At 38.1% G+C, this 288,358-nt stretch overlaps 1 long non-coding RNA gene across 3 annotated transcripts; it reads right to left on the reverse strand.

The window, feature by feature from the left end:
• Positions 1-64,515: 64,515 nt before the first annotated feature.
• Positions 64,516-215,413, reverse strand: LOC104972658 (uncharacterized). Of its 3 annotated transcripts, XR_009494814.1 has the most exons (9): positions 215,197-215,413; positions 212,957-213,058; positions 172,544-173,732; positions 171,322-171,369; positions 129,621-129,695; positions 127,303-127,502; positions 68,859-71,084; positions 64,791-64,857; positions 64,516-64,670 (listed from the first exon to the last, which is right to left on the reverse strand). It is a non-coding gene; the product is annotated as an uncharacterized lncRNA (long non-coding RNA). The 3 variants fall into 3 exon arrangements; XR_003035061.2 differs by lacking the exon at positions 172,544-173,732; XR_009494815.1 differs by lacking the exon at positions 127,303-127,502.
• Between the last annotated feature and the right edge of the window lie 72,945 nt (positions 215,414-288,358).

A 288,358-nucleotide genomic window follows, 5' to 3' on the forward strand; every position in this document is an offset into this window, starting at 1 on the left:
TTTGGGTAATAGTGAGAAGCACAAGTGTTAGCAGCACCACAGCAGAAATACTGATTCCAACGGGGTTTCTTTATGGAGCTCATCCCTGGATTTTGTGCCAACGACACTTGAGTTTGATCATTATGCTTAAGGCCTTTTGAAGACTGTCACCCTGCCATTCCTATCTGTTGCACAAGAGTGCAATGGTGGGCTGGTAGGCTATGTCCTTGTTTCCTGCAGTTTCTTAGCTTGGGTTTCTCTTGGCTATGTTGGAGAAAGTGATGTAGTTACTGGTTCGTGGTTTTGTGTGGGTGATGGCATTGGAATGATGGTGTTTCCAGTTGGTTTAATCTTCAGAGATATGGTGTGTTATCATAAACTACCCTTTGTGCTTAATATGGCAGAAATACAGGCCACTGTTTGCCTCGACTATATACTCAATGGTCAAAGACACATTCCATTTTAAAAAGTAGCCCTTGCCCTTGTAAACACCTGTGCTTCTCAAAAATTACATGAGATACATCAGTCTGAATAACTGTATCTGAGCATTAAGACATAGGATGTGTCCCTCAGCTCCAGCACACAGATATGACCACCGCATTAGCCACTGAGTAGGTGCAGAGTTACACAACAGGTTGACCCACCACCTTTATCCCTGTGGATAAGAAAGTAGAACATCTGTTAGGAGCAGTGTGAAACGAAATAACTACATGAATCATGGTATCCTTGTGTTAAGAGGGAGTTTATCAGCTTATTGTGTATAGTCCTTCCTGCCTTCTCATGGACTGTTTGTTAAAGAATCAACTTTTAAAAATTTATCATACATGATTTTTTATATTACACAACTAACATGATAGTCTCTGGTCATGTGACTGTCAAGTTATGTTCAAGTCCTGACCTCATTCTATATCAATTACATGGTTTCATGTTTTTCCTTCTGTTCACAGCAAATAATAATAGCATTTTCTTGGCACAGATGTGAGCACAAGCAGGTAGTTATATATACAGAAGTGCAGAAGGTTTGGGGTACATAGTAAAAGTACACAACGAAAGCAAAAACTATATTTTCATTATTCATAGTTGTGTCACCATCTGCTGACTTGTGGGTTTATCCTCCATACAGTACTTGTGGAACCTGCCATGTTGCTTCTTACATAATAAAATGTGTTACTTAATTTTTTCTATCATTACTTTATTGTTGTTATACATTCTTGCAATGCTACTAGTTCTTGTTCTATTTAATTTTCATGGAACTTCAGCTGTTTATACCTAGGAGCATTTTGAAAAGGCATAAACTTTCTACATACACTTAAATGAGTCATTAAATAATGCTGTTGTTACAATTTCACAGGCAAAATAACTTGGTGATTTTTTTCTACAAAACATTAGCAAAGGTCAATGTAGAATTCTTCAAAAAAATACTAATAATTTGGCTGGGAAGTCTTGAGTTAGGATTAAAGTTATTTTGTATCATATTTTCTGAGTCATGAGTAAATAAAATTACATTACCTATTGCCATCATTACATTTGAAAGTGGTAGATGAAATAACCTATTTTAAAAGTTAAATCTGCACACATGATAATGTAGTAATTTTCCAGCATTTATATTCTGTTCTATAAGAGATATTGTCATTTTCATAAAATTTTTCCCAGGTGGTGCTAGTGGTAAAGAACCTATCTGCCAATGCAGGAGATATAATGAAACTTGGGTTCGATCCTTGATTGGGAGGATCCACAGGAGTAGGAAATGGCAAACTACTCCAGTATTCTTGGCTGGAGAATCCTATGGACAGAGGAGCCTGGTGGGTTGCAGTCCATAGATTGTAAAGAGTCAGACATGACTGAAGTGATGTAGCATAGTATAGCATAGATAATTTATTTTTATACATTTAATCTTGATAGTTCTTTAATTACAGTTTCTATTTTCTTAGATAAAAATTATATCAGCTACTGCAAATATGGGGGAAAAATGACATAGTACCAGAGCTCTAAGAACACTTAAAATTTTTCCATCTCATATATTTGGAAAAAAAATAAAATTCTTATATGAAATCAAACTTCCTACATTTTATTAGAAATTTATATTACATTACAATTAAATTTAATTTTTAAAATTTTATTTTATTTTTAAACTTTACATAATTGTATTAGTTTTGCCAAATATCAAAATGAATCCGCCACAGGTATACATGTGGCAAGAAAAGATTGAAACAAAACTAATGGAGAAGCTGTTTCCCCATCAACAGAACATTAGCAATTCTCTCTTACTTTCTAAAGCAAAAGTTGCTACATAGAAGTGATTGCATTGAAATTATTGGTATATTTGAATGCAACTACCAAACCATGAAAAATGAGGATTCCATTTGCTGTAAAAATAAATTAGGAGGCAGTTCTTTGCTGGCAAAGTCATTTGAGCACCTCAGTTCATAACTATTCATGGTACCATTAACAGATGTCTTTGCTTGCTCTGTGAGCTGCTTTATGATGTTGTTGTATTGAGCATTATTTTATAGCTAGAGTGAACATAGCAACTTGTTCCAGAACATAATAAAATGAACCCTAATATAGAAATCCTGTGGGAAATTATCCAATAATTTTACCAATGTAACTAATCCTCTTCTTATGAAATCATGATTTCCAGTGCACTTTTAGGGTCATTGAAAGTATTATTTAGCATCACCATCTCTTGGTTAATATCTCAGAAAATCATAAAAATATAAAACTTAATGTGGTAAGTGAGACATTGTGCTAGAAAAATGTTTTTGCTTTTAATTTAAAAGTAATATAAAGTGAATAAGAAATATGTTGTATGTTGATTGTTGACACTAAAAATACTTTTTCTTAAAAAAATTAATTTCTCTAAGCTAATTACATGATACTAGTGACCAGAACACTAAAAAGGAAAATTATTTTAAAAATCAAAAGTGAAGTAGCCTTTTCTAAATCTTTCTTGGCATCAAATTTCTAAGAAATATTTGAGAATTCATATGTAGTTTCTCCAATGAAGCAGTCTTTTATTTGAGTACATGTCCACACTTGTGTTTGCCATTCTGTTGTTTTCCTCTATTTATTGCATTGTTCACTTAAGAAAGCTTTCTTAACTCTCCTTGCTATTCTTTGGAACTCTGCATTCAGGTGGGTACATCTTTCCTTTTCTCCTTTGCATTTACTTCTCTTCTTTTCACAGCTATTTGTAAGGCTTCCTCAGACAGCCATTTTTGCGTTTTTGCATTTCTTGGGGATGATTTTTATGACCACCTTCTATGCAGTGTTACAGATCTTTGTCCATAGTTCTTCAGATACTCTGTCAGATCTAATCCCTTGAATCTATTTGTCGCTTGCACTACATAATCATAAGGGATTTTATTTAGGTCATATCTGAATGGCCTAGTGGTTTTCCCTACTTTCTTCAATTTAAGTCTGAATTTTGCAAAAAGACATTCATGATCTGAGCCATGGTCAGTTCCAGGTCTTGTTTTTGCTGACTGCATAGAACTTTTCCATCTTCGACTACAAAGGATATAATCAATCTGATTTTGTTATTGACCATCTGGTGATGTCCATGTATAGAGTCCTCTCTTGTGTTGTTGGAAGAGGTTGTTTGCTATGACCAGTGCATTCTCTTGACAAAACTCTGTTAGCCTTTGACCTGCTTTGTTTTTTACTCCTCAGCCAAATTTTCCTGTTACTCCAGGTATTTCTTGATTTCCTACATTTGCATTCCAGTCTCCTCTGATGAGAAGGAGATCTTTCTTTGGTGTTAGTTCTAGAAGGTCTGTAGATATGTTACCAATTAACCTCAGCTTCTTTGGCATTCCCTGGTGACTCAGAGGTTAAGGCATCTGCCTCCAATGTGAGAGACCTGGGTTTGATCCCTGGGTCAGGAAGATCCCCTGGAGAAGGAAATGGCAACACACTCTGGTAATTTTGCCTGGAGAATCCCATGGACAGAGGAGCCTGGCCGGCTACAGTCCAAGGGATTTCAAAGAGTCAGACATGACTGAGCAACTTCACTTTCTTTTACTTTCTTTCTTTCTTTGGCATTAGTTGTGGCATAGACTTTGATTACTGTGATACTGAATGATTTGCCTTGGAAACAAACCAAGATCATTCTGTTGTTTTTGAGATTGCACCCAAGTACTGCATTTTGGACTCTTTTATTGACTATAAAGGTTATTCCATTTCTTCTAAATGATTCTTGTCCCCATCTGTTGGATCATAGAAAACTCAAAGGAATTCCAGAAAAACGTCTACTTCTGCTTCATTGACTACACTAAAGCCTTTGACTCCATGCATCACAACAAACTATGGAAAATTCTTAAAGAGATGGGAATACCAGACCACCTTACTGCCTCCTGAGAAACCTGTATGCAGATCAAGAAGCAACAGTTAGAACCAGACATGGAACAACAGACTGGTTCCTAACTGGGAAAAGAGTGCTGAAACAGGGAACCGAGTTCTGTTCACGGAGCTGAAGAATGGACTTCGAAAACTTTCAAACACTCATCCTGACCAAGTTTATTTTAAAGGATATAGATACAAATCATTCAGCATAGACACAGTGAGGGGGTGAACAGCCTCCAAAGGCAGGGATTACAGAAGTTTTATGTCTTTACTAGTATTGGTCTGTTTATTTTTGATTGGCTTGTGACTTTAATATATGCCATTTTTGACTAGTTTGAATGTCGCAATGTCCAGTTTGTCATTTTTATGACATTTTTGGATCACCTAGTTTCTCAGTTTTTGTAGACATTGCAATGCCATCCCTTTCTCAAGCCCCAGACCATTATTTAGGGACCAAATTCCCTAGTGGCTCGGATGGTAAAGAATTTGCCCACAATGTGAGAGACCCAGGTTCAGTCCCTGGGTCAGAAATATCCCCTGCTGATGGGAATGTCGAGCCACTCCAGTATTCTTGCCTAGAGAATTCCATGGACAAGCCATAGTCCATGGGTTTGCAAAGAGTTGGACATGAGTAACACTTTACACTTTGGTATGTTTAAGAGCTAATGGTCTTCTTGGAGTTTTTTTCCTTGATAAACTGGACAGCAGTTACTGATTGTCTTGTCCTAGGTCCGAAAGTTTTATGACCATCCAGACAAGGGAGGCTTTCCTCTGAATGCCTGGAAATTGGAACAAATATTGAGATGCTTACTTGAGAAGAAGAAGAAGAAGAAGAACAAAAAGGAAATTAAATAAAAGGAACTGAGGTCTCAGAGTCTTATACTGTCTACCAATTTCTGCCCCAGTACATCAAAACTGTATATTGTCACCCTGCTTATTTAATTATATGCAGGATATATCATGCAAAATGCCAGGCTGGATGAATCATAAGCTAGAATCAAGAATTCCAGGAGAAATAACAATAACCTCAGATATGCAGATGACACCACCCTAATGGCAGAAAGCAAAGAGGAACTAAAGAGCCTCTTCATGAAGGTGAAAAAGGAGAGTGAAAAAGCTGGCTTAAAACTCAATATTTAAAATTCTAAGATCATGGCATCCAGTCCCATCACTTCATGGCAAATAGATGGGGAAACAATGGAAACAGTGACACATTTATTTTCTTGGGCTTCAAAATCACTGCAGATGGTGACTGCCATGAAATTAAAAGACAGTTTCTTCTTGAAAGAAAAACTGTGACAAATCTAGACAGAGCATTGAAAAGCTCAGACACTACTTTGCCAACAAAGGTCCAACTAGTCAAAGCTGTGGTTTTTCCAGTAGTCATGTATGGATGTGACAGTTGGACCATAAAGAAGGCTGAGTGCCAAAGAATTGATGCTTTCAAACTGTGGTGCTGAAGAAGACCCTTGAAAGTCCTTTGGACAGCAAGGAGATCAAACCTGTCAATCCTAAAAGAACATCAACCCTGAAGTTCCTCATTGGAAGGACTGTTGCTGAAGCTTCAATACTTTGGCTACCTGATGCAAAGCGCCAAATCACTGGAAAGACCCTGATGCTGAGAAAGACTGAGGGCAGGAGGAGAATGGGGTAACAGAGGATGAGAGGATTGGATGACATGATGGACTGAATAGACATGAGTTTGAGCAAAATCTAGGAGATAGTGAAGAACAGGTAAGCCTGGCATGCTCAAGTCCATGAGGTCACAAAGAGTTGGACATGACTGAGTAACTGAACAACAACAACAACTACACTTGTGGATCATACCTGCTGGAAACGGTATATGGTAGAAAAAATTCAACAGCTCTTTGAGCTTGGGTAATTCATTTAATTCAAAAACACAGATTTTTCACTGTGAAATGGGAATTATAATAGCTACCTTGCCTTTTAGTGAGGATATAACTAGATAAGATCTAAAACATGTCTAGTTTTATTATTTCTAATGTAGCATTTCTTAAAGCTAGTTACTATATTCATTGTTTTGACATTGTTCTTCAGAGAGGGGAGAACATGGTCTATAAATAAATGATACTAGGAACATCTAAAAATATACAAGCCTGTGAAATGAAAACTAAAATTCATCAATTAAATATCCCTTCCTGTGCTAGCCTCAACATCAGTAGTTGATAACTGATAAAAGCAATAGTTGCTAATTATTGATTATTCAGAGTTCCTAGACCATGTTTCTTACAAAAGAGATTATGAGGGAATAAAAATGACTGAGAGGTTAAATAAGCTTCAGTCAGAGGGAACACAGTCTTGCCTCTTCCCAACTTTGCCTGAGATTTGAATTTTGTGTAAATTTCAGACCAGGTTTACTAAACACTAACAATAGTCTATCATACATTATTTACTAAATACACTTGGAATCTTTCTCTCATAGATACTCCTCATATTATTCTTCAGCTTGGAATTAGACATTCTTAGGTGTGTAATAATGAAGTTTGTAAAAATGCATCCATGTATATTCAGTCTCCATTTATCCACTGAGTCCCTTCTTACGCACCTAACAGAAGTCTCACAGTTGGTCCGTGTTCTCAAGGACAGTTAACAGTATAGTATGAGATAGAATCTAACACCTGTGGGTGACAGGTCCTGAATACTTAAGCACTGAGTCACAAAGCTCGATTAATAAAATATAAACTAATTTCAAAGAAGATGAGAAGAAATATAATTTTAGGTAAAATAATACACCAAAGTACTTCTAAAATTCACAAAAACTGAATCTAAAATTTAGTTATCATGAAAATTAAATTAAGATCCTTTTTTAAAAAAAATATAGCATCCCTTGGTATAAAATGTGATTAAATAATTCATACAAAAGAAGCTTCAGAGTTTCTGTCACAAGTCTGTAATTATTTTAATTATAGAGTTTAGTGGCTTTTTCCCAATTCACTGACTATTGTGTCTAAAAATGTAAGCAAAAATATGGAAAACTTCTAAGTCCATTTATATGTATTTTCATATCATGTATAAAACTTCCAACTTTAGAGTAATTCAGTATACTTATAATTAATTTTTGAAAAGATAATTGATTCTCTGACCTGGAAAGAAGCTTACATGGTATGTAATTTGTCTTTCAAATTATACATATGAGGAATCTCATGTGAAGAAATCAAATATTTGCCTGTTCTTTCTGATATAGTTAGTGGTGGAATTAGAATTAAAACCCCCACAATCCAGCTCAAAGTCATTTACATTGTACTTCACTTTTCAATCAAGAAAGACTTTAATTTTTAACAATAAATCATTTTAATATGAAAATTTTATGATATATTATTAATAAAATTGGGATATAATTAACAGTATAATTTCTTGCATGATACTCAATATATAAAATATTAGTGTAATCACTTAATTATTAATACACATTTAATATTTAATAATGATTATATAAATATTACATTTAATATTTCATAATGATTTGAGTGAACTCTGGGAGTTGGTGATAGACAGGGATGCCTGGCGTGCTGTGATTCATGGGGTTGCAAAGAGTCAGACACGACTGAGTGACTGAACTGAACTGAATGAATGATTACTGATATTATGTCACTCAAATACCAAAGCATATTAACTTCAAGTATACTAAAGTCATTTTAATTAGACATCCAAGTATTAAAATATTTGAAAATAAGAGAAATTTTGATTTATTTAATTATATTATGAACATTACCTCACCAAAAGAAAAATATCCACAAGCATTCAGTGGCCCCTTGTTTTATATAGACTAAGATATATAATTAATACAGGTGCTTGTTCTTATCTCATTATTTCTTAAGTACATATTTTGTTATGTAGCAAGTAAATATAAGATATAATTTCAGTTATTTATTATTGATTCATTCAATAAATGTCAGTGTGCAGGCACTCATCTGTGTGGTTACAACCTGTTAGTGAAAAAAAGTAAAATGATCTCTCTGCTCAACATTCTAGTGGGCAGGCAGAGAATGAATATAAACAAATAAATAAAACAGAATTCTGTACACATAAATAATGTTGTAGCAATATTAGAAAGTGATTAATATTATAGAAATCAGATCAGGTAAATTGCATCAAGTGATTTGAGGAGAATTAAGTGCAATTTTACTAAAAGTATTCAGAGGAAGGTATCATTGTGAAAATAATATTTGAGTAAAAATATCAATAAAGGGAAGAAGTCAGATAAGATGATATATGGAGGAAGAACATTCCAGGAAGAGGCAACAGAAAGAACAGTGTTGTAAGGCAGAATGATGCTCTGTACTAGAATCAGAAAGGGGTCCAGTGTTAATACAGAAGAGAGAACATGGAAAAGGGGTACTCTTCACTTTCTGCCATTAGGGTGATGTCATCTGCATATCTGAACTTATTGATATTTCTCCCAGAAATCTTGATTCCAGCTTGTGCTTCATCCAGCCTGGCATTTTGCATGATGTAACCTGCATATAATTTAATTAAGCAGGGTGACAATATACAGCCTTGACATACTCCTTTCCCAACATCATTCTGGTGCAGTTCTAGCTGTTGTTTCTTGGCCTGCACATAGGATTCTCAGGAGGCAGGAAAGGTGGTCTGGTATTCCCACCTTTTTAAGAATTTTCCACAGTTTGTTGTGAGCCACACAGTCAAAGGCTTTAGTTTAGTCAGTGTAGCAGATGTAGTTGCTTTTATGGAATTATCTTGCTTTTCCTAGTATTCAACAGATGTTAGCAATTTGCTATCTGGTTCCTTGGCCTTTTCTGTATCTAGCTTGTACGTCTGGAACTTCTCAGTTCATGTACTGTTGTAGCCTAGCTTGAAGGATTTCGAGCATTACTTTGCTAACGTGAAATGTGAGCGATCGTGTGGCAGTTTGAACATACTTTGGCATTGCTTTTCTTTGGTATTAGAATGAAAACTGACATTTTCCAGTCCTGTGGCCAATGCAGAGTTTTCCTAATTTTCTGGCATATTGAGTGCTGCACTTTAACAGCAATATCTTTTAGGCTTTGAAATCAGCATATAGATATTTATAACCAAGAGATAAGATGAAATCACCAAGGGAGAGGATAAGGCAAAAGATGAAGGAATAAGGAGGGAATCTTGAAATATTCCAATCATAACTGATTGGAGAGAAACAAAAGGTGAGACAGAACAGTGTGTTTTCTGGAAGTAAAGTGTGTTACAAAAATGAGTTATTCTTGTGACCTAGTCTCTGATACTTGATGGGAGCAATTTTGGTGAAACCATGTGGATAAAGCTGAATCAGATAAGGCTTAAAAGAGCATAGAAAAACATAGAAGACATCAGGTAGAGAAACTCCTTTCAAGGACTTTTTCATCAAGGAAGAAGAGAGCAGAGAAAAGAAGAATGGTATCTAGAAGAAGATAAATAAATTCAAGATAATAGTTTAATTAAAATGGTAGAACTAACAGGTATTTTGAGGCTTCTCAGGTGATGTAAATGGTAAAGAGCCCACCTGCCAATGCAGGAGTCATGGGTTTGATCCCTGGGTCAGGAAGATCCCATGGAGGAGAAAATGGCAGTCAATTCCAGTATTCTTGCTTGAAAAACCCCATGGACAGAGGAGCCTGGTGGCCTACAGTCCATAGAGGTCGCAACGTGTTGGGCATGACTGAACGCACACAACACCCACCCCAACAGATATTTATGTATACTTTGAAATTATTTTGTTGTTGTTGTTCAGTCACTCAGTCATGTCCAAATCTTTGCGACCCCGTGAAGTGTAGAATGCCAGGCTTCACCATCTCCCAGAGCTTGCTCAAAGTCTTGTCTATTGAGTTGATGATGTCATCCAATGATCTCATCCTCTTTCATCCCCTTCTCTTCCTGCTTTTAATCTTTCCCAACATCAGGGTCATTTGTAATGAGTCAGTTCTTCACATCAAGTGGCCAAAGTATTGGAGCTTCGGCTTTAGCAACAGTCCTTCCAGTGAATATTCAGGACTGATTTCCTTTAGTATTGACTGGTTTGATCTCCTTGCAGTCCAAGGGACTCTCAAGAGTCTTCTCCAACACCACAGTTAAAATAATCAATTCATTGACTCTCAGCCTTTTTTATGGGCCGACTCTCACATCCATACATGACTACTGGAAAAACCATAGCTTTGACTATATGGACATTTGTGGGCAAAGTGATGTCTCTGTTTTCTGTATCTAGATTCATTGTTAGTGTGAAGGAACAGAATTTTTGTATGTTTTGATCTTTCAACTTTTCTGAATTCATTTATTTGTTTTAGCCATTTGTTTTTGTAGATTAGATATACTGTCTAGGTTTGTCATAGCTTTTTATCCAAGGAGTAAGCATCTTTTAATTTCATGGCTGCAGTCACCATCTGCAGTGATTTTGGAGTCCATGAAAATATAGCCTGTCACTGTTTCTATTGTTTCCCCATCTATTTGTCGTGAAGCGATGGGACCAGATGCCATGATATTTGTTTTTGTAATGTTGAATTTTAAGCCAGCTTTTCCAGTATCCTCTTTCACCTTATCAAGAGGCTCATTAGTTCCTCTTCCCTTCTGCCATAAGGGTGCTGTCATCTGCATATCTGAGGTTATTGATATTTCTCCTGGTACTCTTGATTCCAACTTGTGCTTCATCCAGGAAATTATTTAGTAAATAAATAAATGATGTAGATAATGAACAGGAGAACTGTGAGACTGAGGACTTAAAGAAAAAAGAATGGACCTTAGTATACATTTCAAAGGGCAGCAGCAGTTAACCTACTGTAATTATTACAGTAGCAGAAAATGAAGGTATGGATACTGCTAGGTGAGTCACTGAGTCCTGAGAATACATGGAGCTCCTTCTGATTGCTACATTTTTTTTCAGTTAAACATGGAGCAATTTGTAAATTTAGATGTACAGAGAAAAAGTGAAAGTTTCAGGAAGTAGGTATGAAATAGTTGTCAAGGAGGTGGAGTAAAAATCCAAAGAACTGTTGAACTGCTCAGTAGTAGAGTGAAGTTAATAGTAGCAAATTCAATGTATAACTTGTATGCCTGATCATCTTTTTTGGAGTTTTTCACTCAAAAGTGTTCATCATCACCCAAATTGGAAAGGAAGAAATAAATTTATCTCTCTTTACAGTTTACATGAACTTAATATGTAGAAAATTTTAGAGTCTACAAAAACAAATGGTTAAAACAAATAAATTAATTCAGAAAAGTTGAAAGATCAAAACATACAAAAATTCTTTTCCTTTATATTAACAATGAAATACTCAAAAAGGAAACTAAGAAAAAAATTGCATTTACAATTCCATTTATTCAAAAATAATAGAATACTTAGGAATAAACGTAACCAAGGAGACGAAAGATATGTGCACTTAAAACTTCATAATATTGTTGAAAGAAATTAAAGATGGTACAAACATATGGAAAGACATTTCATTTCCATGGGTTAGAAGACTTAATGTTGTTAAGATGTCAACACTATGTAAAGCAATTTGCAGACTCAGTGCAATCCCTATCATAATTCTGCTGAGAATTTAGCTAAATTTCTCCATAATATTGCTGCTTCAGCATGTACTTTGTATGACTAAGTGGCCTGAAAGGGCCTTGGACTGACATCAGCCCCTCCTGTGAGTACACACTCTAGGGAACAGTCAGCAAAGACACAAGTGTAAATTTCTGAAAGAATTCTCTCTCCAAGTATTACCCTGGACACTAGGGATTGGCTCCTGTGTGCACACACATACACATCCACACACATGTCTATCTATACACACTGGCTTAAGCCAAACTCTTGTCTTGCAGATGTAGAAATTGTTGCTTTGTTTCTCTGATAAAACTGGTTTTAGACAAAAAATAGGGATGATCACTCTCTTAGACCATGCTAATGTTAATAGAGAAGAAGCATTCTTTTCTTTCTTCTATGTGAAACTTGAAATGAGGAAAAGCAATTCTCATGTAAATCATGCAAGTGCTATAATTACTATAAATAAGAAAATTCAAGAAAATCCAATCACTGTATAGAATGGTAAAGCACCAACCCATTTCTTATATCATATTGTTAAATAAACTGTGTGCAACAGACAAAAAAAAAAAAAAAAAAGAATTATCTCAGTGCCTCTGATGGATAGATTATCTCCTGCATCCCCGTTCCTTTCCCTTGTGTACCCTTTAGATGAACCCACTAAGCTTACTAACACCCCACCATCACCCTGTTCTCAGTGTCTATGACTCTGTTTCTGTTTTCTTATATTTGTTCATCCGTTTTGATTTTTAGATCCATCAACATATAAGTGAAATCATACAGTACTTGACTTTCTCTATCTTATTTAACTTGCTATTATTCCCTTCAGCTCCATCCATGTTGGCTACAAATGTCAAAACTTCATTTCTTCTCATGGCTGAGTAATATTCCCATGTCTGTATGTATACGTGTGTGTACCACATCTTGTTATAAAATTTTTTTGATGTCTAAATTTGTTAGTTTCAGATATGCATAATATTAAGTATTTTTTTTCAAATTATATTTCATTATAGGCTATTTTAATACATTTAATATACTTCCCTGTACTCTATGGGCTTCCTTGGTGGCTCAGAGGTAAAGAATTGGCCTGCCAAAGCAGGAGACACAGGAGACGGATTCGATTCCTGGGTCAGGAAGATCTACTCCAGAAGGAAATGGAGTATTTTCCTGCCTGGCTAATTGATGGACAGTGGAGCCTGGTAGGCCCCAGTCCATGAGTCATGAAGAGCTGGACACAAATTACCACAAACACACAAGATGTACTATACAGTAAATCCTTGTTGTTTATCCATGTTATATATAGAAATTTGTATCTGTTAATCTTATAATAGAAAACAATAGAATGGGAAAGACTAGAGAACTTTCTAATAAAATTAGAGATACTAGGGGAATATTTCATGCAAAGATGAGCTCAATAAAGAACAGAAATGGTATGGACCTAAGAGGAGCAGAAAATATTAAGAATAGGTGGCAAGAATATACAGAACTATTAAAAAAAAAAAAGATCCTCATGATGCAGATAGCCACGAAGGTGTGATCACCCACCTAGAGCCAGACATCCTGGAATGTGAAGTCAAGTGGGCCTTAGGAAGCATCACCATGAACAAAGCTAGTGGAGGTGATGGAATTCCAGTTGAGCTATTTCAAATCCTAAAAGATGATGCTGTGAAAGTACTGCACTCAGTATGCCACCAAATTTGGAAAACTCAGCAGGATTCAGAGGACTAAAAAAGGTCAGTTTTCATTCCAATCACAAAGAAAGGCAATACCAAAGAATGTTCAAACTACTACACAATTTCACTCATCTCACACACTAGTAAAGTAATGTGCAAAATTCTCCAAGCCAGGCTTCAACAGTACGTGAACCATGAACTTCCAGATGTTCAAGCTCGATTTAGAAAAGGCCGAAGAACCAGAGATCAGATTGCCAACATCATTTGGATTATAGAAAAAAGCTAGGGAATTCCAGAAAAACATCCACTTCTGCTTTATTGACTATGCCAAAGCCTTTGACTGTGGATCAAAACAAACTGTGGAACATTCTGAAAGAGATGGGAATACCAGACCACCTGACCTGCCTCCTGAGAAATCTGTATGCAGGTCAGGAAGCAACAGTTAGAACTGGACATGGAACAACAGACTGGTTCCAAATAGGAAAAGGAGTACGTCAAGGCTGTATACTGCCACCCTACTTATTTAACTTATATGCAGATTACATCTTGTGAAATGCTGGACTGGATGAAGCACAAGCTGGAATCAAGACTGCTGAGAGAAATATCAATAACCTCAGATATGCCAATGACACTACCCTTATGGCAGAAAGTGAAGAAGAACTAAACAGCCTTTTGAAAGTGAAACAGGAGAGTGAAAAAATTGGCTTAAAACCCAACATTCAGAAAATGAAGATCATAGCATCCAGTCCCATCACTTCATGGCAAATAGATGGGGAAACAATGGAAACAGTGACAGACTTTATTTTTGGGGGCTCCAAAATCACTGTAGATGGCGACTGGAGCCATGAAATTAAAAGATGCTTACTCCTTGGAAGGAAAGTTATGACCAACCTAGATAGCATATTCAAAAGCAGAGACATGACTTTGCCAACAAAGGCCCATCTAGTCAAAGCTATGGTGTTTCCATAGTAGTCATGCATGGATGTGAGAGCTGAACTGTAAAGAAAGATGAGCACTGAAGAACTGATGCTTTTGAACTGTGGTGTTGGAGAAGACTCTTGAGAGTTCCCTGGACTGCAAGGAGATCCAACCAGTCAATCCTAAAAGAAATCAGTTCTGAATATTCATTGTAAGGACTGATGCTGAAGCTGAAACTTCAATACTTTGGCTACCTGATGCAAAGAACAGACTAATTTGAAAAGACCTGGATGTTGGGAAAGATTGAAAGCAGGAGGAGAAGGGGACAACAGAGAATGAAGTGGTTGTATGGCATCACTGACTCGATGGACATGAGTTTGAGCAAGCTCTGGGAGTTGATGAAGGACAGAGAAGCCTCCTGTGCTGCAGTCCATGGGTTCACAAAGAGTTGGACACAACTCAGCAACTGAACTGAACTGAACTAAGGTGATATTATTTAAAAAATAAATTTCTCTCTTTTTAGTTTGAAGGACTATAGCTTCATAATACTGTTTCAGCCTCTAATTTTTATTTGTTTAAAAGTAATTTATTTTATTTTATTTTTTTGCTTTGGAAGACTCTATGATTGATATCAGTGAATGTTCTCTCTTATATATTGGTCTTTAAACAATTTTGAGTTTATTTTTGTATATAATGTGAGCTAATTTTCTAATCTCATCAATCTACATATGGCTTTCCAACTTTACCAAACTACTTGTTGAAGATGCTATCTTTTCTCCATTGTAAATTCTTGCCTCCTTTGTTATAGATTAATTTTCTTTAGGTGTGTGGATTTATTTTGGGGGGCTCTTTATTCTGTTCCATTGATCGGTATGTTTAGTTAATTGATATTTAAAGTAGTTAATGATAGGTATATATTTCTTACCTTTTTACTCCTTGCTGCCACTTTTTATTGTAGCTTTTTTGGTTTCTTTTTTCACCTTCTTCTTTTGTATTATGATGATTTTCTTTTGTAGTATTCTTGATTTCCTTTATTTCTTGTTTTTGTCAGACTTTTTGTGTATTTTGATTTGTGGTTACCATAGAGTAGAAGTATGTTGATCCATAATTTAATTTAAACTGATTGGCTTTCCAGTTGAAATATATTGTAAAATATTTATATTTTTATACTCCCTTCCTCATATTTTATGATTTTAGTATCCCACTTTACATTGTCAGCTTTTCATCTTTTACATTTTATTATTAGTTCAGTTAAGTTCAGTCACTCAGTCATGTCTGACTCTTTGCGACCCCATGAACCGCAGCTTGCCAGGCCTCCCTGTCCATCACCAACTCCCGGAGTCTACCCAAACCCATGTTCATAGAGTCCGTGATGCCATCCAACCATCTCATCCTCTGTCGTCCCCTTCTCCTCCTGCCTTCAATCTTTCCCAGCATCAGGGTCTTTTCAAATGAGTCAGCTCTTCCCATCAGGTGGCCAAAGAATTGGAGTTTCAGCTTCAACAGCTGTCCTTCCAATGAACACCCAGGACTGATCTCCTTTAGTATGGACTGGTTGGATCTCCTTGCAGTCCAAAGGAACTCTCAAGAGTCTTCTCCAACACCACAGTTCAAAAGCATCAATTCTTCGGTGTTCAACTTTCTAGATATATTCAACTTGCAGTGTTTTTATTATTTCTATTCTAGACACTGGCTTATTCATCCTTAATATTTTATATATTTGTGTTAACTTTTGTGATTTTCTGTTTCCTGTATATTCTTTTTATTCTATTCAGAGAAGTCCATTCAATTTTTTTTTTTTTTTTTTTTAGGGTAGGCTTAATATTCAGTCTTCCCTAGTGGCTAAGAGAATGAAGCATCTGCCTGCCATGTGGGAGACCTGGGTTTGATCCCTGGGTCAGGAAGATCCCCTGGAGAAGGAAATGGCAACCCACTTCAATATCCTTGCCTGGAAAATCCAATGGACGGAGGAACCCGGTAGGCTACAGTCCATGGGGTTGCAAAGAGTCGGACATGACTGAACAACTTCACTTTCACTAATATTCAGTCAGTTCTCCTTAGTTGCTCAGTTGTGTCCAACTCTTTGTAACCCCATGGACTGCAGCACACCAGGCTTAATATTTCTCAATTTATTTAGTTTTTGCTTGTCTGACAATTACTTTATTTTTCCTTGTAAATGCTAATCATGCTAGGTAGGAATTCCTGGTTTACAGATTTTTCCCTGTTAAGACTTTGAATATATCACATATCTCACTTTGGCCTGAAAAGTTTCTGCATAGAAATCAGCTGATAGCCTTTTGGGGGTTCCCTTGTAACTGACTTTTTCTCTTGCTGACTGTAGAATTCCCTTTATCTTTCATTTTTACCATTTTAATTATGGTATATCTTGGTGTGGATCTATTTGTATTTACCTTGTTTGGCACTCTCCTTTCTTCTTGTAGTTGGATATGTTTCCTCTTTAGATTCAAGAAGTTTTCAGCCACAATTTCTTCAAATACATTTTTTAATTACTTTATTTTTTAATTGAAGGATACATGCTACAGAAATTTGCCGCTTTCTCTCAAACATCAGCATGAATCAGTCGTAGGTATACATATGTCCCCTTCCTATTGAACCTCCTTCTCATCTTTCTCCCCATTGCCCGCCCTCCCCTCCCAAACCCACCCAGGTAGACAGAGCACCTGTCTGAGTTCCCTGAGACATACAGCAAATTCCCATTGTCTGTCTATTTTACATATGGTAATAATGTTTCTATGTTACTTTCTCCGTACATGTCATCCTCCCCTCCACTCTCCCCAAGCCCATAACTCTGTTCTGTATTTCTGTTTCTCCATTGCTTCTCTGTAAATAAATTCATTGGTACCACTTTTCTAGATTCCATATATATGCATTAGTATATGGTATTTACCTTTCTCCTTCTGACTTACATCATTTTATATAATAGGCTCTAGGTTCATCCACATCAATAGAATTGAATCAAATGTGTTCTCTTATGGCTGAGTAATATAGGGGACAGACAACAGAATGGGAAAGACTAGAGATCTCTTCAAGAAAATTAGAGATACAATTTTCATGCAAATTGGAGTACAGAATGAATCAGGGCAAAGGCTAATAGAGCTCTGCCAAGAGAACAAACTGGTCATAGCAAACACTGTCTTCCAACAACACAAGAGAAGACTCTACACATGGACATCACCAGATGGTCAACACCAAAATCAGATAGATTATATTCTTTGCAGCCAAAGATGGAGAAGCTCTATACAGTAAGCAAAAGCAAGACTGGGAGCTGACTGTGGCTCAAATCATGAACTCCTTATTGCCAAATTCAGACTTAAATTGAAGAACATAGGGAAGACTACTAGACCATTCAGGTTTGACCTAAATCAAATACCTTATGACTATACAGTGGAAGTGAGAAATATATTTATGGGACTAGATCTCATAGACAGAATGCCGGATGATCTATGGATGGAGGTTCGTGACATTGTACAGGAGACAGGAATCAAGACCATCCCCAAGAAAAAGAAATGCAAAAAATCAAAATAGCTGTCTGAAGAGGCCTTACAAATAGCTGTGGAAAGAAGAGAAGCAAAACGCAAAGCAGAAAAGGAAAGATGTACCCATTTGAATGCAGAGTTCCACAGAATAGCAAGGAGAGATAAGAAAACCTTCCTCAGCGATCAATGCAAAGAAATAGAGGAAAACAATAGAATGGGAACGACTAGAGATCTCTTCAAGAAAATTAGAGATACCAAGGGAACATTTCATGCAAAGATGGGCTCAATAAAGGACAGAAAGCATATGGACCTAACAGAAGCAGAAGGTATTAATAGAGGTGGCAAGAATACACAGAAGAACTGTACAGAAAAGTTCTTCACAATCCAGATAATCACGATGGTGTGATCACTCTCCTAGAGCCAGACATCCTGGAATGTGAAGTCAAGTGGGCCTTAGGAAGAATCACTATGAACAAAGCTATTGCAGATGATGGAATTCCAGGTGAGCTATTTCAAATCCTAACAGATGATGCTGTGAAGGTGCTGCACTCAATATGTCAGCAAATTTGGAAAACTCAGCAGTGGCCACAGGACTGGAAAAGATCAGTTTTCATTCCAATCTCAAAGAAAAGCAATGCCAAAAAAAGCTCAAACTGCCACACAATTGCACTCATCTCACAAGCTAGTAAAGTAATACTCAAAATTCTCCAAGCCAGGCTTCAGCAATACGTGAACTGTGAACTTCCTGATGTTCAAGCTGGTTTTAGAAAAAGCAGAGGAACCAGAGATCAAATTGCCAACATCTGCTGGATCATGGAAAAAGCAAGAGAGTTCCAGAAAAACATATATTTCTGCTTTATTGACTATGCCAAAGCCTTTGACTGTGTGGATCACAATAAACTGGAAAATTCTGAAGGAGATGGGAATATCAGACCACCTGACCTTCTTCTTAAGAAACCTGTATGCTGGTCAGGAAGGAACAGTTGGAACTGGACATGGAACAACAGACTGGTTCCAAATAGGAAAAGGAGTACGTCAAGACTCTATATTGTCACTCTGCTTATTTAACTTATATACAGAGTACATCATGAGAAACGCTGGACTGGAAGAAGCATAAGCTGGAATCAAGATTGCTGGAGAAATATCAATAACCTCAGATATGCAGATGACACCACCCTTATGGCAGAAAGAGAAGAACTAAAGAGCATATTGATGAAAGTGAAAATTCAGTTCAGTTCAGTCGCTCCCTGAGACCCCATGAACTGCAGCATACCAGGCCTCCCTGTCCCTTACAAACTCCTGGAGTCCACCCAACCCCATATCCATCGAGTCGGTGATGCCATCCAACCATCTCATCCTCTGTTGTCTCCTTCTTCTCCTGCCCTCAATCTTTCCCAGGATTTGGGTGTTTTCCAATGAGTCAGCTCTTCGCATCAGGTGGCCAAAATATTGAATTTTCAGCTTCAGCATCAGTCCCTCCAATGAGCACCCAGGACCGATCTCCTTTAGGATGGACTGGTTGGATCTCCTTGCAGTCCAAGGGACTCTCAAGAGTCTTCTCCAATGCCACATCAATTCCTGGGCACTCTGCTTGCTTTATAGCCCAACTCTCACATCCATACATGACCACTGGAAAAACCAAAGCCTTGACTAGACAGACCTTTGTTGGCAAAGTAATGTCTCTCCTTTTTACTATAATGTCTAGAAAGTGAAATAGGAGAGTGAAAAATTTGGCTTAAAGCTCAACGTTCAGAAAACTAAGATCATGGCATCTGGTTCCATCACTTCATGGCACATAGATGGGGAAAAAGGGAAAACAATGGCTGACTTTATTTCTTTGGACTCCAAAATCACTGGAGACGGCGATTGCAGCCATGAATTTAAAAGATGCTGAGGCGGTCCTAAATGGCGAGGAATAGGAGAAATAGGGGAGACCACTTTCTCTCCCACATATTCATCAAAAGAACATTTGAATGCTGAGTTAATTCTACAAAACAAGTTCTGATGCTGGCAGAGGACATCAGGCACCTAGAAAAGCAGCCCATTGTCTTCAAAAGGAGGTAGGAATAAGTATAAAAGATAAGAAGAGAGACAAAAGAGGTACGGATGGAGCTCCGTCCTGGGAAGGGAGTCTAAAAAGGAGAGAAGTTTCCAATCACCAGGAAACACTCTCACTGCCAAGTCTGTGGCGAGCCTTGGAACCACAGAGGGCAACATAACCAGGAGGAAAAATAAATAAATAATTAAAACCCACAGATTACGAGCCCAGTGGTAAGTCCCCCAGTGGAGAAGCAGTGCAGATGCCTTCATCCACCACTAGCAAGTGGGGTCTGGGCAGGGAGGCGCTGGCTGCATTGCTTAGAGTAAGGACCAGATCTGAATGCCCCAAAGGCACTCTGAGGGAACTAACTTGGGCTAGCTAACCAGACTGTGGGATAGCTACCATGAGAAAAGCCCTAACCTAAGACACTGCCAGGCCCGCTCACAGAACAAAGGACTGAACAGAGCTAGCTGGCTGCAGGCCTGCCCATCCCCCTCCGGTGACAGGCAGCCAGAGCCGGAAGGGGGAAATCGCCGCCCCAGAGAGGCATTATCTACCAAACTGCAAGGAGGCTTCGTTGCTAACTAAGACTTCCTTGGATTCTGGAAGGTCAACATCCGCCTGAGAAGGTGTGCCGGTTATACACCCAGAAAACTGAGCGGCGGGGACGGGGGAGGTGATAAGTCGCAGCAACCGAGCTCACCAAACACCTGGTCACCTGAGCTGCTCGGACCTGGGAAGGGCACAAAACACAGGCCCAACCGAATCTGTGCTTCTGAAAACTACCCGAGTGCCTGAACCTGAGCGGCTTAGACCTGGGAGCTGCATGCAGCCCAGGGCTGGCCTCGGACAGTTCCCGGCGGAGCAACCTAGAGCCTAAACAGTGTAGACAGGAAAAGCACACACACTGTGAGCAGGGGCAAACCCAGTGTGACCAAGACACTGTGAGCACACGCCAGTGTTATTTGTTTGCAGCGTCCCTCCTTCCCCACAGCATGATTGAACAAGTGAGCCTAAAAAAGTGTACACCACCGTCTCCTTGTGTCAGGGTGGAAATTAGACACTGAAGAGACCAGCAAACAGAAGAAGCTAAAACAGAGGGAACCTCCTTGGAAGTGACAGGTGCAATAGATTAAAACCCTGTAGTTAGTACCAACTACATAGGAAGGGGCCTATAGATCTTGAGAAATATAATCCAGATCAAGGAACTATCTGAAAATGAACTGACCCCACACTGCTCACACAGCATTAGAGAGAGTTTTATATATATAAAACTATTTTTACTATCATTCTTTATTTTTTTAAATTTTTAAGTCCTCTATTACTCCTTTAATTTTCATTTTTATAACCTACTATTACTTTGCAAAAAAGAAAAGAGAGAGAGAGAAACCCTATTTTTTAAAGCAAACTTCATATATATATCTATATATATTATAATTTTTGTGACTTTTTTTTTCTTTAATATAGTATTTTTGAAAATCCAACCTCTACTCTAGATTTTTAATCTTTGCTTTTTGGTATTTGTTGTCAATTTTGTACCTTTAAGAACCCGATCTTCAGTACTCATTTTCACTTGGGAGTGAGATTACTGGCTTGAGTGCTCTCTCCCCCTTGGGACTGTCCTTTTTCTCCACCAGGTCATCTCTATCTCCTCCCTCCCCCTTCTCTTCTCTACCCAGCTCTGTGAATCTCTTTGTGTGTTCTGGACGGTGGAGAACACTTAGGGAACTGATTACTGGCTGGATCTGTCTCGCTCCTTTTGATTTCCCACCCCCCCACCCCTTTATCCTCCTGGCCACCTCTGTCTCCTTCCTCCCTCTTCTCTTCTCTGTATAAATCCGTGAACATCTCTGAGTGGTTCAGACTGTGGAGAGCACATAAGGAAGTGATTACTGGCTAGCTTGCTCTCACCTCTTTTGATTCCCCCTCTTCTTCTCCTGGTCACCTCTATCTCCCTCCTACCTCTTCTCTTCTCTATATAACTCTGTGAATCTCTCTTGGTTTCCCTCACTGTAGAGAAACTTTTCATCTTTAACCTAGATGTTTTATCAAAGGTGCTGTATAGATGGAGAAGTCTTGAGGATACTGTAAAAATAAGACTGAAAACCATAAGCAGGAGGCTTAAGTCCAAATCCTGAGAACACCAGAGAACTCCTGACTCCAGGGAACATTAGTTGACAGGAGCTCATCAAATACCTCCATACCTATACGGAAACCAAGCACCACCCAAGGGCCAACAAGTTCCAAAGCAAGACATACCATGCAAATTCTCCAGCAACACAGGAACATAGCCCTGAGCTTCAAAATACAGGCTGCCCAAAGTCACTCCAAACACACTGACATCTCATAGCTCATTACTGGACACTTCATTTTACTCCAGAGACAAGAAATCCAGCTCCACTGACCAGAACATCAACACAAGCTTCCCTAACCAGGAAACCTTGACAAGCCACCCATACAAACCCCACCCACAGTGAGGAAACTCCACAATAAAGAGAACCCACAAACTGCCAGAATACAGAAAGGCCACCCCAAACACAGCAATATAAACAAGATGAAGAGACAGAGGAATATCCAGCAGGTAAAGGAAGAGGATAAATGCCCAGCAAACCAAACAAAAGAGGAAGAGATAGGGAATCTATGTGATAAAGAATTCCAAATAATGATAGTGAAAATGATCCACAATCTTGAAAACAAAATGGAATCACAGATAAATAGCCTGGAGAAAATTATTGAGAAGATGCAAGAAAGGTTTAACAAGGACCTAGAAGAAATAAAAAAGAGTCAATATATAATGAATAATGCAATAAGTGATATTAAAAACACTCTGGAGGGAAAAATAGTAGAATAACGGAGGCAGAAGATAGGATTAGTGAGGTAGAAGATAGAATGGTAGAAATAAATGAATCAGAGAGGAAAAAAGAAGAATTAATTAAAAGAAATGAGGAAAATCTCAGAGACCTCTGGGACAGTGTTAAATGCTCCAACATTCAAATCATAGGATTCCCAGATGAAGAAGAAAAAAAGAAAGACCATGAGAAAATACTTAAGGAGATAATAGTTGAAAACTTCCCTGAAATGGGGAAGGAAATTATCACCCAAGTCCAAAAAACCCAGAGAGTCCCAAACAGGATAAAACCAAGGCAAAACACCCCAAGACACATATTAATCATATTAACAAAGATCAAACACAAAGAACAAATATTAAAAGCAGCAAGGGAAAAACAACAAATAACACACAAGGGGATTCCCCTAAGGATAACAGCTGATCTTTCAATAGAAACTCTTCAGGCCAGGAGGGAATGGCAGGACATACTTAAAGTGATGAAAGAAAATAACCTACAACCCAGATTACTGTAAGCAGCAAGGATCTCATTCAAATATGAAGGAGCAATCAAAAGCTTTACAGACAAGCAAAAGCTGAGAGAATTCAGGACCACCAAACCAGCTCTCCAGAAATGCTAAAGGATCTTCTCTAGACAGAAAGCACAAAAAGGGTATGTAAACTTGAACCCAAAACAATAAAGTAAATGGCAAAGGGATCATACTTATCAATAATTACCTTAAATGTAAATAGGTTGAATGGCCCAACCAAAAGACAAAGACTGGCTGAATGGATACAAAAACAAGACCCCCATATATGTTGTCTACAAGAGACCCACCTCAAAACAGGGACACATACAGACTGAAAGTGAAGGGCTGGAAAAAGATATTCCATGCAAATAGAGACCAAAAGAAAGCAGGAGTAGCAATACTCATATCGGATAAGATAGACTTTAAAAAAAGGCTGTGAAATGAGACAAAGAAGGACACTGCATAATGATCAAAGGATCAATCCAAGAAGAAGATATAACAATTATGAATATATATGCACTCAACATAGGAGTACTGCAATATGTAAGACAAATGCTAACAAGTATGAAAGGGGAAATTAATTATAACAAAATAAGTGTGGGAGACTTTAATACCCCACTCACACCTATGGATAGATCAACTAAACAGAAAATTAACAAGGAAGCACAAACTTTAAATGATTCAATAAACCAGTTAGACCTAATTGATAACTATAGGACACTTCACCTGAAAACAATGAATTTTGCCTTTTTCTCAAGCACACACGGAACCTTCTCCAGGATAGATCACGTCCTGAGCCATAAATATAGCCTTGGTAAATTCAAAAAAAAATTGAAATCATTCCAAGCATCTTTTCTGATCACAATGTAGTAAGATTAGATCTCAATTATAGAAGAAAAACTATTAAAAATTCCAACATATGGAGGCTGAATAACACACTGCTGAATAACCAACAAATCACAGAAGAAATCAAAAAAGAAATCAAAATAAGAATGGAAACAAATGAAAATGAAAACACAGCAACCCAAAACCTATGGGACACTGTAAAAGGAGTGCTAAGGGCAAGGTTCATAGCAATACAGGCATACCTCAAGAAACAAGAAAAAAGTCAAATAAATCACCTAACTCTACACCTAAAGCAACTAGAAAAGGAAGAAATGAAGAACCCCAGGGTTAGTAAAGGAAAGAAATCTTAAAAATTAGGGCAGAAATAAATGCAAAAGAAACAAGAGAGACCATGGCAAAAATCAACAAAGCCAAAAGCTGGTTCTTTAAGAGTATAAATAAAATTGACAAACCATTAGCCAGACTCATCAAGAAACAAAGGGAGAAAAATCAAATCAATAAAATTAGAAATGAAAATGGTGAGATCACAACAGACAACACAGAAATACAAAGGATCATTCAAGAATACTATCAGCAATTATACACCAATAAAATGGACAACGTGGAAGAAATGGACAAATTCTTAGAAAAGTACAACTTTCCAAAACTGAACCAGGAAGAAACGGAAAATCTTAACAGACCAATCATAAGGATGGAAATTGAAACTGTAATCAGAAATCTTCCAGCAAACAAAAGCCCAGGTCCAGGCGGCTTCACAGCTGAATTCTACCAAAAACTTAGAGAAGAGCTAACACCTATCCTACTCAAACTCTTCCAGAAAATTGCAGAGGAAGGTAAAATTCCAAACTCATTCTTTGAGACCACCATCACCCTAATACCAAAACCTGGCAAAGATGCCACACAAAGAAAGAAAACTACAGGCCAATATCACTGATGAACATAAATGCAAAAATCCTTAACAAAATTCTAGCAATCAGAATCCAACAACACATTAAAAAGATCATACATCATGACCAAGTGGGCTTTATCCCAGAGATGCAAGGATTCTTCAATATCTGCAAATCAGTCAATGTAATACACCACATTAACAAGTTGAAATATAAAAACCATATGATTATCTCAGTAGATGCAGAGAAAGCCTTTGACAAAATTCAACATCCATGTATGATAAAAACTCTCCAGAAAGCAGGAATAGAAGGAACATACCTCAACATAATAAAAGCTATATATGACAAACCCACAGCAAACATTATCCTCAATGGTGAAAAATTGAAAGCATTCCCCTAAAGTCAGGAACAAGACAAGGGTGCCCACTCTCACCACTACTATTCAACATAGTTTTGGAAGTTATGGCCACAGCAATCAGAGCAGAAAAAGAAATAAAAGGAATCCAAATTTGAAAAGAATAAGTAAAACTCTCACTGTTTGCAGATGACATGATCCTCTACATAGAAAACCCTGAAGACTCCACCAGAAAATTACTAGAGCTAATCAATGAATATAGTAAAGTTGCAGGATATAAAATCAACACACAGAAATCCCTTGCATTCCTATACACTAATGATGAGAAAATAGAAAGAGAAATTAAGGAAACAATTCCATTCATCATTGTGATGAAAAGTATAAAATACTTAGGAATATATCTACCTAAAGAAACTAAAGACCTATATATAGAAAACTATAAAACACTGGTGAAACAAATCAAAGAGGACACTAATAGGTGGAGAAATATACCGTGTTCATGGATCGGAAGAATCAATATAGTGAAAATGAGTATACTACCGAAAGCAATCTATAGATTCAATGCAATCCCTATCAAGCTACCAACGGTATTCTTCACAGAGCTAGAACAATAATTTGACAATTTGTATGGAAATACAAAAAACCTTGAATAGCCAAAACAATCTTGAGAAAGAAAAATGGAACTGAAGGAATCTGCCTGCCTGACTCCAGGCTCTACTACAAATCCACAGTCATCAAGACAGTATGGTACTGGCACAAAGACAGAAATATAGATCAATGGAACAAAATAGAAAGCCCAGAGATAAATCCATGCACATATGGACACCTTATCTTTGACAAAGGAGGAAAGAATATACAATGGAGAAAAGACCATTTCTTTAACAAGTGGTGCGGGAAAACTGGTCAAACACTTGTAAAGAATGAAACTAGAACACTTTCTAACACCATACACAAAAATAAACTCAAAATGGATTAAAGATCTCAATGTAAGACCAGAAACTATAAAACTCCTAGAGGAGAACATAGGCAAAACACTTTCTGACGTAAATCACATCAGGATCCTCTATGACCTACCTCCCAGAATATTGGAAATCAAAGCAAAAATAAACAAATGGGACCTAATTAAAATTAAAAGCTTCTGCACAACAAAGGAAACAATAAGCAATGTGAAAAGACAGCCTTCAGAATGGGAGAAAATAATAGCAAATGAAGCAACTGACAAACAACTAATCTCAAAAATATACAAGCAACTCCTACAGCTCCATTCCAGAAAAATAAACAACCCAATCAAAAAATGGGCCAAAGAACTAGACATTTCTCCCAAGAAGACATACAGATGGCTAACAAACACATGAAAAAGATGCTCAACATCACTCATTATCAGAGAAATGCAAATCAAAACCACAAAGAGGTACCATTTCATGCCAGTCAGAATGGCTGTGATCCAAAAGTCTACAAGTAATAAATGCTGGAGAGGGTGTGGAGAAAAGGGAACCCTCTTATACTGTTGGTGGGAATGCAAACTAGTATAGCCACTATTGATAACAGTATGGAGATTCCTTTAAAAAGTGGAAATAGAACTGCCATACGACACAGTAATCCCACTGCTGGGCATACACACTGAGGAATCCAGAATTGAAAGAGGCACATGTACCGCAATGTTCATCACAGCACTGTGTATAATAGCCAGGACACGGAAGCAACCTAGATGTCCATCAGCAGATGAGGGGATAAGAAAGCAGTGGTACATATACACAATGAAGTATTACTCAGCCATTAAAAAGAATACATTTGAATCAGTTCTAATGAGGTGGATGAAACTGAAGCCTATTATACAGAGTGAGGTAAGCCAGAAAGAAAAACACCAATACAGTATACTCGTGCATATATATAGAATTTAGAAAGATGGTAATGATAACCCTGTATGCGAGACAGCAAAAGAGATACAGATGTATAGAACAGTCTTCTGGAGTCTGTGGAAGACGGTGAGGGTGGGATGATTTGGGAGAATGACATTGAAACATGTATAATATCATATGTGAAATGAATCGCCAGTCCAGGTTTGATGCATGATACAGGAAGCTTGGGGCTGGTGCACTGGGATGACCCAGAGGGATGGTATGGGGAGGGAGGTGGGAGTGGGGTTCAGGATGGAGAACACGTGTACACCCATGGCCAATTCATGTTGATATATGGCAAAACCAATACAATATTGTAAAGTAATTAGCCTCCAATTAAAATAAAGAGATTTATATTAAAGAAAAAGAAATTACAAGATGCTTACTGTTTGAAGGAAAGTTATGACCAACCTAGACAGCATATTAAAAAGCAGAGACATTACTTTGCCAAAGGTCCATCTAGTCAAGTCTATCGTTTTTCCAGTAGTCATATATGGATGCGAGAATTGGACTGTAAAGAAAGCCAAATGCCGAAGATTTGATGCTTTTGAACTGTGGTGTTGGAGAAGACTCTTAAGAGTCCCTTGAACCCCAAGGAGATCCAGCCAGTCCATCCTAAAGGAGATCAGTCCTTGGTGTTTATTGGAAGGACTGATGTGGAAGCTGAAGCTCCAGTACTTTGGCCACCTAATGCAAAGAGCTGACTCACTTAAAAAGACCCTGATGCTGGAAAAGATTGAAGGCAGGAGGAGAAGGGGACTGCAGTGGATGAGATGGTTGTATGGCATCACTGATTCAATGGACGTGGCTTTGGGTGGAATCTGGGAGTTGGTGATGGACAGGTAGGCCTGGCATGCTTGCAGTTCATGGGGTCACAAAGGCCCGGACATAACTGAGTGACTGAACTGACCTGAACTGAATATCCCATTGTGTATATGTACCACAACTTCTTTATCCATTCATCTGTCAGTGGACATCTAGGTTGTTTCCATGGTCTAGCTATTGTAAAGATTGCTGCAGTGAACAATGGGATGCATGTGTCTTTTTCAATTTTGGTTTCCTCAAGGTATATGCCTAGAAATGGGACTACTGTGTCATATGCTGGTTTTATTCCTAGTTTTTAAAGGAATATCCAAACCATCTTCCATAATGGCTGTATCAATTTACATTTCCACCAGCAGTGCAAGAGGGCTCCCTTTTCTCCACACCCTCTCCAGCATTTATTTTTTGTAGCCTTTTGGTGATGGACATTCTAACTGGTGTGATGTGATATCTCTTTGTAGTTTGATTTGCATTTTTCTAATAATGAGTGATGTTGAGCATCTTTCCATGTGTTTGTTATCCATCTGTATGTCTTCTTTGGAGAAATGTTTGTCAGGGTCTTTTTCCCACTTTTTGATTGGGTTGTTTGTTTTTCTGCACTGATCCTCTTCTTTATCTCTTCTCCATATTTAATTCATATTATGTGTAGATTGGCAAGTTTTATATCATCCCATAGATCTTGTATCTTGGTTTCATTTAGTTTACATTTACATTTGTATTTGTGCTGTTCTGATTGGATGATTTCCAATATTCTGTATTCCAGATTACTTATTTGTTCTTCTATGTCATTTAGTTGGCTAATCATGGCTTCTATATTGATTATCTTGACAATGTTTATCCATTTTTGATTGGTTCATCTTCATAATTTCTAGTTACTTCTTACAGTGATCTACATTTCTATCCATAATCTTTCTAATTTCTTAATATTTTATTTATTTATTTTTGAAAGTCACTCAGTCATGTCTGACTCTCTGTGAACATGTTACAGAACTCCATACAGTCCATGGAATTCTCTAGGCCAGAATACTGGAGTGGGTAATTTCCCTTCTCTGGGGGATCTTCCCAACACGGATCAAACCCAGGTATCCCACGTTTCAGGTAGATTCTTTACCAGCTGAGCCACCAGGGAATGTGGTTGGTAATATTTTATTACCAGGAAGCCCCTGGTGATATTTTATTGCCACTTTTTAAAACTCAGGAATAGCTGATCTATGAGCTCTGTTTTATTATTTGTTCTTGCAGATTTCTCTTGTTATCAAGAGTAATTCCTTTGCCTTTTCATTTTACTTAACTTTATGAATTTACGACAACACATAAATTTATGAATTTATGACTCTATGAATCTATGACTTAGCACAAGTACATCTCTATGAATTTAAGAGAAATGTTACCAGCTTCAGTCTTAGAAGGGTGGGAACATCCCTGTGTAAATTGTGTGTGTCCAGTGTTTTGTGTGGGAGGGCTTGTTTTGGTACAGACACCAGTAGGGGTAGGATCTCTTCCCTCTGCTGGAATAGAGGCCCTGAGGGTTGGGCTGCCCTTGAGTGCATGCCTTGTCCCAAAGGAGATGATTTCTAAAGCAGTGAGGCCTGTGCACTCACAGAGGACCTATGCTCACCTCTGTAGGTGTCTGCAGTTGTGCTTGGAATCAGCCCAAGATCATGTCCGTTTGTATGTTGTATTCATTCCCCGTGCCAGATTTATTGCAAAGCTGTGGTGTGGAGGAGGCTGGCACTGGAGGTCAGGGTGTTTGGCTGCAGGAATTTAGGCTGAGCTGCTGCCTGAGGTATGGGCTGCCTCTGTGGCTTTCTTTCTCAGGTGCTGGCTGCCTCAGATGTAGTGGTCCACCACAATGTGGAGTGAGTGCAGCCAGCACTCCCCGAGAGACAAACCTCTGCATACTCTTGAGCCTCCCAGGCTTTCTCTGCATAGCTGGATTGAGCTCTCTCCAAGTCCCTGCTGCCTGAGTTTCAGTGCTTAGGCAGTAGAATGACCCTGTGTGCATGTGACAGTGGCCAGCACTGGCCCCCTACCTGTTGCTCCAGGTACAAGCTGTCACTGGCTACCTTGGCTCCACCCAGATCACACTCTAGGCCCCTCATCTGTTTTTGAGTAGCTGGACCAAGTCTTTCAGGGCTCAGGTGGCCCAGATCTCTTGCTAAGGTGTGGTAGGACTCGGGTGTTCACCCCATCGTACTGGGAAGTACTATGAGGCAACAACCATCAGTGCAAGGCTTTCTTTCCACCTTGATTGTTGGCAAACTAGCACATGTGCACTCCTAGAGAGTAGAGTCTGGGCATCTCCAGCCCCTGTGTCTGACCTCGTGATTATCACAGCAGGCATGGGGGGGTGCTTTTCTCCTTCGCACAGGATGCCAGGCAGACTGGGATGTCCAGATGGTGGCTCCACTGGCTCGCTTTCTAGGGTGAGGGCATGCCCACGAGGACCTTCTTTTCCTTTCAGATCCTTTTCAGGACCACAGGCCCTTACCTAATGTCTTTTTTTAAAAATCAATTTTTCTTTTTTAATTGGAGGTTAATTGCTTTACAGTGTTGTTAGTTTCTGCTGTACAATATGAGTCAACCATAAGTATACATAGTTTCTCTCCGTCTTGAGCCTCCCTCCCACCCCCACCATCCCACCCCACTAGGTCATCCCAGAGCACTCAGCTGAGCTCTCTGTTATACAGAAGCTCCCTACTAGCTATCAACTTTTCATCTGTCCTTTCAGGTTATATAGATTTTTATTGTAGTCTTATGTAGTTGACCATCTGCCATTGTCCAGTTCGTTTTCTATGAGCATTTTAATATAGATTTATTTTTGATGTGTTTGTTGGAGGAGTCATACCCTACCATGTGGATCCCCCCTCTCTACCACATCTTTTTTATCATAATTTTTAAAAATGCTTTTCCATTGAAAAGAACAGCACTAACACAGCTAACAATGAGTTTATTACTACATGCATCTCCTCCGTTAACCTTCACAACAACCACATGATGTAGGTATTATTATTATGCTTACTTGTTGATAAGAAAATTGAATCTCATATAAATTGTCCATTGTTACTAGGAACAAGTGTAGCTAAATTTTGAATCCTTGAATTTACTTCTTATATTACCTTTATTCTTGTTACACCCTCTGACATGTCCTCTTCCAGTTACTTGCAAGAGTTTGTCCAGTAGATAGGTTTCATTAGAAGTTTTATGGAGAATATTTACCTTGCGTGTCATCATTATCATATTATTAATTTTACTAATACTAAATATAGTAAATAATGTTTATTTTCTATTTATTGTAGCTGTTTTTGCACTGGTGAAAAAAAGTAATGTTTATATACATGAAATATTTGCTAATATTAACTTGCATTCATAAGCTGACTTTGTTATTATATGACTTTAAAAAAAATTCTTCAATGATTAAAATGTTTTATAAAGAACTGATTATTCATGAATGTTGTAACCCTGGAATCACAAGTGTCTGTTTGTATTTTATTTGTACATATATCGATTTTAACCAGATTATTAGCCTTATTATTTTAATAAGGATTGTGTTTTTATGATGAATGTGGGACTCTTTAGTCCCAGATATAATTAAGGCATTTTGGTGTATTGTACAGGTTGTCTAAAATGACAAAATAATAGCTCTAAAGGCAACTCTTAAGAGACTCTCTCATCTATTTTAATATAGCTAAAAATACTTAAATAAAGTAATATCTCAGACTCTTTTCTTATAAATAATGTACATACTGTTTCTCATTTCCCAATTATATTCAAGAAAGATAATTTTTAATTTTCTTTAGTTTATAGGTGTCCTGCTCTAGGAGCTGGAAATTCTAATGTAAAACAAAGCAAAATACAAGAAAAAAAATGTAAACTATAAGATCTTTCATCCTTACATTCATTTATTCATTCACCATGGCAGTTGGCTGGAATATAACATATTTTAAAAATTAAAATTGTGATTCACTTTTTACTTGAATATTTTTGGCAATTAAAGTAAAAGAAACATGATTGGGAACATAATTTGTACCATGATTAACAGAGCAGTCTGCTTTATAGATCAAGATTTTGTACTTATGAAAAAAAAAAAAAAAAGATTTTGTACTTAGGTCTCATGTAAGAAGTGATATAATGATTAATAATATAAGCCACCAAACTTCCAATTGAGATATGCATATCCTTAGGGATAACACAAGGCATTCAAAAAGGTAACTGAGCAGGGAATTTTGAGGAAAGCAATTTTCAGGTATTGAAGTATACATTACACACTGTTATGACACATGTTTCTAAAATACTAATTAACTTAGTGATTGGATAATGAGGAAATTATGTACAACAAAATGGACATACATTGAAGTATGAACTGTTTTCTGAATATCATAGAATTATAATCTCCAGCATGATAGGAGAAAGCCAGGCTACTACCCAGGGAGGAGTTCTACAGGCTTAACTTTTATTTTAATGATGAAATGAACGTCTGCAGAATGTCCTTTCTTAAAAACGTACATCCTGAGCTTTGGGTTCCTGACATTTTACACCTGCCCCCAGTGCTCAGAGGTTCAGTTACATCTATATTATCTCAGAGATCTACTGGCCAGTGGTTTTACTTTAATTTTCATTTTGGTAGGTACAATTTTATTACCCGTGTAGTAGGTCTACAGCCATAACAAGTTGCCTGCCTTCACTAATGGAGTTATTTCTCAGGATCCCTAGGTTTCTGTTTTGTTTGTTGTTGCTAACTATACATGTTTATCTCCATTACAGAATCACACTAGTTTCAAGTAAACTGGCTCAAACACATTTTCCCAGGAAGTCCTAAGTATTTGACGATTTTGCAGAATGCTTGTTTGTATGGAAAGCATGTATTCTCTTATAGCAAAATTATCTGTGTACATTGTCCTCAAACCGATCTGCACCCAGAGATCTCTTCGAGAAAATTAGAGATACCAATTCTTGAACTGTAATTGAATTCTTGCAATTCATGAAAAGATTGGCACGATAAAGAACAGACATGATATGGACCTAACAGAAGCCGAAGATATTAAGAAGTGGCAAGAATACACAGAGGAACTGTACAAAAAGATCTTAATGCTATGATGTGTGGAATCCCATGCTTACAGATTTCATAAGCCCATGGATAGTGGTTGTGGGTGAGTCTTGTGAGATGAAAATACAAACCTCGATTCAGAAACTTGTTCTGTATCCTTATGAGAACAAAATGCTGGATCTTTCAAGATGGAAATGCTCAATGCGTTCAACTTGCTGCCAGGTGGAATTTTTTTGTCTACCCATGTAGTAGTGTCATTATTATTTTCTTAGCATCAGCCTTTGTTGCAGACTGGTTGGATATTCAGAAGTATCAGTGGCTAGATTAGTAACTAAAATTTCAGTGAAATCAGTATCTTTGATACAGAAGTAAATTCAAAGCATCTATTTTATACTATTATATTAAATTTTGTTTAATATGTATAATAATAATACATTAGAGAGTGTGTGCTAAGTCGCTTCAGTTGTATCTGACTGTTTGTGACCCTATGGACTGTAGCCCACCAGGCTCCTCTGTCCATGGGATTTTCCCAGCAAGGATACTAGAGTAGGTTGCCATTTGCTACTCGAGGGGATCTTCCTGACCCAAGGATTGAAGCTGTATCACTTTTGTCTACTGCATCAGCAGGCAAGTTCTTTACCACCAGCACCACCTGGGAAGCCCAAGCAGGAAAAACAATCTGGATTTCTCAGAGAAATCCAGATATTGAGAATAAGAACTCTGCAAATCCAGATTGTTTTTCCTGATTTTCATTGAGATTTAGGGAGTTTGAAGATTAAATTTTTGGCTAAATTACATTTTTTAAATTAATTTATTTTTTTATTGAAGGATAATTGCTTTACAGAATTTTGTTGTTTCTGTCAAACCTCAACATGAATCATCCATAGGTACACATATATCCCTCCCTTTTCAACTTCCCTCCCATCTCTCTCCCCATCCCACCTCTCTAGGTTAATATACAGAGTTCCTGTTTGAGTTTCAGAAATTCTTAACCTAATATTCTTTTGATATCACATCATTTCTTAGGCCTCTGTCTCTATCTTTTGCTGTATATAATTTGCAATCTTATTGAATATGAAATATTCATATCGATTTTAATTGTCTTGAAATTATATTCATATGCTTATCTTTACTGAGGCAGAAAAATGTGAATTTCATGTTTAAAAGAATAAAACACTTAGAATGAAAACAACTAGAAGTAAAAATCAGCAATAGAGGTGAAATATATTATTCAAAAATTTTTTCAAAATGGGGGATGGAGGTTTGAAGTAACAATTATATGTGAAACTTGCAAGTGGCAAATTATAAGGCTAACCATGTCAATTTACCTGTCAAGGTCAACTTATAAATAAATCATCATGCTTTATTAACTGTGTATATCTGGAAATATACTTGACACATATCCTTAAGGACGTTTGACTCCAACATAGATATGCATCTATGCATTCTACATATAATCTAATTTTTATTAGGTCTTACTTACCTAAAACTAGAAAAAATATAGCCTTTTAAGTCTAGTTGAATTTGGCCACTAAAGGACATATGTTAATTTTTCCCAAGTAATTACAAATTAGTGTCAGACTTGTCATGAGGAAGTCTGAGGAACTGGTGAAGAGGTGACAGGACAATTGTGACAAGCTTGTCAACTAAACAATTGGGAAGGAATGTTAATAAACTCTACTAAACATCATTTTACAATGTATAAAACTATGACATGCCCATCTCATATCAACACTGACAGAATGTTGTTTTTTTGTTATACATGTGTTTACATAATACCTTTTGAAGGTTAATGAGGGTATTTTCATTAACTAACCTGAGCTCTTCAAATTAGACAAAACTGTTTTCACTTTTTATACTCTTAGAGATATATTAATATTTTAAAGGTGCTTAAATGAATTATAATCACATAATTTAAATATAATTACATATGCTATTTTGTATAATATACTGCTTGAATATCTTGAGTATCTTTTGTTATGTGACTAGTCTATATAGGTTCCTATGTAATAAAGGAATTTTCAAATTGGTCAAACTATTATAAAAAATTTGCTTTAACAGTTTTGAATAAACAGAACATATGTATGATGATTAAAGTGATCCTTTTTATAGAACAATTGTATCCTAGTTCATAAACAACATTCTAAGTAATTTATTCAGCCAGCCCAGAGTTCCAATATGAAAATGGATATAAAAAGCAAAAGTAATGAATGAATGATAAATATGTTGTTTACTGTAGTACAATATATAGGTGAATATCTAACATATGGCTAGATAATTGATGAATTCCCATAAACTTTTCCAAATGTTTGTTTTGATGGCTACAAGAGCACTGAATTATGAAACCAGCCTATGAAAATGTGGGGATTCCCTGGTGGTTCAGATGGTAAAGAATCTGCCTGCAATGTGGAAGACCCAGGCCAATCCCTAGGTCTGGAAGATCCTCTGGAGAAGGGAATGGCTAACCACTCCACTATTCTTGCCTGGAGAGTCCCATGGACAGAGGAGCCTGGTGGGCTAAGTCCCCACGGTGTCACAAAGAGTCAGACACAACTGAGTGATTAACACTATGAAAATATGAAAATAGACACTAAGCTTTATAGTCTAGAGAAATTATAAATTTCCAAATCATTTCTAATATTGTTTTATCACTTATTGTTAAAGCTCCTTTAAATGGGTGTGTATGCACATGTTATATAAAAATATTCTACATAATATAATTTTAGAGGCATGCTCCAAAATCACTGCAGATGGTGATTACAGCCATGAAATTAAAAGACGCTTACTCCTTGGAAGGAAAGTTATGACCAACCTAGACAGCATATTGAAGAGCAGAAACATTACTTTGCCAACAAAGGTCCATCTAGTAAAGGCTATGGTTTTTCCAGTAGTCATGTATGGATGTGAGAGTTGGACTGTGAAGAAAGCTAAGCGCCGAAGAATTGATGCTTTTGAACTGTGGTGTTGGAGAAGACTCTTGAGAGTGCCTTGGACTGCAAGAAGATCCAACCAGTCCATTCTTTTTTTTTTTTTCTTTTTCTTTTTTTTTTAAATTTTATTTTATTTTTAAACTTTACATAATTGTATTAGTTTTGCCAAATATCAAAATGAATCCATCACAGGTATACATGTGCTCCCCATCCTGAACCTCCTCCCTCCCCATACCATCCCTCTGGGTCGTCCCAGTGCACTAGCCCCAAGCATCCAGTATCGTGCTGAAGGAGATCAGTCTTGGGTGTTCTTTGGAAGGAATGATGCTAAAGCTGAAACTCCAGTACTTTGGCCACTTCATGCAAAGAGTTGACTCATTGGAAAAGACTCAGATCCTGGGAGGGATTGGGGGCAGGAGAAGGGGACGACAGAGGATGAGATGGCTGGATTGCATCACTGACTCGATGGACATGAGTTTGGGTAAACTCCAGGAGTTGGTGATGGACAAGGAGGCCTGGCCTGCTGCAATTCATGGGGTCACAAAGAGTCAGACACGACTGAGCTGCTGAACTGAACTGAACATAAAACTTCATCCTTATTTTATGGTACAATATTTGAAAACACCTTCAGTAACAGTCCTTCTTTGAAGTCTGAATACCTTTTTGCAAACCAAGTTATGGTTTATTTCTCTAAGAGCACTAAGATGTTACATCCATTCTACCGTATATAAACCTAAATAATAACTGTCATATGGATCTTTCTACATGTTGTGATAGCTGGATCAAAGAGTGTGATTAGGATATGATGGGACAAAATGGACAAAGAAATATTCAGGCTTATCTGTGCTTCTCATGGAAGGGAGATGAGGTGAAAATGTATCTTCATATCAGAAAGAAATCAATTAAATTTTTTAAAAGCTGGAGAGAACTGTCACAATAAGAAGTTAGTCAAGTCAAGGTATTTACTGGTTTGTGTATGTGTTTATGTAACCAGTACAGTAAAAAAAAAATTATCTTGAAGGTCTGTGATGGCACAATAATTACCCATTTGCCATTAATACTGATCTAATTTTAGAAAATTTAAAAAAAAATTCTCTAAAGTCATAAAGGAGATTTCTTCCACAATATATTAAAGCTTTTAAAAACTATTCTCATTACATCTCTTTCTGTGTATGGTGAAAACCAAAATAAGTACTTTTTTTAATTAAAGAAAATATATACTTAGGTTGATCTATGCTCCAGATATGAACATTTCATGCTTTACATGTTCTTCAAAAATAATATGAAAACTGGCTTAATCTGTCTTACTTTGGTATCTTCCTTTGTTGATATTAAAGCATCTCACTGAAGCTACCTTAGATGCAACATAGTTTATTTTCCTTTACCCAAATTTCTTTCTTTCTCTTTTCTTTTTGTGAGAGAGAAGCACACAGTCCTAACCACTGTACTGCTGAGAACTTCCCTCCCCAAATTCCCTTAGGAAATGCAAACTCCAGCTACTGGAGCAAGGACCATCTTGTTTAAAGAATAGTTTCTAGATATTATTTTCTGGTTTCATTAATTCCTTTCTCTTCTTCCCTTGGTTTTTGTTTTGGGGTCAGTCTTATATTAAACGATATATTCTAATATTTCTAAAGTTAGTGTCAGAAGAGTTTTTACTCAAGCACAAGTTACAAAAGGTCAGCAAACCTTTGTGTTTTCTAGTTTCCTTTATATTTTCTTTACATGCTGACATATATTGATAACAGAAATTTTCATCTTTTCAGCTTGTGAAATATAGTTACGGAAAACATTGAATTTATCTGTAGTGAACTCTAGATCTCACAACTTTATTAGACAGGATTTACTAACAGTCTTGATCAGAATATTCAGCAGGGTGCTTGTTGAAAATACTAATTCCAAGGTTCCATCTTCCTTTCTAGGTCAGGATTTCCAGGACATTTGTAACAGGTGTGCCAGAAGACTCCTACAGTCAGGACACTTTGAGAAACACTTGGGTAAGTGTTTCTTGGTCAAAATTTATTTTTTGGTGTTAATATAAACATTTATGTTTTCTTAGAGAAGTATTACTTATTTTAGATTTTCAGATATTTGACATATCATTTAATATTTCTCATGGTTTGTTTACACCTATCTGTTTTGCTATTGTCTCTTTCTTCATTTGATACATTTATTAACTGTAGTATGCTTAAACTACTTGAGATTCTAATTCTTTGTAATGTTCTTTTTATAATTCAGTTATGTTTTCTAGTGTATATTAGATCCATCTTATGGTTTTACAAAGGTTTATTGTTCTCTAACTTACATGCATTATATGCATGTTTCACTTTTTATTTAAAAAACTGGAAATATTTAATATCATTTATAAAGCTCATAAATATCAGTAAATTGATTTCTCACTATTTTTAAGTATTAAAGCATTTCTTTTTGGATTATGGACTTCATTATTGATGAACTTCATTATTGATCTCACCGTTTTCAAGTAGGTAACATTTTTAGTTTATATATTATTCATTTTTAACAGTGGTTTAAAATATCTCCTTAAATTTTTTTACTCGGGGATTCATTTATGCATCACTTGGAGCCCTGTGTTTATCATGTACATACATGATGTACATATAAGCATATATATATGCATATATATGCATATACATCACACTATAGCATAGGTCACATATGTATATGTGAATAAAATAATAGTGATAGTGGGTCTAGAAATTAAATTGTATATGTAATGGAGTAGTATTGATGCCAAATGTTGCTATTTAAGATTTTATTTGGATTCTGATTATATTCCATATTTATTCATTGCCTATATAATCTGCAACTAATATATGCTCTCATTTTGTTACTGCCATAAGTTAATACATTAGCAACAATTTTGAGTTTATATATTTAATCTTTTATATTTGGTATATGGTATTACATAGAATGGTCTATGCTGAAGCAGTAAAATGAGATCCTCTTGTTATACTGTACTTATTTTTTTAATTCAGAATTCAACTTTTTCACTTATGGTTGTTTTTCATCAATTAATTATCTACTCTGATTTTCTTGAAATTATTAAGTGCTTTAAAAAGAGTTGATTTGTCTGTGGAAATATTTCCCACCACCATTCTGAATTTAGATGACAAAAAAATCTCCCTGGGAGTGTGTGTTAATAATATGCCTTTACATATCTTCAACTGATTAAGTATAGTCACTATAATGCTGATTATTTTATATGCTTTTTTCTTTACCAGTCATACCAAAAGCAAAAAACAACAACAACAACAAAGTGTACACATGACCTGCAAAGAAATGAGTATACATGTGACTTGCAGTGTACATGCGGCTTTGCTGAGCACCATATCCACTGCCACTGGACCATGTGTGTGTACATATGTCTTCCTTTATCACCATATCCACTGCCATTGGGCCATGTGTATATCTTCCTTTTTCACCATATTCACTGTCATTCTACAGTAGCAAATAGTTTCAGTAAAACTTCTGTAGCCAGCCCAAACAAATATTTGGCTTTTATCATACCAAACTAGGAATCTTTGGTTTTATCCTTGAGTATGCAATCTCTTCTGTAAAACTAAGGCCTCTACTAGCTTGCCTAAGATCAATAGCAATCATTTACTCCCTCTCCTTAATTCAGCCATATTGCAATGCAGTTAGCAGCCTTTGTTTATATATGTTGTAGTTTACCTATTACACGTTATTAGATTTATCAGGTATGGAATTTTATTGTCTTATTCTTGTCTGAAATTGTTTTCAGAATGTTCAAAAGATTTAGAATTATATATTGTTTTACTTTGAAGGTGGTGTTTTGCCAAAAGCTTTAACTTTTGTCTCAGGTTCAAAGGATTTGTTAACAAAATAAACCAATCGTACACAAATAAATAATACCAATATTTGTTAGAGAATTATATAGCTTACTTTCAATATGCCGCTAAGTCACTTCAGTCGTGTCCGACTCTGTGTGACCCCATAGACAGCAGCCCACCAGGCTTCCGCATCCCTGGGATTCTCCGGGCAAGAATACTGGAGTGGGTTGCCATTTCCTTCTCCAATGCATGAAAGTGAAAAGTGAAAGTGAAGTTGCTCAGTCGCGTCCGACTCTGTGCGACCCCATGGACTTCCGCCTACCAGGCTCCTCCATCCATGGGATTTTCCAGGCAAGAGTACTGGAGTGGGGTGCCATTGCCTTCTCTGTACTTTCAATATACTAGCATTAAAAGAGAAATAGCAACAGCAGAGGATACATTACCAAAATAAGTTTTGACCAATGTTCGACTCAAGTAGCACAGGGAAGCACGGTGACGCAGCACATCTGGAATCCCAGTTGGGAAAAGGTCCCAGGCTCTGTGGGTGAGACTTTTAAATTTGCAGTTGGGGATCCTGCTTATAATCACTGGACACAGACTGATATCATCGCCAATCTATGAGCAGATCACAGCTCTGGTTTCATGCTAATGCTGTGTGTTTTGTCCTGTAAAACTTGGAATGTTGTTAAGACTGGGGCTTCAGTGGCCACACCCCTCTTCAGGGGCTCTCAACAATCTCAAGATTTGTCCCCTACCTTATCTATGGTGCTACAAGTCTTGCACTCACAACAGGTAGTCATTCATAATCACTCACAGTTAGGGCAGTGTCCTGGTAGGTTAGAAGCAAGGTCAGAGGCCTGCTCTGCTTTGTCTCTGAAGCCTAAACAAGACTATTTAATTTCCCTAAGGGTGTCTAGCACCCTTATTTACAGAATAGGAATTCTGACATGCCTATGTAATGAGGAGGAGGAGGAGGAGAAAAAGCTACTTGGTTTAAGATCTTGGACAAGAATTCAGGTTTATTAGCTCTGACATTCAAATCCAGTGACCAATTACTAACTCTCTCGGGATAATTCAATCAAAAGTTTTATCTTTCAAAAAATATTCTGATACCTCTGATCAATGATTTTAATTTTTGAAATTCTAAGATATTTTGGTCTCCAAGGTGTTCATTTCCCACTTTAAGGCTCCCCAAATTCCATTCTGTTATGTACACTTTAGCCCATAGGCCAAGCCCCCATTTCCAGAGAGAAAGAGACCTGATTGTTAAGGGTAAGCCCATCCCTTTGCTAGTCAAGGAACCTAGAATGAAGATAACTGGAAAACAGGGTTACACTGAACAGGTAACTATTTCTAGATAATTATGTGTTTAGTTCAGGTCGCTGAGATATGAGTTTTCTAGGGAGATCTTGGATTCTTTATTAAGAGATTGTTGCTGCAAGAGAAAGCTTTTTCTCTTGATAATGTCATGTTTATCTGAAAAGCTGCAATCATTTTACTGCTAGACTAAGACTGAAGATGCAAGGGAAGGTTGGGTGAAAGAGCTGAGGGAGTTGAGGAAAAAGGAATTGAAGCCTTGACTGACTGAACATCAGCAGCCATCTGTTTAACATGTAGACTTTTTCAGTTAATCTTCTTTACTGTATTAACCAGAGCAGTTTTCTGCTACATGAAACCCAAACCATACTAGATTAAATGTAAATGCATGTTCTTTAAAACAAAAAATTGAAAATATTTTAAAGTCTACATTTTCTTAAAAATCTGTTCTCCATATATATTGTCAGAGGCCTAGTCTTGAGAGGAAAAAATATTTCATAATATGTGTTTTGACTCTTTGTTGAACTTTAAGAAGCATTAAAGTAAGGCATGTTATTTAAAAAATCTTTTAAATCTTTCCTGGGGAAAAGAAAATGTCTAAATTATTAACTTTAAATTTTTCTAGTTCTAGTGTAAATATAGCCAATGTAACAGGAAGTAGCTGAACATTTTTTAAAATCAGTCTAATTCCATATAATGTCTCTTGCCAGAAAACTTTTTATACTTTTAGGTATTATCTATTTTAGACACTATTTTATGAAAGCAAAATATTGTTTTTTTCAGGTTATAAATGTTAGCTTAGAGCAATTCTAACACTGTGGTGACTCTAAGCCTCAAGGCATAGTAGTTCCTCTTACTTCATTTTAATGTTAATGCCCATTTCCTGGGCAACCTGTGCCCATAAGCAAAGGTGAAAGGAACAGCAGTATGAAATTGACTTTACAGCTAAGTGACAAAGGAGCTGCAACTCAAGGAAGAAAGAGAGTTTTAAATCAAAAATTGAGTGGTAAAAATTATTAGTTGCAAGAAAAATTATATTTAGATAATGTCCATGGACAAATGTGTAAGGATATTATCTTATGTTTAAGATATCTAATATTTTAAAATATAATATCTTAAATTTAATATCATATTTAAGGGCTTCCCTGGTGGTTCAGATGATAAAGAATCCACCTGCAATGTGGGAGACCTGAGGTCAGTCCCTGGGTTGGGAAGATCCCCTGGAGGAGGGCATGGTAACCCAATCAAGTATTCTTGCCTGAAGAATCCCCATGGCTAGAGTCCATGGGTTGCAAAGAATCATACACGACTGAGCAATCAAGCACAATGTCCATAGACAAATGTATAAGAATGAGATATATATATATATATATATATATATATATATATATATATAATCTAAAAGTGAAAGTAGCTGGAATTCTCTAGGCCAGAATATTGGAGTGGGTAGCCTTTCCTTTCTCCAGGGGGTCTTCCCAGCCCAGGGATCAAAGCCAGGTCTCCTGCATCGTAGGCAGATTCTTTACCAGCTGAGCCACAAGGGAAGCCTTATATATATGTATACATTCCAAATCTCTAAAACTTCCTTAGCTTTTCATTCAGTTCAATTCAGTTCAGTTGCTCAGTTGTGTCCGACTCTGCAACCCCATGGACCGCAGCACACCAGGCCTCCCTATCCCTCACCAATTCCTAGAGTTTACCCAAACTCATGTCCAAAGGAATTGTTGTCCTCTGGTTTTGGAGTCTCAGTCCCTGTCTCTCCCTCTTGTAGCCCACAGGGTTTTATTCTAGAATTGTGGACCCAGGCAGATAGACCCTTCACTTTTACAGCAGTTGAGGTTACTAGGACAACCTGATATGGCCCTGCAGATTTCTCAGATGGCTGGCTTGGACTCCCTTTTTCTTGCGAGGTCTTTACTAATACTTGTTCCCCCAGCTCTACTTGGGGATTTTTCAAGTCTTCCTGTGGTCTAGGGAGGATCTGTTCTCCGTATCATTGGAATTCTTGTTGAAACCTTCCCAGGTCAATTATATGTTTTAGGAGTATATTGGTGTCCTTGTCAAGTCAGGAACAAGACAAGGGTGCCCACTTTCACCATTACTGTTCAACATAGTTTTGGAAGTTTTGACCACAGCACTCAGAGCAGAAAAAGAAATAAAATGAATCCAAATTGGAAAAGAAGAAGTAAAACTCTCACTATTTGCAGATGACATTATCCTCTACATAGAAAACCCTAAAGACTCCACCAGAAAATTACTAGAAATAATCAATGACTATAGTAAAGTTGCAGGATATAAAATCAACACACAGAAATCCCTTGCATTCCTATACACTAATAATGAGAAAACAGAAAGAGAAATTAAGGAAACAATTCCATTCACCATTGCAACAGAAAGAATAAAATACTTAGGAATATGTCTACCTAAAGAAACTAAAGACCTATATATAGAAAACTATAAAACACTGGTGAAACAAATCAAAGAGGACACTAATAGATGGAGAAATATACCATGTTCATGGATTGGAAGAATCAGTATAGTGAAAATGAGTATACTACTCAAAGCAATTTATAGATTCAATGCAATCCCTCTCAAGCTACCAACAGTATTCTTCACAGAGCTAGAACAAATAATTTCACAATTTGTATGGAAATACAAAAAACCTCAAATAGCCAAAGCAATCTTGAGAAAGAAGAATGGAACTGGAGGAATCAACCTACCTGACTTCAGGCTCTACTACAAAGCCACAGTTATCAAGACAGTATGGTACTGGCACAAAGACAGAAATATAGATCAATGGAACAAAATAGAAAGCCCAGAGATAAATCCACGCACATATGGACACCTTAGCTTTGACAAAGGAGGCAAGAATATACAATGGATTAAAGACAATCTCTTTAACAAGTGGTGCTGGGAAATCTGGTCAACCACTTGTAAAAGAATGAAACTAGAACACTTTCTAACACCATACACAAAAATAAACTCAAAATGGATTAAAGATCTCAACGTAAGACCAGAAACTATAAAACTCCTAGAGGAGAACATAGGCAAAACACTTTCTGACATATATCACATCAGGATCCTCTATGACCCACCTCCCAGAATATTGGAAATAAAAGCAAAAATAAACAAATGGGACCTAATTAACCTTAAAAGCTTCTGCACATCAAAGGAAACTATTAGCAAGGTGAAAAGACAGCCTTCAGAATGGGAGAAAATAATAGCAAATGAAGCAACCGACAAACAACTAATCTCAAAAATATACAAGCAACTCCTACAGCTCAACTCCAGAAAAATAAATGATCCAATCAAAAAATGGGCCAAAGAACTAAATAGACATTTCTCCAAAGAAGACATACAGATGGCTAACAAACACATGAAGAGATGCTCAACATCACTCATTATCAGAGAAATGCAAATCAAAACCACTATGAGGTACCATTTCACACCAGTCAGAATGGCTGCAATCCAAAAGTCTACAAATAATAAATGCTGGAGAGGGTGTGGAGAAAAGGGAACCCTCTTACACTGTTGGTGGGAATGCAAACTAGTACAGCCACTATGGAGAACAGTGTGGAGATTCCTTAAAAAACTGGAAACAGAACTGCCTTATGATCCAGCAATCCCACTGCTGGGCATACACACTGAGGAAACCAGAAGGGAAAGAGACACGTGTACCCCAATGTTCATCACAGCACTGTTTATAATAGCCAGGACATGGAAGCAACGTAGATGCCCATCGGCAGATGAATGGATAAGAAAGCAGTGGTACATATACACAATGGAGTATTACTCAGCCATTAAAAAGAAAACATTTGAATCAGTTCTAATGAGGTGGATGAAACTGGAGCCTATTATACAGAGTGAAGTAAGCCAGAAGGAAAAACACCAATACAGTATAATAATGCATATAAATGGAATTTAGAAAGATGGTAACAATAACCCTGTGTACGAGACAGCAAAAGAGACACTGATGTATAGAACAGTCTTATGGACTCTATGGGAGAGGGAGAGGGTGGGAAGATTTGGGGGAAGGGCATTAAAACATGTAAAATATCATGTATGAAACGAGATGCCAGTCCAGGTTCGATGCACGATACTGGATGCTTGGGGCTAGTGCACTGGGACGACCCAGAGGGATGGTATGGGGAGGGAGGAGGGAGGAGGGTTCAGGATGGGGAACACATGTATAACTGTGGTGGATTCATTTTGATATTTGGCAAAACTAATACAATTATGTAAAGTTTAAAAATTATATAAAATTAAAAAAAAAAAAAAGAAGCAAATCAGAAGTTAAGAATGGACGTCCCTACATCATTTCATAAGGGCTTAATAATAGTGGCTGTGTGGGGGCTTCCTGTACCCTCATGAGGGCTATGGGTAGCATATGGATCCACTTATTATGTGTTTCTTGACACAGTTTGGCCAGAGCCCTTTTAAGAGTCTGATTGACTCTCTCTACCTTTCCTGAGGCTTGAGGCCACCAGGATGAGTGGAGGCGGTATTTGATTCCTAAGCATGTGGCCAGGTTCTGGGATATTGTGGCTGTAAATGAGGGCCCATTGTTGCTCTCAAGTGATCAAGACAGCCCAAACCTAGGCATCATCTTCTTCAGCAGAGCTTTACAGACTTCTGTCCTAGTAGGGAATGCTTCAATCCATCCTGTGAGCATGTCAATAAAGACTAGCAAATAAGAAATCTCTGGGTCTTTGGCATGGCTATAAAATCCACCTGCATCCTGGGTATGATCCTCTCCTGGGTATGATCCCTGATGTTGGACAGGCTTAATTAGAGGAGGTGGCAAAGTTCTGGTTTTTGGATTATTTCTTAAACAAGTATCACAATTCTGTGTGATCTAACAACCTTAGCCAACAGGGGTTAGTAAAGAATAGGCTTGAGCAAAGTTTCCAGATTATCTTTTCCAAAATGGGTACTTTTATGTAAGAAGTTAGTAATTTTCCAAACCTGAGAGTCAGGGAGTATTATTTGGGCCTGATCAGTCTGAAACCACACATGTGACCCAATTTCCCAGCCCTGCTCAGCATATTGGGAATGTTCCTCTGGGGTATAATCTGGAGTTAGGGTTTCCTTGAGGAAAAGGGGGCATATAGGAGTGACAGGGGTAGCTAGCAGCTCATTTTGCCTCCTGATCAGCTTTTCTGTTTCCCTGGGCCTCCTCTTCTTGCCCCTTTTGGTGACCCTTACAGTGTATGACAGCTAATTTAGCAGGAAGTCTGACTGCCTCCAGGAGCCTGAGAATGAGCTCTTTGTGTTTAATAGGAGAGCTTCGAGCACTGAGCATTCCTCTTTCCTTCCAAATTGATGCATGGGCGTACAGGATGAAGAAAGCATACTTAGAGTCCATATACACATTAACCCTCTTTCCTTCCCCTAATTCCAAAGCTCTTGTCAGGGCAAAAACTTCAGCTTTCTGGGCTAAGGTGTCTGGGGGGAAGTCCCACTTTCCCTAATTTATTCTAGATTCACTGCAGCATATCCTGCTTTCCTCTCTCCTTTTTCTACTAAACTACTGCCATCTATGTACTATTCTTCCTCTGGGTCAGATAAAGGTGTCTCTGATAGGTCCAGGCGAGAAGAGTATAACTCGTCTATGATTTGCATGCATTGGTGATCTAAAGGGGAAGTAGGGGGATCTGGGCGTAAGATGGCTGGATTTAAAGTCGGACAGACCCTCAACTTTATTTCTGGAGTGCTGTCGTCCAGCCCCAGCAGGATCCAGGGGTACCCTCAGGATGATGGCATAGGTGAAAGGATAGCAAAGCAAAGAGAACTGAGGCTTGATCTTCCTTGATTAACACAGAAAGCCAATAAAGCTCCTATGTTCCAAGGAGTCATCCTGAAAGAAGAACAGAAAGAGAAAAGGAGAGAAAAGGAAAAAATAATGACACAGGGAGACCAAGCTTCAGTGAGCGAGTCCCATAACTTTATTTTCAAAATGAACTTTTATCCCTTGACTTGTACATAGAGGGAAATGAAAGATGCAAAGTCCTACAGAGTCAGCCCAAACATTACATCTGTTTTGTCTTTATCAAAACCAAGACATTTCTTGCATACCTTTCCCATAAACAATGTTGTATACATTATCTTCTGGCCTTGGAGGCCTGTGGACATTTTATGACCCTGTTTTGATAAAGGCTACTCAATCAGAAAACTTATTTTCCCTTGAAGTGTTTTTTTCTTTATATTTCTAATCTATGTCAGCCTCAGAAAGTGCTAAACAGAGTTACATTCTCACGGAGCAAAGGTGAAGTGAGTTACAACAAAGAAAGAACCAATTAGCTCACAGGTCTGATGTGTTTAATTCCAAGGCTACTACTTGTTTTTCTTACATTCCAACTATGTTAACTAATGCATTCCCAGGTGCACAATGGATAAGGGATATGGGAACTTGGCAGCAAGCACTGGCTTAACAATGAAATCCTACACCAGCACTACTCTAATAGTTTTTAACTCTTTGAAAGGCTCTATATTTTTAGAATGTTTTAGGTTTCCCGTGTCTCTCACAGTTGGGAGGCTGTGAACAATTATGTGTGTTAATTGCAAGAGTATGGATAAACCTGTCAAGCAAGCTAGAAAGCCATCAGAGGGGTTTGAATTGAAACACTCCTATCATGCCCAGGAGACTTATTAACTAAAGCCCTAAGTTGACTTTTTCCAGAGAAAGGTGGTCAGGGATAGCCCCCTGTTAATGTCAGAAGAGTTGGTGAAAGGCACAACATAGTAAGAGAGATTCTGGTTTTGGGGTAGATGCTCGAGCAGATTCAGGAGGTCCCTTGAGTTCTGATCTGCCTTGCTCGTCAGATCTCTTCCACATGACCCTGTCATGGGTGGGATCTCCCGTGGTGGCTTCCGGCACTGGAGTGTCAAGGAAGAGGGCTTGGTGTTGGGTGATCCTTCCCCCTGTCATCCATCTATCCCCTTTAGTTTCCAAGAGTGCTTGCACTTGGTGAGGCATATACACTGTGGTGGCTGACCTAGGGTCAGCTTAGATACCTCCTTAACCATAAGAGCAGTGGCTTCCACTGCCCGGAGGCAAATGGGCCACCCTCTGGCTACCTCATCTAGTTGTTTTGAGAGATAAACCACAGGTTGTAATACAGGCCCCATCATTTGCCCTAACATCCCAAGAACAATTCCTGTCCTTTCAGAAACATAAAGCCTGAAAGGCTTTTCCAGTTTCGGGAGGCCTAAAGCTGGAGCTGTAGTGATAGACTCTTTTAGGGCATTAAAGGCAACCTTGCAGGTCTCATCCCAGTCAAGTGGCTCTTCCTCTTTCCCTCTTAATTTTTCATATAGGGGTCGGGCCAGATTGCCATAATTAGGAATCCAGATCTTGCAAAACCCAGTCATTCCTAAAAATCCACTAATCTGTTTTTTTTTTTTGGGGGGGAGGGGGTACAGGGAATTTAAGATGAGGTATTTACTTTGGGGGTCATGCATTCTTTTTCCTTCCATAATTATAAATCCAAGGTATTTCACTTGGGTTAAGCTAATCTGAGCTTTCTTGGGCAATACTCAATAACCCTTTTCATACGGGAAATTTAGAGTTTTAATAGTATCCATTTGAGAGCTGGTAAAATCTGGACTAGCTTTGAGCAAGTTATTAACATACTGTATTAGATTACTGTTTGTTAAAGTTAATTCCCTTAGTTCTCTCCCCAAGGAAGTCCCAAATACATGAGGGATGTCCCTGAACCCTTGTGGTAAGTAAAGTCCAGCAAACTCGTATGTTTTCCCTTGTTCCCAGGTCCCACCACTCAAAGGCAAAGAGTTTTGGGGGTATCAGGATGGAGAGGAATGAAAAACAAAGCATCATTAATGTCCAAGACTGAGAAGTACTTAGCATTTCCTAGGACTTGGGATAGGAGGGTATACAGGTTTGGGACTATGGGGTAGATGGGAACCACAGCTTCATTAACAGCTCTGAGATCCTGGATGAATTTATAAGATCCATCTGGTTTTTTAAAAGGCAAGATTGGAGTATTGCAGGGAGACTCACAGGTAATTAGAACTCCACTATCTTGGTATTTGTTAACTAATGGCCTAAGACCCTCAAGAGCTTCTGGTTTTAATGGATATTGCCTTTTCCAGGAGTAGGGAGCATTTGACCTCAGAAGAATCTTCACTGGTGGAACATTTATGGCTAGACCAGGGCTCGAGACATCCCATGCCTGGGGATTGACCTTATCTAAGAAAGGGACGGATTCCTCCTTTTCTACATCTGACTGCAAATATTCAGACACTAGGTAAAGGAGATTATTGACGTCTAGCTTCCCCAAGTCACTCTAGTCTGGAGGTGGCAAAGAACGTCTCTCCCCAGTAGGGGAGCAGGGCAACCAGGGATGTATACAAAGGGGTGGGCTCCTTGCCAATTGCCCACCTTACAAAGGAGGGGCTTAGTAAAATTTAGTAAAATTTTGGCTTTGGGGTTTTCCATCTACCCCCATCACCATTTTAGTCCAGGAGTCTAAAGGCCCTAACTGGAAAGGAAGAACAGAGAAGGCAGCCCCGTGTCTAAAAGAAAGTTCACATCCTTACCTTCTGTTTGTAGAGTCACCCAGAAGTAGAGACGAGTAATCTGGATCTCACCATTTCTCGAGCCGCTGGGCACCATCAGTCCCGGTTGCCCAGGACTAACACAGAGGGAGCAGGTGTAGGGCTCTCAATAGGCCTTCCTGTAGGGCGATATGGACACTCTTTTTCCAGTGCGCATCCTCTCTGCAGTAGGCACACTGGGTGTGTCTCAGCCGCGGTGGACTTTTAAGATACTTTTTGCTTCCTTGCTCTCCCCGGGATTCTGGCATAGTGGCAGGATGAATCAAGGCCAGGATTTTAGCCTGTTGTTAGGCCAAGGCCTGGGTCTGCCTCTTTATTCTCCCATCTTCTCGGGCTTCCTTTTGCTCCCTTTTTGAAGCTTCCCCTGGTCTCTATTCAAAAACACCCTATTTGCCTCCTCACCAGGTTGGAGATTGGGGTCTCTGGTCCTTTTCCTAGGTTTTGTAATTTCCTCCTTGTGACTGGGTTATAAAGGAATGCGCCAACAGGACTCTTCCTTCCATACTTTTTAGATCTGCCTGGGTAAAGTTTTTAAAGGCCTCTGTGAGTTTTCCCAAAAGAAGAGCTGGATTTTCATTCTCTCCCTGTGTAACCTCTTTTATCTTATTATAATTAATGACCTTTCAGACACCCCAGGTCATTCCCTGTAGGCAAGAAGTGAGGTGTCTTAAGGATTCCTTTTCTGCCCTTGTATTTGGATCTCAATCTGGCTCTATAGAGGGGATTGCCTCTTCTGCAGAGGCCAGACTGTCATCCATCTGCTGTCTTTCATCAGCCACTTTGAAGTCTAGCTTTTCCTTCATTATTACAACACCAGGTGAGGTTGACAATTATATCCCTCTAGGTGAGGGAGAAGTTAAAGCTAAGACCCTCAAATTCATCCCTCAATTTTGGGGGGTTCTCAGAATATGAACCCAAATGCTCCCTACATTTGGTAGTCTTGCATAGAAAAAAGAACATGAACCCGCATAGTTACCCCCTCCCAGTACCTCTCTTAGGGAGTAGATTTTGTCTGAGGATGACTTTTCCTTCTGTAGAGGACAAAGCTTACTTCCTGATCGTAACCCCATGGGGGAAGGGACATATGGAGGAGGAGTGGAGGCGATTGTAAGTGACTTCCCTTCAGATCCCATGACTTCCGGGCCTAGCCTCATAACTTACGGGTATGTCTGAACTTTCTTTCCCCGTGACCTGTCTGTCAAAGTGGAGGGGGTCAAGAGAAGGTCAAGGGGATCTTCTGTTTCAGACCTTGCCAAAACGACTTTGAAAAAACATTTATCAAAGTCTTCAAGCTTATATTTTCTTTTTTTTCTTCAGAATCCTGGTAGAGGGCCATAAAAGCCTGGACATAGGGAACCTCCTTTACCCTCGCATTTACAGTATAGACTAAGCTGTAAAATGGTGTTGAACCCAAGTGATCCTGACTGGGGTCATTTTCCCCCTCCTCCCAGGGAGTAAGTAGGCCAGTATCGAGTACAGTATTTGATAAGTTTTTTTTCTTTTTTAGCCCTTCCAGTTGGTATCTCTCCCAGTGGGCCAAAAGACAACCCAGCGGGGTGTCTAAAGGGAAGCTAGGTTTATTTTCCATTTTAACGGTGGTGTAGTTTATATCTTGTTCCCAGGAGACCAGTACTTGGGTGGATGCCTGACTCTAGAGATTGTAAGCTCTCTCTTGGTCCCAAATTGCTTGACTGTATATGGGCCAAAGGAACTGTTCAATAGTAAGCACAATCAATGGGGCTGAAGGACTGGTCCTGAAAGGTGAATTAACCCCTAAGCATATGTCTAGGGTGTTATTTTACCCAAGACCAGGTGCGAATATACTAAACCTGTGAGTATACTAACCCTGTCAATCACTTCCACGTGGAAGCACTCAGCCAAATGCTCAATTAAATGGCTGAATTTATAGAAACAGGGCACCTGATGGAGGGCTTCTAATGCCCGATTATCTCTCCAAGAACAGAAAGCACAATTGATGGGGAGCAGAGAGTGTAGCCTCTCAGAAAATCTCTTACAAAGACCCAGAACTTCCAGTCCAAGTATAGACAGATAGAGTGAATGGAAATACCTTGGGTCTTCAAAGAGAGAAAAAGAGGCCAGATTGAGAGGAAGGAGTGGGAAGAGACAAGAGGTCTAAGAGTCAGGGAGAGAAAGAGAAAAAGGGGTAGCCTTACAGACATTTCCTGCCACCTACAGATACCCAGGCATTACAGGAATTTCCCCTAGGCCTCCAGAGAAGGGAGGACTGGAACTCGGACCTACCAGAACCAAAATTCGAGTTCTCTGCCAAGAAGTCTCCAATCCTCAGCTCAGGCTGAGGCCCTATGACCAGATTCCTGCATCGAGAACCGGGGGACAGGAAAAAATAGGATTGGATAGGTTGAAAAGAGAGGTGAGAAAAAAGGGGTCAACCAAATCTCTTGTTCTTTACCTGGTTGGGGCACCCTGGCCAGAGACTAGGGAAAAACGGGTCCCAATTGTGGCAGCTGGATAAGATCTGTCAGCAGACAAGCTGGTCTTGGAGTACCCCAAGTTGTCTGGATGTCAGCCCCAGTTAGAATGGGGGGATCCCATCTTGTTTGCCAGTTGTTGTAGGAAGGAGGGCCCCCTCCAGGGCTCCAAGAGTGGGCTCTTGTCTAACACTCAGAAAAGCATTGTCTGAGAAGACACGTGCTGACAAAGCAAGTAGGCACTTCCAATAAAGTAGGCACTTCCACCCTGCTCTCCACAGTGGAGAGCAGCAGGGTAAGGTAACCCAGGACAACTGCTCTGCCATATGGCTCCCAGTCTAAGGTTTTATGGTGATGGGATTAGTTTCCAGGTTGTCTTTGGCCAATCATTCTGACTCAGAGTTCTTCCTCGTGGCTCACGCATTGCTCAGCCAAGATGGATGCTAGCGAGAGGGATTCTGGGAGGTGGACAGACACGCGGTGTCTCCTTTCGACCTTTCCCAAACTCTTCTGGTTGGTGATGGCTTATTAGTTCTGTATTACTTACCAGGATCTCCTGTCATAAAACAGCTCATGCAAGTGGTTTCTAGAGAGCATGGCCACGGTGGGCGGTTTCAGTCAGTGTGCTTCCCCTAACATATCTACTGATAGTAATGAGTTATGCTGCATAGAAATCATGATTTATGACCATGAAATTCTTGATTTAAACTTATAGTACGTGAATTTGATAAAAATGTGTTTAAAAAACAAAATACATTGTCTTTTGCAGAAAGTTTAACACATTATACTTCACATTAAAATTATATTACAACTCAAAAGATAGATTCATCTTATTTTCCTATATCTTTAAAGTTCAGGGTAAGGAATAGTATAGCATTTAATATACAGAAAATGACTCCTGTTTAAATAAAAGAATTAAACATTTGCTTCACTTTTAATTAAAAAATGCCATTGACTTTCTTAAGTGTGTGTGTGTATACACACACACACACACACACACACACACACACATATATATATATAGAGAGAGAGAGAGGATTATCATATTAGTGTATTGTAAATTTTAATGCATAATAATTTTTTTATCTAAAATTATATAAACATTACAGATCTGCACGTCACTCACAGCTTCATGAAAATTCAGATAAAGAATTATCAGTATCCTTCATGGCAAATTGCAAGATTTCATTCTTTTATATGGTGAGTGATATTTTATTATATATGTATACTGCATCATCTTTTATCCATTCATCCATTTTTAACACAACATTGTTTTTCACATATTTTGCATCTGTTTTATGTATCCTTTAACTACTTATTATTAATAGATGATTTTACTACTTTTACCTTTTAAACCTTCCTGCTAGCTTTATACATGGTTGATTTACAACCTTTAGCACATCTTTGCCATTGCGATTTTCCCTTTTGTAATTTTCATATTTCTAGTCATGGCCTTTTCTGCTTAGAGAATCCCTTTTATCATTTCCTGTAAAGCTGGTGTTGTTATGCTTGAGTCTTTTAGTTTTCACTTGTCTGTAAAAGTTTGTTTTCTAATTCAAATCTGAATGAAAGCTTTGCTGGGTAGTATATTCTTGGTTGTAGGTTTTTCCTTCCTTTCTTCACTTTAAATATATGATACCACTCCCTTCTGTAGAATTTCTCCTGCAAAGGCAATCTATGGGAGTTCCCCTGTATGCTTTTCCCTTGCCACTTTTAATACTCTCTTTAATTTTTGCCATTTTTAACTATAGTATGAACCTGTTTGGGTTGATTTGGTTTGGGACTCTCTTTGTTTTCTTGAACTAGGTGTTTGTTTCCTTTCCCAATTTAGGAAAAATTTTAGGTTATTATAGCTTCAAATAAGTTCTAAGACCCATAGAATGGCACTGATAGTACAGTAATTCCCCTATACATGAATGAGTTCTGTTCCAATTTAAGTCCAACAAAGTCAGCATGCTGCTGCTGCTGGTAAGTCACTTCAGTAGTGTCTGACTCTGTGTGACCCCATAGATGGTACCCAACTAATCCAATCAGCTATATAGTACCATGCTATAGTAGGTTTATAACACTTTTCACACGAATAATACATTAAAAAAACATGAAAAATAAAACATTCTTACAGTACACTATCTTGTAGTGCAATAGCTGGCATACAGGGCGTGGCATCAAGTGAACAGGTAAGAAAAGTTCTTACCTGACTGGAGGGGAGAGAGGAGGTGGGAGATGGTAAAGCTGAAGGATCATCATCTATAGGAGATGGAGGACAAGCTGCAATTTCATTCACACCTAACATTGATAGAATGCACATTCACATCTTTGAAAGTTTGCAACTTGAAGGTTCGTACACAGAAGACAGACTGCACTCTTCACATTGCCTCAGAGTGGGTTTTGGATGTGTGAGAATTTGCAAATGTCCTTGAAGAGCTGAGTCCCCATTTCCTGCTGCCCTCTAATTCTCATGACCACAGGTGACCTTCAAAGCCAAATATTCTAGGGGTGCATCCTTTTGGTCCATGACCCTTGGGCTGAGGAGCCCCAAATGGGGATTGGCTCATTTGCTCCGCAATGAGAGCTTCTACAATTGTGAGTATCTTCCCATTTCTGTGTCACCCACCTGGAGATGTGGATCTTGAATATACCAGATCTCTTCTCCTCCTCCCTGTTTCATTGTAGTTCCTTTTTTCGTTCTGGAAAATCTTTTGTATTAGTTTTCATGTTGTTCTCATAGTTAGTTGCTCTATAGATCATTGTAATTTTAGAGTGCCCAGGGGAGCAGGAGGTGAGCTTAGAGTCTTCCCATTTTGTTAGCTTGGCCACATTTAATCTTAAATAATTTGCTATAAACGATCTTTGGCCACCTAATATATAAGTGATTAGAGAAGCAAAAGAAGGCAGCTGGAGGGAAATCTACTTGCTTGTACCCAAATGCCTGCATCAAAGCCATGAGAAGTTATATCTTTTATTTTTTTCTGTAGCATCTATCCAGTCAGTGAGCACTCCCACTGGGCACAAGGGCCAGGTATAAGAACAGTTAAGGCAGCCCAGCACTTCTGATGCAAGCATGGACCCCATGGGCAGTCGTGTTCTGAGGACAATGCTGTGCTTCCTGCCCCACCTACTGTAAGATATACTATTGTCCAGTCTGGCATTTAAAGGTACTTAAAGCCTTCAGTATTCTTGCCTTGAGAACCCCATGAACAGTATGAAAAGGCAAAATGATAGGATACTGAAAGAGGAACTCCACAGGTGACTAGGTGCCCAATATGCTACTGGAGATCAATGGAGAAATAACTCCAGAAAGAATGAAGGGATGGAGCCAAAGCAAACGAATACCCAGCTGTGGATGGGACTGGTGATAGAAGCAAGGTCCGATGCTGTAAAGAGCAATATTGCATAGGAACCTGGAATGCCAGGTCCATGAATCAAGGCAAATTGGAAGTGGTCAAACAGGAGACGGCAAGAGTGAACATCAACATTCTAGGAATCAGAGAACTAAAATGGACTGGAATGGCTGAATTTAACTCAGATGACCGTTATATCTACTACTGCAGGCAGGAATCCCTTAGAAGAAATGGAGTAGCCATTAGAGTCAACAAAAGAGTCTGAAATGCAGTACTTTGGTGCAATCTCATAAATGACAGAATGATTTCTGTTTGTTTCCAAGGCAAACCATTCAATATCACAGTAATCCAAGTCTATGCCCCAACCAGTAACGCTGAAGAAGATGAAGTTGAAAGGTTCTATGAAGACCTACAAGACCTTTTAGAACTAACACCCAAAAAAGATATCCTTTTCATTATAGGGGACTGGAATGCAAAAGTAGGAAGTCAAGAAACACCTGGAGTAACAGGCAAATTTGGCCTTGGAATACGGAATGAAACAGGACAAAAGCTAATAGAGTTTTGCCAAGAGAACGCACTGGTCATAGCAAACACCCTCTTCCAACAACACAAGAGAAGACTCTACACTTGAACACCACCAGATGGTCAACATCAAAATCAGATTGATTATATTCTTTGCAGCCAAAGATGGAGAAGCTCTATACAGTCAGTTAAAACAAGACCAGGAGCTGACTGTGGCTCAGATCATGAACTCCTTATTGCAAAATTCAGACTTAAATTGAAGAAAGTAGGGAAAACCACTAGACCATTCATGTATGAGCTAAATCAAATCCCTTATGATTATACAGTGGAAGTGAGAAATCAATTTAAGGGACTAGATCTGATAGATAGAGTGCCTGATGAACTATGGAATGAGGTTCGTGACATTGTACAGGAGACAGGGATCAAGACCATCCCCATGGAAAAAAAAATGCATAAAAGCAAAATGGCTGTCTGGGGAGGCCTTACAAATAGCTGTGAAAAGAAGAGAAGCAAAAAACAAAGGAGAAAAGGAAAGACATAGCATCTGAATGCAGAGTTCCAAAGAACAGCAAGAATAGATAAGAAAGCCTTCCTCAGCGATCAATGCAAAGACATAGAGGAAAACAACAAAATGGGAAAACCTAGAGATCGCTTCAAGAAAATTAGAGATACCAAGGGAACATTTCATGCAAAGAGGGCTGGATAAAGGATAGAAATGGTATGGACCTAACAGACGCAGAAGATATTAAGAAGAGGTGGCAAGAATACACATAAGAACTGCACAAAAAAGATCTTCACGACCAAGATAATCATGATGGTGTGATCACTCACCAAGAGCCAGACATCCTGGAATGTGAAGTCAAGTGGGCCTGAGAAGGCATCACTATGAACAAAGCTCGTGGAGGTGATGGAATTCCAGTTGAGCTATTTCAAATCCTGAAAGATGATGCTGTGAAAGTGCTGCACTCAATATGTCAGCAAATTTGGAAAACTCAGCAGTGGCCACAGGACAGGAAAAGGTCAGTTTTCATTCCAATCCCAAAGAAAGACAATGCCAAAGAATGCTCAAACTACCGCACAATTGCACTCATTTCACATGCTAGTAAGGTAATGCTCAAAATTCTCCAAGCCACGCTTGAGCAATACATGAACCGTGAACTTCCAGATGTTCAAGCTGGTTTTAGAAAAGGCAGAGGAACCAGAGATCAAATTGCCAACATCTGCTGGATCATGGAAAAAGCAAGAGAGTTCCAGAAAAACATCTATTTCTGCTTTATTGAGTATGTCAAAGCCTTTGACTGTGTGGATCACAATAAACTGTGGAAAATTCTGAAAGAGATGGGAATACCAGACCACCTGACCAGCCTCGTGAGAAACCTATATGCAGGCCAGGAGGCAACAGTTAGAACTGTACATGGACAACAGACTGGTTCCAAATAGGAAAAGGAGTACGTCAAGGCTGTATATTGTTACCCTGCTTATTTAACTTCTATGCAGAGTACATCATGAAAAACGCTGGGCTGCAAGAAGCACAAGCTGGAGTCGAGATTTCTGGGAGAAATATCAATAACCTCAGATACGCAGATGACACCACCCTTATGGCAGAAAGTGAAGAGGAACTAAAAAGCCTCTTGATGCAAGTGAAAGAGGAGAGTGAAAAAGTTGGCTTAAAGCTCAACATTCAGAAAACGAAGATCATGGCATCTGGTCCCATCACTTCATGGGAAATAGATGGGGAAACAGTGTCAGACTTCATTTTTCTGGGCTCCAAAATCACTGCAGATGGTGACTGCAGCCATGAAATTAAAAGATGCTTACTCCTTGGAAGGAAAGTTATGACCAACCTAGATAGCATATTGAAAAGCAGAAACATTACTTTGCCAACAAAGTTCCGTCTAGTCAAGGCTATGGTTTTTCCAGTGGTCACGTACGGATGTGAGAGTTGGACTGTGAAGAAAGCTGAGCCCCGAAGAATTGATACTTTTGAACTGTGCTGTTGGAGAAGACTCTTGAGAATCCCTTGGACTGCAAGGAGATCCAACCAGTTCATTCTAAAGGAGATCAGCCCTGGGTGTTCTTTGGAAGGAATGATGCTAAAGCTGAAACTCCAGTACTTTGGCCACCTCATGCGAAGACTTGACTCATTGAAAATGACTCTAATGCTGGGAGGGATTGGGGGCAAGAGGAAAAGTGGACGACAGAGGATGAGATGGCTGGATTGCATCACCGACTCGATGGACATGAGTTTGAATGAACTCCAGGAGTCGGTGATGGATTGGGAGGCCTGGCATGCTGCGATTAATGGGGTCGCAAAGAGTCAGACATGACTGAGTGACTGAACTGAACTGAAAGTCTTTATGATTATCCCATTCAGTCAGCATAGAAACTCATTTTCTTTTGTCCAATTTACTGTGATATTTTAGGAATGGTCTTCCTTATCTGTGTTGATGGATTTCAATTATACCTTAATTATTACTATGATTATGTCTATGACTGTACTACCTTGAATGTCCTTGAGATTGCCTTGAATGTGCCTAATTTTGTATGATTATTACTAAGATTTAATGCTATTTTGAAAATGTATTATTCTTATTATACCTCACCATTTAAGCTTATATAATTTTATATTTTTGTATAGCCCCCCATTTTTCCTACTCTGAGATTTAAACACTCTGCCTCATTGTCCCTTCCTATGACCTTCTCTTCAGTCACATTATCTTTCCCACCTCTCCCCTTGCCTTAGTTCTGTCTCTCTCTTTCCCCTTACTTCTTCTTAGGTAAGCCCTTGTAGAATTAGCTAGTTTGTGAAATCTTTGATGATCTTTCTAACGAAGTGTCATTTTCTTTAAAAAGTATATATTTTAACACATATATATGGAATTTAGGAAGATGGTAACAATGATCCTATATGAAAGACAGCAAAAGAGACACTGATGTAAAGAACAGACTTTTGGACCCTGTGGGAGAAGGCGAGGGTGGGATGATTTGAGAGAACAGCATTGAAACATGTGATTCACATCATATGTGAAATCGATCCAGGTTCGATGCATGAGAGAGGGCGCTCAGGGCTGGTGCACTGGGATGACCCTGAGGGATGGGATGCAGAGGGAGGTGGGAGGGGGGTTCAGGATGGGGAACACATGTACACTGGTGGCTGATTCATGTCAATGTATGGCCAAAACCACTACGCTATTGTGTATTGTAAAGTAATTAGCCTCCAATTAAAATATTTTTTTTAATAAAGTATATGTCCATTATATGACCAAACCACTAGTTCTTAGGTATTTAACCAAGAAATCTGAAAGTGTATGTCCATACACAAACTCATATAAATTTTCATAATACCTGTTTTCTATCAGAAAGTAGAAATGCCTTACATGTTTATTGGTATGTGAATGAATAAACAAACTGTGATATATCCATATCATGAGATACTATTCAGCAATAAAAAGCAATGAAATCCTGCTGAAGGAAATAGCTAAGACATTCTTTCTGTTTACATAAATCCTAGAATACGAAAACTAGTATGACAAAAAGGTCAGTTTTCTGTGGGAATAGTGTGAGGAGCAGGGCAGGAGGGAGGGATTAAAAATGGAACAAGGACATATTTGAGCATGGGGCATATGCTAATAAGCCTTGATATAATTATATATACACGAAGCCATTATCACAGTCAAGAGTATATACTTTAAGCATAGATTATATCACTGAAACTATAAAGAAATAAATCTCTAGTTATAGTAGATTCAAAACAAATTCTTAAAAGAAATAGGATGAATTTTGCTTAACTACATTGGTACTGTAGCACTGCTGCTGCTGCTAATTAGCTTCAGTCGTGCGACCCCATAGACAGCAGCCCACTAGGCTCCCCCATCCCTGGGATTCTCCAGGCAAGAGTACTGGAGTGGGGTGCCATTGCCTTCTCCGACTGTAGCACTAGCTCACAGTAATCAAATGAAAAAAGTACAGAAGAGCCATTAGAACATGAGAAAAAGAAAAGTGGGAAATTACAGGACAAATGTGAGCTGTGTGAGAAAGAAACATGGTTTTTGAAGTGGGTTTGAAATGAATTTTTATTAAAAATGTAAGAACGTAGTCTACATTTTCATATGACCTTCAGTGTTCTTTGAAAATCTTGCAGAGGAAAATTAAAAAGAGTTCTTTATAATATAATGACTTTCTTAATGAAAATGTGTTTGCCCATGATTAAAATTCTTTATAGTTTTTTTTTTTTTCCCCTACTTCATTGATTTTCTCCTTGCTAACTGCTATCAATTCATTTTGGTCTGCAGCTAAAACTTTATCAAATGGTAGTGGCATAGCAATTTAATAAAAAAAAAAAAAACATAGTACCAACTTAAAAAACTGAGTTACATTTTTTTACAAGTGTAAAGCACGAAATTACTTATGTCTGAAAATAATTTAATAGAAGTAGATTAGAAAGGAAGTCATTAATACATGCCAAATACCTGACTTTGTTGCCTATGAAACACTGCACTCCACAGAGATGATTCATTAGAAATACTATGTCATTTAATATATTCTTTAATATGTTAAATCTGATTCAAAATAAGATCTTCAAATCATAAAAAAAGTTTGTAAGATGTCATGTTAAAGTGAAATTTATATTTAATATAGAGAAATTTTGTAGAAAAACTGGATTTGGGCTCCACATCTTTGTGTTCAAATACTGCCTATGTTACTCTGACAAATTAGACTTGGGCAATTTACTTAATTCTTCTGTTGAACATATTTTATTGAAGTATAGAGAATTTACAATGTGGTGTTAGTTTCTGGTATACAGTAAAGTGATTCAGTTCATATATATTCTTTTTCATTATGTTATACTATAGGATAGTAAATATATTTCCATGTGCTATACAGTAGGACCTTGTTTATTTTATACATATATTAGTTTGCATCTGCTAATCCCAAACTCCTAATTTTTGTCTTCTCCACCACCTTTCCCATTTGATAACCATAAGTTTTTTTTGTCTTTGTGAATCTTTTTGTTTCATAAGTTTATTTGTGTCATATTTGAGATCCCACATATATGTGATATCATATGGTATTTGTCTTTCTGACTTACTTCACTTAGTGTTATCATCTCTAGGTCTAGCAACGGTGGTGCAAATGGCATTATTCCATTCTTTTTAAGGGTTAAATAGTAATGTGTTTCAAATCCTATTTGTCCATTCATCGGTTGATGGGCATTTAGGTAGACATTTTTTTCCATGTCTTGGTGATTGTAAACAATGCTGCTGTGAACAATGGAGTGCATCTGTCTTTTCAAATTAAAGTTATCTCCAAATATATACCCAGGAGTGGGATTGCTGGATAGTATGACAACTCTATTTTTTTTTTTTTTTTTTTCGCAGCCTTGTCACCTGGCCTTTTTTTTTTTTTTTTTTCCTTCCAATTTTATTTTATTTTTAAACTTTACATAATTGTATTAGTTTTGCCATTTTAAGTGATCTTCATATCATTTTCCATAGTAGCTATACTAATTTACATTGCCGTAAGCAGTGTAGGAGGGTTTCCTTTTCTCCACACTCTTTGCAGCATTTATTAGTTGTAGATTTTCTAATAATGTCCAGTGTGGTGTGAGGTGGTACCTCATCGTAGTTTTGATTTGTATTTTTCTAATAATTAGTGCTTGGGCATCTTTCCATGTGCCTGTTGGCCACCTTCTTCATAAAAATGCCTCCCCATTTTAGATTGAGCTACTTGTATATTTTGGAGATTAATTCTTTATCAATTGCATGGTTTGCAAACATTTTTCCCCCATGTGTTGCCTTTTTCTATTTGCTTATGGTTTCCTTTGCTGTGCAAACGCTTTTAAGTTTAATTAGGTCCCATTTGTTTATTTTTGCTTTTATTTCCATTGCCTTGAGAGACTGACCTAAGAAAACATTGGTACTATATTTCAGAGAATGTTTTGCCTATATTATCTTTTAAGAGTTTTATGGTGTCATGTCATATTTTTAAGTCTTTAAGCCATTTTGAGTTTACCATTTTTATAGAATTCACATATGTGTTAATATATGATATTCATTTTTCTCTGACTTATTTCCCTCTGTATGACAGACTATGTCCATTCACATCTCTACAAATGACCCAATTTCATTCTTTTTTATGACTGAGCAAACAGCTCATGAAACTGTCCAAAAAACAACCCCATCAAAAAATGGACAGAAAAACTGTATCGACATTTCTCCAAAGAAGACATACAGATGGCCAAGAGGCATATGAAAAAGATGCTCAACTTTACTAATTATTAAAGAAATGCAGGTCAGAACTACAGTGTGTTACCTCACATGGTCAGAATGGCCATCATCAAAAAAATCCACCAAGTAATAAATGCTAGAAAGGGTGTAAGTAAAAAGAGCCCTCCTATACTGTTGGTGGGAATGTAGATTGATACAGCCACTATGGAGATTTCTTAAGCTAGAAATAGAACTACCGAATGACCCAGCGATCCAACTACTGGGCATATATCCTGAGAAAAACACAATTCAAAAAGACACATGCACCTCAGTGTTCACTACAGCACTATTTACAATAGCCAGACATGGAAGCAACCTAAAGGTTCGTCAACAGATGAATGGATAAAGAGACTGTCTTTAAAGAACACATTTTTTAACTGCCACTTGATTTACTTTACAAGTTTAGGTGATGAGTTAGCTGTAATTGTTTTAAAGTATCCTGTAATGCCCAATATATTCATTTAACTTTTTGGTATGTATTGAATTCCTCTTACCCTTTTCCTACCTACTCATTTCACTGATGCTCTCCATTCTTTCTGTAAAACAAAGTGACAGTCACAACTCACAGGACACTTAGTAGGCTTTACTTTAATATCTACCAACCTTACATATCTGCTTCCACCAAGTACCAAGTTATGTTTACTTCCAAACTTATTTGTGCCAGTTATACTTATGACTGAAGTATCTAACTAAAGTGTTCATGTATGACTGTAAAGAGAAAAAAGGTTTTGCATTGAGACAAATGGTTTGGAAAAGCTACTTGAAAATACACACTCTTGCATTAGGTGTGAACATGATAATTGTAACTGGTAGAAATGCTCTTTTAAAAAATTAATCATTCCCCACTTACATTTTACTTCAATTAATGAACCCAATAGAAATAAAGGTTATCTACCTCATCAAACAATAAGTAAGTTTATTTTTAAAATCCCCTTAAGTTTTTTGGTTAGCCACCTACATCATTACAGCTGTATTGAAACCCTTTTGCACTTGGCTGTCCAGACATGACCCTCCCCTGCTTCTTACTTTACCTCACTGGCTTCTCCATACAGTCTCAGTGCTTGTACTATCAACCCTTTGCTGGGTCTGTTTCCATCTCTGACTCTCTTCCAAGCCCAGACTTGTCATATCAAATTCTGATCTGACATCTTTATTTGTATATATTAATATGCATCTTCAATTTGAAATGATCTCTTCTCCTTGCTTACCTTCTGCTTTAGGCACCTTGGTCTTTTTGAACTTTCTTAAACTATTTTTTTTTTCTTCATTTCACTAACTTTGCAGTAATTTGTTATAACAGCAATAGAATACAAATTCACTAATTACAGTCAATACTGTTGTAACAGTTTTTTTAAAGTGTCAGAGTTATGACTATGCCTGTATTTGAAAACTAATTGGTTTATATTGTTTACAATATCTTAACATTTTAAATAGATACACATCAAGTGTTTACAGATTATTACCTTAGACCATATTTGTGCCCACCCAGTGAAAAGTGATGTGAAAATGAAAGGTGCTCAGTAGTGTTCGACCCTGGATCCTTGGAATTCTCCAGGCCAGAATACTGGAGTAGATAGTTTTTACCTTATCCAGGGGATATTCCCAACCCAGGGATCAAACCTAGGTCCACCCCACTGCAGGCGTATTCTTTACCAGCTGAGCCACCAGGGAAGCCCAAGAAGAGTGGAGTGGATAACCTATCTCTTTTCCAGTGGATCTTCCTGACCCAGGAATCTAACCAAGGTCTCCTGCATTGCAGGTGGATTCCTTACCAACTGAGCTATACAAGTGATGTCAGTTTAGTTGCTCAGCCATGTCTAACTCAGTGATGAAAGTGATGTAAATGAGTTTTATTAAGAGATACAATTTGAGTAGTAATTGTTAAATATAAAACCAATTATGATAGAGTCAAGATTATGATAAATGAACCAACAGTGGACAATGTGACATGGTGGCTCACAGGAGGAAAATTCCACTTTCTGAGGAGAACAGGTGAGGTGTTTTTTAAAGCAGGGAGCCTTAAGGGAAGTTATGACAGATGAGTTACATCTGACAAGAAAGAAACATGTAGGTTGAACATTATGGGTAATGGGAATGAGAAAGAACTAGAAATGTAGACTAAGTGATAGTAACATTCTCTTGATATTTATTCCAGAAATGAAGAAAGAAGCAACACATGGGTATAAGCAGCTCATGAGATGCAGTTCTCAGGCAATATGCTGTGATTTAATTGACTTTGGAAGGCGGTCCACTGAGGTATGCTGGTAAACATCCAAGGCTGCCAAAAACAATTTCAAAAATTTTTTAAATGACTGTCATATGATATTAAGATATACATGAATTGAAAATTTAGTTAAATCTTTACTGAATGAACTAGCAGAAGAATGACGTTGGTTACCAATGAAGACTTATTCTTATGTCTGCAGTCTTTCGAGTGTTCCAAGCCAGATTTTCGAAGCCTATAGCTTTAGAGAATGAAACAGAATAGTAATAAGAATCAAACACAGTGTAACAAGTGATCTTAAAATAATGTGCATTGATAATATTAGATGATCCAAATTTTATTTTATTAATGAATATTTCTCTGTGTGTGTTTGCTGTTAGCCAAAGAGTGCTTTCTGTGGGAAATCAGAGGTAACATGTGACTTGTAACTGGAAGTTTGGAACACAACCATCTGTCCGCTAATAACTCCTTTTGTTCACAGAACTAAAAAGCTATTCATCAAGACTGTTGCCATATAGCCATAAGGTTTTACCTGTAAAACTTTTATCTAGGTTTCAAGAACTTTTTCTTCATATATAACCTATACCAGCTTTCAGTTTTTATATTCAAATAGCAGGCTGTGTTTTCATAGAATTTGTTATAAGAAATATAATTCTAGTATTTCTGCTTCAATAATTTTCTACCACTATAAACATGCAATGTCCATATATTTATTTTATTTTGTGTTAAATATTTTCATCATCTCCTTCTAGTAGTGAAGGTATATAATCTAGTCTTCAAGAGTGTTTTTTTGAAGTAACACCAGCTTTTTTAAATATACGGAGAATTCATCTGTAGAAGGAATAATAATCATAATACCAGGCTTTAGTATGAGGACTGCAAAGTGTTTTAATTAAAAACATTAATTTCACATTTCTAATGCTTTAGTTTTGTTTCCCCTCCCAGATTTGAATATATGCAAATATGAAAGAATTAAACTGATTTAAATGCTCATTACTACTATGCAGAACTGAAGAAATATAACCTCTAGGTAGTCTTACAGCATCACACTGTGCAGATACAATCCAGTAAGAAGAATCATGCATTTCAAAGAGTAATTGGGTCTACACTGCATTTTCTCCAGGAAACAATTCTCCATGAGCATTAATTAAAGCATTATCTCAGAAAAGGTATAGGTCTCCTGTATAATCACCAGTGTGGAGCGGGGGGTGGGGGGGTGGGAGAGTAAAATAGTAAATGATTCAGAGACTTAATAGGCATGCATTTTCAGTGTCACATATAATTCAGGGTTTTGTGCAGCCCATTTTAGCAGCTACTGTCTCATAATGTATTAAAGGATGCTATTTAACATGACTTATTTCTGAGAAGTGTGAGACTGATACTTTATAGAGATCTTTATATAACACAGAAACTAAGGCATAATTAACACAGAAACTGAGTTTAACAAATATGAAAAATTTTGCTTGAATTGGATACTATCCCTTCTCCAGTGGATCTTCCCAACCCAGGTATTGAACCAGGGTCTCCATATTGCAAGTGGATTCTTTACCAGCTGAGCTACCAGGGAAGCCCAGAAGGGATACACTGAGTATTTAAAATACCATTTATCTTAGCACAAGGAAAACTATGATCAATAAGGAAGCTTTGTAAATGTCTCAGATAAACTTATTTACAATAATTCCACGGGGAATATACTGAAGAAAATGTTGACAATACTGTGAACTACTGATGAATATGGTATATAATTTTTTGTAATTTTAGCCTCAAAAATGAACTTAAGTGACTCTGAACTAAAAGGTTCTCCTTACCTTTCTCTATGATCTACATGATTAATGACTGAGGTCAGTGACCATTTTTCATCTAAGTAGATAGCGACAAAAAATATGGTCCCCAGAAAATGTTTGAATTTCAGGAATACTTAGAGACAGAAATAGATTGGTTCTAAGGAAGGGACTAGTGGTTCACTTATTGCACAGCATAATACTTAGAAAGCATTTTAGGGCAGTTATCTCAGTATCAAAAGCAATTGTAAATTTTTAAAAACTGTAGTGGATATACCCAGTGGCTATATCCAAATGGGCATAGATTTATCAATTTTCAAATTTCATAGCAATTTTATCACTATTATTATGAATTCTATTATTCCAAATTCAGAATTTCCATTCTAATCTTTTGTTTTAAAATGCAATGCATTCTCAAATCTACTCTTAATTTTTCTCTGTTTAGGCATCTGGTCTCAAGCACAACTTATGCACACTCTTGCATAAGTTAAAAACATTAGTGACAAAATTATGGAAAATTTATTTTCTTCAATGGCAGAACACAAAGGTAGTAAAGGTGATTTCCCAATTTCTTTAATCTCCTGTACTACTCAGAATAAATAAAACTTAAAGATCCATAAAGACTGTTAGATTTTTACCCATGTGACAATTTTGCTCATTTCTTTCCAGAAACACATTGCTAATAGGATAGTCTAAAGTTTCCAGTGAAACACACTTTTTTCCTGTACTATATATTTCCCTCCATATCCCTAAAGTGTAACAGGAGTAGCATTGGATTTAGCTCTCAAATGCACATTCTAACACAGAACTATATTCCCAATAATAGTAAGCAATGTTTTGTATCTTCTAAAATGCAGTAAGAATAGCACCTGTAATAAGCTGAATGCTGCTGCTGCTGCTAAGTCACTTCAGTCATGTCCGACTCTGTGTGACCCCATAGACGTCAGCCCACGAGGCTCCCCCATCTCTGGGATTCTCCAGGCAAGAACACTGGAGTGGGTTGCCATTTCCTTCTCCAATGCAGGGAAGTGAAAAGTGAGAGTGAAGTCGCTCAGTCGTGTCCGACTCTTGGCGACCCCATGGACTTCAGCCCACCAGGCTCCTCCGTCCATGGGATTTTCCAGGCAAGAGTACTAGAGTGGGTTGCCATTGCCTTCTCCAAATAAGGTGCATACATGATCATAAATTTAGTAATATCCTGAAAAAAATATCTTATAGACTAATGATTTAAAAAGAACAGCTGATAATATAAAACGTGTTAGCACAGTGGACATGAACACTGAATTAGCCCCAAAATTCACTTAAATAAATATTACATTAACTAGAATAGAGATCATTATACCATTTACACATGAAATGCTATTTTAAATATCAAATGTGCACTAAAAAATTAGAAATGAAAAAATACATTAGAGTCTGATTCAGTTTCTTCAATTAAATTTTGTTTAGGATTTATCTCTACAGTAATGCATTGGAGAAGGAAATGGCAACCCACTCCAGTATTCCTGCCTGGAGAATCCCAGGGATGGGGGAGCCTGGTTTGCTGACATCTATGGGGTTGCACAGAGTTGGACACGACTGAAGCAACTTTGCAGTAGCAGCTACAGTAATTTAATACTTTAATTAAATCTACAACTATTTTCATTTCTAAAAGATATACTTCATTGTGTGATATATAACTAACACACTATATAATGAAGACTTTCCATCTCAATCAATAGTAATGTGGTAATAATGTAAATACCATTTCTAAATGACCTAATTCTGTGATTGCACTTAAACTTTGGGGAGATAAAATTGAATAAAACCCAAATCCCCGCCTTTGTAGAGTTTTGTGTTAGAGTCAAAATACACAATATATTCTATACGTTGGATTAGTTACAGCATTGGCATGGCTTGTTGTGTTCATCCCTGCTTGTTTCATAGTGACAGAATGGTAACATCTAGAAACTTGGGTTATATTATAAGCAGGAAGACATGGTAAGAGCACACAGAGCAGATGGAAACCATTATTGCACCAACATTTAATTTCAAATGGATAGACTGTGTATTTTTCAGATTGGATGTGTGTGAATAGTTCCTTTAATACATGGCATTACATACCAGGTCAGTGGTATTACTAATGCTAATACACTTAGTGATGATAGTAACTACTGTCTATTGACAATGTGATCTTATTTTTCAAAGATTCAAATGTATTAACCAATTTATTGTTGCCTTATAACTATATAATTCAGGTACTTTTCTGAACTGCATTATACAAATGAGCAAACTGAAGCTTCAAGAAGTTGATAACTTACTCAAAGTTACACAACACATCAGACACTACAGGAGTCATACTGACAATCCAGCCCCAGATTCTGAGGGCCAGAGGTCTTTGTCATACCATCTTACATGTGTACATATCTATATGTTATATATGCACAGATATGTATAAACTTTAACTTTCTTGTGTACTTACCATTATTAATCATGGTATACATTCATTCCTTCCAGAAATGCACACTGTTTTTCCACATGCCATGCACTATTATAGATGCTGAGAATAAAATGATAGATAGATTGCTAGCAAAAAACTTATTCTGCCAGTTGTTATAAAATGGTAAGAAAGACTTTCTGCAAGAGATCAACTCCCAAAATAGCAAAGGCAGTTGGAGATGACTGCAGCCATGAAATTAAAAGATGCTTACTCCTTGGAAGGAAAGTTATGACCAACCTAGATAGCATATTCAAAAGCAGAGACATTACTTTGCCAATAAAGTTTCGTCTAGTCAAGGCTATGGTTTTTCCTGTGGTCATGTATGGATGTGAGAGTTGGACTGTGAAGAAGGCTGAGCACCGAAGAATTGATGCTTTTGAACTGTGGTGTTAGAGAAGGTTCTTGAGAGTCCCTTGGACTGCAAGGAGATCCAAACAGTCCATTCTGAAGGAGATCAGCCCTGGGATTTCTTTGGAAGGAATGATGCTAAAGCTGAAACTCCAGTACTTTGGCCACCTCATGCAAAGAGTTGGCTCATTGGAAAAGACTCTGATGCTGGGAGGGATTGGGGGCAGGAGGAGAAGGGGACGACAGAGGATGAGATGGCTGGATGGCATCACTGACTTGAGGGACATGAGTGGGTGAACTCCAGGAGTTGGTGATGGACAGGGAGGCCTGGTGTGCTGCGATTCATGGGGTCGCAGAGAGTCAGACACAACTGAGTGACTGAACTGAACTGAACTGATAGTGAGAAAGTCACTGAGTGAAAAATTACTAAGAGGAGATAGTAGGGGTAGGGGGTCTTCTACAAATCAACTTAGAATTCTTGCTGAAAGTGTGTTAGGGTGATCAGATAGTGAGATGGGGAGTAGCTAAACTGAGCAGAATTCTTACCACAACTGGAGCAGGCAGTGGAAAGCAAGTTCCAGGGATGAGGCTGAGTCAACAAGAGGGTATAGGAAAGCTTCAATTTTAGATTCATTAAAATCCCTTTTCCGGTATACATATTGTATTTCAAAATATTCTCTCCTATAGGATTATTTCAATGTTCTTCCAACAACCAAAATAAAAGTTGGTAAAGATGCCTAAAGCCAACTCTCAATGTAATAAAGTTGTTCAGTAAGAAATAAAATGGAAGGAACATTGTTATTCAAACACCAGCTTTTGGAAATGAGAAGAATACCTTCCTATTTATTTTATGGGATCTCTGACTGTTGAATGTATTCAAAATGATATATTGAAAATTAAAATAAATTTAAAGATGATGTGAAAATATAACCATGGAATTGATTAAATGCAGAGGACAAGTGTGTATATACCAAGGTGTATACATATACAGAGTCAGTTCAGTTCAGTTAAGTCACTCAGTTGTGTCCAACTCTTTGCCGACCCCATGAATCGCAGCACACCAGGCCTCCCTGTCCATCACCAACTCACAGAGTTCACTCAAACTCATGTCCATTCAGTCAGTGGTGCCATCCAGCCATTTCATCCTCTGTCATCCCCTTCTCCTCCTGCCCCCAATCCCTCCCAGCATCAGAGTCTTTTCCAATGAATCAACTCTTTGCATGAGGTAACCAAAGTACTGGAGTTTCAGCTTTAGCATCAGTCCTTCCAATGAACACCCAGGACTGATCTCCTTTAGGATGGAATGGTTGGATCTCCTTGCAGTTCAAGGGACTCTCAAGAGACTTCTCCAACACCACAGTTCAAAAGCATCAATTCTTCGGTGCTCAGCTTTCTTCACAGTCCAACACTCACATCCACACATGACCACTGGAAAAACCATAGCCTTGACTAGACGGACCTTTGTTGGCAAAGTAATATCTCTGCTTTTGAATATGCTATCTAGATTGGTCATAACTTTCCTTCCAAGGAGTAAGCATCTTTTAATTTCATGGCTGCAGTCACCATCTGCAGTGATTTTGGAGCCCAGAAAAATAAAGTCAACCACTGTTTCTACTGTTTCCCCATCTATCTCCCATAAAGTGATGGGACCAGATGCCATGATCTTCGTTTTCTGAATGTTGAGCTTTAAGCCAACTTTTTCACTTTCCTCTTTCACTTTCATCAAGAGGCTCTTTAGTTCCTCTTCACTTTCTGCCATAAGGGTGGTGTCATCTGCATATCTGAAGTTATTGATATTTCTCCCAGCAATCTTGATTCCAGCTTGTGTTTCTTCCAGCCCAGCATTTCTCATGATGTACTCTGCATAGAAGTTAAATAAGCAGGGTGACAATATACAGCCTTGATGTATTCCTTTTCCTATACATAGTTATTCAAATAATTTAAAATTTGATATATACCTGAAATATTCCCTTGGTTTATTGAAGTACTCCATTGAAAATATTTGTTATAACCTATCAGGGTCAGATAGACTTTTTGGATTATTCGTTCAACATTTCGTCTGAGGATGCAGAGTATAATCAGTGCCTGCTGGTGTCATAACTAGGTAAACTGCTAAGATGTGGATTCCTAATTCCACCAGTAAAAGGTATGTGCTGGCTTAATGCCTTGGTCAGAAGTGGGCATGAGCATGCCAAAGTCATTGTCTGCCAGCAATCTTTACTGACCTGAGCCTCAGTCTCTAGCAGTGAGGGTCTTTAATGTGGGATTTTAATGCCTCAATTTGATTTTTTTTTTAAATTAAAGTGTTCCCTTTTCAACTATGACATTTTTCCTATACAAAGATAAGCCTTTGGGAACATCATTCAGGCTAGCCTAAATTAGATTATGTATTTCCAACAAATAATGGTATCACTTGTCTTTCTATACCTGCTTCAGTTTGACACTTACATTTACCAACTTCACCTAAAGCTAGTTGAAAACTTTCTTTCCCTGTGCAAGACATAGACTAACCTTCTGTCTATGAAATTAACATTTTACTGAAGTATTATTTTATTTATATTTTTGGAGAAATGTCTCAGTGTTTCATCACTTTTTTAGATTTCTAGTCATTTCAGGTAGATTTATTCAAGCATTTCAAAAGTATTATATGCTAAAAATATACTGTTATCAGTATATTTTGCAAGACGAGAAATATGACACTTGTTATCCTCAAGTAATGTAATTCACAAAAGTAATTCATTAATTCCTTAGCTCTGGCATCCATAGAGCACTCAACTGGAATTCATGTTCCCCCTAGGCTAATAATTTTATGAAATTTATAAGGGTTCAAATCATTTAAAAATAAAGCCTATTATATAAGTAGGAGGAATAGATTTGTTTGCAGTCCTTCAGCAGACAAGTAAATCTGGTTTGTGACATTTAAAAAGACCCAAGAGACTCTACAACCATTAACTTTTTTCTCAACAATTATTTCTATTAAATTAGAATATTCTAACTTATTATTTATGCCATAAGAATGCTGGAAAGTGTTTGAAAAGTCATAAATTATATGTCTGTAAACTGAATATGAATACAGAAATTATGGAGCAGTTTCTTATTGAAGATTACTTTCAGCATCTTAGAAGCTAAACTATTACTCTTGAGTTGAAACTGCATTTTTCATTCTCAGAGTCAGTGGCAAATGGATTCTCCTATTTTTTAAATAGAACTCTGTAATTTATTTCTTCATACATATTGAAACATTTGAAAGTTGATTAAAACAACCACAACCATGACTTTATCTTTGTGATGGAATAAAACAAATCATCAAATATTGGAAGCCATATTTTGAATTCTTAGTACTTGAGCTATTTACATAACAATTATGCTTTAAGGAATTATGTTATTCTTAATTATATCTTCTAAAAACATACTTTGGTCCCCAAATTTTAAGTTTAGGATATTCAAACCCTGGCTATATCTCTGAAATATGATACCTGAGTAAGCACACATAATCATAGAAATGTACTTGTGTTATCTATGTCAACAAAACATGTTGTACACTAAGTATTATTTCTCTGGCTTTTGGCATTTCTCATCTCTCATCTACATGAATGGTAAATTATTTTGTTAAGAAGATGTCATCAACATCTTTACATTCACAATTTTCAGTCTTATTCAATATTGAATCAAGATCAGAAGGTTAAATCCTGACTAACAACTGTTTTCTCAAAATGATCTCATTCATTTGCTGATGCATGCTTTGTTCAACACCAACATTGTATCTGATGCTCTGGTATAGTTAGTATTATGGCATGCCAAGCAGTTTTTAATAAGATGAAATTGATTTTATGTGGCATAAATTTTCAGAAATAAAGAGAAACATAGCACAACAATGTGTTAATAGCTACTTCTGACTCAATAGACAGCATTATTTCATGTTGAATGCAAAAATCATGACAATTTAAAATATGTATTCATCTATCATCAATGCGCTCAAATATATTTAGCAAATATTGACAGACTGTAAAGAGAAATAAGTATTAGGGTTTTTCCTGGTGGCTCAAATGGTAGGGAATCTACCTATAATGCAGGAGACCTGGGTTCGATCCCTGGGTTGGGAAGATTCCCTCGAGGAGGGCATAGCAACCCATTCCAGTATTCTTGTCTGGAGAATCCCATAGACAGAGGAGTCTGGTGGGCTATAGTCCATGGGGTTGCAGAGTTGGACACGACTGAACTACTAACACAGACATACATATAGCACACGCTAGGGGATAATACGGAGAAGGCAATGGCACCCCACTCCAGTACTCTTGCCTGGAAAATCCCACGGTCAGAGGAGCCTGGTAGGCTGCAGTCCATGGGGTCGCTGGGAGTCGGACATGACTTCACTTTCACTTTCATTTTTCACTTTCATGCATTGGAGAAGGAAATGGCAACCCACTCCAGTGTTCTTGCCTGGAGAATCCCAGGGACGGGGGAGGCTGGTGGGCTGCAGTCTATGGGGTCGCACAGAGTCGGACACGACTGAAGTGACTTAGCAGCAGCAGCAGCAGCAGGGGATAATACTAATAATACTAGGAGACTGCAATATCTCATTTTTAATAATGGATAGAACAACCAGGTAAAAGTGTCAGGAAGTAAAGAGAGGACTTGAACAATATTATACCAATTGGACCTAATGGACATGTACAGAATACTCCATCCACAACAGAATACACATTCTTAAATGCATAATAAGACTTTACAAGACACTGCCTGATTAGAACACAAAAATGTCTTACCAAATTTAAGAAAACTGATTACACAAAGTACTTTCTCCAACCACAATGGAATGAAATGGTACCAATAACAAAAGGAAAACAAAATACAATATTGTAAAGTAATTAACCTCCAATTAAAATAAATAAATTTATATTTTTAAAAAATGTATGGAAATTAAACACCATTGGGTCAAATAAGAAATCAAAAAGCAATTAGAAAATATCTTGAGTTACATGAAAATGAACAGCATACCAAAATATATGGCAAGTAATGAAAGCAGTAATAAGGGGAATTTATAGTGGTAAATGTTTGCATTTAGAAAACAGAAAGTATCTCAAATCAATAACCAAAATGTACATCTCAAGAAACAAAACACACACACACACAAAAGACCTAAATCTGAATTTAGCAGAGGAAGGAAATAATACAGATTTGAGTAGATATAATTAAAATAGAGAATAGAAAAACAGAAGGAAAAATATCAGTAAAACTAAGAGTTGATTCTTTTGAGAAAAAAATCAGAATTAATCAGCCTTTAGCTGGCTAAGTAATAAAAATAAATAAAGACAACTGAAATCAGAAAGTAAAGATGAGGCATTACAACGGATGCCTTAGAAATAAAATTACAAAATGACTATGAACAATTAATGTCATCTAATTGGATAACACAGAAAAAATGGATGGTAATCCACTTCAGTATTCCTGCCTGGAAAAATCCCATGGATAAAATAAGCCTGGTGGGCTACAGGGCACGGGGTCACAAAGAGTCAGACATGAACGAGTGACTAACACCCCACTCCACCAAGACTGAATGATGAAGAAAAAGAAAGTCTCAGCAGAATTATACGTAGGGAAGCTGAATAAGTAATCAAAAGCTTCCCTGGTGGCTCAGATAAAGAATCTGCCTGCAATGCAGGAAACCCAGGTTCAATCCCTAAATTGAGAAGATCCCCTTGAAAAGAGAATGGCTACCCACTCCAGTACTCCTACCTGGAGAATTCCATGGACAGAGAAGCCTGGTGGGTTACAGTCCATAAGGGTCACAAAGAGTCAGACAGGAGTGAGCAACTAACACTTTCATCAAAGTTGAATGATGAAGAAAAAGAAAGTCTAGGTAGAATTACAAGTAGGGAGATTGAATCAGTAAAGTGAAAACTTCCCAACAAAGGAAAGCTCAGAGCAAACTAGATAACATCAGTGAAGAATTCTATAAAACATACAGAAATAGTCCCAACCCTTCTCAAACTCTTCCAAAAAGCTGAAAATGAGGGAACATTTTTCACTCTTTTTTATGTGTTCAGTATTATCCTGATACCATAACCAGACAAAGACACCACAAGAAAAGATTACAGACCAATAGCTTAATAAGCATTGATGCGAATGCTTATATGGATATGCAAAAATCCCCCATAAAAACACAAGCAAGCCAAATTCTATAGCACATTAAAAGGATTATACACCATAACCAAGAAGGATTTATTCCTGGGATGCAAGGTAATTCAACATGTAAAAATCAATACATGTAATATACCACATGAACAGAACAAAAGACAAGTTAGTAAGAGCATTTACATTGATGCAGAAAATGTCTTAGAGTTCAGCACTTTCAGAATAAAAACACACAACAAAATATGATTGAAGAAAATGACCTCAACATAATGAATATTTCCAATATGAATATCTCACAGCTAACACAATACTCAGTGGTGAAACACTCAAAGGTTTTTGTCTAAGATCAGAAACAAGACAAGTATGATCACTCTTGCCAGCTCTATTTCATCTACTATGAGAATTCCCAACGAGAGAAATTAGGCAGTACCAAGAAATAAAATGTATCCAAACTGGAAAAGAATTAAACTTTTTCTGTTCAGAAATGACATAATCTATGGAGAAAACCCTTAAAAAATGCATTGACATTTGGTGGAGATTTCTTTGATTCTGCCGATAACTTTGCATAGAATAGTCACTTTAACTTTTTCTTTTTAGCAACAGAAAAATCCATTCTAAAATTCTTTAGGAATCTTTGAAAACTCAGTAGCCAAAATAGTCTTGAGAAAGAACAAAGTTGAAGGCCTCACACTTCCTAATTCTAAAACATATTACAGAGTTACAGTAATCAAAAGAGTATATTATTTGCTTAAAACATATGCACGTGTACATGTATACCTGTGATGGATTCATTTTGATACTTGGCAAAACTAATACAATTATGTAAAGTTTAAAAATAAAATAAAATTTAAAAAAAAAGAATACACACACACACACAAAAAAAGATATTATACACACATAGACCAATGTGACAAAATAAAGAAATAAACTTTATTTTGTTTATAAAGAAATAGACCCATATATACATGTTAATGTGATCTCATGTTAATTGTTTTTACCACAATTAAAAAAAAAAATCAAAATTGTCCTCCAGATGGTAGGAAAGATCGGTAAAGTACAAATTAAAAATGTATTTAACTCCTCAAAATTATTTTTAAAATATACATTTACCACAAGCATTCACAGTGCCAGATACATATAAAACCATATGTTTTAAATATGAAACACAACTAACTCTTGAAGCAAATCTGCTAATAGAAACATTTTATTTTAATTAATAACCAGATGCCTTGAATTAAATCTCATGCAATGCCCGTATGTTTTGCATCAAATATAACTATTTTGATATATTTCTGAATCAAAATTTCTTTTAAAAATTCTAGAAGAGATTTTACATAGGAATTATCATAATTACCTCTATCTCAGTAAATAGAAATATATGCCATATCCTCACATTAATGTTCCCATTTTTTAAACTGAATAAGAATATATGTTAACCAACATGTGGGTGAATCACTCTATCCTATATTTCAAGTTCTGGTATTTCCCATTTTACTTGTAGATTTTCCCTATACTCTTCTCTTCAGTACTGCTGTCATCTCATGTGGCTATTTTACCTTCATCTTTCATTCTTTCAGGATTTCCCCCATGAGCAATTAAAAGTTCATCCTTCAAATGGATAATGACTCCCATAAATACAAGCATACACAATTACATACAGTCGGTGCGTCTCTCTTGAGTTGTTAACTCAAATAATGATATCTTTAAGACTTGAGAAGCACCTCAAAAACTCTCATATTTAATTCTTTAGGGAATAGAGTCCATCATGTCCTTCTTTTGTTTAAAAAAATGTAGACTATAAACAAACACCTGAACTACACTTTAGTAACCTCAAAATAAAGCTGTAAATAATCATTTAATTGTTCCATTTAAATCTGTTATATAAAATGGACTCCTATCAAATATAATCATTAAATGTCTTCATCTTTCAACTGATTATTCTAAATATATGAAGGAGAGCAAAATTTGCCAACCCAAAATGTTTCTATGGCATAGAGAATATTTTGAGCTTGTTATTTTCAAGAAACAGTAGACACAGGAAAACTCTGAAAAGAGAGGATAAGTTATTTTGTGTAAGGAGCAACTACATTTATAAAGAAAATCTCTATTTGTAGATATCCCTTATGAATATAGAAGCATCTCCCTCTCTGTACTCAATCCTAAAAGCAGTCAAGACTGAATATTCATTGAAAGAACTGTTACTGAAGTTCTAATACTCTGGCCACCTGATGTGAAAAACCAACTCTTTGGAAAAGACCCTGATGCGGGTAGAGAATGAAGGCAAAAGGAGAAGGGGGTGACAGGATGAGATGGTTAGATTGCATTATCAACTCAATGGACATGAATTTGAGCAAACTCCAGGAGATAGTGAAGGACAGAGAAGCTTGGCATGCTACAGTCCATGGGGTCACAAAAAGTCGGACATGACTTAGGGACTGAACAACAGTAATCTTCTCTGAACCAGAAAGAGGAGAATCACTAAAACTCTAGGCACTCTAATCAATGGAGAAGGCATGTACTTAAATCAGCATGATAAGCATACGCTGTTTACTGTGCTTCTCATTTACTCATATAACTGGCTCTCACCTACTCAAAACTGAGGTATAATGGACATACAAAGATCTTCACGACCCAGATAATCATAATGGTATGATCACTCACCTAGAGCCAGACATCCTGGAATGCAAAGTAAAATGGGCCTTAGGAAGTATCACTATGAACAAAGACAGTGGAGGTGCTGGAATTCCAGTTGAGCTATTTCAAATCTTAAAAGATGATGCTGCACTCAATATGCCAACAAATTTGGAAAACTCAGCACTGGCCACAGGACTGGAAAGGGTCAGTTTTCATTCCTATCCCAAAGAAAGGCAATGCCAAAGAATGCTCAAACTACCACACAATTGCACTCATCTCACATAGTAGTAAAGTTATGCTCAAAATTCTTCAAGTCAGGCTTCAACAGTATGTGAACTGTGAACTTTCATAGGTTCAAGATGGATTTAGAAAAGGCGGAACTAGAGATCAAATTGCCAAGATCTGTTGGATCATTGAAAAAGCAAAAGAATTCCAGAAAAACATCTACTTCTGCTTTATTGACTATGCCAAAGCCTTTGACTGTGTGGATCACAAAAAACTGTGGAAAATTCGTAAAGAGATGGGAATGCCAGACCACCTGACGTGCCTCTTGAGAAATCTGTATGCAGGTCAGGAGGCAACAGTTAGAACTGGACATGGAACAACAGACTGGTTCCAAATAGGGAAAGGAGTATGTCAAGGCTGTATATTGTCACACTGCTTATTTAACTTATATGCAGAGTACATCATGAGAAATGCTGGGATGGAAGAAGCACAAGCTGGAATGAAGATTGCTGGGAGAAATATCAATAACTTCAGATATGCAGATGACACCACCCTTATGGCAGAAAGGGAAGAAGAACTAAACAGCCTCTTGATGAAAGTGAAAGAGGAGAGTGAAAAAGTTGACTTAGAACTCAACATTCAGAAAACTAAGATCATGGCATCTGGTCCCATCACTTCATGGGAAATAGGTGGGGAAACAGTGGATGACTTTATTTTGGGGGGTTCCAAAATCACTGCAGATGGTGACTGCAGCCAGGAAATTAAAAGATAATTGTTCCTTGGAAGAAAAGTTATGACCAAACTAGACAGCATATTAAAAAGCAGAGACATTACTTTGCAAACAAAGGTCCATCTAGTCAAATCTATGATTTTTCCAGTGGTCATGTGTGGATGTGACAGTTGTACTACAAAGAAAGCTGAGTGCAAAAGAATTGATGCTTTTGAACTGTGGTGTTGAAGAAGACTCTTGAGAGTCCCTTGAACTGCAAGGAGATCCAACCAATCCATCCTGAAGGAAGTCAGTCCTGAATATTCATTGGAAGAACTGATGCTGAAGCTGAAACTCCAATACTTTATCCACCTGATGCGAAGAACTGACTCATTTGAAAAGACCCTGATGCTGGGAACAATTGAAGGTGGGAGGAGAAAGGGATGACAGAGGATGAGATGGTTAGATGGCATCACCGACTCAATGGACATGAGTTTGAGTAAACTGCAGGAGTTGGTGATGGACAGAGAGGCCTGGCATGCTGCAATCCATGGGGTCACAAAGAGTCAGACATGACTGAATGACTGAACTGAACTCAACTGACATATAACATTTTATTAGTTTCAGGTGTACAATATAACTTAGTACTTGTATATATTGTAAAATTATCACCACAAGAAATCTAGTTAACCTCTATCACCATAGACAGTTAACAGAATTTTGGTCTTTTTCAACATCTTTCTCTTGTATTTAATTTGAAGTGGTAGTTAGGGGATCGGAGAAGGCAATGGCACCCCACTCCAGTACTTTGCCTGGAAAATCCCATGTATGGAGGAGCCTGGAAGGCTGAAGTCCATGGGGTCGCTAAGAATCAGATACGACTGAGCAACTTCACTTTCACTTTTCACTTTCATGCACTGGAGAAGGAAATGGCAACCCACTCCAGTGTTCTTGCCTGGAGAATCCCAGGGACAGGGGAGCGTAGTGGCTGCCATCTATGGGGTCACACAGAGTCGGACACGACTGAAGTGACTTAGCAGTAGCAGTTAGGCGATGGCTTGGACCTTTTCAGGAAGTTATTCACTTTTTCTGTGTATCCGCCATGTATACAGAAGCTATACAACTTATTGAATCTTTGCTTATTTTTCTCCTATTCTTCCATCTTTTTATTACGGGGGCTCTCACAAGAACTTTAAGAGTAAAAATCATTTTGCCTCCCTAACAGCTTGACAACCCACAATGGGACCATTAGAGACACCATATTCAATTTGGAGCCTGCAGAAGGGATTCTGAAAAACTGGCAGAAGCCAACAAAGGGTAAGACTTCTTATCCAAGTTAGTTCTACTAGATTCCTCTCTGTAATGACAGATGAGAGGGGAATGTAAAAATTTCTTGTTCCTTCCTTTCTAAATTGAGGTTCTTAGAAGAAAATATTTGTGTAAAGTAATTTCTTGTGTATAGCAACTCTGGTAAAGATTTTGCCATAAGAACTCTTGTCTTCTATTGATCCCTTTCCTAGAGATGGTCACTATTTTCATTTGTCTTCTGTGTCATCTGTCATAAAAAGAAAAGAAAAAGTAAAAGAAAGTGTTAGTTGATCAGTCGTGTCTGAATCTTTGTGATCCCATGGAATGTAGCAAGCTAGGCTCCTCTGCCCATGGAATCCTCTAGACAAAAATACTGGAAGGGGTAGCCATTTCCTTCTCGAGGGAATCTTCCCAACCAAAGGATCAAACCTGGGTTGCCCAAATTGCAGGCAGATTCTTTACTATCTGAGCCATGCATGATGAGGTTTTCCTTTCATCACATTCCATGTCTTGAGAACTTGGCTCTGTGACCACTGAGAATCATCTCTCTGGCTTCTGCTAGCCACAGGATGTGCAAGTGTTTGCTCATAAGTGGCAGCCAGCTGAACATGCTGTGCGCTGAAGACAATGAAGTAACAAGCAACATTCTATTCTCTTTGTCCAACTGTGCCATCTCCCAGGGGAATTTGTATCAAGGGGTCACAGTCCATAAGCAGCCTTTTTTTATCTTAGACTTCATTGCCCCATTAGTGATGAGAAAGTCCCATTCCAATAGTGCCTGCCTGGTGTCGTACATGACTGGGTCTTAACTGGCAGCATCTCACATTCTTGTAGGAAACCAAAGACACTGATTTTATTTGTTTGCTTTTAACTAACACCATACTTACATCCTGTGACACCAAAGGTCTTTGCTTTCATAGGTTAAAACTGGGAATGAACTTTCTAGATCTCATAGGGTTGTATGTATTATATCCTCCTTGGGGATGCCTCTTGCATACATGTTTAAGCCATAAATAGGCTTATTCTTTAAGTGATCACTGAGACAAAATACACCATTGAAGATCCTACTTGCCGGTAGCCATATAGGCTTTGAATTGGGGAAAATTCCATTTTTGAAAAAATTTTAGAGTTCTCATTCTAAACAACTTTCTAATGGGTACCAATGGAAAGACCAAATTGAAAAAAGAATACAAAAGAGTATAGTGGCTATCCTTAGGTACTGCTTTAAAAGAAATTACAAAGCCCTTTGCCTCCACTTTAGGAAGATCCTACCTAATTTAGAGAGAAGTTATAAAGATCAGTGGACATCAAAAATTCTATTCATAGGGACCCTGACTGACTGCTTAGAGATGTCCTCACCCATGATTATACTGTATTGATCAGACAAGCCAGGTACCCTGGGGAAAATCTCCCTGAAAGAGGAAAGAGATGACCAGAATTTCTCCCAGGCTCTCCTATTAAATGATCAGGAAATGGATCAGTTGGATGACGATGTTCAGGAGCTAATGGAAGCAATAGCTGAGGCTTTTCTCACAAAGGTGAATTTATCAATTTGAATTGTACAGTCAGAGAACATTTATAGCACTTTTACAGACTTTACAAAGGGATGTTGCATTAAACCCTATAGCATAGGAATCTTTTGATTTCCATCTTAATTTGAAGTCATCTCCTGATATAAAGAAGCAAATTGAAGAAAATATGGTTGGATGGGCAGATATGCTCCTTGATGTGAATCAGACTGCAATCCAGTTCTTTCAGAAATTAAAAGCAACTGTCTTCATTTTGCAAATCAAGTTTTTAGAAGAACAGAAATTTAGTGAAAAAAAAAGTGAAGTCAATCAGTCGTGTCCAACTCTTTGCAACCTCATGGACTGTAGCCCACCAGGCTCCTCCTTCCATGGGATTTTCCAGGCAACAATACTGGAGTGGGTTGCCATTTCTTTCTCCAGGAGATCTTCCTGACCCAGGGATTGAACCCAGGTCTCCCGCATTGTAGGCAAACTTCAATTTAAAATATTTTTCAATTAAAACAATATCCTATGTTTCATGTTGACTTTATTAAGTCTTTGATTACTATGTTAAAATATAAGCTGAGATTTATTAAACATTTTAAAACTTTATTTGAGCAAAATGATTAAAATTGGAAGCAAACAATATAGAAGGCAGAAAGGCGCTCCAAGGAGTTGTTCAAAATAAGACTTTATGTAGAAACAAGGAAATTACACTAGACAAAAAGTATGTTTATTCTGAAGTTACTTTCTGGTAATTGATGGCAGGAGTGTATCATGCTAACTAGTGCTGATCAGACAATTCCCGGTTGATTTAAGATTTCATTTTTGGAAGGAACAAAACTGTAATTGAGCCTTCAATTTGTGACATGGGTCTTAGCATAAGCAAGTTCATTTGAACCTACTGTTTTTAACAACTTAAGAAAATCATATACTCTCAATATTACAAGACCTAAGTTCTACTCACAACCATACAACACATTTGTATTTGCTTTTGTTATTTTTATGAAATAGATATTATTTATAATGATTTTTGATATTATTTAGTCAAGATTTCAAATTTTTTTTAATATTTGACAAGTCTTCAATAAACAGATTCTAAATAGTCTTAAAACTAGAACTAACTTTGAGATTGGCTTCCCTGGTGGCTCAGTGGTAAAGAATCTGCCTGCCAGTGCAGGAGGTGTGGGTTCGATCCCTGGGTTGGGAAGATGCCCTGGAGAAGGGAATGGCAACCCACCCCAGTATTCTTGCCTGGGAAATTCCATGGACAGAGGAGCCTGGCAGACTACAGTCCATGGGGTCACAAGGAGTCAGATATGACTTGGCAACTAAACAACAATAACAATTTCAGGGCTATGCTGTAACATCTCAGAAGAATGTTCTTTCTTCTCATAAAAAGAGGCAAAAAACTAATTATGTCTATTTGATGTGATAAATTACATAAGAAATATTGTCAAATAGAAAGTGACACTAAACTTTTTAGGTTATATTTATATGTGTGTGTGTATTAATTGCTCAGTCATGTCTGACTCTTTGTGATCCCGTGGACTATAGCCCTCAGGTTCCTCTGTCCATAGAATTCTCCAGGCAAGAATACTGAAATGGATAGCCATCCCCTTCTCCAGGGGATCTTCCCAACTCAGGATCTAAAACTGGGTCTCCTGCATTGCAGGCAGATTCTTTACCCTCCGAGCCACCGAGACATGGATATATGTAATTAATTTAGAAGTTTTATAAAATTCAGTTGTAATTTTACTTATCCTAACATATTTGTTATAGAAATAACCAAATTACCTTTTCAACTGCTTTATCATGAACTCTTATCAGTTCTTTAAACTTGGCCTTTTAAACGTGCTTGTCATTTAAGAAAAGCTACTGTTTTACCCTGTTGCTTTTGCAATATTTCTTTATCTTCAAAGAAATTGACAAAAAAGACTGACAAAAATAGGTTTCTGATAACTTTCATATTTTATTTTTGAACTGGGTAAGAATTTGCTGCTGCTGCTGCTGCTAAGTCACTTCAGTCGTGTCCAACTCTTTGCGACCCCATAGATGGCAGCCCACCAGGCCCTGCCGTCCCTGGGATTCTCCAGGCAAGAACACTGGAGTGGGTTGCCATTTCCTCCTCCAATGAATGAAAGTGAAAAGTGAAAGTGAAGTCACTCAGCCGTGTCCGACTCTTAGCGACCCCATGGACTGCAGCCTACCCGGCTCCTCTGTCCATGGGATTTTCCAGGCAAGAGTACTGGAGTAGGAAAGAATTTACAGAGCTCTAATATATAAACTGATGCTTTTATAAAACTAACAAAATATCAAAATAAGAATTCCACAGGACTGAGTGAATCAATGATGATTATAATTTTTATGACACTTTAATTAAAATATCACTGGTTTTTCACTGTTTTTTCAGATTTAAGAAAATCTTTTATCTTAGGCTATCTATGACTTATAGCAACTTGTTAAAGCATATTTTTGGTTAACAAACAATTACTTTTATTTCATATTTCATCATTCAAAAATTTAGTGGGTATTCTTATTTTCATAGCAAATAATTATTTTTATAAATTCAGTAAAAAACAAAACAAAACAAAACAAACTCTGTTCTCCAAGACACAATGGGAAATATTGACTATGTTACCAAGGTTTTGACTGGAATGTCCAATTTGAGAATGATGTACACAGAATCTAATATTATAAGACAATCCTAAGAAACTAACATTGACTTTGTGGAGCCAATAAAGTCCCTTGGGAAAAAAGGCACACAGTCTAATACCTTGCTTACAAGGTTGCCAACAGCCTTACAAGGTAAAGAAATTTATGTTCTGGCAGGTGTAGGAAACAGAAAATTTTGGGGACCTTGAGAAAAGTGAAATTTATCAAAATTTATAGGTATTGCAGGTAAAGTCTAATAGTGATTTTTGAATTGTTTTCCTAGCTTCAAGAGGCTTTTAAAAGTCCAGTCTGAGATTCTTTATAAAGATTCTAGCAAAGCAAACTTAGAAGAGCTTATAAACCATTATTCTTGCTGCACTTACACAAATAGTCAGGTCAACCTTAATGCAATCAAATTAGTTTTATTATAATTACCTTTGGTAAAAATGAAAGTGATAATAGAAAAAGTTATGTTTCATTAGCACAACTTTGTGGATAGCAAATTTTAGTCCTATTAATTGCCTTTCGGAGAAGACAATGGCACCCCACTCCAGTACTCTTGCCTGGAGAATCCCATGGACAGAGGAGCCTGGTGGGCTGCAGTCCATGTGGTCGCTAAGAGTTGGACACAACTGAGTGACTTCACTCTCACTTTTCACTTTCACGCATTGGACAAGGAAATGGCAACCCATTCCAGTGTTCTTGCCTGGAGAATCCCAGGGACGGGGAAGCCTGGTGGGCTGCCGTCTATGGGGTCGCACAGAGTCAGACATGACTGAAGTGACTTAGCAGTAGCAATTGCCTTTCAAGTTTTTGTTTTTTTTTTCCTTTTTTTTTTTTGCCTTTCAAGTTTTTTAATCTATGTGCAAAATGGACTGGATCCTGAGTTCTTCTAGTTTCCTCCAATATCTAGCTACAACTCTCCACGGTAATGTTTCAACTTACAACTACCCTTATAACCTAGAATCACAGAGAACAAAATTTCCCTTTTGCTAAGGCCCTGCAAAATGAATGTGAACAAATTCATATGCATTTCACAGAAATCACAGCACCTTTGTGGACAACCTTTCTGCCTGTTGCTGTGTGGGCCACTCAAAAAGATCACCAGAGACATTCAAATTGCAAACCAGAAAAATAAATCTGTCAGATTGCCACTTACTCCATCTGAAGATGTCATCAAGCAAGACATCTGGCTTCCCTCAGAACTCAGAAACTGGGGTTATAATTTGCTCCAATCATTAACCTTTGTTTTTCTTTTGTTTTCAAAGAAATACCTCTTATTAAGCACCTGATTGTGGACTTTTAAAGATGGCATAGGAATAGGAGGATGTGGAGTTCCTCTCTCCCCACAAACACATCAAGAGTACATCTATAAACGGAACAATTCTACAGGGCACCCACTGAACACAAGCAGAGGACCTCGGACACCTAGAAGGACAAGAAAATCCCCACAGAACTGAGTAAGACCAAAGTAAAAAAGGAGGAAAGAGAGGAGAGGAAGTTGGATAGGACCTGCACCCCTGGAGAGGAACTGAAGGTGAGGAGTGGCTCCTGCATCTGGGGAAGCCCCCTCACCAGTAAGGAGATCACTGGGGACAGAGGACGAGCCTTGCGGACAGGCAGCACAGAATGACACCTACATAGGCGGTTCATGCCACAGCCTCATGTGCCCCAGCTTGAGACATGAGTCCATGAGTGCAGATCAGGGCTGGATGCTGGACCGTGGGGGTGGGAACACAGACCCAGGGAAGGGACCACTGTTGGCTGTGAGGAGACAGCCTGAGGGGATGGAGATGAGGAGTTCCACAAGTGGAAATGCTTGTGGAAGAAGTCTGGACCACCACAGAAGCAAAGTGCCATTACTGAGTGATGTGCAAAGGCCAGGGTTGCCACTGAAGTTCTTTCCTCAGGCACAGGCTCCTGCCTCCATGGACACTAGGGAGGGCATCTCCTGGAGCTGTCTCATGTGCCCATGCCATCACCAACCCTACCCCAGTTTGGGTGACACTTGTCCTGCTCACCACCTGATGGGTTTGTGCATTCCAACCGTACCCAAGAACCATCCCACCTGGGCGCCCCAATCACAGACTTGGGCTCTTCCTGCCTCTGGAGCAGACTCATTGGGAAGAATACACACGGAGGTGGGGCTGCAACAACAGCTGAGCCCTAAGGGCTCTGTGACTAATGATGAAGAGCTGAAATCTCATAGCTGCACAAACCACAGAGTTATACCTCTGCTGACCGCTTCCCAAATTCAGTGCCTGGGAAACATCTGAAAGGGTAACAAGTGATCCTGAAGCTGGGATGGGTCGCGCTTTAGTAGCTGTAGGCTTTCTGGACATGACCACATGAGGGCTGGGCCAGGCCAGAGTCTGAACTGTCTCCATAGCTCCCACAGAGGGTCCAGGTGAATAACACTGCAGTCCTGGGGCCTGAGCTCAGTGGATGAGTGTTGGTGGCCCAGTGAAAACGACACTTGAAAAGTCAGCATGGCCAACTGCCAGCATACCCACAATTAAGGTGGGACTGAGAGCAGTGCCAACAACAGTTTACTTTGTGAAGGGGACAAACCGAGTGTATCCACAGGTGAACAGCTCCAGAGAAGGGACACTCAGTGATTTCTCCACCAGTGGAAGTGCTCCAATCCTGCCTACCTCACACCACAGATCAGAAACACAACTAAGAAATAGATCTGGAGGCCTCTATTCCAACTAGTGAGCAGATCCTGCCCCTGACAAGGTGACGACAATCACAGAGCAAAAGGGAGGCCCACTCAATATCTAGGGCAGGCTCTTTAAACCCTCGATTAAGGCTATAATGGCACAGCCTCTGGAACGACCTCACCTACCAGAGGGCAGACACCAGAAGCAAGAAACTATAATACTGCAGCCTGCAGAAGGAAGATCAACAAGAGAAAATCAACAAATAACATACAAAGTAATCTTCATGAAGTTTCCAGTGGATTTCAGAAACTCTGCAGGCCAGAAAGGAATGGCATGATATATTTATGTATTTAAAATGATGAAACGGAAAAACCTACAACCAAGAACAAGATCGATCAAGGCTCTCATTCAAATTTGATAGAAAAATCAAAACCTTTACAGACAAGTAAACCTAAGAGAATTCAGCACCACTAAACAAGTTTTACAAAAAATGGCAAAGGAAGTTCTTAGGCAGCAAACACAAGAGAAGATAACAAAAGAGAAACAAACCCAAAATAACTAAAATGGCAATAGGAACATACATATGGATAATATAAATATTTAAATGTAGATGGATTAAATGCTCCAACCGAAAGATATGGACTGGTTGAATGGAGACAAAAACAAGACCTGTATATTATATGCTGTCACAAGAGCCCCACTTCAGATCTAGGGACACATACAGACTGAAAGTGAAGGGATGGAAAAAGATACTCCATGAAAACAGAGACTAAAAGAAAGTTGGAGTAGCAGTATTCATAACAGACAATATAGACTTTATTTTTTTTAATTTTATTTTATTTTTTAAATTTAATTTAATTTTATTTTATTTTTAAACTTTACAATATTGTATTAGTTTTGCCAAATATCAAAATGAATCCGCCACAGGTATACCCGCGTTCCCCATCCTGAACCCTCCTCCCTCCCCTACCCTCCCTCTGGGTCATCCCAGTGCACCAGCCCCAAGCATCCAGTACCGTACATCGAACCTGGACTGGCGACTCGTTTCATACATGATATTATACATGTTTCAATGCTATTCTCCCAAATCTCCCCACCCTCTCCCTCTCCCACAGAGTCCATAAGACTGATCTATACATCGGTGTCTCTTTTGCTGTCTCGTACACAGACTCTATTACAAAGCCACAGTTATCAAGACAGTATGGTACTGGCACAAAGACAGAAATATTGATCAATGGAACAAAATAGAAAGCCCAGAGATAAATCCACGCACATATGGACACCTTATCTTTGACAAAGGAGGCAAGAATATACAATGGATTAAAGACAATCTCTTTAACAAGTGGTGCTGGGAAAACTGGTCAACCACTTGTAAAAGAATGAAACTAGAACACTTTCTAACACCTTACACAAAAATAAACTCAAAATGGATTAAAGATCTAAATGTAAGACCAGAAACTATAAAACTCCTAGAGGAGAACATAGGCAAAACACTCTCCGACATACATCACAGCAGGATCCTCTATGACCCACCTCCCAGAATATTGGAAATAAAAGCAAAAATAAACAAATGGGACCTAATTAAACTTAAAAGCTTCTGCACAACAAAGGAAACTATTAGCAAGGTGAAAAGGCAGCCTTCAGAATGGGAGAAAATAATAGCAAATGAAGCAACGGACAAACAACTCATCTCAAAAATATACAAGCAACTCCTACAGCTCAACTCCAGACAATATAGACTTTAAAATGAGGACTATTATAAGAGAAAAGAAAGGACACTACATAATGATCAAGGGGTCAGTTCAAGAAAAAGATAAAACAGTGGTAAATACATATTCATGCAACATAGGAACACCTCAATATATAGGACAAATGCTAACAGCCATAAAAGAGGAAATTGACAGCAACAGAATAAAAATGGGGAGTTAACACCCCTCTTACACAAACGGACAGATCATCCAGACAGAGAATTAATAAAGAAACACAAGCCTTAAATGACACATCAGACCTGATAGACTTAATTTATATTTATTGGAAATTCCATCCAAAGCAGCAGAATACACTTTCTTCTCAAGTGCACATGGGACATTCTCCAGAACAGAGCACATCTTGGGTCACAAATCAAGCCAAAGTAAATTTAAGAAAACTGAAATCATATGAAGCATCTTTTCCAACCACAACACTATGAAATTAGAAATCAGTTATTATAGGAAAAATTGTAAGAAACAAACACATGGATGTTAAACAATGTGTTACTAAATAAACAGTGGATCACTGAAGAAATCAAAGAAGATATTAAAAAATACCTAGAGACAAAGGACAACAAAAACACAATGATCCAAGACCTATTGTGTTCTTAGTCAGTCAGTCATTTCCAACTCTTGTGACCCCATAGACTAGCCTACTGGTCTACCAAGCCTGTCCATGGGATACTCCAGACAAGAATACTAGATTGGATTGGCCATTTCCTTCTCCAGGAGATCTTCCTGACCCAGGAACCAAACCCAGGTCTCCTGCACTGAAGGCAGATTCTTTACCAACTGAGCTATAAGGGAAGCCAGAAAACCAAAGGGATATAGCAAAAGTATTCAAAGAGGGAAGTTTATGGCAATACAATCTTATCTTAAGAAACAAGAACATGTAATATATCATGTAAGAAACGAGTTGCCAGTCCAGGTTCGATGCACGATACTGGATGCTTGGGGCTAGTGCACTGGGACGACCCAGAGGGATGGCATGGGGAGGGAGGAGGGAGGAGGGTTCAGGATGGGGAACACATGTATACCTGTGGCGGATTCATTTTGATATTTGGCAAAACTAATACAATTATGTAAAGTTTAAAAATAATAAAAAAATAATAATAAACTGGGAAACCTAAAAAAAAAAAGAAACAAGAAAAAAATCCAAATTAACAACCTAATGTTACACCTAAAGCAACCAGAGAAAGAAGAAACAAAACCCAGAAGTTATTAGAGGGAAAGAAATCATAAAGATCAGAGCAGAAACAAACAGAGACAAAGAAAATAATAGCAAAGATCAATGAAACTAAAAGCTGGTTCTTTGAGAGGATAATGATAAACCTTTATCCAGACTCATCAAGAAAAAAAGGGAGAGGGCTCAAAGCAATAAAATGAGAAATGAAAAAGGAGAAGTTAGAAGAGACACTTCTGAAATAAAAAGGATCATAAAAGACTACTACAAGCAACTATACACCAATAAAATGGACAGCATCAAGAAAATACAAAAACAGAGTAAGTTAGAAATGATCTTCCAACTCTGAACCAGGAAGAAATATAAAATATGAACACACCAATCACAAATTCTAAAATTAAAACTGTGATTAAAAATCTTTCTATAAATAAAAATCCTGGACCAGGTGGCTTCACAGGCAAATTCTATCAAGCATTTAGAGAAGAGTTAACACTTTGCCTTCTGAAACTCTTCCCAAAAAGTACAGAGAAAGGAACACTCCCAAGCTCATACTAGGAAGCCACCATCACCTTGATATCAAAAGCAGACAAAGATATCACACACACAGAAAATTACAGACAAATAACACCAATGACCATAGATGGCAATATCCTCAACAAAATATTAGCAAAACAATTCCAACAAAACATTAAAAGGATCATGGTGGTGGTGGTTTACTCATTCCTGTCTGATTCTTTGCGACCCCATGGACTGTAGCCCAGCAGGCTTCTCTGTCCATGGGATTTAACAGGCAAGAATATTGGAGTGGGTTGCCATTTCCTTCTCCAGGGAATCTTCCCCACCCAGGGATTGAACCTGGGTTTCCTGCATTGCAGGCAGATTCTTTACCAACTGAGCAACCAAGGAAGCCTAAAAGGATCATACACCATGATCAATTGGGATTTATCCCAGAAAGGCAAGGATATATCAATATCTGCAAGTCAATCAGTTTGATACATCACATCAACAAATAGAAGAATAAAAAATTAGATCCAAAAAAATACGATCATCTCAATAGACGCAGAAAAAGCTCTTAACAAAATTCAATATCCATTTACGATAAAATCTCTCCAGAATGTGGGCACAGAGGAAACCTACTTCAACATAATAAAGGCCATATGCAACAAACCCACAGCAAACATCAATAGTGAAAAACTATAAGCATTTCCTGTAAGATCAAGACAAGGAGGTACACTCTGGCCACTTTTATACAACATGGTTTTTGAAGTGCCTAGGCATAGCAATCAGAGAAGAAAAAGAATTAAAAGGAATCGAAATTGGAAAAGAAGAAGTAAACTGTCACTCTTTACAGACGACATGATTCTGTACATGGAAAAATCCTAAAGATGCTACCAGAAAACTATTAGAGCACATCAATGAATTTGGTAAACTTGCAGGAAACAAATTAACACAGAGAAATATCTTGTATTCCTACACACTAAAAACAAATGATCAGAAACAGAAATCAAGCAAACAATCCCATTTACTACTGCATCAAAAAAGAATAAAATACCTATGAATAAACTCAGTGATGGAGGTAAAAGACCTATGTTCAGAAAACTATAGGATACTAATGAAAGAAATCAAACATGACACAAACAGATGAAGAGATATACTATATTGTGAGATGGGAAGAATCAATATTGTGAAAATGACTATATTATCCAAAGCAAACTGCAGATTCAGTGCAATCCCTATCAAATTACCAAGGCAGTTTTCACAGAATTAGAAAAAAAAAATTATAGTTTATATGGAAACATAGTTCAGTTCAGTCGTTCAGTCGTGTCTGACTCATTGCAACCCCATGAACTGCAGCACGCCAGGCCTCCTTGTCCATCACCAACTCCCAGAGTTCACCCAGACCCATGTCCATCAAGTCAGTGATGCCATCCAACTATCTCATCCTCTGTCGTCCCCTTCTCCTCCTGCCCTCAATTTTTCCCAGCATTAGGGTCTTTTCCAATTAAACAGCTCTTCACATGTGGTGGCCAAAGTATTGGAGTTTCAGCTTTAGCATCAGTCCTTCCAGTGAACACCCAAGACTGGTGTCCTTTAGGATGGACTGGTTGGATCTCCTTGCAGTCCAAGAGACTCTGAAGAGTCTTCTCCCACACCACAGTTCAAAAGCATCAATTCTTCGGTTCTCAGCTTTCTTTATAGTCCAACTCTCACATCCATACATGACCACTGGAAAAATCATAGCCTTGACTAAATGGACCTTTGTTGGCAAAGTAAAGTCTCTGCTTTTTAATATGTTATCTAGCTTGGTAGTAACTTTCCTTCCAAGGAGTAAGTGTCTTTGAATTTCATGGCTGCAATCACCATCTGTAGTGATTTTGGAGACCAGAAAAATAAAGTCAGCCATCATTTCCACTGTTTCCCCATCTATTTGCCATGAAGTGATGGGACTGGATGCCATGATTTTTGTTTTCTGAATGTTCAGCTTTAAGCCAACTTTTTCACTCTCATCTTTCACTTTCATCAAGAGGCTCTTTAGTTCTTCTTCACTTTCTGCCCACAAAAAACCCCAACTAGCCAAAGCAATCTTAAGAAAATGGAGCTGGAGGAATCAAGCTCCTTGACTTCAGACTATACTACAAAGCTATAGTCATCAGAACAATATTGTACTGACACAAATACAGAAATACAGCTCAACAGAACAGGACAGAAAGTCTAGTAATAAACCAATGTATCTATGATCACCTAATCTATGAAAAAGCAGGCAACAATATAAATGGAGAAAAGATAGTCTCTTCAATAAGTGGTGCTAGGAAAACTGGCCTTCTATATGAAACAAATGAAATGAGAACACTTCCTAACACCTTATCTAAAAATAAACTCAAGACAGACTAAGGACCTAAATGTAAGCATGAATATTAACAAATTCTTAGAGGAAAACATAGGCAGAACACTGTGTGACATGAATCACATGCAAATCGTTTTTTATGTACTTCTTGAGTAATGAAAATAAAAACAAAAATAAACAAATTGGACCTAATTATACTTACAAGCTTTTGCACAGCAGAGGAAACCACAAATAAAATGAAAAGGCATCCCTCCAAATGAGAGAAAATATTTGCAAACAAAGCAACTGACAAGGGGTTAAACTCCAAACTACAGAAACTGCTCATTAAGCTAAGTATCCAAAAAAAAAAACCAAATAAACAAACAAAAAAACAATCAAAACATGGCAGAAGATATAATTAGACATTTCTCCAAAGACGACATTCAGATGGCTAAAAAGCAAATGAAAAGATGCTCAACATTGTTACTTATTCAGTTTAGTTCAGTCGTGTCCGACTCTTTGTGACCCCATGAATCGCAGCACTCCAGGCCTCCCTGTCCATCACTTATTAGAGAAATGTAAATCAATGCTACAGTGAGATACCAACTCACAGCAGTCAGAATGACCATGATCAAAAAATCTACAAAGAATAAAGGCTTGAGAGGGTATGAAGAAAAGGGAGACCTCCTACATTGTCAGTGGGAATGTAAACTGGTACAACCACTATGGAACACAGTATGTAGGTTCCTTAAGAAACTAAAAAACAGAGCTAGCATATGATCCAGCAATCTCACTCTTGAGAGTATCAGGAGAAAACCATAATTCAAAAAGACACATGCACTCCAATGTTTTTTGTAGCACTATTTACAATTGCCAGTACATGGAAATAACCTAAATGTCCATCAACAAGAAGTGTCACATATATAAATGGAGTAGTAATCAGCCATTAAAAAAATGAGATTGGCATCAACATGGATAGACCTAGAGACTGTCAAACTGAATGAAGTAAGCCAGGCAGAGAAATATAAATATCAGATGATATCACTTATATGTCAAATCTAAAAAACAGGTGTAAGTTCTGGCAGCTCCGTGGTGGGTTAATGGCGACCTCCTCCAAGAGGGCTTATGCGATACCCAGGTCTACTGCACCCAGAGCTCCTGCCCCTTCAGCAATCCACTGCTGACCTGTACCTCCTCAGGTGTCCCCAAAGTAATGCTTAAAATTCTCCAAGCCAGGCTTCAACGGTACATGCACCATGAAATTCCAGATGTTCAAGCTAGATTTGTAAAAGGCAGAGGAACCAGAGATCAAACTGCCAACATCTGTTGGATCATCAAAAAAGCAAGACAGTTCCAGAAAAACAACTACTTCTGCTTTATTGACTACACCAAAGCCTTTAACTGTGCGGATCACAACAAACTGGAAAATTCTGAAGGAGATGGGAATACCAGACCACCTGACCTGCCTCCTGAGAAATCTGTGTGCAGGTCAAGAAGCAACAGTTAGAACTGGACATGGAAAAACAGACTGGTTCCAAATAGGAAAAGGAGTACATCAAGCTGTATACTGTCACCTTGCATATTTAACTTATATGCAGAGTACATCATGAGATTTGCTGGGCTGGATGAAGCACAATCTGGAATCAAGATTGCTGAGAGAAATACAGCAACTTCAGATATACAGATGACACCATATTTATGGCAGAAAGCAAAGAACTAGAGTCTCTTGATGAAAGTGAAACAGGAGAGTGAAAAAGCTAGCTTAAAAGTCAACATTCAGAAAACTAAGATCATGGAATCTGATCCCATCACTTCATGGCAAATAGATGGAGAAACAATGGAAACAGTGAGAGACTTTCTTTTTTGGCCTCCAAAGGCACTGCAGATGGTGACTGCTGCCATGAAATTAAAAGACGCTTACTCCTTGGAAGAAAAGTTATGACTAACCTAGAGAGCATATTAAAAAGCAGAGACATTACTTTGCCAACAAAGGTCTGTCTAGTCAAGGCTATGGTTTTTCCAGTAGTCATATATGGATGTGAGAGTTGGACTGTAAATAAAGCTGAGTGCCAAAGAATTGATGCTTTTGGACTGTGGCATTGGAGAAGATTCTTGGAGAGTCCCTTGGACTGCCAGGAGATCCAACCAGTCCATCCTAAAGGAAATCAGTTCTGAATATTCATCGGAAGGACTGATACTGAAGCTAAAACTTCAATTGGCCACCTGATGCAAAGAAGTGACTCACTAGAAAAGACCCTGATGTTGGGAAAGATTGAAGGCAGGAACAGAAGGGACAACAGAGCATGAGATGGTTGGATGGCATCACCAACTTGATGGATATGAGTTTGAGTAAGCTCCAGGGCTTGGTGATGGACAGGAAAACCTGGCGTGCTGCAGTCCATGGGGTCACAAAGAGTCAGACACGACTGAGCAACTGAACTGAACTGAAAAAACAAGTACAAATGAACTTATCTACAAAACAAAAATATACTTGCAGATGTAGAAAACAAACTTATAGTTACCAGGGGGTAAAGAAGGGAAGGGATAACTTGGAAGATTGAGATTGACATATACATACACACTGCTATATATAAATTAGGTAAATAATAAAGACCTACAGTATAGCAACAGGAACTCTATGTAATACTTTGTAATTGCTTGTATGGGAAAATATTCTTAAAGAAAGAGTGGATATATGCATACGGATTACTGATTAACTTTGCTTTACACCTAAAATTGACACAACATTCTAAATCGACAATACTCAAAAAAACAAACAAACAAAAACCAACAACTGATTGCTTGCACCACACAGACCTAACTTTGGGTTCCAATCTGCATCACCACCTTCTGAAATGATTCTCAAATGTTTATTTGAAATGTCCTCTTCTCAGAACTAAGAGACTTATTCAGTGAAGTAATGGAGAGATCTACCAACCCAGCTTCTAACTTTCAAAATTTTTTGGAAGTTTCAGAGCAGGTTTGAAGTGGAGCAGAATATGCTACCTCCCAATGTGACATTTTATCATAAAAACGAATTATTTTGAAGTTATTGAGGAAAAAAAAAAAAGCCAATACAAGAAAACCTCTGAAAACAGAGTGAACATTATTCGCTTATGAACCATTTACATTTATAAAGGAAAGTTAAATTTTTAAGGGTTTCTCCCTCTCTGTACCACACAGAGAAAAATGAATAAAACTCTAGAAACTCTCATCAATGGAGAAAGCACATGACTTAAAGCTGAATAACAACCATATTCCTGTGTTTTTCCTGGTAACTTCCTTTAACTGGCCTTTGCCCCATCCCCAATATCATTCTTTTATCTGTAGCTGGAAATGATATTTATAGTAGAGTCCTGGGCCATTTTGAAGAGTTGCTCAGTTTTGTTGGGTATCTCCTATGTATACAGGAGGTATACATATTATTAAACTCATATTTTTCTCCATTTATCTGTCTTTTATTAGAAGGGGAATCTCAGCCATGAATCTAGAAAATTGGAGGGCCAAATTATTTTTTCTCTTATCCATATGTTATTTATCTCAGTATAATGTTTTCCATAATCTTGTTTCTAAATTTGAAATTTTATAACCTTTTTTAATTTCCCCTATATGATAGATATTGAAATACCTTGCAGTAAAGTATTTTGCTCTCTACTAAACCTTCTTCTGTGTGGTCTAGTTCTTTTTCTTTTTTTTTAACCTATCATTATTACTTGTTTTATTTTAAGCACCAGTGGTAGGAAGTCTTGTTGCTGTGATCATTAGTTATCTATTTATATATTGGTGTTTTCAGATCAGGAACTCCAAAATTATTTGACATCTTGATAGTGTTGTCTGTCCAAATTTCAGTTTATTATATTATAGCATATAAGTTTTCTATTCACTTATGGATCCAAGTCTTCACTTTTTACCACTTTTGAAGTGACTCAATTGCTTATTTTTTAAGTCTAACTTCTGTAGTCCTAGATCTGATAAAACTTCATCAGTATTCTTTTAGACATGCATGATAGAAACCAATCTACTGAAAATCTGTTTGTTCATGAAATGAATACTTCAGTGGAAGGTTGATATCTTTAAACCAAACCCACTATCAGCTCCATAGACTTGAAGCTAGCTTCTTTCTGACTTTCCAGGAGGTCCAAGCCCACTTTTCACAGCCAAGACAGTTTGAAATCTATAACGTTATGCCAACAAGTCCCAAAGCGAAGAGGAATTTGTACCTCCCTTATAAAGACAGAGCTTCTTCATTCAAATTGGACCAACTTAGTTCACAAAGGCATTCTTTAATCATCCATTGTGGCTCAGTGAATCCAATACATTTGTTGTTTCAGGAAATGGGAGCTATACTTAGAAATGTGAAAGGGAGAGGTCATTCCTACTCAAAATAAATGTGATACTAACAATAAAAGCTGTTTCCAAAGGAAATTTTAGACTATCTTCTGGAATTAGAAAGGTAGACTACTATTCCAGGAAACTTCACTGTTTTTAAACATGACTGAATATGAGTTTCTTGAGGGCAGTCTGTCTTGCCTATCTGCAACTTCTACTATAATGTCAAAAATCAGGGTTGAAGGAATTACTTGTTTTTAACCAGAAGATGGTTGGTTCAGCTTCAGATCACAAGCTTAATCTTACAAAAAAAATATTTTCCTGTCATTGCAAACAGAGGCTACCAACCCAGATTTCAGAGAATCTAGTTAGATTTAACCAAGAAAAGTTTCTTCTATTTTCCTCCTTTACCTTCTTTAGATCTTTAGATGTTTGGCATGAGGATGGTAGCAACTGGATAAACCTTATAGATATTGATGTTCAGGCTTGGGAACTTGGAATGGACATACATTCTTACGTACGTATTCATCCATATGTGTTCATCAGTGTGTGTGCACACTTATATAGACAGGTACATACATATACACATAAATGAATATCATCCTTTCACTAATTCCACTTGGACTGAAACCTGGCAAAAAAAGGAGTAGATTATCCATATTTATACAGGTACCTCCTCTTTTCTAAAGTTCACTTTACACCTGTTTTTGCTAAGTGAAAAAAACCCAAAGAGGATTTTTCACTTTTCCAAAAAGTTTCAGTGATATGATATACTGAATTATATATTGACACAAGAGAGTGTCTAAAACCACAGAAATTAAATATACACATTGACAAAGGCTAAACTGTATTAAATATTTCCAAGTAGATATTAGCATTGTGAAGTATATTCTCCAACCTAAATCACACTCCTATTCATAGATAACAAGAAACCATTTCAGGCAGAAGATCTGCCCCAAATCAGGTTTGTCAGTTTTTCCTAGCTGGCACGTAAAGAAGGAATAAACTTCCATATAATGACTTCATTTTGACTAATTTTGCAGTTTACGGATAGATTTTTGAGGCACTATTTGAATATTTTTGAGATGTCTCAACTTTTCAAGCATGTTCTAGAAATGATATTAAGTAGCAAGTTTTGCATGAACTTTTTCACAATAACTTGCTAATTACAACAGGAAATACTATTTTGCTTTGACAATGCTATAAAGTCTCCTCCTGAATACTGTATTTCACTTTCGATACACAATTGACGTTTACAATAAAAATGTTCCTTGTTAAAAAACAGCATAATATGGAAAATTTTATGTGATATTTTACTGTATTATATTTCTCCAAATAAAGGTGTTGAGTATTTAGATATAAAAGACTCATATACCTTTTAGCTAAAGAATACCTGTTAAGACTTACAAAAACATTCAAACTCCCTACACTGACCTAAATGTTCTGATAGGGGTGGGCCTACCTCTTTCCCCCATTTCTAAATTTCAGCCCCTGCCTTCATTTTGTTTCTACACAATATGCTTATTGACTGTTTTCCTCAACTTGGAAATTCTGCTTGGAATTCTTTGTTCTCATACCTACATGCAGTTAACTTCATTTTGTCAGTCAAGTACTAGCTCTTAGGTCACTCCTTTGAAGAAAACAATTTTGATTAGACCAACTAACTAATCTCAGTAACTGTCACTTTCCTGTCCTCTGGCATTTCTCACTATCTGAAATCATGACAATTTATCTATTTATATGTCCATGTCTTCCATTCCCAAATTTAAGTATCATGATGGAGATATACACTACTCTAACGTAAATGCCTAACATGTAACACTACAAAATACATGGTAGGTGCTTAATAAAAAGCACACATATGCAAATCATAAATTAGATTTTTTACCATGTGTTTGGAATGGAATACTTTAGCATTCTGTTTAGGTAAAATAAACAAACCTATGTGTTAGTCGCTCAGTTGTGTCTGACTCTTTGCAACCCCATGGACTATAACCCACAAGGGCCCCTTGTCCATGGAATTCTCCAGGCCAGAATACTGGAGTAGTTTGCCTTTCCCTTCTCCAGGGGATCCCCCACCCAGGGATCAAACCCAGGTCTCCTGCATTGCAGGCACATTATTTACCAGCTGAGCTACAAGGGAAGCCCTTGAACAAATCTGTGCATTCCTTTATATCCGAGAAACTCTTCATTTTTACTTTTCATAGAAACTCCTTTTCACCATTAATCTAACATTTGGAAATCTCAGAAACATTGTTACTGAAAAAGTTAAGGAAGACTAGATGAATTGGGTCAAGTAGGTAGAAACTCTAAGATGGTAATTTTGTTCAAGTGACAGTTAAAAGTAATGTGATCTGAAAGGCACAATGAAGACAGAGCAGATAATGGTCTTTGCATCAGGTTAGGGAGGTAGGATAAGAGGCTTATTGAAGGTATAATTTAGATGCAATCCATCATCACATCAGGAGTGGTAGTTGAGGGATTAAGGACTTATACCACAGCCTCCTAGGAGAGCACACAGGTCCTGAAAGTACTGAGGACCCAAAGAAGCAGACTGAGATTCAGTTCTGAGCCTGATTTTCAATTAAGAATATGGAGAGCTAACCAGGTATCCAAGGTAAGGGCCACAGTATTGTTAGGTAGTTTCAATAGGAAAAAGGAGTCCAAAATGGTGGTAGGATGGAGTGAGAACCTCAGGTGAAACAAACAGCCCTCCTGGCTAGCCCAATTTACACAGGGAAGGCTGAGAGAGAGAAGACAAAACATACAAAAAGAGGAACCAAGATGGATCGAGGCCTCTCTTTGGGTTCGGCCCACTCTCACGCCTCAAGGGTGCACTATCCTTTGCTTACAGAATAAAACTCTGAGCTATAACAGAGCTGTAACACTGGTACACTGTTTCAAATCTTTGCTGCAGCGAGACAGAACTGAGGAGATTACATACTCCCCCAACAGTACAGACTGCTGTAGCTCCTTCAGTGTTCAAGTACCTGGACCCTATATACTATCAACTCAGGAGGTAAGATGAGGCCAACTTTATTCAAGGCATAAAGTTTTCTTAACTTTTTCATTACAGGGAAAATTTTCATTGGAATAACTAATAATAAAGAAAATGTTCTAATATCCAAAAAATAATATCTTACTTAGCAATGAATCAAGTGAAATAAAATCATTCTAAAATTTATGGAACTTTTAACAACATCAGTATATACTGAAAAGCTACATAATATCTGGCAGCATTTTTAATGTAAATGTCTAGTAAACACTCAAAAAAAATGAGTATAATCATATATAATGATATTTAAATGGTTACCAAAGACCAACAGAAAGTTAAAAACTGTTCTACTAGAGATAGATGCCATATATGGCCATCATTATTTAATATTGCCTATGTTTCTGGAAAATTTATGTAAACACACAAAATAATGAGGTAATGAACAAATCCAATAGATTTTTTTTTATAAGTTGGGATAGTTTGTAAAATTTGGCAAAGTGACTAGATAGAAAAACAATCTATAAAATCAGATTTTGCTTACTTGAGTAAATAGTACATAGAAATAAAAATGAGAATTTCAGACTAAAAATCATACTTAGAAACATGTATGAGTGAAAAGTATCAAGACCTGTGAAATGATTCTGTATAGTATAAAATGATATTGAAATATGTAAAATAAGACCTGAAAAAGTATATATATATATATATATATATATATATATATATACACACACACACTATATTTCTGTATTCTGTGTGCATTTCTTTCAAGATATTATATAAATTTAATTGGACTACTAGGAATTTTTACATATATATACACACTATATTTCTGTATTCTGTGTGCATTTCTTTCAAGATATTATATAAATTTAATTGGACTACTAGGAATTTTTACTAGGCTCTCTTCTGTTGGGTTTGTTTTGTTCTTAAAGACATCTAGACCTAAATAATAGTATCCTTGGAATATGTCTGTGCATTGGTGTCCAAAACAGAAAGTGACCTTTGAGAAACAGGGAGGAAAATACTGAAAATAGCAATATAAGTATTTGAGGTAAACCTTGCCTCACATTATTTTAGCTGATGCAAGTTAATCACCTTGGTTTTTAATTAGGACCAGAAATATTTAAGAACAATATTTCTTAATAATATTAAGATATAAGAAGAAGAAAAAATATTTTTCTTAAACAGATATCTGCATTTAACTGTATGTATAACTGATTACTACTACTACTAAGTCGCTTCAGTTGTGTCCGACTCTGTGCAACCCCACAGACGGCAGGCCACCAGGCTCTGCCATCCCTGGGATTCTCCAGGCAAGAACACTGGAGTGGGTTGCCATTTCCTTCTCCAAGGCATGAAAGTGAAAAGTGAAAGTGAAGTCGCTCAGTCGTGTCCGACTCTTCGCGATCCCATGGACTGCAGCCTACCAGGCTCCTCTGTCCATGGGATTTTCCAGGCAAGAGTACTGATATCCACTTTCAATTACCAGGAAATGAAATGCATTTGTCTTTATGGTAATATCCAAATTGAGATGAATCAAGGCACTATATTCCTTCTGGATTTTTTTTATTTGTTATGTAAATGAAAATGCCTTCTCCTGGGAGCTGTATTTGATGTGAACTGATTATTCAGATTATCCCTCAATAATAGTGTAACCACATGAGTCCAAAATTCTGATGATATAGTTTAATTTTCTGATTTTGTCTTCCTCAGATCCCATTTGCAACAAAGAGGAACACTGCTCTTTTGAAAAAATGTACATGCATGACATCATCTCTTCCTATTTCATTGTCTCGTCTTTAATATAATTTTTTCCCCACAGTAAAACAGTGACATGCTATCTCTGAAGGATGAACTTTAGGTAATTAAACATAAAACTCCAAAATGCTTAATAAAAAGTAAAGTATAATTCTGTACTACATTCAATTATAGCTTCCAGATATTGAAAGCGAAGATGCCATATATTTTTTAAATAAGTCAATTGCAAACAATATGCATATTGTGTTTGTTTATTATATTTGGATTATAATTTAAGTTAATCACTAATGTGTCAAGTAAGATCCAGGACATTTGTTTGGTACAGTCATGCTTTTCTTCTATCAATTATCCTTATATATATGTATATATTTCTATACTTTTTTATATTATTAGAAATGAATATTCTATCATTTTATGTATTATTTTTCATATCACCAACTTTTGGGAAAAGATTCTACACCAACATTGAATCACTTGACTATGTACTACATTCCTTTCAACTTGAAAAACTAAAAAACATTACTATCTGTACTTGTAGTTATAAAGCAACCATATAGGTAATTTACCATTCCTTACTGTGTTTAGTACTAAAAAGGTGTGAATTCTGTGTGTCAGTTGCTCAGTCGTGTTTGACTCTGCAACCCCATGGACTGAAGCCCACCAGGCTCCTCTGTCCATGGGATTTCAGGCAAAAATACCAGAGTGAGTTGCCATTTCCTTCTCCAGGGGATCTTCCAGACTTAGGGATCAAACCCACATCTCTGGCATTGCAGATAGATTCTTTACTATTTGAGCCACCAGGGAAGCCCTTTGTATGTGTGAATTTCATATACAAAGAACACTTAAATGGGTTTAGTTTATATATTATTAATGGTTTATAGATTAAAGTTGGTACACAACTCAAGGGTATAAAAGGAAAAATATATCTTTACCATTACTTGAGTACTCTCAGATTTTTGAGTATCCAGTTCTAGTGGAGGGGAAAAGAAGTTCTTGGAGTTCTTCAGCCTCTAATAGTACATGCTATTAATACATTTGATATATGGCTTTTAAAGCAGTTATACCTTGCTAGGAATTCAGTCTGCACATGAATAATGATGTACAGGGAGTCTTATTTATCAAAGAAATATTCAATATAGATTTCTCTTATCACACTATTTCATATAAAATTCTCATATTACAAATTAAAAAGGTAGAATCATTAAGTCATTGTCATACTCAATTCATTAAGGCAGGTTTAGCTTTCCTATGTATGTATATGTATTTTTTAGGTTTAATCTGCATATGATAAATATACTGATTTATTTGTAAAATATACAATTCTAATAGAATAGTATTTCAAAATACGTTAAGTAACTTCTTGATTTAAAAATGCATCTATACCACACAGTAATATGTGGAATTATTCCATCTAAAAAGTGAGAAATTCAATTTTAAAATAAACAAAGTAATCTGACCCAGGGTAAAGAATACACTTTGGAAGGAACCGTTAGTCTTATTTAAAGGAAATTATCTTAGGAAACAGTCAAAATAAACATTCAGTATTATATATGTATATTATTAAGTATTTCAACGGAAAAAGACAAAGGTAAATTACTGGCTTCCATGTGCAAAGAAATAGAAGAAAACAATAGAACAGGAAAGACTAGAGATCTCTTCAAGAAAATTAGAGAAACCAAGGCAACATCTCATGCAAAGATGGGCTCAACAAACAAAAGAAATGGTATGGACCTAACAGAAGCAGATGATGTTAAGAAGTGGCAAGAATACACAGAAGAATTATACAAAAAAGATGTTCATGACCGAGATAATCACGATGGTGTGATCACTCACCGAGAACCAGACATCCTGGAATGCTAAGTCAAGTGGGCCTTAGGAAGCATCACTATGAACAAAGCTAGTGGAGATGATGGAATTCCAGTTGAGCTATTTCAAATCCTAAAAGATGATGCTGTGAAAGTGCTGCACTCAATATGCCAGCACATTTGGAAAACTCAGCAGTGGCCACAGCACTGGAAAAGGTCAGTTTTCATTCCAATTCCAAAGAAAGGCAATGCCAATGAATGCTCAAACTACCACACAATTGCACTCATCTCACACGCTAGTAAAGTAATGCTCAAAATTCTCCAAGCCAGGCTTCAACAGTACTTGAGTTGTGAACTTCCAGATGTTCAAGCTGGATTTAGAAAAGGGAGAGGAACCAGAGATCAAATTGCCAACATCCATAGGATCATAAAAAAAGCAAGAGAATTACAAAAAAAAATCTGTTTCTGCTTTATTGACTATTCCAAAGCCTTTGACTGTATGGATCAAAGAAAACTGAAAAATTCTTCAAGATATGGGAATACCAGACCACATGACCTGCCTCCTGAGAAATCTGCATATCAGGAAGGAACAGTTAGAACTGGACATGAAACAAGAGACTGGTTCCAAACAGGGAAAGGAGTACTTCAAGGCTGTATATTGTCACCCTGCTTATTTAACTTCTATGCAGAGTACATCATGAGAAACACTGGGCTAGGTGAAGCACAATCTGGAATCAAGATTGCTGGGAGAAATGTCAATAACCTCAGATATGCAGATGACACCACCCTTATGGCAGAAAGCAAAGAGGAACTAAAGAGCATCATGATGAAAGTGAAAGAGGGGAGTGAAAAAGTTGGTTTAAAACTCAACATTCAGAAAAATAAGATCATGGCATCTGGTCCCATCATTCAATGGCAAATAGATGGGGAAACAATGGAACAGTGAGAGACTTTATTTTCTTGGGCTCCAAAATCACTATACATGGTGACTGCAGCCATGAAATTAAAAGATGTTTGCTCTTGAAAAAAAAAGTTATGACCAACCTAGACAGCATATTAAAAAGCAGAGACAGTACTTTGCACAAAAAGCCTGCATAGTCAAAGCTATGGTTTTTCCAGTAGTCATGTATGGATGTAAGAGTAGGACTATAAAGAAAGCTGAAAAAAAAAAAAAAAAGAAAGAAAGAAAGCTGAGTGCCAAAGAATTGACGCTTTTGAACTGTGGTGTTGGAGAAGTCTCTTGAGAGTCCCTTGGACTGCAAGGAGATCCAACCAGTCCATCCTAAAGGAAATTAGTCCTGAATATTCATTGGAAGGACTGATGCTGAAGCTGAAACTCCAATACTTTGGCCATCTTTGGCCATCTAATGCGAAGAACTGACTCATTAGAAAAGACCTTGATGCTGGAAAAGATTGAAGGCAGGAAGAGAAGGGGACAACAGAGGATGAGATGGTTGGATGGTATCACTGACACAATGGACATGAGTTTGAGTAAGCTGCTCGAGTTGGTAATAGACGTGGCGTGCTGCAGTCCATGCGGTTGCAAAGAGTTGGACATGACTGAGCAACTGAACTTAACCAAATGGAAACTTCAACAATATGTGAACCAAGAACTTCCAAATGCACAAGTTGAATTTAGAAAATGCAGGGGAATCAGAGATCAAATTGCCAAGGTCTGTTGGATCACAAAGAAGGGTAATTCCAGAAAAACAACTACTTCTGCTTCATTGACTACATGTAAAGCTTTGACTGTGTGGATCACAGGAAACTGTGGAAAATTGTTCAAGAGATGGGAACACCAGACCACCTTTCCTGCCTCTTGAGTAACCTGTATGTAGGTTAAGAAGCAACAGTTAGAACAAGACACAGAACAACAGACTGGTTCAAAATTGAGAAACTAGTAGGTAAATGCTGTATATTGTCTCCATGCTTATTTAATTTATATGCAGAGTACATCATCGAAATGTCAGGCTGGATGAAGGACAAGCTGGAATCAAGATTGCAGGAAGAATTATCAACAACCTCAGATATGCTGATGATACCAGTTTAATGGCAGAAAGTGAACAGGGACTAAAGAGTCTCTTGATGAAGGTGAAAGAACAGAGTGAAAAAGTTGGCAAATAGATGGGGAAACAATGGAAACTGTGACAAACTTTATATTCTTGGGCTCCAAAATCACTGTGGATGGGGACTGCAGCCATGAAATTAAAAGACACTTTCTCCTTAGGAAAAAAGCTATGATGAAGCAACACAGCATATTAAAAAGCAGAGACATCACTTTGCCAACAAAGGTCCATTTAGTCAAAGCTACGGTTTTTCCAGTAGTCATGTACAGATGGGAGAGTTGGACCACAAAGAAGGCTGAGCACCAAAGAATTGATGCTTCAAACTATCATGTTGGAGAAGACTGATGCTGAAGCTGAAGCTCCCATACTTTGGCCACCTGACAGGAAGAGCAGACTCATTAGATAAAACCCTGATGCTGCGAAAGATTATGGGCAGGAGGAGAATAGTGTGACAGAGGATGAGATGGTTGGATGGCATCACCGATTCAATGGACATGAGTTTGAGTGAACTCTAAGAGATAGTCAAAGACAGGGAAGCCTGGCATGCAGCAGTCCATGGGGTTTCAAAGTATCAGACCTGACTGAGCAACTGAACAACATCAGTTTCAATAAAGAAATAATGGTCTTTAAAATTCTCCTTCAGTGTCATAGATATCTAGAATTTCCTAAAATAGATCTGTTAAGTGGCCTTATAAATTACACAAGTCATTTCAGGTTTTACCAGATCTTGAAGTAGTTTTAAGTCATGAACTTAAAATAACTAAAAGGATATTAGTAGTGAAGCTAGAGATTGTTAAAAAGTGGTATTTTCTCACAATTCAAGTTAGACATTAAATCTATAAGCAAAGTTTTTTAAAGTAATGTTATATCCCAATTTGTAGCCTAGGAAATCCCATGGTCAGAGGAGCATGGTGGGCTACAGTCCATGGGGTTGCAGAGTCAGACACAACTAAGTGACTAAGACACACACACACACACACACACACACACACACACATCTAATGGGATAACAGAAAATTTCCACTTTTGGTACAAGTCGATAAAGGAGACAGAGAAGAGAGAAGTTAGGGTGAGAATCTGTTTTCCAAAATTTGCAGAGATTTCAGAGAATGCAAAGAAATAACCTGGGAATAAAAGAGGCGGTTTGGGCTGAGAGCAAAGTAATGACGGACCACTGTGATGATAGTGTGATAAATAATAAACAACCAGAGAGGACCATGTTTTAGGGAGTCCTGCCCAGGTGACTGCATGGAGGGGTGGGCTGGGCTGGCCCCAGAGAGGAGGACATGAGCCTTTCAGGTTCTATTGCTAGTCTGAGATTAACAATCAGGTAAGACAGAGCCCCTTGCTTACATTTCATGGAGGGAAAAAATGGACAAAGAAAACAAGAGTCTAAGAACGTCCTCAGGGATCACCTTCCCACGTGGAGACTAGGAGTGGGGAACACTTATTTCTATTAGAAAGCAGTTAGAAAAAAGATAAGAAAGGGAAGAAACTGTTGACACTTTTCATTGAAGAATCAAATAAAAACCTGTTAAGGAAATTTTAAATTTCAAAGAAAAAAGGAACCTATTCTTAAGCTATCCCTTCTCATTTTACATTCTTACCTATTATAATTAAAATTATTTTTTGTTGTCTCTTTCAGCCAAAGCTCATAAAAATATGTGCATTGCAAGTGAAATATTTAGTTTTAATTATTTTATCTTATTTGTTCTTTATCATCCCAAACTAATTATCATCACTATGTTCATTTTGCACTTTTATCCATTTATTAATCCTATGAATATTCAGTGCCCCTTTGTGCTGCATAGTCTGTATTTGCAAACTGTTGTGGATAAAGAGATTTTAAAAAGTTATCTTTTTAAAAAGCACTGTTAATCTGATGGAAAGCAAACCCAAATTTTGATATATACAAAAGAGTAAAATAGACTTTATAACCCAGATGAAGAAGACTAAGAGGCATGGTGGCTTTTTACTTCCTAGTCATGAACATTAAACAGGCCTATGTATGTCACTGTTAATTAAACAAAGGTCCTTCAATTAAACAAGATACCATATCAGTGTTATCCAAGTCAGCCCTTGCTGGACTAAAGGAAAAACTATCTTTTGAAACACATTTTACAAGAACACATTCTACAGCTATAATTCAGATTTGACTGATAGGGATTAACTGATGGATGGGCTTGTTTCCTTTCCTCACAAACAAGTACATGATGGAGTGTATGCAACATGAGATGAGGCTTGCAGAGTGGTATTATCACTCTCCACTTTAGACAGATGAGTGATATACACAGAAAAAAAGCACATCTTCTTTAACCATTGGGAAATAAACTGAGTGTTGGTAAAATAATTTTTCTTCAACAGGAAACTAAATATTCTTACTCACATTTTATATCAATATTGAATTATGATCCTCTAGATAACCTAATCAGGGAAGGCAATGGAACCCGACTCCAGTACTCTTGCCTAGAAAATCCCATGGATGGAGGAGCCTGGTGGGCTACAGTCCATGGGGTAGCACAGAGTCGGACACAACTGAGCTACTTCACTTTCACTTTTCACTTTCATGCACTGGAGAAGGAAATGGCAACCCACTCCAGTGTTCTTGCCTGGAGAAACTCAGGGATGGGGGAGCCTGGTGGGCTGCCATCTATGGGGTCGCACAGAGTCGGACACGACTGAAGCGACTTAGCAGCAGCAGCAGATAATCTAAAGCCAGGCTTCTGTAGTTCAAAAGATCATATAACTATAACCCTATTACCTATGTATATATATTCTAACATACATATATATATGTGTGTGTGTGTGTGTATATATGTATGTATGTGTGTGTGTGTGTGTGTGTATATATATATGTATGTATGTGTGTATATATATATATATATCCCAGCCCCCCCTCTGACTGCACAGCATGCAGGAACTTAGTTCTCTGACCAAGGATCCAACCCATGCCTCCTACAATGGAATTTCAGAGTCTTAACCACTGACCATTAGGGAAATCCCTCTTTCATATTTTTAAGAGACACTTTGGCTGACTTTGCTCTAAGTTGGGTGTATAATGAACATATTACAAAGAAGAAAGGATATAAAACCTATTATACACTAGAAATGCAATGGTAGAATACCAAATTACTTTCTAAGCTGCAGCATTTTCTTCTGTTATATTCATTTGTTAAATTGAAGAAGGTAGGGAAAACCACCAGACCATTCATGGTCTATACATGACCATGTATAGTCTATACCTGTATGGTTTATACATAACCATAAATATTTATACATATATATATATATATATATATATATACACACACACACACACACCCCATGGACTATACAGTTCATGGAATTCTCCATGCCAGAACACTGGTGTGAGTAGTATTTGCCTTCTCCTGGGGATCTTTTCAACCCAGAGATTGAACCCAGGTCTCCCATACTGCAGGCAGATTCTTTACCAGCTGAGCCACAAGGGAAGCCCTCTACAACTCACATATGACCTAAATCAAATCCCTTATGATTATACAATGCAAGTGACAAATAGATTCAAGGGATTAGATCTTATAGAGTACCTGAAGAACTATGGATGGAGGTTCGTGATATTGTACAGGAGGCAGGGATCAAGACCATCCCCGAGAAACAGAAATGTGAAAAGGCAAAATGGTTGTCTGAGGAGGCCTTACAAATAGCTGAGAAAGAAGAGAAGTGAAAGGCAAAGGAGAAAAGGAAAGATGTATCCATTTGAATGGAGAGTTTCAAATAGCAAGAAAATATAAGGAAGCCTATCATAGTGATCAGTGCAAAGAAACAGAGGAAAAAAACAGAATGGGATGGACTAGAAAATTAGAGATACCAATGGAATATCTCATGCAAAGATGGGCACAATAAAGGACAGAAATAGTATGGACCTAACATAAGCAGAAGATATTAAGAAGAGGTGGCATGAATACACAGAAGAACTGTACATAAAAGATCTTCACAACCCAGATAATCACGATGGTGTGATCAGTCACATAGAGCCAGACATCCTAGAATGCGAAGAATTGATGCTTTGAAATGTGGTGTTGGAGGAGAAGCTTGAGAGTCCCTTGGACTGTAAAGAGATCAAACCAGCTGATCCTAAAGGAAATTAGTCCTAAATATTCATTGGAAGGACTGATGCTGAAGCTGAAACTCCAATACTTTGGCCACCTTATTTGAAGAACTGATTCATTGGGAAAGACCCTGATGCTGGGAAAGATTGAAAGGAGGAGGAGAAGGGGATGACAGAGGAGGAGATTGTTGGGTGGCGTCACCAACAAAATGGATATGAGTTTGAGCAAGCTTTGGGAGCTCAACATTCAGAAAACTAAGATCATGGCATCTGGTCCCAATACTTCATGGGAAATAGATGGGGAAACAGTGGAAACAGTGTCAGACTTTATTTTCTTGGGCTCCAAAATCACTGCCGATGGTGACTGAAGCCATGAAATTAAAAGACACTTGCTCCTTGGAAGAAAAGCTATGATCAACCTAGACAGCATATTAAAAAGCAGAGACATCACTTTGCCAACCAATGTCCAGCTAGTCAAAGCTATGATTTTTTCAGTTGTCATGTATGGATGTGAGAGTTGGATTATAAATAAAGCTGAGCACTGAAGAATTGATGCTTTTGAACTGTGGTGTTGGAGAAGACTCTTGAGAGTCCCTTGGACTGCAAGGAGATCTAACCAGTCCATCCTAAAGGAAATAAGTCCTGAGTATTCATTGGAAGTACTGATGTTAAAGCTGAAGCTCCAATACTTTGGCCACCTGATGTGAAGAACTGACTCATTGGAAAAGACCCTGATGCTGGAAAAGGTTGAAGGCAGGAGGAGAATGTGACGACAGAGGATGAGATGGTTGGATGGCATCACCAACTCGATGGATATGACTGTGAGCAAGCTCCAGAAGTTGGTGATGGACAGGGAAGCCTGGCATGCTGCAGTCCAAGAGGTCACACAGAGTTGGGCATGACTGAGCGACTGATCATTGTTCAAAAATTATTTTCAAAGCATTTTGATCATGGGTATATAATTTTCTATATAATTATACACGCAAGAAAATAGAGTCAGGCATCACTCAAACCTATGCAAGTGTGTAATAAGCAGCACAAAAATGACTATCTAAATACATATACAAATTTAGTAAAATTCGTAATTATGTAATCAAACTCTGCATTCAGCTGCACACCAGAGTTGAACTTTCTTTTGTCCCCCATACATAAAATTTCTGAAAGACAAAAGAAATGTCTCTACTAACTCAAGATACAGGTTTCACAATATAAATTTGTGGCCCTCAAATATTCTACTCTTTTAGTAGGTTTGATCATAATCTTTTAATTTCCTTTGCTCATAATATTCAAGCCTGGTCTTCTTCCACATAGTTCACTGGGGTGGCCCACTTCATACCCTGAGTAAGATCAATATTTACTTCTGATGCTTCTCCAGTATAGACTTCATATAAAATATTTCCACTGCCCTCTTTAAATCTCAATGAGGGTCCAATTAAGGCAGCATCAAGGCTGAACTTATATCTTGAGGAAAAAAGTTAAGCCCTCTTGTATGACTTAGCAAGAAGTAGGTCCCACTCAGCAATGAAATAGTCCCTCCATGGTGACACTGCATGGAGAGATGCTTGTCTACCTCTGAGGACCTTTATCATTGTTCCACTGGGCAATGTAGCTCTTTTTACATTTTTAATTGGAAGATAATTGCTTTACAATGTTAATGCTGGTTTCTGCTGCACAACAATGTGAATCAGCTGTATATATACATACGTCCCCTCCTTCTTGAACCTCCCTCTCACTCCACCCGCATCCCACTCCTCTAAATTGTCACAGAGCACTGAGTTGAGCTCCCTGTGCTATACAGCAACTTCTATCTATTTTACATATGGTAATGTATATGTTTCAATGCTTCTTGACAGCCCAATTATCAAAGGTGTCAGGCTTACGATGCCTAAGAAAAGGGACAAAATTTTGTGACTTCCCCCACCATGGAATACAGAACAGCCTGTTTTAAAGTTTCTTCAGATAACACCAAGTTACAATATTTGGGGGAGAAAATTCTCGCTACTTTGAAATGGCAGTTTTTGGCTAAGCCACAATTTTATCAGCTATTTCTTGAGAGAGCATAGCCTATTTGGTATACCTATTTGATTCCACAAAAAATCAAGCTGGTTTGAAATACCATGAGTAGGCATTTTTAAAATTGTTTCTTCTATTAAGACTATGTTTGGACCAGCTTTTGCTCAAAGGGAAATTGAGAGGGAGGTCCACAGATTTCCCATATAGACCCTGACCCCCACATACAGAGGCTGTTATCAGCATCCCAGAGTACAGTGATGTCTGTCTGTCTCTGTCTTTGGACTAGTTTTTAGTTAGGTTACTTGTTTTCTTATTGCTAAGAGTTCCTTATGTATTTTGGATAATACATATCAAGTCCTGACTTTCTGCCTTCCAGGTATGTTAACTTTGGATAGAAAGTGTTGAAATATCTGACTAGGATAGTGGATTAATTGATTTCTCCCTGAAGCTCTATTAGTTTTTCCTTCACATACACTGTTGTTAGGTGTACCCATGTTAAGGATTGTGATGTCTTGTTGGAAAATTGGTCTGCTTATCATTATGTAGCTGACAGCTTTCCTCACTGGAAGTTGGGACTGTCTGAAATTAATATAGCTACTTCTCTGTTGTAAAATTACACTTAGCATGGTGTATCTCAAACCCATTTAATTATAGTCTGTGTGGGTGTCTGTGGGTAGCTGGTCTCTATGGCTCTGGATGGGTGTGGTTGTCTCAGGCGATACCTCTAGGGGTTTGTTGGGGATGTGTCTGAGTGTCTCTGGGGGTGTGTCATTTCTGTATCTGTACATGTCTTTGTGTGTATCTCTATTTCTCTGCCTGGGTTATTCTGGTGTCTCTCGGTTTGTACATTTCTGAGTCTCTGGGGGTATGTGCATCTCAGCATCCCTGAAAGTATATTCCTATGTGTGTCTGTGTGTGTGTGTATGTATAAAATGAGTTTCTTGTAAACAGCATGTACTTGGGACTCATTCTGACAATCCCTGTCTCTTAATTGGTACATTTAGACCATTGATGTTCAAAGTCTTTATTGGTACAGCTAGAATATTATTTAACATATCCATTACTCTTTTCTGTTTTTGTTCATATTTTTTTCACTATTTTTACCTTTAGTGATTTTAAAGGAATATTATATATGATCCCATTTTCTCCTTAAGTATACTGGATATACATACCCAGTTCAGTCACTCAGTCATGTCCGAATCTTTGTGACCCCATGGACTATGGCACACCAGGCTTCCCTGTCCATCACCAACTCTTGGAGCTTGCTCAAACTCATGTCCATCAAGTTGGTGATGCCATCCAACCATCTCATCTTCTGTCATCCCCTTCTCCTCCTGCCTTCAATCTTTTCCAGCATCAGGGTCTTTTCCAATGAGTCAGTTCTTTGAATCAGGTGGTCAAAGTATTGGAGCTTCAGTATCAGTCCTTCCAATGAATATTCAGGACTGATTTCCTTCAGGATTGACTGATTTGACCTCTTTGCTGTCCAAGGGACTCTTACGAGTCTTCTCCAACACCACAGTTCAAAAGCATCAATACATACACACACACACGTGCACACACACACACACACACACATATATATATATATATGTGTGTGTGTGTGTGCACGTGTGCCTATACGTGTTTGTTTATATAATGTATGTATAGAGATATTATTTACTTTTCAAATAGTTACCCTTGAATCTGGAAATACACATTTATAGCTAATCCTAGTCTACCTTCAAATAACACTATACTACCTCAGGACTTCCCTGGTGGCTCAGACGGTAAAAGGTCTGTCTACAATGTGAGAGACCTGGGTTCGATCCCTGGGTTGGGAAGATTCCCTGGAGAAGGAAATGGCAACCCACTCCAGTACTCTTGCCTTGAAAATCCCATGGATGTAGGAGCTTGGTGCAGGCTACTATCCATGGGGTCGCAAAGAGTCCAGCACGACTGAGCGACTTCATTTTTAACTTTCACTACAGGAGTAAAGAAGAGTACCTTAAAATAACACCACCAAAAAAACACCCTAATTCCTTCCTGCCATCCCTTTTGGTATTGCTTCATTCAGTTCACTTATATTCATACCCAAGCACATACATACACACATAAGTTGTATAAAAGCACATAATCATGTACATTGCTATTATTTTGAGCTTATCTGCTTGATCAACAAGAAAGATAAATGTATATTACTTTCATTACCTCTTCTTTGATGCTACTTTCTTATAATAGAGTTCCAAGTTTCTGACATGTATTATTCCTCTTATCTTTAAAGAGCTCCTTTAAACATTTCTTTAAAGAGCTACTTTAAACATTTAAACACTTAAACAAGGCCAATCTACTGACAACAAATTACCTAAATTTTTGTTTGTCTGGAAGGGTCTTCTTCCCCTCATTTTTGAAAGATAATTTCCAGGGTACACAATTCCAGGCTGTTGGGTCTTTCTCTGACCATTTAAAATAGTTCATTCCACTCTCTTGCTTGCATGGTTTCCAAAGAGAAGTCATATTGTAACTCTTATCTTTGTTTCTATAAAAAGTACCCTTCCCCAACCAAACCCTGGCTTTTTAGCACCCAGTATTTTGTCTTTGTTTTTTATTTTCAATGGTTAAAAAGTGATATGCCTAAGTGTAAATTTATTGCCATTTATATTGTTTGGTTTTCTCTGATCCCCCTGAAACTGTAGTTAAGTTGTTGCTATCGTTGTTGTTTAGTCACTAAGTCCAGTCCAACTATATAGTGACCCTATGAACTATAGTGCGTCTGTTTCCTCTGTCCACAGAATTTTCCAGGCAACAATATGGAGTGGGTTGCCATTTCCTTCTCCAGGGGCTCTCTCCGACCCAGGGGTTGAACCAGAGTCTCCTGCATTGACAGGCTGATTCTTTACCACTGAGCCATTTGAGAAGCCTGCTTTTCAGTAGAGGAGGTCTCTACTGATGTATCTTCAAATTCAGAGATTCTTTCATTAGTTACATCCAGTGTATTATTAAAACTGAAGCATTTCCTTTTACTGTTACAGTGTTTTGCTTCTAATAAGTCAAAAAAATTTTTTTAGGATTTCCATGTCTGTTTACAATCCCCTTTTGTTCTTGCCTGCTATCTACTTTATCCATTAGAGCCCTTCTCTCATAGAGCTAATTAATCATAGTAGTTTAAATGCTCAATATTATAATTTCAACATCTTTGCCATGTCTGGTTCTAGTGCTCTGTTTCTTCAGATTATTTTTTTGGGGGGGGGGTCAGTGTTTTATTTTTTTCTTTGCCTTTCATTATGCCTTATAATTATTTCTTGATATCCATACATGATCTACCAGGTAAAACGAACTGCTACAAACAGACCTTTAGTAACAGAGTGCTGAGGAGTTGGGAGAGGGGAAGCATATTATAGTTCTTTGATTAGATCTCAGTCTGTTGGTGAGCCTATGTCTCTGGTCTGAAAGCTCCACAAATGTTAATTTTTTTCCTTCTCCTATAGGTGGGACATTCTGGGTAGGGCAGGCTGGAGTTAGAAATATCCCTTCCCTCAATTCAATTAGAGTCTGATAAAACTCAAAATGTTAGGCTCTGGTTAGTTTATCCTGAGGTCAGGCCTCCTTAAGGAGAATGGTGTATTCTGATGTACTTCAAACAGGTTGCCCTTTCTCGCCCTTGCTGGAAGCATGAGAGGTTATTTTCTGTTGTTTTCCTGAGAGCATGGTAGAGCTCATGGAGATAACCTGTGCCAGTGTAGGAACTCCTGAACTATAACTGACATGCTGCTGGTGGCTCAGTGTAGGCAAACCAATGTAAAACCCCAAGGGCACCTAGTCACGAGGGCCAAAACAAGTTTCTGTGGTTCATCTCAAAGAGTGGCACCATGTTCTCACAGTAAATGTCAGGCTAGAATCACCTCACACTTCCAGCAGGGAAACGGGGAAAGGAACCCTTCTGAAACCCAAGAGAACAACACTCTGTTCTCTTCAACATGTCTACATTCAGGAAAATCAGAATACAAAGAAGAAAGCCAATGTATTTAAGCTATGTTTGAATTCTACTCATGTCACATGCTAGTAAAGTAATGCTCAAAATTCTCCAAGCCAGGCTTCAGCAATACATGAACAGTGAACTTCCAGATGTTCAAGCTGGTTTTAGAAAAGGCAGAGGAACCAGAGATCAAATTGCCAACATCTGTTGGATCATCGAAAAAGCAAGACAGTTCCAAAAAAACATCTATTTCTGCTTCATTGACTATGCCAAAGCCTTTGACTGTGTAGATCACATTAAACTGTGGAAAATTCTGAAAGAGATAGGAACACCAAAGCACCTGACCTGCCTCTTGAGAAACCTATATGCAGGTCAGGAAGTAACAGTTAGAACTGGGCATGGAACAACAGACTGGTTCCAAATAGGAAAAGGAGTTCGTCAAGGCTGTATATTGTCACCCAGCTTATTTAACTTATATGCAGAGTACATCGTGAGTAATGCCGGGCTGGAGGAAGCACAAGCTGGAATCAATATTGTCAGGAGAAATATCAATAACCTCAGATATGCAGATGATACCACCCTTATGGCAGAAAGTGAAGAAGAACTAAAGAGCCTCTTGATGAAAGTGAAAGAGGAGAGTCAAAAAGTTGGCTTAAAGCTCAACATTCAGAAAACTGAGATCATGGCATCCAGTCCCATCACTTCATGGCAAATAGATGGGGAAACTGTGGAAACAGTGGCTGAATTTATTTTGGTCGGGGGAGGACTCCAAAATCACTGCAGATGGTGACTGCAGCCATGAAATTAAAAGACGCTTACTCCTTGGAAAGAAAGTTATGACCAGCCTAGACAGCATATTGAAAAGCAAAGACATTACTTTGTCAACAAAGGTCTATCTAGTCAAGGCTATGTTTTTTCCAGTGGTCATGTATGGATGTGAAAGTTGGACTATAAAGAAAGCTTAGTGGCAAAGAATTGATGCTTTTCAACTGCGGTGTTGGAGAAGACTCTTCAGAGTCCCTTGGACTGCAAGGAGATCCAACCAGTCCATCCTAAAGGAAATCAGTCCTGGGTGTTCATTGGAAGGACTGATGCTGAAGCTGAACTCCAATACTTTGGCCACCTGATGCAAAGAGATGACTCATTGGAAAAGACCCTGATGCTGGGAAAGGTTGAGGGCAGGAGGAGAAGGGGACAATAGAGGATGAGATGGCTGGATGGCAACACTGACTCAATGGACATGAGTTTGAGTGAACTCCCGGAGTTGGTGATCGACAGGGAGGCCTGGCCTGCTGCGGTTCATGGAGTTGCAAAGTCAGACATGACTGAGCAACTTGAACTGTATTGTGATATTTTTTTCTTAGTATATGGCCAGTTGATTTTAGTTATAATGTTATACAGTGGTTTCTGAAGCTGTTGCTTTTTAAAACCCAAATCAGATAGGATATATGTGCCAGTGTCCCTGGGACAGCAAATGATACACTAACTCTGTTCATTTATTCTGAGTTAACAGGCACATGGTCTTGATAACTGAACAAGTACCTTTAATCTCATATACCAAATTGAGTAATGGCTTATAGAGCCTTGTAGTGTCACAGAGATTACACAATTCCAGGTGAAAACAGTGAAGGACTGTGTTTGATTAGGTCAAACTTCAATGTTCTCAACAATTGGCTAAATTTATATACAAAATTTATAAAAATTTGATCCTAAATATTCAGATGAAATAGAGGTGGTAGGTTTATAATGGGCTTCCTTGATGACTCAGCAGTAAAGAATCTGCCTGCAATGTAGGAGATACAAGTTCAGTCCCTGAGTTGGGAAGATCCCTTGGGGAAGGAAATGGCAACCCGCTCCAGTATTCTTGTCTGGAAATCCCATGGATGGAGGTTGAAAAGAGTTGGATATGACTGAGCATGAATGTACAGTGAGTTCATAAAAATTAAGAAAGTGAGTTAAAAGGAGGAGAAAAAGAATAGGGAATCTACTTCTGAAATTCAAGACAATTTCATACAAATAAGATGTAGAGAAATATGAATGTTAATATAAGTACAGGAGAAGTGAGCCATTTAATTACAAAAGAATTTTAATAAATCTAAATATTTAATGATAATAGGAATTAGGTTTAAAGTTTCACATTTTTTCCCTCAGAGTAAATGAATTTTACATTTTCATGTTCTTTATAAATGTTCATTAACAAGTAACAAAATTAAAAGTTAACTTAAATGGCTGTTTGTGCTTCCCTGGTTGATTGAAAGGACCTCACTGCCCAAAGAAATGTAATTATCTATCCATCTGAATAACTTAATTAGAGCATAGAATTCTGGGTTACTCAAATCAAGTATAATAATGTCTAGAAGATGGTGTGCTCTGGTATCAAGTAGCTGAAATAACGGTAACGCATCAGTGACCAAAATAATCACAGAAGAATAAAATCAGCTGAACAGAGGTTCACACAACAAGGAGGAAGGCTCTCTCTTCTAAACATATTTAGTCTTACATAGGAAAGCAATGTCTGGAAACAAAGCTTTACCTGAAAGTTTTAAAAGTCGGTATATCTTCTACCTTTTAATATGGTTTGGTGAAATAAGGAGTCCAGTAGGCATGAAACAGGAAATAGTCTCCAGTGACTTTTTTCTTATTCTATGTCAACAATGGATGTGTCTTTACATGAATTTGTGAGAAAACTAGCTGTGTGTAAGTTCATCTATTCAGATATTTTAAGTGAAAAAGTACTTATAATTACCATGTTAGGTAGTTAGAATAGGAAAAGGGAGTCCAGAATGGTGGTGGATAAAAGAAAAGGAAGGGAAAAGCCCATGAAAATAGACAAAGGAAGGTCCAAGGACCAGAGTGAGGACCTCGGGTAGAACAAACAGCACTCCTGGCTAGCCCAATTTACATAGGGCAGGCCCAGGGGGAGGAGAAAAAACATATAAAAAGAGGAGTCAAAATTGGGCTGGGGGCCTCTCTTCTCTTCAGGTCTTTTGGGTCAGCATGCTCTCATGCCCTCAAGGATGTATTTTCCTTTACTTTCTAAATAACACTGAGCTGTAACATTGGTCCGTTCAAGGACTGTAACACTCATCCATCTGAGAGCTATAACATTGGTCCGTCCAAGGGCTGCAATGCTGGTCAGTCACTTCAAATTTTTGTTGAAACGAGACAAAACCGAGGAAACTGCAAACTCCCCCGACATCTCTGGTGCCGTGACTTGGATTTAATCTGGCTGAAACAACCTCAGCTTGGACCCCCGCAAGGAGGAGGTCAAGCACAGCAGGAGCCCAACTCAGTGAAAGCTCTCACAGTGGAAGCAGAATGAGAAGAAAAGCCAGTGCAGGGGAAGTGACAAGAAGCCCAGTGTACTGAAAAACACAATTCAGTGAGAGACACAGCCATAGGTAAGAGGTGGATTTGTTAGGATTCACAGAGAAGCACTGTCCACAAGATTTGGCCATCACAGAGGGCAAGTGCTTTGGCTGTGGAATGTGGTCTGGCTAGTTTTTTTCCAGCTAGGTAAACTCATATGTTAATGAGTGAGAGGATCACCCCAAACATTGGGGAACCACACACTCCTCCTTCTTCTGACAGTACCTTGGAACTGTCCTGCCACCTCTGGGTGTGTCATTTAGCTTGCAGATTAGGGATCAAGGTTTAGTTGAATTTGACTTGTCATCTTGGACCCATTTGATTTTAATCAGTTTATGTTATGCCCTTGGGCTATGTCATTCTTTCAAAAGTTGTGCCCTGCCCCCTTTCCTCCTGTTTCATGCTCTTTCCTGACCCCCATATGGACCCACAATCTTGCCTCTACAATCTTCTGCAGGGACAACCAGAAAATAACTGGCCCTTAGGAGGGAAATACTGTATAAAATCCAATCCCTCTAGATATTAAGGCCTTCATCTTCCACGTTTCCTACAACATGTGCAACAACAGTATATCTCAGTGGACCCACTAGGGCAGGTGACAGGCACACAATGCCTGCTAGAAGTCCATCTGTTGGCATCCCTTCAAACACAGTTGGGCCTCCAGGAATAATGTTTGCCACTTTGGGAGTTAGCCCTGCAGGCCGTTTGGGCCCAAACCCTTACCACCCTTCTCCTAAATTTACAAATATACCCTAGGATCAAATCTCCACTCCACTTTTATGGAAAATCTGTTGCCTCTTATCAATTTGTTCTTAAGCCACTTACTAACTCCTACAACCAGGACCCTGCCCCCTTGCAGGGAACATTGCTCCACCCCAATTATTATTAAAATACTCTTAATGCCCCTAACAGGACCAGACAACCTACTCCTTTGTCATTACTTCTGATATTACCTAAAGTGGGTCTAGGACAATGAAATATCTACCATTGGAGACAACCTAACCAGCTCTTATAGAGGACTAGAGGAGGAAATCATTGACTTAAAATCCCTTAGAGCAGTAAGAGGATAAGGCTTATGGCTGCTTCACCAGGTTCCCAGTCTCAGGGCATAGGCTTGGATTGCTTTACATCATGATATCTATTCCCATCTGCGGTGAACTGCCAATGAGTTAAAATTACAACCCCTTAATCCTACCCAGCTCTGGTCACACTGGAGACCTTGGGGATACCCAACTCCAGTCCAGGAGTCCCAGAAGGTCGACATGCCTTGACCTGCCTGGGGATTCAATCTCCAGGAGGCTGTCACACCTCAGCCTGCCTGGGAATCTACATCCTGACCCAGGGACACCTGGCTTTCAGGCTGCAACAGTACTGGGTAAGATAAGCTTCAGAAAGACTCATCCCTAAGGAAGTCTACCCATGGAAATTGAAGAGGCCTATTAGTTTTTTTCTTTTTTCTTTTCCTCCCTGTCATCACTGTCTTTCAGATGGGAAATAACCAATCCACTTCCCGACAGAAACCTTTGAGATGCATCCTTGATAACGGGAAGCTCTTTGATCCTCTAACTCCAAAGAAACACTGCTTAAAATTATTTTGTGCCACTGATTTGCCATGGTATCCTCTTGGGGCAAGGAATACTGGCCTGAGGATAGGAGTTTAAAATTACGATACCATCCTGCAGCTAGAATTATTCTGCAAAAGACAAGGGAAATGGACAGAGATCCCCTACGTCCAAATTTTCTTCCAACTAAGAGATATGAAGGAACTCTGTCTTAAATATGGGATTGTTGTATGCCCTAAAAGTGAGAGTACTAGGCAAATGATGTTAGGTACAGACAACAAGAGAAGGAACCTCCCTGTGAAAGCTCACCTCCCACAGCTCCTGAGTTGCCTGATGCTCCCTTCTTTGTATTCAAACGTGCCCCCATATCTGGGAGCACCTCCTCCATAAAAGTCCCTTCCTCGAAACTAGAGGAAAATTCAGACCAACCTGGGTCCATAAGCCCTTCTCCCTCTTAGAACTAAGACAGATCAAACAAGACCTGTGAAGCTATACAGATGGCCCAGGCAAATATATTGATGCATTCGAACACATTACCTTGACCTTTGACTTGATGTGGAAGGACATCATGGTCATATTTAGTCAAACTTTATCTGACCCTGAGCCTTTAAGGAAACCTGAAAGTATGCTACAGGGCTTCACATGTCAAATGATAAATGGGGAAACTGCAGTCCCCTGCTCAGATCCTAATTGGAATTATAATGACCCTGAGCACATCTAGGAAAGGGATCATTTTCTGATCTGTGTGAAGGCAGGACTGAAAGCAGCCCAGAAAAAAGTAATCAGCTATGCCCAGGTCTCAGCAATAACTCAGGAGCCCAACAAGAACACCATTGCCTTTCTAGAAAGGCTAAAAGAGGCCCTCTAAAAGTTTACCACTTTGGACTTAGACTCTTACGAGGGACAGGTGATTTTAAAGGACAAATTCCTGTCCCAATACTCATTAGACATCAGAATAAAGTTACAACGGCTACAGCAGCAGGACACTGCTGCCTCTTTAGATGAGATGGTCTAGACAGCCACCTTTTATAACAGAAAACAGGAGAAGGAGGCCAAGGCCCAGGAGAGGGAGGAAAGGAAAGAGATAAGGCATTCCAGATGCTGGCCCCCCTCCAGGGAAGCCCTATGGCAAACCTCAAGTCCTTGAAGGATTAGGCAGGAGGCAAATGCCTTATCTCTAGACAGGAGGGGCATTGGGCCAGAGTGTCCAAACCTTGACAAGTCTCCTCAAATGGCTCGCTACAAATGCCATCAATTGGGACACTGGGTGGCACTCTGCCTTTGGGACCCAAAGCCATGCCTTTCCTCATTATGGTTCAACAGGACTGAAGCTGCCCACTCCAGCCAGCCCACCTGTCACAGATAACCATCACGGAGCTGGAGCCAAGGGTGCAACTGGATGTGGCAGTTAAGTCCAAAAATTTCTTGGTTGACACAGGGGCTACCTACTTTGTCCTGACCTCCTACTCAAGAGCCGTCTAATCCCAAACCTGTACCGTTTTGAGTGCTACAGGAAAAACAATTACTTAAAGATTCACCCGAGCACTGCTTTGTTGCTGGGATGGACAAATATCTTCTCACCAGTTTCTGGTGGTCCCTGAGTGTCCTATTCCCTTATTGGGACAAGCTATATTTACTAAACTGGGGACTACCCTTGTGATGGGAAGCTTTTCAGCCCCTAGAGCCCTATAGCTTCTTGTTACTACTGAATAATCCAATACACCCTCTCCAATAGAGAGAGACTAAAAGCTATGGGAGGACAAAATTAACCCCTCGGTGTGGGAGCAGAGGACTCCTGTACGAGCCCACCACGTTGAACCAGTCATCACTGTCCTCAGAGATCCCACTCAGTTTCCTAACCAGAAACAATATCCCCTCAAAAGAGAAGCTCAGGAAGGACTACAGCCTCTAATAAATAAATTCCTTGCCGTGTGGGCTATTGGTCCCCACCAATTAGTCATGTAACACTCCAAACCTCCCTGTAAAGTAAAAGAACGGAACCTGGTGAATGGTTCACGATCTCTGGATCATAAATGAAGCTGTAGTCCCCCTCCATCCCACAGTACCCAATCCCTATGTAATCTTGGGAGAAATCCTGCCCATTGCCAAGTGGTTTACAGTTTTTGATCTCAAAGATACATTCTTTTGCATACCACTGGCTAAAGAATCCCAATACCTTTTTGCCTTCAAGTGGGAGGCTCCAGCAGAAAGACACCAACTGATGACTTGGACAATATTACCTCAGGGGTTCAGAGATAGCCCTGACCAGATTGGGCTTAGCCAGGATCTCCTAGGTCTGGACCTGGGAGCTAGTGGGAAAATATTGCAATACATAGATGACCTACTAATCTGCTCTCCAGATGAGAAAAATACCCATTATGCAATTCAGGTTTTCAAATTTTTGGCAGAGAGGGGATATAAAGTCTCCCGTGCTAAGGCACAGATGGTCAAGACAAAGGTCACCTACCTGGGGGTTCAGATTACACACAGGTCCAGGAGGCTGTCCTCTGATTAGGTACAGGAATCCTCCAGTTGTCCTCCCCCATGACTCAAAAACAATTGCGAACTTTCCTGGGGCTAACTGAGATTGTAGAATCTGGATACCCAACTATATCTAATTGCCCAGCCTTTATATGAAAGCTTGAAGGGACGGGATGATTCAATCCCATTGATGTGGGGAATTCCTCAAAAGAAAGCAGTTCAGTTCAGTTCAGTCGCTCAATCATGTCCGACTCTTTGCGACCGCATGAACTGCAGCACGCCAGGCCTCCCTGTCCATCACCAACTCTCGGAGTTCACTCAAACTCATGTCCATCTAGTCGGTGATGCCATCCAGCCATCTCATCCTCTGTTTTCCCCTTCTCCTCCTGCCCCCGATCCCTCCCAGCATCAGAGTCTTTTCCAATGAGTCAACTCTTCTCATGAGGTGGCCAAAGTACTGGAGTTTCAGCTTTAGCATCATTCCTTCCAACACCCAGGACTGATCTCCCTTAGAATGGGCTGGTTGGATCTCCTTGCAGTCCAAGGGACTCTCAAGAAAGTAGAGGCTACACTAAAACAAGCCTTCACTAAATCACCTGCCTTGAAGTTGCTAGACCCAGAAAAAGCATTCCAACTTTATGTCCATGAAAAAGAAGGAATAGCCTTGAGAGTGTTAACACAAAGGCTGGGACCTGAGCCCCAGCATGTAGCTTACTTATCCAAGAGGCTCAATCCAACCGCCCAAGGTTGGACTCCCTGCCTTCAAAATCTTGCAGCTATTGCAGTCCTGATAGAAGATACTTTAAAACTCTCTTTTGGGGGCAAACTATTTTTACCAGGCACCAAGTGAAACAACTCCTAAATGGGAGAGACCATTGATGGATGTCTGATCAAAGAATCCTCAGATATTAAGTATGGAAAACCACTACAACATCCCCTTGTGAGGTTCTTATCCCAGCCACCCTCCTGCTTACCCCCAAGGGCTCTCTCCCCTTTCACTCTTGCCTAGAAACCTTGGACCACTGGATAAAACCCTGAGAAGGACTGTCAGAAGATCCTCTAACCAATCCTGAAGGAATCTGGTACACTGATGGAAGCAGCTTTGTCTTGGATGGAAAAAGAAGAGCCGGATATGTAGTATTCTTCAATTTTTAGACCGTAGTGGCTAAACCTTTGTCACCAGGTACTTCAGCACAATTAGCTGAGCTCAAAGCCCTGACTCGAGCTTTAGAGCTGGGAAAAGGAAAAAGAGTAGCCATTTACCCTGACTCCGAGTATGCCTTTCTGGTGCTACAGGCACATGCTGCTATTTGGAAAGAGGCCACTTGACGACCTTAGGATGCCCAATCAAATATGGTGATCAAATTCTTAGACTCTTGGATGCAGTCCATCTCCCGCTGAGGTTTCAGTCTATGACTGTAAAGGACACCAAAAAGGGAGCACGGAAGTGGCATGAGGGAACCAAGAGGCTGCGGCTGCTGCTGCTAAGTTGCTTCAGTTGTGTCTGACTCTGTGTGACCCATGGACAGCAGCCCACCAGGCTCCTCCATCCCTGGGATTCTCCAGGCAAGACTACTGGAGTGGGTTTCCATTTCCTTCTCCAATGCATGTATGCATACTAAGTCAGTTCAGTTATGTCTGACTCTGTGCGACCCCATAGACGGCAGCCCACCAGGCTCCCCTGTCCATAGGATTCTCTAGGCAAGAACAGTGGAGTGGGTTGCCATTTCCTTCTCCACCAAGAGGCTGATCAGGCAGCTAAGAGAGCAGCATTACAGAACAATGACCTAATAGGGGTTGCCACCTAAGTTCCACAGACTAATATGCCGGAAACTCCTTCATATACTGAAGGTGAGACTCTTAAAGCTAAGTGTGAGGGCTTCTGCGAAGATCATATGCGGTGGTTCCCAAAGGAGAGACTCTATTTTCTGCCTGGAAAGCTTCAATGGAAGTTGGTTAACTCCTTACATGTCACCACTCATTTAGGGGAAAAGGCCCTCCAAAGATTACTAGAAAGGTCCTTCAGAGGAAAAGGCCTCCAAACAACTATAAGGTAAGTGGTCTTCTCTTGTTCAACTTGCCAATTCAACAACCCCCAAGGACCTCAAAGACCCCAGCTGGCTCGGCCCATCCAACAACATGGGACCTACCCAGGAAAAGACTGGCAGAAGGACTTCACCCAGATGCCAGTTTCTCAAGGGTATAAATACCTATTAGTCATGAAAGATACATTCACAGGATGGATTGAAGGCTTTCCCACCCACACTGAGAAGGCTGAGGAGGTACTTAAAAAAAAAAAAAAAAAACCTGGTCCATGAAATCATTCCGAGATTTGGTGTGTCCAGGTCATTACAAAGTGACAATGGAACATCATTTACTTCTAAGGTCACCTAAGGGGTCTCTAAAGCATTGGGCATTACTTATTATCTCCATTGTGCCTGGAGGACTCAGTCTTTAGGAAAAGGAGAAAGAGCCAACCAATTCTTAAAATCAGTGATAAAAAAGATGACCCAGGAGAGACCTTTCTGGGATGGAAGGAGGCTTTACCAATAGCTCTCCTTCACACCCATATTGCCCCTAAGGAACAGGTTTGTCTTAGTCCTTACAAGATGCTGTATGGGAGACCTTTTGTTTATATCAATGATCTCTCTGTCTTATACCATGGCCACTGGGCAATTCCAATAGGATATATGCTTGTGGGGTGTCAACCAGGACCCAAAAGATTCTAAGGAGTCATCACTATATGCTCCAGGGACTCAAGTCCTAATTAAAGTCTGGAAAGAAGGGTCCCCAAAGGCTCAACTCCACCCACATGGAAGGGCCCCTACACTGTAATAAGGTACCAGGACATGGCTCCTGGATTCACTACTGAGGAGTCAAGTCATGGCAGAAAAGAGAAGAAGACACTCAATTCACCTATGAGCTCCTGGGAGATCTTAGATACCTATTCAGAACTAAAAATGAGTGTCATTCTAATTAACACCCCCAAAATTAAGTTTCTTGGAATAAGATTTCTTAGGACAACTCTAAAGTGTCAACACAGCTTGGCAGGGGTTCTACTCCAAAAAAGACAGGAGATAGATCTCCTGATCCCTGAACAAGAAGGGACTGAGCCATCTTGAATGAGATGTGTTGCTTCTGGGTAAATACCTCCAGCTAAGTTAAAGAAAGTGTCACAGTCCTCGAGGAAAACATTCAGACCCTACAGGATCTCAAAGGACAAACTGGAGAGTTCTCAGGATGGCTACAATCTCTCTTTAGGGGATTCTCCTGGTGAGGGGAAAGGAGATCAGCCCTGGGATTTCTTTGGAAGGAAAGATGCTAAAGCTGAAACTCCAGTACTTCTGGCTACCTCATGCGAAGAGTTGACTCATTGGAAAAGACTGTGATGCTGGGAGGGATTGGGGGCAGGAGAAGGGGATGACAGAGGATGAAATGGCTGGATGGCATCACTGACTCGATGGACGTGAGTCTGAGTGAACTCCGGGAGTTGGTGATGGACAGGGAGGCCTGGCGTGCTGCGATTCATGGGGTCACAAAGAGTCGGACATGACTGAGCGACTGATCTGATCTGATCTGATCTGAAAAGTGCTATATTTATAAGAAAATGTATCTGTTGCTGCAATTTCTTTTAAGCTAATGCTGAACATCATTTTCAACTATTCATTTCACATGCTTTCAACTGTTCCTTATATTAGAATGACTGATTTCTATAGTCTCTTTTAATTTCCCAAGCCAAAAATGGACTAAACAACTAAACATCAACAGTAATCTTAAATTAAACAAACATAAAAGTGAAAAATCATGACCCCTAATGAAGTTCATGATGACCTATCCCCTTCTGATTTTTTTTTTTTTTTTTTTAGAATGAAAAAAAAGAATCAATGCCTAGTAACCTACAGTAAAAATCTGCATGTTCTACTCCATTAAATTCCTTTCAACATTGTTGCACCCAGGCCATTTAATCAAAACAGAAAGAACCTCCACCCAAAACTTGGTTTCAATGTGGTGACAGATGATGACATGCATAAACCAAGAAGGTAGGAAAAGAGCTATGACTTACAAAATTGAGATCTCCAGGATGAGCAGTGCGGTCTCAGGCACATCCAAAACGGTGTGTGAGTACAAAGACAGCAGTCTGGGTTGAGGCTTTTATTGTGGCTAGGGGTGGACCTGGGTGAGGATTCCCCGAGGAACTGAGGCGGTTGGGTGGTTTGAATCTCCTACACGTGCTAAAGGGGCAACACCTGGGCTTCTTTCTCACTGTGCCCAGGTGAGAAGCATAGGAAGCAGATGTGAGTCTTAAAAGTTATTTGCAACCAAATATCATAACAGAGTTTCACTCTTTATCACAAACCTCATCCACACAATCACTGACATGTTCTTCCAATATACTACACAAATCCTTCTTCAAGTTGTTCTTTCCTCTCTTCCTACTGTATTTTAGTTTTACCTTATCCTTTTTGTCTGATATATGCAATGGATTTCTGACTCATCAGATTACTGTAGTTTTGTATTCAAATTCTATCCTTCACACAGTTTCTAGAACACAGCATGAATTGTACTTTTCCCCCCAAAGCATTACCTCCTCCAAAACCCTGTCCTTAAATAAAACTAAAGGACACCTTCACTGCTGCACATGCAATCTGATCGATCTATTTACTTTTCTGCTATCCATCTATCCATCCATTCATCATCTACCATTCATCAATATACCACCCTGTTATGTGACTAAGATGAAGGAATGTAGAGAAAAAAAAAAGTTTGTCCTTTTCTCCTCCTCAAGAGCCCCAGACACTTTCTGCTCCTTTTTGGACTCCCTGGACTTCTAATCAACCTACCTAAGAACTAACTCTCTCAGTACAATCTGAGATTTAGAGTTAGATCAAATAATTAGAATTATTTCAATTAAGAATGAGATCAAAGCTCAAATAATTTAAACCATCGTTTCAGTCTTTATGTAATTTAAAAGGTGTATTTCCAGCTAATGATGAGCAAGTGATAAAGTGAGTGACACTAGGTCAATTCCTCCCGAGTGTGCTTAATGGCTTTTCCCACTGTACCCCTTAGGAAAGGGCTTCCCATCAAGATCACAAAGGCACTGTCCACTTTGAATACAGCTGCATGTGCACAAAACTCATTAATGACCAAAATACCATATTCTAACATTTTGGCAAATAAAAGCATGTGAATAAAATTTTTTAAAGTTTTCAACATAACATTTTGAAATAGGAATATTGGACAGAATAATTATGTATACCTGTTTAATAATTATGTATACTGGTTTTTTCCCTACACATGATGAATCTGAACCTTTAATTTGGCTGTATATACAATAACAGATTTCAAAAATAACTAAATAGAAACTTGAAGATAACTATTATTAATTACTTTCTGTTATGTTGAAAGGAAGAAACTAAAATAATGCATGGTATATGAATTTTTTTTCATTCTGTATAGTCGATTGGTAGAATTTAGTGTATTCTTAACTTATTTAACAAAGGAATTCATATCACTAGTATTTGGGAGATATTCAATACTTGAGAGTAAAAAATACATCTTTAGCAAAATATCATTTTGCTTTCCAGTTTGATCCTAGATATTCTCTAAAACTGAAAGAGCTGTACACAATAAAAACTAGGAATTGAGTATCTGTTTTCATTTGGGAGTAATCAGCATATAATCTAAAAGAGATAAGACTATCCAGGGATTTGATTTAGAAGTAACATAACTGTAGGTCACTTTTATTTATATTTTAATAATAAACAAAGATTCAATATGCAACACAAACAATTAAAAATATTAAACATCTTCAAATATTTGTCTTTCTATATTTGCATGGAACAATTTTACACGATGAGAAACATAATGTAATTTAAATACAGCACAATGCTCTCCATATGTGTACCCACAGAGTGTTTCATAAATTTGGAAAGTCAAATTAAATCAAGTTTATAGCTGTACAAATGTGTTTTTGTGTAGCCTCTCTTTCCCTGCTTAAGCTAATGTTCAGAGTTCTAAAATAATGTGACAAAAATAAATAGCATAATTGGCTATCCAAAAAAATCTGATTGCCACATAAAATTAATTTATAAAAAACTAAGTAATTTTAAGACATGCTGATTTCACAGTTAAGCTGATTAGACAAGCAACATGCTTTAATGTTACCTTTTAATAGTTTCTTAAAGGTATTTTTTTAAAATGGTGTCAATTTGTAACTGTGAATCCATATACAGTAAAATGTTAATGATAACAACTATATGCTTTGATACTGCCTTCATTTTTCATAATTCAGACAGAAGTATAATATCTGACACACTTGTTTTATATGAGACAGAGAAATAAAAAAATTTTTGAAACTTTGAGGTGATAGATACCTACCTTTAAATCCTTGGTGATCATCATTGCTTTCTTCTTCCCTTCAATCATCAATATCCACAGCAATTTATCTTTTTCCTGAGAGTAAGAAGATGGTATGTATGAAGATGTACTTTTTCCATCAAAAGGCCAAGTTGCTGCTGAAAAAGTTATCAAATACAGGCTTTGTGACTTATCCCTCCAGGCTAATGGTGACTGTGGAAATGCTGGTAACATACAGGCCCACTGTGGGTCACTGTTACAGACCTTCAGCCATACTGTGTTTGGATACAGTCTAATAGTCAACATGTAGTTTAATAATTTAGGGTTAGAGCTTTTGAGTTTTTTCTTTTCCTAGTAAGATTCAGCTTCTACATTTGTATTTCATTCAAACCCAGGCAGATTGCTCATGTTCTAGCAAGAACTATTTATTCTTTACCATTAGCTAGTTCAGTTCAGTGGCTCAATCGTGTTAAACTCTTTGCGACCCCATGGACTGCAGGACACCAGGCCTCCCTGAACATAATGAACACCCAGAGTTTACTCAAACTCATGATAATAGAGTCAGTGAAGGCATCCAGACATCTCATCTTTTGTCTTCCTCTTCTCCTCCTGCCTTCAATCTTTCCCAGCATCAGGGTCTTTTCAAATGATTCAGTTCTTCACATCAGGTGGCCAAAGTATGGAGTTTAAGCTTCAATATAGTCACTCCAATGAGTATTCAGGACTGATTTGCTTTAGAATGGACTGGCTGGATCTCCTTGTAGTCCAAGGGACTCTCAAGAGTCTTCTTCAACACCATAGTTCAAAAGCATCAATTCTTCAGTGCTCAGCTTTCTACATAATCCACTGTTCACATTCATACATGACTACCAGAAAAACTATAGCTCTGACTAGCTAACCTTTGTTGACAAAGTAATGTCTCTACTTTTTAATATGCTGTCTAGGTTGGTCATATTTTTTCTTCCAAGGAGCAAGCATCTTTTAATTTCATGGCTGCAGTCACCATCTGCAGTGACTTTGGAGCCCCAAAATATAAAGTCTATCACTTTATAGACTTATAGAATTTATCATTTTTCCATTGTTTCCCCATCTATGTGCCATAAAGTGATTCCATCAGATGCCATGATCTAAGTTTTCTGAATGTTGAGTTTTAAGCCAACTTTTTCACTCTCCTCTTTCACTTTCATCAAGAGGCTCCTTAGTTGTTCTTCACTTTCTGCCATAAAGATGGTGTCATTTGCATATCTGAGGTTATTGGTATCTCTCCTGGCAGTCTTGATTTCAGCTTCTGCTTCATCTAGGCCAGCATTTCTCATGATGTACTCTGTATATAAATTAAATAAGCCGGGAGACAATATACAGTCTTGAGGTACTCCTTTCCCTATTTAGAATCAGTCTGTTTTTCCACGTCTAGTTCTAACCATTGCTTCCTGACCTGAATACAGATTTCTCATGAGGCAGTTTAGGTGGTCTGGTACTTCCACCTCTTTAAGAATCTATCACACTTTCTTGTGATACTCACAGTCAAAGGCTTTGGCATAGTCAATAAAGCAGAATTGGATGATCTGGAATTCTCTTGCTTTTTTCCATGATCCAAGGAATGTTGGCAATTTGACCTCCAGGCAATTTTCCTCTGCCTTGTCAAAATCCAGCTTTAACATCTGGAAGTTCACAGTTCACATACTGTTGAAGCCTGGCCTGGAGAATTTTGAGCATTACTTTGCTAGGGTGTGAGATGAATGCAATTGTGCAGTAGCTTAAGCATTCTTTGGCATAGCCTTTCTTTAGGATTGGAATGAAAATTGACATTTTCCAGTCCTGGGGCCACTGCAGAGTTTTCCAAATTTGCTGGTATATTGAGTGAAGCACTTTCTTAGCATCATCTTTTAGGATTTGAAATAGCTCAACTGGAATTCCATCACCTCCACTAGCTTTGTTCATAGTGATGCTTCTTAAGGCCCACTTCACTTTGCATTCCAGGATGTCTGGCTCTAGGTGACTGATCACACCACTGTGATTATTTGGGTCAAAAAGATCTTTTCTGTATAGCTCTTCTGTGGATTCTTACCACCTCTTCTTAATATCTTCTGCTTCTGTCAGGTCCATAACATTTCTCTCCTTTAATGAGCCCATTTTTGCATGAAATTTTCCCTTGGTATGTCTAATTTTCTTGAAAAGCTCTCTAGTCTTTCCCATCCTATTGTTTTCCTCTATTTTTTTTTTTTTTTTTTTTGCACTGATCACTGAGGAAGGCTTTCTCATCTCTCCTTGCTATTCTTTGAAACTCTGCATTCAAATAGGTATATCTTTCCTTTTCTCCTTTGCTTTTTGCTTCTCTTATTTTCACAGCTATTTGTAAGGCCTTGCCAGACAACCATTTTTCTTTTTTACATTTCTTTTTCTTGGGGATGATCTTGATCCTGGCCTCTTGTACAATGTCAGGAACCTCCATCCATAGATTTTCAGGCACTCTGTCTATCGGATCTAATCCCTTGAAGCTATTTGCTACTTTCACTCTATAATTGTAAGGGATTTGATTTAGGTCATACCTGAATGGACTAGTGGTTTTCCCTACTTTCTTTAATTTAAGTCTGAATTTGGGAATAAGGAGTCCATTATCTGAGCCACAGTAAGCTCACAGTCTTCTTTTTGCTGACTGTATAGAGCTTCTCAATCTTTGACTGCAAAGAATATAATCAATCTGATTTCAGTGTTGACCATCTGGTGATGTCCATGTGTAGAGTCTTGTGTTGGTGGAAGAGGGTGTTTGCCATGACCAGTGCGTTCTCTTTGCAAAACTCTATTAATCATTTCCCTGCTTCATTTTGTACTCCAAGGCCAAATTTACCTGTTACTCCAGGTATTTCTTGCCTTCTTACTTTTGCATTCCAGTCCCCTATAATGAAAAGGACATCTTTTTTGGGTGTTAGTTCTAAAAGGTCTTGTAGGTCTTCATAGAACCATTCAACTTCATTTTTTTCAGCACTACTGGTCGGGGCATAGACTTGGTTTACTGTGATATTGAATGGTTTACCTTGGAAATGAATAGAGATCTTTCTATTGTTTTTGAGATTGCATCCAAGTGCTGCATTTTTGGATTCGTTTGTTGACTATGATGGCTACTCCATTTCTTCTATGGAATTCTTGCTGACTGTAGTAGATATGATGGTCATCTGAGTTAAATTCACCCATTCCAGTCCATTTTATTTTGTTGATTCCTAAAATGTCAATGTTCACTCTTGCCATCTCCTGTTTGACCACTTCCAAGTTACCTTGATTCATGGACCTAATATTTCCAGTTCCTATGCAATATTGCTCTTTACAGCATTGGAGTTTATTTTCATTACCAGTCACATCCACAACTGGGTGCTGTTTTTGCTTTGGCTCCATCTCTTCATTCTTTCTGGAGTTATTTCTCCACTGATTTCCAGTATCATATTGGGTACCAACTGACCTGGGGAGTTCATCTTTCAATGTCCTAACTTTTTGCCTTTTCATATTGTTAATAGGGTTCTCAAGGCAAGAATACTGAAGTGGTTTGCCATTCCCTTCTCCAGTGGACCACATTTTGTCAGAACTTTCCACCAACCCGTCTTTCGTGGGTCCTACATGGCATGGCGAAGACTGTGGTCCATGTGATCAGTTTGGTTAGTTTTCTGTGATTGTAGTTTTCAGTCTGTCTGCCTTCTGATGGAGAAGAATAAGAGGCTTATGGAAGCTTCCTGATGGGAGAGACTGACTGAGGGGGAAACTGGGTCTTGTTCTGATGGGTGGGGCCATGCTCAGTAAATCTTTAATCCAATTTTCTGTTGACAATTTTCTGTGTTCCCTCCGTTATTTACCTGGGACCAAACTATGGTGGAGGTAATGAAGATGGACCTTCAAAAGGTCCCATGTGGGCACTGCTACACTCAGTTCCCCCAACCCTGCAGCAGCCCACCGCCAAACCTTTCCTTCACCAGAGACTCCTGGACACTCATGGGCAAGTCTGGGTCAGTATCTTGTGGGGTCACTGCTTCTTTCTCCTGGGTCCTGGTGCACACAAGGTTTTGTTTGTGCCCTCCAAGAGTCTGTTTCCAGTCCTGTGTAAGTTCTGGCGGCTCTTTGGTGGGGTTAATGGTGACCTCCTCCAAGAGGGCTTATGCCATACCCAGGTCTGCTTCACCCAGAGCCCCTGCCCCAGCAACAGTCCACTGCTGACCTTTACCTCCACATGAGACACTCAAACACTGTTCTGTCTCAGTCTCTGTGGTGTTCCTAGGTTCTGGTGCACACAAGGTTTGTTTGAGCCCTCTGAGCATCTCTGGCGGGTATGAGGTTAGATTTTAAATGCAATTTTGCTCCTCCTATCATCTTGTTGGGGCTTATCCTTTGCCCTTGGACGCTGGGTATCGCCTCAAAGTCACTCCAGTGCCACGCAGCTGCTGCTCCAGTGCCTACAGTCTTTCTGGGGGCTTCTCTACCCTTGGATGTGGGCTATCTACTCACAGTCTCTCCAGTGCTGCACAGCCGCCACTACTTAAGTCCATTACAGCTTTCACAAATGCCTCAAGAAATCATATCCTCTGGAAAGTCTAGGTCTGAGATAAACACAGGTGTTAACTTCTGATAATATATGTTTATGGTTAGTGGTCTGCTTTGGCCTGAAGAAAAATGCTCTGTCACTGAATTTTATCCGTTTCTTCCACATCCACATGTGTTGATGTGCATCCCTGCAGGTCTAGCATTTCTAAAGAGCTGACACAGATTCCTCTGACCTTCATAATATAGAATGTTTTTTAGTTGAAATATATTTGACTTATCGTTTAGTTTCAGTGTCCAACATAGTGATTTCATATTCATATGTACTATACACTGTTCACCATAAGTCTAGACATGTTGTCACTATACAATGTTATTAAGTATTAACTATATTCTGTATGCAATACATTACATACATCCACCCTCACTTACTTATAACTAGTAGTTTGTACCTCTTAATCCCCTTGACCTAGTTTAACCAAACCCCACAAGCTCCCCTCTGCTGTCCATCTTTTTTCTTGTCTGATTGCTGTGACCAGGACTTTCAATACCATGTTGAATAATACAGACAATAGTGGATATACTTGTCTTCTGATCTTAGTGGAAAAAAATTTTAGCTTTTCAGCACTGTGATTATGTTAGCTGTGGCTTATTATATACAGCCTTTATTATGTTGAGGTATGTTCCCTCTATACTCACTTTTGTTGAGAGTTTTATCATAAATGAATATTAAACTTTGCCAAATGCTTTTGCCACATCTATTGAAATGATCATGTGATTTTTGTATATTTTTTAAATTAGTGTATCATACAGTTTAATTAGTTGATATTGCACCATCCATGTATCCCTGGAATAAATCCCTCTTGATTATGATCATTTTAGTGTGCTGTTGAACTCAGTTTTCTAGTTCGGTTCAGAATTTTTGCATTTATCTTTATCGCGGTTATTGGCCTGTAATTTTATTATTTCACAGTTTGCATCTGGTTTTGATACCAGAGTAATAATGATGGCTTCCTGGAATGGAGTATGGAAATGTTTTTTCTTCTTCAATTTTTAGAACAGTTTAAAATTAATAGGTTTTCATTCTTCTTTAAATATTTGCTAGGATATCCCTGTGAAAATTCTGCCATGTCCTGGACTTGTGTTTGTTGGGAAATTTTTATTACTGATTCAATTTCATTACTAATGATCAGTCTTTTCCAATTTTCTCTTCCTGAATCCATGTTAGAAAATTATGCTTCCAGGAATTTATCTCTTTTCTTTTAGGTTATATAATTTGTTTGCATATATTTTCTAGTAATCTTATATGATCTTTTGTATTTCTGTAGTGTCAGTTGTAAATTTTCCTCTTTCATTTTTGATTTTATTTAGTTGGGTTCTCTTTTTCTTGATGAGTATGATTAAAGGTTTTTCCATTTTGTGTATCTTTTCAAAGAAACAGCTCCTAGTTTCATCAATCTTTTCTATTGTTTTTTTAGTCTGTATGTAATTTACTTTCACTATGATCATGAGACTGTTTTAGTAGTATTTCATAATATTTATCACTTCAAATTTTTAAATTATATTTGGTTTGAATACAGAATGTCAAGGTCTAGGAAGGCAAACAGTTCACTATTGAGAATATCTGGTGATATCATTAAATTTCTTTCATTTGCCATTTAATTTACCACTAGATGAATAGAGATAAATGTCACATCATAGGTATTAACACTCTAAAATTCTAGGAGAAATAGAGACTATACTGCAAACAAAATTTTTCACTGGAATTCATACCACAGTCATGCTGACAGCATTAGCATCAGTGAATGTATCACCCTAAAGGAACATTTTGACAATAGCAAACAGAAAACCAAGTGAGTGGAGGGATACACCATATTTTTGGTGGGAACTTTTCACATTTTAAAGATGTTAATATTGTTAATGCATTCCCTGACAACATACTAATAGTGCACGCTCTTTCTCTGATTAAAAAAAATATGGTAAAAATTTATACAAAAGTAAAAAAAGGTCAAAAATGTCAATCTTGAAATAGCATAATGATGCATGATTTCTTCTATCAGTTATGCTGCTACTGCTAAGTCACTTCAGTTGTGTCCAACTCTGTACAACCCCAGAGACGCCAGCCCACCAGGCACTGCCGTCACTGGGATTCTCCAGGCAAGAACACTGGAGTGGGTTGCCATTTCCTTCTCCATTGCATGAAAGTGAAAAGTGAAAGTGAAGTCGCTCAGTCATGTCCGACCCTTCATGACCCCATGGACTGCAGCCTACCAGGCTCCTCCGTCCATGGGATTTTCCAGGCAAGAGTACTGGAGTAGGGTACCATTGCCTTCTCCAAACAGTTATGAGAAGCCACTAAAAGAAAAACCCTCAAAAAACATATAGAAACCAAGAGAACGTGGTAAAGATGCCAAGGTACCAGACTAGAATAGAACAGAAAGTCTCTAAACCGACCTCCATGCACAGTTAGCTGATCACATTTCAGTGTAGTGAGGAGAAGATGGTCTTTGCAATTCTTTTGCTTGGGTCAGCTAAGTGTACATATGGATAAATTAAATATTAATTTAACACACAAACATTAATTCTTAATGAACTGTATATTAAACTAGAAAAGTAAATTACTTAAACTTAATAAATTATTTCTCTTAACTTGATGTAAGCAAAGATTTATTAATAGGACACAAAAGTGCTGCTAATTATAAGGGAAATATATTGATAAATTTGATGAGATTATAAGCTTGTTATTCAAAAAGAAACTATAAGACAATGAAAAGGTAAATCACACAGTGAGAGACAATATTGTAAATATGTATATATCAAAAAGAGGATTGTATACAGGAGATATATATAAACAAAAAAAGAAAAAAAGAAAAAAATGAATAAGAATTGTGTAGGTGCTTCCTAATGAAGAATCACCAAATGACAGGTAAATATGTCAAGATATTTTTAAATTCACTAACATCATGGAAATACAAATTTAAACCTCTGCATCACTACAGCATATTACAGTGGTTAAAATGAAAATACAGACAACACTACATTTTAATGAGGAAATGATGAAAGTGGAATTCTCATAGAGCTGATGGAAGGGTAAACTGATACACATCCTTTAGAAAACCATTTAGCAATAATTAACTCAGACCAAACATCTGCAATAGGACCATATGAAACAAGGAAAACGACTAGACCATTCAGGTATGACCTCAATCAAATCCCTTACGATTATACAGTAGAAGTGACAAATAGATTCAAGGGATTAGATCTGATAGACAGAGTGCCTGAAGAACTATGGACAGAGATTCATAACACTGTACAGGAGACAGTGACCAAAACCATCCTCAAGAAAAAGAAATTTAACAAGGCAAAATGGTTGTCTTATTAGGTTGTCTTACAAATAGCTGAGAAAAGAAGAGAAGTGCAGGCAAAGGAGAAAAGGAAAGATATATCTATCTGAATGCAGAGTTCCAAAGAATAGCAAGGAGAGATTAAAAAACAAAACACAAAAAGCCTTCTTAAGAGAACAATGCAAAGAAAGTGAAGAAAACAATAGAAGGGGAAAAAGCAGAGATCTCTTCAAGAAAATTAGAGATACCAGGGGAACATTTCATGCAAAGATGGACATAGAAAAGGACAGTAACAGCAAGGACCTAACAGAAGCAGAAGAGAGTAAGAAGAGGTGGCAAGAATACACAGAATAACTGTACAAAAAAGGTCTTAATGACCCAGATAACCACAATGGTGTGGTCACTCACCTAGAGTCAGACACAATGGAGTGCAAAGTCAAGTGGGCCTTAGCAGCATTATGATGAACAAAGCTAGTGGAGGTGATGGAATTCCAGCTGAGTTATTTCAAATCCTAAAAGATAACGCTGTTAATGTGCTACACTCAATATGCCAGCAAATTTGGAAAACTCAGCAGTGGCCACAGGACTGGAAAAGGTCAGTTTTCATTCCAATCCCAAAGAAAGGCAATGCCAAAGAATGCTCAAACTACCACACAATTGCACTCCTTTCACATGCTAGCAAAGTAATTCTCAAAATCCTTCAATTGCTTCATTGACTCCACTAAAGCCTTTGACTGTGTGGTTCACAACAAACTGTCGAAAATTTTTAAAGAGATGGGAATACCAGACCACCTTTCCTGCCTCCCGGGAAACCTGCATGCAGGTCAAGAAGCAATAGTTAGAACTGGATGTGGAACAATGGACTGGTTTCAAATTGGGAAAGGAGTACATCAAGGCTTTATATTGCCACCCTCCTTGTTTAACTTCTATGCAAGTGAAAGAGGAGAGTGAAAAAGCTGGCTTAAAACTCAACATTCAGAAATCTAAGATCATGCCATCTGGTCCCATCACTTCATGGCAAACAGATGGGGAAAAGGAAAGAGTGGCAGATTTTATTTTCTTGAGCTCCAAAATCACTATGGACAGTGTCTGCAGCCATGAGATTAAAAAACACTTGCTCCTTGGAAGAAAAGCTATGACAAACCTAGACAGCATATTAAAAAGCAGAGACATCACCTTGCCAACAAAGTTCCTTATATTCAAAGCTATGGTTTTTCCAGTAGTCATGTATGGATGTGAAATTTGGACCATAAAAAAGGGTGAGCACTGAAGAACTGATGTTTTCAAATTTGTTTTGGAGAAAACTCTTGACAGTCCCTTGGACAGCAAGGAGGTCAAACCAGTCAATCCTAAAGGAAATCAACCCTGAATACTCATTCAGAGGATTGATGCTGAAGCTGCAATACTTTGGCCATCTGACGCAAAGATCTGACTCATTGGAAAAGACCCTGATGCTGGGAAAGAATGAGGACAGGAGGAGAAGGGGATGACACAGGATAAGATGGCTGGATGGCATCATCAACTCGATGGACATGAGCTTGAACAAACTACGGGACATACTGAAGGACAGGGAAGCCAGAGTGCTGCAGTCCATGGGGTTGCAAAGAGTTGGACATCATGAACAACTGAACAACTACAACAAAATATCTGCAAACAAAACTGTATAGTATTTTCACTTCAAGGTGGAAATACATTCACATGTGCATCAATACACATGTTGAAGATATTCATAGTAGCACTAATTCCTGAAAGACACTCATTTGTATTTCTAGTGTGTCTTAAAGCATAATCCTACGTTATGTAGAAGTAAAATCATGTGTCCACTGACAATTATTTAGATAAGTATAACTGAAGTATATTCATACAACTTAGTACACAGCAACTGAGTGAAATCTATCCAAAACAACAAAGTGGATAGGTATCAAATACACAGCATTACAAGCGGGAAGCCAGTCATAAAAGGATACAGATTATGTAATTCCTTTTTATCAAAAATTAAACAATGAGGAAAATTATTAGGAATTAGGATAGTACTTATACCAGAGGGAACAATGGCCGGAAGGAGAAACACAAGAGACCTTCAAGGGTGTGCTAATGTTCTCTTTATCTGTGGTGCTGATTTTATGGGTTTATTTGACATGTAGAAAGAGAGATGCAGAATTTTTTTAAAAATTTTATCCTAGTATTCTTCTACATACAATAAAATTATGACTGAAAGATAACACAAATGTCTACTAGCTGTTATAAATATATGACTATCTTCATAGTCTGTAAAGGGCTTTAAGTGAAACATGCAAAGTATTAATGATCATAAAAAAGCTGTCTCAAGTCTTCTGAGTGCTGATATGAAATCTTGAAGTTTCAATAAAGACATTTTAAAATATTGCAAAACATACTATTTTCAAATCAAGAAATGAAGAAAAAGTTATAAAATAAGTCTGAAGAAAATAGGAAACAGCAAGGAAAGAGTAAACAGGACAGAGTGCTTCCACTTTCTCTGTGTACGTGTTTTTTGTTTTTTTTTTTTTAACTTTGTTTTTCCTCCCGTTTTATTGAGATATGATTCACAAACAACTGTATAAGTTTAAGGTGTACATGATTATGCTTTGATTCACATGAATCATGGAATGATTACCACAATAGTGAACATTCACACATAGACTGAAAATTAAAAAAAAAAAAATCTCCCTTGTGATGAGACCTCTTAGGATTTACTCTGCTAACAATATTCACATATAACATCAGTTTAGTTCAGTCGTTCAGTTGTGTCTGACTCTCTGCAACCCCATGGACTGCAACATACCAGGCGTCCCTGTCCATCAGCAACTCCCCGAGTTTACTCAAATTCATGTCCATTGAGTTGGTGATGCCATCCAACCATCTCATCCTCTGTTGTCACCTCTGTTGTTCTCCTCTTGCCTTCAATCTTTCCCAGCATCACGGTCCTTTCAAAAGAGTCAGCTCTTCGCATCAGGTGGCCAAAGTATTGGAGTTTCATCTTCAACATCAGTCCTTCTGATGAACACTCAGGACTGATTTCCCTTGGAATGGACTGCTTGGATCTCCTTGCAGTCCAAGGGACTCTCAAGAGTCTTCTCCAACAACACAGTTCAAAAGCATTAATTCTTCAGGATTCAGATTCCTTTATAGTCCAACTCTTGCATACATATATGACTACTGCAAAAATCATAGCCTTGACAAGATGGACCTTTGTTGGCAAAGTAATGTCTCTGCTTTTTAATATGCTGTCTAGGTTGGTCATAATTGTTCTTCCAAGGAGTTAGCATCTTTCAATTTCATGGCTGCAATTACTATATATATATATATATATATATATATATATATAACACATATATATGCAGATGACACCACCCTTATGGCCGAAAGTGAAGAAGAACTAAAGAGCCTCTTGATGAAGGTGAAAGAGAAAAGTCAAAAAGTTGGCTTAAAACTCAACATTCAGAAGACTAAGATCATGGCATCCAGTCTCATCACTTCATGGCAAATAGATGGGAAAACAATGGAAACAGTGGCAGACTTTATATTTTTGGGCTCCAAAATAACTCCAGATGGTGACTGCAGCCATGAAATTAAAAGATGCTTGCTTCTTGGAAAAAAAAAGCTATGACCAACCTAGACAGCATATTAAAAAGCAAAGACATTACTTTGTCAACAAAGACCCATCTAGTCAAGGCTATGGTTTTTCCAGTAGTCATGTATGGATGTGAGAGTTGGAGTATAAAGAAAGCTGAGCACCAAAGAATTGATGCTTTTGAACTGGGCATTGGAGAAGACTCTTGACAGTCCCTTGGACTGCCAAGGAGATACAACCAGTCCATCCTAAAGAAGATCAGTCCTGAGTGTTCATTGGAAGGAGTGATGTTGAAGCTGAAATTCCAATATTTTGGCCACCTGATGCATAGAGCTGACTCACTGGAAAAAACCTGATGCTGGGAAAGATTGAAGGCAGGAGGAGAAGGGGACAACAGAGGATGAGATGGTTGGATGGCATTACCGACTCAATGGAGACAAGTTTGAGTAAACTCAGGGAGTTGCTGATGGACAAGGAGGCCTGGCGTGCTTCAGTCCATGGGGTCACAAAGAGTCAGACATGACTGAGCGACTGAACCGAACTGATATATATAACACCATCTATGTCTATATATAACATGCTGCTGCTAAATCGCTTCAGTTATGTCTGACTCTGTGCAACCCCATAGACAGCAGCCCACCAGGCTCCTCCATCCCTGGGATTCTCCAGGCAAGAATACTAGAGTGGGTTGCCAGTTCCTTCCCCAATATATAACATAGAGCATTGTTAATTATCTTTATCAGGTTGTTTGTTACACCCCTAGTACTAATTTATTTTATAACTGTAGGTTTGTACCTTTTCACTGCCTTCATTCTATCCTCTCTTCCCTCTATCTTCCTCTGGTAATCACAAATCTGATCTCTATGAATGGTTTGTTTGTTTCTGATATATAATTGACCTACAACATTCTGTTATTTCCTGATATACAACAAAATGATATATTTCTGTATATTATCAAATGATCAACAAGGTAAGTCTAGTTACCATCCTTCATTATACAAAGTTATTACAGTATTGTTGATTATATTCCACACTGTACATTTGTATTACACGTTGTACACTTAATATCCAGGACACATATATCTTATAACTGAAAGTTTGTACCTCTTAATCTCCTTCATCTAGTTCTCTATTTTTGCCTTTAATAATTAAAACATATAAAACAAATATGACATAGTTTGAAACTGGCTGTATCTAAGGAATGAATTTATGGATACCTTTTAAAAAAAATTTTTTTTAATGTTCTTTATTCACTCTTATTTTTTAAATTTTTATTACCATTTTTTCTTTTTGGCCCCACAGTAAGGCATGTGGGATCTTAGTTTCCCGACCAGGGATCAAACTGTGTCCCCTTCAGTGGAAGCACTGAGTCCTAACTACTAGACCTCCATGGTATTCTCTTAGTATTTTTTGTGTGTCTTTGAAATGTTTTAATAAATTTTTGGATGAATAAAAATGTAAATCTGGCTTAGTACTCTACCATAAATCACAAACATCTCTGCTGCATTTTTCTGCCATTTAATCAAACAACAAAGATGTTTTTCTCCACAAAATATTTTAATAAAGAAAGTTTTTACCCCTTAGAATCACACAGCATTAAATATATAGAGACATCACAGAATGACAAATATTTTTAAATGATCACAGGAATCAGGGAAACATGGTTACTTTGGGGACAGTGATGGCTCATAAACTGTACTTATTTTTTAAATATCTCTGAAGCTACTATTAACTGAGTGTTTTTTACCTAGAGCTAAACCTTTGCTCCCTACACCAAGATCAAAACCTTAATGTGCTTTCTGTCTTATGTAACTAAGTTCTATTTTCTCCTGAAAGCAGCTTATGCAACTTGGAATTAAAAGTGCCTTGGAACTTTTCAAAACATAAAATTTGAAGCTACATTTATGCTCCAACAATAACTTTGAATAAAATGTGTCTTTAACCTGAAATGACTGAATAACTCTGATGTATATTTCCCTATTTCCACTATTTTTCTGTACTGCAGGCTCAACTGTGAAAGTGAGCTTGTGTTCTAGCATGCATTTTCAGTCGACTCCAGATTGAAATTGGTACAGACATATATAAATGAATACTGCACGTGCGCATGTGCACCCACATCCATCTAGCTATCGATCTGCACACTAGACTTCTAAAATTAGCATTCCTTCAGTTTATTTGGTCATATCTACTTTGAAATGTCTAACAAAATTAAAAGAATGTGTGATTTTAAAATATATTAAAATATGCATTTTATAATATTTTAAGAATTTATTGACTGTGTAGATCACAACAAACTGTGGAAAATTCTTCAAGAGATGGGAATACCAGACCGCTTGACCTGCCTTCTGAGAAATCTGTATGCAGGTCAAGAAGCAATAGTTAAAACCGGACATGGAACAACAGACTGGTTCCAAATTGGGAAAGGAGTACATCAAGGTTGTATTTTGTCACCCTGATTATTTAACTGATATGCAAAGTAGATCACGCAAAATACCAGGCTGGATGAAGCACAAGCTGGAATCAAGATTGCCGGGAGAAATATCAATAACCTCAGATATGCAGATGACACCAGCCTTATGGCAGAAAGCGAAGAAGAACTAAAGAATCTTTTGATGAAAGTGAAAGAAGAGAGTGAAAAAGCTGGCTTAAAACTCAACATTCAGAAAACTAAGATCATGGCATCTGGTCCCATCACATCATGGCAAACAGATGGGGAAACAATGGAAATAGTGGCCGACTTTATTTACTTGGGCTTCAAAATCACTGCAGATGGTGACTGCAGCCATGAAATTAAAAGATGCTTGCTCCTTGGAAAAAAAGCTATAACAAACATAGACAGCATATTAAAAAGCAGAGGCATTACTTTGCCAACAAATGTCCAGCTAGTCCAAGCTATGGTTTTTTTTTTCAATAGTCACATGTGGATGTGAGAGTTGGACTACAAGGAAAGCTGAGTGCCAAAGAATTGATGCTTTTGAACCATGGTGTTGGAGAAGACTCTTGAGAGTCCCTTGGACTGCAAGAAGACCCAACCAGTCCATCCTAAAGGAAGTCAGTCCTGAATATTCATTGGAAGGACTGATGCTAAAGCTGAAACTCCAATACTTTGGGCACCTGATGCGAAGAACTGATTCATTAGAAAAGACCCTGATGCTGGGAAAGACTGAAGGCAGAAGGAGAAGGGGTTGACAGAGAATGAGATGGTTCAATAGCATCACCAACTCAATGGACATGAGTTTGGGCAAGCTCTGGGAGTTGGTGATGGACAGGGAAGCCTGGTATTCTGCAGCCCATGGGGTCGCAAAGAGTCAGACATGACTGAGTGACTGAACTGACTTACTGATGCTTTCTACTTTTTTCTATCTATATTTTATACTTTGTTCAGAATTCCACCTTGTTCATGGTTAAAAAAAAAAAAAAAAAGCCAATAATCACCTAACTTATCTTCCTATTTCAAACTTAATCCAATCAATCCATTATCCACCAGTCTGTCAGATAGATCTTTTAAGGAATTTAATTATTAGATTAATACACTGTGTCACCAAATAAAGTCCAAAGTTTCTTCCATAACACACAAAATCTGCCACTCATTTACCTATTCCTTTCTTGCATAACATCATCAACAATAAAAAGTGCTTTCTAATTAAACAACTTTATTTTACTCTTCTGTGTCTCTCTTTATGCTTCCTACATGAATGACCATTTTCCTTTTTTCCTTAAATTTTATTTTTCATTTTATTCTTAATTTATCACTTGTTTCTAGAAAGCCTAACCATATTCAATCTGTTTTTTTTTTTCCCAAATATATCCTTCACTCAGCTCAGACTGCCTCTACTCTGTGCTCCATGGTACTCTATATTTCTATATACTTATTTTTCTCTATCTCCATCATCAGATTATAAACTATTTGAAGGGTAGATAATTTATATCTCTCAGCTACTGAATATACAAATAAGAATACACAAATATATATCTATGAGTTCAGTTCAGTCGCTCAGTCGTGTCCGACTCTTTGCGACCCCATGAATTGCAGCACGCAAGGCTTCCCTGTCCATCACCAACTCCCGGAGTTCACCCAGACTCACGTCCATTGAGTCAGTGATGCCATCCAGCCATCTCATTCTCTGTCGTACCCTTCTCCTGCCCCCAATCCCTCCCAGCATCAGAGTCTTTTCCAATGAGTCAACTCTTCACATGAGGAGGCCAAAGTACTGAAGTTTCAGCTTTAGCATCATTCCTTTCAAAGAAAGGGCTGATCTCCTTCAGAATGGACTGGTTGGATCTCCTTGCAGTCCAAGGGACTCTCAAGAGTCTTCTCCAACACCACAGTTCAAAAGCATCAATTCTTCGGTGCTCAGCCTTCTTCACAATCCAACTCTCACATCCATACACTACTACAGGAAAAACCATAGCCTTAACTAGACAGACCTTTGTCGGCAAAATAATGTCTCTGCTTTTGAATATGCTATCTAGGTTGGTCATAACTTTCCTTCCAAGGAGTAAGCGTCTTTTAATTTCATGCCTGCAGTCACCATGGTTCGTGACATTGTACAGGAGACAGCGATCAAGACCATCCCCATGGAAAAGAAATGCAAAAAAGCAAAATGGCTGCCTGGGGAGGCCTTACAAATAGCTGTGAAAAGAAGAGAAGTGAAACACAAAGGAGAAAAGGAAAGATATAAGCATCTGAATGTAGAGTTTCAAAGAATAGCAAGAAGAGATAAGAAAGTCTTCCTCAGCGATCAATGCAAAGAAATAGAGGAAAACAACAGAATGGGAAAGACTAGAGACCTCTTCAAGAAAATTAGAGATACCAAGGGAACATTTTATGCAAAGATGGGCTCGATAAAGGACAGAAATGATATGGACCTAACAGAAGCAGAAGATATTAAGAAGAGATGGCAAGAATACATAGAAGAACTGTACAAAAAAGATCCTCACGACCCAGATAATCACGATGGTGTGATCACTCACCTGGAGCCATACATCCTGGAATGTGAAGTCAAGTGGGCCTTAGAAAGCATCACTATGAACAAAGCTAGTGGAGGTGATAGAATTCCAGTTGAGCTATTTAAAATCCTAAAAGATGATGCTGTGAAAGTGCTGCTCTGAATATGTCAGCAAATTTGGAAAACTCAGCAGTGGCCACAGGACTGGAAAAGGTCAGTTTTCATTCCAATCCCAAAGAAAGGCAATGCCAAAGAATGCTCAAACTACCACACAATTGCACTCATCTCACATGATAGTAAAGTAATGTTCAAAATTCTCCAAGCCAGGCTTCAGCAATACATGAATCGTGAACTTCCTGATGTTCAAGCTGGTTTTAGAAAAGGCAGAGGAACCAGAGATCAAATTGCCAACATCCGCTGGATCATGGAAAAAGCCAGAGAGTTCCAGAAAAGCATCTATTTCTGCTTTATTGACTATGCCAAAGCCTTTGACTGTGGATCACAATAAACTGTGGAAAATTCTGAAAGAGATGGGCACACCAGACCACCTGACCTGCCTCTTGAGAAATCTGTATGCAGGTCAGGAAGCAACAGTTAGAACTGGACATGGAATAACAGACTGGTTCCAAATAGGAAAAGGAGTACATCAAGGCTGTATATTGTCACCCTGCTTATTTAACTTCTATGCAGAGTACATCATGAGAAACGCTGGACTGGAAGAAACACAAGGTGGAATCAAGATTGCCGGGAGAAATATCAATAACCTCAGATATGCAGATGACACTACCCTTATGGCAGAAAGTGAAGAGGAACTAAAAAACCTCTTGATGAAGGTGAAAGAGGAGAGAGAAAAAGTTGCCTTAAAGCTCAACATTCAAAAAAAGAAGATCATGGCATCCGGTCCCATCACTTCATGAAAATAGATGGGGAAACAGTGGAAACAGTGTCAGACTTTATTTTTGGGGCCTCCAAAATCACTGCAGATGATGACTGCAGCCATGAAATTAAAAGACGCTTACTCCTTTGAAGGAAAGTTGTGAACAACCTAGATAGTCACATACAATATTAAAAATGCTTTGCATGTGTGTGTATATAATTGCACATAAAGACATATGTATACCTACATGAATATATAATTTAATATGTTTCAACAGTAGTGTGTGATAGTTTTATTACCCATATAAATGCCACTGAGGAAACTGAGCTCATTAATTTGTCTCTGTTTAGCTATATAATAGACAGCAGATTTAAACCTAAGCATACTTGAGCTAAATAAACTAATGCTTATTTCACAATGTTACATGTTTCTAACTGATGTATCAGAATTAAATGAGATGCAGTCATAAGAAAAATGGATCCGTATCATATTTTAAACAGGAAGTTATTTTTTAACTTTTTTCCCCTAAAGCATTTTCATATCTAAATGATATGAAATGTGTATCTAAATGATATGAATGTGTAATATGATTATTACACATTCTAAAACGATTTAAATGTCATTATGCTTAAGTTATTTAAACTGATATATAATTGTAGAGTTGGCAGATAAAATCCGAAATCTTAGTGAAAAATAATACATAGTTACTGAAAAGTTCAAACATAGTATTCAAACTTAATACAATTAGAAATAAAGTTACAGATGATTTCTAAACATTATAGCCATTTTTTAACTTTAAAAACCTTCTATGTAAGATATATACATCCATGAATGAAGCAATTAATTCACATACCCAAAATGATATCAGAGTGACTGTAAAAACATTTACTATTTGTGAAGTAAAGTTGCTCAGTTGTGTCCAACTGTTTGCGATCTCATGGACTGTAGCCTACCAGGCTCCTCCATCCATGGGATTTTCAGGCAAGAGTACTGGAGTGGGTTGCCATTTCCTTCTCCAGGGGATCTTCCTGATGCAGGGATGGAACCCAGGTCTCCCAAATTGCAGGCAGACGCTTTACCATCTGAGTCACCGTGGAAGCCCTTACTATTTGTAAGAGGAACTAAATTAACTCTTCTTTCCACTGACATCCTTTACCTTATCAGATTTTCTTCTGTATGCATAAAACATAATTTGGTGTCATAAATCTAGAGGCAGCCAAAAAAACAAGCCCACGTATAATATCTTACTTATGCAAATAATCCATCTGTTGCAGTATAAGGAGGCCAAATACTATTTCCAACTAGACTCAGACATCCATAATACAGTAAAGATAAAATCAATCCAAACCAAATTCTATCAGAAGTATCTAAAATGTTAATATATTCATACAATATCATTATGTACAACCTGCTCATGGAGTCACTTCAAATTTCTCAGGATACTTGGATCTTAAATCATATTTTCACAATCCAATATCCATTGTCCCCAACAAGAAAAAGTTTTCTTTGCATTTTAATCAGTATAATTGTTCTTTCTCAAAATATTTTAAATTATCATATTAACAATTCCAGAGAAGGCAATGGCACCCCATTCCAGTACTCTTGCCTGGAAAGTCCCACGGATGGAGGAGCCTGGAAGGCTGCAGTCCATGGGGTTGCTGAGGGTCGGACACAACTGAGCGACTTCACTTTCACTTTTCACTTTCATGCACTGGAGAAGGAAATGGCAACCCACTCCAGTGTTCTTGCCTGAAGAATCCCAGGGACGGGGGAGCCTGGTGGGCTGCCATCTATGGGGTCACACAGAGTCAAACATGACTGAAGTGACTTAGCAGTAGCATTAACAATTTCTTCCCAGTAGTCACCTACAACAGGAGGTTAGAGCAAGGGGAGAGTAACGTGACATTTGTCTTAAACTTAAACGTTCTATAGAATTATTTTCTCTATATAAGGAAATACTGCTTGTACACTCATACTTTTAATTGCATTAATAATATGTATATCTTAAATATAAATAATACTTTACAGCTTTAGAAACACGTTCACATAGCTTATTAAAAAGTCTGGCACCAGGCCCAAGTTCTGTGTGTGATCTTTTGATCCTGACCACAGGTGAGCACACAGCTTTACCTGTCAAGTCTCACAGGAGACAGTAGCCCTCTGCGTGCCACAGTGAGTGCACAGCCAGTGCATTACCGTTTTCTGGAGAGAGATGTAAACACAGGCCCACTGGTCCCTTCTGAGTTCCTCCCTCCCTGCCAACCATGCTCCAGGCCTGCTTCTATTCCCTGCTCAAGTGCCTTCAGTCAGAGGCCTCTCAGTAAAGGGAATGCAAGTTTAGGCTGGAGCACTTTTAAGGAGCTCCTCCTAGCCCTTTTCTACTCCTGGCCCTTCCCTCACTCCAACCACCAAGCTCCCTGGGTCCCTAAAACATCAGAAAACTTTCATTCAAGGCTCCTTGGCAGTGACAGGACTACACCACTTGTGCTGTGTCATCAGACTGACACTTCCTGATACCAATAGAGGGGAAAATGCAACATTCCTGCCTCCTGTTTTGCCTTCCTGCCTACAAGCTTGTGACTTCCCTGGTGGCTCAGATGGTAAAGAGTCTGTCTACAATGCAGGAGACCCAGGTTCGATTCCTGGGCGGGGAAGACCCCCTGGAGAAGGAAATGGCAACCCACTCCAGTACTCTTGCCTAGAAAATCCCATGGACGGAGGAACCTGGTGGGCTACAGTCCATGGGATCACAAAGAGTCAGACACGACTGAGCGACTTTACTACAAGTTTGTAGTAAATGAATAAAGTCTTGGTTCTCATTTTCACTTTGGTTCCTTCTCCTAATTGACCACCTCTGCACCTAGCAGCTCAAAACCAAAACTTATGTTTTCTTGCAACCACTCTGTGAAGAGTTGACCAACTGTTAATTCCCATATATCATGGTGAACAATGCAAAGAAATAGAGGAAAACAATAGAATGAGAAAGACTAGAGACCTCCAAGAAAATGACAGACACCAAGGGAACATTTCATGCAAAGAAGGGCACAATAAAGATAGAAACAGTATCAACCTAATGTAAACAGAAGATATTAAGAAGATCTGACAAGAATACACAGGGAAACTGTACAAAATAGGTCTTAGCGACCCTGATAATCATGATGGTATGATCACTCACGTAGAGCCAGATATCCTGGAGTGTGAAATCAAGTGGACCTTATGAAGCATTATTATAAACAAGGCTAGTGGAGGTGATGGAATTCCAGTTGAGCTATTTCATATCCTAAAGAATGGTGCTGTCAAAGTGCTTCACTCAATATACCAGCAAACTTGGAAAACTCAGCAGTGGCCACAGGCCTGGAAAATGTCAGTTTTCATTCCAATCCCAAATAAAGGAAATGCCAAAGAATGTTCAAACTAATGTACAGTTGTGCTCACTTCACATGTAGCTCAAAATCCTTCAATCTAAGCTTCAACAGCATGTGAACCAAGAACTTCCAGATGCACAAGCTATATTTAGAAAGGCACAAGAACCAGAGATCAAACTGCCAACATCCGCTGGCTCCTAGCAAAAGCAAGAGAGTTCCAGAGAAACATCTACTTCTGAATCATCAACTACACTAAAGCCTTTGACTGAGTGCATAACAACAAACTATGGAAAATTCTTCAAGAGATGGGGCTAACAGACCAACTTACCTGCCTTCTGAGAAATCTGTATGCAGGTCAAGAAGCAACATGGAACAACAGATGGAACCAGACTTGCAACAACATAAGACTGGTTCTAAACTGGGAAAGGAGTGTGTCAAGGCTATAAACTGTCATCCTCTTATTTAAATGAAATGCAGAATACATCATTCAAAATGCCAGGTTATATGAAGCACAGGTTGAAATCATCAGATATGCAGATGACAACACTCTAATGGCAGAAAGTAAAGAGGAACTAAAAGAGCCTCTTGATGAAGGTTAAAGAGCAGAGTGAAAAAGCTTGCTTAAAACTCATTATTAAAAAATCTAAGACTACGGCACCCAGTCCCATCACTTCATGGCAAATAAATGGGGAAAAAATGGAAACTAGTAACAGACTATTTTCTTGGGCTCCAAAATCACTGCAGATGATGACTGTAGCCATGAGATTAAAAGATGCTTGCTCCTAGGAAGAAAAGCTATGACAAACCTAGACAGTGTATTAAAAAGCAGAGACATTACTTGGTCAACAAAGGTCTGCATAGTCAAAGCTATGGTTTTTCCAGCAGTCATGTATGGATGTGAGTGTTGGGCCATGAAGATGGCTGATGCGGAAGAATTGATGCTTTTGAACTACGGTGTTAGAGAAGACTCTTGAGAGTCCCTTGGACTGTAAGGAGATCAGCTTAGTAAATCCTGAAGGAAATCAATCCTAAATATTCATTGAAAGGACTGATGCTGAAGCTCAGCTCCAATATTTTGGCCACCTGATGTGAAGTCCTGACTCACTGGAAAAGGCCCTGATGCTGAGAAAGATTGAGGGCAAGAGAAAAAGTGAGCAACAGAGTATGAGATGGTTGGATGGCATCACCAAGTCAATGGTCATGAGTTTGAGCAATCTCTGGGAGATAGTGAAGGAAGCCTGGCATGCTGCTGTTAATGGGGTTGCAAATAGTCGGAAAAGACTGAACAACTGAACAACAACACCAGCACATCAGAGAGAAATCTGATACATAGAAAATTATGTGCTTTAAATATGTGTTTTTCTGAATTCTGCCAATGACCTTAAATTTTGCTAAATGTATCACTAGTTGCTTTGTGCTACACTAAATACTTTTAAATTTAGGTATCTTTAAATAAAAACTGAATGGCATTAGGTATTTCATTATTTACAAGAGAAACAAAATCTAATACTTACATTGACCATGGAGAGAATTCAATACAAAAGAAATGACCTCCAGGATATATACACAACTTACGTAAAATTTTGAAGGAGGTCACTATTATCTTCATTACCTCCACCATAGTTTGGCCCCAGGTAAATAGCAGGAAGGGAACACAGCCCCACCCATTAACAGAAAATTGGATTGAAGATTTACTGAGCATGTCCCTGCCCATCAGAATAAGACCCAGTTTCCCCTTCAGACAGTCTCTCCCACCAGGAAGCTTCCATAAGACTCTTTGGGGAGGGAGGAGGTAGGAGGGTTCAGGATGGGGAGCACATGTATACCTGTGATGGATTCATTTTGATATTTGGCAAAACTAATACAATTATGTAAAGTTTAAAAATAAAATAAAATTAAAAACAAAAAAAAGAAAAAAAATAAAATAAAATAAAATATTGATTTCATAAAAAAAAAAAAAAAAAGACTCTTATCCGTCTCCATCAGAGGGCAGACAGACTGAAAACCACAGTCACAGAAAACTAACCAATCTAATCAAATAGACCACAGCCTTGTTTAACTCAATGAAACTGGAGCCACGACATGCAGGATGGGTTATAGTGGAGAGTTCTGACAAAATGTGGTCCACTGGAGAAGGAAATGTCAAACCACTTCAGTATTCTTTCCTTGAGAACCCCATGAACAGTATGAAAAGGCAAAAAGTTAGGACACTGAAAGATGAACTCCCCAGGTCAGTAGGTGCCCAATATGCTACTGGAGATCAGAGGAGAAATAACTCAAGAAAGAATGAAGAGACAGGGCCTAAGGAAAAACAACACCCAGTGGTGGATGTGACTAGTGATGGAAGCAAGGTCTGATGCTATAAAGAGCAATATCACGTAGGAACCTGGAATGTTAGGTCCATGAATCAGAGTAATGTGGAAGTGGTCAACAGGAGATGGAAAGAGTGAACATTGACATTGTAAGAATCAGCAAACTAAAATGGACTGGAATTGGTGAATTTAACTCAGAGGACCCTTATATCTACTACTATGGCAGAATCCCTTAGAAGAAATGGAGTAGCTATCAGAGTCAACAAAAGAATCCAAAATGCAGCACTTGCATGCAATCTCAAAAACAATAGAATGATCTCTGTTCGTTTACAAGGCAAACCATTCAGTATCACAGTAATCCAAGTCTATGCTCCGACCAGTAATGCTGAAGAAGCTGAAGTTGAATGGTTCTATGAAGACGTGCAAGATCTTTTAGAACTAACACCAAAAATGATGTCCTTTTCATTATAGGGGCTGGAATGCAAAAGTAGGAAGTCAAATAACACCTGGAGTAACAGGCAAATGTGGACTTGGAATACAGAAAGAAGTGGGGCAAAGGGTTGCCAAAGGAACGCACTGCTCATAGCAAACAACCTCTTCTAACAACACAAGAGAAGACTCCACACATGGACATCACCAGATGGTCAACACCAAAATCAGATTGATTATATTCTTTGCAGCCAAAAATGGAGAAGCTCTATACAGTCAGCAAAAACAAGACTGGGAGCTGACTGTGGCTCATATCATGGACTCCTTATTGCCAAATCCAGACTTAAATTGAAGAAAGTAGGGAAAACCACTAGACCATTCAGGTATGACCTAAATCAAATCCCTTACGATCATACAGTGGAAGTGAGAAATAGATTTAAGGGACTAGATCTGATAGACAGAGTGCCTGATGTACTATGGATGTAGGTTCGTGACACTGTATTGGAGACAGGCATCAAGACCATCCCCAAGAAAAAGAAATGCAAAAATGAAAAATGACTAAGGAGGCCTTACAAATAGCTGTGAATAGAAGAGAAGCAAAAAGAAAAGGAGAAAAGGAAAGATATACTCATTTGAATGCAGAGTTCCACAGAATAGCAAGGAGAGTTAAGAAAGCCTTCCTCATTGACTGGTGCAAAGAAATAGAGGAAAACAATACAACAGGAAAGACTAGAGATCTTTTCAAGAAAATTAGAAATACCAAGGGAATATTTCATGCAAAGATGGGCTCAATAAAGGACAGAAATGGTATGGATCTAACAGAATCAGAAGATATAAGAAGAGGTGGTAAGAATACACAGAAGAACTGTATAAAAAAGATATTCATGACCCAGATAATCATGATGGTGTGATCACTCACCTAGAGCCAGACATCCTGGAATGTTAAGTCAAGTGGGCCTTAGGAAGCATCACTATGAACAAAACTAATGGATGTGATGGAATTCCAGTTGAGCTATTTCAAATCCTGAAAGATAATGCTATGAAAGTGCTGCACTAAACTCAGCAATGGCCACAGGCCTGAAAAGGGTCAGTTTTCATTCCAATCCCAAAGAAAGGCAATGCCAAAGAATGCTCAAACTACCACACAATTGCACTCATCTCACACACTAGTAAAGTAATGCTCAAAATTCTCCAAGCAGGCTTCAACAATACATGAACCTGAACTTCCACATGTTCGAGCTGGTTTTGAAAAGCCAGAGGAACCAGAGATCAAATTGCCAACATCTGCTGGATAAGGAAAAAAAAAAAAAAAGAGTTCTAAAAAACATCTATTTCTGCTTTATTGACTATGCCAAATCCTTTGACTGTGTAGATCACAATAAACTGTGAAAAATTTTGAAAGAGATTGGAATACCAGGCCACTTGACCTGCCTCTTGAGAAATCTATACGCAGGTCAGGAAGCAACAGTTAGAATTGGACATGAAACAGCAGATTGGTTCCAACTAGGAAAATGAGTACATCAATGCTATATATTGTCACCCTGCTTATTTATCTTATATGTAGAGTACACCATGAGAAACACTGGGCTGGATGAAGTACAAGGTGGAATCAGGATTGCCAGGAAAAATATCAATAACTTCAGATATGCAGATGACACAATCGTTATGACAGAAAGGGAAGAAGAACTAAAGAGCCTCTTGATGAAAGTGAAAGAGGAGAGTCAAAAAGTTGACTTAAAGCTCAATATTCAGAAAATGAAGATCATGGCATCTGGTCCCATCACTTCATGGCAAATAGATGGGGAAACAGTGGCAGGCTTTATTTTTTGTTGCTCCAAAGTCACTGCAAATTGAGACTGCCGCCAGGAAATTAAAAGATGCTTACTCCTTGGAAGGAAAGTTATGACCAACCTAGACAGCATATTAAAAAGCAGAGACATTCCTTTGCTAACAGTGGTCTGTCTAGTCAAGGCTATAGTTTTTCTAGTAGTCATGTACGGATGTGAGTGTTGGACTCTGAAGAAAGCTGAGTGCCGAAGAATTGATGCTTTTGAACTGTGGTGTTGGAGAAGACTCTTGAGAGTCCTTTGAACTGCAAGGAGATCCAACCAGTCCATCCTAAAGGAGATCAGTCCTGAATATGCATTGGAAGGACTGATGCTGAAGCTGAAACTCCAGTAGTTTGGCCACCTAATGTGAAGAGCTGACTCATTTGAAAAGACCCTGGTGCTGGGAAAGATTAAAGGCAGGAGGAGAAGGGTACAACAGAGGATGAGATAGTTGGATGGCATCACTGACTCAACTGACATGAGTTTGGGTAAACTCCGGGAGTTGGTGATGGACAGGGAGGCCTGTTGTGCTGCAGTCCATGTGGTTGCAAAGAGTCAGACACGACCGACAGACTTAACTGAAATGATGTAACAATTACTGATGGTGACTTTTCTTGAGGAAATGATTTGTGTATTTTATTTCAAAGATGTTTCTGAGCCTAACTTTGCAACTGTTTTTTCTCCTGCATCAATGTCACTGGCCAGAGATTAACTATAAGTCATCTGGAACTAAGAGGCAGCAGAATAGGATGTAATTAGAAAGGTTCATGACAAGGCGTCCTCTTCCATTTCCCACTGGGGTGTCCTTCCATGTATATGTTTTAGATCGCTGACAAAACAAATAAAAATAAAATCAACAATGAAAAGAAATGAACACTAATCACTTTTTAAATAGGGGCAAACCCTTTTCAGAAATCTTTTTAAATGTTTACTTTGTATAGCATAACATTTGTTTCGAAACCTAAAATTCACAAAACAGTACACTGTAGAAGTCTAGTTCCCAATCGCTGTACCTCAAATAAGTAGTTTTGTATCTGAATGAGGATTAAAAAACAGCATCTTGAAGAAAATTCTGAAAATACTGCATGCATGTTCAAGATAATACATGTATTAGTTTTTCTGATTTTTTACACTAATAACATTATAGTATTAACAACATTCAGCAATTTCTTCTGTTTATATATGTCTTATATTTATGTCTGTATCTCAGTGGTCAATTCATATCAGTGCATAAACCCATTCTTCATTCACAGTTCAGCTACACAGAAGCCTTACTGCTATATCATTTCTTATTTATCTACCAATAAATGAATAAGTACCTTATTTCAACATTATTTTGCTATGAGAAACAGCAGTACAATCAGCAATAGTGCAATAAATAACCCTACATATATTACTTTTTGTACATACAAATATACCTGTACAATCAACTCCATGAATGAAAATTACCAGGGAAAAGGATTATATAATGGCATGTTTAAAAAATAAAATTATAAAGAGATTTATTTGCTATCAATTACTTAACGCCTGTGTCACCCACTAGAATATTAACACTGTAATTCTGTCTTCTTTGATACAATTTAGTGCCATTCGAAAAACACTGTTCTGCTACATGTATGTTGCTGTTGAATGAATGAATTCTATGAACCTTATGGAATTTCACATTGTTTATCTAATAGATTATTAGGCCTATATATTTTCAACCTACATGCTCTCTGTCTGGAACACTTGGTACCATTAACTATCATTTTCATTTTGAAACATTTTATACTATTGGCTTCTTTAGGCTTACCAGTCTCTCCTAGTTTATACCATTATACTATGGGCTTAACCTCATGATATTGGCTTCTCTTTTTCATTCTTTGTTGTTGTTCTCTGGGCCCTGTTCAAATACCTAAATGTATTTGTTGGACTACATTGTGCATTCATCTATTCTTATCTAAATAATCTCATGCAGTCCCTCCTTTCACCTACCGTGGTGTGGCCTCCCCCTTACATACAGTCAGCACCATCTTTAGATGCCCATGTTAAACGGCCTTCTGGATGCTTGAAAACATCCCATTTTTAGTGGTCACATCCCCACCACCCACTCTGTGGCTTATGCTGGAATACCCTACTGTACATGTCTAGGCCACAATTCTCTCTGAGACTGTTCACTAGGCACCTAACTTCCTGAATCCTGTTTCCCTAAAATCCATTCTTGCCACAGCAGACACAGTGATCACTCACCATTCCAATGCAGGTACTATCACTTTTCTTTTTCAAGCCACAGAGTGGCTCCTCGGTGTCCTTACTTTCCTTGTATACATTACCCAGTCTTCCTCCTGATCATCACTGTCTCTCAGGCACAACAATCACCTTTACATTCCACTAGTCATCTGTCAAATGTTTACTGGGCAGCTATTACATGTCAGTCTTTACTTTCACTGATAGAAACACTGCCAATAAAAAATGTGAGGTGGTCAAAAGGTACAAACTGCTAGTTATAAAATAAATACATCATAGGATGTAAAGTACAGCATGAGGATTATAGCTAACAATAGTGTGCTGTGTATTTGAACCTTGCTTCCAGAGCAGATCTTAAATGTTCTTATTATGACAAAAAAAAAAAAAAAAAATTAACTAGGTATAGTAAAGAATGTAGCTAGACACTGTGGTGATTATTTCATAATATGTACAAATAATGAATCATGTTATACCTGAAATAAATATGATATCAATTATACGTCATTAAAAATTTTTAAAGGGAAAAGGCCTGTTTTTGTATCGCTCAGTTTTAAGTGGAAAACAGGAAATACAACAGATACAAATAAATACACATTATGGCAAGTGGTAGAAAGAACTAAGAATGAGGGGAAAAAACAGGTTAAGGGTCATAAAGTGATGAGAGATACAATATTTATAATAGAATTGCTAGTAAAAGCCATAGATATAACTGAGGAACAGCTCAGTAAGATTGTAGAGGTGGAGTTACAGATGACCTACAGAACATTTTCCATGCACTGAAAAAAGAATGAGATCAAAGTGCCTGGATGGTGCTGAGTGAATGAGCTAGGAGAAGGAATTGAGGATGGCTTATCAGGAGGGGAAGACTATGTAGAGCCCTGTTGGACATAAAAATTCTTTGGCTTTTCTTGTCAGAGTGGAACACCAGAGATAAGACATGATCTAACTTCACATTCAGAAAGATCACTCTCAGAGTAGTGTGGAAAATACAGTGGGTGCATATGGAAACAAGAGAGAAAAAAAAAAGAGGGAGATTTCTTGGAGGCCAATGCAAAAATTTCAAACTAGATCTGCTAATGAATTTCATGTGAAAGATGAACAGACATTCAGGACAAAATTGTGCTTTTCTGTTTGTTCGTTTTGGCTTGAGCAACTAGAAGATACAGCAAATTGACCAATTTTAGAAAAAGCTGCTACTAGGGAGGTGGGTAGAGTCTTTCCTTGTTCATAGGTCAGTTACCTGAAGTGGATCCAAAAACGGGGAGAAAGAAACAGCCAGTGAGGTCAAAGGATGGAGTTCGAAAGTACTCCACAGAGGGAATGATCAGCACTGTCAAATGCTGCCAAAAGTTCAGAAAGGTGAGAAAGGAAGAATGATTATCAGATTAGGCAATGTTGAGGCATTCATGACCTTGAGAACTGCAATTTTTATGGAATTATGGGCATATAAAATGTGTACAATATGCAGTCAGAGGAGTGCAGGTGAAGACAGAGGGAACACAGACAACTCCTAAGTTTTTACTGTAAAAGGAAAAAAAAAACATGATAGTTTCTACAGTGATGTGAGGTCAAGAAAATATTGTTTGAAGTGGGGCTAAGACAGCATATGTGGTGACAATGGGAAAGCAAAAGTGAAATTTAAAAACAAACAAACAAATGATGTGACTGCAAGAGACAGGGGTGGCAGATGCAATTAAGGATGGATGAGCTTCCAGGGTACTTTCATTTCTTTGAGTTTTTGCTTTGTGTACTTTAAGGTTCTATTTTTAAGTTTACAAACATTTAAGATTGTTATTTCCCCTTGGTGAACTGATCCTTTTATCGATTCATAATATCTTCTTTCATCCCTGGTAATTTGCTTTGAGATCTACTTCAGAGAGTAACGTAGCCACTCAAACCTTCTTTGATTAGCTTTTGCAGAGCATTAATTTTTCTATCCTTTTGACCTTAACCAATATATATATCATTAACTTTGAAGTGAGTTTCTTATGGACAATATAGAGTTGTGTTGTTTTCTTAATACCTTTTGACAAGTTATATTTTTTAATAGGTGCCTTAAAATAAACTTCCAGAAATGTAGTTATTGACTGATTTGGATTACTCTTTTTTGTTGTCTTCTTTCCTGCTTTTTATTTCCCTTTTTCTCTTTTATGTTGGGTTATTTGAATATTATGTTCCAGCTTAATGTATCAATTGTAATTTTAAATATATCTCTTTGGAAAATTTATTTTGCAGAGAAAAAAAAAACCCTAGGATTTAAAATGCATACTCTTCACAGGCTACTTAAAATCAACATCTTTCTACTTCAAGTGAAATTATATATATATATATATATATATATATACACACACACAAAAATATAGGTAAACTATACACATACACTATAAACTATCCTCTAGAGTTCTTAAAGCATGTTTAGCAAGTATGTGCATGTATGTATACAATATATGTGTGTTATATACATAAGGCAATTGCCAAACAATTGCAAATATTGACTTAAATATATATAATTTCTGTTGTTCATCCTTTCTTCCTGATATTTCAGTGTTCTAGGTTTCCTTCTAGTATCATTTCCTTTATGCCTGAAGAAATTTTAGCAACAATTTTAGAGCTTATTTGTTGGTGATGAATTTTCTTAGTTTTTCTTCATCTGAAAATATCTTTATTTCATCATCATTTCAGAAAGATATTTTCACTGGCTATATAATTTAGCATTTGACAGTTCTTTTTTCTCAATACTTTAAATGTTGTTCAAGTTCCTTCTTCCATGGCTTCTGGTGAAAATTTTCTAATTATTAATTAAAGATTAATTATTAATCTCTAACATCTGAATTATTGTTACCCTAAAGGTAATGCATTGTTTCTCTCTCTGCTGCCACTGTAGTTACCAATGTCAGTGAACTATCTATGGTCCAGGGCACAGAGAAAACAGAAAAAGACAAAAGAAAAAACAAGTTATAGGGTTTTTTTTAAACTTACGCTTAGCTTTAGAAGTTGAGGTTCCTGCTCTTTAAGTCAGAGGCAGAAAGCTTCTCCTGGAGCCCTCTGTCTGCACTATCATGCGCTATCCAGGTTTACCACTAAGCTAAGTTCATGTGTTGGGGCTAGAGGGAACAGGGAGGAAAATAAAAAATTCAGATCACATAGGTTACTTAGAATCTGGTCAAGCAGTTCCTATTTACTTTCAATCCTCAAATACATTCCCCATGCATTCTGACTAGATCTTATCATTGTATTCCATGGAAAGTCAGGGGGGCATATCCACATATGCCCTGAACAGAACACATATGCCCACCATATTACCTGAACAGAATCCTAAGGAAATTTCTTATGTTTTCATCTAGGATTAAGAAAATAAAGGGTTTAAAGAAATAATTTAAATGGAAAGTAGAAGCAAAGATTGTTTTCCTGTTTCTACCTCATTGTTTCTTAATCTACATTTAAGTTAATAAGAGTATTTCAGTATACCAACATGTACCTATTTTACACATGCTATCATATGTGATACTCTTTCTGTCTTGTACACAGGTATGTTACTTTTAATACAAGTACTTATGCTAAGCAAGAGACACTGTTCTGAAACTTGACTCTGTTATCCAACCTACCCAACATACTCTGGGAATAATTTGATCAGTATGCCTGTGGTTTGTATGCCAAAACCATTGTAAAAAAAAAAAGTCTGAACTTACAAAAACATTACGGATCAATGTGTTGGAGTATGTTCATGTCTGATACAACTCGTAAGAATATTCAGTTCAGTTCAGTTCAGTCACTCAGTCGTGTCCGACTCTTTTCGACCCCATGAATCGCAGCACACTAGGCCTCCCTGTCCATCACCAGCTCCCGGAGTTCACTCAGACTCACGTCCATTGAGTCAGTGATGCCATCCAGCCATCTCATCCTCTGTCATCCCCTTCTCCTCTTGCCCCCAATCCCTCCCAGCATCAGAGTCTTTTCCAATGAGTCTTTTCCTCTTCTCATGAGGTGGCCAAAGTACTGCAGTTTCAGCTTTAGCATCATTCCTTCCAAAGAAATCCCAGGGCTGATCTCCTTCAGAATGGACTGGTTGGATCTCCTTGCAGTCCAAGGGACTCCCAAAAGTCTTCTCCAACACCACAGTTCAAAAGCATCAATTCAGTCTGTCTAAAATGCTTCTGAGTCAAATTATTGAAAGAGGATGCTGCTAAGTCTGCTGCTAAGTCGGCTCAGTCCTGTCCGACTCTGTGCGACCCCACAGATGGCAGCCCACCAGGCCCCCCTGTCCCTGAGATTCTCCAGGCAAGAACACTGGAGTGGGCTGCCATTTCCTTCTCCAATGCATGAAGGTGAAGTCGCTCAGTCATGTCAGACCCTTAGCGACCCAATGGACTACAGCCCATCAGGCTTCTCTATCCATGGGATTTTCCAGGCGAGAGTACTGGAGTGGGGTGCCATTGCCTTCTCTGATTGAAAGAGGCTATGTCACTAAAACCCTGTAACAGAGTCTCCCTATACTGGCTACTGATTAAATTCCAGTTCCTCTATAAGAATCACAGTGATTTTCATGAAATAGTTTCATTTTCTGTAAAATTCACCTACAAAATCACTCAAAAATATTTGCAAGCACCACACCATGAGGTTATAGGCAATTTGGAGTAACAGTCTTATAATACTTATGAGTATTAAAATTTCCTTTTTATAAGTTATAAGACTAGTAACTTTAACTAATAACTTTGGGCTTCCCTCATAGCTCAGTTGGTAAAAAATCCACCTGCAATGCAGGAGACCCTAGTTCAATCCCTGGGTCGGGAATATCCACTGGAGAAGGGATAGATAGGCTACCCACTACAGTATTCTTAGGCTTCCCTTGTGGCTCAGCTAGTAAAGAATCTTCCTGCAATGTGGGAGACCTGGTTTTGATCCCTGGGTTGGGAAGATGCCCTGGAGAAGGGAAGGGCTACCCACTCCAGTATTCTGGCCTGGAGAATTCCATGGACTGTATAGTCCATGGGGTCACTAAGAGTCAGGCACAACTGAGCAAGCTTCACTTTCACTTACACACTTTCAAGACTAATAAAGTTATATGCTTACAAGTAAGATTATAGGTATTTGAATAGCTGACAGTTTCAAGAAATAAAACCACCCACTTCACAATATTCCACAACTATAAATTAAAGAACATAATTTTATTATTTGAGGTACAATGAAAAACATGTTATTATTGGCCCACACTCTGTACATTTTTCTACATAAAATGGAAACCTGGAACTTTAAATCTAAGGTGAGGAAGTGAGAATACTTTGCATTTGTGATGAGATTTCAGAGTCAGTCAGTGAAAGGATAATCACGAAGATGTGCTACTTCACTAAATTGTCAGTGTACTTAACTACCTTTAGGGAAAACCACTACTAATGTTTGAGAATTCTTAATGCCTTAGGGTTCTCTTCCTGTGCTTATGACATGATAATCAGATATGCCAGGCTTTAAAGGCTCTGTCTCTGCCAACTCATTAATACATTTCTCAAAAAGTTCCATAAACAGACGGGAATCTAAGCTGCCTCTGTCTTCAGAGACTTCTGTCAAGAATTTAGGAGCTCTCTTGTTGTAAAGACAAAATTAAATAAAAGCAAAATTGAAAATGTCAATCCTTACTAAGAAAATGACATTTAAGTTATATTCAACTCCAAATGGTCTTAACATTGTAAAAAATTATAATTTCTAATCCAAAATATTTGAATATCTAAATCATATGTTAATGAGGCATATTCTTCTGAGCTCTGTAAAGCCTGTGAGAAAGTATCATATTATTCTCTTGCTTCACCAAAGCAGTGTTACAAGTAACAGCTGACACTTCCAAGGAGCAAAATCTAGGCCTAATAAAGATAACTCTTTGTCACCAGAGAAGCAGACCTTGTAACATGTGTCTAGCCAGATTTCAAAATTCCTTAAACAGTGTTGACTTCCCCAGCTGACTGGTAGTTGACAGCAAATACATACACAGGTGAATCAATGGAGGTGAATAGAAGTACCCAACTATGTCAACCCAAATTACAGTCACAAAATTTGAAGCCAAATACTTTGTTTAAAACCATTAGATAGTTTATTACACAGCAAGAGCTAACTGAAACAACCAAATGTAAAGGGTACTCTAAATGAATAATTGATATTAAGCAACAAAATAACATACGATAGACTTTTAAATTCTTCAGTGTGACACAATCCTCAAGCTGCTATGTACATTAGATACAATACTACTTCAAATTTAATTCTTTTTAACTACTTCATCACAGTTAAGCTTCCACTTGAGAAGATCAGCATGAGAAATTTATCACACTCACGTAAATGAATCATAAAAATTAAACTTAAGGAATATTTATTTACTTCAATTAATTTTAACATGATTGATTTTTAGTTCCTGCACATATAAATCAATCATTTTTGATAACTTGATACTTTAAATATATGTTATTACAATAAGAAGTCTGAAATAACCTTGAATTTCTTATTTTGAAGTAGTATACTCTATTTTATTACTTTTGATTAGCAGTGCCTAATTTTGAATATAAATGCATTATTAAACATATATTTAAGGATTTCCTCATGGACTGTTGAAAAAAGTAAAAAAAAAAAAAAGTCATCAAGCTATCATATTTGTTTAGAATAGAGAACCTGAAATGCGGGTTGAAACCACTGTTCTGTTATACAGTCCCTTAAAGCATCAGTAACAGCTGGGCAATTTACTTTCAGTTGTTACTATCTAGAGTAAGCAGCTTGTCCATGGCCAAGTCAGTAATTATAGAATCAAATGGTACATCAACTTCCTTCCAAGGTTTAATTTGGCACACAGTGCTTTGAAAATAAAACCATCATAAAACATTACAAGTCTTGGATCTAACATCCTACCAGTGTTTCTGACCTCCTCAGGGGAAATAAATTGAAATCCTTTCATTAATAAGTTAACAGAATCATTTCAAAATTGAATTTTGATAGTAATCTCCTTGAAATTGCTTATAAAGAACATTAGTATATGGCTGTTTCTTATGCTAACCAGATAATGTCATTTTAACCATAGGACCTTAAAATATCAATGCCAGGTTCTGTGTTAGTTAATTTCTTTTGTGTGTGTGTGTGTGTTAGTTAATTTCTTGGCAATAAAATAACTTTCAATCTGATTATTCTTGATTTAAACATGTGCTAATTCTTTTGTTTAGTTTCTCAGTAAGTTTGATAGAATGCTTAGATTGTATTAAAATACAGATATCTACTCAAGTATAGATATTCTATAGTGTGTGAGTGTGTGTGTGTGTTAGTCACTCAGTCGTGTCCAACTCATTGTGACCCCATGGACTTTAGCCTGCCAGGCTCCTCTGTCCATGGGATTCTCCAGGCAAGAATACTGGAATGGGTAGCCATTCCCTTCACCAGGGGATCTTTCCAATCCAGAGACTGAACCTGGGTCTCCTGCATTGCAGGCAGATTCTTTTCTGTCTGAACCATCAGGGAAGCTCATTCGATAATAGTAGGAGGTAAATAGGATCATATTTTATAGATATTGCCTAGGTGGTGTCATACCTAAGGTGTTAGTGGTTAAAGAACTACACAATGGAATATTACTCAGCTATTAAAAAGAATGCATTTGAATCACTTCTAATGAATGAGGTGGATGAAACTGGAGCATATTATACAGAGCAAAGTAAGCCAGAAAGGAAAACACCAATACAGTATACTAATGCATATATATGGAATTTAGAAAGATGGTAACCATGACCCTATATGTGAGACAGGAAAAGAGACACAGATTTAAAAACAGACTTTTGGACTCTGTGGGAGAAGGCGAGGGTGGAATGATTTGAGAGAATAGCATTGAAACATGTATATTATCATATGTGAAATAGACCACCAGTCCGGTTTGATGCATGAGACAGGGTACCCAGGGCTGGTGAACTGGGATGACCCAGAGGGATGGGATGTGGAAGGAGGTGGGAGGGGGTTTCAGGATGGGGAACACATGTACACCCATGGCTGATTCATGTCAATGTATGGCAAAAACCACCACAATATTGTAATTATCCTCCAATTTAAAAAAAAAAAAAAGGCTTTCTCTGCATCTATTGAGATAATCATATGCCTTTTATTTTTCAATTTGTTAATGTGGTGTATTACACTGAATGATTTGCGGATGTTGAAGAATGCTTGCATCCCTGGGATAAAGCCCCCTTGGTCATGGTGTATGATCTTTCTAATGTGTTGTTGGATTCTGATTGCTAGAATTTTGTTAAGGATTTTTGCATCTATGTTCATCAGTGATATTGGCCTGTAGTTTTCTTTTTTCGTTGCATCTTTGTCAGGTTTTGGTATTAGGGTGATTGTGGCCTCATAGAAAGAGTTTGGAAGTTTACCTTCCTCTGCAATTTTCTGGAAGAGTTTGAATAGGATAGGTGTTAACTCTTCTCTAAATTTTTGGTAGAATTGAGCTGTGAAGCCATCTGGACCTGGGTTTTTGTTTGCCGGAAGAAAGCCTTTGACAAAATTCAACATCCATTTATGATAAAAACTCTCCAGAAAGCAGAAATAGAAGGAACATACCTCAACATAATGAAAGCTATATATGACAAACCCACAGCAAACATTATCCTCAATGGTGAAAAATTGAAAGCATTTCCCCTAAAGTCAGGAACAAGACAAGGGTGCCAACTCTCACCACTACTATTCAATATAGTTTTGGAAGTTTTAGCCACAGCAATAAGAGCAGAAAAAGAAATAAAAGGAATCCAAATTGGAAAAGAAGTAAAACACTCACTGTTTTCAGATGACATGATCCTCTACATAGAAAACCCTAAAGACTCCAGCAGAAAATTACTAGAACTTATCAATGAATATAGTAAATTTGAAGGATATAAAATCAACACACAGAAATCCCTTGCATTCCTATACACTAATAATGAGAAAACAGAAAGAGAAATTAAGGAAAGCATCCCATTCACCATTGCAATGAAAAGAATAAAATAGTTAGAAAGATATCTACCTAAAGAAACTAAAGACCTATATATAGAAAACTATAAAACAATGGTGAAAGAAATCAAAGAGGACACTAATAAATGGAGAAATATACCATGTTCATGGATTGGAAGAATCAATATAGTGAAAATGAGTATACTACCGAAAGCAATCTATAGATTCAATGCAATCCCTATCAAGCTACCAACGGCATTTTTTCACAGAGCTAGAACCAATAATTTCACAATTTGTATGGAAATTAAAAAAAAAACCCTCGAATAGCCAAAGCAATCTTGAGAAAGAATGGAACTGGAGGAATCAACCTGCCTGACTTCAGGCTCTCCTACAAGGCCACAGTCATCAAGAGAGTATGGTACTGGCAGAAAGACAGAAATATAGATCAATGGAACAAAATAGAAAGCCCAGAGATAAATCCACGCACCTATGGACACCTTATCTTTGACAAAGGAGGCAAGAATATACAATGGAGAAGAGACAATCTCTTTAACAATTGGTGCTGGGAAAACTGGTCAACCACTTGTAAAAGAATGAAACTAGAACACTTTCTAACACCATACACAAAAATAAACTCAAAATGGATTAAAGCTCTAAATGTAAGACCAGAAACTATAAAACTCCTAGAGGAGAACATAGGCAAAACACTCTCTGACATATATCACAGCAGGATCCTCTATGACCCACCTCCTAGAATATTGGAAATCAAAGCAAAAATAAACAAATGGGACCTAACTAAAATTAAAAGCTTCTGCACCACAAAGGAAACTCTAAGCAAGGTGAAAAGACAGGCTTCAGAATGGGAGAAAATAATAGCAAATGAGGCAACTGACAAACAACTAATCTCAAAAATATACAAGCAGCTGATGCAGCTCAATTCCAGAAAAATAAAAGACACAATCAAAAAATGGGCCAAATAAGTAAATACACATTTCTCCAAAGAAGACATACAGATGGCTAACAAACACATGAAAAGATGCTCAACATCACTCATTATCAGAGAAATGCAAATCAAAACCACAATGAGGTACCATTTCACACAGTCAGAATGGCTGTGATCCAAAAGTCTACAAGCCATAAATGCTGGAGAGGGTGTGGAGAAAAGGGATCCCTCTTAAACTGTTGGTGGGAATGCAAACTAGTACAGCCCCTATGGATAACAGTGTGGAGATTCCTTAACAAACTGGAAATAGAACTGCCTTATGACCCAGAAATTCCACTGCTGGGCATACATACCAAGGAAACCAGAACTGAAAGAGACACATGTACCCCGATGTTCATTGCAGCCCTGTTTATAATAGCCAGGACATGGAAGCAACCTAGATGTCCATCAGCAGACGAATGGATAAGAAAGCTGTGGTACATACACAATGTGTATGTGTATACACATACACATACACAATGTGGTATACACAATGGAGTATTACTCAGGCATTAAAAAGAATACATTTGAATCAGTTCTAATGAGGTGGATGAAACTGGAGCCTATTATACAGAGTGAAGTAAGCCAGAAAGAAAAACACCGATACAGTATAGTAACACATATATATGGAATTTAGAAAGATGGTAATGATAACCCTGTATGTGAGACAGCAAAAGAGTCACAGACTGTATAGAACAGTCTTTTGGACTCTGTGGGAGAGGGCGACGGTGGGATGATTTGGGAGTATGGCATTGAAACGTGTATAATATCATATAAGAAACGAATCGCCAGTCCAGGTTTGATGCATGATACAGGATGCCTGGGGCTGGTGCACTGGGATGACCCAGAGGGATGGTACGGGGAGGGAGGTGGGAGGGGGATTCAGAATGGGGAACACGTGTATACCCGTGGCAGATTCATGTTGATGTATGGCAAAACCAATACAATATTGTAATTAACCTCCAATTAAAATAAATAAATTTAAATTAAAAAATAATAATAAAATTAAATAAAGTTAAAAAAAAAAAAAAAAAGAACTTGCCTGCCAATAAAGGAGACTTAAGAGATACTGGTTCAATCCCTAGATCAGGAAGATTTCCTGAAGGAAAGCACAGCAACCCAGTCCAGTATGCTTGCCTGGAAAATTCCATGGTTAGAGGAGCCTGGCGGGCCACAAACTATAGGGTCGCAAAGAGTTGGACACAACTAAAGTGACTTAACATGTAACATGCACACGTGCACATGTTGTTTGTAAATACTGATGAGTTTAAAAAAATAAGTGGCCAATTTACTAAAAATTCAGATGGCCAAAGCAACATGTTGGTAACAATGTATTGCTAATTAAAAGCTAGGAGTTCTAGGTTTTGTAACTACCATTCTAAAGGAATTTATTAAGGATAAAGTCATCTAAATGAATTCACTGTTGTTGTTTAGTTGCTAAGTCTTGTCTGACTCTTTTGTGACCCCACCACTGTGCTACCAGGGAAGTCCCAAGTAAATACCTTAGATACTATCAAACAAACACACCAGTGATCCTTTTCCAAATAATGAAAAAATGAAATATTTTGAAATAACATTTTTTATATGGTTGGTTATCTTTTTTAGTCTTAAAGGAATGATAAGAAGTGGGCTTCCATAAACATTAACTAGTCTCAGAGACATTTATGCAAAATACAACTTTCTATTCTATTCTTCCTCCCCTGGTGAATCAGGATTTTAGAAAGTAGGGGTAACGATGTACATTTCTAGGAAGCAAGTCCAGAATTTGATTGACTAAATACTTAAATATTTTTTTAAAATAGAGCACTTATAAATGAATGTTTTTATGTTGATATACTATCCAGTGCTTATTTTTATATCTTATTTTATATATACTGCTACCTTTGACATACATTCAATGCAAATGTCTCTCAACCTCACTTATTTCACTACTCAAAATAAGCATATGATGTAGAGATTCTTATACTTATGCTGCAGGTGTAGAAACTATGATGAAAAAAGATTGTAGCCAAAGTCACATAAATATTAAGGAATAAAGCCAGGATGCAACTCAGGTCTATCGGACTTCAAAGATGATAATAATTTTTCATCTAAATACTCTAACACTTTGATTCTTCAGGTCTTAAGCTGACTACAGTAATCAAATGCAGTAAATGAAATCTACTATAAATGCTGTCACTGTGTGGAGATATTCAGAAATATGTTTTTAAATTATATGATGAACAGACACTGAGCATAGAAGGAACCATTAAGAGAAAATTAGTAGCATCTGAATTTAAATATGTTGTATTTCTTTAAAGCTTGTACTGTACCCAACATTTAGGAAAGGCTGTGAAAACTGCATAAAATAAATATATAAAGCATTATCAAAGAGTTATAAGGTAGGTGAGATTCTTATAGGAACAAAACATTTACAAAGTATTCATTACCTTATTGATGGATGTGCTTTCATTCTACTCACAAACATGTATTTTTTTCTTGTAATATCTTTGATTATTTCCTTTTTTAAATAGACTTTTACAAACAATGTATTTAAAGCTGCACCAAGTAAGCTTTGGTACATTGTATTTCATTTTAGTTTATATATCTTGAGATTAAGTATTAAGTTATCTTGAGATTTATTCTTTGATGCATTTGTAATTTAGGAGTGGATATTTTTATTTCCTCCTACATATAGTTTCCCAAATTTCTTTGCTATTGGGTACTGATTTTATTTTATAAAGGCTAGAAAATATACTTTGTAAGATTTTAATGCTTTAAATATATTGAGGCTTATTTTATAGTCTAGCATATGATCTAGCCTGGAAATATTTCACATTAACTTGAAATGAATGTGTATGTTGTTATGGGTAGAATGTTCTATAGTTGTAAGTTAGTTGGGCTATTGGTGGAGGGTTCTATAGCAGTACTCTCAATTGGTTTATTGTTCAAATCCTCTGTTTCCTCATTCATCTCCTAATTAGCTGTCTTAATCAATATAGAAAGTGAGGCATTGAATCCTTCAACTATTATTGCATTGCCTATTTTCCATTCTGTCAATTTGTGCTTTATATATATGTTGTTAAGTGCATATATATTTCTAATTTTTTGTTTTCTTGATACATTAACACTTTCATCATGAAATATTCTATTTGTTTCTAGTTATTTTTGTACTAAAGTTTGTTTTGCCTGACATTAGTATACCCAATCCAGCTCTCTTCTGATTAATGTTCTCAACCACATCTTTCCATTCCATTCCAACAGAATCAATTCATTTTGCCCATTCATTTTCTATTTCCATCAACTAATTTGTGTTTGAACCTCAAGTGTCCCTACAGACAGTACATAGTAGGACTGGATTTTTTAATCCATTCTATCAATCTCTCCCTTTTGAATGGAATGTCTAATCCATTTATATTGAGGGTTATTGCTCACATGGCAGATTTCTATCTGCCATTTTATGATTTATTTAATATTTCTCTTATTCTTTTGGTTCCTTTACTTTCAATTATGGCCTTCCTTTGTTTTAAATAGTTATTTGCTAGTGTACCATTAACATTTTTTTTTATTTTCCTCAAATAAATATTCACTATATTGCTGCAAGCTTTTGACTAATTTAGAGTTCTGAAAAGTTTGATTTTGACTTTTTAGCCATTGTTCTCATTCTTTTTATGGAATTCAGGGTTTCTGAAGGTCCCTATTCTGCCATCCATTTGGGCCATTTTTTGACTGACATATTAAAACTATCATAATGACTAACCTGGTTACAGCTTTATATTTCCAACTAACTATTAATTTTAAAAGGTATAAATGAAACTACACCAATGATAAATTTTATCTGTTACTTTTTAAGAACCTAGTTTCTGTTATATTAGCTATCAAATTCACATTCTAAAGAATCCTTTTAATAACAAAATGAGTTTATAAAATTCCCAAGGCAAAATCATATACTTCTAAGTAATTAATTATAAATATTGATGCTCTTCTTTTACATATCTGATTTTTCATATTAATTCCAAATTAGATTATCTGCTATCAACTAAATCTAAAATTATCTATAGAGATTACTACAGCTTCTGTGTTTCAAAATGTATCAAAGAAAATTGAAAAAACAGTTTTAATGACTTTAAAATGCCTAACTTTACATAAAACAAGTTTAAATGAAAACACATGCCGTATATGATATTTCTGTAAATTATCACCTACTGTCATGAGTATGTACAGATAAAATGAATTTATAAAGTTATCTAAGCCAAACTTCCATTATCTCATTAATAGAGGGTAACCCAAATTTTATTTGTATACCTACAAGAATAAATAAAAGAACAATTTCTGCAACAGTTGTTCATCTTTGGAAAACTCTAATTATTACAATTTCTTACTTACCTAAATGAAGTCTGCTTCTTTGGAAATCATGTGTTAGTCCTCTGAATTCTGGAACAAAATAGAACAAATATTACTTCTGCATAGAAGAACATTCCATGTTGACTATAATGAAAATAGTCCACTTATGTTTATCTGATGTAAATGAACTATTAATAATATATAACATAAACAAGAATTGTAAAGTCTTCCTTTCAAGTGCTTCTGTTGATCTCTCAAAAGATAAACTTAGCAGAATCAGTACTTAAAACATGGTCAGAAAAACCACTAAGGGTTGTGAGAAAGCAAGATGTGTGCACATCCCTTGCTATTCCTCCCAAGAAGGGTGCATGTGTGCTCAGTCATGTGCGACTTTTTGCAACCCTCTGAACTATAGCTTGCCAGGCTTCTCTATTCATGGAATTTTCCAGGCAAGAACACTGGAGTGGGTTGCCATTTCCTACTCAAGGGGATCTTCCCAACCAGGGATCGAACCCACGTCTCTTGTATCTCCTACATTGGAGGGTGGATTCTTTACCATTATGCCACCTGGGAAACCTCAACATCCTTTATATGTGGAATCTAAAAATATATGATACAAATGAACTTACAAAACAGAAATATTATAGACTTAAAGAATGAACTTATGCTTGCTGGAGGTAAGGATGGGGGGTGATAGTTAGGGAGTTTGGGATGGTCATGTACACACTGCTATATTTAAAATGGCTAACCAACAAGGACCTACTGAACAGCACAGGGAACTCTGCTCAATGTTATGTGGTAGCCTGCATGAGAGGGGAGTTGGGGAGAATGGACACATGCACATGAATGGCTGAGTTCCTTTGCTGTTCACCTGCAACTATCACAACATTGCTAATCAGCTACATCTCAATACAAAACAAAAAAGGTTTTGTAAAAAAATAAATTAATTAAAAAAACCCTCAAACCTAAAGAAAAAAATGTCCTGGTTTCTCTTTCCATATTGTCTATTTATTGCAGAGGCTTTTCACGTTAAAAGTAAGACCTTATACTGGGGAACCTTCTTCCAGACTACTACACTGAAGGTAGAGTGCTTTAAGACAGGTGTCAGTAAGGGTCCTACAGCTTCTAAATCTTGACTAAGGAGGAATCATCACAGAAAACTAAAAATAGTCTGGTATTAAGTAAATTATGAGTTAACCTCATATAAGCTGTTCTATTTTTTTCCCCCAAATAGTTTTATTTCACCAAAGAGGATTTAACTTACATTTTTTTTCTGTCAAACAACACTTCTCACTTCTGTGAGTGGAGATGAGACCAAAGCCTTAAACTGAGAACTGGTCTTCCTTTTACTTAATTCTCCTGCTTATTTCACAGTGCTCTTCAGGACCAGTCCTCTTTATGATTCCTATGCTTTTTTCCAGGGCTTGTGGTTTGCAGAAGTCCTACCAACTACAGAAGTGAAGAACTCCTTGGCACTTCTTGACTCAGGGGAGGTGGAGCATAAGTCATCTTCTTCTTTTGTGAGTCAAGAGCAAACTGAAGTATAGATTTTGGAACCATAGAGAAACACAATTTAAATGGAAGGTTTAAATATAGTTGAAATGAAAAAAATGTGCAATTAATAATAGATATGAAGTGACTTTCAGTTCAATTCAGTCTCTCAGTCGTGTCCGACTCTTTGAGACCCCATGAACTGCAGCACGCCAGGCCTCCCTGTCCATCACAAACTCCCGGAGTTCACTCAGACTCACGTCCATCGAGTCAGTGATGCCATCCAGCCATCTCATCCTCTGTCATCCCCTTCTCCTCCTGCCCCAATCCCTCCCAGCATCAGAGTCTTTTCTGATGAGTCAACTCTTCGCATGAGGTGGCCAAAGTACTGGAGTTTCAGCTTTAGCATCATTCCTTCCAAAGAAATCCCAGGGCTGATCTCCTTCAGAATGGACTGGTTGGATCTCCTTGCAGTCCAAGGGACTCTCAAGAGTCTTCTCCAACACCACAGTTCAAAGCATCAATTCTTTGGCGCTCAGCCTTCTCCACAGTCCAACTCTCACATCCATACATGACCACAGGAAAAACCACAGCCTTGACTAGATGGACCTTTGTCGGCAAAGTAATGTCTTTGCTTTTGAATATGCTATCTAGGTTGGTCATAACTTTTCTTCCAAGGAGTAAGCGTCTTTTAATTTCATGGCTGCAGTCACCAACTGCAATGATTTTGGAGCCCCAAAAAATAAAGCCTGACGCTGTTTCCACTGTTTCCCCATCTATTTCCCATGAAGTGATGGGACCAGATGCCATGATCTTTGTTTTCTGAATGTTGAGCTTTAAGCCAACTTTTTCACTCTCCACTTTCACTTTCATTAAGAGGCTTTTTAGTTCCTCTTCACTTTCTGCCATAAGGGTGACAGTGGAAGTGACTTGTCCTTCTCTCTCAAACCTAGAGTCAAAATCTGAAAATCAAAGAAATCTGATCAATGTTGAGCCTGCAGAGAGGAAGAAAGGGATTGGAGTGTGAGCTTATACTCCTTTGTCTATGGTGAAAGAAAAAACAAATTATTAATAAAAATTCAGCTCAGTTCACCAAGTCTGAGGACAGGATATTTACTTGAGCAGAAACATCCAATGGAAAAACATACCTAGATTATCCTTTAATACCAATAACACCACCAAGAGATATTTCTAACATCAGTTGTTATTACTGAGCATTCTACTGGAAAATTTCAATAAACTGCTAGATTTAATCCTCAAAACAACTCTACCATTTAGGTTTAGGAAGAATTAATGCCAAGTCTACTGCCATTCAGCATATTAAAGCTAGCAACAGAATTCGTCTTTATGTTTATCTGACTACAAAACAGTGAAAATAGGTACTCTTTCCTTCATACAACTTCCCTTGTGTATCAACTATATCTCAGTTAATTAGCCACAACTTTTGTATCTGGACATCAACTCAAGGCACACAGGCTGTCATGAACACAAATCCCTCCTTTCCACAGTGAATAAATCTGCATCTGGCACTTTGCCAGTCTGGGAGAGTCAGCCTGGAGTTTGCAAACATTGTACTGGCAGAATAGACCTGACGTCTTTGAGCTATCAGAGAAATGCTTCGTAGCACCTTGCATGGCTCTATCTGTATAGTGAGTATTGAGAGAATAAGTAATTTAAGCAAGCAATCATTAAAGGGAGAAATGAAGCAGTAACAAAACAAACAGGAATTATAACCCTGAATGAATGAAAAGATATTGTAACTTTCTAAAAGATATAAATCAAAAGCAACAATATTCAAATGTTCAGGATGGCCTTTGCTGGGAATAGTAAACAGATTTCATTATTCTCAAACCACATTATGAGGGAAAATCTATTAATGTTATCCATCAACAGATGGTGTATTAAATAAATGCAGAAATAAGTCAAATTATAAGTGAAATTTTCCTTGCAACTGCTCCAGATGTTTATGCACAATAAATGTGGCCACCTGTGACTATTTATATACAAAGATCATTTCAATAACTACATATAAACAAAACAGCCAAGATTTTCATCAGCCCTACCATGTGCCTGAATGCACGAGATTCATTTTAATCCCAGGAATTCTTACTGAGACAAGAACCTGTATTTAGTGATGAAAGAGCTCAAGAAGAAGCTGCCTATGACTCATCACTCAAAATACATAGATGGATTGCCTAATGCAGAAAAGAATTTTTAGGATGTTAGAGGCCATATGAAGCTCTGACACGCTGTTGCTAAGTGGTTTATACATGAAATGCTGTGACCATGTGACAAGCATGGTCAGATATTGGTATCCTCACAACACCTCCTTCAGTGAAACTTGCAAGAGTGCTGGCTAAATTCCACTGCAGAAATTTTCATCTGTATAAAAAGTGTAGTGTCTAAGATAATGTCTAATTTCCAATCAAATATTCTAATTGAATGATTCTTATCCCTATCTGAACATTAAAGCTGTATTTAAATCACTTAGGGGGCCTGTAAAACTGAGAAATAAGAAGAATCTAATTCCATGATTCTCATCACTGTGCATTAAAATGATATTAAAACCACTTAGTGGAGATTTCAAGACTGTCAGAAATTAGATCTCCTAAATAAATCATATTTCTGAGGATGAGGTTAAATACTACTCACAGATATTCCCACAACCTATAGCCAGAGTTGAGAAATTACCACTCTATAGGAAACATACACACACAAACAATGTAGAATTGTTTGCAAATAATTTAAAAGAACCTCAAATATTAGCTATGAATAATTAAAAGGAAGAAGATTAACATGCAAATTGGCTACATAATTAGAATGGGAGAATCTCAAGAAAGCTTTTAATAAATAGAAAACTAACATTCATTGCAAAAGGAAAATGTTTTATCTTCTACTGTAGACACAGATTAATGAGAAAAAAATGATTACAGAAAAGCAAGAAACAAGCATAAAAAAATACATAAACAGAAACTGCAGGATGGGTTGTAAATCTTAAGAATAAATTAGAAACAAATATTTGTTGATATTACCCATACTTCTGCTCCAAATTAGCCTAAGGTGTTTTTTTTGAAGTGACAATAATTTAAAGGTCTTGACTCACCCTCTCCTGTTAGATCTGAAGCTCCACTTCAATGTCATCCTGAGTTTCTCCATCTTTTTTGCTCCCATCTCACCACCCACTGTTTGTAGGTATGACCAGATGTAAGCTACCCAATTTTCAAACTACAATGTCATTTGTTCCCTTTTTCCACACTCTCTATAATAGGAAGATGGAGCCACTTATGTTCATGAGTGTGAGGTTAAACTCTGCCATCTTCCACGACTGTGCTGCAGTTCTACCAGAAATCAAACTTTAAAGGGTAGGTGTTATTCCATCTGCAAAACAAACTATACATGCAAGCTATCTTCCTAAATGGTTCTAACAATGAATCTTCTCAAGCACAACCATGGTACTCTGTCACTCATTCACATGTGGCACACAACACAGCTGCTGCCTCCTAGAGCCTGAACTCCCTGTGCCAAGCCACAAAACTCTTGTGCTCCGACTCTGGCTGCCGACTGAGGCTATGAGTACCCACCACTGTAACCAGAGTGATGAGGAACACCAACCCATACTAGAGAACTGTCCCCAGACCATAGGCCTTGTCTGCGCACTGTTGAGTCATGAATACTCACCAGGCTCCAGGTGATGACAGCACCAAATTCACCAGGCTTCACATCTCTATTGACTTCAGCACCATTTTTCCTTGCCAAGAATTTTCCCCATTGCATTCTTCTGTTTATGGTGCTTTGTTTTCCCTTCCTACCCTACCATAATGCTTCTCTTTTCCAATACAAATCCACTGACTTGCCCTTTAAAACTGCTGTTCCTAAGTAACTTACAATACTTTTCATGCGCAGAATTTTGTTTTTCCAAAGCCCTATTTGCAAGACAATGGAATCCTCTATCATTTTTATGTCCAAGCTTCTTTCTCTTCACCCTCTTTTTGTATTCAGCTAAGATATATCATCACTGTTTCTAGCACACTCTCTTGCTTTTGTCTAATAATTCTGGGATACAAGTATAAATTTACCATATAGATGAAACCTGAAGGACTAGATGAGATCTCCCAAAGAAAGGCAAAGATGCAGAGAAGAGGGAATGAGTGCACCTTGTGTTATTATTTGCAGCTAGCTCATTCAATCACACACACTTATATATACATATATACACACACATAGACGTGTGTGTGTACACACATGTGTATATATTCTAGTTTTGTACTGTCTTAGATACTTTACATTTACAATCTCATTTATTAATCAATAACATCTCTGTACGATTGGTTTACTAACCACATGAAATAAATAAGCATGTTCAGATATGTGAAATAAATGGCCTTGAATCACAAAACTATTAATAGGAAAAGAAAGATGGCTTCTCTAGGGCTTCAAGTATTTGAACTAGTTTGTGCATATTTTCACTTTCCCACTAGAGGAACATTAAAACCAAAATAAGTCTAAAGAACAAAACAGGCTCAACTTCCCATTTCTATCTTCCCTCTTTCCAATTACAGGGAATTTGCTTTCACAAAGCAGCCACCCTCTTCCTGGAAAGTCAGGATTTCAGGGTCCTGAACTGTGACTTTACTACCATGACTCCAACTAATCATAATCAGAGGGGATTGGTGATCTTGGTAAAACACTGAAAAAGGAAGAAACTGCCAACCCAAGCAAAGATAACCAAACAAGGGCTAAGACCCTTAACTGTGGTCCCTCTTATCAGCTCATGTGATCAGGGATGGGCAAACTCTACTACCTGGTTTCTCACTGATAACTCAACTACTAAGAGCCATTTAGAAATGCTAACAATAAAACTGAATTAAATGGTTTATTCTATTCAGTGAGATAAAGCCTAATTATTGTTGTTCAGTCACTAAGTCATGTCTGACTCTGCGACCCCATGGACTGTAGCATGCCAGGCTCCTCTGTCCATGGGATTCTCCAGGCAAGAATACTGGAGTGGGTTATCATTTCCTTCTCCAGGGGATCATCAGAATCCAGGGATCAAATATACATCTCCTGACTGGCAGGCAGCTTCTTTACCACTGAGTCACCAGGGAAGCAAAGTCAACTATATAGATATAAGTTAATTTTATGGCCAAATCTCATGAACAGCAAAAAAAAAAAAAAAAAAATTCTGATCTATTATGTATCTTATTCTATGATACACCCACTTCTTTAAAAATATTAAATATTACTCCAGTCATCCAATGCTCTATAGTATATTACTATATAAATCACTAGCACAAAACAGCCATTGATCCTGAGGTCAGTATTTCAGACAGGGAACAGAAGTGACAGCTTGCCTCTGTTCCACACTTAGTGGCCTCGGGTGTGAAACACCAGAGACTGGGGCCTAGAATCTTTGAAAGAATAGTTTACTGACAAATGCGGTGATAGATACTACCTGTCATATAAGAGCCTCAGTTTTTATTCACAGTGCCGATCCATGTGGTCTCCTGACAGCCTGGTCCAGGCTTCCCCCAGCACAGTGACTGGGTGCCATGGCTAATGTGACACCATGGTAATGTGACAGAGAGAAAGCCAGACAAAAGCCTTAAAGTTTTTAAGACCTAGCATTAAAATCACACAGAATTTGCTTTCACCATTTTCTATGGATTCACACAGACCCCATCCCAATAACCAGATTCCAGAGGAGGGAACACAAATCCCATCCTGGGTGGAAGAGTGTCAATCACTTTGTAAGAACAGCATGAGAGAAGTGATATGTGGTCATCTCTGAAAACTGCAATCTGCTACAAATACGGGTAAGAGTTTACCATTCACCAGTGAGAAGGAGGAAATTCTTCATGTACTTGTTCTTGTTTCTTCATCCTTTGCTGTTCAGTTCAGTTCAATCATGTTCTACTATTCACAACCCCATGGACTGCAGCACGCCAGGCCTCCCTGTCCATTACCAACTCCTGGAGCTTGCTCAAACTCACATCCATTGAGTTGGTGATGCCATCCAACCATCTCATCCTCTGCCATCCCCAGCTCCACCTGCCTTCAATCTTTCCCAGCATCAGCGTCCTTTCCAATGAGTCAGTTCTTCGCATCAGGTGACCAAAATATTGAAGCTTCAGCATCAGTCCTTCTAATGAATATTCAGGATTGATTTCCTTTAGGATTGACTGGGTGGATCTCCTTGCAGCCCAAGGGACTCTCAAGAGTCTTCTCCAACACCCACAGTTGAAAATTAATTTAAAAACCTTCCTATATATTAAACTGAGCTCCCCAGGTGGTTTGGGGCAAAGAATCTGCCTGCCAGTGAATGAGACACAGGAGACATGGGTTTGATCCCTGGGTTGGAAGATCCCTCGGAGAAGGGAATGGCTACCAACTCCAGGATTCTTGCCTGGAGAATTCCATGGACAGAGGAGCCTGAGGAGCTACATACAGTCCATGTGGTCACAAAGAATCAGACAAGACTAAGCAACTGAGCATGCACACACGCATATACTAAACCAAGTCTCTACTAGAAATATGTAGGTATTTCTAAAACTAGATAAGGAAAAAATGTCCATACTTTAGGAATAAACATTTACTTTCAAGAAATTTCAGCTTTATATGAAAATTTCAGTGTTTGATACGAAAATTACAGTACTGAACAAACTTGTAAGTAATATTATTGTGAGACGTACTGTCATATCTATTTAGGGATCACAAATACATTTGGAAAAAATTAAGGTAGCATTTTAAAAAGATCTGGATCATAATAAATGTAGACAAAAGAAACCACCAATAAATTCCCAGTGACCAATGTCTAATATAACATCACATAATGTATGTGACATAATGGTATGTACACTATCTGTAAATCAGAGCTTATCTACGAAGACACCTTTAAGAAAATATGACAGCACTATAGAAAGTCCCTGAAGAAAGAAATTATACATAAACTAGATAGTGCTCACCAATCTCAACAGTTTAAGCAACGCTATTTTTCCATGAAAATTAATTCTAAGTAATTTTATGACATTACCAACCTCTCTACATTATTACAGTTCTCATCATTTTACTTGGCTAACACAATTCCCAAAGAGAATTATATTGGAGCATACATTTCTCGCAATTATGAGACCATGAATGGTCAAAACTTACTTTAAGAAAAATAACATGCAAAATTGCCACATTTGCTTAAAATTATTGGTGATATGTTTAATTCAATACACTGCTTTTTCCTAAGATGAAAAGTGAAAAAAGTGTTAGTCATTCAGTCATGTCTTACTCTTTGCAACCCCATGGACTGTAGCCAGCCAGGCTCCTCTGTTCATAGGATTCTCCAGGCAAGACTACTGGAGTGGGTTGCCATTCCCTTCTTTAAGGGAACTTCCCAACCCAGAGATCAAACCAGAGTCCCCTGCATTACAGGCAGATTCTTTTCCTTCTAAGCCTTCTGGCAATATATTTAATTCAATACACTGCCTTTACCTAAAGTAACTTTACTTAAAGTGTTTTGGACATACCTAAATGAGGTGTTCGGATGGCATCATTGACTCGATGGACATGAGTTAAAGCAAGCTCTGGGAGTTGGTAATGGACAGGGAAGCCTGGTGTGCTGCAGTCCATGGGGTCGCAAAGAGTCGGACACAACTGAGTGACTGAACTGAACTGAAAAATTTCTAAAATAGAAAAAGCCCAATATAAAAAGGAAGTTCCATTTTGTCCTAGTTTTTTTTGTTTGTTTGTTTGTTAAGCTTTCAGTACCTTTGCGTGCATGCTCAGTAATTTCAGTCATGTCCGACTCAGCCACCCTATGGACTTTAGCTCACCAGGCTCCTCTGTCCAAGGGATTCTCCAGGCAAGAATACTGGAGCAGACTGCTTTGCCCTTCCTCTTCAGTACTTTTATTTATATATATATATATGAATATATATATATATATATATATATATATATATATATATCAGTTTGGATATATATATCAGTTTGGAAGGTAAAAACATAGGAGAGAATCCATTAGGTTAGGCTAAGGTGGTGCTCATGGTAAAGAATCTGCCTGCCAATGCAGGACACATGAGAAAAAGGCATGGGTTCAATCCCTGGGTCAGGAAGATCCCCTGAAAAAGGAAATGGCAATCTACTCTGTATTCTTGCCTGGAGAATCCCATGGACAGTAGAGCCTGGCCAGCTACAGTCCATAGGGTTGCAAAGAGTTGGATACGACTGAAGCTACTTAAGCACACACAAAAATTGTTAAAAGACACAAAGGATAAATTGAGCTCAGAACTGCACAAACACATAATATGTTTCAGAAAAGATGAGTGCAGGATTCACCTAAAATGGTTACAGCTGGGGGCAGGGCATTCAACGATAATGAAGTGAATGATAGAAAATGGATGTAAGCCATAGAAAATGAATGAAAGTATAACCCAGTTATCATGTTAACTAATCTTTTAAAAGACCGTGAAAGAATGAAAATGAGAAGAGTAAAATAATTTCAAAATTTCAGCAATACAAATGCAAATTTGGAGGAAAGTGTGTATCTTTAGAAAGGGTTCAGCAGGGAAAAGTCTGGATGGCCCCTTCTAGCTGGTTTATAGATTGTGTGATGTCCTTTGAGTTGCTCCCTCTTGACAACTGAACTCTCACAGTGTGATAACCTGGTGATTGCACTGTTTTCATCAGTTATATTTTTACAAATAGGTAGACTCATTCATTGGAGAAGGCTATGGCACCCCACTCCAGTATTCTTGCCTGGAAAATCCCATGGACGGAGGAGCCTGGTGGGCTGCAGTCCATGGGGCCGCAAAGAGTTGAACACGACTGAACGACTTCCCTTTCCCTTTCACTTTCATGCATTGGAGAAGGAAATGGCAACCCAATCCAGTACCCTTGCCTGGAAAATCCATGGACAGAGAAGCCTGGTAGGCAGCAGTCCATGGGGTCACTAAGAGTCGGACACGACTGAGCAGCTTCACTTTCACTTTTCACTTTCACGCATTGGAGAAGGAAATGGCAACCCACTCCAGTGTTCTTGCCTGAAGAATCCCAGGGACGGGGGATCCTGGTGGGCTGCCGTCTATGGGGTAACACAGAGTCAGACACGACTGAAGTGACTTAGCAGCAGCAGTGTATCTTTAGGGAATGATGAACACTCAAAACTAGTTTTAATTATCAATAAAATTTAACTATCTCTAAGAATATAGTATAATAAAAGTATGGTACAGCACTGTACAAACATTTCCTGTACTTTGAATTAGCCAAACAATACTTGTGAACAGGTGTGTGTGTGTGTGTATAAACTGTAAAATTAAGATATTATTTTTAAGACTTTTAAACTTCATAAATGATCATATACATATATGACATACATGTATACACACATCCCTTTTACTGAAGTTTTTTTTTCTTTTTTCTTCCAGTTTGTGGTGCTAAAAAATACCAATAATTTTTATGGTTATACTTTACATGTATGATCTGGCATATGGCTTAAAGCTTATTTCTGGAGATAGACATACCTGGTTGATTCATAACTCTATTAGTTTTCCATATCTGGCATAACAAATTACCACAACCCTGGAAGCTAAAAACAATAGAATGTTTTCCTCTTTCAGCTCTGAAGACTAGTAATCTACCATTAGTGTCACTGAACCAAAACCAAGGTGTCAGCAAGGCTGTGCTCCCTGGGAAGGTTCCAGGGGAGAACCTGCTTTTTGCACTTTCCAGCTTCCAGGGGCTGCCAGCATTCTCTGTGACCATACCTCTTTCAGTCTCTGCTTCTGTGGTCCCATGACACTCTCCTCCATGTGCCAGTGTGTAAAATGCCATTCTGCCTTCCTCTTATAAGGATGCATGTGGACAACCGAGGATATCTTCCCACATCAATGTCCTTTACTTCAAATATCTGCAAAGACCCTCCCTTTTGCCATTTAACGTAGCATTCAAAAATTCCAGGGATTGAGAGTAGGAGATGAGTATCATTTGGAAGGACAAGTTTTTCACCCTCCAGATCCACTAACTATCTAAATCAACTTTGGAAAGTTACTCAAACTTTCTAAATCTTAGTGCTTTTCTCCTTGATGGACTAAAAATAAGAGTAATAACCTTATGAGGATATAAATAAAGAATATAAAGCATAAATAAAGAATATAAAGCATGAAACACAATTCTTTACACATGTTAAATATCAATAAATATTGCCTATTGTCATTTTCATCTTTGCTCCATTCCTTTTTTTTCACTGCCACTGCTTCACTAATATCCCATAAAAGTGTTAGCACTTCACTATGAGGAGAGTATTTAAACATTATTGATCCACTCTCCTTACAAGTTGCATGGCTTTTCCTACTTCTGTGGCCATTTCCTACATTTGCTACCTCCTTGCTCTGATTCCAAATCCTCCACTAGTATCATGAGGACCCAGTATGTCAAAATACAATGTTAAGAAGAAGTCACTTTTACATGAATTTCAGTTAATAATTTCACAAATTAGTTCAAATTTGCACATAGCACCAGACAGAATTACCTTAAATAGCATCTCATTAGAAAAACCTGAACTAGGTTGAAGGATGACCATTCTACAATACTGATTATCATGTTTTATGAGGCATATATATATATATATATTTATATTTATATATATATATATATATATGTGTGTGTGTGTGTGTGTGTGTGTGCATGTATATTGGAGAAGGAAATGGCAACCCACTCCAATGTTATTGCCTGGAGAATCCCAGGGACGGGGGAGCCTGGTAGGCTGCCATCTATGGGGTCGCACAGAGTCGGACATGACTGAAGCGACTTAGCAGCAGCAGCAGCAGTGCATGTATATATACATGCACACACATATATTTCTGATTCCAATTTGAGAATGTTTATTTTGTAATGGAAAAATAAAAATATTATTATATGCAAAATACAAATATAAAATTATGATATTATAAAATATAAATGTATTACTGAGTTAATCCTGAAAGATTTTTATGAAAGCAGCTGTGGTAATAAGAGTCTTCTAATCTTCCTATATCTCTAAAACCAACCCCATTCTAAATTAACTGAATGCCTTACAACTTTCATGACATTTGTAACTTATCTTTCAAGTATGTAGTACAGTCTATAAATGGATATTTATTTTTATAATTATTTGATGTTCCCACTAAACCATAAGCTTATAATGCATTTGCTTTGTTTGTGGTTATGACCTCAGTTCATGGTCAACAGCAACCAATAAGTAAATATTTTTGAATAAACTAATACCATTTTTGAATAAACTAATACCACTGTTCTATTCTTCTTTTATTAAATTTTCTCTTAAACTGTCAATTAATCTTCCAAATGTATACTGGATAACTCACAGAGCAATTTTAATATTTGTATAATGAATATGTGGAGAACATCTTTAACCCTGTACTTGAAAATGTTCCTTTTACCACAAATTATAATTTTTATCCATTTATAACTTAAGCTAATATACAAAATTAAACATTGCACAATTTTACTAGCTTATGTGTAAACTAGTTTCTAAATAGAGGCCTGTGACTAATATAATTTTATAAAGTAAAAGATGCTAGTTTCTGCTAATATGTTTATTAATATTCCACAAAAGAAAAAAGAATCAATGTTAATCTGTTATGAGTAACACATTAAGCCTCATTACTGAATAAGTCATTTTTGTCACTAACATCAATAATTTGGGGGGACACTTGCTTGAATTCATTTTAGTAATTAAGACGAGTAGTATTTTACTTTAACAATTTTTTTTTCATTTCATACTTTTTGAACAAGAAAACTTAAAACTTTTACTAATGAATATAACACCTACTGAATATATCTGTATTTTATATATAGGAAAGTGTGCAAACAAATTTAATTTAAAAATGTCCACAAAGATAGAAAGTTTAGCAGATTTATTGAACTATATAAATGAAAAGTATTAGAAGACTGAGCCATTTCCTAAAAGTAAGGGAAACTGAAATTTATGCCTTGGTTAACAATTTTACAATAATGACAATTTACTTTTATAATTACATGAACACAAAATAGATTTTCTAAATGTCTGCACAGTGTGATACAATTTGGAGTCAAATCTAGATTCAAGAAATTTTGCTTTGATTTTCAGTGGGGCTTCTCTAAAAGTGATGGCATTTGAATCAGTACTTCATATTTAAGAACTACATACATTAGAAAATACATTTCTCCAGAGTTTGGCTGTATGGGGTGGGGGTAGGGGCAGAATGCAAGTTTGACAAATTATACCAGAGCCTTTAGAACATAATACACACATAAACACAGATATACATCTATGTATGTGCACTTGTGTGTATGTAAATACAAATAAGACATAACAGAAATAATTAATTCATGAGTGCATGTTTTAAGATGCCATCATGTCCGACTCTTTGCAACCCCATGGACTGTAACCTACCAGGCTTCTCCGTCCATGGGATTTTCCAGGCAAGACTACTGTAGTGGGTTGCCATTTCCTTCTCCAGGAGATCTTCCTGACCCAGGGATTGAACCCGGGTCTCCCTCATTGTAGGCAGACGCTTTACCGTCTAAGCCATTACTTTACTTTACTTTAAGCTGAAACAGTGATCGGTTATACTTGTGTCACCTTACGAGAGAATGTGATAATTCAGACACCTGGAGGCTCCCTGAAGCAACAGCCGTGATCAGGGAAGGTCAAGTCTGGCAGTGACCACCCAGCAAGGGGACCGAATGCACAGGTTGTCACACAGAAGAGGCTGAACTTCATTCAGAACAAAACAAAAATATGTTTATAATCTAAAAATGTAATATAAATTTGATAACAGAATGGTTGGCTTATAACATGTAGATGCAATCATAAATTTATTAGTTTAGAAGATAACAGGTGAATTATTCAAATGATAGAAATCCTATTGGGCAAATTCTTCAGAAACCCTCCAAAAGATTACAGGTTCATTAAAAATCTAGCACTGATATTGAAGTAGATGTGAGAGGATGTACAAATGGAGAAAATGTCATATAATTCTCTCAACAGAGAGCAGGAAGTAAGTGCAGACTGGAATCTGGCATAGGACACAAATCTGGGTGAGACATAAAGAACAGAGCACAGGTTTCTAACAGGGTACCAAAATGACTCGAGAAAAATGGGTAAGATCAGAACGGAAAGACTAGACCCAGGGCATAAGGTCTAACTGGGTCCCAACCCAAGAATGCCACATTACTGCAGAGAATTAAAGCTCCTTCAGTGCAGCCTGCCTCAGGAGACTGAGACGAGACAGAAACTACAGATGGAGCCCAGTTGCCTCAGCTGCCCAGACAAGTGCCTTAGAAAGAGACGGGATCTCTGCCTGCCCCTCCAGTTATTGCAGGGTGCCATACTCTTGGGAAGGATGCAGAGCTGGAGACTGGCATGATTTTACTGGAATAGCAAAGAGCTTGGGAATCTAGGCAAGGGACAAATAAAACACTGAACAGCTGACTGTGGAAGGAACTCAATGAAAACACAAGGCTGGGAGAAATAGAAAAATCTGAATGACTAGAGATCTTGGCATGGCCATAAAGAGCCGAATTATTTTCTTCTTTCTCTTTGATTAAACAGTTGAATCTAATGCACATAAAATTTAAAACAGTAAACACCTGTAAAATTTTAAAATCACTATGCTAACCATATTTCTATTCATTTGACTATTATAATACATATAGTATATTATTTGTATGTTATATATACAGTAATATATTTTCTGGAACATTCATTTACCTCATATTTGGAAATATTATAAAACTTCTATAAACTATTAGAGATATTCAGGAACTACTATCTTTAGCCTTTATTTTAATTTGTAACTTTCTAAGGAAAACTTGTTTGGGGGAGAAATGTGTGCAACTTTCACTGAATCCTCCTTAAAAATTTGGTCATTACTTTCAAGTAAATTTAACATGCCTTATAAAAGAGCTCTGCTAAATTGAAACTGATAGGATTCATTTACCTAAAAGTCTCCAGTTGGCAAGCAAACTGATTAAAATATTATCGTACATACCTTATGTCAGCAAGTCGTTCAACATATTTCAAATGGCACATTGATGCTGTGAACTTTTCGTTCTATGTCAGAAGAGTAAATGTGCCCGGTAATGTTAAAAAAGAAAATGCAAACTGAAAATAGACATTCCAGCTATTGTATATTATCACATTCTGCTGAACTTGGAAACAAGCAAGAAAGAACATTATTTGAAAGAATGATGATAAAGTCATCAAAGAGCAGGACATTTAGTAAGATTTTTTTTTTTAGAAACATGGCTTTATTTCTACTAATAATAGTGTTATTGTTAAAGTTTATCAGTTGAGACCTGCAAAGTTGTTTTTATGATTTTTAAAAACTATTTGCCAAAGTTTAGGCAGTTTTTCAGTTGAGAATACACTCTCCAGATGATATAAATTGTTGTTTAAAACTAATTTCCTTTTATTTCCCCATTGATATTGCCTCTTATTTAAAGTTACAAAAGACAGTAGGAAAGAGGATTCTGGGAGCAAGACAGTGAAGTGATGTGAAGAAAGAGCCATGAACCAAGGAATGCAGGCAGCATCCAGACACTGGAAATCAAAGACTATTTCCCAGGAGCTCCCAGGAGGCATGCAGCCCTGACCAACACTTGGTTTCAGATTTCTAAAAACTAACGGGGAGTGGCCAACTGAGTGGAGTGGAAGGACCTTGAGCTCCCCTCCTCCCACTCTCATACCAAAATTACAGCTATTTACAGAGCAACCATCAAGATGAACAATGCGACACTGACCGAAAACGTTTCCCACACCAACAAATATTAAACGAGAGCCACAGTGAGACGGGTAGCAGTGCAGAGGTATAGTATAGTCAAGAGCCACACCTCCAGGAAAGGTGACCCATAAGTGGGAGTACAGTCATAACTGCAGAGGTTCTCCCCAAGGACTGAGGGGTCCAAGACCACATCAGGCTTTCCAGCCTGGGGAGCTAGACCAGGAAGATGAGCTCCGAGAATATCTGGCTTTGAAGTCCAGCAGGGCGTACAAACAGCAGAGCCTGGGGGCTGTACGAAACACACACTCAGCTCTTTTTTTTTTTTTTTTAACTTGAAAAAAATCACATTTATTTACTGTCAAACCGTGTTAAACTTTACACTGGATATTAGTGATGGGCTCATTATTAACAGGTTTACACAAAGGGATGAAAAGAAAGGCAGAATTTTGCTGAAACAATTTACATTTCATTAGAACTTTATCATAAAATAAATTAATTACTAAATATAGGCAGAAGGAATACGGAAGAGTAATATTTATGTTTTATTTCATTTTTTAAAAAAGAATAGGCACCTTTTGTTCACTAGAAAGTTTGTGAGAAGTGCCCAGTGCCCTCGCTGCCCCCTGTTCAAGAACAAACAGAGGGGTGACACACAACCTTTTCTAGATTTTACCACATTTGTGCAAGGCATGGCATAACTGGCTTCAAAGAGTTTTTTCCCCCATAAAACACGCTCTTTGGGCAATAAGAAATTTAAATGTAAGAATAAGGACTAACATGTCAAAGCAGAACACTGTATACAGTGGAAAATAAGTGAAAATGGGAAGAACTTACCATGACTTCTTCAGCTGAGATGTTCAAAACCACAGTATCAACCACAAGCACTACTTCACAGAAAGGCCCCATGAGCACAACTGCAGCTGGATCACAGGAAGGAAGCAAAGGGACAAAAGCACCTCCAGCAGTTTCTACAACCAAAATTCCTCCTGTAACAAATATTTTTCCCCTGCCAGAGAGATTCTGCGAAGCATTAGACGCGAGGGGGATAAGGTGGCCTCAGACACAAAGGGGAATGATGGTTGAACGACAGTGTCCCAAGGGAACGAGAGGAACTGCCTCGTATCTCTGCATGCTTTCCACTGGAACATGGAACCCTAAGGGCCCTGATCTTAGCAACTGTACCTCACACACTCAGCTCTTAAAAGGCACACATGGTTTCTTATACACGCGAGACCAGGTGCAGATGAAATAATTTGAAAGGAACCTGCATTAAACACACTTGCTGATCTTGGCGAACCTCCAGAGAACCAAGAGGCAACTGGGAGTCCCTGGGGGGACACAGATGCTGGTGGCAGCCTTCTGGGGGAGATCGTTCTACCAGGAAGTCACTGGTGCTGGCAAGTACCATTTGGGAATGCTCCTTCTAGCCTATTGAAAGAAGCTTAACTGCCCACCAGTCAGTTCAAGTCCTTGACACCCTCAGCCCTGCAACCAGCTAAGTGGAAACCCAGTCCCACCTACCGCCAGGGCGACTCTACACTTGGGCTCCCCCAGGTTCCCCAGCAAGCAGCCTTATGACCTGGCACTGCCCACCAATTGGCAAGGATAGGCTCAGAAATCCCTGGCTTCATAGTCTACTGTGCTGGAAAGACTCCATGTACCAGTTGACTGGCACAGCCCCAGGTCCCAGAGCCAGCAGCTGACCAGGACCTGGTCCCACCCCCCAGCAGGCCAGAATCAAGACCCCACAGATATGACAGCAGCTGCCAGGACCTGGCCATGCCCACCAGAGCATAAGGATAAGATCAGACCAGGGGCACTGCAATCAGCCATGCCAGGACCCAGCCCCACACATCAGAAGGCAGCGGCATCCCACATAGGAGCACCCCTAGATCATATAGCTCTGCTGACCAGAGGGGACTGTGCTGCTGGACACCACAGGATGTCTGCTACATAAGGCTATATCTCCAAGGTCAAGAAATGTAACCAACATACCTAACAGACAGAAATAAAGACAGAGACTCAGGCAAACTAAGGCAACAGAGGAATGTGTTCCACGTGAAGGAACACTATAAAACTCTAGAAGAACTAAGGTAAGAGGAGATGGACGATTTACTTAATATGGAGTTTAAGGTAATAATCATAAAGATGCTCAATGAACATGGGAGAAGAATGGCTGAACACAGTGAAAAGTTTAACAAAGAGAAAATAGAAAGAACCAAAGAGAGCTGACGAATATAACCGCTGAAATAATAGAAGGCATCAACAGCAGGTGAAAAAGATACCAAGAAATAGATCTGGAAACTGGAAGATAAAATAGTGGAAATCACCCAAGTGGAACAGAAAAAAAAAGAAAAAAATTTAAAAAGAAAAAAATATTTTAAAAAGGAAAGTTTAAGAGACTTCTGGGACAACATCAAGCATATGAACATTCACATCATAGACATCCCAGAAGGAGGAGAGAGAGAGAAGGGTCAGAGAAATTATTTGAAGCAATAGAGCTGAAAACTTCCCAAACCTGGGGGTGAAAAAAAAAAACAGACGTTCAGGACCAGGGAGCACAGACAGTCACAACAAGATCAACCCAAACAGATCTATACCAAGACACACCACAAATAAAATGACAAAAATTAAAGAGAGAGTCTTAAATGCAGCAAGGGAAAATGGAACTCCCACAAGACTGTCAGTTGACTTTTCAGCAGGAGCTTCACAGGTCATTCATATATGTAAAGCAATGAAAGGAAAAACAAAAACTTACAACCAAGAATACTCTATCCAGGGAGGTCAGCAACATGCCAGAATAAAACACTACCTTTCAATATCCCCTTCAATCTATAGCCAGAAAAACATCCCCGAATCTAAAAGGTGCCTCTACCCAACACAACAGGAGGCCAGAGAATTTCCCAATGCATCGACCCCTACACATCCAAAGGTGGGAGGACTGAAACACACCGATGAGCTGGAACCAAGGGAGAAGCAGAGTCTGTGTCTTGGAGTCCCAGCCCTCTGACCGTGGCAGCTGAGCCCACAGCCTCAGATACCCAGGAGTAGTAGGGCAGGTGGCACACGTGGCTCCAGCATCCATTCCACAGCCACACCCTGGCCACAGGGAACGGGGCAGCGGGGCCTGGGTCCAGTCCCTCCCATGCCGAGATGCCCATGACTCCAGCCTCTGCCTCTCCACCTGCGATGGCAGATCCTGTGCCATCACACCAGACACAGAGAGGAGGCAGCTGTACAATCGGGATTCCCCCTGGCCACCCTCCTCCTGTTACAGTAGCCACGCCTGTGATCCTGGACATGAGGCAAGAGCCCACCATCCCAGTGACAACAGCAGCTATGGCAGAAGCAAGGCAGAAATGACCCCAGATGTAAAAGAAGCTGCAAGGAAGGCCCAGAGCCTCAGTTCTTAGAGAGACTGTGGAGGCTGGAACATGCCAGGTCTCAAATATAACCAGAGGCACTCAGTAAGAGAAACCAAAAATCTGTGTTATAGTGCCACCTACCAAAAAAAAAAAAAAGAAAGAACTGTAACATCTAACATTTCATTTCAAATGCAGAGACAGGACAATTCATTAAGTATCATGAGGAAGCAGTCACACTGCACCACAGAAAATAAATGACAATTCTCCAGAAACCAACAAAGCTGACAGAGAATATAAAATAGCTGTCAGGAAGAAACTCAGTGAGCAACAAGAAAAACTCAGAAGGCAGTTTAAAGAGGTTGGGAATAAAAGTAATAAACAGAGGAATATTTTACCAAAGAGACTGAAACTCTAAAAAATAATCAAACAGAAATTCAAAACCAAAAAGTTCTTCAGAAGCTGAAGAACTCAAGAAATAAGATGAAAAATATTTTAGAAAGCAGTGGAAATTAAGAAGACCACATTGAAGAGAGAATCATCAAGCTCTAAGACAAAAAAATCTCCCCGGTTGCTCAAATGGCAAATCTGAATTTGCTTGCAATGCAGGACACCTGGGTTCAATCCCTGGGTTGGGAAGAGCCCCTGGAGGAGGGCATGGCAACCCACTCCAGTATTCTTGCCTGGAGAATCCCATGGACAGATGAGCCTGGCAGGCTACAGTCCATGGGATTGCAAAGAATTGGACACGACTGAGTGACTAACACTTTCACAAGACAGAAATATAGAAATCATACAAGTTATGAGAGGAAAAAGAAATAAGACATAGAAAACAAAATTCTATGACAGCCATGTGACTCTCAGGAAGGGCTATCTTAGGGTAACGGATATTCCAAAAGAAGAGAAAAAGAAGGAAGCAGAGAGTTTAAAGAAATGAGCTGAGAAATGGGGAAGGAACTGGATATACAAATCCATGAAGATGAGTGAACATCTAATCATTATTTTGCCAACAAAGGTCTGTCTAGTCAAGGCTATGGTTTTTCCAGTGGCCATGTATGGACGTGAGAGTTGGATGGGAAAGTTGAACTGAATCAGTTCAGTCAGTCAGTCGTGTCCGACTTTTGCAACCCCATGAATTGCAGCACACCTGACCTCCCTGTCCATCACCAACTCCCGGAGTTCACCCAAACTCATGTCCATCGAGTCGGTGATGCCATCCAGCCATCTAATCCTCTGTCATCCCCTTCTCCTCCTGCCCCCAATCCCTCCCAGCATCAGGGTCTTTTCCAATGAGTCAGCTCTTCACATCAGGTGGCCAAAGTACCGGGATTCCAGCTTCAGCATCAGTCCTTCCAAAGAACACCCAGGACTGATCTCCTTGAGAATGGACTGGTTGGATCTCCTTGCAGTCCAGGGGATTCTCAACAGTCTTTTCCAACACCACAGTTCAAAAGCATCAATTCTTCAGCGCTCAGCTTTCTTGACAGCCCAACTCTCACATCCATACAGACCACTGGAAAAACCATAGCCTTGACTAGACGGACCTTTGTTGGCAAAGTAATGTCTCTGCTTTTGAATATGCTATCTAGGTTGGTCATAACTTTCCTTCCAAGGAGTAAGCGTCTTTTACTTACCTCAATGCAAAAATACCTTCTCCAAAAAAACTTTATATTAATACTGTCGAAAGTCAATAACAAAGAAAAAAATATAAAGCCCGCCAGAGAAAAGAAGGATAGTAACCTACAAAGGAACCCCCATTAGGCTCTCAACAGGTTTCTTATCAGAAAGCTTACAGACCAGGAGAGAATGGAATGACATTCTTGAAATTATAAAAGATAAAAACTGTTACCAGAGAATACTCTATCCAGGAAAGTTGTCATTCAGATACAAAGGAGAAACAAAGACTTTGCCAGACAAACAAAAGCTGAGGGGATATATCAATACTAGATGTGCCTTACAAGAAATGTTGAAAATAATTCTACCAGAAACAAAAAAAGTACACAAAACTTTGAGTAAGGTGATAAACAGAAACAAAAAACTGTAACTCTTTATAAGAAGAGCTTTTCAAACATGTTATTATACCATAAAGGTTAAAGAGACAAATAAAGTGGAAAAATAACTATACCCACCTCAATTTGTTAATAAACTCACAATATAAAAAAGAAAAATTGGAGACAACAAAAACATAAAATTGGAAGAGGAAAATTGAAAAGGGTACAGTGAGGGTCAATGGCCCCAGCACCCTAGTTCCATCAATTTCACACAGAACACCAGCACAGTTAAGTGGGCATCGGTGCTCTTTACAATATTCTCATCAGCCAGAATCAACAAACAATAAAACCCTTAATATCAGCTGTACAACCAGGCAATCAGACATAGGAAAATGAAGCACTGCTGCTATTTCCATGGAACAGGGCTAAAACTCTGTATTTTTTGTTTTAAGTAAAATGTATTAAATGCAGGTGTGTAAAGAAACAGTACATTTTGGAATTTGAGTAATTAATTTAGGGAAGAGCATATGTATCATGGAGATATCTCCAATTAATATCCTTTACAAATAATCAAGCAGAGCTGAGCAGACATCAAATCAGTCATTTATATAAGAAACAGTGACAGGGTTACTGTGAGAACATAAATCTAAAATAAACCATTTTCTGTCTACCAAGGAAACTTTCATATTTAGTTTTCCTAAGTCAGGTCCAAATCAATCAGCAGAAGATATTTTAATTTATTTAGCCCTGGACTAAATCTACAGGATTTGCCTGGAAAATATAACTTGTCCATTTTGGACTTAATAAAATTCCTCAAAAAAACACTATATAAAATAAATAGACCATGCTAGAGCGTAGTAACTGTAGTCAATAATAGTAAATTATATATTTAAATCACTAAGCGAGTAGCTCTTAAAACAAAAATTCTCACTGCAAAAAAATAAAATTCTAACTATGTGTGGTGATGGATGTTAACTAAACTATTTCTGGTGATAATTTCACAATATGTTAAATAAGGAATCATTACATTTGGACACCTGAAGCTAATATAATGTTATGTCAGTTATATTCCAACAAAGATAAATTATTTTAAAAAGGAACATTATAAAGGGTATCTTCAAGATGGCTTCTGTGGTGGCTCGGCAGTGACGATTCTGCCTGCCGATGCAGGAGATGTGAGTTTGATCCCTGGAGAAGGAAACGGCAACCCACTTCTTGCCTAGGAAATCCCATGGACAGAGAAGCCCGGAAGGCTACAGTCCATGGGATCACAAAAGAGTTGGACACAACTTAGCAACTAAATAACAACCTTCAAAATAATGTTTTCCCTTCTACATGAGATGCTATAGGTACCACAGTGCAGTGACAAAATACAGCCAGTGACATTGAAAACTGGTAGCTCATTTGTAGATTCCACCACTCTTGTTTCCTCAGGTCTCTTTCAAAGCTCTTTGTGTTTTTGTCACTACCTCTGTCCCTCAGGGAGAGAGGGTATTATTTGGTAGAGGAGACAGTGAATTTACTGATTGACCAAACCATTATGATGACCCCCATGTTATAATCAATGAAACCCACTCTCACATCCCTGGGACTTACCAGTGTTTATTTTACAGCTCAGAAAAGCCACCCATTATGAATTGGCAAGTCCAAGGAAAATGCAAAAGAGTGTCTACAGTATCTTTGCAAAGCACAATCCAGGAAGGGCTTAAGTTTTTGCTATCTTTAGGGGGTAAAGGAAGAAGGGTCTAGTAAGTACGTGCTTTACAGATGTGCTTGATCATGTTTAAAGACATGGTAACAGGAGGGTAGTGTTTAGTTTCCTCCTAAATGAATATCTCTTTATTGATCCATGCTATCTTCCTGTGGCTAGACTTTTTTTTTTTTTTTTTAGTTTCTTCAGAACACCAACAGACAGCATGAAAACGAATTACCTCCCTATTTTTCTTACAAATAGCTGTGAAAAGAAGAGAAGTGAAAAGCAAAGGAGAAAAGCAAAGATATACTCATTGAATGCAGGGTTCAAAGAATAGCAAGGAGAGATAAGAAAGTCTTTCTCAGCGATCAGTGCAAAGAAATAGAAGAAAACAATAGATTGTGAAAGACTAGAGATCTCTTAAAGAAAATCAGAGATACCAAGGGAACATTTCATGCAAAGATGGGCTCAATAAAGGACATAAGTGGAAGGGACCTAACAGAAGCAGAAGATATTAAGAAGAGGTGGCAAGAATACACAGAAGAACTGTACAAAAAAGATCTTCAAGACCAAGAAAATCACGATGGTGTGATTACTTACCTAGAGCCAAACATCCTGGAATGTGAAGTCAAGGGGGCCTTAGAAAGCATCACTACAAACAAAGCTGGTGGAGGTGATGTTGAGCTATTTCAAATCCTAAAAGATAATGCTGTGAAAGAGCTGCACTAAATATGTCAGCAAATTTGGAAAACTCAGCAGTGGCCATAGGACTGGAAAAGGTCAGTTTTCATTCCAATCCCAAAGAAAGGCAATACCAAAGAAGGCTCAAACTACTGCACAATTTCACTCATCTCACACACTACTAACCTAATGCTCAAAATTCTCCAAGCCAGGCTTCAGCAATACATGAACTGTGAAATTCCAGATGTTCAAGCTGGTTTTAGCAAAGGCAGAGGAACCAGAGATCAAATTGCCAACATCTGCTGGATCATCAAAAAAGCAAGACAGTTCCAGAAAAATGTCTATTTCTGCTTTATTGAGTATTCCAAAGCCTTTGACTGTGTGGATCACAATAAACTGTGGGAAATTCTTCAAGAGATGGGAATATCAGAGCACCTGATCTGCCTCCTGAGAAACCTGTATGTAGGTCAGGAAGCAACAGTTAGAACTCGACATGGAACAATAGACTGGTTCCAAATAGGAAAAGGAGTACGTCAAGGCTGTATATTGTCACCCTGCTTATTTAACTTCTATGCAGAGTACATCATGAGAAACACTGGGCTGGAAGAAGCACAAGCTTGAATCAAGACTGCCGGGAGAATTATCAATAACCTCAGATATGCAGATGACACCACCCTTATGGCAGAAAGGGAAGAAAAACTAAAGAGCCTCTTGATGAAAGTGAAAGAGGAGAGTGAAAAAGTTGGCTTAAAGCTCAACATTCAGAAAAGGAAGATCATGGCATCTGGTCCCATCACTTCATGGCAAGTAGACGGGCACACAGTAGAAACAGTGGTTGACTTTATTTTTCTGGGCTCAAAAATCACTGCAGATGGTGATTGCAGCCATGAAATTAAAAGATGCTTACTCCTTGGAAGGAAAGTTATGACCAACCTAGACAGCATATTCAAAAGCAGAGACATTACTTTATCAACAAAGGTCCGTCTAGTCAAGGCTATGGTTTCTCCAGTTGTTATGTATGAATGTGAGAGTTGGACTATAAAGAAAGCTGAGTGCCAAAGAATTGATGCTTTTGAACTGTGGTATTGGAGAAGACTCTTGAGAGTCTCTTGTACTGCAAGGAGATCCAACCAGTCCACCCTAAAGGAGATCAGTCCTGGGCATTCATTGGAAGGTCTGATGCTGAGGCTGAAACTTTAATACTTTGGCCACCTGATGCAAAGAGTTGACTCATTTGAAAAGACCCTGATGCTGGGAAAGATTGAGGGCAGGAGGAGAAGGGGATGACAGAGGATGAGATGGTTGGATGGCATCACCGACTCAATGGACATGAGTCTTGTTAGGCTCTGGGAGTTGGTGATGGACAGGGAGGCCTAGAGTGCTGCAGCTCATGGGGTCACAAAGAGTCAGACACAACTGAGAGACTGAACTGAACTGAAACTGTAAATAGGCAGAAATTTCAGCATGGAGGTCCCATAGTAACCAAGTATCATAATCACTTTTTTTCTGCTTTTGCCCTTCCCTGCATTGAATATGATTAATCTGGGCTGATTTATGAACAGGCACCCTCCCTGATGTTCTATGCTTGGTCAACTAAACTTTCATCTTTTCCTACATCTTACCTCCAACCTCTCCTTCATTCATTTTTCCAGTTGTCCTAGCCTAACCTAAACGTCATTTATCAAGACACAGATCTTGTATGTTTGTCTGTTTTTAGGGGGAAAAAGTGATTGGGACATCTTTTTCCCTTTCCAGAATATCACAGTTAAATTTGAGGTGAAAAATCCATTCATTTGAATCATGCCTGAGTTAAATTATGTCTGCCCTCCTTTATTCTCCATAGCTGTCTTATTTGATTTCCTTATATCTGATTTTGTCACTGTTTTTATTTCATCAGAATTGACTATGATCTTTACAAGCACCCATCGCTTATTAATTTATACATGGATGATAAAATGAAGTTGGAATTTGACTATTCATGGCTGAATTATCTTAGTTATCTTTTGGTCCCTTCATTTCCCCATTTTCCCCAATCTTGTCAGAAGTAGAGGAAGAGATAAGGGATAGAACTCAAATTCCTCAATTTTAAGTGCTCTCATCTGAGTTATTAATAGACTATGTTTTTGATATAATTATAAATTATCACTTACTAATATTACATTTTTATGACATATCTCATCAGTATTTCCTACTCTGACATGGTATAAAAATTACCACTGATTTGTATCAAGCATTATGCTAACACTATAAGACTATCTCATTTAATTATTATATATAACCCCAGGTAGTAAGTCACTATTAGCCCCATTTTACAGATGAGTCAAAAAGAGCAGAAGTTCCACAAGTCAACAGAGCTTATGGGGAAGAACTCAAATTCAAATCTAGTTTGCATAACTCTAAGTGAAAGTGAGAGTGAAAGTTGCTCGTGTCAGACTTTTTACTCCATGGACTGTAAAATCTATGGAATTCTCCAAGCCAGAATACAGGAGTGGGCAGCCCTTCCCTTCTCCAGGGGATCTTCCCAACCCAGGGATCAAACCCAGGTCTCCCGCATTGCAGGTGGATTGTTTACCAGCTGAGCCACAAGGGAAGCCCAAGACTACTGGAATGCATAGCCTATCCCTTCTCCAGCAGATCTTCCCAACCCAGGAATTGATCTGGAGTCTTCTGCATTGCAGGTGGATTCTTTACCACCTGAGCTATGAGGGAAGCATAACTCTAAACTTGTGTATTTAATATGACACAGACTTTAGAAATGTTTGCATTTTAAATTAATTATAATTTTATTTAAATTTCAATAACTTCACAACTCTACTTAGAATTTACAAGTACTCAGTGGTTCTCAGTGGCTTAGGAAAAAGCATAAACCTAAAAGTAAACCACAGATAAGAGGACAGTGAAAGTGACTGACAGAAAGCTTTTGTTTTTGTAACATGTCTGATAACACTGAGGAGTCCATCTCCAGCACCTTCATCTTGAATGAGCATATTGCCAGTGTATGAAGTGGCTACTAATAAACAACTAGATATGGAGCCAGGCCAGCCAGGCCAACCAGCCCATGAAGTTCCTATTTTAGAAAGCCCTGAGTAACTTAGACACCTGCTTGAGAACCCCCTTTCCTGTCGGGAGCCGCATTAGGCATTACTGACAAAGTGGAAGCACGGCCCAGATCCCCTCTCCTCATTCTGCAGGCACGGTCCCAGGATGAAGAAAGAGTTAGGCCTTGTAATTCTGACTTGTCTTTTCCTCTCCTCAGCTGAGTTGACTGAAAAGGAATATTAAGGTGCTTATTGTTCTTGAGAGGAGCATGAGAAGGCACAAAGCCTTCTGCAGCTGTGCACATAAAATAATTCATAAAGTTAATCATTGACATTTGTTCAAGGACTTTTACAAAAGAGTGTTCCAGGATGAGCACATAGGCCGTAGCTTGAGGCCATGGGAGGGATTGCTATCTGAAGCCTATTTGTGAGGAAAATGTTTATGGCAAAGGAGTTTACTGAATTTAGGGCTTAGAAATAATTAAAATAGTTAGAAGTTAAAGATTTAAGGAATGTTGTAAAGTTAGAATATTTTACTATAGCTTATAGAAGTTAGGAACTTTTAGAGACACTATAGCTAGAAGCCTTTTTAAGAGATAGTGAGCTCAGGATGTTAAGGGCAAACAGGATTTAGGAAGATAAGTAGTAAACTGAGGAATGTAGCATGAGTTACAATGTAATCACAAGTTAACTATAGGACACATTAGCTGCTGCTGCTTCTAAGTCACTTCAGTCATGTCCGACTCTGTGCGACCCCACAGACAGCAGCCCACCAGGCTCCCCCTGGGATTCTCCAGGCAAGAACACTGGAGTGGGTTGCCATTTCCTTCTCCAACGCACAAAAGTGAAAAGTGAAAGTGAATTCGCTCAGTTGTGTCCGACTCTTTGCGACCCCATGGACTGCAGCCTACCAGGCTCCTCCATCCATGGGATTTTCCAGGCAAGAGTACTGGAGTGGGTTGCCATTGCCTTCTCCGAGGAGGTAGATAATAGATGATAAGGCTGATTCCGAGAGAATCACTGAACCAGGAACTCTGTTTGAAAAGCAACAACAATTTATGGAGAAAATAAATCTGGGTCAGTGGGAACTGAAAATACCAAACCTCTGACCTAATGCTTTTGTAAAAGTATGAAAGAGAATCATAAGCTTGAAATAAACAGGCAGTCCAAAAAACTGTGAGAGTTTTTGAGAGGCTGTCTCATTTGCCGACACTGTCCATCTCTTCAGGCTGAATGCCTGGCTGCTGGAGCTGGACTCCGGCACTTTCCCACTTCTGTGCCCTAATTTCTGCTCTTATATTTTATATTTATTTAAAATTTTCCAATAAACAGCAGATTCACAAAACCCTAGGCACCCCATCTTTGACTCCAGTCAAGGCAGAACCCCAGGTCCATGTTCCCTGTCTATCTACTCAAACCTTAACTATGTCACTCTTTATGTGCCAGGTATACCCTCTGGGACTGGTAATTAACAGATGTTTTCTGAAAGCTCTCTGAAGGCTCCTGCTGACGTGCATCTTGCAATCATTGTAAGAACCACAAGGGCTGGTCCAGCCACAACACTGACTCCAAAAGGGGAAGTATCTATGGGGACTTGCCACAGGTAGTAGAGACTCACATGAGTGCCACAGGTATTCGGAGCTGATTTTAGTAATGTTGTACATACAAAAGCCACTTATTTATATATAAACATTTATATATATCTATATTTATATATATTTATATAAATATATATAAATTTATAAATTTTTATATTTATATACAAATAAGTGGCGTGTGTGTGTGTGTGTGTGTGTGTGTATATATATATATATATATATATATATATATATATATATATATATATAAGTTTTCCAGTTATCTGCTACTGTCCTAAAACATAGTGGCTTATACAACAACAACCATTTCCTTAAATTTCAAGGTTCTGTGGGTTAGGAACTCATGTAAAGCTTGGGTAAGAAATTCTTCTGTGGTGTGAAACATGAGCAGGGTTTTCTGTGGTGTTCTGCTGGTAGAAGGGAAAATCTGGAAGATCCAAGACTGATGCTAACAGGATTGTCTTGATGGAAATGAATAGAATCCCAGCTCAGCTGAGACAGTGGACCAAGAAAAGCTACACTTAACCTTTCCAGCATCACAGACTTAAGGGTAGTCAGAAGATTTACATGTCAACTCAGAGTTCAGAGTCACAGCACAATGAGAGATGGGAGGAAAATACCTGTGCTGGGTAAAGAATCATTCCTGTTAGCAAAAGCCATAACGAAGTCCATCAAGACTCAAGAAGACATATCAGGACCCCATCTTCATGTGGTACCTGCCATAGCCAGTGCCAAGAGACAAACCAAGCTCTGGGCTAAGTACCATGCACAAATCACCGCCCTCAATTTATTCATAAAGTCCATTTTATAGATCAAAAATGAAGGCACAGAGATCAAATAAATTGGGTGAGACTTCAAAACTGGGATATTGCACTGAAAAAACAGAAACCAGGGAATCAGGGGTATACTTTCAGAAGAGAAATACATGCTCTGACAAATCCACAAATAAAGGATAAGTCAATTCACATGTATTGACAGCAGTATTAATCTGTTATACAATGTATTGAGAGGGAAAAAAAAAAAACCCTCCAGAGACAAAATAACTTGTAAACAGCCATGTACAACAAAAAATCCAATTTATTTAAAGTACTGATGACGCAATGGTATGTAGCTAAAGGTGGAAAAATAATTATGCCATAAAATGTCATAAAAATGCACCATATTTGTAACAGTGAGTGTGAGTGAATGCGTGTGTGTGTGTGTGTGTGTGTACACACATTGTTTGCTAGATACAAAGATACAAAGCAGAAGGACAAAGAAAACATGAAACTCTCAACCAGGGAAAACTAATAAATATACATGACTGTCGACAGCTTTCTAAAGACAGGTACACTGTGCTGCACATGATTTATATGCTTAGCTCCTGGCTTGAAAAGGGAAATCAGCATTGGCTCCACATAAGCTGCTGAACTTTTCTGACCTCCAGCACTACAGGAAACTGTTCAGTGGTAACTTTATCCTCAAGAGCTAATTGACTGGCTTGTAATTTTATGCAAATTTCTACCTGATAATTTCAGTCTTGGGGCGGGGCAGGGGCAGAGAAGAAAGGTTTCCCTTTCTGGAATGTATAGTTCACGGTTAATAATTACAACAAGCACTAATAAGTAAAGAAACAGTTATAGCTTAAGGAGAACATAGCCAAAGAAGCATTAATTTTCCTCATTAAATGTACTTAATTAGTGCAGCTCTCCTCTGGGGGCCAAGAAATAATGAGACTGTGACAGCCCCTAAGAACATGCTAAATCTGTTTGTTTTTCAAAAAAAAAAAAAACTACAAAGATTAAAAAAAAAAAAATCCCTACCTATTACACATGCAGAACCATTTAGAAATAATAAGGAAAGTAATTTATGTCAGTAAAAGTCAACAGTACATTTCTATAACTCTGTGATCATATAGCCAAAAATATATATACACTCACTGCTGCTGCTAAGTCGCTTCAGTCGTGGCGGACTCTGTGTGACCCCATAGACGGCAGCCCACAAGGCTCCGCCGTCCCTGGGGATTCTCCAGGCAAGAACACTGGAGTGGGTTGCCATTTCCTTCTCCAATGCATGAAAGTGAAAAGTGAAAGTGAAGTCGCTCAGTCGTGTCCGACGCTTAGCGACCCTATGGACTGTAGCCCACCAGGCTCCTCCATCCATGGGATTTTCCAGGCGAGAGTACTGGAGTGGGGTGCCATTGCCTTCTCCAATACACTCACTCAGATCAGATCAGATCAGATCAGATCAGTCGCTGTCGTGTCTGACTCTTTGCGACCCCATGAATCGCAGCACACCAGGCCTCCCTGTCCATCACCAACTACCGGAGTTCACTCAGACTCACGTCCATCGAGTCAGTGATGCCATCCAGCCATCTCATCCTCTGTCGTCCCCTTCTCCTCCTGTCCCCAATCCCTCCCAGCATCAGAGTCTTTTCCAATGAGTCAACTCTTTGCATGAGGTGGCCAAAGTACACTCACTACTTAAGCTATAAACCTCCTTTTCAAAATAGGTTGAATTTTTTGAGCACACAATGAATTGATGAAAAGTGTATCTGTAGTTGGTGCACACAGTTAAACAGGAATTTGTAAACATCCCAAATACCTGAGATGCAGCACATGTTGCAGGAAAGATAATTAAACAATCATGTGACAACATGCCTCATTCAGCACCTTCGTGTATTATGAAGTAGATGTCATCATGTCCATTTTATGTATGACAAGACTATGGCTCAGAAGGTTATGAAACTGGCAAAGGTTCTGCTCTAGAGAGTATCCAAAATTTCAGCATTGATCTGCTCAAATCCCAAATCCATTCTTTCCATCTAGGTTTTTGTAGGAGGGAACAGACAATTTCTGAATTCTACATGTATAATCAAGGTGTATCTTGACCCCTGACCATCGACCTTTGAACAGTTTTTCAAAGTCAATACCTGGAGGTGGGAAGTGGGGCAGGCAGCAAAACTAGCTCTCCACTTAAATGTCTTCCTTAGAACAAAACGATTCAGGGCCCCAGTGGCTAGTCTACCATGTGGTGCTAAGGAAATGATACGCTAGTCACCACATTAAATGATTAATTCAACAGGGTATTTAAAATGAGCACTTTTGATTGCATTATACCATGCCAGGGTCAGCGACATACCAAAAAAAAAAAAAAAAAAATACGCCACTTTATATGAGCCATAGAAACCTACAATCTCATTTGAAGGCATTAAATGAAATATTAAAAGAAGGACAGTTTGTGGTATTGAACTTCAAATGAGATTGTTCCATGAGTTAATTTAAGAATTAGAGGTTTTCCCTAAAAATTAGTGAGGTATACAATTATTTCTGACTCCCTGCCACTTCTGTGTCATCTGAGAACACCTGAGCAATGACCTTAATCGTAAAGTGCTTCTGATCTCATTCTTCTTCTACTTTGCTGTATCATTTTTCCCTTTAATAATAATCAGTTCATACCATTGCTTCCCAGATGGCTCTGTGGTAAAGAATCTGCCTGCCAATGCAGAAAACACAGGTTCAATCCCTGGACTGGGAAGATACCCTGGAGGAGGAAGACAGCAACGCACTCTAGTATTCTTGCCTGGGAAATACCATGGACAGAGGAGCCAGGCAGGCTACAGTCCATGGGATGACAAAGAGTTGGACATGACTGAGTACACACACACATTCGTTCTTCGATCCTTAGAGTAAATGTTTGAGATTTCATCCCACCCTGGAGCTTTAAGTACCATCGGTACTGTAGGGTAAGGGAGTCAGAGAAGGCGAGGTTCAGAAAAAGAATGAGACCAGCACTTTACAGGAACAGATCACCTTTAATGAGGCGAGAAGGGGCAGCAGTCAGATTAGTGAGCTACTGCACTAACCCAAGAAAAGAGTACGTATATATAGGCATGTATGTGGAAAGCTACTGTCTTAAGGGGGCCTGCTCTTCTCCAACGTTGTTCAGAGTAGTTATCTCTTAAACAGCGGGGCAAGGAATTCGGCCAGAGGCTGGGACCAGCTGAGTGCTGGATGTGATCAACATTAATGTCCATTTTTTTCTTCGAGTGAGAGAGTTCTTTGTTTTGCATAGAATGGTGGGGAGAACCTGGAGGGGAGTTTTAATTCCAGGCTATTTTGAGCCGTGTAACTTTCCTTCAAGTATGTTGACAAATGACCAGTTGATATCATGAACACTGGGTCTTCCTGATCTCTAAGCTCATTTACTCAACATATCTTCACCTGTATGTTGAAAACCCATTTCAACATGTGAAATGTGACTCAATCCTTCACCCTTAATACCTGGCACATATATATATTTGATATATTAGATGTTTAATCCTTAGAACAAAACTAGGAGATAGTTTCCATTAAAGTTCTCTTTTCAAACATGAGGAAACCGAGGCACACAGCTTATAGTACATGCTCATAGCTAGTAAGTGGATATAAACCCAGTCTGTCTTTGGAGTCCATACAATCAACCATGACCCTCTAGGGCCACATCTGTTCAGCTCTATCTCCAGCATATATCTCACACTGAATCACTTCGCATCTTCACTGAAACCATCCTGTGACATACACAAGCACCTCTGCTCAGAGGTCCAACAGGTATCTCAAACTATACGTGTCAGAACTCTTTTTTTGGCTCTCTTTTCTCTGATAGAGCTCACCATGTGTCAAGCACTGTTCTAAATAATTTTAATGAAGCACCTCCTTCAATCCTTAGGGCAAGTGATGAGTTAGGTATCATAATTCTCATTTCATACATGAGGAAATGAAGGCACAGAATTTAAGACACTTGCCCATGTGATGAAGTCATGAAGATGGAAACAAACAAACACTTTCTGTCTCATGCTCTCACATCCACTGCACTACACAACTCTTCTCTGGGTTTTTCTGCTGAAGGAATGCATTTCTAGCCCCTCCCAGCAAAAAATTCCTGGGATTTATCTCTGATTACCCAATTTTACTACTTAATTCTTCCCAACATACAATCATTAAGCAGATCCCCTCAGCACTATCTCTCCCACATATCTCAAACCTCGTTACTTCTCCCCATCTTCACAGCTATTAATCTCTTGCAGTCAAGTGACTACAATCCACTGTCTCCCCAATTCTTGTTTGTGCAAAGAAACACACACTGAGGCTCCCCCAGAGTTTGAAAGAGCAGACTCAAACAGGTAATGATTAGAGAAGTAGAAAATTCAGGAACAAAGGAAAGCAGGCAATAACAGCTTGAACAACAGTCACAGGACTCCTACTTCCTCCTGAAAGGGATATAACTAACAATCTAATACGTATCTTGGAGTGGTTCTGCAGAAATGAAGACCCCCACTGCTGGAGGATTTTGAGTACCCAATGACCACAAACACATAGATCTCAGAATGGTTTGAACCAGAAGATTGATGATTAAGATTCCCCAAACCTCATGACTGGTATCTCATGACTAACAAATAGGAAGAATGTCCATGAGCTAATCAGAAACCCTACAACCATCACCTATGGCTTTAAAAGCCATCGGGGAGATCGAGTCTTCTCAGCATTTTCAGTCTCCTTGCTTCTTGCCCTGCAGTAAGTGCTGTACTTTATTTTACCACAACCCCATGCCAGTAGATAGGCTTGGCTGTGGGTTTGGTAAATGGATCTGAGTTCAGAACAGTAAGAGTTTCTCTCACTCAAAATCTCAAGTCCTTTCAAACATTTCCAGTTATGAATCTGACAAGGTAAATATTTTTTTAAAGGGTTAAGAAGAGTTTTTCAGTATGACAATGTGAAAGAAGAAAATAGTTGTAGTCTACAAGGATACAAGCAGAAATGTGTCGTATTTCATTAAGGTTGAGAGGTGGGTAAGATTATGTTTACCAGAAGCTTTTGGAATTTCTTACAACAGATGACAGAGAGTAATTATATAAATATCTTCAAATATTTTAAAGGTCATATACTGTGCCATAAAGAATGAAGATATGGAGCCACAATGAAAACAATGCCCAGTTGTGGATGTGACTGGTGATGGAAGTAAAGTCCGATGCTGTAAAAAGCAATATTGCATAGGAATCTGGAATGTTAGGTCCATGAATCAAGGTAAATTAGAAGTGGTCACAGGAGATAGCAAGAGTGAACATCGACATTTTAGGAATCAGTAAACTAAAATGGACTGGAATGGGTGAATTTAACTTAGATGACCATTACATCTACTACTGTGGGCAAGAATCCCTTAGAAGAAATAGAGTAGCCATCATAGTCAACAGAAGAGTCTGAAATGCAGTACTTGGATGCAATCTCAAAAACGACAGAATGATCTCTGTCATTTCCAAGGCAAATGATTCAGTAATCCACGTCTATGTCCCAACCAGTAATGTTGAAGAAGCAAAAATTGAATGGTTCTAGTACTTTTGCCTAGAAAATCCCATGGACGGAGGAGCCTGGTAGGCTGCAGTCCATGGGGTTGCTAGAGTCGGACACGCCTGAGCAACTTCACTTTCACTTTTCACTTTCATGCATTGGAAAAGGAAATGGAAACCCACTCCAGTGTTCTTGCCTGGAGAATCCCAGGGACGGGGAAGCCTGGTGGGCTGCCGTCTATGGGGTCACCCAGAACCGGACACGACTGAAGCAACTTAGCAGCAGCAGGAGCATGAAGACCTGCAAGACCTTCTAGAACTGATACCCAAAAAGGATGTCCTTTTCATCATAGGGGACAGGAATGGAACAGTAGGAAGTCAAGAGATACCTCGAGCAACAGGCAAATTTGGCCTTGGAGTACAAAATGAAGCAGAGCAAAGGTTAACAGAGTTTTGCCAAGAGACTGCACTGGTCATAGCAAACACACCCTCTTCAAACAACACAAGAGAAGACTACATACAGACATCACCAAACGGTCAATACCCAAACCCAAACCAGGTTCTATGGTTTGCATAGAATATGCAATGGTTTCCATAGATTATGATTTTCAGATTCTGTGGTTTGCATAGATTCTATGCAGCCAAAGATGGAGAAGTTCTATACAGTCAGCAAAAACAAAATCGGGAGCTGACTGTGGCTCAGATCATGAACTCCTTATTGCCAAATTCAGACTTAAATTGAAGAAAGTAGGGAAAGCCACTAAACCATTCATGTATGACCTAAATCAAATCCCTTACGATTATACAGTGCAAGTGACAAATAGATCCAAGGGATTAGAGCTGATAGACAGTGTCTGAAGAACTATGGATGGAGGTTCATGACATTGTACAGGAGGCAGTGATCAAGACCATCCACAATAAAAATAAATGCAAAAAGGTAAAGTGGTTGTCTGAGGAGGTCTTACAAATAGCTGAGAAAAGAAAAGATGTAAAAGGCAGAGGAGAAAAGGAAAAATATACCCATCTGAAGGCAGCATTGCAAAAAATAACAAGGGGAGATAAAAAAGCCTTTCTCAGTGATCAGTGCAAAGGAATAGAGGAAAAAATAGAATGGGAAAGACTAGAGATCTCTTCAAGAAAATTAGAGATACCAAGGGAACATTTCATGCAAAGATAGGCTCAATAAAGGACAAAAATGGTATGGAACTAACAGAAGCAGAAGATATTAAGCAGAGGTGACAAGAATACACAGAACTACTAAACAAAAAAGATCTTCATGACACAGATAACCACAATGGTGTGATCACTTACCTTGAGCCAGACATCCTGGGATAAGAAGTCAAGTGGACCTTAGGAGGCATCACCATGAACAAAGCTAGTGGAGGTGATGGAATTCCAGTTGAGCTATTTCAAATCCTAAAAGCTGATGCTGTGAACGTGCTGCACTCAATATGCCAGGAAATTTGGAAAACTCTGCAGTGGCCATAGGACTGGAAAAGGTCAGTTTTCAAACCAATCCCAAAGAGGGGCAATGCCAAAGAATGCTCAAATAAGTAAGTTAGTTGTTCAGTCATTTCCAACTCTTTGCAACCCCATGGACTTTAGCCTTCCAGGCTGCTCCGTCCATGGACTTTTCCATTTGAGAATACCGGAGTGGGTTGCCATTTCCTTCTCCAGGGGATCATACTGACCCAGGGAATGAACCCAGGCCTCCAGCATTTCAGGCAGACTCTTTACTATCTGAGCCACCAGGGAAGCCCAAAGAATGTTCAAACTACTGCACAATTGCACTCATCTCACATGCTAGCAAAGTAATGCTCAAAATTCTCCAAGCCAGGTTTCAACAGTATGTGAATGATGAACTTCCAGATGTTAAAGCTGAATTTAGAAAATGGAGAGGAACCAGAGATCAAACTGCCAACATCCACTGGATCACAGAAAAAGCAAGAGAGTTTCAGAAAAACATCTGCTATTGCTTTACTGATTACACCAAAGTCTTTGACTGTGAGATCACAACAAACTGTGGAAAATTCTTGAAGAGATGGGAATACCAGACCACCTTATCTGCCTCCTAAAAAACCTGTATGCAGGTCAAGAAGCCACAGTTAGTACCAGACCTAGAACAACAGACTGGTTCCAAATAGGAAAAGGAGTATGTCAGGGCTGTATATTGTCACTCTGCTTATTTAACTTATATGCAGAGTACATCATGTGAAATGCCAGGGTGAATGAGGCACAAACAAGCTGGAATCAAGATTACCAGGAAAAATATCAATAACCTCAAATAGGCAGATGACACTACCCTTATAGCAGAAAGTGAACAGGAACTAAAGAGCCTCTTAATGAAAGTTAAAGAGAAGAGTGAAAAAGCTGGCTTAAAACTCAATATTCAGAAAACTAAGATCATGGCATTTGGTCCCATTACTCCATGGCCAATAGATGGAGAAACAATGGAAACAGTGAGAGACTTAATTTTCTTGGGCTCCAAAATCACTGCAGATGGTGACTGCAGCCATGAAATTAAAAGATGCTTGCTCCTTGGAAGAAAAGTTATGACCAACCTACACAGCATATTAAAAATCAGAGACATTATTTTGTCAACAAAGGTCCACCTAGTCAACGGTATGGTTTTTCCAGTAGTCACATATGGATGTGAGAGTTGAACTATAAAAAACCTGAGCACCAAAGAATTGATACTTCTGAACTGCAGTGTTGGAGGAGACTCTTGAGAGTCCCTTGGATTGCAAGGAGATCCAACCAGTCAATCCTCAAGGAAATCAGTCCTGAATATTCATTGGAAGGACTAAAGCTGAAACTCCAATACTTTGGCCACATGATACAAAGAACTGACTTATTTGAAAAGACCCTGATGCTGGAAAAGACTGAAGGAAGGAGGAGAAGGGGTGACAGAGGATGAGATGGTTGGATGGCATCACTGACTCAATGGACGTGAGTTTGAGCAAGCTCCAGGAGTTGGTGATGGACAGGGAATCCTGGCATGCTGCTGTCCATGGGGTCACAAAGAGTCAGACATGAATGAGCAACTGAACTGAACTCATTGTGTGTTATGTGCTAAGTTGTTCCAGCCGTGTCCGACTCTTTGAGTTCCTATGGACTACAGCCTACCAGCCTTCTCTGTCGATAGGATTCTCCAGGTAAGAATACTGGAGTAGTTTGACATGGCCTCCTTCAGGGGATCTTCCAGACCCAGGGATCCAACCCTTGTCTACTATGTCTCCCTCACTGGCAGGCAGTTCTTTACCACCAGGGCCACCTGGTGAGCCCAAAGGTCTTAATACTGACACATACTAAGTTATTTGGAGAAAACAGAGTCTTACTATTATGTCCATTGCATAATGAAGAGGCTGAAATTGAGAAGGCCAACCATTCTTGTCACAAAATGTCCTTTGTTTAGGCAAAGCTTACCATGGACCTTTGGGGTAGATAATTATATTATCACGTAGATAATGGGGATTCTAACTCTCAGAGAAGGTGTTCTGCTCACGCAAATTTACCATCCAGTTACTAAGTTCAAATGAATGTGTGCTGGGTTCCCTTAGTAACATTTTAGAGAATTTCACATAGTGTAAACTGGCAGAAACTTTAGAAATCATTAAATAGAATTGTTCACATCTTGTAAGCAAAGGAACTGAAAATGACATGAATGAAGGCCTTTAATTTATAAAGTGCTTTCTCAACCATGGGCTCATTACACTCTTATGAACTAGGTGAAGTACAGTAGTTCCTAAGTAATCATGAAGGATTGGTTTCAAAAGCCTCTAAGGGTACTAAAATCCACACATGCTCAAGTCTCAAATGATGCAATGTTTGCATATAACCTACATACATCCTCCCATATATTTAAATCTCTCTAGATTATAATACCTAATACAATATACATGCTGTGTAAATAATTGTAAATACAAAACAAATAGGTACCTGTGTGTTATAAATTTGTTTTGCCTTTTGGAACTTTCTTGAAATGTTTTTCAAATATTTTCCATATGCTGCAGATGGGGTACCATGGATACAAAGGGCGGACTGGAGGAGGTAAGACTATTTACATTTCCATTTTCACAAAGGGATCAGACCCAGCACTATAACTGTCTGAAAAGTCACAGGAACATTAAACTGCCATCATAGAGGTGCTGCAAACAGGAACACAAGTGGAAAAGGAACATAAGATCTGAGACCCAGCATTTCTAAAATAGGTTACCTAAGCCTTTTTCTGTAACATCAGTGAGATTTCTTTACATCTAGCTTGTTTTGCATAATGTGCAGTTTTACATGGGGGCTTCCCTGCTGGCTCAGATGGTGAAGAATCTGCCTGCAGTGCAGGAGATCTGTGTTCGATCCCTGGGTTGGAAGATCACCTGGAGAAGGAAATGGCAACCCACTTGAGTACTCTTGCCTGGAGAATTCTAGGACAGAGGAGCTACAGTCCATGGGGTCACAGAGTCAGGTTGCCTAAGCCTTTCTCTACAACATCAGTGAGATGTCCTTACATCTATTTTGTTTTACAAAATATGCAAATTTACATAGTTCTCTGAAGGCACAGGCATTAGAGCTTCATTTATTAGCTGAAAATCATACCATTCTATTTATGGTATAACACATAAAAAAGAAACACAAATTACTGACAGCAGACATTTGAATTCAAAGAATTATTTACTTATAAGAATGAAGAAAAATACTAGGAAAAGTAAGCAACTACTATTATTTCAATTAATATTTATTTTTTCCTCATGAAGGAATAGATTAACAAACTAAAAAAAAAAAAAAAAAAAAACCCCAAATAGAAAAATGGACAACTAAGAGTTCCAAAAATAAAAAGGTAACAAATATATTTTGGTTTTTTGAGAAACAAATGGAATATAGTAAACATTTATAAATAAGGAAGAGGAGTCTAAGCAGAAAGGGAAGAACTGCTGTCAGAATTAAAACACCTGGGAGTGAAAGAAGGGCGCTAAAGAGAAACACAGAGAAAGAGGAGAATTCCACTTGTGTTTTAAAATTGGCGTAATTGATGTGAAAGTTACAAGATGATTACACCAGTTTAAGAAAGAGGGGTGGGCAGAGAGAGTTAAACTGAGATAGATAGACAAACTGAAGGTCAGGAAGGTCTGAAAACATTTCATTATGTGCCTCACTTAAACCAACAGAATTTTTTCCTATTAATTTGTATATACAGTGAGCATTTCAGTACTTGTATTTTTAATTTCAGGCACAAAAAAAGTATTATCCTGATTGTTTTCATTAGAAAAGTAAATGTTGGTAATAAAAACCAGGTTCTTCATCCTAATTTATTGTTTAAGAAGTACATATGTACACAGTAAGTGTATATTTACACATTATTTACAAAAATGTCTTTAAGAGATGAAGTGAAGGGTCAAACATTACCCAAGGCACAATGAACTTGGTATTGGACCATGAAGGTGTCACATACTCCTTAGGAATAAAAGATTTATTTTAGATTCACTCTCTTATAAAAGTCTATTTCTCTGTGTTGATGTGTGTGTTTTTAAAGAAGGCAAAATAATAATTCAAAAATAATCTTCCTTGATATCCAGAAATATCTTGTTCTGTCATGATTTAAAATATTTCTCAAGTCTTAGTGGATTTTGGAAAATGCAGGCATGTTTCTAACAAGCTAGTCAGAAACCATATCCCAGCAGATTTCTATGGGTTCTGAGACATTTAAAACAATAAGAAAGGGTTACATCTCCAGGTCTTTTATTGTGATATTTTGCTCCTGTACCCTTTCATGTAAACTGATGATGTTAGATGAAATAATTCCTAAGAGTTTTCTGGTTCTAAAATCTTATAATATTCCTCTAAAAGATTATTAGTGAAGAATATTGTGGTGGATTAAAGACAGTCACAGATACTTTGCTATTTTCCCCATCAAAAGATGGTGATGATTTCTCCTCTCTGGAGTTGGGGCTGGCCCTGTAATTGCTTAGCTGAATGATTTCTCCTCTCTGGAGTTGGGGCTGGCCCTGTAATTGCTTAGCTGATTGAGGTGGGGAAAGTTATGCTGTGCAGATCCAGGTCTAAGGCTTAAGAATGCCTGCCAGTTCCCATTTCTGTAGCTTCTTGATTACCCTGAGTAAGAAATGTGGCTACTCTGTCAGGGGTAACACAGGGAAACACAGGATGGAAAGAAAAGGCCCGTGGGCTACTTAGAGAGAAAGAGGGACACACTGTCATTATAACCTGCCGGCTGCCCTCAGATGCCTCCAGCCCCAGCTGCCATCTGATTATAACCATATGAGACCCCAAGGGAGGGCAGCAGCAGAACTGCCCAGCTGAGCCCAGCCAAGCCACTGAACCAGGAGATACTGAAAGCTACTAAGCTTTTCATTTACTTTAATTTAATTTTAGCTACCAAGTTCTAGGATTGTTTGATATGCAATGCTAACTAAAACAGATATTACATTTCAGCATTACAATGGGTATAATTACATCATTTATTCCACAAATTATATATTTCAGATCATATGAAGTACCTGTGTAAACACATAGTCAGTTCTGCCAGAATCTGACATATGCAATGCTAAAAAAAAAAAAAAATCACCAAACTGCAAAATCTTGCAATATAAACTACATGGCCTATGAGAAACATGGAGTTTGGCAAACATCACTCAGAAAATTTGTTAGTGACAAAAAACATAAAAAGTAAAGCTAGGAACCAAATATAGCATCACATTAAATAATTAAACACATTAATTAACTGACACACACAAATACTGGAACAAAAACAGCAATTTACCTTGAGAAAGACCTGAAGTTTGTTGGTGGAGTGGGTGTCAGAAGAATTGCAGCTGTAAGTTATTGGTCTTCAGCACCAAAGGGCTGCTAAGGCACAGTGCAACTGCAAGAAAGTTATAAAGTCAAACAATCCCCTAATTTAAAACAAAAAACAAAAAACTAAAGTTACAATTTCCCGAAAATGACATCAACCATTGGATATTTCAATTCCAATTCATCATAAACTTCATCTGTATGGCATGTGGTCCAGGAAAAAAATTAAAATACTTTCCCAACTATCATTAAAAATCACTATTAATTTTATTAAAATTACTCAGGTATTTGCTATAGTTCTCAGAAATACTACTTCCCACTCCCAGGAAATAGCTAAAAGAAAATGCAATATTGTAAATCAGCAAAATTAAATAATAACAAAGCTCTCCACAAAACACAAGTGCTCTCCTAAGATATTTTATTATTTTAAGATTCCTTCTTTTTAAAGATGCCAAATAAAAGTTTTAAATACTTTTTGAGTTCTGAGTCAAGATTTTACATACTTGAGAAGATAGCCTATTCTTTTTTGTTGTTGTTGTTAAATGTTTTTAAGACAAATAATAAGCATATCATGGGGAAGGTAGATACTGTGGGAACACGGGAATAAAAGAGACTTCTGGTAGAGAAGCCTCTTGGCATAATCTTATTTTTAAGGATATCTATTTCATATTTGAAGTCCAGGAAAGGTGAACATGCATGTTTTATGTAGACTTTGGGGAAATCCTCTTAAAAAATATTCTATTATAGTATGGCTTGCTTAGGGCAAAGAAAGAATGTTTGTGATCAGTTTCATTTGTCTCAATATTTAAGTATTAGCATTTTAACATAGGCATTTCCAATTTTTAAAAGTACTTTCCTCAAAATCCTTCCAGACTGCATATGTTGCTATATTACAATTGTTTATAAAAAGAGAAGTAAAAGTTCAGTCCTAACTAAATTTGAGATTCAAATGAGTTCCCTGTAAGAGGAACTAATTGAAAAAGATTTTAAAATGCAGTGTCAAGCAGGAATCCTTGGTATCTGTTACACGGCTAGAGACCCTCAAGTGGCAGAGGACTTAGTTTAACAAACCTATTAAGGGATAATTACAAGTTTTTGACGAAGCTCTTAATTAAAAGGGGGTCCTCTCTCTTCACAAGACTAGAATGGCACAAAAAGAGAAACTTACAGATAACTCACTAAGATAAGAGGTGTTAGTTTTATTTTGTTTGATGTAATTTGAACTATTTCAACTAAGAGAACAGGATTAGCTATTTGGTCAACTTGGAAATTGTCTCAGTAACTAAACAAGAAAAACACAGGTACTCCATTTCTTTCAAAAGTTAACATGCTTACTAGTCATTACTATTGGAAAGACCAAATAAATGGGCACACTTACGACCTACGAGACTCGGATGTGATCCCTGGGTCGGTACGATGCCCTAGAGAAAGGAATGGCAACCCACTCCAGAATTCTTGCCTGGAGAATCCCATGAACAGAGGCTTCTGGCAGGCTACATACAATCCATGAGATCGCAGAGTCGGACAGGACTGTAGCGACTTAGCACGCAACTGAAGCTAAACTTTACGCAGCTGATATTGGCACCTTAGTAAATTGTAAGCCATGCAAAACAGAGCAGACAGCTGCACTATCCGCCCCCACCGGCCTAGGCCCTTTGGAAACAAAGTTCACAAGCAGCTCCAACGGGACCCCAGAACCTCGAGGTAACACGTTACTAAAATGAGCCACACGAGGTCCAAGCACCTGGTGAGACTCAGGGCGCAGAAACCTAACAAGCAAAACCTTTCCGTGAGAGACTGGCTTTGATCCCACACCTGGAAAGAGAAGGCCTAACTTGCTTCTAAGATGCCCAAGCGCCACTGCTGCTGCTACTGCTAAGTCGCTTCAGTCGTGTCCGACTCCTAGCGACCCCATGGACTGCAGCCCACCAGGCTCCTCCGTCCATGGGATTTTCCAGGCAAGAGTACTGGAGTTGATGCTGTAGTGTGCCTTTAATATTTTAATGGTTTTTATTACATAGAAAGTTAACAAATTTACATACACAACCTCAACAAACAAAAACTTTCAGGACAATGTTTTCAACCCAAAATACTTCAAGGAAGCCTTTCCTCTTGGTCTAAACAGAGTTATTTAAGCAAGAAAGGAAAAGCTATTTAAATGAGAGTCAGTCTCAGGACCCCTTTAAACCACGAGAAACTTGTCCTGACCTTGCGCGCTGCCTCTGGAGTCCGCGTTCCAAGTCTCAGGGGGCGGGTGTCTGGGCGAGGACCGCCTGGTCTCTGATGATTCCCTCGGGCTGCGGGCGTCCGCGGGATCCTGCTTTCCGGGTATTCGGCCTCCGCGGCTCCTCGCAGTAGCCCCGTCCGGGCGGCGCTCGGAGGCCACGCAGGGCCGTGATCCGGACGGGGGCGACGCGCGGGCGGCCCTTCCCCTCGCGCGCCCGGGTCCCCGCGGCCGCCACCGACGGGCGCCTCGCGGGTCCGGGAGCGTGGGCGGCGCTGGGCGGGAGCGGCCGCTGGGCGAGCGCGGCGAAAGCCCTGGGCATTTGTGCACTCGCTCCGACGCGCTCCGCGGCCCTGGGACCGCCCGCCCGCGCCGCTGCTGCCCTCACGCCGCCTCCCCGCTCCCGGCCCGCGCGCGCCCGCCCAACCGGGGAAGGGGAGGAGGCGGCAGTCGGGGGGTCCCTCCATCCTCCCAAGCCTCCCACCCGGGTTGGCCCCGCCGATCCCCCTGTCTCCAGCCTGGGTGTGGGGTCGCGGGCGTCCCACTCTGGCCTGCGGGATCCGACCAGATTGCAGGCATGTTGGTGATGGCCGCGAAGTAAAAGCCAGGTCTCGCCTCCTGGAAAGTGGGTGCGAGTATCTGAGACGATGAAGACGATGATGGAGCCCTTTTCGGAGGGCTCCAAAGTTGTTCACATACAAGGATATCTACTCCCACCCAGCTCCTTAGCACAGTGGGTGGGATAGTCACAATTACTGCTATGCTTCATGTAATGTAACAATTATCAGCACACTATAGAGATTCTGTCACTTGGTCTCGGCATTAATTTATCCTTAATTACTGCCTCCTGTCTGCTTTCACTTCCTTTCTGGAGCTTTTCTTTCCTCGTGCACAACTTCTGGACAGGCTGAAAGCTCTACCAGGATTGGGACTGAGGTGAGTTTAGATGTACCAATTGAGCTCTGCACCGCCACCCCATAGTAGGCTCAGAGCTGATGGTTTCCTTGAATTAATGGATGAACCACTGGTGAGAGTCTGTCTATAAATGAGGCTCTTCCCTCTATTCTCCAGTTTCCTGAAGAGTCAGGTGTTCCAGACTCTAGAAGATAAGTGGAAGGACTGCAACTGAAAGAACATTTTTGGATCTAAAACATGAGGTTTTGCTGCCCCAGATTTGTGCTTCATTAGGCATCTTTCTTTTTTTAATTCTCATTTTGATTCCAAATAACTCTGAAGGTATAAATATTTAAGAAATAGGAATCAACCTACGGTAAGGTTTTCTTTTGATATTTGTAGGTTTGCTGCTTAACACTAACCTCCTTTTATGGAAACAATACCTAGATTTTCCTTGGAAATAAGGACTCATCCCCCGCTCTCTGCATACACACTTCAAGTGATGCTAACTACTGTTCTGACTCCAGTGCACATGACCCTGACCTGTTCAGTGGAAGTACCTAGTTTTCCTGGTAATAGGGATTATTTCAGAGATACTAATATGTTCCAAGTCTGGGAAATTAAATACAAACATTTAGTTCTGGAACTCTGTAAGCCCTATAAATTAAAGTCACACCAGTTCAGTTCAGTTCAGTTCAGTCACTCAGTCATGTCTGACTCTTTGCAACCCGATGAATGGCAGCACCCCAGGCCTCCCTATCCATCAACACTCGGAGTTTACCCAAATTCATGTCCATCCAGTCGGTGACACCATCCAGCCATCTCATCCTCTGTCGTCCCATTCTCCTCCTGCCCACAATCCCTCCCAGCATCAGGGTTTTTTCCAATGAGTCAACTCTTCACATGAGGTGGCCAAAGTATTGGAGTTTCAGCTTCAACATCAGTCCTTCCGATGAACACCCAGGACTGGTCTCCTTTAGGATGGCCTGGTTGGATCTCCTTGCAGTCCAAGGGACTCTCAAGAGTCTTCTCCAACACCACACTTCAAAAGCATCAATTCTTCGGCTCTCAGCTTTCTTCACAGTCCAACTCTCACGTCCATACACAACCACTGGGAAAACCATAGCCTTGACTAGACAGACATTTGTTGGCAAAGTAATGTCTCTGCTTTTCAATATGTTATCTAGGTTGGTCATAACTTTCCTTCCAAGGAGTAAGCGTCTTTTAATTTCATGACTACAGTCACCATCTGCAGTGATTTTGGAGCCCCAACAAATAAAGTCTGACACTGTTTTCACTGTTTCCCCATCTATTTCCCATGAAGTGATGGGACCAGATGCCATGATCTTCGTTTTCTGAATGTTGAGCTTTAAGCCAACTTTTTCACTCTACTCTTTCACTTTCAAAGAAGCTTTTTAGTTCCTCTTCACTTTCAGCAATAAAGATGGTGTTATCTGCATATCTGAGGTTATTAATATTTCTCCCGGCAATCTTGATTCCAGCTTGTGATTCTTCCAGCCTAGCATTTCCCATGATGTACACTGCTGCTGCTGCTGCGTCGCTTCAGTCGTGTCTAACTCTGTGTGACCCCATAGATGGCAACCCATCAGGCTCCAACGTCCCTGGGATTTTCCAGGCAAGAGCACTGGAGTGGGTTGCCATTTCCTTCTCCAATGCATGAAAGTGGAAAGTGAAAGTGAAGTTGCTCAGTCATGTCCGACTCTTATCGACCCCATGGACTGCAGCCTACCAGGTTCCTCCATCCATGGGATTTTTCAGTTAAGAGTACTAGAGTGCGGTGCCATTGCCTTCTCTGATGTACACTGCATGTAAGTTAAATAAGCAGGGTGACACTATATAGCCTTGACGTACTCCTTTTCCTATTTGGAACCAGTCTGTTGTTCCATGCCCAGTTCTAACTGTTGCTTCCTAACCTGCATATAGGTTTCTCAAGAGGCAGGTCATGTGGTCTGGTATTCCCATCTCTTTCAGAATTTCCACAGTTTCTTGTGATCCACATAGTCAAAGGCTTTGGCATATTCAATAAAGCAGAAATAGATGCTTTTCTGGAGCTCTCTTGCTTTTTCCATGATCCAGCAGATGTTGCAATTTGATCTCCGGTTCCTCTGCCTTTTCTAAAACCAGGTTGAACATCTGGAAGTTCACGGTTCACGTATTGCTGAAGCCTGGCTTGGAGAATTTTGAGAATTACTTTACTAGCATGTGAGATGAGTGCAATTGTGTGGTAGTTGAGCGTTCTTTGGCATTGCCTTTCTTTGGGGTTGGAATGAAAACTGACTTTTTCCAGTCCTGTGGCCATTGAGTGCAGCACTTTCACAGCAGCATCTTTTAGGATTTGAAATAGCTCAACTGGAATTCCATCACCTCCACTAGCTTTGTTCATAGTGATGCTTTCTAAGGCCCACTTGACTTCATATTCCAGGATATCTGGCTCTAGGTGAGTGATCACACCATTGTGATTATCTGCGTTTTGAAGATCTTTTTTATACAGTTCTTCTGTGTATTCTTGCCACCTCTTTTTAATATTTTCTGCTTCTGTTAGGTCCATACCATTTCTGTCTTTTATCGAGCCCATCTTTGTGTGAAATGTTCCCTTGCTTTCTCTAATTTTCTTAAAGAGACCTCTAGTCTTTCCCACTCTGTTTTTTTCCTCTATTCCTTTGCATTGATCACTGAGGAAGGCTTTCTTATCTCTCCATGCTATTCTTTGAAACTCTGCATTCAGATGTTTATATCTTTCCTTTTCTCCTTTGCTTTTCACTCCTCTTCTTTTCACAGCTATTTGTAAGGCCTCCTCAGACAGCCATTTTGCTTTTTTGCGTTTCTTTTTCAAGGGGATGGTCTTGATCCCTGTCTCCTGTACAATGTCATGAACCTCCGTCCATAGTTCATCATGCACTCTATCAAATCTATTCCCTTAAATCTATTTCTTACTTCCACTATATAATCATAAGGGATTTGATTTAGGTCATAACTGAATGGTCTAGTGGTTTTCCCTACTTTCTTCAATTTAAGTCTGAATTTGGCAATGAGGAGTTCATGATCTGAGCCACAGTCAGCTCCCATTCTTGCTTTTGCTGACTGTATAGAGCTTCTCCTTCTTTGGCTGCAAAGAATATAATCAATCTGATTTTGGTGTTGACCATCTGGTGATGTCCATGTGTAGAGTCTTCTCTTGGGTTGTTGAAAGAGGGTGTTTGCTATGACCAGTGCGTTCTCTTGGCAAAACTCTATTAGCCTTTGCCCTGCTTCATTCTATACTCCAGGGCCAAATTTGCCTGTTACTCCAGGGGTTTCTTGACTTCCTACTTTTGCATTCCAGTCCCCTATAATGAAAAGGACATCTTTTTTGGGTGTTAGTTCTAAAAGTTCTTATAGGTCTTCATAGAACTGTTCAACTTCAGCTTCTTATGCATTACTGCTTGGGGCATAAGTTTGGGTTAACATGATATCGATTGGTTTGCTTTGGAAATGAACAGAGATCATTCTGTCATTGTTGAGATTGCATCCAAGTACTGCATTTTGGACTCTTTTGTTGACCATGATAGCTACTCCATTTCTTCTGAGAGATTCCTGCCCACAGTAGTAGATATAATGGTCATCTGAGTTAAATTCACCCATTCCAGTCCATTTTAGTCCACTGATTCCTAGAATGTCGACGTTCACTCTTGCCATCTCTTGTTTGACCACTTCCAATTTGCCTCGATTCATGGATCTGACATTCCAGGTTCCTATGCAATATTGCTCTTTACAGCATCGGACCTTGCTTCTATCACCAGTCACATCCACAACTGGGTATTGTTTTTGCTTTGGCTCCATCCTTTCATTCTTTCTGGAGTTATTTCCCCACTGATCTCCAGTAGCATATTTGGGCACTTACCGACCTGGAGAGTTCCTCTTTCATTATCCTATCATTTTGCCTTTTCATACTTTTCATGAGGTTCTCAAGGCAAGAATACTTAAATGACACAGAGATGTTTAAATCTTAGCCACTGCATGTCTGTATCAGGGCACCAGAAAGGGGAAAAATTGGGGATCCTCAAATGTAGATCCTGAAATGTAGATGGTTGCTCCTGAGGATATTGGCTTTGTAAACCACCTGCACCCTCAGATCTTACAAAGGTGCCCACCACCATGTGTGAAAAGTGAAAGTTGCTCAATCCTGTCTGACTCTCTGTGACCCCATGGACTATACAGTCCATGGAAATCTCTAGGCCAGAATACCGAAGTGGGTAGTCTTTCCCTTCTCCAGGGGATCTTCCCAACTCAGGGATCGAACACAGGTCTCCCACATTGCAGGTAGATTCTTTACCAGCTGAGCCACACGGGAAGCCCAAGAATACTGGAGTGGGTAGCCTATCGGTTCTCTGACAGATCATCCTGTCCCAGGAATCCAACTATGGTCTCCTGCATTGCAGGTGGATTCTTTACCAACTGAGCTATGAAGGAAGTCCTCCCTTTTGAAAGAAGAGATAGTATACTTCACCTCCACTGGAAAATATTGCAGAGTTTCTCCTCTACCAGTGAACGTGTACCCCTTTAGAAGTTTCATTCACCTACTGTTTTGTCTGTAAAGGCCCTTATCTCAGAATAAACCCCACCATAACCTGAAAGAGGCATGTTGCACCTGATTTGAAAGACTAGAGGAATTGAAAGAATCAGCATCAACAGGCAGAAGCCAAGTGAGTTCATCCAGGTGCTTGGTCAGGGCGGCCAAAACATCTAAGACCGTATAAGAATTCATTGACTTGGAGGCACTTTCTTGGGACATAATTTACCATCCTAGGAAGAACCCAAGGGGAGAGGTGAACTCATTGCTAGCATGGCTCTTAGAAAGTGATGACTAAAGCTGATCATTGAAGAATTGATGCTTTTAAACTATCATGTTGGAGAAGACTCTTGAGAGTCCCTTGGACTGCAAGGAGATCAAATCAGTCAATCCTCAATGACATTAGTCCTGAATATTCATTGGAAGGAATGATGCTAAAGCTTAAACTCCAATACTTTGGCCACCTGTTGCAAAGAACTGACTCATTGGAAGAGACCCTGATGCTGGAAAAGATTGAAGACTGGAGGAGAAGGGGACGACAGAAGATGAGATGCTTGGATGGCATCACCGACTTGATGGACATGAGTTTGAGCAAGCTCTGGGAGTTGGTGATGAACAGGGAAGCCTGGTGTACTGCTGTCCATGGGGTCGCAAAGAGTCAGACACGACTGAGCAACTGAATTGAACTGAACTGAATGCTCAGTTGCCGGGGACCAGCCCCGGCTGATCCAGGGAATTTGAAGCGGGGACGGCGTTGGCGAGGATCAGGAAACAACTGCTTAATTAAATGTTTATTAAGGATATAAAGAGTGGTGAAATAAGGATAGCTCAGCGAAGAAATTCAGTGAAGAAAAGAGGCTGAATAAAATTCCAAAGCAGGGAATTTACGTCACCTACGAAGGCCGCAGGCGTCCTCCCGTTCTCCCGAAGGAGAGGAGACACTAAGGCCTCCCTGGTCAGATCTTAGAAGCCCAGGCAAAATTAGTAGGCTTAACGAGCTTCCCTGCCTCAGAGGAAAAGTTCAGCTAGAAGGTGAAAGAAAGAACGACATGGGGAGACCAAATTCCGGTGAACAAAAGGACATACTTTATTTTCCAAAGCAGTTTTATACCTTAAGTTGTGCATAGAGGATAATGAGGGAAGGGGTAGAGTCATGCAAAGACAGCAGTTCCTGATCCTTATCGAAGTCAGGCTTTCAAACTTATCATATGCAAAAGTTTAGGTAATTTACATCATCTGGCCAGGAAGCCTGTTAACATTTTAAGAAACTTATTTTTCTCTAAAGGTGATTATTCTAAAGTCAGGTGCCAGCCTCCAAAAAGCACTGGAGAAAGTTGCATTCCTATAGGGCAAAGGTGAGGTGGGCTCAATCAAGAAAAGAATTAACTCAAGGGTCCAAGATTACAAACATTGAGGCAACTGCTTACATTTCTATACACCCATTATATCAATCAATACACCGCCAAGGACACAGTAGGTAAGGGATATGGAGACTTAGCAGCAGACATTGGCCCAACAAGTGAAAAACCCTTCACCAATACAATTTCTAATCAATCTTTTAACTACTCAAAGGAATCTGTGTTTAGACAGTTTAGAACATCTCCTGCCTCTCACAGTTGGGAGGCTCTGAACAATCACATGTTGCCGGAAAAAACCTATTCAGGCAGGCTAGAGGACTTCCAAAGGAGTTTGTAGGTTGAAACACTGTCACACCCAGGAATTATTAACTGGAGCTGTAAGCTAACTCTTTTTTCAGAGAAAGGTAGTGGGGGACAGCCCCCCGTAAAGTCAGAGGTGTAGGTGAAAGCACAAAGCAGAAAGTAAGCAGACTCTGGTTTTGGGGGTAGATTGCTCGAGAATTTCCAGGGAGACTCCTGAGGATTGATCCCACCTTTGCGTATGTCAAGCCTCCTTCCTCATGACCTTTGCCGGGGCGGAGCTCGCTCCCCACACTCAGTCAAGTGGGAATACCTAGGTTGCTCTGGCAGATTCACAGAAGGGACTAAAGAGGTTGAAGGAGATGGGATTACTGTGCTGGGGTGAATCTGAGGCCAGAACACCCACCAGTGGATTGTGTTCCATCCGAGGGCCAGACAAAGTGCTACTCAATGAAGACCATCAGGAATGTACAGTGAGAGGGACACTAGCATCACTGAGATGTTTATTGGATCCTCTACAGACATGTGTTAGTAGCAGCGGAGGTGAACACAGAGCCGGGCATATTGATATCTGAGGATGGTAGCCTAGCCAGGAGGCCAGGAGGTGTTACTTAATCACCAGAAGACAGAAAGTTACTGTTTGAGGAGCAGTCAAGAGAGGGTGACACACAGGGAGTTAAAACTGTGAACAGAACATGGTTCTTAAGAACAGAAAAGATCAACAGCCAACATGGTACTACATAACATCTACAACCAAAGGAAAACACAATAATGAAAAAAACAGGAAATTGAAAGAAGTCACTTAGATAAAAGGGCATGATCCCCAATCTATTTCCCCTGGGAGCTAACAGCTCGGGAATACTATCACAGGTTTTCCTCTGATGCTCAGAGCCTTGTGTCCGGACTCCCCACAGACTAGGAGGCCTGAACTTGGTGGAAGGGGTACATAATAGAAGGGTGTACAGGAACATGGCATTCTTCTAAACCACTGTAGCCAGCACAGCCTCTAGTTCAATTAGAAACAGAGAAGCCTCATTAATTGAGCAGCACCCACTTGTTTGGCTCATTTGTTCAGTTAGCTCATTAATTAGAATATTACCATCCATCACTTGGTGGGACTTATCTTACAAACTCTTAAACTCTGGTTGACTGAAAATATGAGATAAGAAAATGTGACCCCTGCTACTAGTAGAAGATCATCCATGATGATCAAAATTTTGAAAGTGGAAAGAATTCCCAATTTTATCAAAGTTTTAGAAAAAAAATGCATTCTGGTTTTGAAATTTCTGAGAAGATGCACAAAATTGCTTGGAAAAAATTAATTTGTGCCATTTTTCATCGCCTCTAATCTCATCTCAACAGCGTACATGTCAAACAGAAACTTAACTTCCTGCAACATGCTGACTATCGCAAATTTTTTGAAAGACGAGATAGTAGAATGAGAGTAGAAAGAAAAATCTGATCAAAAACAGATGGTGTAGGCAAGATGATGTCCTGAATGTACAGCATCCTAGAAGTTCAGTTCGCTTTTTGTCTAACTTCCCTAAAATTTGCAAGTTTAGACAAGAATTATAAACACCCCAAATACCATATATTATATTGTTTCATTCATGTGGCCTTTTGGAAAAGGCAGAAATGCAAGAAAAGGAAATATATAAGGGGTTTCCAAGGGGTGGGGGAAAGCAATTATATCTATGCAAGGTGGGCTCACAATGAAATTTGTAGGGTTTGGGGACTATCCTTTATATTACTCTATGGATGTATGATGGTTCATCATTCAAAACCCATAGAGCTGTACACTATAAACGGTGACTTTTTCTCTCTTTTTTTTTGGCTGTACTGAGTCTTCCTTGCTGTACAGGCTTTTCTCCAGTTAAAGAGAGCAGGGGCTACTCTCTAGTTGTGATGTGTGGGCTTCTCACCTTGGTGGCTTCTCATCTTGGTGGCTTCTCTTGTTACAGAACACAGGCTCTAGGGCATGGACTTCAGGAGGTGTGGCACTTGGGGCCTGTGGGCTCAGTAGTTGTGGTTCCTGAGTTCTGGAACACAAGCCTAGTAATTATGGTACACAGGCTTATTTGTTCCAGGGCATGTGGGATCTTCCTGGATCAGGGGTTGAAATGCATTGACAGACAAATTCTTTATCACTGAGCTACCAGGGAAGCCCTGCATGTTTAGTTGCTCAGTCGTGTCCAAATCTTTGTGACCCCATTGACCATAGCCCACCAGGCTCCTCTGTCCATGGGATTTTACAGACAAAATGCTAGAGTGGGTTGCCATTTCCTTCTGCAGGGGATCTTCCCAACCCAGAGCTCGAACCTGTGTTTCTTGTGTTTCTCTTGCATTGCAGGTAGATTCTTTACCTGCTGAGCCATCAGGGAAGCCCTTAAGAGTGACGTTTACAGTATATAAAATGAAAAAAAAAAAAAATCAGGATGTAGGGAAGGCAGGATGGAATGCAGATTGTGACAAATAAATTTAACCCTATTGCAAATATAGGACATAACCTCACAGAAGTGGATGGAGAGTAAATAAGCTAAACTACACAACTCTGGAAAAGTTTTCTCAGGTATTATAAGGTTAAAAACATAAAGTACTATGAGCAAAATTTCTACTCTAGTTGGAAAAGTTATTCATCACAAGGCTACGATTTAGCAATTCTGATTCTACTTTATATGTATAATATGGTTCGAATAATATTAAAAAAATATTACAGATGACAGCCAGATTTCTTTTTTACCATAAAGTATGATAAAATGCTAGAATATATATGAAAGTTCTGCATTCGAATCAGACATGTAAATACAAATGTATGTTTATTTTAACAGATACAGAGATATAGATACATTTAAATATATGTGTATACATTTATGAGTATACATACATATATGTATACCACCTGACACTCCTGAACACACAGTCAAGTCTGGCTCAGTCTCTTGTGGGGAACACTGCTCCTTTCTCCAAGCTCCTGGTACACACAAGGTTTTGTTGGTGCCCTGCAAGAGTCTGTTTCCCTAGTCCTGTGGAAGTTCTGTAATCAAATCCCACTGGTCTCCAAAGAAAAAGAGGCCAGGACTATAAAGAATGCTGAGTGCTGAAGAATTGATGCTTTTGAACTGTGGTGTTGGAGAAGACTCTTGAGAGTCCCTTGGACTGCAAGGAGATCCAACCAGGCCATCCTAAAGGAAATCAGTCCTGGGTGTTCATTGGAAGGACTGATGTTGAAGCTGAAACTCCAATACTTTGGCCACCTCATGCAAAGAGTTGACTCATTGGAAAAGACCCTGATGCCGGGGAAGATTGAGGGCAGGAGGAGAATGGGACGACAGAGGATGAGATGGTTGAATGGCATCACTGACTTGATGGACATGAGTTTGAGCAATCTCTGAGGGGTTGGTGATGGACAGGGAAGCCTGGCATGCTGCAGTCCATAGGGTAGCAGAGTCAGACACCACTGAGTGACTGAACCAAACTGAAACCAGAGTTAAGTACAGTAATAATCTGTTTATGGCAAAGATATGTAGCCACCATACATTTATGTATATTTAATTCCACTATTGTTGACACAAAATTTCAGAATAATTTAGTGCTGTGTAATTTTTCTTACTCCTGGCTTTTAAACTTGCTGTCAACCATAGCTTCCCATAAAAGTATGTTGTACTTAACAATCCACCCTTGGAAAAAGATGTATAATGAAAATAAAGGATATGTTCTTACAAATTACAAATTTCTTACAGATTGCAAAAATTACTATAATAATTATAGAATCAGGTTTCCTTTAACAAAAATTTTGGTACAGAAGAAAAGCACTTTATTTCCTGACTTTGAATATAGGTAAAAATTATTTCCATCAACTGATAAAATTCTTATTAAAATAAGAAAGTTTTAAAATCTGAATACAGAAGATTCCTTACAATATTTCCAAGTATAATTTTCACTAATTAAATATTGGCTTATTAAACACTTACCAAACATATTTAAAAATATAAATAATTCTAGAGTGACTATAGAATAGTCAAAAGTAAACAGATGGGGGATTAATTATTTTTTAGAAGAATCATGGAATTATTTATACAAATAATGCCAAGTATTTGTAAATATGCAGGACAGATTAAATAATCAACATAGTAAATCAACAAGGTAAATTTTCAAAATGTCCTTTTTAAAGTGCTAATCAATCTACATGACTTCTTTATCAGACATAAGATAATTTTTACAGTGAATCTGTTTCTATTCAATAGTTACCATAACAGCTTTAAAACTAATCTCCAGTGAGTATGTTAACCAAATGAAAGAAGTATAATTAAAGAAAAATAAAAGAGGAAAAACAAACCTACTTAATTTACAGTTCCAAATAAATTGTCATGGAATCTATTAATTTCTAATCTTTGATTGCATATGTAATTCAGAGAACATAATTTATACTCCCCCCAGAGAAAATAAATGAATTTCTCAATGCTATTACATTATCTGATGAGAATAGTACTCTTGGTACATTTAGAACAGATAGAAAATCCCATGGACAGAGGAGCCTGGTAGGCTGCAGTCCATGGGGTCGCTGCCAGTCAGACACGACTGAGCGACTTCACTTTCGCTTTTCACTTTCATGCATTGGAGAAGGAAATGGCAACCCACTCCAGTGTTCTTGCCTGGAGAATCCCAGGGACGGGGGAGCCTGGTGGGCTGCCGTCTATGGGGTCGCACAGAGTCGGACAGGACTGAAGCGACTTAGCAGCAGCAGCAGCAGCAGCAGAATATGAAACAATTTTCTTTTACTATATTTACCCTGCCACATTGTAAGCAATATTAGGCATTTATTATGAGTAAATTTTTAATGTTATTTTCTATCTTATTGATTTTTCTAATTCCAAAAACCATTTGGAGTTTGCATTTGAGAATAGTTTATTATAAGTCAATAGCTTGCTTTTGTTAAATAAATATTCCCTATCATAATTTAATTACTGTAATGCTTACTTTGGTTGACATAAACACTGTCCAAGTTACTTCTATCCTAGGAGATATAATAAAAATGAAACAGCCAAAAAGAGATTTATGCACTCTTGAGTATGCCCCTTATCTTATTAGATGAAGAAGAATTACGGTGTTCTGTCAGTGACACATTCATCACCCTAAAATCAATCTCTGTTGATCCCTAGGGATCTCCACTAAAAATCTGTTTTAACATGTTGTCACTGTTTTTCAATGGACCGATATCTGAAATATAATTCATGATCTCAGGGGCCCTGGGGAAACTTCAGGAGGATTTGATTGTCAATAGAATTCAGTAACTCTAAGTTTTAACCTTCTGTTTATATTACTTATTCACCAGTTCAGTTCAGTTCAGTCACTCAGTCATGTCCAACTCTTTGTGACCCCATGGGCTGCAGCATGCCAGGCCTCCCTGTCCATCACCAACTCCCGGAGTTTACTCAAACTCATGTCCATTGAGTCCATGATGTCATCCAACCATCTCATCCTCTGTCGTCCCCTTCTTCCCCCGCCTTCAATCTTTCCCAGTATCAGAGTCTTTTCCAATGAGTCAGTTCTTCACACCAGGTGGCCAAAGTATTGGAGTTTCAGATTCACCATCACTCCTTCCAATGAACACTCAGGACTGATTTCCTTTAGGATGGCCTGGTTGGATCTCCTTGCAGTCCAAGGGACTCTCAAGAGTCTTCTCCAACACCACAGTTCAAAACCATCAATTCTTCGGTGCTCAGTTTTCTTTATAGTCCAACTCTCACATCCATACATGACCACTGGAAAAACCACAGCCTTGACTAGATGGACCTTTGTTGACAAAGTAATGTCTCTGCTTTTGGTTGGTCATAACTTTCCTTCCAAGAAGTAAGCATCCTTCAATTTCATGGCTGCAGTCACCATCTGTAGTGATTTTGGAGCCTAAAAAAGTCTGCCACTGTTTCCACTGTTTCCCCATCTATTTGCCGTAAAGTGATGGGACCAGATGCCATGATCTTAGTTTTCTGAATGTTGAGCTTTAAGCCAACTTTTTCACTCTTCTCTTTCATGTTCATCAAGAGGCTCTTTAGTTTTTCTTTGCTTTCTGCCATAAGGATTGTGTCATCTATCTGAGGTTATTGATATTTCTCCCGGCAATCTTGATTCCAGCTTGTGCTTCTTCCAGCCCAGCGTTTCTCATGATGTACTCTGCAGATAAGTTAAATAAGCAGGGTGACAATATAAAGCCTTGATGTACTCCTTTTACTATTTGGAACCAGTCTGTTGTTCCATGTCCAGTTCTAACTTAACTTCCTGACTTGCATACAGATTTCTCAAGAGGCAGGTTTAGGTGGTCTGGTATTCCCACCCCTTTCAGAATTTCCACAATTTACTGTGATCCACACAGTCAAGGGCTTTGGCATAGTCAATAACAAAGAAACAGATGTTTTTCTGGAACTCTCTTGCTTTTCTGATGATCCAGCACATGTTGGCAATTTGATCTCTGGTTTATATTACTTATTCATATGTTGTATCTATATACATCTTCCAATGGCATATCTCATTATCAAGTTTATGCTATACGTGGCTGAACTTAGCTAAGTGTATATTTCTCCTTGAGTATAAAAGTCTATATGGCAGATAATGAAAGTATTAATGAATTTTGTGTTAAGCACTTTGGAAATGAGAAAAGCCTTACAGAATCAGTGGTGCAGGAGACCTGGGTTTGATCCCTCAGTTGGTAAGATTCCCTGGAGAAGGAAATGGCAAACCATTCCAGTATTCTTACCTGGAGAATTCCATGGACAGAGCAGCTTTATGGATAACAGTCCATGGAGTCTCAAAGAGTTGGACATGAGTGAGGAACTGACACACACAATAATAATAATCAATAGAACAGAATAAAAAATAAACAGAATACTTGTCATATAACTTCAAAAAGACATATTCTCTTGCAGTTGAAATAAGAATCATAGCTTACTATTTTATCAAAAAATGGCAAAGAAAAATTAAACATTTCTAAGAAGCAAAAGAAAGATTGGATACCACCCTTTAGTCTCCAAGAAAACTTGAGGGTAAAATCTGTTTCCTGATGCTTTGAAGTTTAAGCTTGTGAAGGTCCTTTGAATTTCTCCTCTGTTCATGTTGAAGGTCACATGTAACGAATGTTTAATAATGTATGCTTAAAGACTTACTTATTCCAAAATTTAAATAATAGTTATTCTATTTGTAGAAAAGTATTTGCACAAAAATTATCTTTGGACAAGAAAACATAAAACTGTATTATAAATACAGAAGACTGTAATAGTGTATGTCATTGTTTGTTGTTTTAGTCACTAAATCATGTCCAACTCTTTTGCAATCCCATGGACTGTAGCCCCACCAGGTTACTCTGTCCATGGGATTTCCCAAACAAGAATATTGCAATGGGTTGTCGTTTCCTTCTCCAGGGAATCTTCCTAACACATGGACCAAATCCATGTCTCCTGCATTGGCAGGTGGATTCTTTACCACTGAGCCACCAGGAAAGCCCTTGATAATGAATGATTAACTTATTTTATTTAAAGATTTTTATATACCATTAACATGATTTAATAAATGCACAGGTTAAAAATGGTATAGGCCAAAATATAGACTTTTGGAATTTTTGCTGCCTCAATAGATTTAGTATATTTTTTACCAGCTTTATAAAGGAAGGAAATGATTAATTACCTGTAGGCCACTTAGTTAATCATTGTCATCATTCAAAACACAGTGAAACAAAAGAATACCTAAATTAACAAACTTACTAAATATATGAGTTATATAAATTAAAACATTTAAATTATTCTAAATTAAAGAAGACATTGTGAAAAGAAATTATAAATAATCCAAAATGAAAATATACATTTTAATGAAAAAAATCTAACTACAATGCTTTTATATTCTGGAAATTTGGCTTTCTCATTGTTTAGAACAAACAACAGATCAATTTTTGTATTTAATTATGCACCCCTTCTAAAATGAATAAATAAAACATACCTAAGTTTAAATTTTATTTCAAGTTTAAGTAACTTTCATTGTTTTTTATGAGATAAAACTAATCTATAATCTTTTTAGAAATATTGAATTATATAATACCATAATATGTGACAGCTATAGACCTCTATTTGCAATATTTTTAACTATATTAGAAATATTGAACCTCCCATTATAAGAGTTATAAAAACATTTTGATGTAATTCATATCATATATTTTTCCTATTTGAACACTTTTATTTTTATATAATTGAATAGTGCTATACTAGGATATTTTGGTCATTTGCAATATTTTGCCATCATAAACTAATAAGCAAAATGTCATACTTGTTTATATAGTGTTTTTCATGTCTCTAATTACTTCCTTTGAATAGATTCCTAGGCCTAGAATGGTGGCATTAAATGGTATGGATATTTTAAATGTTTACTCAACAATTTAGAACTTGTTTTTGAAGTTAGTTCAATCAATTAATATTCAGAGAATGTTCATTTTACTTGTTCATACCATCTAGGAATGTGATGACTTTTAATCTTAGAATATGTAATGTATTTTTTAATTAATGATTAAAAATAATTAGTTTGTGCTTTGTTTTCTATGGATTTTGCTTGTACATTAGTTTCTTTTATTCTTTTTGAAATTTTTCTTACAAATTTAACAAGTATTCTACATATTTTAATTATCAACTAATATTTTGTTATATTTTACTCTTGATTTTATTTTAATATTGTGACTATGAGTTTTGTTATGTGCATTTTAATAAAGTGACAGCTTTCCCTTTTTAAAACTTTTATGTAATTTATTTAAGGTCATTATTTGTAATCAATCCAAATGTTGTCCTAAAATGTATACTGTGCACATGTGCTAAGTCAGTTCAGTCATGTCTGACTCTTGGTGACACTTTGGACTATAGCCTGGAGGCTCCTCTGTCCATGGGATTCTCTAGGCAAGAATACTGGAGTGGGTTGCCATGCTCTCCTCCAGGAAGTCTTCCTAACCCAGGGATTGCACCGCATCTTCTGTGGTTCCTGCAGAGCAGGCAGATTCTTTACTGATGAGCCACTGGAAGCCCCAGTTTTGGAAGCCCTTTACATTTTGGAACACTAGTACTCCTTATTTTTTTTTTTTCCATTTTGTTTTTATCTATTTTGAAGTAATTTTGATAGGGGATTGGAGACAAGATACTTTTCTGTTTTTATATCTGACCCCCAAATGCCAATAAGCACATATAATTTATTGAAAATGCTACTCCTTCCTACTGGCTTGTTATATTTTCTTTATCATATGTGAAATATTTACTCATATTAGGGTCTGCTTCTGATTAGTCTGATATGCCTGTCTTTTCTTGCATCATTACAGCACTGTTTCATTTACCATGTTTTATATGTAGTAAAAAAAACTTTCCTATTTCATTTTTTTCTAAACAAATTTATTTTTCCTCAGGAATGTTCAAATGTTTCATAATTATTCAAGCTCTAAAATGACCACTGTAATTTCTATTAATATTCAATTACATCTGCATATTATTTAGATATTATAAATTTATATACATGCAACATTAGGATACCTCAATATAAAAGGCAAATGATAACACACATAAAAGGAGATGTTGACAGTAACACGGTAGTATTAATAGTGGCGGACCAGCACCAAATTTACATCAGTGGACAGATCATCTATACAGAAAAGGATCATAAGAGAATACACCAGGCAGCTGTATGACAGTAAAATAGAGAACCTAGGAGAAATGGACAAATTCTTAGAAAGGTACAATCTCCCAAAACTAAACCAAAAAGGGCCACTATCCCCTTCAGAGATGACCCACACTCTGTCTGTGGAGTGAACTTCTCTCTAAGAAAAAATCCACTTCTTACCTATCAAAAAGAAAGAAAGAAAGGAAGGAACAAAACCCTGAATCAGTAATAAATAGGAAATATGAGCAAACCAATTACCAGTACTCAAATTGAAACTATGACTGAAAAACAAACAAAAGTCCAGGACCAGATAGTTTCACAGGCGAACTTTATCAAACATTTAGAAAAAAGTTAAACCTATCCTCCTGACACTATCCCAAAAATTGCAGAGGAAGGAACATTTCCAAACTGATTCTATGAGGCCACCATTACCCTGATACTAAAACCAGACAAAGATACCACAGAAAAGCAAATTACAGGCCAATATAACTGGTTGAACATAAATGGAAAAATTTTTAACAAAATACTAGCAAATTGAATGCAAAAATATATTAAATGGACTATACATAATGATCAAGTGGGATTTACCCCAGGGATACAAAGATTTTTCAGTATCCACAAATCAATCAGTATGATACACCATATTAACAAACTGAACAATAAAAAAACCATATGGTCATCTCAACAGATGCAGAAAGTGTTTAACAACATTCAATATCCATTTATGATAAAAACTCTCCATAAAAGGACATAGAGGGAACCTACCTCAACATAATATGACTATATATGATAAAACCACAGCTAATATCATAATCAATGGTGAAAAGCTGAAAGCATTTCCTCCAAGATGAGAAAAAAAACAAGGATATCCATTGTTGCCACTTTTATACTACATAGTTTTAGAAGTCCTAGCCATGGCAATCATAGGAAAAAAAAAAAAAAAAACAAATATAAGGAAACCATATTGGAAAAGATGTAAAACTTTCATTGTGTATAGATACTGTGATACTATAAATAGAAAATTCTAAAGAGGCTACCAGAAAACTACTAGAGCTCATTAATGAATTCAGTAAAGTTGCAGGATACAAAATGAATACACAGAAATCTGTTACATTTCTATACAGTAACAATGAAATTTAGACTGCATTGAAGGTGACTCAGTGGTAAAGAATACACCTTCAGTGCAGGAGTTGCATGAGACGCAGGTTCAATCCCTGGGTGAGGAAGATCCCCTGGAAGAGGGAATGGCAACCCACTCCAGTATTCTTGTCTGGAGAATCCCATAGACAGAGGAGCCTGGCAGGCTACAATCCATGGGGTCACAGAGTTGGACATGACTGAAGCGACTTAGCATGCACACACGCAAGGAGGCAAAAGACCTGTACTCTGAAAACTCTTAAATACTGATGAAAGAAATTAAAGGTGACATAAGCAGATGGAGAGATATACCATGTCTTAGACTGGGTGACTCATTAATGTCAAAATGACTATACTACCCAAGCAATCTACAGATTCAATGCAATGTTTATCAAATTACCAATGGTGTTTTTCATAGAACTAGACCAAAAATAATAAAATTTCCATAGAAACACAAAAACTCTTACTATCCAAAGCAATTTTTAGAAAGAAAAATGAAACCTGAGGCATAAGCCTCCCTGACTTGAGATTATACAGTAAAGGTAAAACAGGATGGTACTGGCACAAAAAGCAATCATATAGATCAACAGAACAAAATGCCCCAAAATAAACCCATGCACTGATGGCCAATTAATCTATGACAAAGGAGGCAAGAATATTCAATGGAGAAAAGACAGTTTGGTCAATAATTGGCACCAGGAAAACTGGACAACTCCATGTAAAAGAATGAAATTAGAACATTCTCTAATACCATATACAAAAATAAACTCAAAGTGATTTAAAGGCCTAAATATAAAACCAGACAATCTAAAACTCCTAGAGGAAAACATATGCAGAACACACTTTGACATAAATCACAGCAGTAACTTTTTGGATCTGTCTCCTAGAGTAATGGAAACTAAAAAAAAATAAACAAATGGGACCTAATTAAATTTAAAAGCTTTTGCACAGCAAAGGAAACCATAAAGAGAACAAAAAGACAATCTACAGAATGGGAAATAGTATTTTCAAATGATGTGACTGACAAGGTATATATTTCCAAAATATACAAACCACTCAAATAGTTCAGTACCAAAAAGAAAACAAACAAACAAAAAAACAAAACAACCCAATCAAAAAGTGGCAGAAGATTTAAATAGACATTTCTCCAAGAATACATACAAATGGGCAAAGACACATGAAAAGATGCTCAACATCACTAATTGTTAGAGAAATGCAAAACAAAACTAAATGCCTCACTCGGGTCAGAATGGCTGTCATCAAAAAATCTAAAAATAATCAATGCTGGAGTTGGCGTGGAGAAAAAGGAACCCTCCTACACTGTTGTTGGAAATGTATATTGGTACAGCCATTATGGAACAGTATGGAGTTTGCTTAAAAAACTAACAATAGAGCTAACATATGATCCTGAAATTCCACTCTTGGGCATGTATCCAGAGAAAACCTAATTTGAAAAGATACATGCACTGCAATATTCATTGCAGAACTACAATAGCCAAGACATAGAAGAAACCTAAATGTCCATTGACTGAAGAATAAAGAAAGAAAATGTGGTATATTTATACCATGGAATATTCCTCAGCCATAAAAAAATGAAATAATGTCTTTTGTAGAAACATGGATGAACTTACAGGTTATCTTACTAAGTGAAGTAAATCACACAAAGACAAATAACATGATATCAGCTATAAGTGGAATCTAAACAAATACAAATTATTTACAAAACAGAAAGAGAATGGCAGACACAGGAACCAAACATTTTACCAAAGGGGAAAGGTTGGGGGAGGGAAAAACTAGGAGTTTGGGATTGACATAATATACATACTACTATATATAAAATAGATTAGCAACAAGGACCTACCATATAGCACAAGGAACTATACTCAGTATTTTATAATTATCTATAGTAGAAAAGAATCTGGAAGAGCATAAATATATATTTATTTATTTATATATTTATATATAATTTATATGTACATAATATATAAATATATATATATATTCAATGATATGGGCTTCCCTGGTGGCTCAGATGGTAAAGAATCTGCCTGCAATGTGGGAGACTCAGGTTCAATCCCTTGGTCAGGAAGATCCCCTGGAGAAAGGAATGGCTATTCACTCCAGTATTCTTGTCTGGAGAATTCCATGGACCGAGGAACCTTGGCGGGCTACAGTCTATGGGGTCGCAAAGAGTCAGAAACAACTGAGCGACTAACACACATACACACACATTTAGTTATATAACTGAATACATACAGTTATATATTCTGTACATCTAAAACTAACACAATATTGTAAATCAACTATACTTCAGTAAAAACAAGGAGCTATGCCTCTAGATTTTAATGTAAACTTTTCTTTGATATTGGAATATTTCTTTAAAAATACTCCAAATCACTTTTTCATGTTTTATAATCTGAATGCATCACCCCTCCTAATTCATATGTTACACCCTAATCCCCAAGGGCAGTAGTATTAGGAGGTGGGACCCTTGGGAGGTGATTAGATTATGAGGACAATGAATGGGATTAGTGTTCTTATGAAAAAGACCTCAGTGAGATTCCTCATCCCTTCAACCATGGAAGGATACAAGAAGTCAGAGCTGTGGTACATATACACAATGGAGTATTACTCAGCCATTAAAAAGAATACATTTGAATCAGTTCTAATGAGGTGGATGAAACTGGAGCCTATTATACAGAGTGAAGTAAGCCAGAAAGAAAAACACCAATACAATATACTAATGCATATATATGGAATTTAGAAAGGTGGTAACAATAACCCTGTATGCAAGACAGCAAAAGAGACACAGATGTATAGAACAGTCTTTTGGACTCTGTGGGAGAGGGAGTTGGGGGATGATTTGGGAGAATGGCATTAAAACATGTATAATATCATATAAGAAACGAATCGCCAGTCCAGGTTCGATGCAGGATACAGGAAGCTTGGGGCTGGTGCACTGGGATGACCTAGAGGGATGGTACGGGGAGGGAGATGGGAGGGGGGTTCAGGATTGGGAACTCATGTACACCCGTGGCAGATTCATGTTGATGTATGGCAAAACCAATACAATATTGTAAAGTAAAAAAAAAAAAAAAAGTCTATAACCTGAAAGAGGTCCCTCACTCGACCATGCTGGAATGAACCCTGATCTAGGACTTTCAGCTTCCATAAAACTGAGAAATAAATTTCTGTTGTTTATAAGCTACATACCAGTCTGGGTATTCTGTTGTAAAAGACCAAACATACTCTAAGAGCCATCATATCTGGCTTTTGATCTTTGATTCTAGATTAAATGTTTTTATTTGGAATATTAGAAATTAAGAAATAAGGTTTGTGAAGTGAGGGTGAGTTCTAAGAAGCTAAGATTACAGAGCAGAGTAGCCACAGAAATGCAATGGTACTCAAAGCTTCTGGATTTCATTTCTATACATATATTTGTCTATTAATTAAGAATTATTTATTAAGCCAAGTTTAAAGAGCAAGTGAAGTTATAATTTTTATATGAGTATTTTAATAAGAAACCTTTTCATATCCCTTAACATTTAGGTATACAGAAAAAAAGATTACTGTTTTTTCTTTGAATAAATGCTAATTCTACTACTGGGCTTCTAAAACTACCTTTTAAATGCAATCTTCTAAAGCCCACTTTCTTCTGAAAGAGCCAACAACAAAAAAAGTGTGATTCATTCTGCCAATATAAAAGCAAATGGATTTTTTTAAATTAAAATTATAATCAAAATGGAAATTAATTTTGCTCAATTGATTTGTATTTTGCATGAAAATGTGGAAACCTTGTCATCATTCAGTACTCCAATAGCATTGGCATTTGAGGCATAATTTATTTAAAGAGAGCTTTTTGTGCTGACTTGCTCATTTTTCAAATGTCTCCTCGAAGCAGTGGGATTTCAATATGTTGACCTCCGTGTCTCTTGAAGTTCTCAGAATAATAAATGATTTGCAATATTATTTATATTTTAAATTTTTTTATGAATAATTGGTCACATTCCTCATACTAATCCCAAGACACCACTTGCATTCTAAATTCCTTCACAGTGTTGTTTTCTCTTTTAATTTCTCACTCCCTTTTCTCATTAACCCACTGCTGCTAGCTTTGCCGATCAACTCAATGGCACTTTAATTTACAATAAGATTTCATATTTGACACACAACTATCATAAATGAAGTATGCTAAAAAAGTAAACCTATCACTTCTGTGTAGCCTGTCTATTCACTCATCCTTCTTTCAGCCTTTCCCTTCCTCAATCTAGTCTGCTTTCTTATTTTCAATAATCAAAGGCATTGCTTTGATCAACTCATTCTTCTACTAAAAAAAAAATTCTGATGATCTTAATTAGCTAAAGTGCTATACATAAATCCTTTACCCTTGTGGTCTTTAGACTAGTTTGTTCACTGTCTCTCAAACCTTATTGTCCAAGCCACTGGTTTGGGTATTAGTTTCCCCAACATAGACTTCCCAGCACATCCTTTTCTCACAAGTGGCAGGATAATTTGTTGAGACATTGTTTACATTTTGGTATTTTCCCCTCAATATTCCAAGTTGGTTCTTAAGAATATAGAACCTTGATTAAGGGAAAATTTATTTTTCCATAGGTAAAGGAGAAACTTGTCATAGAACAGGTTTTGCTAGCTTTGTTTTTCCAGAAGTCCAAACACCTTGAAGATTTTCTACTTACTAAAGGAAGTGAAGGGAAAATAAAGTGCGTAGAAAGAGAAAAAGAGAGAAAGGAAGTCCATGTCTGGGAGGGAAAGGAGATTAGCAGGTAACAAGAATATAGGTGAGCACTACTCACTGCCTAGCCTTCTAGAGGTGGCACAGATGGTAAAGAATCTGATGGCGCTAGAGATAAAGAACCCCCACCTGCCAATGCAGGAGACATAAGAGACGAAGCTCCGATCCCTGGGTCAGGAAGATCCCCTGGAGGAGGAAATGGCAACCCATTCAAATATTGTTGCCTGGAGAATCCCATGGACAGAGGAACCTGGAGGGCTACAGTTCATGGGGTCACAAAGAGTCGGACATGACTAAAGTGACTTAGTGCACACCCACTGTGGCCTAGTGGTGCCCAGGACAGGTGGTCACACAGCAGACAGTAATGAATTGATTTCTGGAAACCTCAAACAGGAGATAATTTAGGTACCAATTCTACCAGAAGCAAAGATCTTTGGGTGCAAAGTTGATGTAGAAGCAATAATGGGCTGAAATTAATGGGCTACATTTGATTTGAATAAAATAATTATACATTTTTTTTGCACATGTAATGTGTAAAGTAAGATACCATCTACAACCATCCATCTTCTGAGATTTAATTCAAATTATATATTGTCATAATTTATTTTTCCTGAAATACCCACAATTCAAATAATTTCTTTACTTCTGAATTGACTATTCCTTTTATTCATAATTTATCATTGTCTGCCCATTTTATCTCTTTTATTTTATACACAAATTATTTATAATTTCTAGCATGTATAGTTATTTTTAGTTTGATGTTTTTATATCCTGTCTCTACTAGAAAAAAATATAAACTGCTTCTAAAGCATGTACTATGATTTTTAGTCCTGTGCTTAGTTGCTCAGTCTTGTCTGACTTTTTGTGACCCCGTGGACTGTACCTCACCAAGTTCCTCTGTCTATGGGGATTCTCCAGGCAAGAATACTGGAGTGGGTTGCCATGCCCTCCTCCAGGGGATCTTCCCAACCCAGGGATCAAACCCAGGTCTCCTGCATTGCAGGCAGATTCTTTACCACTTGAGCCACCAGGGCAACCCAAGAATACTAGAGTGAGCAGCCTATCCCTTCTCTAGGGGAACTTCCCGACCCAGGAATCGAACCAGGGTCACCTGCATTGCAAGCAGCTTCTTTACCAGCTGAGCTACCCAGGAAGCCCCATTTATAGTCCTACTAGCCTTCAAAATTCCTGTTGCTGTTCCTTGCATCTAGAGAATACGATTAATATTGATTCAGTTTTAGTTATTCCTGTTTAACTCTTTGGCCTTGATGGTTGTACATCTCCCCATTTCTTCTTTAACATTTAAAACATATATGCATATTTCAGAAAAGATTTTGTCTAGTGCCTTTCCAATGCAATCAAATTACTTGAGTTTTATGTTTTATAAGAGAGTGTTGAGCCTTCACATAGTAATTATGACTTTAACAAACCAAATAATATTTCAGTGTCTTCCTGAGATAAATGACAAATGAAAAGAGTAGGGTTTGTTTTCTAATTCCTCAGTTCTCAGGTGCACCAAGATTGCTTCCTTGTGTTTAGCAGTGCTGCTAAGCTAACCTTGGCAGTTTCTGACTTCTACAATTTAGTCTGTTCTATCAGGAGTGAACTCTGAGTCAGGGTGGGATGTTTACCATCTGACCCACACACGAACCCCCTGGGACTCAGAGGATGTTCTTACAGGGAGGTTCTGTTCCACATGATACAGTCTCCTTGGTGTTCAAAATTATTATTTTATTGGAACTGAAAATAAGTACAGGCTTAGGAAAAATTAGATAACATAAATTTTACTGTCAGTTTTCAAAGAAAACTCAATTAGTTTTCCATTTGGGGACCAAGGAGCATGCTGTTTCTTGTCTGAGTTGAAATATTGATCGACTTAAGCAAAAGTGAAACTCCCGACGTTAATGAAACTTTTCTTCAGTCTACTGCATCCATTGATCAGAAGAGCATAGAACAACTCCCACAAATTCTCTGAAGACTTATTCTTTGGGAAAACTATCAGATTTCAGATCTTATATAGTCTTTGACTTGAGATGGGTATTTCCTGTTTAAATCAGTGAAAGTAAAGATCTACAATTAAATAATCCTTTTCTAACTATGTTGACAAAATAGAACTTTGAAAACAGAACTTTATGAATCAATAATAAAAATAAGGACCCTTATATATCCTTGTTATATTGTATGTTTACTCTTACAAACAAGTGAGTGTTTTTTCCAGATCCTAATGTAGAATCCAATTATAAACACAAATCAATTGCTACATGTTCAGTTGATGTTTGTGATTTACAGACTTCCTTTAATCTCTCCTTCTGGATGTTTACCCTATATAGATGGGTCCTTCAGATCTCTATGATTAGGGTGGTCATTTCCCCAGGCTCTGCAATAAATCAGGGGCTTGCTTCAGTACTCAAGTGTTTTTTCTGCCAGTCTTACTGTGTCCCACAACAGGGAATAAAGCTTTTGCCTTGTTTCTAAGAATAGCTGTCTTTGAATGCCATGATTACAATGAGTGCTTTCTGCCTTCATAATTTGCCTAGCCCTTTAAATTTTTTTTTTTTTTTTTCATTTTCTGTAATGCCAAACATTGGCCATTGAGCTCCAGTTATGCTCACTGGACTTCCCTTCTCCCCAAACCTCTGCCTTCTGGACACATGGCTCTCAGGCCACCTACCTACTGCCCCACTGTTTCTTGCACATTTCCTTCACAACAAATTTTTTAAAACTCATGCCTCTTATTTTCAGTCATAAAGTTAAGCTTATGGTCCAGCTAAACTTAGAGAGGAGACAAGAGAAAGGGAAACTAAAGAAAGGTAACAAGTAAAAGTGAAGGTGACTGGGGATGAGAGCAGAACAAAGGCAGCAAGAGCTATTCCCAGATACAGATGTCATGGGTGGGCACAGAAGAATTGAAGCAATGGTAATCTTCTGGGGGCGCTGGCATTCTGGGCACCAGTGCTCTCCTGGCTTCCACATAAAGCTTCTGTCATTTGACCGGAGACTGCATGAGCCCTGTACAGCCATCTTTAGCACAACAGGTGAAAAGACTAGATCATATGAAAGGGCCCAACATCTATCAGAGACAAGATAACATGACCAGTGTGATTCTCCATGAAGTTCTCCTCTGGATTTGTTTTTTTTTCCCCCTGGTAGATGGGTCTCCACTACTGTCATTATGGCATATGAAATCACCACCCTGGCATGAAAACACAGGAATCTTTCTGTAAATTTAGGACTCATCATATTATACAACTTTCTGGTATTTAGAACCCAGTCATTTACGGTATCTTTGGAAATATGTGTGTGTGCTAAGTCACTTCACTCGTGTCTGGCTGTTTGCAACCTTATGAACTGTAGTCTGCCAGGCTTCTCTGTCCATGAGATTCTCCAGGCAAGAATACTGGAGTGGGTTGCCATGCCCTCCTCCAGGGGATCTTCCCGACCCAGGAATAGAACTTGTGACTCTTATGTCTCCTGCATTGGCAGTTGGCTTCTTTACCACTAGTGCCACTGAGGAAACGTCTTTGGAACTAAGAAAGTGAAAGTCACTCGGTTGTAACTCTTTGTGACCCCATGGACTATACAGTCCATGGGAATTCTCCAGGCCAGACTACTGGAGTGTGTGGCCTTTCCCTTCTCCAGGGGATCTTCCCAATCCAGGGATTGAACCCAGGTCTCACACATTGCAGGCAGATTCTTTACCAGTTAAGCCACAAGGGAAGCCTCTTTGGAAATGTATTAGAAGATAATTCAAAGCAAACAGTTTAAGGTTGAAGCATGCAAGAGGCAGTTGGCCAGAAATGGAATCAGTTCAGAAGCCCAATATAATAGCTCAAGAATTATCATGTGCAGTGTGCCCTAAAGATTTATTTAGGCCCCCACCAAAGGCAATCATCTTTGGATAATGTGCTATCCCTAAGAGGCTGAGTCAGCATTCTAAGCATTGCTGCTTCCTCAGGAGCGGGGAGGCCCCAGTGTCCTCAGGCCTGGTCTTCTCCCAGGTGGTGAACTGCTCTGTTACCTACCCAGCTGGGTCATAGGATTGAACACACTTTACATATCATTGATTGAGCATCTTGGTTTTGAGTTAAATAAAATGAAGTGTGGGATGAATCACTATTGAATATGGAAAATGGATGTTTGAAGCATGGATGGTATTATTGCAAAAATCTGGGAGTAGAGAAAAAAGGACTCTACTTACTTTTGTTGTGTTGGAAAGCATGTTTGTTGTAAATGGAAATGATGAAGTTTAAGGTCTAAAGGCCTCTCTTAGGTTCATTGACTCAAGTCCTGTCCAACAAGGTTCTAGATTAGGATACTCTGAACCAGGACTTCCTTATCTCCCCTTGATGAGTAAGGAGGTATTCTTCATTTACTTTACCAATTTTATCCAGTTTTATTTATAATGTTGATTTATAACACTATATTAATTTCATGTGTACATTAGATGTCTACTTCTGAATATCCTACAGTGTGCTCACCACCAAAAACTTAGTTTCCATCCATAACCCTATAGTTAATACCCTTGACCTATTTGCCTGGGCTTTCCTGATGGCTCAGTGGTAAAGAATCTGCCTGCCATTTCAGAAGACACAGGAGATGTGGGTTTGATCCCTGGGTCAGGAAGATGCCCTGGAGAAGGGAGTGGCAACCCACTTCAGTATTCTTGCCTGTAAAATCCCATGGACAAAGGAGCCTGGTGGCTACAGTTCAGGGGGTATCACAAAGAATCGAACATGGCTGAGAATGCATGCAAGACTTATAAATAAATACCAGCTTTCATTTTCACAGACCCTCTACTTGAAGATGGGATTTTGATTCTGTCATAGGAAGCAGTACAAGGGGAGTTGCAGACGTTTTCAGTCTGTACTTAAATAAGCACTGCTATTGCCTGTGGGTGGCTTTTGACAACCACAGAGCTACTGCAAAACTTAAGTTTTATCTTATATACCATTGTGCTTTGAATACACTTTTGTAGATTTATGATAGTTTTGAGCAACCAGGTTACTACATAATGACTTATAAATCTGGGATTATACTTGAGTAAAAGGGATAATTTTGGCAGATAACAAACTTTTACAGTTCCTGTTCATGATGTGTTTAGCAGAAAAACAATTTATTTCTACAGAAAATTCCTTTATCTCATTCTAGTTTCTTTAATCCCAGGCCACATAAAATGTAACTAAATCAGTCAGCTATGGGTACAAAAAGTTTTCTTTCTGCATTATCATTATTGTTTTACTTTTCTGGGAAAGTTGCAGACTATTGCCATAGTCACCACTTACACCTGTCTTAACATTGTGTTTCTCATAGCCCTATTTGATATGTTTCAGTCAGTCAGTCACTCAGTTATGTCTGACTCTCTGCGACCCCATGGACTGCAGCACTCTAGGCTTCCCAGTCCACCACCAACACCCAGAGCTTACTAAAACTCATGTCCATTGAGTCATGATGCCATCCAACCATCTCATCCTCTGTCATCCCTTCTCTTCCCACCTTCAATCTTTCCCAGCACCAGGGTCTTTTCCAATGAGTCCGTTCTTCACATCAGGTGGCCAAAATACTGGAGTTTCAGCTTCAGCATCAGTCCTTCCAATGAATATTCAGGACTGATTTCCTTTAGGATGGACTGGTGGGATCTCCTTGCAGTCCAAGGGACTCTCAAGAGTCTTCTCCAACACCACAGCTCAAAAGCATCAATACTTTGGCACTCAGCTTTCTTTACAGTCCATCTCTCACATCCATGCATGACTACTGGAAAAACCGTAGCTTTGACTAGACGGACCATTTTTGGCAAAGTAATGTCTCTGCTTTTTAATATGCTGTCTAGGTTAGTCATAACTTCTCTTCCAAGAAGTAATCATCTTTTAATTTCATGGCAGCAGTCACCATCTGCAGTGATTTTGGAACACATACAAAAAATAAAGTTTGTCACTGTTTCCATTGTTTTCCCATATATTTGCCATGAAATGATAGGACCAGATGCCATGATCTTAATTTTCTGAATGTTGAGTTTTAAACCAACTTTTTCACGCTCCTCTTTCACTTTCATCAAGAGGCTCCTTAGTTCTTCCTTGCTTTCTACCATAAGGGTAGTGTCATCTGTATGCTGCTAAGTCACTTCAGTCATGTCCGACTCTGTGCAACCCCATAGATGGCAGCCTACCAGGCTCCCCCGTCCCTGGGATTCTCCAGGCAAGAATACTGGAGTGGGTTGCCATTTCCTTCTCCAATGCATGAGAGTGAAAAGTGAAAGTCAAGTTGCTCAGTTGTGTCCGACTCTAGTGACCCCATGGACTGCAGCCTACCAGGCTCCTCTGTCCACGGGATTTTCTAGGCAAAAGTACTGGAGTGGGGTGCGATTGCCTTCTCCATATCTGAGGTTATTGATATTTCTCCCAGCAATCTTGATTCCAGCCTGTGGTTCATCCAGTCCAGCATTTCTCATGATGTACTCTGCATATAAGTTAAATAAGCATAGTGACAATATACAGCCTTGATGTACCCCTTTCCCAATTTGGAACCAGTCTGTTGTTCCATGCCAAGTTTTAACTGTTGCTTCTTGACCTGCATACAGATTTCTCAAGAGGCAGGTCATGTGGTCTGGTATGCCCATCTCTTTCAGAATCTCCACAGTTTATTGTGATCCACACAGTCAAAGGCTTTGGCATAGTCAATAAAGCAGAAATAGACGTTTTTCTGGAACTCTCTTGCTTTTTCATGATCCAACAGATGTTGGCAATTTAATCTCTGGTTCCTCTGCCTTTTCTAAATCCCGCTTGAACATCTGCAAGTCCATAGTACACATACTGTTGAAGCCTGGCTTGGAGAATTTTGAGCATTACTTTACTAGTGTGTGAGATGAGTGCAACTGTGCAGTAGTTGAGCATTCTTTGGCATTGCCTTTCTTTGGGATTGGAATGAAAACTGACCTTTTCCAGTCCTGTAGCCACTGCTGAGTTTTCCAAATTTGCTGGCATATTGAGTGCATCACTTTCACAGCATCATCTTTCAGGATTTGAAAGAGCTCAACTGGAATTCTATCACCTCCACTAGCTTTGTTCGTAGTGATGCTTCCTAAGGTCCTCTTGACTTCACATTCTAGGATGTCTGGCTCTAGGTGACTAATCACACCATCGTGATTATCTGGGTCGTGAAGATCTTTTTTGTGTAGTTCTTCTGTGTATTCTTGCCACCTCTTCTTAATATCTTCTGCTTCTGTTAGGTCCATACCATTTCTATCCTTTATTGAGCCCGTCTTTGCATGAAATATTCCTTTGGTATCTCTAATTTTCTTGAAGAGATCTCTAGTCTTTCCCATTCTATTGTTTTCCTCTATTTCTTTTCATTGATCACTGAGGAAGGCTTTCTTATCTCTCCTAGATATTCTTAGGAACTCTGCATTCAAATGGGTATATCTTTCCTTTTCTCCTTTGCCATTTGCTTCTCTTCTTTTCTCAGATATTTGTAAGGCCTCCTCAGACAACCATTTTGCCTTTTTGCATTTCTTTTTCTTGGGGATGGCCTTGATCATTGCCTCCTGTACAATGTCATGAACCTCCATCCATGGTTCTTCAGGCACTCTTTCTATCAAATTTAAATGTAAATAAAAGTCATTCTTAGGGCAGTACATAGTTGTCCATGCTAAGTCACTTTAGTCATGTTTGACTCTTTGCAACCTTATGGGCATAGCCCACGTGGATCCTCTGTCCATGGGATTCTCCAGGCAAGAATACTGGAGTGGGTTGTCATTTCCTCCTCCAGGGGATCTTCCTGACCCAGGGATTGAACTCACATCTCTTGTGTCTCCTGCATTTGCAGGTGGGTTCTTTACAACTAGAGACACCTGGGAAGTCCCTAATACATGGTTAGTAATACATATATGAATTTTTTTTGTGCTTATGTATAAGATAAGATAAATGAGTACATAGTGACAATTTTTCACACTAAACTAAGAGAGGGGCTCAATTAATTTCTGTAAGTATATCAAATTCAGTGCAGTCACTTAATGCACTATTCTGCTTTCAATCACCAGCCCCATTCCAACTTTAATGTGTCTGCAGTACAGAAACATTATAAAGAAATGGCATCAGCTCTTAAGATAAACATACCCTAGTTTAATCTCTGGCTTAGTAAAACATCTGTTAAGTGATAAGACTGTATACACATATACATATAAACACATATACATGTCATATAGAGAAAGCTATATCATTTGGTTATGAAAATTAGGTCAGATATATTAAAGCATATTAAAGTATCTATTACACAGAGCACATTGTAATTCTCATGTTTGATAGCTAATATTTTGAATATTATTTTATTTTATAAACTTATAAAGTAAAAAATATAACATTCTGGTAATTCTAGATACTCAGAAGTTCACGTAATTCTGTATTTATCAAGATCAATTGAAATATTAGTAAAAACCCTAAGTTTAATCAGTTTTCTTTCCAACGCTGTAAATGCTCTCCTGCTTCTGCCCTCTTCTGTCATCCATTCTAATAACACATTTTCCCAGCAGAAGTGAACACTGGAACACACACCTGTTCATATATGACATTAATCTTGCAAGTATTTATTGAATAGCTCTGAAGATTACAATAAATAGATGTTGAGACCCTAAATAGGAATGGATAATCTGGGATTTTACTCTAATTCTATGAAATGAAAGGAGAGCTCATTTGTCTTAAGCATCTTTCATATGCTGGGCCTTTACATAGATGATCTAATTTACTTCTCTAATAGGCAGTAAGAGAAGTTGTTTTATCCACTTTCCCAACTAGGAAACAGGCTAAGAGGTTAAGTACTTGTTCAAGGTCATACAAGCAGTGTGACTTAAGGGCTTGCTAATATTTGGAAGCATTACAGTATTACACAGATGATATAATTCTTACTATTGCTTCTCCATTATCAAATAAATATGTTTTAATTGTATTCTTGTAAAGCTTAGAAGTTCTTGATATATGCTCACCATAGATCTTTGCTTTACTTAGGGGCAAGAGTCTGACCTGCAACTTAAAGCCTGAAGAAGCATTTCTCTCCTTTCTATAGATTTAATAGTAACTTTCCCTTCACTAAATGTCCCTCTGTAGTGATATACAGGTTCAGTATTTTCTGTAAATAACACAACACACGATCAAAATGTGCAGAAGGGATATAAATGGTGCGTGAGCATCATCCGTTGTCCGCAGTCAGTGCGTTGGCACCGATTCCTTTGCTTCACTGCGGGCTTGACAGGCATCCTGCTCCCTGACGACGAAGCCAACGCGCCTCGGCAGCCGCTGCAGAAGCTGCTTCGGGTGATTAAATCTCAGGTTTCTGTCAGGAAACTGCCCGTTGTGTTTTTTCTCACAACTAATGTTTCATTACAAGCCTCCTTTCTTCTCTGCAGATTCGGCTCTGGTATCGCAAGGAAGGGTTCACATGCTTGCTTTCAGATTCCTTTCCTTTATGGATTAAAAATGCTGATATACGTATTCATGACCAAAAAAGCAGAAAATGTATTTCTGAAAACATTAACTATTGCACATGTCTTGTAATCTAAACATACACTCCTGTGTATTTTTAAAAACCATGAAATTGCACTACTCTGTTTTCACTATTTCTAACATTAATTTATTTCTAATAGCATCTTAGCATCCGTTCACTATGGATTGTGCAGGCTAAATAAAAAGGTGTAGAATTTCTTAAGTTTACAATCTCATTTATGCAACATGGGCATGAAAAAATAAAGGGGTGCATTCAGATGGATAAGATGGGTAATTAGCATAGGTTTTTTGGATGGATATGGTTTGGCAGGAAAGAACCATAATACTCGGGTGTGTTAATTCAAGGAGGAAGGTATTCCATGCCTGAGGCATCATGATTATATCTGCAAATAATCAGAACTGGGTACATTAATATAAAAATGAAGAGAAGCACTAGGTTATATACATGCTTCTTCCACCTCCGTTTGTTTTCACTCTGTTCCCTCATGGGCCTTATTTCCACTGAAATGGATGTATGCTTTTTCTCAAATGAAGTACTTATTTGATGGAAACAATGTTGAGTTACTCTGGAAAAAGAAGCTAGTCCTTCTAACTAGAGTCTGTTAAAAAAAAATTAACATGTGCTCACACCTATACTCATCCCCATCAGAACCAATCTTAGAATAATTGTGGCTACTAACTGAAACTTTAACCAGGAAAGATGATACCTTTTCAAATACCTTATATGAAATTTTGGCATTTAAAACTATTTATTATGAGCAAATAAACTCATCATTTATAATGATGATATGCTGGGGATAGGTTACAATTCATTTTCTCACAATTTAGCACTGATCATATTTCAAATCCTAAAAGATGATGCTGTTAAAGTGCTGCACTGAATATGTTGGCAAATTTGGAAAACTCAGTGGTGACCACAGGACTGGTAAAGGTGAGTTTTCATTCCAATCCCAAAGACGGGCAATGCCAAACAATGTTCAAATTACCACAAAATTGAACTCATTTCACGTACTAGAAAGGTAATGTTCAAAATCCTTTAACATAGGTTTCAATAATATGTGAACCGAGAATTTGCAGATGCATAAGCTGGATTTAGAAAAGACAGAGGAACAAGATATCAAATTGCCAATGCACATTGAATCACAGACAAACCAAGAGAATTCTAGGAAAACAATCTACTTCTCCTTAATTGACTACACTAAAGCTTTTGACTGTGTGGATCAAAACAAAATGTGGAAAATTCTTCAAGAAATGGGAATACCAGACCACCTTATCTGCTTCTTGAGAAATTTGTATACAAGTCAAGAAGCAACAGTTAGAACTGGACAAGGAACAACAAAGTGGTTGAAAATTGGGAAAGGAGTACGTCAAGGCTGTGTATTGTCACCCTGCTTATTTAACTTATATGTAGAATACATCATATGAACTACTGATGAATTCCAGTTTGGATGAATCACAAGCTGGAATCAAGACTGTGGGAGAAATATCAATAACCTCAGAGATGCAGATGATACCATCCTAATGGCAGAGAGCAAAGAGGAAGTAAAAGCCTCTTGATGAAGGTGAAAGAGGAGAGTGAAAAAGCTGGCTTAAAACCCAACATTCAAAAAACGAAGATAACGGCATTTGGTCCCATCACTTCATAGTGAGTAGATGGGGACAAAAGTGGAAACAGTGACAGATTTTATTTTCTTGGGCTCCCAAATCACTGCAGATGGTGACTGCTGCCATGAAATTAAAAGATGTTTGCTCCTTGGAAGAAAAGTTATGACAAACCTAGACAGTGATTTTAAAAGCAGAGATATCACTTTGCCAACCAAGTCTGTATAGTCAAAGCTATGATTTTTCCAGTAGTCATGTACAGATGTGAGAGCTGGACCATAAAGGAGGCATTGGAGAATTGATGCTTTCAAACTGTGGTGCTGGAGAAGACTCTTGAGAGTCCCTTGGACAGCAAGGAGATCAAACCAGTCAATCCTAAAGGAAATCAACCCTGAAGGGCTTTGGAAGCCCTTCACTGGAAGGGCTGATGCTGAAGCTCCAATACTTTGGCCACTTGGTGTGAAGAGCCAACTCATTGGAAAAGACCCTGATGCTGGGCAAGACAGAGGGCAAGAGGAGAAGGAGGCCACAGAGGATGAGATAGTTGGATGGCATCATCAGCTCAACAGACATGAGTTTGAGCAAACTCTGGGAAAACAGTGAAGGACAGGGAAACCTGGAGTGCTGCAGTTCATGCAGTTGCAAAGAGTTGGACATAACTGAGTGACTGAACACCAAAACAGATGGTTATTTCCTTAAAGAGTTAGATAAATTCAATTGAGAGAAATGTGCTCTAGTTATCAATTTAAAATGTTTTAGTTGAGCTTGTTATATATGGACAGTATTATGAAATTTACCATTTGAGAATCACAGAATAGTCCAAAAGCAGGAAGAGAGTCCTCAGTACATGGCAGATGTATGATAAAAGGTGAACAGTAAAATAGTCCACTTTTATTGGTCTGAGTCTGTTGGCCAGTACATGGATATATAAGCATACATGAAAATTTATCATAAAGCCATAGAATAACCTTGAGGAAAAAAGTACTTGACGGGAATAAGACAGTAAAACAGAAATTTGTGAAATGTGTATAAAAATTAAGACAGAAGGATATTATAAAAGTGGATAGGGAGCACTATTAAAGTGAATCTCTAGGGAGATGTTTAGAATTGCTGACACTTTTTAGTTACAGAAGTTCCTACCCCTAAATATCCCTCTCAAGACATTGTCAAAATATTTAGAATCCTGTTTTTAATTCTTTTGAGGAACTGACTAAAGGAGTAGTCAGTAATTCAAGTTACAACCCAAATTTCATTTCAGCTAGTAAATTCATTCATTCAGTTTAGTCATTAAGTCGTGTCCGACTCGTTGTGACCCCATGAACTGCAGCACACCAGGCCTCCCTGTCCATCACCAATTCCCGAAGTCCACACAAACCCATGTCCATTGAGTCAGTGATGCCATCCAACCATCTTATCCTCTGTCGTCCCCTTCTCTTCCTGCCCTCAATCTTTCCCAGCATCAGGGTCTTTTCCAATGAGTCAGTTCTTCGCATTAGGTGGCCAAAGTATTGGAGTTTCCGTTTCAGCATCAGTCCTTCTAATGAACACCCAAGACTGATCTCCTTTAGGATGGACTGGTTGGATCTCCTTGCAGTCCAAGGGACTCTCAAGAGTCTTCTCCAACACCACAGTTCAAAACCATCAATTCTTCGGTGCTCAGCTTTCTTTATAGTCCAACTCCCACATCCATACATGACCACTGTAAAAACCATAGCCTTGGCTAGACAGACCTTTGTTGGCAAAGTAATGTCTCTGCTTTTTAATATGCTGTCTCGGTTGGTCATAACTTCCCTTCCAAGGAGTAAGCATCTTTTAATTGCTAGTAAATTAGTATTCCCAAATTGTCCAAAAGCTTTGGTAACATAGGTCCATATTTTTCACTCTGTATTACTCGTATTTTGAGCAGCCTAATCTATTAAATTGTTAAAAAGTTCCTCTCAACTAGCTGAATATTCTTGTATACATGTCATGAAATATGCATCTTATAAATTCTTTTCTACTTAATTTATAATCCATTTCTCTTATAAAAATGCAATACAGATGTAATTAGTCTATGTTAATTTTCATTAAATTTGGCAATGCATGAAGAGTCTTTTGAATTTGTACAGCATCAAAGAAAAGAACATTTTTGTTCTGATCTTCAGTGGGCAACTGAAGGTTCTTGAGCTGAAAATATGAATTGACAAAATCAAGATAAATTTAGAAAATCATATTTTATTATTTATTAACATAGTTATTTTATAATTAGTAACCAAGAAAATGCACTGGTCAAAGCAAACACCCTCTTCCAACAACACAAGAGAAGACTCTACAAATGGACATCACCAGATGGTGAACACTGAAATCAGATTGATTATATTCTTTGCAGCCAAAGATGGAGAATCTCTATATAGTCAGCAAAAACAAGACCAGGAGCTGACTGTGTCTCAGACCATGAACTCCTTATTGCCAAATTCAGACTTAAATTGAAGAAAGTAGGGAAAACCACTAGACCATTCAGGAATGACCTAAATCAAACCCCTTATGATTATACAGTGGAAGTGATAAATAGACTTAAGAGACTAGATCTGATAGATAGAGTGCGTGATGAACTATGGACGGAGGTTCATGACATTGTACAGGAAAGAGGGATCAAGACCATTCCCATGGAAAAGAAATGCAAAAAGGCAAAATGGCTGTCTGAGGAGGCCTTACTAATAGCTGTGAAAAGAAGAGAAGCAAAAAGCAAAGGAGAAAAGGAAAGATATAAGCATCTGAATGCAAAGTTCCAAAGAATAGCAAGAAGAGATAAGAAAGCCTTCCTCAGGGATCAATGCAAAGAAATAGAGCAAAAAAACAGAATGGGAAAGACTAGAGATCTCTTCAAGAAAATTAGAGATACCAAGGGAACATGTCATGCAAAGATGGGCTTGATAAAGGACAGAAATGGTATGGAACTAACAGAAGCAGAAGATATTAAGAAGTGGCAAGAATACACAGAAAAGCTGTACAAAAAAAGATCTTCACGACCCAGATAATCACGTTGGTGTGATCACTCACCTAGAGCCAGACATCCTGGAATGTGAAGTCAAGTGGGCCTTAGAAAGCATCACTACGAACAAAGCTAGTGGAGGTGATGGAAATCCAGTTGAGCTATTTCAAATCCTGAAAGATGATGCTCTGAAAGTGCTGCACTCAATATGCCAGCAAATTTGGAAAACTCAGCAGTGGCCATAGCACTGGAAAAGGTCAGTTTTCATTCCAATCCCAAAGAAAGGCAATGCCAAAGAATGCTCAAACTACCACACAGTTACACTCATCTCACATGCTAATAAAGTAATGCTCAAAATTCTCCAAGCCAGGGTCAGCAATATGTGAACCGTGAACTTCCAGATGTTCAAGCTGGTTTTAGAAAAGGCAGAGGAACCAGAGATCAAATTGCCAACATCCCCTGGATCATCAAAAAAGCAAGAGAGTTCCAGAAAAACATCTATTTCTGCTTTATGGACTATGCCAAAGCCTTTGACTTTGTGGATCACAATAAACCGTGGAAAATTATGAAAGAGACGGGAATACCAGAGCACCTGACCTGCCTCTTGAGAAACTATATGCAGGTCAGGAGCAATAGTTAGAACTGGACATGGAGCAACAGACTGGTTCCAAATAGGAAAAGGAGTACATCAAGGCTGTATATTGTCACCCTACTTATTTAACTTCTATGCCGAGTACATCATGAGAAACTCTGGGCTGGAATAACCTCAGATATGCAGATGACACCACCCTTATGGCAGAAAGTAAAGAGGAACTAAAAAGCCTCTTGAGGAAAGTGAAAGAGGAGAGTGAAAAAGTTGGCTTAAAGCTCAACATTCAGAAAATTAAGATCATGGCATCAGGTCCCATCACTTCATGGGAAATAGATGGGGAACAGTGGACACAGTGTCAGACTTTATTTTTCTGGGCTCCAAAATCACTGCAGATGGTGACTGCCGCCATGAAATTAAAAGATGCTTACTCCTTGGAAGAAAAGTCATGACCAACCTAGATAGCATGTTCAAAAGCATAGACATTACTTTGCCAACAAAGGTCCATCTAGTCAAGGCTATGGTTTTTCCAGTAGTCATGTATGGATGTGATAGTTGGACTGTAAAGAAAGCTGAGTGCCAAAGAATTGATGCATTTGAACTGTGGTGCTGGAGAAGACTGTTGTGAGTCCCTTTGACTACAAGGAGATCCAAGCAGTCCATTCTAAAGGAGATCAGCCCTGGGATTTCTTTGGAGGGAATGATGCTAAAGCTGAAACTCCAGTACTTTGGCCACCTCGTGCGAAGGGTTGACTCATTGGAAAAGACTCTGATGCTGAGAGGGATTGGGGGCAGGAGGAGAAGGGGACGACAGAGGATGAGATGGCTGGATGGCATCACTGACTTAATGGATGTGAGTCTGAGTGAACTCTGGGAGTTCGTGATGGACAGGGAGGCCTGGCGTGCTGCGATTCATGGGGTCGCAAAGAGTCGGACACGACTGAGCGTCTAAACTGAACTGAACTGAGAGGGCTAATATTAAAACTCAGATTGGAAACCTTAGAAAATAAAATAGAATTGAAAAATAAAAAAAAAAATATTAAAGCACAGTTTGATGGTAGTGAGAAGGGCATTACACTACAATTCAAGAGAAGTAAGTTCTAGTCCTGTCTTTCTTCCTGTGTTACCAAGGGAAAGTTATTTTCTGAAACACATCTTTCTCACTTCTTTAAATAGTGATATAAAGATTTGGTAAACTGTACATACGTAACCAAGACACTAAACAAGCATGATTCACCGTTAAGTTCAGTTCAGTCGCTCAGTTATGTCCAGCTTTTTGCGATCCCATGGACTGCAGCACGCCAGGCTTCCCTGTTCATCACCAACTCCTGGAGCTTGCTCAAATTCATGTCCATCTAGCTGGTGATGCCACCGAACCATCTCATCCTCTATTGTCCCCTTCTCCTCCTGTCTTCAGTCTTTCCCAGCATCAGGGTCTTTTCCAATGAGTCCGTCCTTCGCAGCAGGTGGTTAAAGTGTTGGAGCTTCAGCATCAGTCCTTCCAATGAACATTCAGGACTGATTTCCTTCAGGATATGCAGTCAGATATGCAGATGGTTCACAGAGTATGGCCAAAACAAAAACTGAAAATTGTTTTTCACTGTCCTACGTAAATGCATTCAACAGAGGAAGGGTGTTTCTCACATCTGCAACGGCTCCAACACCTCATGTTGGATTGCTTCCCAGGAGGAAGCACCCATTCAGGCTCCAACACCTTGTTTCAGCCATCTTTCATAAAGATAAGGCCCATCATGCTTCACTTGGGCCTTAATATCTCCTGTTGGACAGCTTTCCCATCCAAACATTTTCTACAATACACACATGATTGACTGCTTCTGTTACTCCTTATTAAATACATCGGCACCCTCATTACCCTGCTCAGGCTTGACTACTTTAACTGGTTCTCTCTCCAGTTTTGATCCCTCCTCAGCTGGCCCATACTCCCACATCTCAAGCCATGTCACCACACAGGTTCTTCCCTTTATGTTCTTCAGATTGGATCATTTCAATATGTTTGCCTTGAATTTTAGCTTTTTTCTTCTTTCTGTGATCTGTGATAAGCCTATCTGGTAAACTCTGACTTTAATTATTGTAAATTTTGGTTTTAGAGTTCCATATATATGATTTCTATGTTTTGTAGATTCCCCATTAAATCAATTTTATTATCATATTTTCCTTTGATAACTATATATATATATATATATATATATATAGGTTTGTATTCTTCAACCACTTTTAAATATTGGTGACTTTTCCCTGTTCCTTTGCACATTTGGAAGTGTTTACTTTTTTAGCTTCTCTGATCCTCCTCTTAGGGCTTCCCTGGTGGCTTAGATGGTCAAGAATTGCCTGCAATATGGGAGACCTGGGTTCAATCTCTGGGTTGAGAAGATCCCCTGGAGGAAGGCATGGCAACTCACTCCAGTATTCTTGCCTAGAGAATCCCAGGGACAGAGGAGCCTGTGGGCTACAGTCCATGGGTCATGAAGATTTGGACAGGACTAAGCGAGTAAGCACTATACACTATACTGTATGTTCCTCTTAATTGTATTGACCTTTGTTTAGTAATTTAGAAACTTACTTGAACTCAAAAATCAGAACTGTCATTGTATTGTAGCTCTCACTTCTTTTAGCCTTCTGCTGTGACTTTTTACTGAGAATCTTGAAACTTCCCTTATGCATGCACAGTTTAGGTGTAGTCTAAGGATTTGTGCAGGGATTGCATATATGTTTGGGGACTCCTTCTGCTATAGCTCCTTCCTTTATGGGATTTCTCTTCTCAACTTTCTGCCACTTTGGTTGCCTTCTAAATCTATCATCTTCTGATATCTCAAACCAAAGTTTGAGGTTTTCTGCTTCAGTTCTATGTGCACTGAACAACATAGATTGTGAGAGTGCCCTCAGAAGATTTCATATATTAGTAGATCTCACTCAATGTAGTTACCTTTGGTCAAGGGTCAAACACCTTCAAATTTCTGCCTGTTTGTCACTTTCTAGTACCTTCAAATTTTGCTTTTCAAGTATTGTTCAGAGTATATAATTGTTTCCTCTGCAAAGGCTAGTCTAATACTAACCCTCTGCTATTATTAAAGATCCTTATCTACTGTTTTTAACTTGGATAAACATTATATATGTATGTATGTATGCTTGGTCTTGTCCAACTCTGCGACCCCATGGACCCCTCTGTCCATGGGATTTCCTAAGCGAGAATACTGGAGTGGGTTGCCATTTCCTACTCCAAGAGATCTTCCCAACCCAGGGATAGAACCTACATCTCTTGAGTCTTCTGCATTGGTAGGCAGATTCTTCACCATTAGGGCCATCTGGGAAGCCCATTAATAATAATAATAATTACTAATACTGCCTTATTTTTAATTTTTGTATAGTTCTATAAGTATTTTGGATTCTTTCACATCTATTATGTCATATGAGGCTATGCATTGTAATAAATAAAGAAAACAGCTGAAAGAGAAAAAAATGTTTTTATATTTTATATCTTTTAGGTATTAAAAGGTGAGGCAAAGCAAAAATAAATTTTGTTTAACTGTGGATACTAAACCAGGGAGTGGAATACATAACAATAACAAAGAATGCAAAGAATGTGAATAACTGAAGAGAAATTTGGCATCTTGAGGCTGCTAGAACACATGACAACTCCATTGGGGACCTGTTGAAAATGCATTCTCATCTTTGCATTGAACCTGGACCCTTGCTTTCCTCTATTTGAACTCATTAGTGATTTATGCATCTTTTGTGGGACAGGTTAGACTTAAAAGAAAAGTAACCTAATCAATCAATAATGAAACTTAAAATCCTTTGGACAGCATCATGAAAATTTCCATCTTCTTGGCACACATTTTTAGGCTTATGCATACACGAGACACAGATAGAGTCAGTAGTTTTATAGTTAGTGTTGTCACTATTTTAGAATTCCTAAGTTGAATATATCATTAAATAAAATGCATGTAGGATGGAAAACTTTTAAATTGCTTTATTGAGCCCAGCATGTCATATTCATTTTCTCTAAATTTAAATAAAGTTTCCACCTGTTCTTTGATTCAAGCATCTCTGATTAAATCTTTACACAAAATACAGATAAACACAATACATGCATGTACATTACCAAAGTTCCATTAAAAGTTCACATTCTCATTCAAATGTGATTTTGAAATCAAAACTCATTACTCAAGTATTTTTCAAGAGAAGATTTGCTTCTAATTTCATAGCAGAATGTTGTGACTCCATGCTATATAGAATATCAACCAATATTTGCAGCAGTGGGATGTTTGTCATTGTCCACCTTCTACTATTTTCAAAATGTCCTTGTTTTTTTTTTTAATGTATGGGTGCAGGAAGAATTCCTTATAGTGGGAGATTTTGGTTTTGTCATTTTTAAGGTTTTTTTTTTTTTTAATACATTTTAATTTCAGGAGCACAAATTTATTTTTTTTTTCCATTAAGATGTTTGCATGCTCAAAAGTAACCTAAAACAAGAATGAAGACTGTCTTTTTCATATTTTAGAAAACATCTCTGGAAAAGTTTATTGTCTAGGAAGCAACCTGACTGATCTCAATTATCTTAATGTGGGAGAATTGTTTTGAAATCAAATTGCAAGGAGTCTCTGGTTCTAAAATTAACTTGAACAATCTAGGCATATTTTTTAAAAAATCATCTAAGGCTTTGAGTTTATTTCTCTTTCTTCCAAACTAAATATGTGTGCATTTTTCTGCTGGGAAATAGATCTAGCAAACTCAGTAGAGAAACCTAACACTCCCTATACCTAGAATGGTGCTTTTGCTGTGCTGTTTCTCAGTTGTGTCCGACTCTTTGTGACCCCATGGACTGTAGCCTGCCGGGCTCCCCTGTCCATGGACTTTTCCATGCAAGAATATTGGAGTGGGTTGCCATTTTCTTCTCTAGGTGCTTCTGCTAAATTCTGTTTAACCGATTAAATCTAATGGGCCTCTTTCACTCTCATCGGTTACAGGACGTCACTATTCTTTTATAGCTAACCTTCCCCGAGTCTTTCCTTTTCCCAAGGAACTGATACAGAAAGATCATAAATTCTTCCACTACGAGGAATTAATTGGCTAAACAATACATCAGTCTAGAAAGCACACCTGTCCAGTTCTGCTACAGTTTGTCTACAAGAGTTATGACCATTACAGACAGGCAGTGGTGCTTGGTATTTCTGTTGTCATAAAACACCAGCACTTACTAGCTTTGAGACTTTGAAAGTGAAAAGTGAAAGTGAAGTCGTTCAGTCATGTCCGACTCTTTGCAATCCCTCGGACTATAGCCCATCAGGATCCTACATCCACAGGATTTTCCAAGCAAGAGTACTGGAGTGGGTTGCCATTTCCTTCTCCAGGGGATCTTCCTGACCCAGGGATCAAACCCAAGTCTTCTGCATTGTAGACAGACTCTTTACCATCTGAGCCACCAGGGAAGTCCTCATTGAGACTTTAGATGAGCCAATGAACTTGCTTAAATCTGTTGCCTCACATACAGAAAATGAATATTAACAGAATTTACCTCTAACTACTCAGAATTTATTAAATATGATGCTTTACATAAAATGTTTAGCAAATATTTGGCATATTGAAAGTGTTTAATAAATGTTAGATAATAATATTGTTTTATTATTATTATTTTATTATTACTATTATCTCAAGTTCCAAAGTTACCCACATCCAAAGAATACTTTAGGACATGATCTGAATTTATGAAAAATCTTCTGTAATTTAAGATATTAAGTAGAAACACTATAATGTAACAATTTTCTGGGCTTTAACATTTCCTAAAGTCCTGACTTTTTGCTATGGTGTAGAGGTTTACTAGTAGTTTAAAAATATACAAAAATTCTAGGTATTGAAATATGTTTCATATATTTAGAGGAGATATTTGAATACACTATGATACAGTCAACTACAAACTCATTTACATAAAAGATGATAGTTGTTTTTTTTGTTTGTTTGTTTGTTTTTCCCTAAAATGCACTAGAAGTGGCTCTGTACAAAGCAGGGTTGACAGTGAAATGGTATCTGGCATCTTTCCAGCATCAAGCACATAAACACATGCAATTTCTTTGAACAAATTAGTAACACTTCTCATTTGAGTGTACTGTAAGGTCAAACAGACATTCTGATTATTTAGAGAAATTTGAATGATGAATTATATGAATATTTCAAGTCATGCTCTAATTATATCTCTATTAGATCCTGAAGAGATAATTATATCTCTATTAGTCCCTCCTGAAGAACAGGAAGGACTGTGCAGGAATATGGAATTATAACAATATTAAAATTAATAATAAAATATTGTAAAAAACATGTTTATGACAGGGGCTTCCTTGGTGGATCAGATGGTAAATAATCTGCCTGCAATGCGGGAGACCTGGGTTCAATCCCTGGGTGAGAAAGATCCCCTGGAGAAAAGAATGACTACCCACTCCAGTATTCTTGCTTGGGAAATCCCATGGACAGAGGAGCCTATGAAAATAAATACATAAATAGGGAAAATGGATAATTTTCTATACAATTTACCAAAACTTCCCTTAGAAGGGAAAATGTTGAATATCCCTATACCTGTTAAGGATATTGAATCTACAATTGAAAAATCATTCCCATCCAAACAAAACAAACTCTTCAAGTTTAGGCAAGATAGCCAGTTTCACGGATAGATCTTTCCAATCTATACATAGGAAATAATACTAATCTTACAGCACATTCTTCTTGAGAGTAAAAGTTAAATTACAAACTTAGTTCATGAGACCAACAAAATTTTTATACTAAAAAAGATATTATAGAAATTATAATTAAGTACACACTAAGTCTCATAGACATAGATGTAAAAACCTTAAATATTAACAAATGGGATCTAACAATATATAAAATAGATGATTAATTATGTCCAAGAGCAGATAATCCCAGGGGGGTGAATGGGATTTACCATTAGAAAATCAATCGGTATAATGTATGACATTTATAAGATAAAGGAGAGAGGCATATTATTTCATGTAGATGATGGAAAAATACTTTATTAAATTCATCATACATATATGATAACTAATCTCAATTAACTTGTAATAGGGAGAAACTACTTTAATCAGATGAAGAGTAGCTATACCTACATTTACCTACCATACCTATTGCTACATCCATCTGTTAAAATCACAGGTACTATTATGTTAAATATTTTTTAAAATTAATTTTTAAAATATTTTTTAAAATTACAGATATTTGTCAATAGCAAAATATTAATTCATGTCTTCTGAGGTTAGAATAAAATACTGTATTTGAAAATCACTGTCAGTCAGTAGCACAAGAGGACAAATGGCATAAACACCAATTGGTAAAACCTGTCTTCATTCACAAATGGTTTAGTTTTTAAAAATTCTATAAAGGTATCAATTTTTCAGCACTCAGCTTTCTTTATTGTCGAACTCTTACATCCATACATAACTACTGGAAAAACCATAGCTTTGACTAGGCAGACATTTGTTGGAAAAGGAATGTCTTTGCTTTTTAATTGGCTGTCTAGGTTGGTCATAATTTTTCTTCCAAGAAACAAATGTCTTTTAATTTCAAGGCTGTAGTCACCATCTGCATTGATTTTGGAGCCCCAAAAATAAAGTCTGTCACTGTTTCCACTGTTTCCCCATATATTTGCCGTGAAGTGAGCTGCGATTCATGGGGTCACAAAGAGTCAGACATAACTGAGTGACTGAACTGAACTGAACTGAACTGATGGGATCAAATGCCATGGTCTTAGTTTTCTAAATGTTGAGTTTTAAGCCAACTTTTTCAATCTCCTCTTTCAGTTTCATCAAGAGGATTTTTAGCTCTACTTTGCTTTCTGCTATAAAGGTGGTGTCATCTGCATATCTGAGGTTATTGATATTTCTCCTGACAGTCTTGATTCCAGCTTGTGTTTCATCTAGCCCAGCATTTCTTATGATGTACTCTGCATATAAGTTAAAGAAGCAGGGAGACAATATACAGTCTTGACGTACTCCTTTCCCTATTTGGAACCAGTCTGTTGTTCCATGTCCAGTTCTAACTGTTGCTTCCTGACATGCATACAGATTTCTCAAGAGGCAGGTGAGATGGTCTGGTATTCCCATCTCTTTCAGAATTTTCCTCAGTTTGTTGTGATCCACACAGTCAAATGCTTTGGTATAGTCAATAAAGCAGAAATAGATGTTTTTCTGGAACTCTCTTGCTTTTTTGATGGTCCAGCTGATGTTGCTAATTTGATCTCTGGTTCCTCTGCCTTTTCTAATTCCAGCTTGAACATTTGGAAGCTCATGGTTCACATACTGTTAAAGCCTGGCTTGGAGAATTTTGAGCATTACTTTACTAGCATGTGAGATGAGTGCAATTGTGTGATAGTTTGAGTATTCTTTGGCATTGCCTTTCTTAGGTATTGGAATGAAAACACCTTTTCCAGTCCTGTGGCCACTGCTGAGTTTTCCAAATTTGCTAGCATATTGAGTTTAGTACTTTCACAGCATCATCTTCCAGGATTTGAAATAGCTCAACTGGAATTCCATCACTTAACTAGCTTTGTTCATAGTGATGCTTCTTAAGGCCCATTTGACTTCACATTCCAGGATGTCTGGCTCTAGGTGAGTGATCACACCTTCGTGATTATCTGGGTTGTAAAGAACTTTTTTGTACAATTCTTCTGTGCATTCTTTCCACCTCTTAATGTCTTCTGCTTCTCTTAGGTCCATACCATTTCTGTCCTTTATTGTGCCCATCTTTGTATGAAATGTTCCCTTGGCATTTCTAATTTTCTTGAAAAGATCTCTAGCCTTTCCCATTCTATTGTGTTCCTCTATTTCTTTGCATTGATTGCTGAGGAAGGCTTTCTTATCTCTCCTTGCTGTTCTTTGGAACTCTGCATCAAATGAGTATATCTTTCCTTTTCTCCTTTTCCTTTCACTTCTCTTATACTCACAGCTATTTGTAAGGCCTCCTCAGACAACCATTTTGCCTTTTTGTATTTCTTTTCCTTGGGGATGGTCTTGATTCCTTCCTGCCTGTACAATGTCACAAACATCCTTCCATAGTTCTTCAGGTACTCTGTCTGTCAGATCTAATCCTTTGAAACTATTTCTCACTTCCACTGTATAATTGTAAGGGATTTGATTTAGGTCTAGTGCTTTTCCCTGCTTTTCCATTTAAGTCTGAATTTGGCAATAAGGAGCTCATGGTCTCTGCTATAGTCAACTCCTGGTCTTGTTTTTGGTGACTGTATAGAGCTTGCCTATCTTTGGCTGCAAAGAATGTAATGAATATTACTTACCATCTGGTGATGTCCATGTGTACAGTCTTCTCTTGTGTTGTTGGAAAAGGGTGCTTTCTATGACCAGTGCATTCTGTTTGAAAATCTCTAGCCTTTGCCCTGCTTCATTTTGTACTTCAAGGCCAAATTTGCCTGTTACTCCAGATATCTCTTAACTTCTTACTTTCACATTCCAGTCCCCTAACAGCAACATACAAAGCCAATTATCTTACCATACATTAGTGAAAATAGAAATTATGTGTGAAAATACCATTTATAGTAGCGTCAGAAGTATTTATTATGACAAAAATTTCAAAAAAGGAGTCATAGAAGATCTGTAAACTTAAAACTACAAAATATTTCTGATAAAGTTTGAACCTAAAGTTGGAAATAGATATCTTGCTAAATGATTTAATAATTATATATTGAGATCCATATTTTATATTATTAATATTATCCTGAAATTAATATATAGACTGAATATAGTCTAAGTAACATTTCAAAGACTATTTAGAAAATAAATTGAAATACAAAATTACTACTGTAATCTGAAAAATACAGAAAACTGGACAATCTTCTACATATTAAGGATATTATGTAATTACTCCCCTCTCCCAAAAGTGAAATATTTTAAGGCCAGATGTCCTAGTATAAAATTTAAGGGCTGTAAAAGCCTTACATCTAAATAGAAAGGCAACATAGTTATGATACTTAATGTAAATCTGGAGAACACGAACTGTATTGAGGCATTACCACAATTCAAGGTTTACTTTATTTTTTTTTTCAACTTATCTTTATTTATTTATTTATTTAGTGACTGTCTCCTTACATCCATTATTTTGCTGAACATTCATAGCATTACCACAATACAGAGTAGCATTACCTCCATTTACAGATGAGGTAAATCAGGCTCAGAGAGGCAAAGTAATTTACCCAGAGTCATACAGATAAATGGACCTCGATTTTTGTGGCTTAATACTCAATACTTAATACTTAATACTCAAGGTTTACTTTAAAGCTTCGGTAGCAGAGAATAATTAGGGAAAGCTTAAGTGAATCAACAAATGGAAAAAATAAAGTCACAGTCAACTATGTTCACTTCAGTCAATCAGTCGGTTCAGTCGCTCAGTCGTGTCTGACTCTTTACGACCCCATGAATCACAGCACGCCAGACCTCCCTGTCCATCACCAACTCCTGGAGTTCACCCAAAGTCATGTGCATCGAGTTGGTGATGCCATTCAGCCATCTCATCCTCTGTCGTCCCCTTCTACTCCTGCCCCCAATCCCTCCCAGCAACAGGGTTCACTTAATTTATGGCAAAAGAGACAATGCAATTCATTTAAAGAAAGAATTATCAGTTTAGTAAATTTGGCAGAAGAAAAATTGACCAGTGCCATACAAATATACCAATATTAATTTTATATGTATGTATCATAGACACAAATGAAAGCTAAAACAATAGACTATAGATGTAAAATTTGACCACTATAGATATTACAGAAGTTTACATAGAATATATATTTGTGATAGCATATAGTCCAAGATAATGTTATACAGGTAACAAAGAGTACTACAAATAAAAATTAATAAATCGGGCTTCCTTAAAATTAAGAACTTGAATTCATCAAAATCCAGTCCTCAGAAGCAAATCATCAAGTCACAGACTGGGAGAAGATATTTCAAATTTACATATGAGAAAAGATTAATATCCAGAGCATGTAATGAACCACCACAAACAAAGAAGGAAAGAAAACATAATTTACATATTACACACAACTCTGGAAAATACACTTAACTAAAGAGAATCTCCAAATGCACAATAAACTTATAAAATTAGTCTTGATACCATTAGTGATTGGATGAACTTAAATGGAAACCATGGTATAAAATTATCATATATCCCAGAATGGATAAAAATGTAAAAGTTGACACCTTTATGTATTAGCATGAATGTGGAAGTCTTATAGGAGGGAGAGTAAATTGATTAAAAAAAAAATTAATCTCTTGGGCAGTGCCTCCTAAAACTAAGCATTTTCCTATTTCATGGGTATGTTCTTTCACTCCTATGGATATGTCAACACATGGTAACCCTTCAAGCTCTGTGAAACTTGTATAGTAAATAGAACACCTATATGAATTTTGTAACTCTGTTACCAGCTCTACTGATTATTTAATGAGAAACTCTTAGAGAACTAGAAGTTTTTCTTATTAACACCTTGAAGCCTTGAATTAAAATATTCTCTAACACCATATTCAAAAATAAAGTCAAAAAATTTGAAGACCTAAATGTAATGCTGGAAACCATAAAACTCCTAGAAGCAAACACAAGCAGAATACGCTTTGACATAAATTGCAGGAATATTTTTCAATGTCTCGTTAAGGAAATAAAAGCAGAAATAAGCAAATGGCACCTAAATACCAAATATTGGTGCAGATGTGGAGAAAAGAGAACCTTCATATACTGGTGGGAATGCAAATTGATATAGCCACCATGGAACATAGAATGAAGGTTTTTCAAAGAAAAAATAGAACTACGTGCTATTTTATCATATTATTCAACTTATCAGATCTTTTTACTACTCTTATCATCTTGGTGTCTCTGAGGTTTCCTTTTATTGTTTAGACGAACTGGATACGTTTGACCTATTACTCTGTCACACACTCCCTGATGTCTCAATCCATTACCTGTTTTGTGATAAATATCACTGAGATACCTCATTTTCTCTAAGATTTACCAGTGTCACCCTGCTTCTAGTCCTTGGCTTTCTCAACAGATGTTATTTATAACATTGAATACATTATCTGATCATGAAAATTTACTTCTTCTGGAGTGAAAACAACATGATGTTGAAAAACAGAGGAAAAAACAACAACACAAGGAAAACTCAACATAGAGATGCCCACCACTGATATTTTGCAGTGTGCTGTCTACTAACAGCACAGATGTTGTTTCTGTTCCCAGTCCACATGGGTCAATTTTTGCAATCTTTTCAAACCTCAGTGAGAATCCCCATGCCTCTACTGACTTCCATGGGATTTTAACACAAGCAAACCCATATTGTATTTATATTTTCTTTTTTTTATTTCCCAGGTCTTGTGGGATCTTAATGAGGTATCACATAACTTAGTGTGCATAGTGACCCAGGGAACCACTCACTGGAAACTTCAGGCCCCTAGTGCCAGGCCAAACCCTCTCCTGTTATCCTGAGCAGCCTGCATTTGTGCCCCCTCCTCTCACTCCTCAGTAATTAAAGTCATTTCATTTGCCAACATGAAGCCAAAAGCCATTTTCAACAAAATTATTCTTTCCCTAAAAAGAAATATTTATACTTGTTACCAAGAGAATAAGTTTGCATGGCCTCCATGATTTTACACAGATATATTATTTTAAAATTCTATAAAGAGAAAAGGTATATCAGATGTCTGTCAGCAAATTACTGAATACCCAAGTCAAACAGAAATAAACAAAAAGGAAATAACGTTGGCTTGCACAAGTGGTCATCTCAGGGATTGTGGACTCCCCAAAGTGGGAAATCTTTTGTGCCTTTCCCTGTAGTCTTCTTGGCTTTTTCCCCCCATGTAGTAAGGTGGCAATGATACTTCAGCTTTAGCATTGTCCTGTTTTCTCAAGAAAGCTGAGAAAATTTTCCTAAAGACTTCTCAGTGTATTTTAACATATGCCAATTTTAAACAGATCACTATTAAAAACAAAACAAAATGCAGATATCATCAGGCTTGTCACTCAATCTCACAGTACCAGTGGGGTCATGCCATCTTCTCATGGTGAATATTGGTTAAATAAAGGAGACTGTGAACACAGAACAAAATAGATACTCAAGTAGGGAGGAGAAAAGATGGATGCTCACTAGGCAAATAGTAATGCCTATAATGTACACATATTTTTACATAAAATATTTTTGACTTTTTGTCTGTTTTTTGTCTTTTGCAAATATAGTATTAAGTATGTTTATATAATTAATTTTTAAATATACTTACTTCAGAGAAGTAAATGCTTTAGATAAAATAAAAGGTTGAAATTCCCTGTTTGTTTTACTTATTGCTTTTATTTCTTACTATTTATTTAGCTACCTAGGTTCACATAAATCATAATGAAGTGTGAAAAAGTTGTCATACCACTTCAGCATGAATTAGTCTCTTTACTTGATTTACCATAATTATCTCCTGTCTTACAATGATCCCAATCAATCAATAGATAGATATGAGTACTCAGAGGCTATCTTTATTCAAGGCCATATTGTCCATATATAAGTGATTTGCCTGATCCACATAAAGCCAGTCAGCTTTGCTCTCTCAGAAACTTGTGATTTGAACTGGAATGCTTTTCATCAAGTTACATTACTTGCAATGTCCTAAAGAAAGAGAGGTGAACTCTGGTTATTAAAGTCCCTGAATATTCCAAGTTTCCTGACATTTTCAGGTCTTTCTGGATCAATGGTTTCTTGTTTTCTGTGAATTACCACTATATCCTTTCAAAATAATTCCTTTATTCTACACAGCCAAAGTCAATGCTTCTCTCTTGAAATGGAAAAAGCAACTTAATTTTAACAATGAGGAAAAGTAGAACTTTATAAAGGAAGAAGTGATGGGAAAATAAAACCATCAACATTAACTTTCCTCCTTTATTCATTTCCTGTACGGATTTGGGTATCTACATGTGGTCATCAAGGGATCACTTCACAATGAGTGGAAATGTTGAATTGGCTAGAATCTTTAAAAGTATAAGTATTGTCAAACCTCAACATGAATCAGCCATAGGTATACATAGGTCCCCTCCCTCTGGACAGAAAACAACAAAATTCTGTAAAGCAATTATCCTTCAATTTAAAAAATGATATAATTACACTTAGAAAAAGTATGGGTAACTTAAAAAAGTATAAATTTTTAACTGTTCTTCCTTGATCATAAAGTGCTTCTTTGATATTGGACAACCAAATGTCCTTGTGTAAAACAGTGTTAAAAAGGGAAAACATATTAACTTTATTTGTGCTGCATCAACTTTTTTTGGCTGCTCCACAGGCCACACATCATGGAATGATACACACATACAGGGAGAGGAAGATGGAGAAAAACAAAATAAGTTGATGATGATGAGAGAGAAAATAGCCTAGCAATGATCATTATAGTCTATATTTTATCACTAAATTAAGTACTTAAATCTTTTAGTGTATTTCTGTTTGTCTCAATCATATGACAGTCAAGAAAATGAATGTATCTTTAACAACTTAGTATGATTTTTACTCAATTTTACAGTATGAGGATTCAAGTTGATATTTTTCTATTAAAACAAAACACCCAGGATTATTTAAACACAGCCACCATACATTAAAAATGTGAACATACTAAAATTTGGTATTAGACTATAGTACTCTTTACAACTTTATAGAGATCTCTTAAAATTCTGCATGACTTCAGCAAGTTATTGCTTCAACAAGCACCATTTTGTATCAAGATTTTTCACATCATTAAATAAAGCTTTATATTTTACTTATGTGGAAATGAGGGATTAGGAAGATTAATCCCTAAATACACAGTGAGATGGCAGGAAGTGCTATGAGAATAACATTCAACAGGGTCTTTCCAAAAAAATCATATGTTTTCACTGAAGTTAAAAGCCTCTAAACTCTATTAAATGTTTCACCTGATGTTTGTGGTGTTTTATTGTGTATTTATTTTAAAGGACAAGGGCTCTTGACTGAGAATGAACATTACCTTGTGGAAGATGGTAAAAGTGCCAAAGTATATCATTTTCTTTCTTCTTCTATCCTTTCTTTAAATAAGCATCCTTGACAGTGAAAGAGACCAACTCATTTAAAAATAGTAGCATCAAAAGATGGAAAAACAGTATTCTCTTGTATAGTCACGTGAAACTTTAAGGAAGGAAAACCAATAATTGGGTTGAATTTCAAAAAATTTCCAGTAAGTATAGATGCTGTTGTTCCTTTTGCAAGGCACTAGAATATTTTTGAGGAATGGTGAAGTGTGTGAATAGTATCTCTTTAATTCATCCAACCTACCTCTCTGCTGGAATTTTCTTTGTGTTACTTTAAAACTGAGGGAGTAAGTGATGTGCTTCCTGGCTTTCACTGCAGTATCTCCACAAATTGGTGAAGCCTATGTATGCTGAGCATAGTAATTGACAGTTATTTTCTCAATAAAAAAATGATCTATGCTAGGACTACATATTTAGATTCCAATTTACTTTATGAACAGCTTTCACTGAGTCATCCGTTGGAATGACAAATTCCATTTATATTCTGTTATTTTGTTTAAACATTATATGCTCTTAAGGTTGGAGCTAAGTTATTTCCACATTACTCATCAAGAAATAATAAATCTTAATTTCAGCTCTAAATCATAAATTGAAAACCCTCAAAATTTTCTATTTTAAATGCTATTTTAATACTATTCCTAAAACAATTTCAAGACCAGGGCTTCCACAGTACTCCAGAATATAAATTTGAAAGTTTATTCAAGTGTTTATATAGAAAATTTATAGCTTATGATAATAGAAAATGTCAACCAACACTCCTAGAGGACTTCTACTCATATACTTTACCATAAGGAAAGTTGGAGTAGACTTGGAAACAATAATAACTTATGGACTGGCGGGACAACAAGATTGCAGAGGAGTAGGTGGATGTGGAGTACATCTCTCACCACAGATATATCAGAAATACACCTTCAGATGCAGAAGTGCATGCAGAACACCACCTGAGAGAGGACAGGCGTACCTAACCATTGGAAAATAATATATAGAACCATGCAAAACCATGTAAATCCTGAGCTGTTGTAGTGGGAGCACCGGCTCCAAGACCCCAGACTACCAGAGAACTAACTCTAGGGAGTATCAAACAGTGAGAGCTCACACAAAGGAAACCATTTGAATACAAGACCTGGCATCACCCAAACACCAGTAGCACCCTGTGCAGGACACCTCAACCAAACAACAAACAAAACAAAAATACAAACCCTATCATCAGCAGACAGGATTACCACCTCACTCAGCCTTGCCCATCAGAGGAAAAACAAACAAACAAAAAACTCAGCACAAAAATCACCCTATATGAAGCTGACACAAACCACTGGACCAACCTTATGAGGGCAGAAACAAAAAAGAAGAGAGAATTCAACCTCGAAGCCTGGGAAAAGGAGACATCAAACAGAATAAGTTTAAACAAAATAATGAAAGGCAGAGAAATGATGCACAAATGAAAGAACAAGCTAGAAACACAGAAGTCCAAATAAATGAAGAGGAAATAGGCAAACTACCTGAAAAAGAATTCAGAATAATGATAGTAAAAGTGATCAAAAACCTTGAAAACAGAAAGGAGAAAATGCAAGAATCACTTAACAAAGACCTAGAAGAATTAAACAATAAACATACAGAGACAAACAACACAATTACTGAAATTAAAAATACTCTGCTAGGAGTCAATAGCAGAATATCTGAAGCAGAAAAATGAATCAGTGAACTGGAAGATACAATGGTAGAAATAACTTCTGAAGAGCAGAATAAAGTAAAAAGAATGAAAAGAATTGAAGATACTATCAGATATCTTTGAGACAATCTCAAACGCAGCAACATTCGAAATATAGAGGTCCCAGAAGAAGCAGAGAGAAAGAAAGGGTATAAGAAAATTTTTGAAGAGATTATAGCTGAAAATTTCCCCACCATGGAAAAGCAAATAGTCAATCAAATTCAAGAGGCACAAAGAGTCACATACAGGAAAACCCAAGGAGAAACATGGCAAGACACATATTAATAATAACAAAGATTAAACACAAAGAAAGTATTAAACCATTTCCCCTAAAGTCAGGAACAAGACAAGAGTGCCCACTTTCACCACTACTAGTCAACATAGTTTTGGAAGTTTTGGCCACAGCAATCAGATCAGAAAAAGAAATAAAAGGAATCCAAATTGGAAAAGAAGAAGTAAAACTCTCACTGTTTGCAGATGACATGATCGTCTACATAGAAAACCCAAAAGACTCCACCAGAAAATTACTAGAACTAATCAATGAATATAGTAAAGTTCAGGATATAAAATCAACACACAGAAATCCCTTGCATTCCTATACTCTAATAATGAGAAAATAGAGAAAGTAAGGAAACAATTCAATTCACCATTGCAATGGAAAGAATAAAATACTTAGGAATATATCTACCTAAAGAAACTAAAGACCTATATATAGAAAACTATAAAACACTGGTGAAAGAAATCAAAGGGGACACTAATAGATGGAGAAATATACCGTGTTCATGGATCGGAAGAATCAATATAGTGAAAATAAGTATACTACCGAAAGCAATCTACAGATTCAATGCAACCCCTATCAAGCTACCAACGGTATTTTTCACAGAGCTAGAACAAATAATTTCACAATTTGTATGGAAATACAAAAAACCTTAAATAGCCGAAGCAATCTTGAGAAAGAAGAATGGAACTGGAGGAATCAACCTGCCTGACTTCAGTCTCTACTACAAAGTCACAGTCTTCAAGACAGTATGGTACTGGCACAAAGGCAGAAATATAGATCAATGGAACAAAATAGAAAGCCAAGAGACGAATCCATGCACCTATGGACAGCTTATCTTTGACAAAGGAGGCAAGAATATACAATGGAGAAAAGATAATCTCTTTAACAAGTGGTGCTGGGAAAACTGGTCAACCACTTGTAAAAGAATGAAACTAGAACACTTTCTAACACCATACACAAAAATAAACTCAAAATGGATTAAAGATCTCAACGTAAGACCAGAAACTATAAAACTCCTAGAGGAGAACATAGGCAAAACACTTCCCAACATAAATCACAGCAGGATCCTCTAGGACCCACCTCCCAGAATATTGGAAATAAAAGCAAAAATAAACAAATGGGACCTAATTAAAATTAAAAGCCTCTGCACCACAAAGGAAACTATAAGCAAGGTGAAAAGACAGCCTTCAGAATGGGAGAAAATAATAGCAAATGAAGCAACCGACAAACAACTAATCTCAAAAATATACAAGCAACTCCTGCAGCTCAATTCCAGAAAAATAAACGACCCAATCAAAAAATGGGCCAAAGAACTAAATAGACATTTCTCCAAAGAAGACACACAGATGGGTAACAAACACATGAAAAGATGCTCAATATCACTCATTATCAGAGAAATGCAAATCAAAACCACAATAAGGTACCATTTCACACCAATCAGAATGGCTGCAATCCAAAAGTCTACAAGCAATAAATGCTGGAGAGGGTGTGGAGAAAAGCGATTCCTTTTACACTGTTGGTGGGAATGCAAACTAGTACAGCCACTATGGAGAACAGTGTGGAGATTCCTTAAAAAACTGGAAATAGAACTGACATATGACCCAGCAATCCCACTGCTGGTCATACACACTGAGGAAACCAGAATTGAAAGAGACACGTGTACCCCAATGTTCATCACAGCACTGTTTATAATAGCCAAGACATGGAAGCAACCTAGATGTCCATCAGCAGATGATGGGATAAGAAAGCCGTGGTACATATATACAATGGAGTATTACTCAGGCATTAAAAAGAATACATTTGAATCAGTTCTAATGAGGTGGATGAAACTGGAGCCTATTATACAGAGTGAAGTAAGCCAGAAAGAAAAACACGAATACAGTATACTAACACATGTATATGGAATTTAGAAAGATGGTAATGATAACCCTGTAAGCAAGACAGCAAAAGAGACACAGATGTATAGAACAGTCTTTTGGACTCTGTGGGAGAGTGAGAGGGTGGGATGGTTAGGGATAATGGCATTGAAACATGTATAATATCATATATGAAATGAATCTCCAATCCAGGTTCGATGCATGATACTGGATGCTTGGGGCTGGTGCACTGGGATGACCCAGAGGGATGGTACAGGGAGGGACAAGGGGGGTTCAGGATGGGTAACACGTGTATACCTGTGGCAGATTCATGTTGATGTTTGGCAAAACCAATACAGTATTGTAAAGTAAGTAATCTCCAATCAAAATAAATAAATTTATATTTTAAAAAATTTTAAAAAAAGCAGCAATGGAAAAGCAACAAGTTATAGTCAAAGGAAACCCCATATGCTTAACAGCTGATCTTTCATCAGAAACTCTGCAGGTCAGAAGGGAATAGTAGGATATATTTAAAGTACTGAAAAGCAAAAATGTATAATCAATATTACTTTAGCCAGCAAGGATCTCATTAAAAATTGATGGAGAAATCAAAAGCTTTTCAGACAAGCAAAAGTTAAGAGAATTCAGTGCCACCAAACCAATTTTACAACAAATGCTAAAGGGACTTATACTGTCAAGAATTACAAGAGAAGAAAAATATCTACAAAACCAAACTGCAAACAATTAAGAAAATAGCAATAGGAATGTATATCAATAACTACTTTAAATGTAAATAGATTAAATGCTCCAACTGAAAGACACAGACTGGCTGAATGGATACAAAAATAATACCTATATATATGCCGTCTAAAAGAAACCCACTTTAGATCTCAAGACACATATAGACTGAGAGTGAGAAGATGGAAAAATATATTTCCTGCAAATGGAACACAAAAGAAAGCTGGAATAGCAATCTTCATATCAGACAAAATAGACCTTAAAATAAAGAAGATTACAAGAGATAAGGACACTATGTAATGATCAAGGGATCAGTGCAAGAGGAAGACATAACAGTTGTAAATATCTATGCACCCAACATAGGAGCACCTCAGTACATAAGATGAACACCAACAGACATAAAAGGAGAAATTGACAGTAACACAATATAGTAGGAGACATTAATACCCAACTTACACCAATGGCTGCTGCTGCTGCTAAGTCGCTTCAGTCGTGTCCAACTCTGTGTGACCCCATAGATGGCAGCCCACCAGGCTCCGCCATCCCCGGGATTCTCCAGGCAAGAACACTGGAGTGGGGTGCCATTTCCTTCTCCAATGCATGAAAGTGAAAAGCGAAATTGAAGTCGTTCAGTCGTGTCCGACTCTTCGCGACCTCATGGACTGAAGCCTACCAAGCTCCTCCGTCCATGGGATTTTCCAGGCAAGAGTACTGGCGTAGGGTGCCATCGTGTTCTCCGTACACCAATGGACAGATCATCAAAACAGAAATTTAATAAAGAAACACAAGTCTTAAATGATACATTGATATCTTCAGAACATTCCATTCGAAAGCAGAATACACCTTCTTCTCAAGTGAACATGGAACATTCTCTAAGATAGACCATATCTTGGGTCACAAATCAAAGTTCAGTAAATTTAATAAAACTGAAATTGTATAAACCTTTTCTGACCACAATGCTGTAAGACTGGATATCAATTAAAAGAGAAAAAAAAACAAAACTGTAAAAAACACAAACACGTGGAGACTAAACAATCCATTTTTACATAACCAACAGGTTACTGAAGAAATCAAAAGGGAAATCAAAAAATTTCTAGAAACAAATAACAAAAACACAACAGCTCAAAACCTATGGGATGCAGCAAAAGCAGTTCTAAGAGGGAAGTTTATAGCAGTACAATCCTACCTCAAGAAACAAGAAAAACATTGAATAGACAACCTAACTTTACACCTAAAGCAATTGGAAAAAGAAGAACAAAATACCCCAAAATTATCAGAAGGAAAGAAATCATAAAGATTAGAGCAGAAATAAATGAAAAAGAAATGAAAGAAGCAATTGTAAAGATTAATAAAACTAAAAGCTGGTTCTTTGAGAAGATTAACAAAATTGACAAACATTTAGCCACACTCATCAAGAAAAAGAGAGGGAAGCATCAAATCAACACAATTAGAAATGAAAAAGAAGAGGTTACAACAGACAAAGCAGAAATAAAAAGGATTATAAGAGACTCATCAACAACTATATGGCATAAAATGGATAACCTGAAAGAAATGGACAAATTCTTAGAAAAGTTCAACCTTCCAAGACTGAATCAGGAAGAAATAAAATTATTAACTACCCAATTACAAGCACTGAAATTGAAGCTCTGATCCAAAATCTCCCCCAAAAAACAAAAGCCCAGGACCAGGTGGCTTTACAGGAGAATTTTATCAAACATTTAGAGAAGAGTTAATGCTTATCCTTCTAAAACTTTTCAAAAAATTTCAGACGAAGGAATACTTCCACACTCATTCTATGAGGCCACCATCACCCTGATACCAAAACCAAAGAAAACGCACAAAAAAGAAAACTATAGGCCAATATCACTGATGAACATAAATGCAAAATTTGTCAACCAAGTTATAGCAAACAGAATTCAACAACACATTAAAAAGCTCACACATCATGATTAAGTTGGGTTTATCCCAGGGATGCAAGGATTCTTCAATATATGTAAATCAATCAATATGATACACCATATTAACAAATTGAAAGATAAAAACCATATAATAACCTCAATAGACGCAGAAAAAGCCTTTGACAAAATTCAGCACCCATTTCTGATTAAAAGTTTTCAGAAAATATGTATAGAAAGAACCTACCTCAACGTAGTAAAGGACATATATAATAAACCCACAGAAAATATTATTCTCAATGGTTAAAAACTCAAAGCACTCCCCCTAAGATCAGGAACAAGGTAAGGGTGTCCACTTTCACCACTATTATTCAACATAGTTTCGGAAGACCTAGCTACAGCAATCAGAGAAGAAAAAATAAATAAATAAATAAAAGGAATCCAGATTGGAAAATATGAAATAAAGCTCTTACTGTTTGCAGATGACATGACACTGTACATAGAAAACCCTGAAGATAGTATCAGAAAATTATCAGAGCTAATAAGTGAATTTAGAAAAGTTGAAGGACACAAAATCAATACACAGAAATCACCTGCATTTCTATATACTAACAATGAAAAATCAGAAAAAGAAATTAAGGAGTCAATCCTATTCACCATTGCAAAAAAAAAAAAAAATCTAGTAATAAACGTACCTAAGGAGACAAAAGAACTGTACACAGAAAGTTATAAGACACTGATGAAAGAAACCAAAGGCATAAATCAAAGACATAAACAGATGAAGAGATATCCCATGTTCCTGGGTAAGAATAATCAATATTGGGAAAATGACTATACTACCAAATGTGATCTACAGATTTAATGCAATCCCTATCAAATTACCAAGGGCATTTTTCACAGAATTAGAACAAACCTTTTCACAATTCACATGGAAACACAAAAGACCCCAAATAACCAAAGCAGTCTTGAGAAAGAAGAATGGATCTATAGGAATCAACCTTCCTGACCTCCAATGATGCTACAAAGCTACAATCATCAAGACAGTATGGTACTGGCACAAAAACCATAATATAGACCAATGGAACAAGATAGAAAGCCCAGAAGTAAATCCATGCACCTATGGGTACCATATTTTTGACAAAGGAGGCAAAAATATACAATGGGGCAAAGACAGCCTGTTCAATAAATGGTGCTGGGAAAACTGAACAGCTACATGTAAGAGAATGAAATTAGAACACTTCCTAAGAACATACATAAAGATATACTCAAAATGGATTAAATACCTAAATGTAAGACCAGAAACTATAAAACTCTTAGAGGAAAAGACAGGCAGAACACTCGATGACATAAAGCAAAATCCTCTATGACCCACCTCCTAGAGTAACACAAATGAAAAGAAAAGTAAACAAGTGGCATCTGGTTAAACTTAAAAGCTTTTGCACAGCAAAGGAAACTAAGCAAGGTGAAAAACAACCCTCAATTTGGGAGAAAATAATAGCAAATTAAACAACTGGCAAAGGATTAAATTCCAAAATATACAAGCAGCTCATACAACTCAATAGCAGAAAAACAAACAACCCAATCAAAAAGTGGGGAAAAGACTTAAACAGACATTTCTCCAAAGAAGACATACAGATGGCTAACAAACACATGAAAAGATGCTCAACAATGCTCATTATTAGAAAAATGCAAATCAAAACCACAAAGAGATATCACCTGACACTGGTCAGAATGGCTATCATGAAAAAGTCTACAAACAATAAATGCTGGAGAGGGTGTGGAGAAAAGGGAATGCTCTTGCACTGTTAGTGGGAAAGTAAATTAATACAGCCACTATGGAAGATGGTATGGAGATTCCTTAAAAAACTAGGAACAAAACCACCATATGACCCAGCAATCCCACTCCTAGGCATATACCCTGAGGAAACCAAAATTAAAAGAGGCACATGTATCCCATTGTTCATTGCAGCACTATTTACAATAGCTAGAAGATGGAACCAGTACTCTTGCCTGGAAAAATCCCATGGACAGAGGATCCTGGTGGGCTGCAGTCCATGGGGTTGCCAAGAGTTGGACAGGACTGAGCGACTTCACTTTAACTTTTCACTTCCGTGCCTTGGAGAAGGAAATGGCAACCCACTCCAGTGTTCTTGCCTGGAGAATCCCAGGGACGGGGGAGCCTGGTGGCCCGCCGTCTATGGGGTCCCACAGAGTCAGACACGACTGAAGCGAATTAGCAGCAGCAGCAGCAGCAGAACATGGAATCAACCTAGGTGTCTATCTATAGATGAATGGACAAAGAACTTATGGTACATATACACAGTGGAATATTCAGTTAAGTTCAGTCACTCATTCATGTCTGACTCTTTGCAACCCCACGGACTGCCAAACATCAGGTCTCCCTGTCCATCACCAACTCCCAGAGTTTCCCCAAACTCATGTCCATTAATACAGTGATGCCATCTAATCATCTCATCCTCTGTTGTCCAATTCTCCTCCCACCTCCAATCTTTCTCAACATCAGGGCCTTTTCAAATGAGTCAGTTCTTTGCACCAGGTGGCCAAAGTATTGGAGTTTCAAATTTAACGTGATACCTTCCAAAGAACACTCAAGACTGGTCTCCTATAGGATGCACTGGTTGGATCTCCTTGCAGTCGAAGGGACTCTCAAAAGTCTTCTCCAACACCACAGTTCAAAATCATCAATTCTTTGGTACTAAGCTTTCTTTATAGTCCAACTCTCACATCCATACATGACTACTGGAAAAATCATAGCCTTGACTAGATGGACCTTGTTGGCGAAGTAATGTCTCTGCTTTTGAATATGCTGTCTAGGTTGGTCATAACTTTCCTTCCAAGAAATAAGCCTCTTTTAATTTCATGGCTGCAATCACTATCTGCAGTGATTTTGGAGTACCCCAAAATAAAGTCTGACACTGTTTCTATTTGCCATGAAGTGATGGGACCAGATGCCATGATCTTCATTTTCTGAATGTTGAGCTTTAAGCCAACTTTTTCACTCTCCTCTTTCACTTTCATCAAGAGGCTCTTTAGTTCTTCACTTTCTGCCATAAGAGTGGTATTATCTGCCTATGTGAATTTATTGTTATTTCTCTCGGCAATCTTGATTCCAGCTTGTGCTTCATCCAGCCCAGCGTTTCTCATGATGTACTCTGCATAGAAGTTAAATAAGCAGGGTGACAATATACATCCTTGATGTACTCTTTTCTCTATTTGGAACCAGTCTGTCATTCCATGTCCAGTTCTAACTGTTGCTTCCTGACCTGCATATAGGTTTCTCCAGAGGCAGGTCAGGTGGTCTGGTATTCCCATCTCTTTCAGAATTTTCCACTGTTTCTTGTGATCCACACAGTCAAAGGCTTTGGCATAGTCAATAAAGCAGAAATAGATGTTCTTCCAGAACTCTCTTGGTTTCTTGATAATCCAGTGGCTGTCGGTAATTTGATCTCTGGTTCCTTTGCTTTTTCTAAAACGAGATTGAACATCTGGAGTTTACAGTTCATGTATTGCTGAAGCCTGGCTTGGAGAATTTTGAGCATTACTTTACTAGCTTGTGAGATGAGTGCAATTGTTCAGTAGTTTGAACATTCTTTGGCATCGCATTGCTTTGAGATTGGAATGAAAACTGACCTTTTGCAGTGCTGTGGCCACTGATGAGTTTTCCAAATATGGTGGTATAGTAAGTGCAGCACTTTCACAGCATTATCTTTGAGGATTTGAAATAGCTCAACTGGAATTCTATCACCTCCACTAGCTTTCTTCATAGTGATGCTTCCTAAGGCCCACTTGACTTCACATTCTAGGATGTCTGGTTCTAAGTGAGTGATCACACCATCATGATTATCTGGGTCCTGAAGATCTTTTTTGTACAGTTCTTTTGTGTATTCTTGCCACCTCGTCTTAATATCTTCTGCTTCTGTTAGGTCCATACCATTTCTGTCATTTCAGTTCAGTTCAGTTCAGTTCAGTTCAGTCCAGTCTCTCAGTCTTGTCCGACTGTTTGTGATCCCATGAATTGCAGCACACCAGGCCTCCCTGTACATCACCAACCCCCAGAGTTCACTCAAACTCACGTCCATCGAGTCGATGATGCCATCCAGCCATCTCATCCTCTGTCGTCCCCTTCTCCTCCTGCCCCCAATCCCTCCCAGCATCAGAGTCTTTTCTAATAAGTCAACTCTCCCCATGAGGTGGCCAAAGTACTGGAGTTTCAGCTTTAGCATCATTCCTTCATTTATTTAGCCCATATTTGTATGAAATGTTCCCTTGCTATCTCTAATTTTCTTGAAGAGATCTCTAGTCTTTCCCATTCTATTATTTTCTCTATTTCTTTGCACTGAGCACTGAGGAAGGCTTTCTTTCTCTCCTTGCTATACTTTGGAACTCTGCATTCAAATGGGTATATCTTTCTTTTTCCCCTTTGTTTTTCACTTCTCTTCTTTTCACAGCTATTTGTAAGGCCTCCTCAGACAGCCATTTTGCTTTTTTGCATTTCTTTTTCTTGGAGATGATCTTGATCTCTATCTCATTACTGCTGCTGCTGCTAAGTCACTTCCATCGTGTCCGACTCTGTGCGACCCCATAGACAGCAGCCCACCAGGCTTCCTTATCCCTGGGATTCTCCAGGCAAGAACCTGTCTCATTACTCAGCCATAAAAAGGAATGCATTTGAGTCAGTTCTAATAAAGTGGATGAACCTACAGCCTATTATACAGAGTGAACTAAGTCAGAAAGAGAATTATAAATATCATATACTAATGCATATATACAGACAGAAATGGCAACCCATTCCACTATTCTTGCATGGAAAATTACATGGATGCAGGAGCCTGGCAGGCTACACACTTCACAGTGTTGCAAAGAGTCGGACACAATTGAGTGACTAACACACACACACACACACACACACACACACAATGCATATATACGAAATCTAGCAAAATGGTACTGAAGAATTTATTTTCAGGGCAGCAGTGGAGAAACAGACATAGAGAATAGACTTTTGGACATGGGGAGATGGGAGGAGAAGGTAAGATATATGGAGGGAGTAACATGGAAACATACATTGCTGTATGTAAAATAGATAACCAAAGGAAATCTGCTGTATGTCTCAGGAAACTCATACAGGGGCTCTGTATCAACCTAGAGGGCTGGGGTGGGGAGGGAGATGGGAGGGAGCTTCAAAAGGCAGGGGATATATGTATGCTGCTAAGTCGCTCCAGTCGTGTCTGACTCTGCGAGACCCCACAGATGGCAGCCCATCAGGCTCCCCCAGTCCCTGGGATTCTCCAGGCAAGAACACTGGAGTGGGTTGCCATTTCCCTCTCCAATGCATGACAGTGAAAAGTGAAAGTGAAGTCGCTCAGTCGCATCCAACTGCTAGCGACCCCACGGACTGCAGCCTACCAGGCTCCTCCGTCCATGGGACCCTCCAGGCAAGAGCACTGGAGTGGGGTGCCATTGCCTTCTCCAGATATATGTATACCTATGGCTGATTCATGTTTAGCTTTGACAGAGAACAACAAACTTATCTAAAGCAATTATCCTTCATTTAAAAAATAAATAAATTGATTAAAAACATGGGTTTTGCTGGTACTTTAATTTTAAAACTGTCATAAGATAAAAAATTATTTGATTTTCCCTTATTTGGGTTTTATTGGAGCAAAATTTTAAATTTTTTCTATTATTTCCTTTCCTGAGTTATCTCATATTTCTAATTTAATTGGGGTCTACATTAGTAAAGAATGTAGTCCCCAGTTAAATTAGAAAAGAATTAGTAAAGAATCCACCGGCCAATGCAGGAGACTCAGCTTCAATCCCTGGGTTGGGAAGTTTCCCTGGAGAAGGAAAAGACAATCCACTCCACTATTCTTGCCTGGAGAATCCCATGGACAAAAGACTCTGGCGGGCCACAGTCCATGGGGGTCACAAAGAGTCAGATATGATTGAGTGACTGAGCATGCATGTACCAATTAAATTGAAAACTTATTTGCTTATTCATATTCATTCATAAACGTCTTTTAAAGCATAGTTACATTTTTTCTGTTAAACTTAGATTGTTAAACCAGCTAGCCAAAGTGTATCTTTTCCTTTCTTTGAAGTACTAATTATTATAGCAAGCAACATACATAATACTCTCTTTAAATATACTGCTGCTGCTGCTAAGTTGCTTCAGTCATGTCCAACTCTTGGTTTAAAAACACTTAAATAGTCCTTGTTATACTACAGAGATCTTAATAAACCATGAGGGCAAGCCTGATTACTATGACTTATTTCTTGATTATCCCAAGGTATTCTGGTTGAATTCTGACCATTTTTCCATACAACCACATCTGATTTTGGGGGTTAAATATCTATTTATAGATCTTATAACCTTGTCACAGTTGACTTCCTGGATAATGTATTCATTTTCTTGACATAATGTGTGTAACATTCTGATATTTCACATTTTTCTTATAGTTTCCTTAAAGCTTTCCTTTGGGACACAGACATCTTATCTTCAGACCTCACCTCTTCATGAATACTCCAGTACTGTCTCCTCAAGCAACAGTTTACCTAAAAGTAATAAGTTTCTTCTTCCTAGGATTCAACTCTGGGGTCCTGTCTAGAATAATATATAATAATTATATATTACAAATATATAATTTTTATAATTCTTTAGTAATTATTAAAATATTAATATACATATAAATGATGAGGATTGATTTTTCTTCTTTAAAATATAATCAATTTCTGTTTATATATATGGCAATAGATAGCAAGAGTGATACAACCCCCCCATAGTAATTAAAAGTAGATTATATCTATGTGCTCATATGAAATATATGTATTTCTAATGCTAAGAAAATTCATACAATTCAAATTAAAAGACCCATCCTATCTTGGATAAGCAGAGAACATGTACTTCATGTACATCCTTTCTCCTTCATCATGTTTCCCTTTTTAATCCTCTTTCAACTTCTTTTATTTCTAATGGGAAGATGACATGTGTTCTTTCCCTTTGCAGTTTTTCTAAAATACTTCAATCTGATTTTCAAAAACTGAAGTAAATCTTATGTACTGTCATGTCTTTGCTGCTCCATACAAACATTTATGCATCTTTACTTGACAGATTCCAGTTATTTTAAGAGTAAACAGGGCATATAGGGTCAAGTGTGAGTGAAGTGAAAGTTGTTCAGTCATGTCTGACTCCTTGCGACCCCAGGGACTATACTGGAATTCTCTAGGCCAGAATACTGGAGTGGGTAGCCTTTCCCTTCTCTGGGGGATCTTCCCAACCCAGGTCTCCTGCATTGTAGGCGGATTCTTTACCAGCTGAGCCACAAGGGAAGTCCAAGAATACTGGAGTGGGTAGCCTATCCCTTTTCCAGGGGATCTTCCCAACCCAGGAATTGAACCAGGGTCTCCTGCATTGCAGGCAGATTCTTTGCCAACTGAGCTATCAGGGAAGCCCATGTAGGGTCAACAGAAGGGTAAATAAAATACAAAGTCTACATTTTTAGAACTGATCACTTATCTGTACTCTAAAACTAATTTTTTTTTTAGTTCAAGCTGGAACTAAAATGTAGCATTTCTAAAACTGAACACACATATACACACACACACAGGCGCATACAAACAGAGGTCCGCATTCAGAGAGAAAAGTCCTGAGAGCAGGAATCAATAGTCACAGTGATGAAACCTGGCCTTATGTTAAACAGTCTAGGACAGGGATGGGTGGCACCCTCCTTGGTGACCACTAGCTGCAGGTCATTTTTAGGTGAGCAAAATCACTGGGGTACTATAGCACTTCTTTTTTTTTTAATTTTATTTTATTTTTAAACTTTACAATATTGTATTGCTTTTGCCAAATATCGAAATGAATCCGCCACAGGTATACATGTGTTCCCCATCCTGAACCCTCCTCCCTCCTCCCTCCCCATACCATCCCTCTGGGTCGTCCCAGTGCACCGGCCCCAAGCATCCAGTATCGTGCATCTTGCTTCATGAATGGCCAAGTTCCAGATGTCTGACAACTCCACGTGGCACTTACTTCCTTCAGTGTGTGAGAGGAGAGGAATAAAGTGTAATTTAGTAAAGTGAGAAGCTGACACAGAACCATCAGATCTTCCAGCTCAGCCTCCTATCCACAGGAAACATGAGGTTGAGTTGGTTTTAACTTCCCCTGAGGTTATTGATTTTATGTTACCAGACAGACTGGTGACCTCACTCAGTACGGCAGGTTCTGCTGCACAGGTAGCATAACAACTCCTATATTTCCAGGCATGTCTACTGTTGGACCACATGATTTATACATGATTTCAATTTTCTTTTGAGGCTATAAATATTAAACCAAGGGTCATCGACTGATAAATGCCAGGGTTTGGATTCCAAATGTGACTCTCTGGTATTAAATTTTGTAACACTGATACAAGGTAATGTATATCAAAACACTAAAACTATCTATTACAAGTGAAGCTGATAGCATGTTCTTTTATATAGTAGCTAATGCCACATATTGTCTTCGAGAGAGAAAGAATTTGTAAAGAATCCTTTTAAATACTTAAATGGATTGACAAGTCAACAACAAATACTCTGTTACATTAATATAATTTTTATTTGCAATTAAAGAACTCTTCATTTACTTCACAAAATACTTTTGCCCTTGCCAGCTTTATTTATTTCCAAGTAGTTGTGATTTAGCATGTCTGATTTCCCAGGTGGTGCTATTGGTAAAGAACTTGCCTGCTGATGGAGGAGATAAAAGAGACCAGGGTTTGATTCCTAGGTCAGGAAGATGCTCTGGAGAAAGGCATGGCAACGCACTCCAGTATTCTTGCCTGGAAAATTCCACGGACAGAGGAGCCTCGTGGGCGACAGTCCATGGGGTCACAGAGTTGGACACAACTGAAGCGACAGTGCACAAACGCATGTTCTACCTGTACTCTTTGAAAGACTGTTGATTCATCAGTAGAAGATGAATGCAATTTAAATGACAAATGAGTTGGAGACAAAGCAGGTGCTCACTGTACATGTTATGTGACTTACTAGTAACGTATTAATGTTTTACAGAGCTTTACTGCTTGGTATTTCATGTAGGTTCATTTTTTATTACTTTGACAGAAAAGAAAAAATTTAAGAAGTGAAGGGCAGTTAAACACATATGATGGCTGTCTTTTCACCTTGCTAATAGTTTCCTTTGATGTGCAGAAGCTTTTAAGGTTAATTAGGTCCAATTTGTTTATTTTTGATTTTATTTCCAATATTCTGGGAGGTGGGTCATAGAGGATCCTGCTGTGATATATGTCAGAGAGTGTTTTGCCTATGTTCTCCTCTAGGAGTTTTATAGTTTCTGGTCTTACGTTTAGATCTTTAATCCATTTTGAGTTTATTTTTGTGTATGGTGTTAGAAAGTGGTCTAGTTTCATTCTTTTACAAGTGGTTGACCAGATTTCCCAGCACCACTTGTTAAAGAGATTGTCTTTAATCCATTGTATATTCTTACCTCCTTTATCAAAGATAAGGTGTCCATATGTGCGTGGATTTATCTCTGGGCTTTCTATTTTGTTCCATTGATCTATATTTCTGTCTTTGTGCCAGTACCATACTGTCTTGATAACTGTGGCTTTGTAGTAGAGCCTGAAGTCAGGTAGGCTGATTCCTCCAGTTCCATTCTTCTTTCTCAAGATCGCTTTGGCTATTCGAGGTTTTTTGTATTTCCATACAAATTGTGAAATTATTTGTTCTAGCTCTGTGAAGAATACTGTTGGTATCTTGATAGGGATTGCATTGAATCTATAAATTGCTTTGGGTAGTATACTCATTTTCACTATATTGATTCTTCCAATCCATGAACATGGTATATTTCTCCATCTATTAGTGTCCTCTTTGATTTCTTTCACCAGTGTTTTATAGTTTTCTATATATAGGTCTTTAGTTTCTTTAGGTAGATATATTCCTAAGTATTTTATTCTTTCCGTTGCAATGGTGAATGGGAGAAAATAATAGCAAATGAAGCAACTGACAAACAACTAATCTCAAAAATATACAAGCAACTCCTACAGCTCAACTCCAGAAAAATAAATGACCCAATCAAAAAATGGGCCAAAGAACTAAATAGACATTTCTCCAAAGAAGACATACAGATGGCTAACAAACACATGAAAAGATGCTCAACATCACTCATTATCAGAGAAATGCAAATCAAAACCACTATGAGGTACCATTTCACACCAGTCAGAATGGCTGCGATCCAAAAGTCTACAAATAATAAGTGCTGGAAAGGATGTGGAGAAAAGGGAACCCTCTTACACTGTTGGTGGGAATGCAAACTAGTACAGCCACTATGGAGAACAGTGTGGAGATTCCTTAAAAAACTGGAAATAGAACTGCCTTATGATCCAGCAACCCCACTGCTGGGCATACACACTGAGGAAACCAGAAGGGAAAGAGACACGTGTACCCCAATGTTCATCGCAGCACTGTTTATAATAGCCAGGACATGGAAGCAACCTAGATGTCCATCAGCAGATGAATGGATAAGAAAGCAGTGGTACATATACACAATGGAGTATTACTCAGCCATTAAAAAGAATACATTTGAATCAGTTCTAATGAGGTGGATGAAACTGGAGCCTATTATACGGAGTGAAGTAAGCCAGAAGGAAAAACATAAATACAGTATACTAACGCATATATATGGAATTTAGAAAGATGGTAACAATAACCCTGTGTACGAGACAGCAAAAGAGACACTGATGTATAGAACAGTCTTATGGACTCTGTGGGGGAGGGAGAGGGTGGGAAGATTTGGGAGAATGACATTGAAACATGTAAAATATCATGTAAGACACGAGTTGCCAGTCCAGGTTCGATGCACGATACTGGATGCTTGGGGCTAGTGCACTGGGATGACCCAGAGGGATGGTATGGGGAGGGAGGAGGGAGGAGGGTTCAGGATGGGGAACACATGTATACCTGTGGCAGATGCATTTTGGTATTTGGCAAAACTAATACAATTATGTAAAGTTTAAAAAAAAAAACAAAAAACACATATGATGGAATTACAAAGAGGAGCCATGATTTCACAGGTACTGAGGTAGATGTGCCAGCTCCATGCGAGGAGGTTGAAATATATGCAAATATATGTGTGTATTATCTAGTTGCTCTCACAGATGCAGAGCTAAACTGTCATGTGTTTTTCTGGGTTTTCATTACATTTTTATTTCTCCATTTAAGTGAGTTTTACTGTTGCCCTTTATTTCTATAACTTGAGATTCAGGTGAAAGAAGCCTCAAATATTGAAGGTTTCTTTTTTCTCCGAAAACTAATTTTTAGGAATGGGAAACTGAAAAACAAGTCAATAACTTGATAATGAAAAAATATCAATAATTTGATAATGAAAAATGAAAAGTTTGGTTTTCGTACTAAATGGCAGCCTAGTGCTGTCTCCTTGCTTGAGCGTCACCCACTCAAGGTCAATTAGCACAGTAATACTGATATGCTAAATCACTGCACTGGTTTTGCACATTTGTATATTGTTGTTGTTTAGTGGCTAAGTCGTGTCCGACCCTTTTGCAATCCCATGGAGTGTATGGAGCCTGCCAGGCTCCTTTGTCCATAGGTTTTCTATACTCAAATGCACACACATATAGTCACAACATTTTAAGTACTAATGCTAAATGCATATATTAATTTTTAATTATAACTTTGGCCAATATTTTGGAAATCGATTTTCTCACTAATGGGTTTTATATACACTATTTTGTGTTCACATGAGTTGTGATTGCTTAAATCTTTTAAAATTTCTTACTTGGAAATGTTTTCATGTACTTTTTTCCATTTTGTGTCTTTACTGAATAAAAGTTTACTAAATATATCTCTGGTATGATTTTAAACCAGTTTCCTGTCCTGAAAATGATATTTGTTTTGTATGTGCTTGGTAGTGTCCAACTCTTTGCGACCCCGTGAACAGTAGCCCACCAGTTCCTCTGTCCATAGGATTCTCCAGGCAAGAATACTGGAGTGGGTTGCCATTTCCTATTCCAGGGGATTTTCCTGGCCCAGAGATAGAACTGGTCTCCTGGCTGTGTCTCCTGCATTGGCAGGTGAATTCTTTGCCCCTGAGCCACCTGGGAAGCCCTTAGGAAAGGAAGTACTACTATTCCTATGGATAACCTACAAAACTGAGGCTTAGAAAGCTCAGCCTCACAGGTTTATGATTGAGACTGTTCCTAGTTCTAATACTTAACCTCTGAGACTCAGGTTTCATGTTATAAAACCAGAATCATAAATGCCTGCATCATAAGTTCATTGTCTTGAAAAATAAGATTTTTTTATGACTAACACAAAAAGAACATTAATGGAGGCTGGGTCAGATCAGATCAGATCAGATCAGTCTCTCAGTCATGTCTGACTCTTTGCAACCCCATGAATCACAGCACGCCAGGCCTCCCTGTCCATCACCAACTCCCGGAGTTCACTGAGATGTCCATCGAGTCAGTGATGCCATCCAGCCATCTCATCCTCTATCGCCCCCTACTCCTCTTGCCCCCAATCCCTCCCAGCATCAGAGTCTTTTCCAATGAGTCAACTCTTCGCATGAGGTGGCCAAAGTACTGGAGTTTCAGGAGGCTGGATACTATAGCGTATAGCTCCTTTACACATGACGTGTGAGCCCATTTTCTTCCCTCTGCCTTAGAAACTAGTTCTATCATTTATGTCTTCTTTTATTCAAATCATTGACTATAATTCTTATTCATCCACTGAAAGTTTAAATTTCAAGATACAAATGCATTTTCACCTACTCCACCAAAAAATCAAAGAATCTGTATTTCAGAACTTCCAGATATACATGCTGGATTTAGAAAAGTCAGAGAAATCAGAGACCAAATTGCTAACATCCATTGGATCATAGAGAAAGCAAGAGAATTCCAGAAAGACATTTCCTTTTGCTTCACTGATTACACTAAAACCTTTGTGGATCAAAACAAACTGTAGAAAATTCTCAGAGATGGGAAGACACCTTACCTGTCTCCTGAGAAACCTATATGCAGGTCAAGAAGCAACAATTAGAACCTGATATGGAATGCCTGACTGATTCCAAATTGGGAAAGGAATTCTTTGAGGCTGCATATTGTCACCATGCTTATTTAACTTATATGCAGAATACATCACCAAAATTTCAGGCTGTATAAAGCACAAGCTGAAATAACGATTGCAGGGAGAAATATCAACAACCTCAGATATGCAGATGATACCACTCTAATGGCACAAAGAGAGAGGAGCTAAACAGCGTCTTGATGAAGGTGAAAGAGGAGAATGACAAAGCTGGCTTAAAACTCAACATTCAAAAAAACTAAGATAATAGCACCCGGTCTCATTCCTTCAAGAGGCAAATGGGGAAAAAGTGGAAACAGTGACAGACTTTATTTTCTTGAGCTCCCAAATCACTGCAAATACTGACTAAAGCCATGAAATTAAAGTACATTTACTCCCCGGAAAGAAAGTTATAACAAACCTAGACAGTGTGTTAAAAAGCAGAGACATCACTTGCCAAAAAAGTTCCAAGTAGTCAAAGTTATGGTTTTTCCAGTAGTCATGTGCAAATGCAAGAGTTGGAGCATAAAGGCTGAGCACTGAAGAACTGATGCTTTCAAACTGTGGTGCTGGAGAAGACTCTTGAGAGTCCCTTGAACTGCAAGGAGATCAAACCATTCAGTCCTAAAGGTGATCTCCAATATTCACTGGAAGGGCTGATAATGAAGCTGAAGCTCCAGTACTTTGGCTACTTGATGCAAAGAGCCAACTCATTTGAAAAGACCCTGGTGCTGGGAAAGATTGAGGGCAGGAGGAGAAGGGGGTGACAGAGGAGGAGATGGTTAAATGGCATCATTGATACAATGGACATGATTTTGGGCAAACTTTGGGAAACAGTGAAGGACAGGAAGCCCTGCGTGCTACAGTCCATGGGGTTCCAAAGGACTGGACATGACTTAGCAACTGAACAACAACATTTTTATTATTATGTCTCTTATGAAATGTCTGTATATTTCCTACTGTCTTATGAAAATTCAGTTGTGCAATTCTTCCCCTACCTTGTTTCATTCTCCCAATATATTGAAAAAAACTGCAAAAGCTTTTCTCATTACAGTTGAAGAAATCAAATAATTTGTTTCCTCTCCTTAGTTTGAAGCAGCTTCAATTTTTCCTGTTTGACCTCTCTGCTGTGCTCAGTCGCTTCAGTCGTGTC

This window comes from Bos taurus, chromosome 6, assembly GCF_002263795.3.
Source record: "Bos taurus isolate L1 Dominette 01449 registration number 42190680 breed Hereford chromosome 6, ARS-UCD2.0, whole genome shotgun sequence".
NCBI lineage: Eukaryota > Metazoa > Chordata > Mammalia > Artiodactyla > Bovidae > Bos > Bos taurus.